Here is a 260786-nt window from a genome sequence, read left to right on the forward strand (position 1 = left end):
CGCTGCCCTCCCGGATCCGCCCGCTCCATCGGATCTGGTCCTCGCTCCTGCAGCGAAAACAAGACCTCGTCGGTGGCTGCAGCCGGCAAAGCGGCTCTCGGCACGAACACCCGGGCGACGCTCTGGGGTCCCTGCATTTATCTGCTCTCCCTGCAAGGGAGCAGGATTGGACCCGGCCCCGATCCCGCTTGGCTTTGCCCAAGCAGAACGGAGCACGCCGGAGCACGCCGGGCTCCGCGGACGGAGCAGGATCAGGCCCTGAGCCAATTTAACCCTCCTTCTTATCAGTCTAGACATCCTCATTATCCAGATAAATGTCTGATCCCTCGCTGAATCCCGCTAAGCTGCTGCCTTTGCGGTGCGGAGCGCAGAGGGCACTCGCCCTGCCCGGGACCCCCCTCGGGTGGCAGATCCTGCCCCCGGCTCCCGCGCCCGGAGCAGAGCGCGCAGCGAGCACGCGTGTTATTAGCGGTGCTTTACCAATTACAAGTCATTACTCATGCCTTTATTACTATTATTTAATATATCGTGTTAATTATTATTATTCATTTGCTTTAAAAGAAGCGTTTCCGTAGCAACGGGGAGATGCGCGCTGCTTTTCGGCAGCCCGCGCGGCGAGGGGGCCGGAGAGTGCCGGGAGGGTGGCAGCACCCTCGCCGTCCCCGCAGGGTCCCTCGCGCCAGCGGGACGCTCCCGTCGGATGCGGGATTTGCTGCTGAACGCTGAGGACCCTCTAAGGGAAGAGCCGCAGTGCAGCGACACTCGTGCACGTGTGTGCGACCCGGGAGGGAAAGCGCCCGCTGTTAATTATTGCACCGCCGAGCGCCCCGGACTCCGGGGCTTTCTGCAAAAGTGCCTTGTCTCCTTTTGTATTTTCCAGTCAGCTGCAACAGGACCTGGAAGCCACTCAGCAACCCGGAGGATCCGGCGTTCCCCTGACTCCGGGACGCCCAATGCCCCGGCGGCGAGGAGGTCGGCGGTGCGGCAGGCTGCTCCCGCGCGCGGAGCGGGCGCCGAGGATCCCGCGACGGCTCCCAGAGGCGGAGGGGCCGCCGGCCGCGGGAAGGGGCCGGGCGACAGCTGCTCGGATGCCCGCTGCCCGTGCCTGGACGGCGGTGTGAGCTTCGCTGCAGGTAAGCGTGCGGCGCGGGCAGAGCGCGGGGACGGCGGCGGCTCCTGGCAGCGGCATCGGGAAGGCCGCGTTGTGCATCACCCGCTTGCTGAGGCCGGGAGAGCCCCGGCGTCCTGCTCCCTGCGGACAGTGCAGATGGGATGCAAACACCGAATCCGGTTATAGTCCCTGCCTCTTGCAGCCCTGCTCGTGCCAAGCTCCACTGGCTTGTGCCGGGAACGGCGTGCCGAGGCCGTGAGCACCCTGCTCTGCTAAGCAGAGAGGAGCTGGCGGTACACGAGATGCAGGCGGCAAAAGCATCGCTGAGAGAGAGCCGCTGCCCAGCGATAACGCCGAAAATCGGCGCCTTTGCCGGCAGCCCATGCATGGGGCCCGGTGCTGGGGACGCCGGGGGGACCCGCAGCTCCCGTCTGCCCCCCTCGAGGGTCCCCGTGGGGCCGGGCTGAGCTGTCGCCCGTCGCTGCCGGCTGAGCCGTCGCGCCGTGGCCGGGCGTCTGCCTGGCGCCGCGGTGGCCCCGGGGAGCCCGCGCCTGCCCGGTGCCCGGTGCCCGGCGTCGAGCCGGCGCCGCAGCAGCAATTACATCTCCCCGCTGCTTTTCGCGTCGTCGGAGCGGCGGAAATCCGTCGCCTTCGCGGAGCTCGAGGCCGGGGGCGGCCTCAGCCCGGGGAAAGCTGCTCCCTGCGGTGCTCCGGCTCCGGGGCTCGGAGATGGGAAGGGCGGGTTTGGGGGGGCCGGCAGCCGGCACGGCAGCCCCCCCAGGGCCGCGGCGGGGGCCCGGGCTGCCTCGTGCCGGGAGAAGTCAGGTGCAGGCAATTAGGTCTAGACGGGCCCCGCCGGGAGCACGGTGGCACCATGGTCCCACGGGGACGCCCGCGCGGCAGGAAAGCGGCCTCGGAGCCCCCGCCCCCCCCTGCTCCTCCAGGAGCGGAGAACACAAAGGAGAGAGGCAGGAGGGGCCGGGGGGGGGGGGTAGAATCCCCCCCCTCGTGCCCAGCAGCTAATCCCAGCTCTGCTCCGAGAGGGATCTCGAATAACAAGCGCCGTGGCCGAGGCCAGATGGATTTGATTTAATAGCGAAGCAGGGGGGCTCGGGATCGCAGCCGAGCCTGCCAAGGGCCGGATCCTGCGCAAGCAGCCGGGCTCCTGGGGCCACGGCGCTGCTTCGGGGGCCGCGAGAGGCTCCCATGCACGATTCCCGGGGACGCCGGGAATAACGCCGGCGCTTTGCAGCATCCCGACGCGCGCGGTCCAGGCCGGGCCGGGCAGCCGGGCGCCGGCGGGGAGGCTGCTGGGGGGCTGGCTGCGGCGCGGGGCCGGGCACCGGCGGGCTCGGGGAGCAGGGCACGGGGGCTGCTCCGCGGCGCGCGCCGCGTCTGCCAGTTGGTGCCGGGGCCGGCCGGCCTCCCCCGAGGCCTCGTTCCTGGAAACCGGAGAAGCCTTGGCTCTGCCCCCGCCGCCTCCCCGCGCGGCGGCCGCCCCACACCTGCAGCTCAGCCCGGCTGTCGGCCCGCTCGCCGTTCCCGTCCGGATCTCTTGGCTCCCTGCCTCGGGAGCAACGAGATCCCGGCGCCGGGGATGTGCCGGCAGGAGCAGAGGAGCGTTTTGTGCGCGGGGGAAGATGCCGGGGCTGCGCAGCTGGGCCGGGAGGGAGGAAGGACTGAGGATCAGGCTGCGACGGGGGGGAAATGCAGAAGCGGTTATTGCATCCATGCATTTTCCCGATCCAACATTACCAGGTCCTGAGTCTTTTACCTGCACAGGGCGCTGCGTTCATCTCCCTCCCTGTTTTGGCGGCACGGAGCTGGTGGAAACCCACCACTCCGCTCGCTCCGCGGGTTTCTGATCCCCGCTTTCACCCCGCAGCTCTGCTGGCAGCTCCGGGACTATCCACTGTCCGGGAGCCTTCTCCCCCCCTCTCCTCCCCAGACGGCCTGGAGGGAGAAATGATGGGAGCACACGGCTGCCCGGGAGAGGGGACCGGGGGCACGTCGCCTCCCCGCTCCCCGTCCCCGTCGCACCCCCCGTCCCGCCGCCAGCCCGCGGCCCGTTCGGGGAGCGCGGCACCGTTCATTACGAGGCTCCGCCGTGCTAACGAGAAGCAGTTTCCAGCGCTGGCTCTGTGCCCGTAAAAACGCAGCCGTGCCCGTGCTCGGGGGGCACGTGCGTTGCAGCCGCGCGGGGCTGCGGGGCCGGGCGGCGTGGGGCTTCCCACGGCCGCGGGGCTCCCTTTGGCCTGGGGATTTCTCAGGGAGGATTTTCGGCTCCGTCGGGATTCGCCGTGGCTGGGTGAGGGTTTTGTCCCAGGACTGGACTCGCCTGGTCTGTACTGCGCGCGGCGGACACGAGATGGTGCTGCCGTTCGCGCTTGTGCGGGCGACCGGAGGCGCGGGGCTGGCGGAGCGGTGCCTCCGGCCGGCCGGGAAGCTCCCGCCGCCGCCGATGGCTCTTCCCAGGCTCTGCCGGCTCCGCCGTGGCCGCAGCATCCCCCGGACTTCAGAAAGCGGATGGAGAGAGCAGGTTTTGCTGGGCTCGGCTCCAGCAGGTCTTGGCCCCCACGGCATCGCCCTACAGCCCCCGGGGCAGCATCCCGGGCTGCCTCCCGCCGCGACTCGGCGAGGGAAGCGCGACGGGCCCGGCCACGCGCCTGGAAAATCACGGGACCGGCCGTATCCCGTGCGTCGGCGCTCGCTTGACGGAGCTGGGGACCGTGCAGAGCATGTGGTGCGGATTATGCTGTGTAATCGTTAATAATACATGGCTTTCTTTGTATTACGGCGGTTTCCGGCGTCTGCGGGCGTGAGCAAGGCCCGGCCTTGCGGGGGCCGGGCTGCGCTTAACAGGACCGTCTCCACCCGGAGAAACTCCCTGGCTAACAGCTAGGGTGGGAAAAAGCTGGGAGAAGGTGCGTGCCCCAGTTTGGCCAGTGGAGAAACTGAGGCACGGACCGGTCGCGGACTGGTTCGAAAGCAAGCGGAGGCTGTGCGCTGCGGGCGCTGGGCTCCCCGGCACCGGGGCTCGGCGAAGGGCGGTTTCACGGGGTGCCCGGGTGGCGCGGACCCGCCGTGGGGCGTCTCGGAGGCCGGCGTGGAGGACGAGGCTTGGGAGCCCCGTGGCGTCCGGGCTCGGGGCGTTGTGCAGCGCCCGGCGGAGCAGGGCGACGAGGAAGTGGTGAATGTGGAAGCGACCGAAAGGGCAAACTCGCCTCCCGCCCGGGGACGGGAGGACGATCCGGTGCGGACGGACGGCTGAGAGCCACCCTGGAGCCCCGCAGCAGCTCGCCCTGTCCTGGCCAGGAGATCCCCCTTTCGCGGTGCGGGTGGCTCGGGGACAGCACCGGCACGGGGTCCGGCTGGGCGCTTCCAGCCTGCTTCCCGCAGCACGGGGCTTGGCTGGTTCTTGCACGCTGCTGGTGAGGGCAGACGTTGGAGCAGCTGCCCGGGACGGGGCTGCAGAGGCCGCTGGGCTGGAGGAACCGGGCTTCGCCCTCCCTCGTGTTTGCAGGGCTTGTGCCAAGGGTGATTTCGCCGGGGCCCGCTCCTGCTCTCCTGGCTTCGCTCTCCGAGGGGAGGGTGTTTCCTGGCAGGGTCCGTGGGTCAGCCCCATCCCAGTCTGTCCTCCGGCCGCTCCGGGGCTTCACGTGCGCATCCACGCTCCTCTGGGACAAGCCGGGGGGGGGAGACGCTCTGCAGCCACAGCCGGTGTCGGTCCCTTCCGCCTCCATCCTCGCGGCTCTGTGCAGCAACGCGGGGCTCTGCCGGCGCCGGCCAGGCTGTTACGAACCTCTGCCCTGGTGCCAGCCTGGAGAAAAGGAAAATCCCAAATCTCCCACCAGCACCTCTTTGGTTGCGCTCCCAGCAGGCCCCGTCCCGCCCGTGCGGCTCAGCCCTGCGGTTTCAGCCCTGCAATTAGCCGGCATCAAAGGCAGGGATTTCCCTGGCACCCGCCGCCCCAAACCGCCTCGGCGAGTTCGAAACGGCGACCCAGCCGCGGGGCTGCGAACGGCGACCGCGGCCGCGGGGACTTAGCAACGGGCAAACAAACAGCCCGGCGCCGAGCTCAGCGTCCGCGGCATGGGGACGGCCCCGGCGGCGGCTCGGGACAAAACTGGGACGCGGCACTTTTGCATCACAGTTTTGCTTTGATGCTGATCCGCTCGGTTCCAGCTCCCGGTGCTCTTCCGCCCACGTCGCTGGAGATGCTGTGGGATCAGCTCGGAGTGGCAGCAAGCCGAGGGCTCCGGCTGCACCCGGAGAGAGGCTTTTCCATGGCTGGAGCAGCCTTGGGGCTGCTCTGCCTCTGCCAGGGCTGGGCGAGCGGGTTTTTTGGAGCAACCCAGGTGATAACAGGGTGCCCTCCCCGCGGCTCTGCAGCGCTTCGTGCGGGCGTTCCTGCAAGGAGCCCTCTCCTTTCCCTCCCTCGGTCCGCGGGACTATCCCGGCACTTCCCTTCGGCGCTATTTTTAGTCCCTTTTTGCAGCGCGCTGAGTGTAAAAGGCAGCCAGCCCGCAGCCCGGTCGGTCTCCAGGAAACGCAGAGGGGTGCGGAGCAGCGAGGGCGGGGGGCAGCCGCGCAGGGATGCCCTGCGCCCGGCCCCCCCGCGCCGCCTCCCCGCCGAGCGCCCGGCAGCGTGAGTCAGGCCCCGGGGCCGGGAGACACGTCACGACACGTTTTTCCCTTTCTGCTTTCCGAGCGTTTAAGGTTTGCTCCGCCGCACTCGGGGTTCGCCTCCACCGCGGCGAGGATCGCCCACGTGCGCGAGAGGAGGGAAGGGCCGAGGTTGCCGTATCCCGGTGATTCCCAGAGCTGGGAATGGCCTTTCCGTGCAGCGTGCAATCAAACCGGGCAGCTCGCCGCTGCACGGTCCCAAGGACAGACAGGCTCCAAAAAGGGATGCGGGGCGTTTTTAGGAGCGGTGGCCTCCGCCCCGAGGCCGCATCCGCCCCGGGCAGCTCCGAACCGGTGGGGCCGAGCGTGCCGGCATCCGGAGACGCGTCCCCTTGCCCGGCTGCTCCGGGGAGCCGCCAAGAAGCGACGGCGGGAGCCGTTCCCGGCTGCGAGATGGTGGCACCTGGCCAAGGCAGCGGAGCCGCGCGGCCCGGCCCTGCCCAGCCCCGGATAAAAGCCGAGCGGGAGCAAAGGTGCCAAGGTGCAGGCTGTGTGCATGGGCGAAATACAAACCTAGGAGAGAAAACGGGCTGGAAAAAACCCTGGCGAGGTCTCTTTAGCGACCGGATTAGTTCGTCCTGAAACTATCCCCAGGGATACTCGTCTCGCGGGATCCTAAAGCCCTGAGTGACGGAGACGTTGCTGGTGCCCGGCAGAAACGGCCCCGTCGCCTGTTGCATTTCCACCCGCAGCCGTCCGCCCCGCGCTTCCCCGGCACGAAGGGAGAGGCTCCGGGAGCGCCGTCGACCCGGCGCGTCGGCCGCGCTCGAGGCCGAGCGGGAGCCGGGGAGGATCCCCCGGGAGGTTCCCAGTGCAGCAGGGATGCCGGGGAGCCCGGGAGCCGGGACGGCTTCGACCCGTGTTTCCTGCAGGCCTTCACGCATCCTGGCACGGTGCTGGGGGGGGCCGAGCCCCGCCGAGGGCCTGGACCTCCTCCAGCTCCATCCTGCGCAAACATCCCCTTCGGCACCTCCGTTGCCCTGCGAGGAAGCCGATAAGCTGCCGCCCTGGTGACTCAGCCGGGGATTTCTCCGGCCCGGGACGAGGGCTGGCAGCTCCCATCCTGACCGCGGCGCTCGCCGGAGGCCGGCCGCGGCCCCGAGGCGCCGGCATTTTGCGCGCACGGGAGGGAAACCGGGCTGCATCCCTGCAGCATCCTTCCATCCATCGCCGCGGGCTGCCTGGGTGCGCGTAGCGTGAGAAACATGGGGGTTTTAGACCTTTTTACACCATCGGAGCAGCAAAATGGAGACTAGCAGCTCTTCTTTTCCTGCAAAGCCTCTGCTCCCGCCAGCTCTGCCTTGCCGCCGGAGCTGCGTGCCGCGTGGGAAGAAACCTTTAATTCGGAGCAGCCCCAAGCTTCCCCTAATTTGCCCCAGGTGTCCGGGCGAGGGAGCGCCAAGGGATTTTAACTCCTTGCAGCCCCGGAGCCGGGGCACCAGCGGCTCCGGCAAGGGGGCCGGGGGGACGGTGGCGGTCCAAGCCGGCACTCGGCAGGGCACGTCGCGGGCTGGCACACGTGCGGCACCTCCGTCCTGTGCCCTGCATCGGCCTGGGCTGCCGCCAGCTCATTGTGTTCCCTTCCCCTGCGCACGCTGAGCTCCCGGCTCGGGGCGGCCGGAGAGGAAAACACGGCCATTAAAATGCAAGCGTGACCCCAACCCGCTGCGGGGAGGGGAAAACGGGGTTGCTCGGGGTTTTGCGCTTGGAAACTTTTCCGCCCCGGGCGGCTCCGCATCTCCCGTCGCTGCTCCCGTCCCCGCCGGCTTCGGCGCATCCTCGGCGCTGCCCCGGCCGCTGCCTGCTGCAAGTTTCAGCTCTCTCCATAAATACAACTGGTAAATCTATTAATTTTACAGCTCTAATTGATGTATGGCTGTAATTACCTTTTATAACGAGGCAATTAAACCCTATTAAAGATTATTAGCTAATTAAAACTCCTCCGTGCACACACACAAACCCCCTTACGTGTGTGGATAGTTGGTGGGAAGAAGCGGGAGCCGCCGACCCCGCGGACCAGCTCGGAGCTGGGGTGATGGGGCAGGTCGGGATGCGGCACCGGGAGAGCCAGGGATGGCACTGCCACTGTGTCACCGGTGTCTGTGCGGGGGATGACGCTGTTTCAGGCCCTGTCGCCTTTGCCTGACCCACCGGCTCTCCGGGATCAGATGGGAACAGCCGCGGGGGCCGGGATGTCCCCCGGCAGCAGCAGGGCACTGGGGGAGGCAGGGTTAACGGTGCGGCTTCGGTCCTGCTGGCTGGCAGGGAGGGCCGGGAAGGGAAAATCCCCCTCTGGAGACAGGGTGTGTCGGCTTGGGGAAGGGAATAGCGGGAGAACCGCCCCCGCGCTGGGGCCGGCAGCGAGGGGAGCCGGGAGAGCCGGGAGGCATCTCCGCGGCATCGCGGTGGCTCCGTCCCGCCTTGCTCCGGGCCTGCGAAAGCGGGCGACGATCCCCGGCCGCGCAAAGCCTGGGACGTGAAGCCCTGGATTCCTGGAAAAAAGCACAACTAGAGGAAGACGGAGAAAGTTGGGGCTGAAAAGGGGGCTGCCGCGGGGCTCATCCCCGGCAGCGCCTGTCCCGGCCGCGCTCCCCCGCCACGGCCCCCGGCCGGAGCAGCTGCACCGCGTCGCCGGCCACGTGGGCACATGCGCGTTTGCACCGCGGCGCTCGCAGGCGCCCGGCGTTTCCGGGCTCTTTGCAGGCCAAGGAGCTCGGGAGGCTGGAAGGGGGTTGCGATTCCAGCGATGCGGCTGCTTTCTGCCTCCAGTCACGCCGGAGCCCGGCCCGGCGGGTGGAAACCGCGGGAACCCGCGGGGCTGGCGGCGGAGGGCGGCGCGGAGCAGAGCCCGGCCTCCCGCTCGCCCGCGACGCGCCGGGCTCATCTGGTTCCCATTAAACCCTTCCTGCCTTGCCCAAACGGCAAACGCTGTCTGCGGACCGCCCGGGCCCGGCGGCCGTTCGGGGCCTCCCGGGGCCCCTCCGTGTCCCCCCCGCGTGTGCCGGGGCTGCGTCCTCCTGCCCGGGGCCAGGGCATCGCCGTGGGCATCACCGCCGGCATCGCCACGGGCACCGCGGGGAGCATCGCCCCGGAGCGGCTCTTCTGCACGGGGTGCAAAGGACTTTTTTCCCACCGCCCGACTCCCCTCGGATGCCGGATTTCGGTCCGGCTGCCCCCAGTCCGGGGGAGATCCCCCCGCGGCGGTGCACGGGATGGCGGGGAGCTCCGGGGGTGCAGGGAGGAGCGGGCTGTGCCCTGACCCTCGGCTGCGATTTGCAGCTCTCGCTCAAGCCAGTCCCTCCCTGCCTCAGTTTCCCCACCGAGGCGAGGCTGTTCCACCCGCCGTCCTCGTCCCGGGGTGCTCCGGGCCCCGACAGGCACCGCCCGGGAGCGGGGGGTGCCGAGCGCTTTTCTCCCGCCCCGGGGTGGCTTTGGGGCTTTTTTTTTTTTAAAACAAAACAAAGCGGCGGCGCGGCGGAGGCCGTTTGCGTCCCACAGTGCCCCGCGGCTTGGCAGCGCGCGCGGTGCCGGCGGCCAGCCCCCGCCTCCGGGCCGCGCGCCGGGAAGCGGGAGCAGCCGGAGCAGCCGGAGCAGCGGGAGGCGGGAGGAGGCAGAGCGCGAGTCCGGGCGGCTCCTTTGCACCGGGGCCGTTGGGTTTTGAAAGTTGGACCCTGGCCTCTCGCTGGGGGCCCGCGCTCCCCCCGCCGCCCCGGCCGGCGCCGTGACTCATCCCTGCCGTGGAAGGAGCGGGGATTAATCATTTGCGGGGAGCGCGGCAGCCGGGTGCGCGCGGGTGCACGCGCGGCTGTTTGTGTGTGTTGCTCCCGTTGCTGCGTGAGTCATTCCCGGCCTGCCGGGGCTTTGCTTCCCTGCAATTAGTCGGAGAGGAATTTAGCTTGATTGCAACGCAAGCAGCACGGGCTGAGCCCAGGCTGAGCCTGGGATGGAAGCAACCTCTGGACCGTGCCGCCGATCCCGTGCCGTGCCATGCCGGACGGGTCTCGTGCCGGAGGAGCGTTGCACCGGCCGGCCCGCGGCTTTGCAGGGAGCCGGGCAGCCGCCTTGGCCCCGCTCGCAGCCCCTCGTTCCTGGGGCGAGATTCGTCCCCTTGGCTGCAGGGCCCGGCCGGGAACGGCGGGGCTGGGAATAACCAGCACCAGGAACGGGGGAATGGGGGGAACGGCTGGAACTGGGGGAGCTGGGAGTGGTGGGCACCGGGAATCGGGGAATTGGGGAACAGCTGGTACTGGGAACTGGGAGAACTGGGGAAACTGGGAATCGAGGGAATGGGGAATGGCTGGGATTGGGAACTGGGAGGACAGGGGGAACTGGGAATAGCTGGCACTGGGAGTTGAGGGAGTGGGGAATGGCTGGGATTAGGAACTGGGAGACCTGGGGGAACTGGGAATAGCTGGCACTGGGAATCAAGGGAGTGGGGAATGGCTGGGATTGGGAACTGGGAGGACAGGGGGAACTGGGAATAGCTGGCACTGGTAATCAAGGGAATGGCTGGGATTGGGAACTGGGAGGACAGAGGGAACTGGGAATAGCTGGCACTGGTAATCAAGGGAATGGCTGGGATTGGGAACTGGGAGGACAGGGGGAACTGGGCACAGCTGATGCTGGAAATTGGGGGAACTGGGCACAGCTGGCTCAGGGGGCAAAGGGAACTGGGAAACTTGGCACAGCTGGTGCTGGGGCAACTGGGTGCAGCTAGTGCTGAGGATTGCAGGAACTGGGAGGACTGGGCAAAGCTCTGCTGGGACTGGAGGTGCTGGGGAAACTGGCGGAGCACCGAGCCCCGTCTTCGGAGGTCTTGGGGTGCCCCGGTGGTGTGGGGTGCCCCGGACCCGCATTTGGGGTGACCTGCGGGCGGGGGGGGGGCTGATACCCATCATTTGGGGTGCCGCCGCCCCGAGGGGGAGCAGCATCCCGGTGGGGGGGGGGGCCGCTCTCCAGGCCGCGTCGCCCGGGGATGCTTTCCCGAGGAAGGGCCTCGCTTGACGCAAGCGGGCTGCCTCCTCCCCGCCGCCGCACAACTCCACCCTCCTCCTCCTCCTCCCCGGCTCCGCCTCGCAGCGCGCAGCCCAGCTGGCATATAAGCAAGCCGCGCAGGCAGCCGGGAGCTGCCGAGACGGCTGGGCGGGTGGCGCGGGACATCGCCGTGCCGTGAGCGCGAGCCGCCAGCCCTCGACGCCGGGCCCCATGGCGACGCCGTCGCAGAAGAGGAGCACCCGCAGCGGGGCGGCGGGCACCCCGCTGTCGCCCACCCGCATCACCCGGCTGCAGGAGAAGGAGGACCTGCAGGAGCTCAACGACCGCCTGGCCGTCTACATCGACAAGGTGCGCTCGCTGGAGCTGGAGAACGCCGGGCTGCGGCTCCGCATCACCGAGTCCGAGGAGGTGGTGAGCCGCGAGGTCTCGGGCATCAAGGCCGCCTACGAGTCGGAGCTGGCGGACGCCCGCAAGACCCTGGACTCGGTGGCCAAGGAGAGAGCGCGGCTGCAGCTGGAGCTGAGCAAGGTGCGGGAGGAGCACAAGGAGCTCAAAGCGCGGTGAGTGCCGGGAAGGGCCGCGGGCCCGGGCGGGCGCCGTCGTCGCGCTCCGGAGCCGGGCGGGAGGAAGGAGCGACCGGGAGGAGGCAGGGAGAGGGGAAACCCGTGACGCGACCAGGGCCGGACCGCCGGTGACGGTGACGGGGGGCTTCTCCCGGCGCTCGCCGCCCCGGCGCCATGTTCGCGCCCGGGCGCCCTTGGACGCCGCGGCCGAGCCCTGGGCCCCTCCGGATTCGTCATCCCGGAGCTATTCCTAACCGCGCTCCGGCGCAGGCCGGGAAGCGGTGCCAGCCAGCTGCCTCCGTCCTGCCCACGGATCTCTCCCACGCCTCCTATTTTCCTCCGCTGCCTTTGGCAGTGGTTAAAGAACCTGCTCCGGTTTATTTTCCTTTTTTTTTTTTTGCCTTAACCCTGCCTGTGCCGGGGCCCCCCCCGCGCCGCGATGTCCCCCGGCCGGCGATGCTCCGGCGACGCCGGGTCCCCCGCGGATGCCGTCTGTGGCGGCAGGGCCACCCCGTCTTCCTCCGTCCGCTCCCTCTTCTTCTGGATCCCTCGCTCCGCTGCCGGGAGCCCTAACGAGGCTAAAATTAACTTGCTGGGAACACGCCGTAAATAATCCGCCTCCCGGGAAGCGGGCGGCTGCGCAGCCGTTCGCAGCTGCCTCCCAAACCCGCGCGGAGGTTTTATATTTAGCTCCCGGTCCGGGCTCAGGGGTCGGCGGGACGAGGGGCAGCGCCCGCCGCCGCCGCTATCTCGGCCGCGATCTCTCCAGAGCCGCGCTGCAAAACCCGCCCGGCTCGGCCGGGCTCTGGCTTTTCCCGCGGTGCTGCTGGGTTGCGCCACGGGGGGGAAAAAAACCAAAAAAACCCCAAACCACCTTGATTTGGGGGCTTCCCGGCTCGTGCCGGGAGGTTGCTCTGGGTGGCTTCTCGGGCTGCGGTTTTCGGAGGCCGGGGCTGCACCGCGGTTTTTCGGAGCAGCGAGGTGTTTCCGCGTGTCGGGTCACCCCTGAGTCACGGCAGGACGGTTCCCGCGCGGCTCCCGGGGCTCCGGGACGCGGAGGCGTCGCTGCCGCCTCTCCCAGCTGAGCCGGTCCTGCCGCCTCGCCCAGGCGATGGGCGATGGGCGACGCCGGCCCCGACCGCGGCGGAAGGGCTCCGGGTATCTCCCGGGCGGCAGCGGCCCCGGCGCGGCGTTATCAGTGGGCGGCAGAGCTGCGCCCGCCGCGGGGCCGCCCAGGGCGGGGGGGTCGCCTGCAGACGCCGGCGCGCGGCGAGGGCCCGGCTCGGCCCCCTCCGAAACCAGGCCCTCGTTAGCACGATGAGCGATGGCTTCCTGCATCGCGGCCCCTAACCCGATTAAGCCGGCGGCTTGGCATCGCCTCTTCCTCCCGGGCCCGGATCTCATTCCCGGCCTTAATGAGGAAAAATCGCCCGTGGGCTCGTTGGGGGGAGCGTCGTTAGGGGACCCGACCGAGCCTGGCAGCGGTGCCGGGGCGGGCTGGCGTTAACCTGCCGCAAATCCCGGCTCGCCGGAGCCGGCCGTGGTTCTCCCAGGTGGGTTTTGCCCCCGCAGGGTTTCGTGGTGACCTCGGGGAGAGGCAGCGGGTTGCAGGGACCTCGCTGGACGCTCGCGGGAGCATCCCGGCCGCGGGGCCCCCCCGGGCTGGCGGCACCGGGATGTTCTGCGTGGGGAGAAACCCCGAACCACGCGGACGGTTCCCCCCCCCGCCTCTGGTCTCATGGAAAGCTTTCCCGGGGAGAAAACGCTTGGCTCGGAGGAGGATCTGCCCTTTGAGAGCAAACAAAGAGCAGATTGTGCAACGCGGCGGGCGACGCCGCGCTGGGCTGGGCCAGGACCCCGCGGTGCCCACGCCTGCCGCCCCGGGGACCCGCCGAAACCCCGCGAAGCAGCCGGGGCGGGTTCATCTCCCCCCTATCCAGCTCCCCGGGGCGGTGGGCCGGGATGGCCGGGGTTCGCCCTTCCCGCGTGCCGCCGGCTTGAGAAGCCCATGGGAAAAGCCCCCTTGCTCGGAGGCCGACGCTTTCTGCAGCCCGCGGCCGCTCCTGCATGGCTGTGGCGTTGCTTTCGGTCCTTCCCGGCTTTCCCCGCCGGCCCTGCGTCCTTCCCATGGCGGAGCCGGGGGGAACAAGAGCAATCCCGCTGCTGCAAACTCTCCCTCGCGCCCGGATCCGCCCCGGCAAACCGAGGGCCGCCGGCGCGGGAGCCGAGGGGTGGAACGGGAGCGACGGCAGGGCCAGCATCGGCACGGGGAGCGCGCCCGTCCTCGGCAGGGCTCCCGGCGCGGCGGGTCCCGGCCTGCCCCGCGGCACTCGCCGCCACAAGTGTTTTGCAGCCTCTCGCGCATGTCGCTGCGGCTGCCAGGATCCCGTTAACGCTTGGACGCCGGGGCCCGGCGGAGCCGTTCGGGGCTGCGCTGGGACGAAGCCACGTGGACGCTGCAAAACCGAGCCGGGCTCGGGCCAGCTCTGCCGCCGGGGTCCCAATTGGCGTCACCTGCAGCAAACCAGTCTTTCCGTGCTGAAAAGGAAAGCGATGGCGAATGCAAGGACAACGCGAGGACTAAGTCCCCCAACGGCGCGGCCCGACCGCTGCCCTTCGCCCTGCTCGATTCCCCGGGTCGCAGCGCTGCGGGTGCCGCGTCCGTGCAACGAGACGGTGCAACCGGGAGCGGTCGCTTGATGCGACGGCTCCCCGAAAGCGTTTGCGTTTTTGCACCGGCCGCGCTTGCCCGGGAAGGGCCACGGATGCGGCGCGGCGGAGAGCGTGCGAGGCGCCGCGATGACTCACGCTCAGCTGCGTGTCCTCGGCCGGCGCAGGGTGCGGCTGCCGCGGGGCTTCGCCGCGGGGGCCGGTGCCGCCAGTCGCCCTCGCCTGCCCCTTCCTTCCTCCCGGCAGGGCCCCCGCCGTCCCTGGGGGCACCGGGCGAAATTAGGGGCCCTGCATGGGTCCTTGCAAGCTTGAGCCTCCGTGCCTCAGTTTCCCCGTCCGGGGGAAGGAGGCGATGCCAGGGAGGGGGATACAGCCGCCCGCGTGCGCGTGGCCCCATCGGGGAGCAGAGGGCTGGGCAGACCGCGTTCGCTCCCTGCTTTTGCTGCTTTTTCGGCTGCTTTTGCAGGCTGGGGCGCAGCCAGAGCCCCGGCTCTCGGGGTGGAGAAGCAAACCCGCGGCACGTGTGTCCCGGCTGGCACGCGGTGCTGCTTCCGCAACCCACTGCTGCTCCGGTGCAACCGGCTCCGGGGCCGTGGCATCCCTGCATCCTCGTGCCGTGCAGGCGCGAGGGAGGCCGAAGCTTCGCCGCGGCACGTTTGCAGCGAGGCGCTGTGCCAGGGGCTGCTCCAGGCTGCAGCCGAAGCGAGAGGAGAAACCCCCGGTGCTCGCAGGTGTCCGGCCCCGGGCGACGATCTGGGATGGCTCGAGGGACGCGCTCGGTCCTGGCGGGGCCGTCCCTGTCCGGGCGACCGCGGCCGCCTGCGCGGGCGGTGCTGCCTCCCCTCCGCCGCGCGCAAACAAGGCGCCGGCCTTGCGGCACTGTAAATACCTCGCCTGCCCTTATCGGCCCCGCCGGCCGGGAAGGCAGAGCCTTTTGTTCCCCGCGAGATCCGTGGCAGCTGGATCCCACAATTCCCCTTTTGTTTCCCAGGGAAATTTGGCGGCCGGCAGCTTTGCATACCCAGATATATGGAAAATGGGGCGAGCTGCGTCTCCGCTGCTGCCCTGGGCAGGACAGGGGAGACCCTGAGCTTGCTGTCCCCTCTCTGGGGTTGTCCCCACCTTCTCCCTCCAGCCAGGAGCCCCTTCCCTGGCTGCACCGGCCCCGTCGCTGCAGCCTCTGCTTCCCGGCAGAGCCTGGCTTTGCACTCGGAGACGGCCGCCGGCCCCGGGCCACGCGCGTGCACGGGGTAGAAAGCAGCGCAGCGCCGGCATTTGCATGGGGGCAGCGCGTTCCCAGCTGCCGGGCCGCAGCTGCAGGCCGGGATTTGCATGCTGGGTTTCTCCCGTCGCTCCCTGCCAGGGCGGCTGCGGCAGCAGCTGCCCCCGAGCCCCGGCACACCGCGGGCCTCCGGCCGCCTCCCCCGCCGCGCCGGCTCCCAAGGACGCGGTGAGCGCCGGTGACTCAGCTCGCGGCTTGCGAGCTGCGTTTGTAGCCCCGTCCGGCCCGTGGCACCCCAAAACCGGGGTCCGTGGCGAAAACGCGGCTGCTTGGACTTTGCATCCGAGCTGGGATGAGTCACCGGCGCTGGCACGGCCGGCGGGGCCGGGAGCGACCCGGGGGCTCCCCAGGCAGCGCTGGGTGTGGGAGGCTTTTTAGTATATTTATTCACCAAAATCCTGATTCTGGCTTTTAAGCAGCCGGGGCGGGGGGGGAAGGAAGGGCCTCGGCCTCGGGCCCCCCCGGCTGCCGCCCGGCGCGGGTTCGGTGCCGCAGCAGGGCGCTGGCTCCGTGCAGATGTTCCCGGCACTGCACATCGCGCCGGCTATTTACGGCTCCTCTGCTAGGAGACCGGCTGCTGTTTATCCTGGTGATCTGGCAAAGGCCCCGCGGCGGCACGGATGAGTCAGGAGCTGGGAGAAGCTGCTTTGCCACATTCCCATTGCCCTGCTGCCGAGGTTTCCCCACCCGCCTTTCCTCCGCAGCCGCTTGTCCCGGGGGGGCCCGGGGCCACGGGAAAGCCCAGCCGGCAGAGCCAGCGATGCCCAGCAATGCCCAGAGCCAGCCCCCCAGCAAACGTATCCGTGCCAAACCTCGGCACCGTGCCTCCCTCCGCCTCAGTTTCCCACCCCGCACGTTTCCGAAGGCTTTCCCGGCACAGCCGTTCCCCCGGCACAGCCGTTCCCCCGGCACGCGACCAGGTTGCATCGGAGCGGCCGCTGCGGCGTGCGGCTCGCTGGCAGCCGGGTGAGATACCGCAGCCGCCGGGGATTTGCGAGCGAAGCAGCAGGGTGATAAAAGGGGCCGTGGGAGCCTGCGCGCTCCCGGTTAGCTCGGCGCTGGGGCGGAGCGGCTGCGGTTCGGAGGCCGCGGAGGAGGGAGACGCCCCGCTGGTCCCCTTCCAGCTTGCAAAGCTCAGCGCGGCCGAGCTCCGGCACGCCGGGCGGGAGCCGCCGCCGGGGCAGCCGGTGACGTGTTTGCAGTAGGTGAGGCCGAAAGCGTTTGATCCTCAAAGGCGTCTCGCGGGCTTTGGCTCCGCGGAGAGTGTCGGCGCGTGCCCGGAGCCGCTCGCCTCCCGCCGCTTTGGCACATCGTCGCTCCAGCTGTGGTGCCCAGATGTGCGGACAGGACCTGGCACAGCTGGGCCGGGCTTGGGGACCAGAGTGGGTCCCTCCCAGCGGTCTCGTATCGTCCCGCTCTCGTATCATCCCAGTCTCATATCATCCCGGTCTCGTATCATCCTCCGAAGCCGCCGTGTCGGCTTTGCAGGCTCCGTTCTGTGTCTGTGTCAGAGCAGGTCCAACTTTCCATCGACGCTGGGATTTTCTGGCAGCTCCGTCGCAATTTTCTTCCTTTCTTTTTTTTTTTTCTCCCCCTTCCTGCTTTGAAAAGCTAAAAATAAAACGTCTGGAGGCCCCGTTTTCCCTCCGCGTTTTCGCTCGAGGCGTCGGCTCCTGGCGGATTTTGCGCCGCGGCGGCCGCTCAGTGCCCCGGGGCCGGATCCTGCGCCTCGCCTTCCCCCAAAACTGCTCCCGGACTCGCGGCCGCTGCGGTCCGGGCGGCGGGATCCAACCCCGGCACCGCGCCGGGGGCAGCTGGCATTTTTGTGCCGTGAGTCACCGGCACGAGAGGCAGAGCAGGCTGTGCCGGAGCGCCAGGCTCCAGCTCGGCACGGAGTTATCACCCGGAAGGAAACACAGGAATATCTGTCTTTGGCCAAAAGGAGCAGAAAAAGGATCCATGTGGGATGGGCACGAGCCCGGGGCTGGCTCATCCCGGGGTCCCCGCTTCCCACGGTGGCTTCGTGGCCTCGGCCGCCCCGCGGTCGGAGCGTGTCCTTGGCCCGTCCCGCTGCCGGGATTCCCTGGCCGGGCACAGATCCCGCCCCGTGGCCTGATCCCGCCGCTCTCCTGCCGCCGGTATTTTTACCCATGATCTCACGGGTAAAATCTCACACACGCGCCGGCGGCCGGGTTGCCGAAAGCGGGGCCGGCTCCCAGCTCTGGCAGAGCCTCTTCTTTTTATAGGGCCCGTCAAAACAGTGTCGGGTTGCGTTTTGGTGGGGTTGAGCCGGACAAAATTCCCGGGGGCCGGCCGGGAGCGGCCTTGCCCTGCTGCAGGAGGGTTTAGCAAAGCTGCGCAAACCCCCCGGCCGGGGGAAACTGAGGCAGGAGGCGGCGCGGTGGCACCGCGGCGGCGGAGCGGGGAGGCCGGGAGACCCGAAGCGGCGCCGGAGGCCGCGTCCGGAGGGGCAGCCGAGCAGCCCCCGCAGCCCCGCTGCCCCAGCGCCGGCCGCATCCTGCCCGCGGGGCCCCGGCATCCGCGGCGGCGCCGGACGGACGCGCGTCTGGTGCGCACTGACCTCTAGCGGGTGCAGCCGGGCCCGGGTGGGAGGCGGATGGCGCCCGGCGTCGCAGCCTCTGCCGCCGCTTCCACCCCGCGCTCGGGTCCGGTTTGCAGCGGGGACGCGGCGAGGCTGGGCCGGGTCCAGCTGCCGGGATGCGCCGGGATGCGCCGGGATGCGCCGGGTGGGTCTGAACCGTCTTGCATCTCTTTTGCCCGTGATGGGGGGGGTCGCGGCGGGGGGGTCCTGGGGTTAAATGCATCGCCGGTGCTGCACCCCTGTTTGGCCCGGGGCGCCGCGCGCCGTCCCCGCCGCTCACGGTTGCCGTCCCCGCCGCGTTGCAGGAACGCCAAGAAGGAAGGGGACCTGCTGTCGGCCCAGGCGCGCCTCAAGGACGTGGAGGCCCTGCTCAACTCCAAGGAGGCGGCGCTTTCCACGGCCCTGGGCGAGAAGAGGAACCTGGAGAGCGAAGTGCGGGACCTGCGGGCGCAGGTGGCCAAGGTGAGCCGCGGCGGCCCTCTCCCCCGCCGTTTTGGGGGGCCCCGGCCTCTGCGGCAGCCCCTCGGTGGGACGGAGGGAGGGAGGGATCCTGGTTTCCCCAAGCCGGACAGCCCCGTCCTGGGGACCGTCCTCGGAGCCAGCAGCGACGGTTCCTCTCGCCTCCCCGCAGCTGGAAAGCGCCCTGAGCGAGGCCAAGAAGCAGCTGCAGGACGAGATGCTGCGCCGCGTGGACGCCGAGAACCGGCTGCAGACGCTCAAGGAGGAGCTCGAGTTCCAGAAGAACATCTACAGCGAGGTGAGCGGGCTCGGGCGGCCGGCTGCGGGGTGCCGCGGGGTGCTTGCTCCGCGCCGGGCGCTCTCCGGCCCGCGGGAAGCGTGCACGGAGCAGTGCAGCAGCTCAGGCTAACGCCCTGGTGCATCGAGGCCCCCCGGCCCCATCCCACGTCCCTGCTGACGCCGTGTCCCCTGTCCCACCCCCAGGAGCTGCGGGAGACCAAGCGCCGCCACGAGACCCGGCTGGTGGAGATCGACAACGGGCGGCAGCGGGAGTTCGAGAGCAAGCTGTCCGAGGCGCTGCAGGAGCTGCGCAGCCAGCACGAGGCCCAGATTAAGCTCTACAAGGACGAACTGGAGAAGACCTACGGTGCTAAGGTGAGGGGCAGCCGCGCGCCGCGCTCCTCCTCCCGCGCGGCCCCTCGCTGGGGCTCTGCTCTGCGTCTTCCCCCTCTGCACCGTGGGCACGGGGACGGGGGACGCGCAGGAGCGGGACGCTGACGGCCCCGTCTCTGCCCCGCAGCTGGAGAACGCCAAGCAGTCGGCCGAGAGGAACAGCAACATGGTGGGCGCCGCTCACGAGGAGCTGCAGCAGACCCGCATCCGCATCGACAGCCTCTCCAGCGAGCTCAGCCAGCTGCAGAAGCAGGTGAGCCGGGGCCGGGGGCTTCCCGGCGGGCCGGTCCCTTCCCGGGACGGCCCCGGCCGGAGCAGCCTCCCTCACCTCCCTCCTCGCCCAGCTGGCCGCCAAGGAGGCGAAGCTGCACGACTTGGAGGATGCTCTGGCCAGGGAGCGGGAGACCAGCCGGCGCCTGCTCTCCGACAAGGAGCGGGAGATGGCCGAGATGCGGGCGCGCATGCAGCAGCAGCTGGACGAGTACCAGGAGCTGCTGGACATCAAGCTGGCCCTCGACATGGAGATCAACGCCTACCGCAAGCTGCTGGAGGGCGAGGAGGAGAGGTGAGTGGGGGGCACCGCCCGGGTCCCCCCACGGGCTCCGCGGGTCCCAGCCCTCGCGTCCTCACCCGCTCCATCTCTGCTTCTCCCCCTGCCCAGGCTGAGGCTGTCTCCCAGCCCCTCTTCCCAAAAGGGAGGATCCCGTGGCCATGGGATCCACTTCTCCACCCCGGGCTCCTCCAAGAAGAGGAAGCTGGAGGACAGCGAGAGCCGGACCAGCTTCTCCCACCACGCTCGGACGAGCGGGCGCGTCGGCGTGGAGGAGGTGGACTTGGAGGGCAGATTCGTCCGTCTCAGGAACAAGTCCAACGAGGTGCCTTTACCTCCGGGGGGGATCCCCAGGGCCTGCGCGATCCCCGGAGGTGTAATTCAGCCCCCCTCACCTCGCGGGCGGGAGGCAAACTGGGACGAGCTGGGGAGGAGCAGGGGGGTCTCACGCTTGCTGCTTTCCCTCCCGCAGGACCAGGCAATGGGGAACTGGCAGATCAAGCGGCAGAATGGAGACGACCCCCCCCTCACCTACCGCTTCCCCCCCAAGTTCACCCTGAAGGCTGGCCAGATGGTCACGGTGAGTCACCGCCGGGCGAGGGTCCTGCTGGGCTCCTGGGGCGGCTCAGCCGAGACCCCGACCCCAGCCCGGCCGCTGCTCCTGGGAGCGCTCGGAGGTGACGCGGAGCGCGGGATACGGCGGCTCGGGTTGGAGCCGGGCAGCAGGGCCCTTGGCACGTGGCTCTGCCGGGGGCCTGACCCGCGTCCCTGGGGTCTGTCCTGCACCATCACCGTTCTCCGTGCCTCTCTCCGTAGATCTGGGCCTCGGGGGCTGGGGCGACCCACAGCCCCCCCAGCGACCTGGTGTGGAAGTCCCAGAGCAGCTGGGGCTCTGGGGAGAGCCTGCGCACCGCCCTGATCAACTCCAACGGCGAGGTGAGGCCCCGCCGCGGCGCGGCACGGGAGGGGGGTCCGGGCGGCACGGCCCGGCGCGGTCCCCTGACCCCTGCCCCGTCCCCTCCAGGAGGTGGCCATGCGGAAGCTGGTCCGCACCGTGATCATCAACGACGAAGACGAGGATGATGAGGACGACGAAGTCGGCATCCACCACCGCCATCACCACGTGAGTGCCGCGCTTGGGAAGGCCCCCCCGGGCCCGGGGGTCGGTCACAGGGGTGCGAGGTCCAGGCTCCAGCTGGGCGCTTCTGGCCCATTCCACTGCCTGGGTGAGGGTGGGAGGCAGCTCAGCACCGCGCAGAATCAAACCCGATGGAGAAGGCACCTGGGAGGGTGCTCTGGAAAGAGCCACGTGGAAGAAGCCAGCAGACCTCCGGCACCCGGAGAAGATCCCTGCTCGTCGAGAGGGCTCTGCAGACCTTGCTGGTGATGGGGGCAGGCTGAAAGCATCTCCAGCCCAGAAGGACCTTGACCTGCTGCATGAAGAGACGGAGGAGCTGCGAGGGAGGCCGAGCTGGTACCCGGAGTAGCCCACCCAGAGCTGGAGGACAGGATGGTGGGAAGCTGATGGAAGATGCTTCCCAACGGCAGCCGCTCCAACCTCTCCGCTTCACCGGGTCTCTGGAACAGATCCAGAGGTGACTTTGTCCTTCCACTCAACCCATCGCTCCCCTCGCTGAGCTGAAATATGCCCAGGAACGGCAGCGTGCGGAGAGCAGGCGGTGTGCCAGAAACGGAGCTGTGGCCGCTTCTCCCTGCACGAAGCAAACCTCCCTGGCCGCAGCGACGGGAGCCCCCGCCAGCCCGTCCCGGGGCCGGAGATCTGTGTCCCGCACGGGAGATGCCTGCAGGAATCGCGCACGGAGAGGTGCCGTCTCCAGGACCGTGCGCCTCGATGCTGCTGAAAAATCTGCCAGATGCAGCTCCCGGGGGCTTTGCGTAGCGGCAGCTGGACGCGAGGTTCACGATCAGCTTTCCGTCTAATTGCTCTGGATCCGAAGAGCCGTGCCAAGACGGATATTGATTATCCCTGGATGAAGGAGCCAGGCTCCTGCAGGCCAGCGCTGCCCATTTGTCAGGGGGCTGAATCCTTTCCAAGAGCGAGTTTCCCATCGGGAAGCAGTCAGCCGATGCGGGCTGGGCCCTTCAGAGGGAATAAGGAAGAGGATGCTCTTAGCTGAAGATGAGCACGGATAAAAGCTCTGAAGAGCAGCGGGAAGAGCCGCTTGGGTCGCGCCTGGTGCTGCCGTGGTCCTCGGGGCAGGACGCTCAGGCCAGAAGATGCTCGGGCAGGTACTCAAGGCCCTTTTTGTCTGTGTTTCCCCTGTTTAGGCCAGCTGCAGCGGCTCTGGCGACCCCGGGGAATACAACCTGCGCTCGCGCACGGTCGTCTGCGGCACGTGCGGCCAGCCGGCCGAGAAGTCGGGAGGCCAGAACCCCGGCATCGGCACCATGTCCTCGGGATCGTCCACCTCCAGCGTGACCGTCACCCGCAGCTACCGCAGCGTCGGCGGCTCCGGCGGCGGCAGCAGCAGCCTGGGGGACAACCTGGTCACCAGGTCCTACATCCTGGGGAGCTCCAGCCCCCGCAGGCAGGTTAGTGCCGTTTCCAGACCCTGGTACAGGCTCTTCTTGCTCTTTTATTCCTGGTTTTGTGTCATCCTTGCTCGACAAGCCAGCGCTGCAGGTGTCTCTTCTTCTTTTCCTCTTCTTGTCTTCTTGCCCTGGGCATCTGCTGGCACGCGCAAGGTCTATAAGGTCTATAAGCTCCCGTCCCTCGCTGCAAGGAGATGAGCCGGGGCACTGGAGCAAGCGGAGACGATCGGCTCAGCCGGGCGGAGAAGCGGCTCCCGCAAGCCCCCGTCTCCCAGCAGCAGGGCGGGGAGGGATGGAGCCACACGGGCACTTCGAGTCCTGCCTTTGGCCTTTCCCCCCCTCCCGGCCGAGCCCACGGCTCCGGCTCGGACCCCCCATCCCCGCGGGCTCGTCCCACTCGAGCGCGGCTCGTGGCACCGGACGGGGATGGTTTCCCCTTGCCGCCTTGGCAGCGCTGACAGCCCCGTGCCGGGGTATCCATCATCCTGCACCGTTATCGTGCCGGTGCGGCAAATGCACTACGTCCAAGCGATATTAATGGCGGTAACATGAATATTTCAGCACTTGGCATTCGCTATCACATTAGCACTATTCTCGTCCGTATTATTACCCTCATATATTACCGCTAATTCTCCTATTTCTGACTTCAGCGCTATAAATACCCAGCCCGACCCGGAGCACGACGTGCCGCCGGGCCAGGCGGGACGGGAGCCAGGGCTGCACGCGGTCCCGGTGCTCGGTGGCGGAGCACGAGGCTGCCGGGAGCGCGGCGGGTGCCCCGGGGTCCCCGCTCGGACGTCGCTGCCCGCCGCCGCCGCGGGAGCAAGCGGATAGTAACACTGCATTTTTCTTCTTTTTTTCTTCTCTTCCCTTCCAGGCTCAGGCTCCGCAAAACTGCAGCATCATGTAACTCCGTGGCGCCATTCCCATGTTTCCTGGCCGTCTCGAGCTAGTTTTTTCCCAAAGCAAAAGAATTTTTTTTTTTCCTTAAAAAAAGAAATCAAAAACCAAGGTTGGGTTTTTTTGTTTTCTATAGCAGGAATTTTATATATATATATATATTAAAAATGCTAAAAGATGCTTTGATTTTTTTTTTTGTAAAGAAAAAATCTATTTCTATAAAAAAACAAAAAAAGCTTTTCAGCTTCAAACTTTTTTTAAAACTTCAGCCAAAGACACCGAGGAATTGTTTACCGAGCAGCAGTGCAGAAGCAGATTGTAGTTTAATAGCTCTGTAGCCGATATCTTTTTTGCCAAAGCTTTTTATATAGGACTAGGAGAAGCAAAGCCATCGTCAGCGGTGCCGGGGCAGCGGCTGAGCCCCCGCCGACACAACCCAGGGAGCCGCCCCGGCCGCGCTCGCGGCACCGGAGGGTCGTTGTCTCAAGGAGAGCAAAGCACCTTTGCAACCTTATTTTTTTTTTTGGATTTGGACCCAAATTCCTTCTTTTTTTGTGTTGTTCTCTGTTGGTTTTTTCCCTTCCCCTGCAGGGCCGGCGCAGGGGCTCGTGGCCGCGTGGGCATCGCCGCGCTGCCGTCCGCCTGCGCTTGCTCCGCTCCGCGCTGCCGCCGGCGGGGAGGCCGCTAGTTCGCTCCGGGTATTGCCGGGCAGAGACACGTCTTTCCCCCCCCTTTTTTGTGTTTTAAGCAGCCAAGTTGTGCCTTAAGGAAGGTCGGAGAGGCTGAGGGTGCCGCCGAGCCCCGCCGGCAGCATCGCGCCCGCGAGGGATGGAGCGAGATGCAGGGCAGCTCCGGCGGCCGGGGACCAGCCGGGAGCCCGCGGCGTCTCCGGCCCCCGCTGCCCCCGCCACCACCGCGGTTTTGCTTCTCCTTTCCGCGGCTGCGTTGGCTCTGGCTCCCCTCCGGCAACGGGAGCCCGGGAGCTCGGATCGGGGCAGGACGCTTAGTCCAGGACAGGGCTGGTTTGCTAGGAAGGAGCGTTTTGGGGTCGAGGGAAGGGGTTTTGGGGGCCCAGCACAGGCAGCCCCCCCCGGCGAGGGCCCATCCAGCCGCCGGCAGAGATTCCTGCTTCGTTTTTCCCCGCTGTTCGGGGGAAGCTTGCACCAGCCCCCCCGGCGTCGACGTCCCCCCGCCGCCTCCCGCTCCGCCGCGTCGCCTCCGCCGGCGGGGACCACCGCGATGCCGGCGGGGACCCGGCGAGCCCGCGCGCCGCTCCGCGCTGACGCTTCTGTATTACCGCCTGTATCCCCCCCCCCGAATCAATACAGCGAGACCCCCCCCACCCCGTGTGCTGTCGTGCTTGGCGTCCCCCGCGTCGCCCCTGCGCCCGGGACCGGGGCGGGGGGGGATGCTGCGAGCCGGGGCGGCCGGTGTCCTTGCAAGGCCGGTAGCCACCCGGCTCCGGCAGCGATGCTGGGCTGGGAGGGGGCGATTCGGGGGGGGTTTCCCATGGCTTTGCCCCCCGGGAAGGATCCCGGGAGCAGGCGGGAGGGCCGGGGGCCCCGTGCCAGGCGGCACCGCGGGCGCCTGCCGGAGCGGCACTAATGCCAGGCGGGAGGAGACGCCGGGAGAAGGAGCCCCTTAAAGCCGGCGCGTAATCGGCTTTGCCGGGCAGCGCGCTGGGGCACCGCGATGTGAGGCAGCGGCGCGCGGGCGGCCGGGGCGCAGGCACAGCCAGGTGGGTGCCCGGCGCGGGCAGGGGGAGGCCGGGGGCTCCGGGGTCCCTCCCGCGGATTCGGGCGGCTCGCGGGGACCAGGCGGCCCCTGGGTGTTTGCTCTGCACCCGGAGCCGGGAATGCGGGCGTCCAGGTCCCGCTGCTGGCCCGGCATCGCCAGCCCCCAAAAGTCGCGGTTTTGCACCCAAAATAGCGGGTTAACGGGGGGAAAAGCCAGCGGTGCTGCTGGCACCTCGTGCTGCTGCCCGGCCGCGTTTGGGAGGCGGAATCATGTCAGGAGACGACCCGAAACGTCCCTTCGGGCCCCCGGGCCCGGCCCGTCCCGCGGCCGCCCGCCCTTTGCCCCGCTGCCCGGTGCCGCGCACGCCGGGGCCTTGCACAAGAGCGCATGTGATGCGGCTCCGGCCCGGAGCACCGATCCAGGGCCGGGTTTTTCCGCTGCCCCTGCAGCCCCCGCGGGCCCGAGCCATGCCAGCTCCCTCCGGGCAGCTGGAGAGGGTGAAAACCAGGCCTGGAGCGCAGCGTGGTGACCCGGCCTCACTCATGCACCGAGCGCCAAGGCCTCTGCAGAGACGGGCTGGAGCAGGTAGCCAGCTTTGGTGTGCCGGGGTGCAAACAAACACGTCTGCTGGTGAAAATCTGGCCTGTTGGGGGGAAGAACCAGCCTGTGGGGGCCCGGAGCAAATGCCACAACGGGGACAGAGCCGGGGCTGCAGCTGCCTCTGGGCCAGGCACTGCAGAGTGGTCGCCGGGGGCCCTGGCAGCCCCCCGCGTGCCCCGGGGGATTAAGGTCAGGCCGCCCGCTAATCCCGCGGGTGGTTAAGCTTGTGCCCGCTGCAGCCCCGCTCGCACCCCGCAGCTCCCCGTCCAGCCGGCCGCAGGGTGCTGCCGTGCCGGGGCGGCTGCCGGGGCGGGAGGAGGCGGGAGCGCAGGACGCCGGGGTCCCGCGCCCCGGGGCAGGATGAGGCCGGGGTCTGGCTCTGCCTTCTTGCACCAGGCTTTGGCTAAGTCCCCGGCTGCGCGGCGGCCCCGGAGCGGGCAGGCACGAGGCACAAGCTCCTTACGGCGCCCGGGCGAAGGCTGGCGGCCTCCCGAGCCCCGTGGGAACGGCGGGGGCACCCGGACGCCTGGGTCCGCTCCGCGCCGTTTCCCAGGTGCCCGGGCTCGGTTGTGCAAGTTCCCCCTGCTCCGCGGCCTCACGACGCCCTTCCCTTTCTGCCGGATCCGGCCGTGCCCAGCGCTGCCCTGCTCCCCCCGCCCCCAGCTGCATTTCTCCCCCTCCACCGCTGCCGCTGGCGGGGCTCGGCTGGAAGTCCGACCGCCGGCAAAGGGACAGGGCAGAGGCCGCGCGGGAGGGCGGTTGCGGAGGGCAGAGGCAGGTGGGCGACGCGGCGGCGGGGGAGACCCCGCGTCGGGGCGCGGGGCAGCGGGGACGTCGCCTTTCGTTCTGCGCCGCCCCGGGTGCTCGGCGGAAGCATCTCGTGGGTGCCCCACACCGGGCACCCCACGGCAGGCACCCCACGGCGGGGCTGGGGGCCGGGAGGGGGAAGGAGGGCACATGGCAAAGCAGAAGTGGCACCCGCCAGTGCCAGCAGGGCCGGGGATTCCTCCGCGAGGGAGTTTTGAGGGGGGAAGTGATTTGGTGAACCGAAATCGGGGCAGCCTGGAGCCGGGGCGCTGCCTGGCAGCACCAGGGCCTCGAGCGGCAGTGACGCCCCGCGGAGCCCGGCCCCAGCCCGGCAGAGGCAGCACGGACACGGAGACGTGGGGGCACGTGAAGAGGCGTTGCAGGGGACACGCGTGTGCCTGCAGCCCCGGGGGCTGCTCTGTGCACGTGTGCGTGCGTGTGCACATCTGCGCCTGCGTGCATGTCCATACATGCACGCGTGTGTGCGTGCCCGAGCCCAGCCGCCGTCGTGCATGCCTGTGCACGCCTGTGCACGCGTGTGTGCATGCCGGAGCCTGCCCGCAGGCATGCACACGTGTGCACATCTGTGCCCGCCCGTACACGCGCGCGTGCCCACGTGTGCCCGTGCCCACCCGCAGGCCGGCGCGTGGCTGCGGGCGCCGGTGCATGTGCCGACGTGCCGGTACGGCTCCGGTGCCGGTGTCCGCGCGTGCCGGTGTCCGTGCGTGCGTGCGCGGTGCGGGTGAGGCCGGAGCCGGCGCGGGGGGAGCAGCCGTAGCCATGGTGATGTGAGCAGCAGCCGGCGGCCCCGCCAGGGATGCTGGCCCCGGCAGGCCTCCCCTGCGGCCGCCGCGCCGCTGCTCGCCCAGGTCGGTACCGCCGCCGCCCGCGCGGGCACGGGGACCGGGACGGCTCCTGGGGGGGCTGGCGTTGGGGGACCCCCTGCCGCCTGGGGGGCTTCGGGCTGGGGCTGGGGGCCGCGGCCGGGGGGGCCCCTCGGATGGCTCTGACGGTCCAGGGCAGCGACGAAGGGGCTGGGCTCCAGGCCAGGGAGAGCAGCCCCGCTACCCCCCCTTGCATCCCCCTGCCTTGCATCCCTGCCTCTTTTGCATCCCCCCTTTGCTTCCCCCCCGCATTGCAACCTCCCCCTTTGCTTTCCCCCTCATTGCATCCCCCTGTTGCATCCCCCCCGTTGCATCCCCCCCGTTGCATCCCCTTGCATTTCTCCCCTAACAGCCCCCTTTGCGTCCCCTGCGACGTCCCCGCGGGCCCCCTGAATCCCTCCCCTGCAAAACAGTGCAAAAATGCCCCCCCATATCCTCCCTGCACCCCCTGCTTTGCATCTCCCCCCTTTGCATCCCCCCCCTTACATCTCCCCCCCTTTGCATCCCCCCTTTTCTTTGAGTTAACAGCATCCCTGTCCCCCCCCAGCCAGGCGCCGGGAGCTCCCCCCACGGCCGCAGCCCCTGGGGAAACTGAGGCACGCGGAGAGCCCTGCCGCCCGCCGCGCTCGCGTGGCCGAGAAACCCTCCTGCCGCGGCCGCCGTCCGGCACCTGCCCGCCCAGAGCGGCATCCCCAGGGCCAGGCTCGGGCCCAGCTCCGCGGGGGGAGCGGGGCCGGCGGGAAGGGTTAATCCGCTCTTTGCAAAGCAGCTGCATTTTTTTACCAGCTCGGATAATATCCCCAGCTGGGGGAAAAGGGTGATGGATGCGGCCGGGGCGGCAGGGCAGGGTGCCGGCAGCTTGGGGGCCGCTGGAGCAGCCTCGGGGCTGCTCTCGGTTCACCCCGGCTCCCACGCCGGGGCCAGTGGCCGAGCCAGCGCGGGCGAACGGGCTCCGGGGGCTTTTCCCGTCCTTCGCCGGGTGCCAGCGCCGGGGGGGCCGTGCCCTCCTTTCCCACCCCGCCGGCGGCCCCGGTGGCTCCGGCCCAGGGCGCAACAATGCGGCCGGCGCGCGGCTCCGGGCGGCCCCGTTTCGCCGGCGAGCGGCTGCCAGCGGCAGATCCGCGGCCTCGGCACCGGCTCCCGAGCGGCTTTCCGCGGCGGCGGGGCGAGCGCGCTGGGGCAGGCAGGTAGGGAGGCGGGATGGGGGGGCAGGATGCTGGGATGGGGGGCAGGATGCTGGGATGGGGGGCAGGACGCCTGGGCTCTTTGCTCCAACCCCAGCGCCAGGGAGGGGGCCCAGGCGTCCGGGCACCCCCCTGCCAAGCTTCGGCGGGCGAGGCGGGCGCCGGGCCCGCGACCTGCCGGGGCTCGTCCTCCCCCAGCAGGACTTTCTGGTTCGCGGAGGCCCCGGCGGCACCGTGGGCTCCTCCCCAGCCGGGGCGGCCGCGGCGAGCCGGGAGGCAGCCGGGTGCTGGGCATGGGCCCGCCGAGCCCCGCCGCCCGCAGCCCCCCCGGGCCGGGCGCCCTCCGGGTGCTCGACGCCCGCAGCTGACCTGGCTCCGTCCTCCGGAGAGGTAACGCCGGGGAGGCCGCTCGGGGCACCGCTCTGCCCATCACCACGGCGTCAGGTCTGCTCCTCGGGCGAGGCGGCGGCAGCAGCGCGTCGTACGGGGAAGGGGGGCAACGGGGTAGAAAGGGGGCCCGGCAGCGGATGCGGGAGCCCCCCCAGCCCCGCGTTGCGGCCCCCGCTGTCAGCACCCCACGTGCCGGGGCGGCCCCCGCGCAGGCTTCCCGCTCTCGTTTCCGCTTGCCGCTTCCTCGCCGCTCACACCGTGCCTCCGCGCAGGGACGGCGCCGGGGCCCCCCAGGACGGCGGCTCCCCCCGGCCCCCCAGCGGCCCCCGCCATGCCCGGCGCGGCCCTCCGCCTGCTCTGCGGCGTGCTGCTGCCCGCCGCCGTCCTCCGCGCCGAGCCGCTGCCCCGCGTCGCCTTCGCCGCCGGTGAGTACCACGGAGGAGGGAAACGGGGGAAAAAAGGGGGAAAAAAGCCAACGGCACGAAAAGGGGGGGCACGGGGACAAGCTGCGTTGGGGGTGGGAATGCAGCTTTGGGGTGCATCATCCCCCCCCCCCCCCCCCCGCGGGCACCGAGCATCCGGCTTCGGGTACCACGGGCCGGGGCGGGAGCGGAGCATCCCCGGGGCCGGGTCCCGCGGGGCAGGCGGTGATTAAGGGCGGTAATTAGCGGGGTGCGGAGGGGCTGCAGGACGCCGAGCTCGGGGCGCTCACCGGCGCGACGGGGGCCCCGGCCGCCACTTCCCCTTCGCCCCAGCGCCATTCGGAGAATTGCAAAAGCCGCTTTTCCCTTCGCTCGCTCCGCGGCCGGTTTGGGTGGGGGGGGAGGATGCAGGCGGGGGCCGCGGCCGCATCCTGCCCGCGGCACCGTGCCCCGGCCCCGTGCACCGGCCCCGCTCGGCTGCTGCCAGGAGACCCGCGGCGGCCGCTCGCCCGCTTCAGCCTGCCCAACGTCTCCGACTACGACGCGCTGCTGCTGCGCGGGGACGAGGACGAGCTCTACGTGGGCGCCCGCGACCGGCTGCTGGCCCTGGCCGTCGGCGGCCCCGGCCCCCCGCTCGCCACCGCCTCGCTGCCCTGGGCCCCCACGGCGGAGAAGGCCTCCGAGTGCGCCTTCAAGAAGAAGAGCCAGGAGGTGAGACGGCGGCGGCGGGGGGGTCCGGGGGGGGGGCCGCTCACCCGCTTTTGTCCCCCCCCCTCTAAAATGCTTCTGCAGACCGAGTGCTTCAACTTCATCCGGGTGCTGGTGGCCCTCAACCGGACCCACCTCTACGTCTGCGGCACCTACGCCTTCAGCCCGGCTTGCGCCTACGTCGTGAGTGCCCCCCCCGGCCCCCCCGCGGGCGCCGTGCCTCGGTTTCCCCCCGGTGCAGAGCAGCCGCCTCTCCATCAGCTTGGAGGGGGGGGTATTTTAATGCCACCGGTGTGGGGTTTTTTGGCTTGGTAGGATCTGGAGAACTTCACGCTGGTGGCCAGCGGCAGAGGACAACCCTTCCTGGACGGGAAGGGCCAGTGCCCCTTCGACCCCCAGCACACCCACACGGCCCTGCTGGTCGGTGAGTGCGGGGCCGGGGGGGGACGAGCACCGGGGTCACCCCCCTGCCATGACCACCGCTCCTCCTCCTCCTCCTCTTCCTCCTCCTCCTCCTGCTCCTGCTGCTGCAGACGGCGAGCTCTACGCGGGCACCATGAACAACTTCCAAGGCAACGAGCCCATCATCTCCCGCTCGCTGGGCGGCCGCCCCGCGCTCAAGACGGACGCCTTCCTGCGCTGGCTCGCAGGTGGGACGCGGGGACGGGGTGGGGGGGTCCCGTGGGGCCCCCGCTCCGCCGGCGCCTCACCGCAGCCGCCGTCCCGTCCCGCAGCCGACGCCGCCTTCGTGGCCTCCTTCTCCGCGCCGGGCGACGACAAGGTCTACTTCTTCTTCGAGGAGACGGCCGACGAGTTTGACTTCTTCGAGCGGCTGCTGGTGCCGCGGGTGGCCCGCGTCTGCAAGGTGGGGACGGCGAGGGGGGGACGTCGCCGGTGCCACCGCGTCGCCGGGCGCTGAGCGGCCGTCCTGCCGCCGCAGGGGGACGTCGGCGGCGAGAAGGTGCTGCAGAAGAAGTGGACGACGTTCCTCAAGGCGCAGCTGGTGTGCGCGCAGCCCGGCCGCTTCCCCTTCAACGTCATCCAGCACGCCTTCGCCCTGCCCCGCCGCGCCGGCCGCGCCGACTTCTACGCCGTCTTCACTGCGCAGTGGTAGGGCCGGGCGCCCCGGGGGGCTCTGGGGCGTGCACGAGGGTTTGGGATGTTCCTGGGCTTTGGGAGTGCACAGGGATTTGGGATGTTCCCAGGGTTCGGGGGTGCGCAGGGATTTGGGAGGTGCACAGAGATTTGAGATGTGCACGGGGGTTTGAGATGTGCGCGAGGGTTTGGGATGTGCACAGGGATTTGGGCGTGCACAGGGATTTGGGATGCTCCCGAGGTTTGGGCGTGCACAGGGATATGGGATGTGCATGGGGATTTGGGATGTGCAGGAGGGTTTGGGATGCTCCCGGGGTTTGGGGGGTGCACAGGGATTTGCGATGTGCACAGGGGTTTGGGGATCCATGGGGGTTTGGGGCATGCACAGGGATTTGGGATGTTCCCAGGGTCTGGGGGTGCACAGGGATTTGGGATGTGCACGGGGTTTTGGGGCATGCAGAGGGATTTGGGCGTGTGGGGAGATTTTGGGGACATGCACGGGGATTTTGGTGGCGTGCACAGGGATTTTGGGGACATGCACAGGGATTTTGGGGACATGCACGGGGATTTTGGGGACATGCACGGGGATTTTGGTGGCGTGCACAGGGATTTTGGGGGCACGCACGGGATTTGGGGTCATGCACAAGGGTTTGGGATGTGCACGGGGGTTTGGGGCATGCACAGGGGCTCGGGGGGGTGCAGGGGGGCTGGGGGGGTGCAGGGGGCTTGGGGGGGCTTGGGGGGCGCCCCGTGCCCCGGCCCACGGCACCGCTGCCGCAGGCAGGCGGGCGGCTCGGCCGTGTGCGCCTACAGCCAGGAGTCGGTGGAGCAGGTCTTCGAGGGCAAGTACAAGGAGCTGAACAAGGAGAGCTCCCGCTGGACCGTCTACGGGGGGCCCGACATGAGCCCCCGGCCCGGCAGCGTGAGTCGGGGCCCGGCGCCGTGCCGGGAGGTGGCCGCTGGCGGCGGGGATGGGGACGGGGACGGGGAGGGGGACGGGGCGGCGGCATGCCTCAGTTTCCCCGCGCCGCCCCGCAGTGCTCCGTGGGCCCCTCCTCGGACAAGGCGCTGACCTTCCTGAAGGACCATTTCCTCATGGACGGGAAGGTGCTGCCCGGCCGGGGGGAGCCGCTGCTGGTGCGCGCCGGCGTCAAGTACACGCGCATCGCCGTCGACGAGCCCCGCGGCCTCGCGGGGACCGCCTACCGCGTCCTCTTCCTGGGCACCGGTGGGTTTATGGGGGGGGGGACGACGGGGACCCCCGCGGCAGCATGTTGCCGTCCCCGCCGGCGGTGACGTCCCGCCGTCCCCGCAGCCGACGGCTTCCTGGACAAGGCGGTGGAGCTGCCCGGGGCGCCGCACGTCGTGGAGCGCATCCAGCTCTTCCCCGCGCCCGAGCCCGTGAAGAACCTGCTGCTGGCGCCCGGCAAGGTGGGTGCCGCGCCGCGCCGCGCCCTATCGAGGCATATCGAGCCATATCGAGGCGTATCGAGCCATATCGAGGTGTATCAAGCCATATCAAGCCATATCGAGGCATATCAAGCCGTATCGAGCCGTTATCAAGCCATTTCAAGCCATATTGAGCCCTATCAAGCCCTATCAAGCCCTATCAAGCCATATCGAGGCATATCGAGGCGTATCGAGGCGTATCGAGGCATATCAAGCCCTACCGAGCCCTATCGAGGCGTATTGAGCCATTTCAAGCCATATTGAGCTGTATTGAGCCGTATCAAGCCATATCGAGCCGTATCAAGCCATATCAAGCCCTATCGAGGCATATTGAGGCGCATCAAGCCATACTGATCCCTATCAAGGTGTATTGAGCCCTATCGAGCTATATCAAGCCCTATCGAGGCGTATTGAGCCCTATTGAGGCATATCGAGGCGTATCGAGCCATTTCAAGCCATATCGAGCCGTATCGAGCCATTTCAAGCCAAATCGAGCCATGCAGAGCCGTATCAAGCCGTATCGAGCCATATCGAGGCATATTGAGCCATTTCAAGCCGTATCGAGCCGTATCAAGCCATATCAAGCCACATGGAGCCACATCGAGCCGTATCAAGCCATATCGAGCCGTATCGAGCTGTGTCGAGCCATGTCGAGCCGTATCGAGCCATACTGAGCCGTATCGAGGCGTATTGAGGCGTATCGAGGCGCCGGGGCTCAGCGCGGCGCCTCTGCCCCCAGGGCCTGCTCTACGTGGGCTACTCCGGCGGGGTGCTGCAGATCCCCCTGGCCAACTGCAGCGGGTACCGGAGCTGCGCCGAGTGCCTGCTGGCCCGGGACCCCTACTGTGCCTGGGACGGCCACAACCGCTCCTGCCGGCCCGCCCGCCTCGCCGGCGCCCACGCGTGAGCCGGGGACCCCGGGGACGCCCATGGGACACTGGGGATGGGGACTGGGACAGCCCGGGGTGGGGACACCAGGCCGGGGATGCCAGGGATGGGAATGGGGACACCGGGGGTGATGGTGGTGGGGACCCCAGGGATGGGGACACCGGGCAGGGGACCCCGGGGTGGTGACGGGGGCACTGGGGGGAGAAATCGTGGATGGGGACACCAGGGATGGGGATGGGGACACCGGGGGTGATGGTGGTGGGGACCCCAGGGATGGGAACACCGGGCAGGGGACATGGGGGACAGGGATGGGGACACCGGGGGGGACACCAGGGATAGGGATGGAGACACCAGGGATGCCAGGGATGGGGACACGAGGGAGGGGGACCACGGCAGGGGGACACCAGGGACGCTGAGGATGGGGATGGGGATGCTGGGTAGGGGACACCATGGATGCCAGGGATGGGGACACTGGGGATGCTGGAGATGGGGTCACCTGGGATGGGGATGGGGACACTGGGGATGGGGATGGGGTGACCAGGGATGGGGACACTGGGGATGCTGGTGAAGGGGATGGGGACACCAGGGATGGGGATGGGGATACTGGGGATGGGGATGGGGTGACCAGGGATGGGGACACTGGGGATGGTGGGGATGGGGATGGGGACACCAGGGATGGGAATGGGGACACTGGAGATGCCGGGGCCGGGGATGGGGTCACCGGGGGGGGGCAGGGGTGACCCCAGGGCGGCCGGGCGCTGAGCCGGGGCCCCGCCGGCCGCAGCAGCGGCTGGCTGCAGGACGTCGAGACGGGCCAGCCGGCAGCCGCCTGCCACCGCGGGAGGAGCGGGGCGGCCCCCCGCGCCCGGGGGGGGCCCGACGGCGCCGCCGTAGAGAGTTGAGTACCGGGGCGGGGAGGGGGACGGGACGGGACGGGGGGGGCTCGGCGGGGGCGGCGGCGCCCGCTGAGCCCCGCGGCGTGCTCCCGCAGCCCTGAGCCCGCCGCTGCACGCCGTGGTGCGGCTGCCGTGCCCGCGGCGCTCGGCGCTGGCCGCCTACGCCTGGCAGCAGCCCGGCGAGCCCCCCGGCGCCGCCGCCGCCCTCCTGCCCGACCACACGCTGCTGGTGCTCATGCGGCGCGGGGCCGCCGGCGCCTACCGCTGCCAGGCCACCGAGAACGGCTACACCTGGACCGTGGCCCACTACCTGCTGCGGGAGCCGGCGGGCGCCGAGGAGGCGCCGGGGCGGCCGGCGGCCGGCCACCACCGCTCGTACTGGCCCCAGTTCGTCACGGTGACGGTGCTGCTGGCGGTGACGCTGGCGGCGGCGGCGTGCGTGGCCTTCGGCGCCTACCACGAGCAGCTCAAGGCCCGCAGGAAGGTGCGGGGCTGCGGCGCGGCCCCCCCGCCGGGGCGGCCCGAGAAGGAGCCCCTGCGCGCGGAGGCCCCCCCGCCGCCCGCCGCCGCCCCCCCGGCACGCTGCCTCCAGCTCCGCGACGCCGACGCCGACGACGGTGCCGAGCGGCTCCCGGCGTAGGGCCGCCCGGCTCCATCTCCATCTCCGTCCCCGTGCCCGTCCCCGTCCCCGGCAGCGGGATGCAGCCGGCGGCTTTCTCCCGGGGATGGGGACCGGCGGCTGCGAATGTGAAGCTTTTCTTTCCCCCTTTCTTTTGTTTTTTTTTTTAATTTAATACAAATGGTTTAACGTAAAGTAGCTTCTCGCGGTAGCGGGGGCTCCCCCCCGCCGGGGGCCGTGGGGAGGGGCGGCGAGGACGCGGGGACGGAGCGAGGACGGGGCCGTGGGGCAGGGTGGGGGGACGCGGGGATGGGGGAAGGACGTGGGGACAAGGGAAGGACATGGGGACAAGGAAAGGACACAGCCATGGAGCAAGGTTGTATGGATGGGGCGAGGAGATGGGGATGGGGAAGGACTTTGGGACAGGGGAAGGACATGGGGACAAGGGAAGGATGTAGCCACGGCGCAAGGACATGGGGACAAGGGAAGGACATGGGGATGGGGCAAGGACACAGCCATGGGGCAAGGGAAGGACGTGGCCGTGGGATGGGGACGTGGCAATGGGGCAGGGACATGGGGACAAGGGCAGGACATGGGGAGGGGGCAGGATACGGCTGGCAGTGAGGAGGGCACCATGGTGGAGCCGCTTTTGCTGCCGGCGCTCACCCCGGTGCCGAGCCCGGGTGAAAAGCCTCGGTGCCTGCCAGCGCTCGCCGTGCCGCAGCGCCCAAGCCGGCACCTCGCTGCCAGCCCTTTGCCTTACTTTTTAAGAAGGAAAGCTGTAAATCTTCCTGGGCTTTGTACGTTTTGTTTTTTATTAAAATGGAAAAGGGACCGTGTTGTGCCGGGTTTAAAGAGCTCGTCAGGCCCAGGAGAGCGGCCCGAGGCCCCGCCAGGCTCGCTCTTTGGTGGGGTGGGGTGTAGGTGTGAATGCGTGCAATGTGTGTGCAAGCATTGTGCATGTGCAATGTGGGTGTGCGTTGTGCACGGGTGTGCAATGTGGGTGTGCGCATTGTTCACAGGTGTGCATTGTTCACGGGTGTGCATTGTGCACAGGTGTGCATTGTGCAAGGGTGTGCATTGTGCACAGGTGTGCGGTGTGCGTGCATTGTGCACGGGTGTGCGATGTGTGTGTGCATTGTGCTGTGCATGCGATGCTTCGGGGAGGGGAAGTGTGCGCGGAAGTGTGCCCCTAGCCGTGCCCTCTGCCCTTTGCAGGAGCTGTTATTTGGCCTCCTCCAGGAAGACTCGCTTATTGCATCAACTCAGTAATTGGCTCTGGCCCTTTAAGAGTCGTTAGTTGCCTCTGGCCCTTTAAGGCGGGCGCGCAGCAGCGGGCCCGCCGGTCGTGCGCATGCGCGCTCGCATCCCACAGCTCGTCTTCCCCAGGGCGTAGCGGCTGGCCGCCATCTTTACTGCGGCCCGGAAGCACGCGCGGGTTCCTTCCGGAGTGGCGTCAGCCCTTCTCCGAGATGGCGCCGGCGCCCGGACGCTGAGTGGTCGAGCGGGCGCGTGAGGCCCTCACGCGTTCCTCCTTCGCGCCGCTCACTTCCGGCCGGCGCTGCGGGCCGGGGCGCTGAGGGGACCCGGGCCATGGGGCGGCGGGACCGGGCGGCGGCGGGGCGCGGCGGGGCGGGGGCCTCCCGCCCGCCCGCCTGAGGTGAGGGGGACGGCGGCGGGGCGGCATGGGGGGCCGGGCCGGGGGAACGGCGGCGGGGCGGGAGGGGGATGGCCGGGAGGAGGGGGCAGCTGTGGGGCAGGAGGTTTGGGGGCGGGATTGGGGTGGCCTAGCTGTGGGGCAGGAGGCTGTGGGGCAGGATTGGGGTGTGTAGTTGTGGGGCAGGAGGTTATGGGGCGGGATTGGGCTGGCCTAGTTGTGGGGCAGGATCAGGGAGGTTCAGCTGTGGGGTGGGATTAAAGGAGCTAGCTGTGGGATAGAACTGGGGTCTCCCAGCTGTGGAGCAGTAGGTTGTGGGGTGGGATAGGAGGATCTCGTTATGGGGCAGGATTGGGGGGTGCCTAGCTGTAGGATGAGTTTGGGGAGTGGGACTGGGGAGGCCCAGCTGTGGGGCTGCAGGCCTAAGGGCAGGTTTGGGGGGGACCTGGTTGTGGGTCAGGATTGGTGGGGCCAAGCTGTGGAGCTGGAGGCTGTGGTGCGGGACTGGGGGGCAGTTGCGGGGCTGCGGTCCGTGGGGCAGGATTGGGGAGGAGGTTGTGGGGCAGGGTTGTTGCAGGCTGAGCTGTGGGGCTGAAGACGATGGGGTGGGGGAGCAGGGTCTGCCGGAATGGCAGTGCAGCTGGGCCTCCCTCTGGGGCGGTGTGGGGCAGGGGGTAGCTTGGGGGGCAGGGGAGGGCTGTGGGGGCCGGACAGCAGTTTAGTGCAAGGGCTGTGGGGGGAGTCGCGCTTGGGGCAGTGCCCGCACGGGGGATGTGCAGCGGGCAGCGGGTACAGCCCTGGTTCGGGGAGACTGGGGGCGGCGGAGTGGGCAGGGCCCTGGCCCCAGAGAGGCTTCGGGGATGGAGGCAGCCAGGGTCAGCGTGGGGCTGCCACAGGTAAGTGGGGGGAGTTCCTGGGTGCATTTTGGGTGCATTTTTGGTGGGGAAACTGGAGCGAGGGCGATCGTAGACCCGAGCAGAAGGGGCAGGTTTTGCCGCTTGGAGAAGCGGGAGAGGATTTGAGGTTGGGAGGCAGGGGAAGGGGGCTGCTTGCTCCCAGACCAGGCGCTGGAAACGGCGGGACGGGAGGGTTCTTTTTCGCTCGGCTGCTAACGGCTCAGTGACCTTGAGCGGGTCCTGTGCCAACATTTGCACGTGTTCGCTGGCTCCCGGGTGCATCGGGTTTTTGGCTGGCCCAACTTGTGTACCGATGGCTTTTGTGAGATGTGTACCGATGGCTGCGTACGTGCCTCCTTTGCAAAGGAGGTGGGGGGAATTTGGCAGAGGGCTGCGGATGCATTTGGAAGCGCTGGTCTTCAAGTGTCTGTCGCATCATTTACAGAGGTGCTTCATCAGGGAGCTGAAAATCTTTAGCGCTTGTGCAGCCTTTCTTAAATCTACCATGGGATAGAAACGGATACGAGGAGTGCAACAGTGAAGACTGAAAACTGAGATACCTAGTTAGACCAGGTTCTGCATAGACAAAGAAGTAAATTTTAAGAGACTTGTAGTGGATTTGTTTGATCTCATGCTTTCCCACTTGAGAGAATCTCCACAGGCAACAGCGTATAGCCCTCGGAGCTGGAAAGGCGCTTTCACAGCCCGTTTCTGGATGGTTCCCAGGCCTTCGTGCTGAGGCATTAGTATGCTGAGCGGGAGGCATCCTTGGCCGGGGGTACACAAAGGCCCTGTCTTTATTTGCCAAGGAATCATATTTAGATACAGATGTAGCGAAAAGAGTTCAGAGGCTGGATTGATGGGGCTGCATTAAAAGGGGGTTAAATCGTGGGGGTGAGGGTTTCGGGCTAAGCCGCAGTCCAGGTTCAGAAGACGTTTGCAGTGTGACCCAGAGGCTGCCGCTTCATAGCGGTGACAGAGCAGCAGCAGGTACAGTCTGCTTGCTAATCCTCTGCTTTAAATTCTAGGCAGAAACTCAAAAAATGCTTTTCTATTCCTGGTGAAAAGTCACCATTCATACAGATTTATTTAAATTTACTGTTTAAGGCTGAAGCAGTTGAAGCGTTGGAGTACAGAATAACGCCGTGGCCTGGGAAGGAAGCTGGTGTACTTGTATTATGTTTCAGAGGGCAGGTCTGTTCTTTTGTGACTTAGCAATTACTTTTCTATCAACCTCCCCAAAGTTACTGGAAAGACCAGCACAGACCTGCTGAAACTGGTTGCCACAGGATCACTGGTCGGAGCAAGGCCCTAGATTTAATTTCTGCAGGAATAAATGCTTTGAGCATAACTCTTGTCTTCAGCAGAGCAAGGATTTTTGCCTGTGGTGATCAAATTAAAGCATCCCTAGTGAGGCGAGGTACTCCTTCCCTCTTCTCCTCCCTTCAGGATGAATTTACTGCTTCAATTGCTTGCGAGCCCTGGGATTAAAGTGACATCATCTGTCTAATTTAGCTCCTGAATTAAGGTAGTTATTAATAAAAGTCCAAGGAATACACTTATTCCCCCAAGGAGGTTATGGCTTAAATTTTTGAAAACAAAGCACTATAGTACCTAAAATTACTAATAAAGAAGTATCCTTGACATATATGTTCTTTTTTTCCTACTTTAAAGCCACGAGGATTTTTCTTAGCAGGGACACCTTACCTTCTAGGTGCAGAGCTCTGGATGTTTACGGTTCAGTTTTTGGGTGGCAGAGGAATTTGGAATATAGAGTAAACCCTCAGGTTTCATGAGGAAATTGCCCTGGCCTGGCTTACATTTATGTTCTATAAAATATTAAGCTAGTGGGACTCGTAGCATGAATGGAATAATGTTTTTATAGGTGCTGTGGGCAGATAATTCCTGTATAGGAAGCTTTATACTGTCTAATTATGCCTGCATTCGTGAAGCGGTAATGCTTTAATTATAATTAAAGCAATACAACTTTTGTTTAGACAAGCCATTAGCTTTGTTATGCATTATCTGTCAAGTCAATTGACTCTAACAATGAATTGCAGTTTTCTTTGTACTAGGTAAAATAGGGTGTCCCCCTGCCCCTGCTCCAGTGGACCCAGGTGCCCTTTGAGTATTTTTAACTTCACTGTCCATCAACAGGAGCTGTGGCAACCTGTAACGCTGTTTGCTGAGGTTAAGTAAATATTTTGTTGGCAGATGGGCATGGAAATGCTTTGTTAATACCCCCCCACACACACACACACACCATAATTTCATAATCTTAAAATCATCTCTGTGCCAGAGGTAAATAATTGCCAGTGGTTTTCTTAGTGCATCTCTAACCAATTGAGTCTTCACTGTTTAAACTCTCTCGTGGAGCCTGCAGGTTGGAGGCATATTTACGATAAGGCCTTTCCACGTTACTCTGACAGTGCAAAATGGCACCAAAGTTGGTGTAGGGTGTTGACTGCATCTCATGTTGAATAATCCAGGCTGAGCGAAAATACAGATTTAAAGAGCCGCATCCATTTCTGGATCTCTGTCACACTTGTCCTAATTTCTGCATTTACAAGTGGAGTTACTTAGTATTACTCTGTCCTCAATAACTTTATGCATTTTCAGCCTGTGCCTGTACATAAGACTTCAAAGAACCCTTTACCAGAGCCTGCTACAGAAGCCTCGATGCGACTGCATTCAGGCCTGCTGTAATAATTTAGCAGTCTGTTATTCCAGACCTGTAAGCTTTTTTTGACACAGAAAGAGAGTCTTAGTGGTCAGTGAAATACTCACTTTTTATGCAGGGTTGATCTTTGGAGACACTCTTCTCCTTTTGTTTATATATCCTGGCCCTGCAAGGAGCTAGGCTTGTTCCAAGCCTGGTTAGACACACAGCAATTTAGAGCGGACAATACCCAAAGGGAGATGGATGGAGTCCCCGAGCCCTGTTCTGGGGAAGCAGTTGGCAGCGACTGCTGGGACTCGGGTGCCGTGGGGTGGAGACGCAGCGGTGACGTGTCAGGTGAGGAGGCTGCACCAGGAGCACCTCCTGGCTTGACCTGTGGCAAGAATTCCCTTTGGCTCCTCACCTCGCCCTCGTCCCTCAGCTCCTGATCCTCTGAACGCTGCCAAAACTGGAAGGATGGCAGGTTTGCAAGTGTTATCATACCAGAGGGGATTATCCAGTAATGGAAGTGAGGATGAACTTTGTTTGCCTTAGCTGAAAAGTGCAGTTAGACTCTGCTCAACCGAGTTGCGATTTTTTAACCCTTTCTTTTCAGGATCTCAGCCATCAGCATGGAGACTCTGCATAACTCTTTGCTCTTGCTTCTTGCCCCTGCTTTCACTACCCCTCTTCCCCCCTCCTCAAGGCTTGCATTGCCCTTCAGCTTCAGGAAGGGAGAAAGTGCAATGCCCTGAAAAGCGCATCTGATTTGTGTGGGGAACCTGAGAACATGTATGGCGACTTCACAGCGTGTCTCTGCTTTCTTTGTACAGAACCTGGACCTGAAAGGTGGCATTCTGACACCTAGGAGCACCACGACCCCGGGATGACTGGAGAGAAGCTGCTTTGGTTCACAGTCCGTATTCCCACGTGTTCGTTGAAAGGTAGTACTCGCTGCTGGAGCAGTGCTCTTCCTCCGCAGATCTGAAAGTGCTTTACGAAGTCTGGCAAGCTTTGCTTTGCAGCAGAGTAGTCTGAAGCATGGTGAGAACTGTTGTGTGTACGGACTGCTGTCAGGGTTTAAAAAATAGCCGTGGTGACTTCAGAAACTGCTGCCATCAGCTGTGTGTTATGGCCCTTCTGCTGGACGTGACAGTCCCATCGCTCTGCCAGCAGAATGTTTTATGCAGGTGCTCCCTATCCACTTCAGGCAAGCTAAGTGGAGTTAGATGATGTAGGCTGTTTCAGCTAACTTAGGTGCTTAATCATCTTCTGAAAGTGTCTCTCTCTCTCTCTTTCCAGGTGACAACACTTCCAATCTGGGCACTTGAGATCCGTGGGCTGGGCCTGGGTCCACTCTGCACTGTTGAGGTAGATCTGGGGCGTACCACCTCTCCTTCCCAACTCCAGGGAGTCATGGAGGACAAACGCAACATCCCCATCATCGAGTGGGAGCACCTGGACAAGAGGAAGTTCTACGTGTTTGGGATTTGCATGACTATGATGATCCGGGTGAGCGTTTACCCTTTCACGCTCATCCGGACGCGGTTGCAGGTTCAGAAGGGCAAGAGCCTCTACAACGGGACCTTTGATGCCTTTGTGAAAATCCTGCGGACAGAAGGGACAGCTGGGCTATACCGTGGCTTTTTGGTCAACACTTTCACCCTGATCTCTGGCCAGTGCTACGTGACGACATACGAGCTCACCCGAAAGTACGTGTCACGCTACAACAACAACAACGCTGTGAAGTCCCTGGTGGCGGGCGGCTCAGCCTCCCTGGTGGCCCAGAGCATCACGGTGCCCATCGACGTGGTCTCCCAGCACCTCATGATGCAGAGGAAGGGGGAAAGCATGGGCAGGTTCAAGGTGCGGAACCAAGATGGCAAGCGGATGCTGGTCTTTGGCCAAACCAAGGACATCATTGTACAGATCTTCAAGGCCGATGGCTTTAGAGGCTTCTACAGGGGCTACGTGGCCTCGCTGCTCACCTATATTCCCAACAGCGCGGTTTGGTGGCCCTTCTACCACTTCTATGCCGGTAGGTGAAAGGAGGCTCTGGGTGGATCTTGTCTCAGGAGACCTAGAAGCCCCAGAGATCAACTCTGAAACTGGACCCAGCGTGATTTGCTTTCCTGCTTTGATTTGGGGTTGGAGCAGAACCTGTCTTGAACAAACAGAAGTATCTAGTTTAAACAAATTCTGCAGAGGTTGGGTGGAAGTCTAATAGAGCAGCGTAGTTCTGAATACAGTGTTAAAGAACCGGAGTCTGAGCACTAGGGGGTTTGAAACTAGGTGGCTTTGGGCAAAAGGGACCTGATGCATCTGCTTTCGCTTTCCCTTCCGCTAATCCTGAATAACGCTCACTTTCCGCACGGAAGTGAGCAAGGCTGTTGTCTGGTACTGGGCAGAGTTTTGAATCCACTGAATAAGTCTAATTTGTATTTCTGTTCACGTGGACTCGGGGTTCTTGTACGTAGCAAAAAGACTTCTAGAGCCTGAAATCCCATAACAGAACAAAGCAATAGGCAGAGACGAGCGCCAAGTCATCTGTGGCTGTGTCTAAGTAAGCTCACACTCCAGTTTCCTTAGCTTTAAAACTGGCACCAAGCCTTGTGATACGAAACTGTACTTTACAGTATGTTCCCTCTCCCTGGCTTAGCTCTGGTAACGCTCGGGCTGTTCCCAAACACTAACGACACTGGCCAGCTAACGCTCCCCCCTGCTGATAATCCATTTGATTTGTCATGCAGCTGTGTGTGTGGTTTTTAGACCAATATTTGCTTAATAACCATGTAGCTAAAACTGGAGATAATCACAGGCTTAGATTTCACTGTACTAAGCTCAAGGTAAATCCGGGAAGTCACTTGTTTTTAAGAATACAGGTGTCTTGGGTGCCCAGCTTGCTTTTCAGTGTGGGCATGCTCTGGTAGCAACAGGAAAAACTGGTGACAGTCAGCACTGCATTTAAATGGCAACAATAGCTTGGGATGTTCACCTGGTTTAGCTTTGCTGGAGCTGCTCCCTTCACTGACCATCTGAGCTCCATTCATATTTTCAATCCTCTTCCTCATATGGAGGTGGGTTTTTTGTTTTTGTTTTTTTTTAAATACCAAAAGCACAATATTAGACTAACTTTCACTGCAAGAAGACTCAATAGCAAGCATGTAAGAACAAGTAGTTGATTGTTGTTATGGAGAGAATACAGCTTGCTTTTGCTAGATGTTTGCTCCCTTTCTTATGCTTCCACAATGGAAATCAAGATGATGCTAAGTGTAGGCCTGAGTGGTCAACGCATCCCTTCTCCAGCCACTCGTAGACTGGCTCTTCCTTTTGCTGTGCCTTGACAGCGTGCTGGTCTTGGCTGCCAACGCAGGGGTCATCAAACGTGCCTTGAGGCTCAGAGTACGCTGCTGGCAGTGATTCAGGTTAAAATCCTGTTTGCCAGAGAACAAAAGCAGAATGAAGAAATCCCTGACAGGAGCAATACGAAGCGCTGTCCTCCATCGGAGTCCCACAGCAGGATATCACGTGCATGTCACCTGGACAGCCTGCTAGGGAGTGGTGATGGCTTTCTGGATCTGTGCAAGCAACCTGAGAAAGTCTTGTCTAAAAGCTTCCCCCTGCCCTTCAAAGGAGGAGTGGATGTTTCCATGGTCTGTTTTGGGGAGATACAAGCTCTTGCAGCTCTGTTCGCCCAGCAGGTCTGAGAGCTCTTGCATTTGAGCTGATCGAAGGCTCCGAGAATGGAGCACTGTGCTGGTGGGGGCATTTGGGGACTTGCTCCCGATATTTTGCTAACTTTCAGAGAACACCGCGCAGATGTGCTGTGGGAGGATGCAACAGGCCAGAACTCAGGGATTCTGCCCTTTGCAGATCAGGCTGAATTAGCAGGTGGAGTTAGGGACCTGGTAAGCAGCCGCCTGTCTATAACTTTACTCTCCCTCCCATTCCCAGAACAGCTCTCTAGCCTGACTCCTAAAGACTGTCCCCACCTCCTCCTGCAAGCTATATCCGGGCCGCTTGCGGCTGCCACAGCTTCCACGCTCACCAACCCCATGGACGTCATCAGGGCTCGGGTGCAGGTAAGAGCTCGGCCTGCCGCCTCCGGTCTCAGCCCCTGGATCTGTGGCTGCAGGTAAACTGCTCCCCTTCTCTCTGTTCCGAGGTCGTTTTGTCCTAGGTATCGCGCGGCTTAATTTGCACTGGACGTTAATAGGAGGCAGCTCAGGTAGCAAGGCCAGCTTCACCTACGTGGCGGCTCAAATGAGGTTTCCCATCAGATGTGCCATCCTTCAGAAAAGGAGAGGTGCTCCCAACAATATCAGTTTTACTGATACTCGAGCTGTTGTGTTGGCCCACCAGCTTCTAGGTGGGGACAGTGGAAGGGAAGGAGGAGACAGGTCTAGTAGTAGACCCCACTTACGGCTGCCTCTTTAGGACTTTTTTTAAATTTTCTCTCCACAGGCACTGGGTTAAGGCTATTGGACTGACTGACCTGTAGTCTCCGTAGCAGCTTGTGCCAGAGCAGCACCCCAGAGCAGCTCTGTGTGAAGTCTAGCAGTTCTCTGAATGTCTCTGTTCTGGCTTTGCAGGTGGAAGGCAAGAGCTCCATCATCCTCACCTTCAAACAGCTCATAGCAGAGGAAGGTCCCTGGGGCCTGACGAAAGGCCTCTCTGCCCGCATCATCTCAGCCACTCCCTCCACCATCGTCATCGTGGTGGGATACGAAACGCTGAAGAAGCTGAGCCTCCGTCCAGAGCTGGTGGATTCGAGACACTGGTAGAGACAGCTGGTGGGAGAGAAACCTTCTTTTGAACCTTCTGGATTTGGACCGTCACGGTTGAAAGCTCAGGAGGAGAGGCGGCTGGAGGCTCCTCTGTCTCCAGCTAACAGGGAGCAGGTTTCACAGTACAAGGCAGAAGCAAGAGCAACAGCAATTCACCTCTTAGATCTGATTGCAATACAATGCTCTGCTGCTGTTTCTGGTTAAAATCATCAAAAATGTGACCTTTGGCAATGCTCTTTGCCTGTGACAGTTCCTTCCAGGGCAGCCAGGTGTGTGAATGAATCCTGGCAAGTTCTTAATTCTCTTTTTTTTTAAATTAAAGACTTAGCAGTTGGAGCAAAAAGCCAGTTTATTCTTTAAATTATTTTAATGTTTGCCAAACTTCTAAGAAGGGCCATGTAACAGACTGCAGCAGAGCCCTCTGGTGGGTTGCGTGCTGATTGCAATTGTACTGTGCGAAGGCGGAAAAATAGTATAGACAAGTAAATTTTCCCAATCATCCACTTTTATTTCTAGAAGATGTGAGAAGACAGTAACCTGGAACCACTTAAGACCTTATTTACTGCCTTTGGAATAGCTCTGTACATACCTTTTTTTGTATATTCTTGGAAAATGTTTCCTAGCTCTCATCCTTCAAACAGCAAACCAGCTGTTAGGCAAGTTAAGAATCGTGTTGGCTGTCTGTAATTAGTTGATGGCAATTTTGACACCTAACCTATGTTTTTAATCTGTTGTTATTTAATTTTTTATTTCAGGGAAGCTTATTCTGATTTCTGGGGGACTGAATGGTTCTGTGGCCTTGTTCAATGTGAGTGTCAATACTGCATGTTCAGGGGAGACAGAGGCTGCTGCTGCTTCCCCCCTTCAGTCGGTTTAAGCACAAACAAGTCCAGAGCGTGGGGGAAGCGTCAGATTGCTGTGCTGCTGGGAACTGAACATGATTTGAGCCACAACTGGACGTGAGGTGGGGAAGAAAAAAAGCTTCTACTGGCTTTTGATCCAGTTCAAACCTGATTGGCATGTTCATATTGAATAAGAAGTAATGGTTCGCTAATACAGTGCAAGTTTAAATCCTGCTTATCCTGTTTGGGAAGGGCAAGGACAACTCTTTGCACGCTCTCGCTGGATCAAAATCTTAAGCGATGTTGTGTTTCTTACCAAATGAAAACTCGCAGTCAAGTTATGAAGCAAGAGACTGCTCTCTGGGGAGGAGGAGCAAAGGGATTGCTTGACTCGCTCTGCTCGTCTCAATATTTGAGACTAGCGTCTCGCGCTGCCAGCCCGCACGCGGTGCTCACCCCGGTTAGTTGTGTGTCTGACGGGTGAGAGAGACGCTTCCAAATAAGCGGCCTGCGTAGCTGAGACAGATAAGTTACCGCCTCTGTTCATCTCGCTGCCAACACGAGGGATTTGTGGTTGTAGGGTTGATCCTGCTAAACTGTGGCTGCTGCCAGTCTCTCAGCTGCCTTTTCACCTTGGACTCGGTACGGCTCTTGCCTTTGAGCCCCGGTGCAGAGACTGGACGTGCCGCAGTGTCTGTCGCGGGTGGAGTAAGTATAGACAGTTGCTGCTGAAGTCAGAGAGCGACGTTAATGTTCAAGGGCGGAACTTGCTCTTAAAGCACAGCACCACCTCTTAAATAGGGTTGCGGAGGAGTCTTCAAAGGCTTCTTTTAATCCCGCTTTTGTTTTCTGCAGCATTAAGTAAGGTGATGTATGCCAGAGCCACTGACAGAGCTGTTGAGCAGCCTGCAGAACACTGCTTTTGTTGTTGGATTTTTGTTGTCGTTTAAAAGGCTCTTCTGTTAAAATCGGCCCATTCTATAATAGCTGATTCTGCTGTAAAGATTATGAAGTGGAATAGCAGCATCACAGAATGGCTAGGAAGCATCCCGAGTGTGTAGTAGCCCTGGTCTTGTGCAGAGGCAGTAGCAATACTGCTATTAAAAAAAATAAGAATAATAATCAGCATTTGATGGTTACCAACAGGATGGTTCTCAGTGTGTCAGGGGAAGCGGCAGACACCACAACTTCAGGGAGACAGTCTCAAGCTTAATGTTCTTCTCTTAATCAGAGAAGTTCTGGTAACTACTAAAACTTTACAGACCTTGCACTCAACACCTGAATTTAAAAGTTTCAGCGCACTTGCCAGGCGAGTCTGCCAGTTTGTGTGATTTCGCAACCATGCTTTCTTATTTTAAAGCTTTACCTTTCAAGCAGCACTAGGAGAGACCTACCCAGCAGAGGCTGACTGGAAAAACAGTGCAAGCGATTACGCACAGAGCTGGACAAGCCAGAAAAAACAGCTAAAGCACGCACAGCACCTGAAACCGTAGGTTAGGCAGTCTGGAAAAGCGCGAGTCCTCCCTTATAGCGCTGTTAGTTCTGGTTAACTCGTACGAGCAGTGGAGTAGCTTTGCAAGGCAAAACTGTGAGTGATCCGTCTCTTTTCCTTCTTTCTGTGCTGTACTTGGATTACGCGTCTGCCCCGTTGTCTTCGCCTCGATCGATGCTTTTTGAGGCGATCAAGGTGAGGAACAGGAGTTGGTTGTTAAGCTCGGACAGGGCGGAGGTTTGCACTGAGGCTCCCAAGAGGAGCATGTTGTGTTTGATCGGTCTCCATTAGCGGTTAGAGCGCCGTTTCCTGCTGTACCGGGGCAGGCGAAGCCGCCCCCCCCCCCCCCGGTGGTTTTACTGATCCCTGCTGTGCTGCTCCAGCCCCGGGGGGCTGCTGTTGGGGGGACGCCCCCCTGCCCCCGGGGCACACTGTGTTCTGCACGGCGGCATGCAGCATCCCACCGGTGCCGTGCCCCCCCTGCTCGCGCCCTGCATGCCCCCGGCCCCCCCGCGCCGCTCCGGGCTTTGTGCCGCGGCAGAGGGGCTGGAGCCCCCCGGGGCCTGGCCCGTGGGGGGGGGGGGGGGGGGACCGGGGGGGTCCTGCTGCCGAGCTTGCGCTGGTGTAACGAGTCCCCGAGCGGCGTCATTAAAGGTTTTTTTTGTTATTTATCTGCACCGCCTCGTCGCGCCTCTCATTGCGGGTCCCGGGGCGCCGGGGGCGAGCACGTGGGGGGGGGGGGGCGCGGGGGCGCGCGCAGGGTGGAGCCCGGGGCGGGGGCGCGCGCGCGCGCGGAGCCGCATGCGCACTGCGCCGCCGCCACCGACGTGGGTGTGGCCCGAGCGGCAGCCAATGGGAGCGGCGCCTCGCGGCGGCTCCGGCCAATAGGCGGCGGCCGGGCCGTTTGGCGGTTGAAGATGGCGGCGGCAAACGGCGGCGCTAAGGAGAAGGAGGCGGTGGCGAATGAGGAGGATGGCGGCGGGGCCCCCGCTCCGGCGGCGCCGGGCCGCGGCCAGCTCTTCGCCGCCGTGGTGGACACCTTCCTGGAGAAGCTGGTGGCGGCGGGGAGGTGAGGCGGGGGCGAAGTCTCGCGAGAGGGTGGATGGGGGGGAAACGGCTGGGCGTCTCGCGAGAAGTGCGGAGCTCTCGCGAGACTTGGGGCTTGGCCGCAGTCCTGCCCTGCTTGGCGCCCCCCCACACCCCCAAAAACGACCAATTTGGGGGTTTTGCAGCTACCAGAGGTTTGCGAACTGCTACCGCGACTTCTACCGGCTGCAGCCCGAGCTGACCAGGAGCATTTACGACCAGTTCGTGTCCCAGCTGCAGGCCTCCATCAAGGTGAGCGGGGCTGCGCAGCCTGGGAGGGGGCCGCGGCCTGCGCGAAGGGGCGCCATGGGGCAGAGCGGCCGCCTGAGCTAATACCGACGGCAGGAAACGGTTATGGAGAAATGTACTGAGAAAGAGAGGCAAAATGCTCTTTCTCAACTGGAAAAAATAAACAAAAGCGCGAAGGCCGTGCCCCTGTGGTGCTCCCGGACCGCCACGTCTCCCCAGGAGGAGCCGCGGCCTTCGTCGGGGCAGGGGGAGGGCTGGTGCAGCGGTGCCCGCGTCGGTGCCGCTCGGCTGCGTCCGAACCCCCGCGTTGCCCTTTGCTTGCAGGAGGAGATTCAGGAGGTGAAGGAGGAAGGGAACCTGGAGGCGCTCTTTAACTCGCTGGATAAGATCGTGGAGGAGGCAAAGGAGCAGGAAGAGCCCGCGTGGTGAGGGGCGTCCTGGGTGTCCTGTGGGAAGCAGGCTGGGGGGGTTGTGCGTGGAGACCGGTTCCTTCAAGGGCCCGAGGGAATTCCCATGTGGTGTTTGGGCCCTGTGCTGCAAGCTTCGCCCAGCAGGAACATCTAAAACCTCTTATATCTTAACGTCACAGTTTCCAAAACATCTGAAAATGAGACTTATCTGTGCTGCTTTAAGTCACGTAGTTACACGTCCTTTTTGTGAAGGGCCACTGGGACCAGAGGGGAGGGAAACTCAAAGTGGTTCTGAATTAATTCAAATGCCAGAGTGTGCCTTTTGGCCACCGCTCTAATAGGAGAGCGCTCAGCAGCGCTTTCTGGTGCAACGTGTCGCTCAGGGACCTGGTGGCTGCCAGAAGTCGTGTGAGCTGCCTTCCCTCCGTCCTGAAGGCAGCCTGGGCCTGGAGTCAGCGAGCTGATGCATTGTGGCAACAGCTCCGGTCCCAATTAGAGCGTGCAAGCGTAATTGCTGCGCGAGATTGTTGCTCCCCGGTCACTACTTTCCCCGGTCGTTCCCAGGCGTCCCAGCGGGATCCCCGAGGAGGACGTTCGCAGCGCCATGGTGCCGTACCTGCTGAAGCACCGGGCTTACCTCCGCAAGGTCCTGAAGGAGAAGGAGGAGGAGAACAGGAAGCTGGCGGAGGCCGTGCTCGCTGGGAGGGACAGAATCGCAGAGCTGCAGCGGCTCATACAAGACCGCAAACAAGCCTGGCAGGTAAAACCGTCTCATCTTTGCGCTGAAGCAGCATCCGTCTGAAGGAAAAAGTCCTGTGTGGTTTGTCTAGCGAAGGCCTGTGCCATCTTTAAGGTGATTGGGAAATTCGTGCTGTTTATTCACTGCAGCAGTGGAAAGATTAATGAGTTGTGTTCTGTGCGCACTGGGGACAGCGGTATACACGAGGCTGTTTTATGTCAGTGCTGCTTTGTGTCCTAAGCGCTGGCCTCTGCAGAGAAGAGCACTTTGCTGAGTTTGGTATTTGTTTTCCTTCCAGGCGATTAGTAAAGAGCAGCGAGAGCTCGTCCTGACGTTCAAGGAGCCCCAGTGAGGAAGCAAAGACTCTGTAAATGTTTCACACATGGATTCTGTCTTCATCTCCGGAGCCCCAGAAATGCTTTGGGAAGTGGGTTCCGCTCCTGGCCTGTATAAACTGTGCAAACAGCCCTGCGCACTCGTGTTCCTCTGGCAGGCTGAAAGGAGCTCTTGCAGGAGGACCGAGCCACTACTGAACTTGCATGATTTGATCAAAGATTGTGAAGAAATGAGAAAATGCATCAGGATCTTTAGAAACAGACGACGATTTCCTATTCCCCGCTCAGCTCAACAGTGAGGAGAATCCTACAGCTGCGGTGGCTGAAGCACGTCTGTACGCTAACATGCCGCTTTAGCACTGTGACGAGCGTGATTCTGGCTTCCTAAAGCTGAATCTGAGACCCTCGAGGCATTTCAGTGCACTCTGCAGAAACCTTGGTGCCTTATGCAACAAGCAGAGCGCAGATGCTGCCTGTGCTCTGTGCGGGGCGGAGGAGCCGGGGGGCTGTCAGCAGAGCTCTGCGGCACGCAAAGCGCGCTGTCGGTTAAATGTTACCGTGGCATTTCATACAGCCGAACTGTAAATAGCCACTTTGGACTCTCTTGCCCTATTTTCGCAGTGTTCACTTTCAGTATCTGTTTCTTTAAACAATTGTCCACCCGTTGCCCTTTGGAAAAGACACGTTAGCAGCCGCCCTGTCACACCAAGTGCCTCCTGTGTTCTTTTTTCCCAGCTATTCCTTTACAACAGCTCTCTGCACACGCACAGAAGACGCGCCGAGGCTGCCTCTCCAGGGACCGCAGCGTGTCGTTTGTGTGTGCGCGTAGCTGAGCAGGGGTTAAATGGCCGGGCTTGGTGCAGGGGGTCAGTGAGCCCCTTCCCTTCGTGGGATCTCGCTGTGTCTGGCAAGGATTAACCGGGAGCCTCTTTCCAACGGCTGCCGGCTCTGCCAAGGGCAGCGGTTCCCTACCTGTCCCGGCAGCCGTCTCCCTCCTGGCCCGCTCAGCGCTTTGGCTGTGGGCGAAAGCCGTCCGGAGGAGAGGCTGCCCGGCCCCGTGGGGAAATACGGATTCTGAGAACAAAGATGGCAATTTCCCCTGAGCACAAGCCTCTGTTTCCAATTAGAGGCAGCCAAAGCATGTGATTGACTGACTTAGGCATATTTTCCTTTTGTCGTAAACAAGCCTTCCCTTGCTGCATTATAATCTAAATAAATTGGAGCTGTTGTTCCCCTGCTCTTGGCTTCGGCTGTGTGTGCTTGGCCCGCACACTCTGTAGTTTATGGGTTTGTTTGACAGAGACTCTGGTCTCAGCAGTTCTCTCCTCCTCCGCCCCAAACCTTCCCGTTCCGCTTTTCAGGACAGGCCTGGATTTGTGGGCTTGGGAAGTCTGGGAAGTGGTCAGGAACGTTGCTCCCGGGAGCTCCCGGCGCCCCGTTTTACCTTTGAACCTGGCCCTGAGCTTGGAGCCCGCCTGGACCTGAATGTGAGCTAAGCGCGGCTGCCCTGTGCCGGGGGGTCCGGTCTCGCTCCCGGCCTGCGGCACCCCCGGCCCTGCCGTGCCCCCGCTCCCCTCGGACGTGGCACGGGGCGGCTGCGAGGGGTCGCTCCCCTGGCCTGGGGTGAGCGAGGGTGATGGGACCCGAGTGGGTCACAGCCCCCCCAGGGCCTGTGGACACCGTGGGCCAGGGGTGACCTGAGCTCTTAACCTGGGGTGTCCCCCTGCTCCTGCCCCAGTCCCACCAGTAGGGCCCGGCTGGAGCCCCATCGCTCGTCCCAGGACGTCCCTGCTGGCGCGGGGCCCCCTCTCCCTCCCCGCGGGCTCCGGCCGTCGGCGGGGGGGGAACCGAGTTCGCCCCAAACCACAATTGCCGCCTGGGCTGGCGGCTCCCGGCCCCGAACGGATGAACCAGAAATAGCCGTGGCGGGGCCCCTCCTCGCCTGCGGCCGCCCGCCACGGGGTATAAAGCGGCGCAGGCCGCGGCGCCGGGCACCGGCGGCACCATGAGGACCCTCGGGCTGCTGACCCTGCTGGCCCTCGTCGCCCTCGGCCTCGGCCGCAGAGGTAAGGGGCGAGCGGGGCCGGGGCTCCTGCCCCAAAACCGGCCGTGCCCCCCGTGGCGGCAGCGCCGGGGGGGATCTTGCTGGTTTGGGGGACGGGAATCGGGCCGCCTGGGTCCCCTGGCCCATGTGGGGAGGGGGGTCCGGGGGCGTGTAGGACTGCAAGGGGACCCGGCGAGGAGGATGAGGAGCGGGGAGGAAGGCGCAGCGGCACGGCCGGCTTTCCCGCACCCTGACCGCGCTCCACTCGCAGACTCGGACCGCTCCGCCAGCGCCGCCGACTCGCCCAGCTCCGAAGGTGGGTCCCGGTGTCCGGCTCCATGTCCCCCCCCGCCGGCTGGACCCGGATCCGGCTGCCCTCACGCCTCTGCTCTTCCTCCCGCAGCCTTCATCTCCCGCCGCGCCAGCGTCGAGCTCGTGCGCCGGCACAAGCGGAGCTTCGCCGTGGGCAGGTAAGGGCCGGCAGGGCCGGGGGGCTGCAGCAGTGGTGCTGCCCCCCCCCCCCCAACATCGCCCACCGCCCGCTCCCTCCCGCAGCTCCTACGGTGCCGCGCCGGACCCGCTGGAGGCCCAGCGCGAGGTTTGCGAGCTCAACCCCGACTGCGACGAGCTGGCCGACCACATCGGCTTCCAGGAGGCGTACCGGCGCTTCTACGGCCCCGTGGTCTAGCCCTGCGCCGGCCCCCCGCGCCGGCCCCCCGCGGCCCCCTGAGATGCCCCCGGCCGCCGTGGTCCTGAGCGCGCAATGAAATAAAGGTGCGAACGGTGCAGCCGGCTCCTTCCTGGCCAGCGGGGCCTCGGTCCCCCCTCCCCGCGGCTCCCGGTACCCGATTGCCCCCCCCCCTTTCCCTGGAGGCAGGATGCCTGGGCCCCATCTGCCACCCCCATCCGGGCACCCACTCTCTCCCTGTGAGGCCGAAGGCTCCCAGGCTCTTCCTCCCCTTCCCAAAGCCGAGCAGTGCCCAGCTCCCCCCCGTCCCCGGTAATGAGCAGCCCAGCACCAGCGTTAGTCCAGTTTAATTTAAAGCTGTTTGTCCCAAGCGGGGGGTTATCGGGGACGGCGGCTCCTCTCCCCCTGCCCCACAGTCCCGCTCCCGTCCGGGCCGGCAGCGGCGCCTTAATAAACCACATCGTTAAGGCCGGGGTTGGCTGGAGCTCGGGGCCCCAGGATGGCGCACGGTGCTCGGCAAGGCCACGGGGTGCACGTGCACGTGCAAACACACACACGCACACGCGCACACACACACACACACACACACACACACACACACACACACGCACACGTGCGCACACACGTATCTCACTAGCTCTCTGCTTCGCCTCCCCCCTCCAACCCACCTGCAACGTCGCCACTGGGAGCAAGGTCCCCACATGGGGTCACCAGCCCCTGGCACAGGGGCCGGTGCCACCTCGAGACCCAGCTTCCCTTCCCCAAATTCCCCTTGCAGCTGCGCTAATGCCCTGCGCACCGATCCCGGGGGCCCAGACATGGGACCCCCCCCCCCCCCCCCCCGGCCCCGTGCTGCCCCCTTGGCGGCCTGGCTCAGCTGAGGACACTGGGGCCACCTCTGTGCCGGGCGCAGGCACCCCTGTCCCCCCAGCCCAGCCATCGCCTCTGTCCCCTGGCACCCAGCTTGTCCCCCTCGGTCCTGCTGCCAGCCCTCGGCTGCCCTGGGCACTCGGTGGTGGCCACGCTGCAATTGGGGCCGTGCTCGCTGCATCGGGGCTGTGCGCGCTGTACTGGGGCTGTGCACACCATATCAGGGCTGTGCATGCTGTACTGGGGCTGTGCATGCTGTACTGGGGCTGTTCACGCTGTATCAGGACTGTGCATGTTGTATCGGGGCTGTTCACGCTGTATCAGGGCTGTTCACACCGCATCGGGGCTGTGCACGCTCTATTGGGCCATGAACGCTGTAATGGGCCCATGCAAGCACGGGGGGGGGGGGGGGGGGAATGGAGCTGTGAGTGCTGCAGCTGCACACACGCGTGTACGCACGCATGCGCGCACACACACACGCATGCACACACATGCACAGGCATGCACACGCGTGCCCGGCGGGGCTGCTACACGGGTTAGGCGCAGCGCGGGCACCGCGAGGCCCTCCGGGAGCGGTGAGCACCGTCAGCCGTAGCACCAGGGCGGGGGAAACTGAGGCACAGCTCGGCTTGCGGCGGAGGGGCCGCCACGCCGGGGGGGGGCAGGGGAGGCGGACGGGAGCGGGGCTGGGGGGCCCCGGCCCCACACGTCCCCGCGGCGCCTGGAGGACCCCGAGGAGCCACGGCAGCTGGATGCTCGGCACGGCAGGGCCGGGCGCAGCGCGTGTCCTGTGGAAATGGGGCCGCGGTGGAGCCCGTCACGCCACCGTGACCCACGATGGGGGGGATGCCAGGAAAAAGCCCCCCCCCGGGGATGCACGGTCGGGATGTGGCTGGCGAGGTGTGTGTGGGGGGGGTGAAGCCATGAGGACGCCTGGGGTGGACGCTTTCAAGCCGCTCCCCCCCCTCCAGACGCCAAACGTGGGGATGGGGAGCGTCTCCCGGCTGGGGAAACTGAGGCACGGGATGGGGCCGGCGGCGGGGGGCACCAGGAGTGCTGATTCCCCCCCCGGCCCCATCCACAAACTCACCTAGCAGAAGGAAAAAGGGAAAATATTGAATTAAAAACAAAAAAAAACACACCCCAAATCAGCCCCCGGGATCAGGAGGGAGAAGGAGGAGGATGAGGAAGGAGTTGGGGGCTCAGTGGGTCCCACAGGGGAGGCGCGGGAAAGTGGCCGCCTGCGAGAGCCACTCGGGGCAGGGACCCGCCCGGCCGGAGGCGGCAGCTCGCTTTGGCAGCGCCCGGCGTTGGGAAGCAGGGCACGTCCCGGCCCAGGGCACGTCCCAGCCCATGGGAAGCAGAAGCCTTGTTATTCCCACCGGGAATCCAATCCAGAGTTGCCACCTTCTCGCTCCTGGCAGCCTCCAAAGGGCCGGGCAGGGGGAGGGAATCATTCCCAGCTCGACGCTTCCCGCTACCCGCGCACATAAAGGAGCTTTGGGGCAAATGAATGCAGCGAGTGGAAGATTTTTTCCTTTTTTTTGGTTTCTGAACCCGCTTCCCGAGCCACCGGCATCCGGCGCAGGCCCTCGCCGAGCCTGACGTCGAGCCCAGCCCTGGCCCCAAAACCAAACCCCTTTAAGGTGGCTAAAGTGATGCTTTTTGAGAATATCTACTTCCCAGGCACTTAAAAGCAGAGATTCTCCCCATCCCCTTTTAAAACCAAGCCCAAAACACCTCTCGTCCCCCCAGACCCGAAGTGCCCCCGCAGCGCTGCAGTCCTGCCGCGCAGGAGCAGGAGCAACGCGGGCCGGGAGCCACCACCAAACGAGGGGTACAAACATCTCAGATTTTATTAAGCCAGTCAACGTGTCGGGGTCACAGTCAGACGCGTGCCGCGAGAGCCGCCGGCTCCTCCGGGGCCGGGCCGGACGGCCGGGGCGCTTCCCCACGCCGGAGCCGGCCGAGCGCCGACCCACCGGCCGGATTTGGGATTTGTGCTACCAAAGGGGTGTCGCGTCCCGCGCCGAGCTGCGGCCTTTCCCCATCCCCGCGGCTGCCCCCGGCTCGCCCTCCCCGGCATTCCCGTGCGGAGCAGCTAGTCCACCTGGACGTTGCAAAGGGGAAGTCTGGGATGTGCATGGAAAGCCGAGGCGGCAGCGAGGAAGGCAGCGGGAGGACGAGGTGCAGCCCAGGGAAACGCCGTGCAGGAACCCAGCGGGCGCCAGCACCGCTGCTGCCACCAGCGTCCCCGCAAGAAACCCAAGCCGTGGCCACCGGCACCCCGCGCACTCACCCAACCCACCACGAGCTCACCTGCGGGGGTAACGAAAAGGAAAGAAAACCGAAGCCCAGAAACACACAGAAACGCATTAAAAACAATGTTTTTCAGCCCAAGGGGCGAGCCGGGAGCTGGTCCTAGCAAGCTTGGAGCGGGCACGGGAGTAGCACCATGTGGAGCAGCAGCGGAGCAGAGCTGGCGGTCCCGGGGCTCGGCCGGCGCGCGATGCCGGCTTGGCACGTCAGGCTGTGGCTGCACCTCCGGCTGGCACCGCGGGGGAAACCCCAACCGCGGCGGCCAGGGCCCAGGCAGCGTGGCAAGCCGGGATTCACACCGACACTCAAGTTGTCCCTGTCCCTGGAGAAGTGTTTAGCATCAGCCACCACCGTGACAGGCCAGGGAGACCGGCCTCCTGTTTCTGGCTTCGCGGTTGGGATTGGGAAGCGATGCACCAAATCCCGCACGGGGGCAAACGGGCCCAGGCCCTTGGGCATAGCAGAGCTGGGTCACTTTATACCCAGGGAGGGGGCTGAACGATGCCACGGGACAGTTATTAGGATTTCCCTTTGACAGGCAGCCCGGGGTCCTTTCCTCCTCTCTCAGTCTGCAAAACTTTGGGTAACATCGAAACAAGCCCTTAGGAGACCAAGCAGCCAGCAGGGATGATGTGCTGATGCAGAAGATGCAGCAACAGCCTCGCTGCTTTTTAAAAAGCAGCTCTGGGTTTGCTGCCTGGCCCCCAAGCAGGGCTGTCAGAGCTCAGCAACAACTGCTTGCTCCAGAAAGCTCTGCTCATTTTTGTTTTCCAACTGCCTTCTCTATCCAGCCCTAACAGCCCCCGAGGCGATTCGGGAGACACGTGGGCTGTGCGAGCCCACCTTCTCCACGGGGACACGGCCCGGGCTCCCACCTCCACGTGCCCTCTGCAGCCCTGCCAGCATCCCGACCCCGCCGAGCTCGGCTCCCAGCACAGATCCTGCACCATGGACAGCCCGGGGACTCGCAGGGACTGAGACACGCGCTAGCTGCAGGGAAAGCATTCCCTTTTGGTTGCTGCTTCCTTTGCATCGCTCTTTTCCCCCCCTCAAGCTCTAGCTGCGGCCAAGGAAATAGCTGGCCCAGGGCAAAGCCAAGGAACGTCTCCAGCTCCTTGATTTTCCGATTTCAGATTAACATCCTTCTCCCCATCAAACCCGAGTGCACACCTTGCACTACGCAACCAAAAGAGAGTGACACCAGACAGAGCTGGGCTTCACTCGAGCAGCCCTCGGAGCGGGGAGCTTCCGCCTCTGCAGCCCCCTCTGATGTGCTGTGCAGCGAGGGGGTGGACGGGTTTCTTGAGCAACAGGACACAGCACAGTTCCCCAGGCAGGCGCCCGTGGAGCCAGGCTCCGGGAGGACAAGGAGCGTATTTCAGCCCAGCCGAGCAGCACTCTCCACGTCAGAGGGGCGGAAGGGGAGGCGAATCTTTTCTCCACCGCACCGTAGTGCTCTGGCTCGTGCACCGAAGGACGAGTCTCAGAGTGAGTCTTTTTTCTTTCCCCATCCCCATCAAATAAAAATAATGAGCTAGACAAACAAATGGCTTTAAATAAAATCACTGATAGCACTGGAGGAGAGAACGACTGCCAAGCTTCACAGTCCATCTTGGACCTCTAAGAACGCCCGAGTCGAGCCAGTCCTTCACCTGCCCTTCTGCTGATGTTGTTTCCTTGGCTTAGCCTAGAAAAGCACCGCAAGTTTCAGGAGAAGCTGCAAAGGGAAAAGTCAGCGGGAAGCCCTGCCAGTCTACCCCCTCCATCTGCCTTTCAGGTCACCTCTCAAGCATGAGGACCTTGTAGGGCCAGCTCCAGCCGTAACGTAATGCTCTGCATTTCTCTCTGCCCATGCTACAGGGCTGCATGCCGCAAAGGAACTGAAATTGCAATACATGCAAATTATCTGGGACTTGTGCTGGCTTTTTTTTTTTTTAACCTGAAAACAAGGAACATCCTGCCACTCCAGTACAATGCATCGCGCTAGGAAGTCTGCACAGATTGGAGTATGTTACTTGTCTTTCCATATTACGCCCCGTTTATAGCAGCTTCTGGCTGGCCCATGTGAAAAAACAATCAAACGTAGAAGACTAGTGGTTTTTACTTGCATAGCTGCTGTTAGTTCACGTGGATGGAAACATCTGTTTCTTGAGCACACCGACACAGATGAACTACGAAGAGGCCATTCAGCCTATCTCCCGCTGCTCAGCTGTCTTGGGAGCAACCTGTTTCTTCATTTCCAAGCATCAGCGTCACAGAAGTCAGACACAGGTTGCCTTGAGATGCCGTCAGGATGGAGGTCTGCACGGTCCCTTGCAGGTCACAAGGGGAAATCAGCTCTTCCAGCATCCGCCCAGGTAGCGTCTTCCCTTCTTTCTGGGATGCTAAAAGCACAGACTGGTTTGTGGGCTCAGTCCTGGACCGTGGCAGTCCCTGCATTGCCTTTGCCTGCCCCGGAGCAGGGTGTCGGGGGGATACGACCACACGAGTTCTGCCACCCTCTCTAGCATGACGTAGCAGCAGCGGTGTCAGAACAGCCAGCAGAAGAGATAATGGCTTCGAGATCCTCCTTCCTCCTCCACACCCCATTGCAAGATTAAAAAAGGGAAAAAAAAAAAAAAGGAAAAAAAGAGGCTTGGGTCCTTGGGAGATGCCTGCTGGTTCCATCCATCCCATGGTCACAGCACTCCAACCAAGCGGTTGAGCCTTATCGGTGTTTAAATCCCGCATGGCTCTTCTCCCTCTCCCAGCGATTCTGCTGGATTCAGCTCCTTTTCTCCAAGGCCTAATGCTGGAAGCAAAGTGGGAGGGACTGGGGAAGGGGGAAGAGGAGGAAAAGACAGGGGGAAGAGAGTCCTTTTCACCTCTCTCCAGCAGCCCGGCCAAACTCTCGTTGAAGCACGCAGCTTGTACAGAAAGCAAGGATGTGCGCGAAGCCCACGGGGGCACTTCGGACCGCTCTCTCCTTGCAGGCCAACATCCCTTTGCACTGAGCCCGCTCCATGGGGACAGGGAAGGGAAATAAATATGTTTTCCAAAAAAGAAAAAAGAAAAGAAAAAGAAAAAAATTATATTAAGAGCTTTTTTTCATTTTCCCCCTCTTTTTAAATAGTATCATTGTTTCCTTTTCTAACATTGGAAGAGTATCCAGAACCCCAAAGGAACTCCACTTTTTCTTTCTTTTTTTTAATATTATTTATATATATAAAACTAAGAATTAAAAGGAAAAAAAAACCTTGAAAAATAATTAACTCAAAAGAAAAAAAAAAAGATCATCTGCTTTCCTGTCACCAGATTGCCAAGCAAGAGCTAAACACTCTTCGGATCTCGTTTCCCAAGCTAGGAGGGCTCCATTTCTGCTGCGCCGGTTTGGTTTCATTTAAGTGAAGTCCACGCTTTCGAAGCCGCCTGTCCGTTTCAGATGACCAAGCAAGCTTTGGGGAGGAAGGAGGGGGGAATGAACGACTGCCCGTGTCTCGCCCATCCCTGCCGACTGGGAGAAGGGCAGAGCTCTGCCTCAGCCGTGCCGAGGTGCCTCTCTCTTCTCAGAGCAGTTAGCGCCGTTGGAGATGTACAGCCGTCTGGTCGGGGTGTGGGTGGCGGGTGTCCGTGTGCGTGCCTGGATTGTTTTTTTAATTTTTTTTTGTAGGTATTTTTCTTATTGTTGCTGCTGCTGCTTCTTCGTGTCTAAGTGTCACCTGGATTTTTGTTTCCTTCGTTCAGACGCTGCACGTTCCGAGAGGGGGAGAGAAAGGTACACCAACCCGATGCCCTTCTGAACATCAGCCCATCTCTTTCCACTGCTTGTAGAACTCCAGGACGTTTTTTATTTCTACGCTGGCATTGGCGGCTGCCTGGATGGCAGACTGCAAGCAAACACATACACAGGGGGTTATCTTCTCCCCGCCCTGTCAAGAGGGCTGCCCTTCACAACTCTAGATTGTCAGGCACAGCTTTTCATGGCTAAAAGGCCTAATTCTCCATCGTGCTAACGTTGCTTTACACAACTCTGGCATTAGAAGCCTGTAGTCATGCAAATTACTGTTCTCCCTCCTCCCCCAGGATACTTTGCACCACAAAAGCATGAACAGATCAAGGGGCCTTCAAGAAAATAAAGAATAGGGACCATGACTTACAAACTAGATTTGGGAAGTCCAGGACAGTTACTACCCGAGGCAGAAAACACCAGAACAATCTGTCACCAAACAACCAGATTTTAACTTTGCTGGGAAGCAGGAAGGTGCAGTTCAGCCAGAACAGAGAGCTACTGACCTGCATGGGCACCGAGAACGCGCTTGGGTCCTCCAGCTGAAAGCCCGTGATGATGGTGACCATTCCTGTGGTGTCATCCTCCCCGCTTGCCTGGGACACCGTCAGCTGTTTGCAGCTGTCCAGTATTTTATAGAGGTTCCTGCCACACGGATGCAAGAAAAGACAAGAAAGTCTGAGGGGAGAGCACCTGTTTGTGCAAACGGGCACCAGTTTCATGTATGCTCAGGAGGACGCGCTGAAAGCAAGGCTGCTTCTCTCTTGCCCACTGAGGGCTTCTCTGAGACCACTCTAAGGACCAGAAGTGTTTGGTGTTATGGGACACACAGACGCATGCCTTGCCACTCTCTTTGGGGAATTTTATAGTCACCCCCACAAAGCACCAAATCATGCAAGCTGTGCGAACGGTCCCAGAGCTAACACTTTTCCCCAGATCCATCTGCCTGCTGGGAATCAGGCTCAGACATCTCCAGATGCTGTAATCTTACCAGGCGTCTAAATCTTGTCTCTTCAATTTATGCCTCTCAAAGCTCTTCCCAACATCTTTCTGGCAACGAATGTACCTAAGGAAAGATCGGAGTCACTGAGCCCACATGGCGACTGTCACACAGGCAGAAGTCAACACTCTACACAGTTCTATCACGCCTGCAGGCACCTTTGGCAATGCTGGCGCGTATCTGCCAAAAAGACACATAAGGGCCTGCCAAAGGATTCCCTCAGTTCACCTCCCCTATCTCATCACCATCGCTGTCTGCACGTCACGGTACCACAAGTATTTTAAAGGCTTTCAGCCCCGACACAGGCTTTGAAGGTGCCGTTTGTCTTTGTAAAAGCAGTCCTGTTTGCCCTGCTGCAGCTAACCTGGGCGCTAACGCAGTACAGCTCTCCTAGCACTGCGGAGCAAGAGGTACAGCTCAGTTTCACACACGAGTAAAGAGCTGCAACTCCTGCCACCCCTCAGGAACAGCTATATTTCACAGCTGAGCAGCAACTACGAGAGTGTCTGGGGAACCAGCTGCCAAATCTGTTACTTCACTACCACCCCTCCTGCCAAGTGCATTCCTGAGGCCTGGCTTTCTCCAGGTCCACTTCCCACTCTGCTCTAAGGGATGCAAAGCATGTTCCCAACAACACTTTCTTCCATCCCAAAATATACCCACTCTAAAACCAAGGGCAATGTGCATCATTCTCCCACTCTCACCTGTTTCCCTTTTTAAATTCTGCCTCCAGATATCGGATGCTGTCCCGAGCACCTGCGTTCTCCTTTTTCAGGAAGTCTAAGCCATCAATCACTAACAGAAAGAAAGAAGCAAGAACATCTGGCTTACAGCTCTACTTTGGCAAGCTGACCCAGATGTGACAAGGATTCCACATCCTGCTGAACTGTCCCGATGCACAGCAGCAACTGCTGCCGGAGGAGGTGGACGAAGCCGGGGGTGGACAGGGCCTCCCTCTTTCCAGCTGTTCTTCAATAAACCACACTGGATTCCAAGCATGCACCACAAAGGAAACAGGCCCCCAAAAGACATGTGTGAAGCATGTTTCAGCTGCTCCTGCGGTGGGAAGGGACCACGGCAGCCACCTTGGCCCAGAGGCCTTTCTTCCTAGCAAAGAGGGAATGAGGGGAGGCAGACGCAGCTATTTGACATGAAGAGGAGTCCCCATACCTGTTCGAGGAATGATGATTATGAACCTCCCGCTAGTGGCCAGCTGCTTGACAACAGCCAGGTGCTGGCAGAGGGCCTGGGTGTCCGGGACGAGATAAGGAGACATGGCCGACTGGGCTTTGGGCTGCTGGAGACTTCCCTCCAGCTGAGAAACCTCCAGCTGAAAAACACAGGCAGCGAGAGAGACTTGCTTGGCATTTAGGCTGAAATTAAGGATCAAAGGGGACAAGAAGCCCCTGCAATGCTCCACCAGGCCCTTCCAACCTCCCAGCACACAGAGGTTCAACCGAGCAGCAGAGGACTGGACACAGACAGCGGGGCAGTTCCAGCCTACCCATCACTTCTGTCCTGACAGAACAGAGGAACCACCTCCACATGAGATGGGAGCAGGGAGCTCTCTCTTTCCTTCTTAATTTCACATACATTTCAGCCAGCACCACTCCCAGTTTTCAGCTTGCAACTAGCATCTCCTACCTGCAGTCGAAGCTGAGCCATGTCTCTCATTAGCCTGTTCCGACGAGCTTCCTCTGCAGCCTAGTTATAAAAGCAAACTTCCAAATCAATTAGCAGGAAACACATAAGCTGGCAGTAGCACACAATTTCAGAAACAGGGTGAAAAGAAAAGGGAACATCTGAGTCGCTTTAAGGATGGTAGCAGGAGTGAGACTTTCATCTCCAAATTCTGTAGTTACCATCTAATAGTACAGAGAATTAGCCTACCTCTGCCAACTCACCATGTGAAATTGGGCTTGGGCCTGGTGCAGCAGGTTGTCTTGCTCTGACTGAGCTATGCTGATGAAGATCCCAAGCTCCGAGTTGAACTGCAGGATGCTGCCTTGCAAGTGGGTGATGAAGTGGCCAAAGCTCCGAATGCAGCAAATCCGAACAACAGACTGCAAAGAAGCAGACAGTCATCAGCCATGTTTCCCCATGAGGGCTGTAGCCTGAGCCAGCTCCGACCCTGGAGCTTACACTTTCGGAAAAGACAGAAACTGTTATTAAAAAAGTCCAAAGGAAACATTTCTGATGGAAACATGCTTCTGAAGGCAATGCCACGTGGAGAGAGCTGCAGAAAAGTCTACGGTTGGCCAGAAAGCTGAGAAGTGTTTGCAAACAGGGTTTCCCCAACTTGAGAAAACCACAGAGAAAACAACAGCTGTTTTTCTCCCCACAAATCTCCGCTCAGCCCTCAGCGCTGGGAAAAGGAACCAAATGAAGAGACAGTTTAGTGCCTGCTCTAAAAGCAGTGTATGTTCCTTGGTTGGACTGCTGAGCAAGGTTGGCAAAAGGCAACTCATGCTGGACATGAGATTGCTGAACTTCACTCCAGTTGCCTCAGCAGCTTAAGACGACATTCAAGAACTCACCCCGCTGGACTCTGATTTAATAAACATGGCTCCCACAGCACAGGTCAGAGCAGTGTCCTCAAAGCTAGACAGATGTTAATGTGCTCTCTCACCCCAGAAGGGAGCGGACTGGTCTAGCAAGACCAGACGAGAGAAGAACGGTCACCTTTCTCTGCAGACACATCCGCTACCCAGAAACGACCACCTTGGCCCTTTGCACTTGGGACAGAATATAAACGTGCTCTGTGAGGGCAGACGGTGCCACATGGAGAGAGATTTCACTGACTTTTGCATTTACTAAATCAGGATCACAGGAAGCATCCTGCAGCCCTGACCACATCCCCTTTCATCCCAGGAAGGGCAGAGATAACAACGCCTTTGTCCAGACAGGGAGGTCAGGAGACCTCATGCAGCAAAGCTGCCAACATGTGACTGTGCTTCATTTCTTCAACAGTGACTTTTGGATAGATAGATAACTGCAGCAACCACCAACAGTGTGAACTAGCCTCAGATTCAAAAGTTTGAATCAGTTTGGGGTCTTTTTGACAAGAACCAACCTAGATCTTCACCGGCATAACCAAGACTAGCTGCACTTCCAAAGAGGGAAATGCAGCTGGCGCCAAGGTTGAGTTTACCCTGACTCACCTCCTCCACTGCGGAGAAAATGGGTCGGTCCTGCTCAAAGTTAAACCTCTTGTGTGCGTTTTTCAGAGGGGGCAGATTGCGCAGGGCCACATCTTCGGGGAGCAGCAAGTTGGCGCTCAGGTCTGGGAGTTCAGAGCTGCTCAGCATGTCCTTGACTTCATTACATAGGGCCAGCCCTGGAGCAGAGAGCGGGGAAGACAGCAATAAATGGTGACTGAAACAACTGATGTAGGGACAAAGAGGGAAAATGCTTGAAGGCACATGATGTGTAAAGAACAAAGGCAGAAGATTTTAAGTAAATTATACATGTACTATGAGAGCACACATTGGGGCAGGGACATTAGCAATAAAAAGGCCACCCAAAGTACAAAGAGTAACTGTCTCAAGTGACCTGCTGAGGTGTAATGCCTCCGAGAAACTAGTTTGGAGGATTAGAGCTCCTATTCTTTCCAACAGACAAGCATCCCTGTCTGTGCTACGCTTTTCACATCCCAGGGGGATGTTCAGGCTGAGGTGCAGGGCACATCATGAGCATTTGGGGCATCAAAACTAGTTTCCATGACTGCCATGACAAAAATCATGCTCCTATCTATAATCTTGACAGTCCGTTTCAATCGTGCTGACTACGCAGGGACTTCACGAACACAAGTGCAAGCGTTTCAGTATACTGTCAGCCATGTAGAATGGATTAATAAGCTTTGTAGGGCAGTATTTAACCAGAGTGGTTTTTAAACACAAAAACGGCACATGGATGAAGTTGCTTCCCATTGTGCTTATAAGATAAGTGCTACTGGCAAAGCCCTCACTCTAGGATCTGTCCCACACCACGGAAACGACTGATAACTAGACTTGCTAAAACGCCACATTTCCATTATTTTCTCCAGTACCTGATTCCTGCAGATCTGCAGCAGAAGGCAGAAGGTTCAGGAGCACAGACAGCCTGTTCCACAGGCTCTGAGAGCTCTGCAAGAACGAAACACAACAGGCCACGGAAAACATCAGGATGGATGCAGACAATAACCAGCCGCTCGGGCTTTCCATCATCTTCCACAACAGTTTGTAAAAATGCTTTACAAACAGTGAACTTCACTATACTTCCTGAGGTCAAAATTAGGTTAATTCAAATGGCTGGGGTATGGAAACGTTGGGGGAAGTGGGACCGGGCCAGTGGTTTCAGCAGGCCCTTACCACCCCAGCCCAGGAGAACTGAACAGACGCAGGCACGGATTGCACACGCCGAGCCCAGCTCCTACCTGCGCACACATGATGATGAGGTCTGTGTTTGTCCTCAGCCAGTCCAGAAACACCTTGACAGTGGGAAGCAACCCCTCGTTGGTCACGATCTCTAGCTTCTCCTGAAGGGATCGCTCGTTCCTGCAGGATTTGTTGCTTGAAATGCTTTCTTCAGAGTCCGATACATCATCTGGAAAAGAAAGGGAAAAGCAGGATGGCAAGCATTAAACCCCAAAGCCCTACTGGTATGAGAACAGCACTGGGTTGGGAAGAGCTGGGTTGAACTCCTCTGTTCCTCCACGCATCCTCACAAAAGCAGTTCCTTGTCCTCTGTGCTGTCGATAAGAGGGTCTTCACTGTTGAATGTTACTTTTCCCTGGGAGAAGACTACTAAAATCTCCCTGTGAAAACTTGACAAATGCCCAGGCCCTGCAGCAGCCTCAGAGGCACCCACTAACAGAGCAGGGGGAGGCAGCACATCCCAGAGCAAGGACCACACCATTTGCTTTAGAGACCACAGCCAGCAACCACTGTTTGCGACGCTGTGTGCCAACCTTCAGGCAACACAAGAGAAGCAAACAGCCAGGCTATTTTACTAGCTGGGGGCAGGTGGTGAATCTAAATAGCCAATATGCCTTGCAATTTTTAGTTCCACAGGCCTGAGGATCTCAAAACCAGCTGCCAGGACACAGTAACTTCTCTGGATGAAGCTCCAGGCTGCCTAAACGAGTGACCTGCAGTCAAGGTAGCAGCAAACCGAGGATCTACTACGCACTTTGCTACAGTGCCTTATTTTAACTGCAGTCATTCCTGCCTATTAGCACAGCAATTACTCCTCAATAAACCCTCATTATCAAAAGGGAGGAAGCAATTTATTCAGAAACCATCCCGGGCAGAGGGTTAAAACCATTAAATGTCCTTCAGCTTTAGAGACAGAGACAGCACAAAGGTGCCTGAGTTTTGAAACAGCCCAGCCGAAGCAAGGAGAGCTTAAAGAAAAAAGCACACAGGTTAATTCAACCTTTCAGTTCCTACATCTATAAAGACATCACGGCCACGCTATTCAAATATATTCCTGGAGCAGCAACATCTGTGTAACCCAGCAAATATATAAAGGAAAATGTTAAACAGACCAAAAATCCTTTGTTTCTTCCTTTACCCTCGTCTCTTTCAAGTGGTTACGAAGCAATGCTGGGAGCCACTCAACGCTAACATGATCTAATGCTCCCCCTTCAAATCTTAGCCCAAGCAATGCCTGAATCTTGCCAGAGCTGCAGGCCCATGAGTTTGGCAGCAGGACACAAAATGTTTCCTTGCTCCAGGGAAGCTGGGAGGAATGACAAACAAGACCAAACGGGCCCATGTGGTTTTATCTGAAACATAAACAACGCCCTGGAGTGCATCTGATTTCCTTTTCGAGCCGTTTTTCCCCCGGAACGTTGCTCCGTTTTGTAGGGCGCGTGGGAAGAGCGCTGCAGCGTGCAGCTCCACCTGCTGCGCGTCCGCAGTTGGGTTCGGCCCCAAACACTCAGCGACGCAGCAGGCAGAAGCTCACGGAAACCGGCTCTCAACTCCCCTCGCACGCGGCTGGGTCACATCTGCCGACTCGCAGACAAGCACCTAGGAGAGCTTTGCAGTTTGTAATCCCACAGCTGGACTGCGTCTGCTCTGCCCATCACCAGAAGTGCGAATAAGTGTTTGATTACAGGGGGGGAAAAAAGGAAGATAAGCCAAACTTTTAATTCCTGCTGGAATTATCCTCTGCATTATTAGAGCTGCTCAGCATCTAGCTGGAAATCTTACTCTGCCTGTTGAGCAGAACAGCAGATAACACAGACTAGCTGCAGGTGCCCTTTTGTTCAGCGCATGTGGTCCTGGACATCCGGCATTAACAGTAAAACTCCTTCAGGAAACAGCCAACACACGTCTGGCCCAGCTCTTAGGTGACCTACCGGTCCAAACCTGACTGAAGGAGAACTTGCGCAACGGAAAGGGGCGAATTTTAGAAAACAGACTGCTACAGCTTGCAGTTTTCTATGCAGGACTGCAACAACAAATACCACACTGAACCAGACCTCTGATCCTTACCTTGCTCCGCCAAGCCGGGCTTCTCCAGATCTCCATTGACACATGGCTTGCTGTCTACTCCATCCTTCAAGACAGGCGGCTCGCTGTTTGGTTTCAGGAGGATGTTGCTGAAAGTGGGAGCCAAGCGAAAGCAGCGTTTGGTCTGAAACAGCTGGGTAGACATGGCCTGGAGATTACTGGCTATGCTTGCATCATTAGTGCTCAGGGACCCTGGCCCGTTGGTTGCCGGATCTGGAGTCTCGATTTTAGAGATGCTTGGGCTCTTAGAGTCCCCCAGCCCGCTGCCATCCACACAGTTTTTTAAGGCCTCTTTGGGCCCGCTTTTGCCTCGGCCACTTCCCTCCTCACCCGGCTCGTCCTCCATGTCCTCCAAGTCAGAACGAGATTCTTGGCTGTTCATGTCAGAGTCCGTCTCCACATCAAAAGCAGCTTCTGCCTCCTCATCACTCTTCTCTGAGCCACTTTCTGAGCCATCGCTGCCCTTTGTGGAGCCCTGGCTAGAGTCAGAGTCAAAGCCCTCGCTCAGGTCACTCTCGTCCACCTTCTGGGGGTGGCGGCGGCGGCGCAGACAAGAGAGGCGGGAGTATTTCTTGCTTTTCTTGCAGTCATTCTTCTGTTGTTCCTCGCTGGGCTGGTGATTGGCCAAGTCAGCTTCGGCTTCCTTCTCGATGGAGTTCAAGGGCTCCCGTGGCTCCTGGTCATCTGCGGGCATTTAAAATGAGAGCACAAGTTAGAAGAGCACCGATGTGTGACACAAGCTGGTTGCCAGCCCTGAGCCCAGGGAACCACCCGTACAAGTTTCAGCCATCCCTTCTATTAGCGTCCTCCACCAGAGAAAAAGTAACAGCAGCCCTGGGAGGGTGACTCGCTTTCTAAAAGGCAGCCAGAAAGACTTGGGAAGCCTGGATTCCTACTGCTCAAGTCGTATTGCTCCGTTATCAGACAGCTCAGTGCTGAATGCTGCCAGACCAGCACAAACTCCACATGTGAATCTCGAACCCTCTCCCCAGCCTTCTGTGGTCAGAGAGCCCAGCGAGCCACCAGGCAGGGCAACCGCATGCGCCAGTCAGCTCGATTAAACCAGCCACCCTGCCCTGTAACCAGACTGAGCTGACCCAACCCCTTCCTCGACCACCACGCTCAGAGCCTTTGCAAGTCTACGTCACCTTGCCAGCTTCAAAACCCAGGCAGGGGAGGAGTCATTCATTGTCACTTTTGGCCAAGAAAACTCTACTCTCACACTCTGCTAAATGTTATGAATCAACTGATCTGAAGGGAAAGATTCAGGGGTTTTATTCTCTTTCAGCTGAACTCCGCTCAACAGGTTGTGTTGGAAACAGAAGACCTGTTTTCCTCTGAACAGATACTAGGTGGGCAGAGCAGGGCCTGCCTCCCCGAGACACTGCTCTGCCCAGGTGTCTCACCCGAGATCACCTCCTCAACAGGAGAGAAAAGAATCCAGTAAACAACAGCAAACGGAGAGACAGAAAATACAGAGCACAGACAGCAGCAGACAGATGATGAATGAGATGCCAAGAGATACAGAAAGATAATTCCTTACAACAAGGAAAGCAACTCTTTCAGCCTGTGATGATCCCGAAACTCTTGGAGAACTTCTGAGTGGAGACTGTCTCAATAAATCACCTGTCATTGGGGATTTCAGCCCAACAGTGAAACATCAAGACACCTCTAACACCACTCCATTCCCTCAGACACTATGCTACAAAGCCCACGCCCAGGGGGTTTAGGAAAGGGAAGTAACAGCCACCCATACAGGTAGGCAACTGGGCAGATGCAGCTTGCATCGTCTCTGTCCTCTTACCTGTGCCGTCACTCTGAAAGGCTGGGACTGGATTTTCCCCTTCTTCTAGCTCTGCCTGCAGGCGAATATTGACGTGGTTTATCAGATGAGAGAAGAGGGCCAGCGTGAAAGCGATGGCTGCACTGTACTGCTTGGAACCTGCAACGAGACGGAATAATGAGGTGGAGGAGACTGACCTTCCCACTATCCCACAAAACGGACGCCAATTAAGATCAGATCTTCTGCCTAAGTGGAATCCCAAGGGTTACCCATATCACTTGGTTTCTATTCATGAAAGAGCTGAATGGCTGCATAATGCACTGGTTACCTGCCCTCTTGAGGCTGTGAACGCTCATAAGGCAGATGATCACCATGCGGAAGATCAGGAGGTCGGGAAGGAAGGAGTAGCCACTCTCGTACTCTTCCTCATCTTCACTAGTTGAGTTCAGATTAGGAGGAGAAGGCAGGTAGAACAAGCACAGGTTGAAATCCTCCAGCACGGACTGGCAGAGAGATGTCAGCTCAGAATCCAGAGAGCTTAGCAAGAGGGAAAAATAAACAAGAATTATTATTCAAGACTCAAGTTCCTGGCAATGTCTGCATGGAAACTGAACCAAAACTGGCAGAGGCTTCACTTAGGTCATTTAGCACTAGACATGATAAAGCAGCAGGGAAAATACTGCAGGCAGCAACAGCTATGGGAAGCAAGTGAGATGAATCAGATTGTGTTTCTCTCTCCAAAGCAGCTAATCTAAAGACAAATGGTAACTAGATCCCCTCCCTGCAAAGAGATGGGTCACCAGCAAATATATGGGGGGGGACTCAAACACTCCCAGGCCTAGAACGACACTTTTGCAGAGCAGGAACAAACACAGCCCTCATTTACACATCTCAGGGCACTAAGCAGGACAGCCAGCTAATTCAGCACTGTTTAGTGTAATGGACTCATGTCACCAAACATGAATTATTAGTTTAAAATCAGACAAAAATCTGGAGATTAAACTCATTCTTCGCATTGCTCTAGCTCATATCTCAGAAATACTTTATATTTAACCTAAATAACTACTGGATGACTTTCTCCCTGTGAGCTCAGACAGTACCCATTAAGATACACAGTGCACTTTAATGTTAAAAATAGCAAAAGTTTCAGATCCACTGCTCACTTAAAACACTACACTGCAACACACAAACCAGGGACTCAACTTTTCTTCCTCCCATGGCTCTGCCTAACTTGCAGTCCCACAAGAACATTTCAAAATCCTCTGCAGCCATGAGCTACTTCAAAGGAAGCCCTCACTGTATTCAGTATAACGGACTACAGGAGTTTCCTAGTTAACAAAAAAAAAAAAAAAACCCGTCTGCAAAACATCTAGTAAATCCTTTTCAGAAGGCAACATACTTGGGATATTGAAGTAATTTCCTATTTTCTTATGCACTAAACATGTGTTAAGCGGATATTAAATGAGCCTTGAAGTTCAGCTCTAGTATAAGTCAATATTTGAAAGCTAACCACATACAGGGCTGCACTAGCAAAAGCATAGCCAGCAGCTTGAGGAAAGTGATTATTCCTCTCTATTTGGCACTTGTGGGATGGCACCTGGAGAACCACAGCCAGTTCTGGGGGCCCAGTGACAAACTGGACTTAGGCCAGCAGCAGGCTATCAAGGGGACTACAGCGCATGGTGATAAGATGAGGCAAAGAGAACTGGGTTCACTCAGCTTGAAAGAGAGAAGGTTTGAGGGGATATAATCTGTCCTCAGCTAGCACACAGGTGGTTACAGGGGAGTAAGCCTGTTCCCAGAGGCGCACAGCAAAAGGAAGAGAAGCTATGGGCACAAGTCACAGAAAGAACAGATGAGATGCAAGGAAAAAAGATTCCACAGTGAGGGTGGTCAAACACTGCAAGAGAAACCAGAGAGGTGGGGAATCTCTGTCCTCGCGCATATTCAAAACTCAACTGGGTGAGGCTCTGAGCAACCTGATCCAACTTCGAATTTGAATCCAGCTTCAAAACAGGCCCTGCTTTGGGGGAGGACTGGACCAGGTGACCTCCAGAAGTTCCTTTCAAGCTAAATTATTCTATGATGGATTTAATTTCAGCCTCTAAAATACCTACTCTATCTCAAGCAGTAAGAGGTTAATTTAGAACCACCTGAAAACCTCCCAGCAGAGACAGAGAAAATCCAGGAAAAGCCACACAGCTGTACAAAGCTTTCCATTTATTCCAACACAAACAGGTTATGTTATTCGTTCCTCTGAACAAGGTATTTGGTTACAGGTTTCTGAGTGCAATGAACTGCTCTGCACACGTGCAGATGGTGACTCTTTGTAGTCGAATCAGCCTAAATCTGGCGCTTGCCAGGAGAAAGCATTTGATGACTGAAAAAGGCATTAGAACACACCAAAGGCATGGTACAGAGCACAGACGAGCTCGGCGGCTCAGGACTCAACTACTGGCTCAATTTACCTAGAGTCACAAAGTATTTAACCCTTTGGTATTTCAACTTCCCTTGAAAGATGATCATCTTCGCTCTCACTGCAAGGTTAGAAGGCTTTACGAGGCTTGGATTTTTTGGCAGAAAGCCTCAGCACAGACACTGTTATCCTGCAGGGAACAATCTCTTCCACTTCTAAATACTTGCTACTGTGAGTTATCAATAGAAGATATAATCTGTCGTAACCTTACCTGCTCTTCGGCTGTAAAAGGCTCTGCAGGTACATAAAGCTCACCAGCAACCTCTTAATGTCTTTGCACCTAAAAAAATTAAGGAGAAAACACTGTAAAGCAGGTATCCCATCACAGAAATGGGAGAGGCTAACACAGCTCTATTAACAGGTGAATCAGGTCTCAATTGATATCTACATTTTGAGGAAATAGGAGAAGTCAGTTTATATGCTTCTACTTTCCACCAATATATCTCAGCCCTCATCTACAGGCACCAGCTCAAGTGGAGGGTGAGAAACTCCTCGCCTCAACCTCTACACCTATCCAGCCTTTAGCTTCTCTCCTGAGACCATGACCTAAGAGACCAAGAATGGGATCTACACTGGGGCAGTTTAAAAGAAAGAGGGGGGAAAAAATAAAAGAAGAAAAAAAAAAAGAAAAAGCTCTCAAATTCTGGGAACCCTCACTGCCTTGAAAGGGCCAGGTGCCTGCTGCCCGGAATGACACCGCCCTCTCCCAGAGGAGGACACCGATAGCATTGCAAACTCTCAGCCTGTATCGCTTCCCTTTTCTTTGGGCTCTTACCGTTTCTTGCTTGGAGACAACTTCCTGGTTTCACATTTCTTCAACTGGTGATACATTTTGGCTGCTTTGTCATACAGCCGCTTCAGGTTCCCATAGGCACCTTCAAAGGACACTTCAGACTGGATGCTGAGATACCAAAACAGAACACATCAAAAGTTACTTTGCCACAAGGCTGCTCACGTGTTATGGCTTTACTTCACTAGAAAGATATTCAGGCATATAAATACAAAGACAGGTACCTAGCGCTTTTGTTTGAACATGCTGGGGTACTTAACTCCCCTTGATGTCTGCAAACCCCCTCCAAGCTGCACTGCAGCTCCATCTGCAATGTTTACACACCTTTAGAAATCTGTGCCTTAAGGCCACGTTCAGATAACTGAATTCCACCCACCTCACCGTGCTGAGTGCCTCACACAGCACCACCACTCCCCTTCAGACCTGGCTCTCTCTACCCCGGGCACAGGGTCGCAGGTGGAAGCCTGCCCTCCGGCTGCAGTCCTGCATGTTTGTTTAGCGACCAGCACGAGGATCTGGTTTGACCAGGGCTCACTCTTACTATCGGTCCTGCTCAAGGGTGAAATACCCCCCTCCTTCCCCGTCCCCCTGAAACTCATCCACTGAAAAAGTCACAAGCCCGAAGTAATGCAGAAAATCTGGCAACAGCAACCACAGCGCACTGATTCCTTGCCCAGAAAAAAGAAGATCCTCACAGGCACTCACCAGCGTAAGTAGCAATAGGTAGCTTCCACGTTGTAATATTTGCTCCCCGCCAACGTCCCCAGCTGGTTAAAGGGCATGCCTGCGAGGAAAGAGAGGGGCAAGGGAATCAATTTGCAATTCCCCAGTTCTCCCCGCTAGAAAGCGAATCCCTTCCTTCTCACTACATTTCCATATGGGAGGGAAGCCGAGTGGCACAAACAATAGTATAACTGCAGACCAAAAGTCTGGACTACCTGATCCTTTAGCCACTTAGCTTTTTCTCCCTGTTTTACAGTGTTTTTAGATCTTCCCCAGCTTCCTGCTGGTTGTCTGCAGAAGAAAGCAGAGCAAACAGTTCTGTCTCGTCCTCTCCATTAATAAGCACATGGCCTTGACCCCAATATGTTGCATTTCTCTTGACATGGACAACATCTTATCAGCATTCAAGTGCTCTGTCCCAGCCAACCATGCTACGTAAACGTTGGTCAGTTACTGGTATTTGGGATCAGCCACAGCAAACAAGTCGGAAGAGCCTCGCAAAGACAGGGCAAAGAAAACATCCTTCTGGAACTGCTTCCTTTTTAAGATAAGATAGGCACTCAACTCTTGCCACAGCGTGCTTCCATAAAGTAATCACTTGAAGCAGAAAGAAGCACGTGAGCAATTTGTTGTTGTTGCTCTTGTCAGAGCAAGGGGATGAGCAGTAATGTTCTGCTTCCAGCAAGGGACAGCTGGATCTTCCCTGAGCCAGACAAACATGATTTTACCCCATTCATGGAAGTTTAAGCCTCTCCGAATTAATCAGATGAGTAAGTTGACGTCATTTGAGAAGACCACCTTCACTTTAACTCCCCTCTTTGGCTTGCCTGCCAAAGAGAGATTCTACTAGAAGAAACTAGTTTTAACCGGGGAATAAAACCACTCTCCTCTCAGCAACCAGATGTAAACCTAAATAGAGCAGTGTCACAGAGCATTGCTTTTAGGTTATGGCAGCATGACTTGAACGATGAAAATTCACGGCAACTCACTCACCAATTTGTGGTGCAACAGAAAGGGCTTGATAGTAAAATCGCTCAGCCAGCAACTCTGTGTCCACACCTGCCAGTTCATTCTGATAGCGAGCTGAAAGAAAAACCACACACTGCACATCAGAAATCAAAAGCCACTGCCTTTTCTTCCCTTCTGCAGAGAAGCATGGTTTCCTTACAGATTAAAAATACCACAAACCTAGAAATACTGGCCAAGTCAACAAATCCATCAAATAAGAACTGCTCTTGGCAAAACACAGCAATGTACAGGGCTTGCCAGGACAGTCTGCAACACTTCTATTTTAACTGCACTGTCCTGCACATCACAATCCCTGCCATTCCAGGCAAAGGGGACATCTCTCAACACTTGTGGCAGCACGTAAGCAAAAGGAATAAGAGCTACTGCTCCACGTGTTAAGTGCTGATTCATTCATCCTTGGAATAACTCAGTGTTGTGCTCCATTTTCCAGCACCCCAAACAGACCATATTCTACTACAGCAGAGTGTGAAATCTAAAGTCGGCTGACTTAATAAAATGCCTGGTGTCTAGACTGGACCGTATCAGTCATTATCCTTTTGGATAACAGTAGGCATCTTGAAAACCTTAGGTGAAAGGACTGCAAAGAGGGGAGCACATTTTTCTCCCACCAGTCAGATAAGTCGTTCTTACTGCCCCCATATGACACTCTTTGCAATGCATTCTTAGGCTGATTCGTGCACAACGACAATGCCAAAATAGCTTTCAAGAATTTGAAGGCTGCTGCGTGTCAAGCACATTTACCCATGCCACACTTCAAATAGCTGTTTTTCACACAGTTACATGTTTTCTCACTGCCTTCACACCCACATGTTCACAATCAAGCAAGGAGCTGACACACTTAGGAGGTCGTGACTGTGGGGTAGACACATCTGCTATATAAAGGATGACACACAGAGCCAGACACTCACAAAGAACCTGGGGCTTTGCAGTGGCCTATCATTCCGGATCAGTTAACAATATTGCTTAACAAATCCGATTTTCATTCATGCTCACGCTGGTGACAGCGGCTCTGTAAGGCAACCTTAAAGCAAATCTGAGCTGAGAAGTCACCCCGCTTCGAGCTTCCTTTGCACTGTCCAAGCAACATAAATAAAGTCGAGGCTTCCATTCTTACACAGCCACAGATTCAGTTGTTTGCCAATAGCAAACTCATCTACTGGCACTAAAACACAGCTTCTGCAATCTGCAGCAGCTCACTTATCCGTGAGGCTTTCACCTTAAACCAGTCATTGACAAATGGGTCCAAGAGAAAACAGCATCTGCAAGCAACTATGGCAGCTGACTAACAATCACAGAATCAGCACACTGTACAGGCACCATCTTTTCTGCATTAAAGGTTGCCCTGAAAGATGACGCTGTTCTTACCTAGATCTCCCAGATAAACCAGACATCTGTGACATGCCATCTGTGCCCACTCCATCTCCTTCTCCGATGCAGACACAGGTTTCTTGCAGCCTACATGAGAAATGCAAAAATCACATACACCATTGGATAAAGGCAGCTGGAAAGACACACGAGCAGCCTACGCCTCTGCCCGAGACACCCAACATTTCAGCGGGTGAAAACAAAGATCACATGTTCAGACCACAGCGTTGGCTGCTGTCTGTGACATCTTATAGACCCTTGCTGTCAAAACGTGGAAAACGCACGTTGACACAGACTCCTCCTCCAGCTCCCTGCTGATGAGGGGCAGCGCATGTCACCGCATCACTGACAGTCACCGAAATGACTGTCACTCAGTTTGACTGCGAGGTATGCCACAGAGAGCTGCCTCCATGTGCACTCAGACGAGAGGACAGAGGCCAATTCCTGTCTACAAGCCACGTGATCGTGTTAACACAGCATCGAGCACAAGCTAACAAGGCCTGTTGAGAGGCTGATGTTGTTAGCATGGCTAACGAGGCCTTTGGATAGGGGCTGGCGCAAATCCCCGGGAGCCGGAACAAAGGCTGGGCACGCTGCACCTGGCAGCGACGTTCAGCGTGGACGGACCCTCCCCGACACCGAGGATGGAATCGGCCCGTTTGCATCAAGACTGAGGTTTGGATTCGGTGCTGAATGACCTCCAGGCTGGCCAGCCAGAAAGGGAGGAGGGGAAGTAAAGCAAGGAAAAAGCAGGAAGGGAAATCTGGGCTGGAGATAGGGCATCTGCAGTCAGGCAGGGACAATCACCGCCAGAAAAAAAGCAGCTCAGTGGAAAGCAGCAAAAGCTACAGGAGAAGGCTCCAGCCAGCTGTTCTGACTAACTTGAGCCATCAAACATGACTCAATTCCTGGGAGGGGCTGCCCCTGGCAAGACACCGTCCCACTCCCCAGCCCACCTGCTCCTCAGCCAGAGGGGCAGCGGTTCAGCTGGAGCTGGGGAGGAAGTCTACCGCGCCCGCCGTCTCCCTCCGGAGAGCACTGACTGCCACGGGGCAGACCAGTGTCACGGCTTAGAGCGCCCAGCCTAGGTTCGGCCTTCCTGTTCCCAAGGCCTCCCACCTTCTGCAGGAGAAAAATCCCTCAAGCAGAAATCCCAGAGGAAGATATTTTTGAGAAGACCGGTCCAGCCTGCAGTCTGACTTGCTTCCCTCTTGGCTTAGTTTAAAAGGGTGGAAATGAAATCTGAAGGATTAAGCGACCAGTGAGGAATGGTTCCCAGTTACTAAGAGGCATCGCATGAGTCACACTATACTGACACACCGCCTCCGAGCTGTGCCCGCAGACACGGCGGGATCTACCCTCCCTCCCTATTTTGCTTTGAAGCCTCCTGTGCCCATTTACATAACCATAAAGTTATGTCCACCCTAATTTGTATTTCATATGCGATTCTTCCACATACATCATTTCCGGATATGCAAGGTTTCATCTTTAATGTCCAGTTACAAATTCCTCTGCTGCATCATTTTAATTACAAGAGCCCCAACAAATTAAGAAATCTGAGGAAGGGGAATCTTTTAAATGCAATCACATAGCACAGAGTACAAACCCAGCTGGAATGTGCGTTTTGAGCATTTACTAATTCTGCAGTACCAAGCTACATTTCTCAAAGCAACAGTTGCCAGGGACATCTGCCTTTTAAAATGACATTTCAAAGCTGATCATGACACAATCATCTCCCAGAAGCTAAGAATAGGATACCAGCAACTAAAATGTTCTATTACTAAAGACATACTAACTTCTTTTATTCCAATTTCTGTGTCATCTTCCCCCTGCCAGCTTTAAAAATGTCAATTAAACCCTCGCTAATACAGTTCACAAAAAATACTGAGGCTCCATTTCTCAGCTGGATCCACCTGACGGAAATACGTGCCTTGAAGATACGGAGCACAACACAGGAGCAAAGACGAGCGCCTTATTACAAGATAATCTAGGATGCGAATGCATACCCAGCCTAGAGCTGCTTCACGACTGCTGCCTGTAAACACTCTTCCTCCTCTTCCCCAAGAGGTAAGATACCTCACATTACCCGGCATCTAAGGGCACGCACAGAGGCAGTTACCTGAGACAGCCAACATATAGCAGCTTACTGTGTTACAGTAGCTTCTTTAGGTTCTCAGTCCAAGAGTCAATGGCAGTTTCAAAGCTTTATGTAGCATGTGCACAAGTGGGAAGTACGTAAAAGAAGTACAGACAGAGAGGGGACCAGGAGCAGGAACAATATCTTACATCTAAGTGAATAAGGTGTTCTGACAAAGTCTGCTGATTTCTAGAACCTCTTCCCACCAACACCGTGTTGTCTTCTTCTATCTATTAAAACAATCTGTACAGCTGGAGGAACTCTTCCAAAATTGCATAAGAGTCTGCCATCACCAAACATTTAGTAAAAGATTTTCTACAAGCGCTTTCTGACACATGTTCCAACCCTTCCTGCTTCCCTAGTTCAGTACAGATATTGGGGGGAGGAAAGCCATGGAAAAGAGAACAGGGCAGACAGGTTGTTCTAAACAGATAATGGGCTAATCAGAAAAAAAGTTAATCCCTCGAATGCTAAACCGAAGAGGGGCTGGCAGAAGGGGAAGCCACCTGTCTGGGATTCAGGAGCCCGACAGGCCGGACACTAACCTATGAGGGGGTCCGTCACGTGAGTCCAGTCAATGCAGCACTGCAGCTCCAGCTGATAGTGAGACTGAATGTAGAGGAGAAGGTGCTGGTAAAATCCTATGCCAGCGATTAAGTGAGTCCGGTACGCGCACTCCAGAGTACTACGGCTGTGAATGTGCTGGAGGGAGAAGCGAGAACGTGTTAATGCAATCCACGTAACTTTTTAGGTTGGCAACCCGAGTTATACCCAGGCATGCAGCAAGACAGCAGGCATCTCAGCTGTAATTGTTTTTCTGCAGTTCTGTACCTCCTCTTGCTCAAAGATGTTGTATCTAGTGGTATTTACTAAGGGTCAATATCAAGGAGAAGCACTTGCGGCAATGAAGAATAAAAGATTAACACATCTGGTTAGAGCACACCTTAATTACATTCAGACAACCAGATCACCAGGACAGAGTTCAGAGCATTAGAAAATACAACTAAATGTGAGTGTCTTGAGTATTTTCCAGTGATCGACTCTAGAAAAACTAATCAGCACTGACAAAGCCCCTTAAGACTATCACTGGCACTCACTTTACATTGAGATATGCCTATTTTGAAGGCGGGAAGACAAAAACTAAGTAAACAAAGCTGAAATATCCTCTGCACTTGCAACTCTCTGGGGAGATCATTAGAAGTTACCTGCCCACAGCTAGACAGAAAGCGTATGTCAGCTCCATGATTAAAATTCAGGAGTGCCTGGCTTCCTGCCCTGCGTTCAAACCACAACTTCTCCAGGCAAACAAAGCATTTAATTTGGTCTGACCCATTGCATGGCCGGAGACCTCCTCATGCAGCAGCCACAGATACCTGCCTTTTTATTTGTTTTAATGAGCTGGATAACTTCATAGTAAACTTTTCTCCAGAGCAGTTCTTCTGCTTTTCGCCCATAATCCACTGGATGCAAGAACATCAGCTTCACACACAGCTCCCGCAGCCTGGGACAGAGCGGAGAATGCACATTTAGCTACAGCAGCTTCAAATACAGCTGCCGCTACATGAGCGGGGAAGAGGAAAATCTGAATCGATTCCTATGGATGAGCTAGGCCATCTGGGGATGGTGCAGCTTGTGTCACTCCCACACAGCAGCAGCTGGGAAAGCCACACACTCGATCGGTTATCTTGCCTCAGTTGGCCATCGGTAGCTTTCGAAATCGCAGTAATGTCATAAATTGTCTATGACCACAGATAAAAGAAACCCACCACCCTTTCTAGGCACCCCCAAAACCTGATAAAAGATTTCATGCACATATAGGAAGTTTCTTCACCATATAGGTATTTTAAGATAATTAGAAGGAAGTCATTAGCCAACACGAAGATGACTTATTGGTACTACGACGGCACTAAGGAAAGCCTCCAGCCATGCACCCGGCCTCTACAACTAGGTGCATTCAATTACAGACCCAAAGTATGGCCTCTGCTCTAAAAACCTGGAGGAATCCCTGGTCAACGGGTATGACTACTGATGTGTGAATTCACACACATTTTTTTCCTGGTCAAATATAAAAAATAAATCCTCTGCCCAAACTTACTTGTTCCTCAAGCTGATGTTCTCTGGCTTGAACACTTCTTGATACGCCGCCTTATTGCCAAGGATGAGATCCAGCCGATGAACAGCCTCTACCACTGCCCTGCAAGGTAACACAGAAAGAAGAGTTTCAGAACGGCCGGTTATCTGGGAGTATTTTAGGAGATCTAGATCTCTGTGCAGAACCATACCAGCCTAGTTAACTCTGTTATTAATGAGCTGCACTATACCACAAACACAATATTCATCGATTTCCTTTCTGCACACTATTTTGAAAAGCTTAGGGAAAGAAGAAAAAAAACCAGAGTTATATATACTAATATTTCTGCTTCAAATCAGCCATTATCACTATCTGTGTGGTTAAAAATGCCAATTATTTCTACAGTTAAAAAAAAAAGTCAGAAGTGTCTTTGGACATAATAGTAACCTTTAACCTCTGCAATTAAAACATATTATACATACACAAATACAGGTTATTTAGATATAGTAAACTGTATGATTAAAGAATGGATTTGTTTCTAATGATTACTGTGTTGGTAGGACAAGGGTCAAAAGTCCACCATTTCCTGCTCCCTCACCAACTCGCCTACGAAAGAAGGCAACTCGCTTCATTTCCATCTGTCACAGCTTCCTGATCTTTGTTAGAGCGATTCATTGATTAAAGCTCTTAGAGATCTCTGGATGAGGATGACACGGACACACAAAAACACTCTAAAATACCAAATTTATTAAGAGTTCCCCCACACACTCCCCAAGCCGGCTAAAAGACAGACCAAGCAACTTCCGAGTGTCTGAGCAAAAACCACGTTTGTGAGTCACTGCCCGAGACTCTCCAGTCTCCCGGAGGAGGAATGCCACCGTGTGTAAAACCTCAAGTACGCAACAGTTGGAAGCTATGAACAAAGCAGGCTACGATTCCAGGACACCGCCGTGAAATAAAATCAGGGACTTGCAGAAGCATTAGCACTGACAGAGAGTGCACCCATCAATAGCTCAAGGACAGTTCAATAAAGCAAAAAATCGAAAAGCCACGTTATACCCTCTCTACCAAGGGAGATCATCTCCAAACCTCTGCCTTTGTTGAGCCTTATTTGATGTCACTGCACCGACTCTTGAAATTAGCTTTCCCCAGCTCTTGGCTCTACACGCTCCTCTTTAAGGAACGTGTCCTCCAAGCCATCCCCAGCCATTAGCTGCTCTTGTTTTCCCCATCAACTTTGCATCCCTCATTTGCTCTTATACCTTTACCGTTCCTCCTGCTGAGTGCCACACACTGAACGAGATGAAGACAAGCAAGAAGCCTCGTAAATACCGAATGAGACGGACCTGATCAGAGCAAACCTCTGCAAAGCAGAGCCGTTAGATGCTCCCAGCAGCCTCCCCCACAGAAACCTCCACCGCTTGCAGAAAGCAAACTTCCTCGTCACGCTCGGAGCACTGTGCAACGCCTGAAACTTCCCAGACCGTCTCGGCATGCACAAGTGGTCACCAGATTGCGTACAGGACACTCGCACGGGCACTTGCAAGCACGAGCATGCAAAACCAGATGCTGCCGCCTTGAAAATGACAGATCTCACTGTGAAGTAACCGACGGTTTCAGACGCCAGCCCCTCACTCGCGAGGCAGGTCTCCTTCCCCAAGCCACCACGCCAAAAGGAGTCTCACCCAGAGAAGAAAAGCAGAACATTCAGGAGCTCAAGGGGACAAAATGAGCCATCTCATGACAAGTCTCAGGAAACCCTTCATCCAAGACTAACTGAAAACCTCTCACTGGTTTTCAGTAAACCACAGAACCTGACAGAGGAAGAGGAGCGTGAGGAAGAGGATAACCTTACACAATGGTTTGGGAGATCGAAACACCACAGAGTTGAACCAACTTCTTCCTAAATAATCGTGAAAACCAAGTATAGAGTGAGAATCACACACAGGAGTCTGCTACAAACCTTGATATCCACAGCAACACCTGCTCCCTAGCATCCTTCTCAGGGGGCCTGAAGGTCCTTTGCAAACTCTATCCAACAACCTCGTACCCTCCAAAAGCAAGTAAAATGCTTTCTTGCATGTAAAAGGAACTAACTGTAAAGTGTCAGTGCACACTCACAGCATACTGGTGGAGAAAAAAAAGAAAAGATCACACATACATCTCACTTCCCCAAAACAGATCTCACTAAAGCAGCAGGCAACGGACGTTTCTTCGCTGCAACCTGTGATTACCGTCCTGTCGCTGCAGCTCCCAAAGACCCTCTGCAGCAAGCGCTGCAGCAGGAAGCAGCGTGGCTTGCAGCGAGCTGCCGCTTCCTAGGCAGAAGGGTGACCAGAAGAAAAAGGAACTGCTGATTCATTTGACTCCCAAAGAGAAGTGCAGGAAATCTGTGAGCTTCAATTCCCCAAACAGGTAGTCCCTGCATCTCCAAAGTAGTTTTAAAAATGTTCTCTCTGTGCTCCAAATCAGCAGCTGCAGTGCGGCTGGTGCAAGCTCTGACATCTCAAGTGGGAAATGATTTCACGGTGACTACAAGCACTAGACACCTGCATCCAAGGACACGGCCAGCCCTTAGGATGGGCACCAGCACACGCAGGCATGAACCTGGGTACACATCCTCGAGCACAAGCTGACTGTAGCCGAAGGCCCCACACCGGCCCCTTCTCCTGACATTTATTACATTCAGTTCCCTTTATGGGCACAAGGTCCAAGTTCCCTCACTGCTCGGTAGTATCAAACAAGACTCTATTTTTTAATATCTAGAAGAGTGTCAAAAAGTCTCACCTAAGGATCTGGTTGAGTTCAGCAGCAACAGAAACGCGTCTCGATACTGCCCAATGTGACACCATGAAATGACATGAATTACTCAAAAGGCGGTTGCCAGAGCCCCTCTCTGGGAGTCAAGCAAACAGACAGCTACTCGGCTGCCAGCGCTGTCAGCGGGCAAGAAACGCGATGGAGCAGTTGAGGACCACGTCTTGTCACACGCGCCAGGGCTCAGACGCCTGCCAAACGTGGAGTACGGGAAAGTTTCCTTCCAGGGACGATCTCAGCGGGACCTTGGAGGGTATTTCACCTTCCCCTCCAGCACAGGGCGGGAGGCATCCCAAAGGGCACCTCCCACACAACACCGCTTCCTACAACAGCCAGGGACGGTGCTTGGAGACACTGGTCCTTTCTGTTACTTTTTATGGGTTCATAAAGAAACAGAGGGTTGGTGACCTGAAAGCCACAGGGCGGCAAGATTTATCTTTGAGGACGCGGGCTGCTGAGCCGCAAGGCACAAGGCAGACCCCACGCTCGAAGGTCTCAACAGCGCGAGCTCCAGGCTGCTGCTGGGGGAAGCGGGGGCCGCTGCGAAGACGACGCTGTGACAACCAGCAAAGAGCTGCAGGGATCCCTCGCTGGGGGCAGTGAGGAAAGGGGCCGCGACGAGGATACAACAGGACAGGAGACGGGCTCACTTCGAAAAGTTCGGGAATACCGATGCAGGAGAGGCAGACCGCGCGCTGCTTAAAATGCAGCTTAGCAGTTTGGGCCCTGGGTGGCCTGAGACCATGGGCTGAATTAACCGAGGGGTTAAGTCGTCAAATTTTGTCTCAGCACCCATTTCTGTACCTGCTGCGTTTAAACCTTGCTTTCGGACAGCACCTCAGAACCACGGAGGGAACAAATCAGACACCAGGCTATTAAAAGAACCGAGTGCAGCACATCATGCCAAGCAGGGTGGAAAGAGTCCAGCGCCAAGTCCTCTTCGGCCACGCAGGAACAGATCCAACGCTTTCCTCCTGTGCCATTAACATTCTGGGACGGGGGCAAGATGGCAGGGAGAATTATTCATGCTCTCTATTTCTTTATCTAACACATCAGTAAGAGCCTCCGAGGAGTACAACATGTCTCAAGGAGAGGAGCTGCAGCCATTCACTTGTATTCTGGCATGTCAGTACACAAATAATATCGCCCAGAATAAAAAGAAGAGTAATGCAAAGTCAATAAGCAACAGTTACCCAGAATCAGGTAAAAGAAATATGGTCACCCTAAATTAAAAAGTACATTGCAAAACAGCACCCAGTACAACCCAGTGAAACTCAGGGATTATCACCCCAGGAAGAGTCAAATGGAAAAGATCAAAGGCCATCCTACAAACGGAGGTGGGAAACCTCACTTCCAAAAGGACACTGTCATAGCTAAGGCACCGGCCAAGGACTGCAGAGACCTGAGCTCAACTCCCGCTGCTCTCACAAACCAGCTGGCACCAAGCTGATCCTGTGCGAGCACGGTTTATAGCCAGGACTGTGACATTCAAACATCTGCGATTCAAAGGCACAGTCTAACCTGGCGGCCAAAGTTTCCAGGGACAGTAGTCAGCCATCACACAAAGTGCAACGAATACAGTACTTCTCACAGGAGGGTAACTTACCCCCCGCCTAACCAAACGCCAGGCTGAAACAGAAAATCTCACAAGAGGCTGTTAAGGTAGAAAGCTTCCTACGAGACCTATCAGCTACACAGCAAGAAAATTTGTGACCACTGCAGATATTGTAAACGCTGCAGTAAAATCACAGTACTTACTTCAAGCTAAAAGAAAAGAGATGACTAGATGAATGGGGTTTTCTGCTGTGAAAATGCTGTAAGCGAGCACGCACCTAATTCTGCCATAAAAATGTAAACAGAAAACCACCTCTTCCTTGCCTTGATGACCAAACACATGAGAAGGGACTTTCACTTGCGAGCTTCAGCAGCAGTGAGTTACCGCGTGTCAGGTGAGCTGAGAAGCGATCACTGCCCACACACGTTCCTCGCCCATTGTAACCGCAGCGTAAAACATGTCTTAAACCAACGAGAAGGTGCTTGAAACAAGATGTGTTTTATTTTGCAAGCAGGATGCCCTGGGAGCGCACACATCCTCTCCAATCCCTGCCACCGCACCTCGGGTGACAGGAGGCGCATTGCTACGCTGCGCTAGCGCAGTTACGAGCGGGTGTGGGAAGACACCCCTAAGATCAAATGGGGTGTTTCGATCTGGCAGCCGATACAGCGCTCCACGGCCCTGGAGGCGCTTCCAGCGCGATAGCACAGCCCGCACCTTGAATAACCCAAGCCATCGCATTTTACCACAAGCTTTGCAATTAAAAAAAGGGAAAAAAAAGTAATATAACTTCAAAGCACAGGAGACAAGCTTGCATGAAGCACACTAGGGACACAGAAACGAATTCGAACAGCTAGCACTCAAACCTGCTATTACTGCTTTGGACTTTCAGGCAAGGATCTCACCACGTTTCTCAGAGGGAGGCGAAGCGAGGTGGGCAGTGAGGTTCCAAGGGAGGAAAGGACATGCCCAATGTCATCGAGCAAGTCAGCGAGACAACTGGAAACGGACCCTAGCATGAACTCTGCTTCCTGCCTTCACCCCCTTGCTCATCTTAGAAACCACACCGTCACTCCTGAAACTCCAGTATGAATCTGCTCCGCAGATGGAGAAACTGAGACAGAAGGGGGCAATGACTGGGCCGCGGTCGCAAAACAAGTCACCAGCAGAGCGGAGGCTGGCCTGGCCCCCGCTCCCACTCCCCGGAGGTGCCTCCTGCAGCGCCCAGGGCAGCTGGGTGCGGGGCACTGCCACGCGGTGCTGCCGCAACGGCACCTTGTCCCTGCCGGGGCAAGCGACCGAGGCCACCGGGATTTCCTGAATTTTCTCTTCCGACAACATTTCGAACACGCAGTGCAGAGACGCAGGGGAGAGCGGAGCCCCAGCAAGTGTTTTACTGGAAGGATCTACAACCAGAGCTGTCCTGCCCTCCACGCAGGTGGAACGTGCCCTGGCCCACGCGCCTGCTCACCGGACCCTCTCCTCCTCCCCTTCCCGGGCATTCCCTGTGTGCTGCCACTGCCACGATTTCCCTCTCCAGCTCCCTCTTTCTCTGGATCCCCCCACATCTTGCCCTATCCCCCTGCACCCCCCACACTTCCTTCCCTCAGTGCACCCCACCATGTCCTGCTCCATCCCTCTGCACCCCACACACATCCCTCCTCCATCCCCCTTGTCCTGATTCACCTCGGATCCCCCACACCCCCTTTCCTTTCCTCATACTCCCCCAGGATCCTCTCCATCTCCCTCCTCCTGCTCTCCCCCTTACCCCGTGGATCTCCCCCATCCTGCCCTAGCTCCCTGGATCCCCCAAGGCCTCTTTCCTCCAGTGCCCGCCCGTGTCCTGCCCAATCACCTCTGGATCCCGCACAACCCCTCACCCCTGCTCCCCCCCCATCTCCTTCCCCCAACGACTTCATCTTCCCTGAATTCTCCCCTCATCTTCCTCACCCCCAATCCTCCCCGACTCCCTGTCTCCTTCCCCCGGGCCCTCCCGGTCTCCCCCAGACCCATCCCCCTCCATCTTCCCCGAGCTGCCCCCGTCGCCCCGATCCCCACCACCTCCTTCCCCCTGCTTCCCACCAATGTTCCCCGAATCCCCCCATCTCCTTCCCGCTGCCTTCTCCATCCTCCCTGACCCTCCCCATCTCCTCCCCCGCGGCCCCCATCTCCCCTGGGGCCCCCGCCCCTCTCCCCCCGGCCCCGCTCCTCACCGGTACAGCCGCTTGGTGTGCAGCACCTTGGCCTCGGGCTCGCCGCTCTCGCCGGGGGCCCCGCCGCCCTGGCTCATGGCGCCCGGCGGGGGCAAAGCCCGGCGCGGCCCGCGGCCCCCTCAGCACCGGCCGCGCCGCGCAGCCGCCCGCCGCCGCCGCCGCCACCGGCCCCGCTCGGCCGCCATGGCTGCGCCGCTGCCCCCTGCCCCGCGCCGCGCGAGACTTGGCGCCGCGCTATCGCGAGACTTGCCACGAGACGGGGGGGGAAGCGGTGTCACCTCGCGAGAGTTCCCTCCATTTGAGGGCCAGCACTTAGTGCTGGCAAACATGGCGGCTGCGCGGCTTCACCTCGCGAGACTTCCCCCATATCACTGCCAGCACTGAGTGCTGGCAAACATGGCGGCCTCTCCGGCTTCATTCAACGAGCTTTATTGCTACCCCTGCGCGGCGGGCACGCACAGCAGGGCTGGAAGGAGGGAGGGGGCCAGGCCAGGCCTGGGGTCGCAGGGAGAAGCATTCCCCCCGTCCCCCGTCGCCATTACCGTTCCCGTCCAGGCAGCCCCAGCCCCTCGGGGACTCCCCCATGCCAGCTCCCTCCATGAGCGCCAAGGGACCCCCTGGGAGTCCCCCCCGCTCCCCGTGACCGTGCTGGGGTGTCCCTCGGGCCTGCCCGGCCTGGGGGCTGCCCTCCATTTTATCCCCTCCCCGCCAGCGCCGAAGCCTTTCGGGGTGACTTGCAGGCCTGGGGCAGGGAGGGGTGCAGAGGGGACAAGGCGCAGGCCCCCGCTCCGAAACCTGCAACAGGGGAAGCGGGTGGTCCGGGACGCGCCGCGGCCTCCCGGGGAGGCTCGGCCAAGGGGCTGGGATGGGATGGGGGTGGGCGGCCCATCGCCATGCCACCTCCCCTGTGCCCACACCAACATGTGTCCCCTCGCACAGACATGTCTCCTCACACACGCGTGTCCCCTTGCACACGCGTGTTGGGCCCCTTGCACCCGCGTGGCCCCAGGCCCCAGAGCCGCGGGGCCGGGCGCTGCGTGGGGCCAGGTGCCTGTGCCGGCCCCTCGCGCCCGGCCCCACCTTCGCCGGTTAAACAGGTTTGAAGTCCGGGGCAGAGAGGCCGCGGCGGCGGCGCCAGGGCTCCCACCGCCCCCCGGCCCTCTCCGCACGTAAGTCCCCAGGGCGAGGGGAGCCCGGCTCCGCTCCGGTCCCCGCTGCCCCGCGGGGGGGTTGGAGACGGGGGGGGGGGGGCCAAACGCGGATGGGGAGCTGCTTCCGCCATCCCGCCCGGTGGGAGTGCGGCGCCGTGCCTCAGTTTCCCCAGCGCCGGGGCTCCTCCGGGGCGCGTGGAGGAAGGCAGGCGCCCGGGGCGGGATTTTCCCCGCGGGAGGCCCCCACGGCTGGTGAGGGCTGGGACGAGCGGAGAGAGCTGGAGCCTCCCGCCAGGACACGCTCAGAGGGGAAAATCTGGGATTTCCACCCGGATCGCCCGCTCCCCCCCACCGGAGCAGGTGGCTCCTGGTTCCCCCGAGCTGGAAACGAAACCAGCCCGTCCTCATGTCGGGACGTGATTGGTGCCGGATGGAGCCAGGCTCGGATCGGCCCGGCGGGATCCAGCTTTCCCGAGCCGCGTGGCTCAGCTCCCGGCCCGAAACCCTGGGGCGCTTGCTGGGGCGGGCGGTGGGGGGGGAATTCCTAGGCCAAAACCTCTCATTCTTGTCTTTTTGTCCGTCTGCTTCCTCCTAGGGCAGGGCGAGGCCCGCAGGGATGGGCTCCCCCTCCTAGTCCCCACCCGCCGCCCCGAAACGCGGGAGAAACCCCCGAAACGCCATGGCCGCGGCCGTCCCCGCGCTGCCCGCCGAGGAGGTGGCCTTGCTGGAGCTGGGGCCGGCGGCCGCCCCCCCGGACAAGGCGCCCGCCGGCCGCGACGAGCCGCCCGGGGAGCCCGATGCCACCCTGCCGTGGGACCAGCGAGGCGCCCGGGGCCAGCCGGAGCCCGCCGAGGCCAAGAGGCGCTCGAGCCCCGAGGGGGGCCGCGAAGACCCCGAGGAGGCCGCCCCGGCCGGCCCCCCCGGCGAGGCCGAAGATGAGGAGCCCCGCGGGCCGCCCGTGGTGGCCGCCCACGTCTTCGTGCCCGTCGACCCGCAGTGCATCGAGCGGAAGCGGCAGCCGGCCCCGCGGCCCCGGGAGCAGGGCGAGGGGGGCTACGCGGCCCCCCGAGCCGACGGCCTCCGCCCCAAGCAGGTCTTCGTCCCCCTCGGCTACCGGGACGCCCGGGGCTACGAGGGGCCGGCGGCCGAGGCGTCCCGGTGCCCCTGCGCCGTGAATTGCAGCTCCGACGGCCTCAGGTCCGTGGCGTCCGTGGTGGGGGCCCTGCTGCTGTGCCCCTGCCTCGTCTACGGCGCCTACGTCTTCCTGCCCTTCGACGCCCCGCTCCTGCCCACCCTCGGCGCCCGCCTGGTCTACACGCTCCGCTGCGCCGCCTTCGCCACCTTCCCCGTCGTCCTCGGTGAGCAGCTCCGAGGTTTCCCACCCTCTTCCCACCCCTCTCCGCTCCTGTCTCCCCGACGCGGCTTCCTTGGCCCCCGCGCGCCTGCTCAGCCCCTCTCTCTGCCCCGCCAGGGATCATCGTCCACGGCATCTCCTGCCTCTGCTCCTCCTCGCTGGAGCCCTTTGGCGAGCCGCAGCCGGAGGTGGAGATCCACCGCGCCTACGTCTCCCAGTCCGTCCACCTCTTCATCCTCTACTTCTTCAACATGGCCGTGCTGGCCACCTACCTCCCGCAGGAGGCCCTGAAACTCGTCCCCCTGCTCACGGGGCTCTTCGCCATCTCCCGGTAAGCGGCTCCTCGCCCCCCACCCCGGCGTCGCCTTCCCCCTCCCTGGGCAGCGGGAGGTTTCCGGAGGGACCAAGCTGGATCCGTCAGTCCTGGAAAACTCCCTGCCCCGGGTTTTGTCCCCCTTCCCGCAGCAGGGTCTGGCAAACCCTCGCTGTCGCCGGCGCTGCTGAGCCCCCGGCACGGCCGCGTCACCTCCCGCGTGCCCTCGCTCAGCCCCGACCCGTCTCCCGTCCCCAGGCTGATCTACTGGCTCTTGTACGCCGTCGGGCACTCCTTCCGCGCCTTCGGCTTCAGCATGACCTTCCTGCCCCTCCTGGCCATGCTGCTCTACAACCTGTACGGCATGTTCGTCCTGGAGCCCGAAAACCTCCTCGCCGTGGCGGGCGCCAAGGCCGAGGGTGCCTCCAAGGAGAGCGGGAGCAAGCTCCGATTCTGGGGGTGAGAGGGGCCGCGGGGTGCTCAGCTGCAGCCCCCGGGGCGCAGAGGGGCCGAGTCCTCCTCGCGCCGGGCAGACGCCCCGGGATGAGCCCCGGCGGTGGACGGGGACAGGCGGATCCGGCCGTGTCCCTGCTCGGAGCCGGCGCCATCCCGCGGGATGCCGAGGGCTGGGCTGGGACTTTCCCGCAGGAGTGCGAACAGGGGACCCACAGCAAGTCCCAGCAAGCAGCGGGACCCGTTTCACGGGGACGGGGCGGTGGAAGGGACCCAAAGCCCTTGCTGGAGCCGGCTTTGCCTAATAAAACCCTTCACCCGATGGCTCCGTGATTGAATTTCCCCGGGACTTGCAGCTTCACCCTTGGCCCCAGGGATCCAGCCCCAAAATGATGCTTCCAAGAGGGGGAAAAACAGCTCTTCCCCCATCCTGCCCCAGCCCCATCCCTGCCTCCGGCTCCCGGATCCCGCGCGGCAGCTCAGCCGGCCGGCGCGTCCCTCCTCCTCCTCCTCCTGGCAGAGGTTCAGCGTCTGGCTCACAAACCGGTCGGCCGGGTTGAGGGAGCCCTGCCCCAGGGAGGGACGCGGCGAGACGAGGTGGCCCCAGGCTGGGTTAATTGGCCTCCGCCTTGCTGACGCCTGGTCAAGGGGGGCAGCCGATCCTGCCCCCCAGGCCGGGCACCCAGCCTGCACCCCCCAGCACCCCGGGAGCGAGGGTGGGAGAGGGACGGCCCAGCTCTCTCCCTGGGAGAGCAGGAGCCTTCCTGCTCCTAGCCGCACGGTTTCACGCCCAGAAAAAGAGAAGCGGCTCCTTCCCCGCTCCAGCATCCTTTAACCCCCGCGAGGCCCCAGCGCTGCCCTCCCCAGCACGACGCTCCCATGGGAAACCACTCTTAGAAATCCCTTTTATTTGGTCCAAGACAATCAGTGGTTGAGAACACGAAGACGCAGAGCACCCCGCGGTGCCCCGGGAGCACCGAGCGGCGCAGCCCCCCCAGGGCCACGGTAACCGAGCGCGAGGCCACATCAGCCCTCCCCGGTCCCGGTGGCACCTTGTGCCAGGGGCAGCGGTGCCAGCGCCAGCCCCGCTCCCGGCTCAGAGCCCTCCAAGCGGAGCCGGCCGCTTGGCCGAGGACAGGCCAGCAGTGGTTTTATCCCTTTAGGGCAGGGAAAGCCTTTCCCCCCGGCTCAGAGCAGCCACCGCCTCCTCCAGTTGCTTCCCAGGGAGGCGGATGAGGGAAGCGGAGGGAGAGGCGCGATCGGGTCCAGGCCACGGGCAGCGGGAGGAAGGGATGCACCGCAGGCGGCTGCAGCGAGCGTTGCTCCGGTCCCGGGGGGCAGAGCTGAGTTCGCAGGCGTCGCAGGCAGCCGCGGCCCCCCGCGCGGGGCCAAGGAGGGTCCCGGGGGTCCCTCGGGGCAGCTCAGTTGATGGGCTCGTACTCGGAGTAGCGTTTCCGCCGGGCGAAGAGGACCACGACGCTGCCCACCAGCAGCAGCACCACGGGGGCACCCAGCGCCACAGCCACGATGGAGATGACGAGGGGCGAGAAGGCGTCCTGGGGGGGCTGCCCGAAGCCCAGCAGCGCCGACCTGCCGGAGGGGACGACACGCGTGGGGATGGGGCCAGAGCCGATGGTCCCTCCCCAGGGAGGAGGATTTCCCAGCCCCAGGATTTCCCGGCAGGATCCCACGCGGAGCAGGGAGAGGAGGGATTGGGACAAACTGCCAAACGCCTTCCTACGGGTCAGGGGGGAACCGCAAGCTCCCGACGGAGGCACAAACCAAGGGCTACCAGCCGCGGCGGCTCCCTGGCCCGGGGTTTCCGGGCCCCGCTCACCAGCTCAGGTAGCGCTTCTCCTGGTAAACCTCCCCGTCCTCGCCGCCGAAGGAGATGTTGATGGCGCTGACGGTGTAGGCGCTGCCCAGGCCCTCGCCGAAGTAGGCGCGGACGAGGGCGGATGCCGGCAGAGTCCAGTTGGCCGCGTGCAGGCCGCGGGGGCGGCAGCGGATGCCGTCCTCGCGCCTGGGGCTCCGGGAGCCGTAGGCGGTCGCTTTCCACTGGAGGAAGCTCAGCGTGGCGCTGCCGTTTCGGGCCTCGGCCGCCAGCGAGAGCGTCTGAGCCGCGGGAGAGCGAGAGGGGCTGAAGGGAGAGCGGCTTCCCGGAGCCTCGGCGGGGAGCCAGGGCTTGGGACCACCCGCCCCGGGGGACGCCCCCGGGCCCGCGCTCACCTCGAAGACGGCCGGCGTGTACTCGTCGTCGATGGAGCGGGCCGAGCGCAGCCGCCGCGCCGCCCCCGGCTCCTCCACCGTCGCCACCTCCAGCGCGAAGCGGGAGCCGTTGCCCCGCGGCCTCACCCCGGCCAGGACGAACTCCACCTTGGAGCTGTTGGCCGTGTGCAGGAGGCTGGGCAGGGGCCCGTCGCGCCCGTCGGCCTCGTAGGCCGTCACCTGCCGGGGACGGGGGCGAGAGGAAGAGTGTGACCCGGGGCCGGGGCGCCGGCGGCCGCGCTCCCCCCGGAGCGGCGGATCCCCCTCTCCGCCCCCGGACGCACCCGGAAAGCCAGGCTGCCGTTGGAGAAGCTGCCGCCGGGGTCGGAGGCCGGGACGCCCAGGAACTCGGCCGTCAGCGCCGTGTGGTTCAGGGTCCCGTTGACGCTGCCCCAGGAGAAGCCGGAGAGGTCGTAGGGCGGGTAGAAGTGCTCCCCGGACTTGCCGGCCTCGCGGTACTCGAACACCTGGGGCCACAGCAGAGCAGCGGGGCTGGGAGATGCCGGCGGGGAGAGGACGGAGCCCGGGACGGAGCCGCCTCGGCTGGAGGCGCCGGCTCAGGGCAGGGCACGGGGACAAGGTGGCCGCACCCGGGGACGCTGCCGGCCGCTACCTTGGTGAAGACGACGGCGGTGGAGTAGAGGACGCTGCCGGGGGGCTCGATCCGGACGGCGCCGGCGGGCGCGGGCGAGAGCAGCCGGGCCCAGTCGATGCGCAGGGCGCTGCCGGGGCTGCCCGTGGCCACCAGCAGCGCGGTGGGTGCCCCGATGCTGCTCCACACGTAGTGCAGGGTGTCGCGCGGCCCCGCCGCCCGCACGTGCAGCAGGTTGACCGAGGAGTTGCTCCAGCCGGGGTTGTACTGCATGGAGACCTGCGGCGGGGGGGGGGGGGGGGGGGACGGGGGGGACCCTCAGGGCGGCCCCGGGGCTCCCCAACCCGCGGCCCCCGCCCGGTTAGACGGGGACGAGCCGCTCGCCTCCCCCAGCCCCCCCCGCTGTGCTGTAAGGGGCCTCGGAGGCCGATAGTCCCCCCCCAGCCCCCGGCGGGGCCCCGCTGCCCGGGCGCAGCTCCCCCGCTGTGCCGGGGCCGGCAGCTTGGCTCTAGGGGGGTCGCCCCGCCCGGTTGCACAGCTGCGCCCGGGTCCCGGTTCGGGTCTCACGGCTCCACCCCCGGTTCTGATCCTGGTCGCGGTCTCACGGCTCCCCTCCCGGTTCCGGTCCCGGTCCCACAGCTCCCCCCCCACCCCCGTCCCGGTTCTGGTCCCACGGCTCCTCCCCCCAGTCCCAGTCCCGGTCCCGGTCTCATGGCTACCCCCCCGGTCCCGGTCCTACGGTACCCCCAGGTCCCGGCCCACGGCTCCCCCGTCCTGGTCCTAGACCCAGAGCTCACCCCCCGCCCCGGCCCCGGCCCCTGCCCCACGGCTCCCCCCCCGGTCCCACGGCTCGGCCCCGGTCCCGGTCCCGGTCGCACCTCCCGGCGGCCGCCGCCCGCCGCCGCCAGCAGCGCCGCCAGCAGCAACATGCTCGCTACAGTGTTGCGGTTCCCCCGCTCACGTGACCGCTCAGCTGCTTCCTTTCCTTCCCCCCCCCCCCCCCTTAAAGGCGCAGCGCCGCGAAGGCGCGGGAGCCTCTTAAAGGAGCCGCCGCCTTTAAAAGAATCGCCGCGGGGGCCTCCCCGGCGGCTGGGGTGACGCCGGCCGGGTTCGGTGGAAGCCGGGGTTCGGGGTGGCCCTGCCGAGGGTGAGTCCCCCCAGCGCGGGTGGCACCCGGCTGCAGCCTGAGCTGCATCTCAGCACCCACCGACCCCCCTGGACAGGGGGGTCGCGCTGCATTGGGGGCAGCTGGACACCCACGGCCGGCCCCACTGCCACGGGATTTCACGGGGAGCGACAGCGGCGAAGGGCAGCTGCCTCGCTGGCAGCAAGCGGCCAACGTGCCCCACTGCCACCGCCCGGCGACCGATTTCCCAGGCGGCTGCGCGAGGCGCGAGCTGGAGCCGGACAGATGCTGCCAGCTGCCTGCTGGCGCCGGGAGCTCATTCCGCTCCCTCTCCAGGGACGTCTCAGTTCAAGAACCTGTTCCTTTCCCAGCAGTTTTGTATCCACGCTGGGAAGTTGTAGCCTGGTTACAAACCGCAGCAATTTGGCCACTTGTCCCAACTCCCCCAACTCCTTCCAGCGAAAGGGGAAGGGCAGGGGCAGCAGAAACAGCAGGCTGGACACGCCGGGGCCAGGTTTTGCACCCACAGCATCAAGTCCAGGCACCTAATGTTTTCCTAACTCATGTAATTACCTTCCAACCTCATGCTCCGCATCTCAGGAGGAGGAAAGGGCTCAGGCTTGGTCCGTCCCCACCCTGAAACCCTGCTGAGGCTGCCACCGATCACCGCGGCGAGCTGCCCCGGCAGCAGGGTGGGGGAGGACTTCCCGACCTCGAACCGAGCCGGCAGGGCGACGACCGAGCAGTTCCCCATTTCCTCCCCCGCAAACTTGCAATAAACGTGCAGAAAAACAGACTGAAGTGACGTGTTTTATTACCGAGGCAAACAGCAATGAGAAGTTACAGCATAGACTTAAATTAAGCATCAGTGTCTCCAAACAGAACAGGGGCACGTACGTGACACCGGCTCTTTTGCCACATTCACGTTCTTTTTTCCTCACCCACAGACTTTAGACAAACTAATTCTCGGACTTTGCCCCGGCTCAGCCTCAGGACAGGGAGAAGCTGCGCCGCTCCGCTGAGCTCTTCCCGCGGTCGAGTCCGAGGCGCCTGGCTCCTCCCGTGGGTGACTTGACCCCTCTACTCCTGGGCTGCCTCCGGAGCTGCGGGCTGCTTGCTTTGATCGTCGCCTTTCTTTTTGTGCCCCGAAACAATGTCATCGATACGGAGGAGGAGAACAGCAGTCTAGGGAGAAACCCCACAGCCAGGTGAGAGGAGCTTGCTGCAGGGCTTCTGGCAGTACAGAGCTAACCGGCTTCCTCTGCAGAGCTGCATGTGCACAAGCTTCCCACCCGGTCTCTATTTCATAGGAATCACGCTGACTTCGTGTCTAGACTAAGCTGCGGCCCGGGACAAGGGCCCTACTTAACGCTATTTTAAAGTCTAGTCCGGGGCCCATCCTGAATAAGAGTAAAATCCAACCTAGCTGGCTTTCACAGCAAGGAACCAGCTGCCTCTAATTAAATGATCTCTCACCACAGGGCTGTTGAACAGCAGGTGGCAACATGTCACAGCGGAAAGGACACCGGACCCATGAAAGCTGGGGGGAGCAGCGAGCGGCTCTGCATCCCGTGAAAGGGGAGACACCAGTGTTTCTCACTGACTGACAGGAAAGGGAAGCGCATCCCTTTGAGCAACTGCCTTTGATCTAACACCAGCGACCAGGCGTTCAAAATGTGATCTTTAAGAGGGGGAGCACCGCCTGCACAAGGCCAGTCGGATGATCAAAGCGCAGAACCTCCCAGTGTCACCAACTGGATTCTGGCATACTGCTGACACCGAATTTCTCAGCCACGGCCAAGTCTGGCCCCTGCACAGAACGGCCCGTCCTTGCGAGACTAACAAGCTCAGCTGGCAGTAACAGTGGAGAACGACACATTTCAGCTCAGGCTAGGGATCAAAACAACTCCGCTGAACGCCAGAGTCCAGGCTCTGGCCACTCACACCTGCTGCATCCCTTATCACGTTGCTTCCTGTACTGGCTAGATGTGAGCTGACACATTAGCACGTGCCACAGTTGTGGGGCTTATCCCAACATCTGGGCACGCGGGCAGTAACACGCCCCTCTCCAAAAGATACGCTACGGAGATTCACTTGGTTTCTTCCTTACCTCTACTGCCGTTTTGTAGGTCTGCAATTTGACGGCTAAAGGCTCCCAGATCCCCAGGTCCTTCATGTCGACTAAGGCTCCGGTCTCACCGTTCACGCCCCACGTCTGGCTGCCTTCTTGAGTGTGTTTTGCCTGTAAACAAAGCGAAAGCTTACTCCGGAGTCACCTCTGGCAGAGTAAGACAGCAAATTCAGCTTTAGGAACTTGAACTGATCACATGCTTACCAGAATGGTAAGAAATCATTAGAATTTTCTCAGCTGCGGAGTTCATACAAAAGTATTTGTTACAGAGCACGATGTAAACCCCTTCCCTCTCATGCTACCCGACCTAATCTCAAAGTTTAAGACCTCGATTTTTTTCACCCTCAAACTTCAACTCTGGGACAAACAAGCTATATAATTCCCCTTTCCTGTTTTCATATTTTGGCACAAAATTTTGGTAAAAATGTTTGCAGACCAGCTAATGCAAAAGAACCCCCCAAACCCCAATCTTTCAATCACCCTCAACAGATAGGTTATTTCAAAAATGGTTCCTTTAGTGTAAAAAAGCCTATTGTAACTACAAAAAAGCTGCACCCTGGATAGTATGGCAAGCTGCTATCAGAATACACGGAAGTATGATCGATCTGAGAGGTAGGACGGGGCACAAAGAGGCCCAATCTCTCAGGAAGATCCCATGACACGTGCCTTACCCTGAGCGAGGTCAGCACACGGATGGTACTAGCACCACAGTTCTGGATCAGCGTTCTGGGAATGACTTCCAGAGCTTGGGCTACCGCCCGGTAGGGCCACTGCTCCACGCCCGTCATGCCTTTGGACTTCTCTGTCAGCGCGTGAGAAACGGCCATTTCGGTAGCTCCCCCTCCTGGCACCAGCTGCGGGTCGAGGAGGACGTTGCGACACACCTGCATGGCGTCCTGGAGGTTGCGCTCCACCTCCTGCAACGGACAAAGGCAAAAGCACAGATTTATTGGCTGCAAAATAAACTGTAGCTCACCGCCAGCAGTGAGTGCATAGCCCAAGGTCTGCCGGGCTCATCACACACTGCACTACAAAGTTTTGCCTTGACTACACAGCACGAGACAGGGATTCTTTGTCGCTCCAAATCCTCACTCCAGAACCCAGAGGAAACTGGCACTTGCTCCACTCACACACAATAGCTCCTCGCAAGGAAGCAAGGCCTTACTGACACAAAGAAGGTGGCCAGGACAGGAGGGAAAGCAGAAACACCTAATAACTTACTGCTAGGATTTCCTTGCTGGCTCCACGCAGAACGATAGTGCAAGCCTTGGGGTCTTTGCAGTCAGTGATGAAGGCAAAATACTCGTCTCCTATTTTTTTCACTTCAAAGAGCCTGGCTCCGGTTCCCACGTCCTCCTCCCGCAGCTCGTCTGTGCGGCTCACAATGCGAGCTCCGCAAGCCCTAGCACACAAACGGCAGTCAAGGTCTCTTCCTGAAACTGAGCTGCAGCAAAGTCACACACGCTCGAGCGTCCATCTACCCCTGAGGTCACACAACAGTTTGGGCCACAAGCCAAAGGACAGACAAGTTAGATGCTCACAAATAACCGGGGAGAAAGGCTGAGATTGAATGAAACAACTCAGTGCAATGGACCGCAAGACTCTACTCCGAGGAGGGAGCATTCACCTGGCAATCCTGTTGTTGTCCGTCTTCCTCACTCTGCGGATGGCTGTGACGTTGGCTCTCATCAGGTAGTGCTGGGCCAAGTCTGAAATCAGGTTTGTATAATTTTATTGATGAATCAGCAGCACCATCATAAACTTGTTGCTATTTTAGAGACCCATAAAGGGTCATGGAAAGGAAACACCTAAACATTGCTTCTTAAACCAAGCTGCAAGGCAAAATTCCAGTGCAGTTTCCTATGGTCTGCTAGACTCAACCTCCCTTATATTTTGATACTGTTTCCAAAGGCTGGAATAGTAAAATACTATTAGAAGTGTCCATGTTCATAAGGCAACCTCAAGAACCAACTGTAACACCTGCACTGCACAACTGTTTTCTAGAAAGCTAAGAAATGGGGTCATATTCCAAATCATCTTTTTTTTTTTTCAATCATTGGATACTGCACGTAACACAGCATCAACCTTATTAGCTATGAAGTCAAAGCAAGCAAGGATCACAAATGTCATTACCAGAGATTCCTTTTTCTGTGATGACCAGGTCTGGCTTGACTCTGATCAGATCCTCACAAATCTGCTGGATGTATTCTTCCTCCATCTGCAGGATGCGGGCAAAGTCTTCCTCCCGAGTAATTTCAATATCAGTCTGCACAGAAAGAGGTGCCAAAATCTTAATGTATTCCTCCCAACCCTGTACCGAGTTAAACACAGATTCCCCCAGCTTGAGTGATCTTAACTGATCCCAACACAGTCTTTTAGGAACCTGCTGCATCTACAGGCCAGTTCTGCTGCAGGCTCGGTACCGTGGAGAAAAAGGGGGAAAAAGTAAACTGAGATCATCTTCCACTCATGCTGGTCACGTGAATTTGTTCACCTTACTAGTTTTAAAAGAGTCACAGATATCTCTAATAGGACTTGCTTTACCTGACTCTCTCCTTTCTTGTACTCTAGCGAGCAATCCAGAAGGACGATGCGTGGATTCTTAATAAGGCGACGCATCCTGGGATGAGTTACATCTTTATTCACCATGATTCCACGCAAAACACAAGAGTCTTCACTAAAACCACCTGGAATCTGACAGACACAAGAAAGGGGGAAATGGGAGGGAAATAAGGTGAGTTAGTCTACTCCATGAAAACACGTATGTCTGTGCTCTTAAAACTATCCAGCCCACATACTGAAGAAAAAGGAAGGGTCTCTTGAATAACTATGGCACCTGTATCACAATCTGAGTTAACGTTAAGAGCCCTGACAAATTACTACACAAAAAGCCATGAAAGAACTCGAGAAACTGCTCACATCCTACCGCCTAGCAACATGTTTTTGGAAAATGCAAATCAAAATAACTGAAATGATCTTTCTGACAGAGATTCTAAAACCTTGAAATAAGCACCCCATTCTTTCCACTCTACACCAGCATTACTGATAGCACTCAGTAAAGTATCTTCAAGGGTTATGTTTGCAGGCTGCAGATCAGCAGCACGTAAAATTCTACCCACTGGACATATTCACCTTTTCTACTTTAGCATATTTCTTGATGTCGATTTCCCTTCTGCCATTTTCCTCAAACTCCACTGTCTTGACGGCATCCAGGGCAATGCTGCAGGCCAAGTCACACCAGCGGTTTATTGCCTTGGTGTTTATAGCACTCTTTATTATTTTAAGCATCATCTCTCTGTTGTTCACATCCACTGGAGTGCTGAGACAAGGAAAAAAACAGTAAATTGAATATTACTCCAAGCTACAACCTATTCACAATTCCATTTTGTCCTTCCCTAATTATATTTAATTATATTTTACTAGTGTGATTCCCTGAAGAATCATCTTTAAGCAGTAATGAAACGCTGTACTCCTTTTCTCCAGCTCCCACAGCCCGTACTTACCCAATTTTCTTTAGAATACTGATCATGTCATCCAGGGCCTTACGATAAGCCCCAATGATCACAGTCGGGTGCATCTGCTGTTCAAGGAAGTGTTCAGCAACGGACAGCATCTCTCCAGCTAAACAAACATCAAAACCCCCCAGGTGAGTTAGCAGAACAATCATCAGCCAAGACACGAGACCACCACAGACAAAAAGTATCTGCTGTCCCCGCAGAGAGCTTTATCACCATCTGTACCTTCCCTTGTACTTAATTGCTCTTATTTTGGGGAAAGAATACAACCCTCTGAAGCACAGAGCTGGTCACATAACAAGCATATAATGAACCTAACGCTCTTAATGGTTAAAAAAAAAATCAAGGTAGGGAAATCATAACTATGTGGCTCATCAAGACATACTCACTGGGTTCTGATGAGCAAACACAGGTGTGGGAAACAAGGGGAAAAAAAAGCAGTAGATGCACCAAAGGTTATGGAGTAGAGTCCTCTGACATAACTCCTCTGCATCTAATCAGAGAACTGAGAGCAAAAGCAAAATGTTTTGCTGCTAACTGTTCTGATGACAAAGTATGTAACATTGCCAGGCCAAGAAGTAGCACAATATTAATCAGAAGTATCTGATCGCATGAACGTTGTCACATACAAGAATTAAATTAGCCTGAAACAGGACGAACTTCAGCTTTACCCTTTTATAAAGAGCACACGTCTTAGTCACTCTTCTTACCAAGGATAATTACAGATGTGGTCCCATCTCCAACTTCTTCATCCTGAGTACGGCTGATCTCAATCATTGACTTTGCAGCTGGGTGCTGGACTTGAATCTGTAGGGAGGCAAACGGCATGCTTTTGGTCCAAAGTATTAAAGCTGAAATTTCTGTATTACTCAACGGAACAAACACCACACCTTTTAAGCGACCAAAGGCATTCTACCCAACTCTGGCAACAAATTTTCTTCTTTTCAAAGATGGAATACTGTGAAACACAAGGGCTTATTTTCTATCTCCCACAGTTTTTTAGGCACTAAAAATTCTGTGATGTTATTTAGACAATAATTTCTTGGTCTAATTATTTGCATGGCAAAAGCAATCATCTACTCACTAGATTTTGATGCATACGAGTGATTATAACTATAATTAACATCAAATTTATACCAATCTTGGAAAATTACCACAACTTACTCCTCTGGGGCCAACCTCTACTTTCCTGAGGAGGAAGAATTAGCTAGAAATATTTCATTCCTCCCCAATAAGCACCCTTCTTGGTACTGCTGTTTAGTTACTTGTTGGCTTTCAGGACCAAAGGCAAAATAATGCAGTTCCATTGGCAGCTACTTCACTGTATTCTAGAACATTTTGACTCGTGTGTTAAACAAAATAATCCTTTAGGAGAAACTCACCTCTCTAAGAATAGTGTTGCCATCGTTGGTCATCACGATCCCACCCATAGGGTCCAAAAGCATCTGCGACAGAAAGGGAGAAACAATATTTGCCCTGACCTGTAATACGTGCAGTGTTTCTAGCCAGCACACAGCACAGGGATTTCGGCAGGTCTTACCTTCATCATAGCTCTTGGTCCCAAACATGTTCGGATGATGTCAGCAATAGTCTAAGAGGGAAAAAGGAATTAGGCAACATAAGAAGGCATCAAAGTCTAAAAGAGCTTCTAGTAAACCATAATCTACATGAAACAGGCAGTCACTGCATTAAATCTAAGTGACCCAATGATTCTATGGTTACTTAGATGCAGAAGTTGTGGGAATGAAAACACAGAGATTATAATAGTGTTGGCATCCCCCCAAGTTATTGTCTAAATCAGATGCCACTATTTGTACATTTTCAGATTTTGCAGAGAAAGAGGTTTTGGTGGGGTGCTGCTGGTTGCTGCAGTAAACCCCTCAGTGTCTGGTTACGCTGTTAACACCTGTTGTTTTAACACTGAGAATTCATTTTCTATGCTCCTTCTACTCTAGACTCACGCAGGCTAAAGAAAAACTCTCCAAATCCAGTTTTCCCTCTTAATTAAAATAAAACTGGCATAATAGTATGGTACCTTAGCAGCAGTGATGTTCCCAGTCTGGACTTTTCTTCCAGACTCGCGTTTCATATTCTGACCTAGAGCACATAGGGAAAAAAAATAGTAACAGCCCGAATATAACTGAAATGTGATCATACTAGAAATCCAAGATTGAAGCACTAATACTGACAATGCACCAAAGATACCATCCCAGTCACGCACAGAGGATCTGTGACTAGTGTTAAATTAACGGTTTGCAAGATAAATATGACTGCCAGGATAAGAAGGCATACTCAAAGAATATTAATGAGAAACAGCATTAAAGAATTCCTGGTTATCAGCATAATTCAACTAAGACAAATCTTGGCACACCCAAAATATGACCTATGCCCCCCCCCCCAAAATCAAAAAGCAGTGATTCACTAGAGTCTGTAAGATCCCATAGAGCATACAAATTGTTGCACAGTAGTTTTCAGCAGTCTGAAAAGCTATTGGCACTCATGTACAATAAGTAAAACAGCATTATAGAATTAAGTTTTATACATCAGTGATGGGCAGCCTTCAGCACCACAGTGTGAGCAGTCATCACCATACCAGAGCCTCACGACCACAGTAGGGACCAGCTGTCAAAGGGGTCTTCCCTAAAGCACCTCCACCCCGACCAGGTCTGTGTCGCTTTTCCTTAACTACAAGCCCAGACGGGACGAGCACAGCTTTACTTTAGTGGCGGATGCTTGCGTGTTTTGATGAGATTTGTAAGACAGAACAAAAGAGCGCAATGCCAGGAGCAGCACTGGGAAGAGGCGGGGGGCGGCAGCGAAGGCTATGGCAGCCTGCTACCCGGGTTAACAGCGAAGGGAGCAGGGGGAGAGGGAAGGAGGAGAAACCCCAGCAGAAAGAGGTGCCCACAGGATTCGCATCAGGGGAAGGCAAGAGCACCACAACAGTGTAGGGGGCTCAAACGGGGCAGCAAAGTGCTGAGACACACGGGAGGGAGGGGGGGAAGGAGTTGGGAGGGGGGCAGCCACGGGGGGGGGGGGGGGGGGCAAGGCCCCAGCCAGGGCTGGGCACTGGGCAGCGGCTGTGAAGGGCCGGGGAGTGAGACATTTAGGGGGGGCAAAGCTCAGGGCGTGTCAGGGGCGGGGACCGCGGGTCCAGGGAAACCCCCCCGGAGGAGAGGGAGGCCCCCGCCCCCAGAGGGGAACCGGGGGGCGGCGGCCGTGAGGGAGGGCCCGGCTCTGAGGGGACCCAACATGGCGGCGGCGGAGAGGAAAGGGGGACCCCCAAGCCCCCTCCCCCACCCTCGGGGGCTCCCCGGGGTGGGGCCCGGCCCGCGGCGCCGGTGGGACTCACTGAGGACGAGCACGGGGCGCGGGCCCATCATCGTGGCGGCGGCTGGAGCGCGGCGCCCGGCGCGGAACCTTCTGGAGACAGCGAGCGCGAGGCGGCCGCGCCGAGAAGTGCCGCTTCACCGTGCCGCGACACCCTACCCCGCCTCCCGCCCGCAGTGGCCAATCACCACCCGCGACGCGACCGCGACGCCCAATAAGAAGGCAGCACCCCCCCACCCCCCCCCGGCGCCCTGAAGCAAGTTCGGTTGAGAAGCGACGTCCCAGCGCGTGTGGCCGCGGGGCGGGACTAGGCGGCACTGCGCATGCGTATGCCGCACGCGCCGACTGTGCGGGGAGGGGAGCGGCCCCGCGACCGCTGCGCTTGCGCATAAGGGCTCGGCGCCTCCATTAAAAGGGCCCATGGGCGAGGCTCTCATCCTGCGCTCCTCGTCGCGCCTAGAAGGCACCGGAACGGGACGAAACGGATTCACAGACGATATAGAAAGGAGACAGGGGGTCTCCGAGAACCTTGTGTGGGAGTGAAGACCTCAGCGCTAACCTGCGCCCCCCCCCCCGTAGACGCTGTGGTCTCGCCCAGCGCGCCCCGCGGGGCATCTTGGGAGCGGCGGGCTTCCGCGCGGCATGCTGGGAGCGGTAGTTCGCGCCGCCTGAGGGCCGGGGCGAGGGGCCGGGCCGCCGCGCTGAGGGCGGAGTTCCCCCGCGGGCCTGGGCCCCGGCTCTGGTCTGCCTCAGAGCGGAGACCCTCGGGTTGCGGCTGCGGGACCTCCCCAGGGCCTTGGTCCACCTCGGAGCAGAGACCCTTGGGCTACGGGACCTCCCCAGGGCCCTGCTTTATCGTGGTCCCTCCTGGTTTAGCAGTCCCTGAGCCCAAAGCAGCCAGCTATGTCCCACTGCTTGTAATCCAGGCCGTCAAATCGTAATTATAGAGAAAAACACACAGAAAACTCTGTTTGCCTTTTCACAAAGGTATCCGCAGCCTGTGTGCGCAGAGAAGTTTTCAGCTTTTCCAATTTGTTTTCCTTGAACTGTTTCACTGAGTAACGTGGCTCTTTTTTCCCTCTCTTGTAGTTATCAGCTCTCTTTCTGCTCTCATGGAGCCACCAACAGTTAGCCAGGAGGAAAAACAAGCAGTAAAAGTAGGTTGGATGCATTATCCTTTAATATCCAGCTACTGTTTGAATATGGTGCTTTGCAGAGAAATTCAAGTCTCCTCCCTTCAAAAGCCCTAAGCATTTTAGACCAAGAACAGGTGTTTGCACTGTTTGTGTGACAGCTGCCCCTGTGGGGCCCTGGTCTGTGACTGGGCTTCCTGGCACTAGAGCAAATCCTACTGATAAATATCTTACCTATACTGAAGTTTCACTGCAGCTCCTCACAATGCTAATCCTTCAAGGAGAGGGAAATACATGTGTGAGCCAAAGCTTGGTATGTGTGGTGGCTGGGAGTCTATTTCCAGTTGCAGGCTGGGAGTGTAGCCTAAAGGGTGCAGCAGTGGGCTCTTACTCTGTGGGTTTCTGCAGCTGTAGTTAGTCTTGAGTGAGTCATTTTTCCATTTTATACTTCCTGTTCCTCAGTGGAGGAAGGGGCAAAAGCCTGATGCTCCTGTCCTTTCTTCCCCAGCCCCTGACCAGCAACCCTAGGGGCGCTTTGCTCTGCGGGAGCACAAGCACAACCTCCAGATCCAGACTAAGATGGCTCAGGCCTCTCTGAGCATCCTGGCCGCAGTAGATGGTGCGGTGGCTGCTGCGTAGCCAGCAGCGCGAGAGGGAGAAGCAGGAAGCAGGTCTGCAGGGCACAGCCTCTTCCCCCAGTGACCCAGCCCAGTCTCTGCCCTCCAGGCACCTCTCCTGTGTACATCCTGCGGGGAGGTGTGAGCATGACGGTCCCTGTTACTGTGACTATAGCAGGGCTACCCTTGGAACGGGAAGTAAAATTATTATCAGTTATTTTCTGTGCGAGTTTTTCTTCAAATGGTTCATAGCCTTCCCCAGGGCTCTTCAAAAGGGCCTGCACTGAGGTGCTGCAGAGGGGAACCCAGCCTGTGGTTATGCTGTGTCTGTGGCCGATGGCTAACGTTGATTTGAGCTCTGTGACGCTTCCTGTAGTCTGTGGCTCGGCTAAGCTCTGCCCAGTTTCAGGACCGCTAATTCCCAGTCTCCTGCTCCGTTGCTGCCCTGGTTCATGGGGGAAAGAAGAAAGCGGGTACATGGAGGGATGTTGCCAAAAGTTGGGAGTGGGGGACCTTGATAAAAGGAGTACGAGGAGGTCCGTGGAGCCTGTGGCTGGGACGTCTCTGGAGAGGTGGATTCATGGGTTATTTGTGTGTGTGTGAACATTGTACACAGAGGTTGGGATTTGGGGAGGTTCTCATGCCTTCATGGCCCTCCTCCCACCAGAGGTCTGCAGGTAACTGCCTGAGCAACACGGGACCTCTCAAGGCTTCCTCCTGGAAACTGAGCCAGCAGCTTTTGCTTTGCTTGCCGGTTTTGCAGTGGGGAAGTCAGTACATTTCCTAATCTGTCGGAAACAGAAGGGTGGAGCCTCTCTGGTGTGAGGCTAGTTAGCGGAGTGGCCCGAGTATACGAAGGTGCGCTGGGAGACCAGCGGTGTCCCACATTGCCAAGCTCATGTTTAAGGAATTGAACCCTGATCCCACTCCCTGCTCTGGTCCTCTTCTCCCTCGTCATTTTGCAGAGTCTCTATGCAGTCGTCATTACTGGTGAGCTGGGCAGAGCTGCTGGCCAGCCTCGTCTTCGGCACGCTGCTGCTCCTCCTCGAAGCGCTCTTCCGAGCCGTGGTGGTCATCGGGTTCCTGCTCTACCTGCTCGTCACTAACTGAAGGCAGGAAAGTGGGGAAGGCACCTCCTCTCCCCCTTGTGCCCAGAGCTCTTCAGCGAGAAGAGAGGAGGAATACACAAACCAGAAGAACAGATGGAGAGAAACGGGAGCAGTAGCCAAAGGAAGAGGGGAGGTATGGACTTTTTCTGGCTTCCTATGCTCCATCCTTGGTTGGCAGCTTTTTCTCCGCACCCAAAGCACTAACTTCAGCAACGGGCTTCCAGCAAACCTGAACTCCAGGTTCAGGTCATTGCCCCCCGCTACATGAAGGGCAGCCAGGTCCCGGAGAGGTGGCAGTGCCTCGCCTCGGGCAGCAGCTCTCCCTCCCAGGCACCAGCCTGTCCTACCAGCGCCAAATCCCCGTGCACCTCCAGGCGCCGGCCTCCAGTCGCCTCCCCGGGGCAGCGGGGCCTGGCGCAGGCAGCAGCTCTCCGTTTCTCCCCGGGGAGGGGTGGTTATTGCTATTTTTGGGGCTAAAAGCTGGTGTTTCGCAGACGCTTCTGCCAGGTTTCCTTGGGCAAAGCCTCTGCTCCGAAAGCGGACGCAGGGCGGGGCAGGCAGAGCACGGCGGCGCGCTGTGCGCACGCGCGGAGTCCCGGGGCGGGGGGAAGGACTACATTTCCCAGAGGGCCGCGCGGCGCCTTCCGCTCTGCGGGGACTTCCGGTCGCTCTGTGCTGACTCGGCCTTCCGCTGGGTGCCGCGGGGCAGCGGGGCGGACACGGTGAGGGGCGTCCGGGGGTCGTGGGGGCAGCGGGGGGTCCATGGCGGGGGATTGAGGGGGGCCGTGGGGCAGGGAGGATTCATGAGGGGAGGTCCTGGGGAGTCTGTGGGGCAGAGGAGGGCCACGGGGGGAGGTCCTGGGGGGGTCTGTGGGGCAGGAGATGCCACGGAGGGAGTCCTAGGGGTGGTCTGTGGGGCAGGGGAGGGCCATGGTGGGGGGCTGTGGGGCAGGCGAGGGCCATGGGGGCAGTCCTGGGGGGGACCTATGGGGCAGGGGAGGGCTATGGGGAGGTCTGTGGGGCAGGAGGGGGCCATGAGGGGAGTCCTAGGGGGGGTCTGTGGGGCAGGGGAGGGCCATGGGGGGAGTCCTGGGGGGTCTGTGGGGCAGGGGAGGGCTATGGGGGGTCTCTAGGGATAGAGAAGAGCCATGGGGGGGAGTCCTGGGGGAAGGGGGTCTTTAGGGATAGGAGAGGTTCATGGGGAGAGCTCTGGGGGTGGGAGTGTGTGTCTCCGCGAGGGAAGGGAGGCCGGGGGGGGGGCTTCTCTGGGGGGCAAGATAGCCCTGGGGGGGGGGGGTGAAGGCATTCTGGAGGGGGACCTTGGGGGAAGAGGGGGTCTGCTTTTTGGGACAAGGGAGATCTGCTTAGGGGTGAGGGAGTCCTGGGGCGTCAATGGGGCCGGGGAGCTGCATGAGGAAGACGTGGGAGGCAGGAGGGTGGCTACGGAGGGGGGAGGAGTTGGGCAGGGGGGTTTCTGGAAGCAGGGAGCTGTATGGGAGAGTGTGGGGGGCAAGAGGAGCCCTCAAGGGGTGAGGGAGTCCTTGTCGGGAGGCGGCAGGCTGTTAGGAGCAGCTTGCAGGGGGGAGGGGTGTCCCTGGGCTGGGGGCAGCACCAGTGTCTGGGCTGCGGGTCTCCCGTCTGCACCACTCAGTGGAACTGGGTGGTTCTTTGCCCCGGGTTTGCAGGGAGCAATAGCTCGAGCTGGCGCTGGGTCTCTGGGCTGGGTGGGGTATGGGAGCAGCTGGGGGGGGGTGGGAATGTAGGGAGGGAAGCCAGGGGGTGTTGAAGGAAAAGAAGGGTCTCCTGGCACCGAGAGCAGACGCTCTGACGTGTCAGCAGCTCTTCATTGAAAAGAGCTGACAAGGCCCCTTCTGGGTAACGTGTGTAATCACTGCGTGGTCTCCTCATGCTGTCTGTGGGGCAGCTCTGGAGATGCTGGACTCAGGGAAACGGGGACACGTGGCCTGAAGCAGGGAGTTGTAGGGAGCGAAAGGCCGCTGGAGGGAGTTGGTAGTAGCTGCTGGCAGGGAATAAGAGAGTAATTTACGTCGGAAATGAGCTCGTGCTCTCTGAGAGGAACGGGGAAGCTGGTGGGGAAAAGAACCAGCTCTGTTTGTAAGAGCTGGCACAGACAGTGATGGAAAGCTGCTACACTTTGCTGTGCCTTTTTAATTTTTTTTATCAGCCATGATAGAAGGTTTCTTGGACACAGTTAACTCTTAATTCAAAATGTTGCTCCCAAAGTTATTGGAAGAGGCTTTGTGGTCTGAGACCTTTGCAAATTACTGCCATGCGATAAAGGGGAAGAGATACGTGTTGGGGCTTTGAAAAGGGAGAAAGCCATCTTTCCTCCCGTGCCTGCGGATCTGGGCCCTTGCTATGCCGTTACTTGGGTTCTTGAGGAAGGGGTACAGGAATTTCAGGGGCGGTTGCAGGCCTGTGTGGAGCCAGGGTCCTTTTCTCCCTGCTCTGTGAGATGATCCCTTATCAGTGTTGCTGTGAAGCATGCAGCTGTTCATGTTTCTCTGCACATTAACATCTGTATTGTTGTCTTTAGCTGTACCATTTATGTTCTCTTTGCAATGAAATCATCGAAGACATTTCATTTTCTTTTCCTTCTAGATGAAGCTCCTGGTTCTTGCTTTGTTTGCCCTGCTTTACGTGGCCCGCTGTGAGGAAGGGGCCAGGCTGCTGGCCTCCAAGTCCCTATTGAACAGATACGCCGTGGAGGGCAAGGACTTAACCCTGCAGTACAACATCTACAATGTCGGCTCCAGGTAAGCCTCGCCTGTGCTGCTGGTGGCGGCGGGGGCAAATGTTGTGTGCGTTTGTGTGCGTTTCTCTGCAGTGTGTGTGGGCAGGTTGGGATGAGGGGAGAGGCCCAGGGTAAAAGCCCTTGGCGTGTTCCTGCGGTAGTGCTGAGGGTGTGAGATGTGCGCTGAAGACGTTGCCCTGGTGAGAGAGTGGCTCACGTTCCTGTTCCAGAAGTGTGTCTGCTTTCTCCCCTTTCTGAGCTCATTGGAGTCTGCTATGAAACTCCTCTGAGCCTCTTCCTTTGTGCCTCCTCCTTGGGAGCGTGGTGCTGGCCGTGAGAGGCTTTCCTAGTAATGAAGATGAGATTTACAGGTGACCTTTTGGAAGGGCATATGATTTTGGGGGGGGTTGAAGGGGGTTCAGTGTATCCCTACAGGTGTGAGGAGCAAATCGGTGTTCAGTGAACTGCCTGAGGCTGTTCCTAGGCTCGTTCCTGATGTGCTGTTGCCTTTGCTCCCCTCACTCTGAGCTCACACCACGAGCATTTGAAGGTCTGACCCTGCGATTTGCCTTTTCCTTCCTGTCCCATTGTCCCGCTTTCGCTGTTTCCGCTTTCACCTCTTGGCTGTTCTAGCTCTGTCCAGCACGGTGCAGTTACGCTCCTGAGTATGCACGCTCCCTTTCTTGGCTTCGTGAGCTTTTTTTCCACAATTCCTTGCCTTTTTTGCAGCTTCTCTGAGCTTTGCCTTCCTCCTTTATGTCAGAACCTGCGTGCTCTGCAGCCTCCTTCTAATAACACTTTGTCTCTCTTCCCCATCTTGTCTTGGTGTCGTCTTATGTTCCAAAAGTCAGTTTTAGCCACTGAATTGCCAATATGGGAGTGCCATCCCTCTGTGGTGCAGTCCCCAGTGAGCAGAACATTGGGTCTAGGACTCTCCTGACCCTATTTTTTGTTGCATTTAGTGCTGCTTTAGATGTGGAGCTGTCGGATGATTCTTTTCCCCCGGAGGATTTTGGCATCGTCTCTGGGATGCTCAACGTCAAGTGGGACAGGATTGCTCCGTATCTTTTTACGTTTTGAAATTATCTCTCCTCCCAACGCTTGTTTTTATCCCTAAGCAACCCAGAGCTCACCTATCTTCATTCCTTGTCACTGGAATTCCAGCTCGCTGTACCCTGGCCAAGGCGTTGGATGCAAACCTCGCTTCTCCTCGAAGGTGCTGTGTGAAAAGTTCCTTGCAAATGGTGTCAGATCACTGTGCGGTCCATAGGACTGGGAAAGAGGAGTGGGTGGATCAGCGTTGGATGGGTCTGGATATCTGTAACTGCAGGGGACTCGGATCTGTCAGCCGGGCTGAATTTACCACCTGCTTTGAGTCTTGTGTTTTACCTATCTTCTTACTTTCCACGCTTTGATGAAATGCAGCCGTTTGCCTTAACTTTGGGATCTCAGAGCTAGTAACGTGTCCCACACCGTGGTTCTGCGGCCTCTCAAAGCCGGCTACTTCAACTTCACTTCTGCTACCATCACGTACCTGGCACAGGAGGGCGGACAGGTTGTGGTGAGTGCCTTTACTTGACTGTCCGTGGGATCCTAGCCCAAACTGAACAGCAGATAGGCCTGACTGTGATCTGAGCTGCTCGTTTGGGGCTGATGCATGTCCCTGCATCCTCAGACAACCTGTCCTGTGCTGCAACAAGGAAAGGTGGCAAATACTAACTTTCCCCCTGCCTTTTTCAGGTTGGTTTCACTAGTGCGCCTGGGCAAGGAGGAATCCTGGCTCAGCGTGAGTTTGACAGGAGGTTCTCTCCTCACTTTGTAAGTATTTTCCAATTGGTAGTTCATTTGTCTGCGTGCTGCACTGCCGTGACTGTAACCCAGCACGGGGGGATGTCGTGCCAGTCTGTGGTACGTCTGCTCGGTGCTACAGTCACCTGGAAAATGCTCAGTGGGGATTGTGGTTAATTGGCATCAGTTCTGCAGAAGAGAATATCACAGAAAGGGCAAACAGTTTTCGTCATAGCCAGCTCTGAGAAAGAGCTGGCGCTGTGGGATTTGGGACAGAAGCTTTGAGGGTGGAAGATCTGGTGGTTATAATGCTCGGCTCTGTACAATTTGTCTTGACTCCTTTCTAACGATTTCTCCTAGCTGGACTGGGCAGCTTTTGGCGTGATGACCCTGCCCTCCATCGGGATCCCGCTGCTGCTGTGGTACTCGAGCAAGAGGAAGTACGACACCCCCAAGACCAAAAAGAACTGAGCAGAGCCGAATGCCACCAGCACCCCAGAGCTCTGGAGAGAACAAACATTCACGCACTGAGAACAGCAGGTGTGTTTGGATCAGCAACAACCAACCCCTTCAAGCAGCAGCTGGCCTAAGCTCTGCCCCGTCAGCGATGGGGGAGCCGCCAGCCATTTCACTGGCAGCGACATGTTGCCTCCTCCCTTAAACAAACAAAAAACCCCACAACCAAATCCTCTTGTCTGCGTATCTGGAGCAGAGTCGCCTTGTTCCGTTGCAGATAAGCACCGATGCAGCTGTGATAAGAATGTGTTAATGCGCAGAGGAGCTTGTTTGTGGGGGTGCAGCTCTGCAGCATTTCTGGCATCTCTGCTGCCTTCCAGACTCCTTTCAGCCCAGTGGATCTCAGCCTGCCGCAGTCTCCTTGGACCCCTAAATTTTGCACCAGCATTGGATCCCTGCTCTTCCAAGCGCTGCACGCTGCCCACCTCGCAGAAACGCGCGTAGGAAGAAGCTCTGTCTAGTGACAGTAACAGGCCTCCTTTCTACAGAGGCTCGTTAGAGCTGCTGCTGTGCTAGATGGGGCATGGGAGGCCCGCGGTGATGCTTGTTCTCTAGGAAGCCCCGTTGTATTTCAATGAGCAGTTAACTGCCGTGTTTCTGTTTTTCTGGTCGCTCTGTTGAGGGTTGAGGTACTGAGGGTTTTGTAATAAAACGAACACCACAAAACAAGGCCGCCTTTCTTTTACCGGGAGGTCCTGGAGGCAGGCGGCTGCCTCCAGAAGCAGCCCATGGGCATACTGTGTGCTTGCAGCACCTCTGGTCTAGCTTAAAAACATCCCAAGACTTTTCTGTGGCGCTCTCCTCGCCCCTCCCCTGCTCTTGCAGATGTGGCTATGAAACCTCCGTCGGTAAAATAGCCGGAAGGGTGAGGGCAGGCTGAGCAGGTGGACGGCAGAAGTCACTCTCAGATTCATTTCCCTGTTCCCTGAAGGACCGGTGACTCACGCCGGCTTTCCTGCTGGCCTCGAGCACGGCAGCGCTGCGCCTGGCCCACGCCGAGGCTCGCTGAGCCCCTTAGCAGCCCTGCTGAGCGGAGATGCGTGAGTGGAGGCGCAGGAAGGTGTTTGTGGTGCCAGTGACCGGCAGGGTGAAGTTTGGGGAGAGGCCAGGCCTCAAGTGTGTCCGCATTGGGGGAGAGGTGGCTGATTTCTGCCCTGAGCTCTGGGCAGCAGCTTGGCAGCGGTGCGCAGGGCTCCCGTGGTGCTGCCTGGTCCCCTCCGGCCGGGCGTCGGAGCCCGCGCGGTGGTGGCAGCCGAGAAATCTGTGTTGGTGGATCAAAATCCCAGGCCATGCTGGAGCAAACACAGTGCCTTTGTTCCCGGAACAATGTTTCCAAGCCGGGATTCCTCACCCCCTCGTCCCAACCTTCGCTGCCACCGGTTGCACCCTTTGTTTTGCCTGCTGGGTGTCGCAGCTGGTGGGATCGGGGAGACGGTCGCTGTTTGATGCCGAACGGCGCGAATGAGGAGGGCTGGGGGGTCGCCAGCGGGTCTGACCGGCACAGCCCGCTTCCCCGCGCGGGGCTGCCTCGCCTCGGATGCGCCCGGCGGCGGAGCTTTCCTCGCACGCCAAGGTAAGGCCGCTCTCCCTGGAAAACACTGCCGTTGTCCCTGCTGCGCCTGGGGATCCGCAGCGGGACAGAGTGGAGGCCAGGAAGGGCGAAGGTAACTAACGCCTCTTACCGAAGCCGCCCTCTGGGCTGTGGTTTTTGATGGGAGCCTGATTCAAACATAGTTGTCTAGTATCCCTAAAATATCAGTGTTTTTCGGTCTTTGTGTCGTGCTGGCGCTAGAAACCCTGGTCGCGGAGCCGTCCGTGCGAACCGAGGCTCTGGGCCCTCCGCCGCCGCGACAAAACTCCCAGGGCTTCTGCAAAACCTTGGAGTTTGTTCCCAGCCCGGCCGCCGCGGTTTATCTCGCCACGGGGCAGGGCGCAGCATGCCGTGCCGTGCCAGCTCGGGGCTCCGGGCACGCCTCATCTCCTGGCACCGCGCTCCTGCTGCGCAAAGGTCCCGGTGCCACCTGTTTGCTCGCAGCCACCGCACTCGTTGCCTTCTCCCCGGGGACGCGGGCAGAGCGACGGCGCCTGAGCCGCGCGCGGGGACATGGCGCTTTTTTTTTCTGCTGACCTGGTGCTTCATGTGACAGCCGAGCCGGGACGCCCCGAACAAAAGCTCTATGAAAACCTCTAGGCCACTTCTGGCAGATGAGGATTAAGTGCGCCGGGGTGCTGATCGCAGGTGCCTTGCGCGGGGGAGAGGTTCGGCCTCTCCGCAGCCGACCCGGCTCTTTCCTCCGGCTGTCAAATCCCTTCTGGATCCGGAGGCGCTCGGCGCCCGGCAAGGTGCGTGCTCTGTCCCGGCCCCGAGCAGGTTAAGGCAGGGCCTGAGTCACCTCCACGGTGGCCGGCTCTTATCACCCTCCGCCTGCCTCGCCGCCCAGGGCCGGGCTGCAGCCGGTCCCCCCGTAGCCGCCATCTCCCAGACTCGGCCCTGAGCCGGCGCCCGGGGTCGGAGAAGCGAAATCCCGCGGTGCCGGTGCCGGAGCCGGGCCTCGCTCCCCGGCGGGGCGATCTGCCCTCCCGCGGATGGGGAAACTGAGGCACGGGGCCGCGCGCTGCCTGCTCTGACCGTTTAATACCCCTCGGTCCTGGGCGTTTCGGGTCCTGGGCATTTCGGGTGGCCGGTAGCTGGAAAGGGGCCACGGCGGGGCCGTAGGGCCGGTCCGGGACGCGGGAACCTGATGGAGCAGGCGGAGATGAGGGCTGCTCCGTGCCCTGCGCAGAGCCGCGGCCGAGGGGTGAGGAAGGAGCAAAACAGGGGGGAAAAGAGCCGGATCCGCGCGGCTGCAGGAGCATCGCTGCTCCCTCCGCGTGCCGCGGACCCGGCGGTGCAGGGCAAAGGGTTAACAGGCCACAGGATCTGATTTGCCAAGTGGTTCCTGGTTGATTTGGTGCGTGAAAGCGGCCGGGGCGGAGAGGGAGGAGAGCGCCGGAGCGGGAGCGGGGCCGGTACCCGGGGGCATCGCGCTGCCGCACCGGGGTCCCACGGGGCCGGGCCGCTCCGGCCGCAGCAGGTAGGAATCGCGGGGCGAGCGGCTCGGCGGGTGCCCCGAGGGGGGAGAGCCTGCTTTGCCCCCGCAACCCGCCCCCGGTCCCATCCTGTGCGTGCGCTAGGTGGGGGCAGCCGGTGTGATGAGCGTGGCAGTGCTCAGCACTGAGCCAAAGAGCTGGGGGGGGAAGGAGGAGGAGGAGGATGTCTGCCCCAAAACCCTCCTCCCCATCACCTTCACCTCCCCTCGCGGGAGCCCTGCGCCCTCCCCTGCCCCGTCATGTCGGAGCGGGCGCGAACAAAGCTGCTGACGGCGTGCGGCCGCCCGGCCGTGCCGGTAACGCGATCCCCAGCCCTTTTGCCGCTCTCCAGCTGCCGCCCGCCGACATGTTTTCGGGGGCTGGAAATGCAAGCGAGGACTTGGCGGGGCGCTCGGCGCCGGCTTTGCGCGAGGTCGGCGGCTCCCCTCCGCGCCTGGAGGAGCCCCGCGTGGGGTCTGAGAGGATGAGGAGGCGGAGGAAGGTGCAAGGGGGGGAGACGCCAGCGCCGGGCTGTGCCCCGAGCTGCCCTCGACGCCCTGAGCTCCCCGGCCCCTTTTCTCGCCACGGAGCGGGAAGTTCCTGGCCGCGCGGGTGGCTGCGCCAGTGGTGAGCTGGCCCTGTGTGCCTTTGGGGAGAGCCGGGCTTTATCGCTGGCGGAAGCGGGAGTGGGAGGCGGACGCACCTGGCTGCATCCGGTGCCCTCCGAGGACGCGCGGGAGCCTGGGGGGCTCTGTGCCCCCTTGGGTAGACCTGCCCTCCCCAGCTGCATCTCCCTCCCCATTCCCAAAATATCAAGGGTAGGAGCTGCTCTGGTGCTCCCCAGCCCTTCCTCACTCATCCTCCTCCTCCTCATCCCCTTTCTCCATCTTTCCCTGCATTTTGCCCCATGCACTTGTTGCTGCCTTGTTACTGCCTCCGGATTCATGGAAAAAGCGGTGGCTCGTCCCGCTCCGGCCCGGGGCGGCTCTGGGGGCAGCGCGGGCCGGCGGGGAGGAAAGTTTCTCATCAGCTGACTGTGCCAGGAGCACAAAAACAGGAAAGCGGCTGAGCTCATCCCATTTCCCTGCCTGTCCGGGCCGGGGCCGCGGGAGCGGGCGCCCGCCGAGCGCAGCGGTGAGTCGGGGCGGCAGCCGCTCGGGCACCGGCCGGCTGCTCGGCACCGAAATGGGGCCGTGGGGGCCGTGCCGGCTGCGGAGCGCCCGCCCGCCGGATTCCTGGGGGTTTAATGAGTAACCGGCGGGGCCCAGGCTCGGACACGGCGTGGCTGCGCTGTCCCGCGAGCCGCCGGCGGCACCGGGGCGAACGTGGCCGGGGGCGGCCGCTCGGCCCCACGCGGCTTTCGGCACCGGCAGCTCGTTTTTACGGCCCTCGTGAGCTTCACAGTTTGTTTAAAGCCGGGAGGAGCTGCCGAAAAGGCGCCCCGGGGCGACGCGCTGGGCTGAGACCGCCCCAACTCGTTCCATGCGTGGTGGCGGCGGGCTGAGCCGGGGGGCGGCGGGACCCCCCGTCCCTGCTGCCCAGGCAGGTCCCGCGGCCGCCCCGACGCCTCCGCCCTTCGCTCCCGCAGCGGCCGGCCCCGAGCGCGGCATGAACGGCACCGGCCTCGTCCCGGCCCCCCGCGACGGCACCGTCGTCCCGAAACGCCGCTGCATGTCGGCCGCCGAGCCCGACGTCCAGGCCGCCTGGGAGGAGGAGGAGGAGGAGGATGAGGACGAAGATCGCTTCCGAGGGGTGCCGCTCCGGCGGGCCTGCGCGCTCCGGACCTCCGTGCGCTCCCGGGACGCTTTCCGCCGGCACAGCTGGGAGCCGGGCAAGGAGCTGCGCGGGGACCCCGGCTACGAGCAGCTCAGGTAGCCCCCGGCCCCGGGACGAGCGTCGCCCGCACCGGGATGCGCCGGGATGCGCCGGGATGCTCCGGCGGCCGGCGCCGAGGGAGCGGGTGCCGCAGTGCCGGGTGCCCCTGTCCCCGCTGCAGCGCCTGCCTGGAGCGGCTGAGCCCCGACGCCTTCGACGGCAGCGCCGAGGGGCTGGCGCGGCCCCGGCGGGACCCCCGGCGGGCCCCCCTGCTCCACAGCAGCGACGACCTGGAGTCCCTGCTCTCGCAGGACGAGGAGGACGAGGCCGACGCGAAGCTGGCGCGGGTAGGAGCAGGGCTGCAGCCGGGGCGAGGGACCCCGGGGCGCGCGGCGGGAACCCTGCGCCCAGCTGCGGGCAGGGCGCTCCCGTCCGGAGTGCGATCCTCCGCGAGCGGCTTCATTTTGGGGAAGGGGAACCGAGGGCAGGAGGGGGAAGCTCTTGGCGCAAGCGTGCACGATGAATCGCTGGTGCAAGTGCCCGACGAATGTCCGATGCACGCGTGCAGGGACCGTGCGGTGCACACGCACGATGCATCGATGGTGCACGCGCACGGTGACTGCCCTGTGCGCGATGAACCCTCGGTGCACGTGCACGATGAGCATCTCATGCACGTGCACGTGGTGCATCGCCGGTGCACGTGGGCTCCGACGAGGGACAGGGCATTGCCCGGGCAGGGGCGGCGGTGGCAGGCGGTGACCCCCTCGGCCACCGCTGACTGCCCGGCTCCGCTCGCAGGAGGACGAGAAGCGGCTGCAGGCGTTCCGGGCCGGGCAGGGCTCCGGCGGCTGCACCCTCTCCAAGTCCGTGTCCCTGAGCGGCATCGACAGCTTCCCGGACGCCGACGGTGAGTGGAGGCACCTCTGCCGCTCGTCCCCGCGTGCCCGGGGCGGGCCGCCTCGGCGGTGCCTGTCCCCTTGCGAAGCCTCCCTGTAGCGAGCTCGAAACGAGGGAGCTGCCAAAAAAGTTAATTATTTCTCATTCCTCCCCTCGCTGCTGGCCCCCCCACTCCAGGCGCCCGCGGCTCCCGCTTCACCCGCTCTGTGTTTCCCTTGCAGAAATCTCCCTCTTCGCCTCCCAGCTGAGCCTGGCCAACGGGTGAGTTGCCCCGTGCCTCGGTTTCCCCAGGAGCCGACCTGCTCCGGGCGCAGCGAGGGGGCCCAGGCGTCCGGGGGGGGGGGGGAGCTGCTGCCATCCACCTCCTTGCGAGGGGGCTGAGACCTGACGCACTTCACTCGCTGCCGGCCCGGCGTTGTGCCCGCGGCGCCGGCCCCCGGCACCTGTCACAGCCCATTCCCGTCTTCATTAGGGCAACGAGCCCGGCTCGTTAGCGCAGGCGGCGGGGGGGCCGCGGGGGCTCCCCGCTTCCCGGCCCGCGGCCGCCTCTGAGCCGCCGTCTCCGCAGCTTCGGCGCCGGGAGCTGCGGGCAGCTGGCGACCGAGCCGGGGAGCCCGCGCCGGGACGAGACCCCCCTGGGCCGGACCCTCAGCTTCATCAGGAGGATGGCGGCGAAGTCCAAGGTAGGAGGAAGGGCGAATTCGGGGCCGGGCTCCGCCGGGGGGGTGTCGGGGGCCCCTCGGCTCCCCAAAACGCGGCGTCGTGGTTGAGCCTTCGCCCCCCGCCAGCCCGCTGCCGTGCCTCAGTTTCCCTCACCCGGCCGGCACCGGCGCCGGCTGTTTTCCGTCCTTTGCAATCCGGAGAGGAAAAACTCGGATGCGCCGGGTGCAGGATCCTGGGGGAAGGCGCTGTGGGCAGGTGCCGGCTCTGTCCCCCCTCCGCTCGCGGGGCCTTTCTGGGATTTCTCGGCTCCCCCTTTTCCAAAGCAAATCCGCTCGGAGTGAAGTCATTCCCGGGATGCAGGCGGCGAGCGCCCCGGCATCACCACTCCGGCCATGGAGGAGCCGGCGCAGCCCGGGGAAGGGGGATCCCTCCTCGCGCGGCTTCGGGGCCGTCCCGGTGCTTCCCAGGGCTCCCGGGGCGGCAGCGATGCTCGGAGCCATCCCGGCCCGGCAGCCGTCCGCTTTGGGGCTGCGGGGTGGAGACGGCCGGGCGCCCGGCCCACGCAGCCGCCGCGGAAGTGAGGCTTTTCCTGCCGCCCGCTCGCCGCCCGCACGCCCTCCTCCGGGCTCCGGGGCTCGGCCGAGCGCTTTCCCGGAGCGATCCCGCTGCTCCAGGCCCTTTTCCTGCCACCGCTTTGCAGCGACGCGGGCTGCCATCGCCGTTGCCCCCAACCCGCGCTCGCCGACCCACCGCGTGCCTCAGTTTTCCCCACCTCTAGTGTGGGCGCAGCCGGGCCCAAACGGCAGCAAATCCCGCTTCCGCGGGGGTCCCGGCTTGGATGGGGGGCGCTGGGGGGGTTGCTTTTCCCCGGAGAGCACCGAGGAGCCTGCTCGTCCCGCTCCCAATGAGCCTGGCTTAGGCTGCTGGGTTAAACCCCTCTTAGGCTGCGCCCAGCGCGGGGTCCTGCCGCCCCCGGCTCTGCCTCCGCAGCAGCTGCGCGCGGGGGAAACTGAGGCACGGGGGGGGTGGGGGGTGCAGCCGCCGTCCCGCGAACAGGCGCTGGGCTCCCGCGCTCGGGGGGGTGAACGCAGCCCCCAAACCTCGCCCGAGGGCCGCGGAGCCGCTAATCCCCGCCGGCCGCCCCGGCGTAATCCGGCCAGGCAGGGCCGCGCGGATTAGCAGCCAGCTGCACCAGGAAGAGGGAGGCCAAGGCCGAGCGCGGGGACTCGCAGTGCCGGAGCATCCCGCCGGAGCGGGCACGGATTTGGCTCCAGCCTCCCTGGCGGCGCTGGCCGGGTCCGCGGGAGCCTCGCCGGCGCTCGGCCGGGTTTTGTTCTGCTTTGCTGGCAAGGCGGCTTCATTAAAGCCCTGCCTTGGCAGCGGGACAAGGCCCGGCCCGGGCCCGTGCCGGGGGGCTGCCGAGCTCTGCTTCGCCGCCGGGCGGGAGCGGAGACGCCGCGAGCTCTCGCTCGGGGCAACCGTTTGCCTTTGGACCGCGCGGGTCGCGTCCATCGATCTGCCCTGGCCCAGGGTTTTTTTTCAGGCTGGAAATAGCTGTTCGGAGCGGTTGCAGCTCCTGCTCGTGCCAGGGTTTCTCTCCAGCACCAGTGGTATTTGCGAGTTAACGTTTAACGGGGCCGGCGGCACCGTGCCGGGGTGGGTGCGGTGCCGGGGCGGGTATCGCCGCGCTGCTGCTCCCGGAGGAGGAGGTTTCCCGGGATGCGGGGGCCGCGCTGCCCCGGAGGGGAGCGTCGCGTGACGGCGGCTCCATCCTCACGCGGTGCCGTTTCAGAAGTTTGCCTTGAAGGAAAGAAAAAACAAACAAAATCCCTTTGAAATAGACCCTGAAATGCCACTTTTTACTCCTTACACCAGTGGGGATGATCTCTGCCTCCGGAAGGAAGCGGAGCCTCCCGCGCCGGCCGCGATCCCGGGGTGTTTGCAGGGAAAGCGGCTCCATTTCCCCCCCGGAAAGCTGCCGGGGCTGCGATGCCTCGGAGGGGACGCGTTTCGGGTCTGAACGGTGACTTTGAGACGCTGCCGAGCGCTTGGGGCTGAGCCCGCCGCCGTGACCCGCCGGCCCGGTCCCGTTCGGAGGGGAGGCGGGAGGCCCCGGCTCGCCGCGGCCGCAGGGAGCTCGGCCCCGCGCGGGAGGGCCGCTTCCGAGGGCGGCGTGTTTGTGCGCCTGGATAAACATGCCAAAGAAAAACCCACGCCGAGGCTCGCTCGCCCTTTGCCACCGCCGCCCGCGCGGCGGCTCTTGCGACGTCCCGGGGAGGCGGCTTTCCGCGAAGGGCCCCCGGCGCCGCGCGGTGCCGAGAGCGGGGTGCGATGCCCGTTCGCTTGGTTTGGAAACAAAAGCTTCGAGGATGCGGGGGGGGGGATCCAGGTCCCCCTGCCGCCATCCCCGCTTCGGCGCGGGAGGGGAAACCGAGGCACGAGGGCGGCCGGGACGGAAGGGCCCCGGGGGGGATCGGGGTGGCTCCGGGGCAGCCGTTCCCCCGCTGCTGGCTGCATCCGCGCCGACGCCGGGTGTTTTTCACCCCGGGGCATCAGGCCCGACCCGGAGCGGCTCTGGGCAGCGGTGCCCGTGTGGCCGGGCCGGATCGCGACCGTCCCCGGGGTGACTCGGGGCCAGGGGTGGCCACAGCCAGAGCGGCTCCGGGCGGCTGCTGCCGAGCAGCCAGGGCCCGACCCGGAGCCACCGGGGCAGCCGCTCCCGGGGCAGCGGTGCCGGGTCGGGAGCGGCTCCGGGGCGGCCGTTCCCGGGGCGCCGCGGCGGCTCCCGCGCTAACAAAGGGCCCCGGGGCCGCACGAGGCCGGGGCCAGCGGCGCGACCCGCCCCGCTGCGGGGCCGCCCCGGGGGAGGAGCCGGCGGCGGCGGCCGGAGCCCGGCGGCGGCGGCGGCGGCGGCGGGACGGGGCGGGAGCGCGGCGGCTCCGCGGATTATGTCCCGCATCGAGTCGCTGGCGCGGGCGCGGAGCGAGCGGGCCAAGGAGAGCGCCGCCAAGGTGGGTGCCCTGCCCGTGCCCCCCCCGGGGCCGCGTCCCCCCCCCCCGGGCTTCCTGCCCCCCCCTTCCCCCGGTCCCGCTCCCCCCGCCGGGGCTGGGGTCGCACCGCCCTCCCGTGCCCCGTGGGTTGCATCCCCCCCCCCGGCTGCCTGCGCGGGGGTTGCACCCCCCCCCCCCAAATCCCAGCCTTGGCTATGCGGGGGGGTTGCACACCCCCCCCCCCGGGGCCGGGGGCTGCCGGGGTCCCGGCCGGGGCTCTGCTGCCCCCCCCGCTTTGTTCCCCCCCCCCACCGCTTTGTCGCCGGGCTCCTCGCGGGGGCCGGATCTGCCCCCCCCGCCCAGGCGCGGCGGGGGGAAAAGTTTCGGGGTCCCGGAGCGGGGGCGGCCGGGGAGGGGGCGCCGCGGTGAGGCCGGGGGCTGCGGGGGGGGGACACGGGGCGATACCCAGCGCGGGCCGGCGGCTTTTTGAGAAGGGGGAGATTTTTTACCGGGGCTGCGGGGGGGGCAGCGGGTGTCCCTAGGAAAAAAAAAAAAAAAAAAAAAAAAGAAACCCGAAACCCTCCCAAACGCCGTTTTTCGCTCACAAAAGCCGCTTCGCGGAGCGGCGGCTCGGCCCAATCCCCATTGTGCCGCCGGCCCGACAAAGCGCCGCCGCCGCGGCCCCCCCGGGCCCCCCCGGCCCTGCCGCCAGCGCGGGGGGGGCCGCAGCGCCTTCGCGGCGGAGTCGCAACTTCCTCAATTGTTCCCGCGCCTGCCGCTTGTTTACGCCGAAGTTGGGGCCGTTTGGGCGGAATCGAGGGGAAAAGCAGAAAAAAAAGGAAAATTAGATAACCCCCCCCCCCCGCCCTTTGCGCGGGGGGGGGGGTCATTTGCCGCCCCCCGGGCCGGCGAGACCGGAGCCCCCGGTTATTGTTGGCGCAGCCGGCGGAGACAAAGCCCGGGGGGGGCGAGGGGGGGCGGCGGCCGGGGGGAAACTGAGGCACGGGGGGGGCGTGGGGGGGCCCAGGCGAGCGGGCCCCGAGCATCCCGGGCGTCGGGGTGGGCGTCGGGGCGGCTCGGCCCCGCCGGGCGTGTGGCAATCGCTGGCGTGGCGAAACGCCGGGGCGCTTTTCGGGGCCGGGGAGGGGGGAGAGGGAAGGGGGGGGGGTCCGGGGGGAGGCAGCTGGTGCCGCGTGTTGCCGGCGCTTGGCAGGGCTTTGTGCTCCGGCTGGCAGCGCGCGAGGGCGGCTCGGCGCCAGGCCGCGGCCCCCCCGGGGACGCCCGTCGCCCCTCCGTGCCTCAGTTTCCCCCCGCGGTACCGGGGCCGCGGCCGGGCTCACGTGGCGGCACGTCGGCCTTGCGTGCACCGAGGTTCCCCGGTCTCAGCAGGCCGCGGGGGCGGCGGGCCGCTGGCCGGGGGGGGGCAAAGGGCCGCCCGGCATCCTGGGCCTTCCCGGGGGGGGGGGGGGGGGGGCACACAGCGGCGAGCTCCCGCGCTTTGGGGGGGGAAATGGCGGTTTCTGTTAAAAAGCGAGTTTCGGCGCAGGCCGTTTTCGCCCCACCCCGGGTGCCGGCATCGGCCGCCGTTGCGTCCCCCCCCCACCCACCAAGGCCTCCGGCGGGGCGGGAGCAGTTTGGGAGGGGGCCGACGGATCGCAGGCGCTTGGAGAGCAGCCACCGTCCCCGGCAGCTCCGGGGGCACCGCCGCCGGCTGTCGCCACCTTGGGAAATTCGCCCCCCCCCCCGGCGAAGGCACCAGCGGGGGGGGCCAGGCCACGCAGCGCGGGGGGCTCGCGTTTTCCGCGCATCATTTCCAGCCGGGAAAAACCCTCCCGGCGCCTCCGGCCGGTCCCCACGTGCCGGCGGCGGGCGATGGGGAGCGGGGGCCGGCGAAGCCTCTCCCACCCCCCCGGGCTGCTCGGGGTTCCCGGCTGCGGCCGCGTTCGCGTGGGAGAGGAGCCGTCTGGGGCGACGTCGGGTTGTGCCAGCGCAAACGCGTCCGCGATGGGCGTCGTGCCGCGCGCTACGTCGGTGCCAAAAAAAGCCCCGAATCTCTATTTAGAGCCGAGCGACTTTCCGCTGCCCTCCCGCATCCGTGGCCCGGCGGAGCCGTGGGCGCAACGCGGGTTTTTGGTCAAACAGCCGTTTTTGCAGGCTTTGCGGCTTGCAATCCGGGCGGCGCGGCCGGAAAACCCTCCGGTTTTCCCCGCTTTGGGGTGTTCATCGCTGGGGGGGGGCCGAGACCCCCGTGGCCCCGCGGGCTGCTCCTGGCGCGGCCGGCGGCACCAGGCCCCCTCCGCGCTCCGCCGCCGGCACAAAGGGAGCTTTCAGGCCGCGCCGGGGCTGCCGCTCGGATGCGCCGGCCCGCGACGCTGCTCCCTCGGCCCCGCGCGCAGACGGGAATATTCACCCGGGTGAAAAGCACCTCTGAGCCCGGACCAGCCGGGGGGGTGGGGGGGAAGGTGGGATTTTGCCCCCGGGCTCGGCCGCGCGATGCGCCCGTCGCCCGTCTCGGGCCGCGCGGTTTTCGGGGCCGCGGCGGCCGCTTCCCGCTGGGATACCGGCGGGGGGATCGCGGCGGCAGGAAGGGAAATCGCCTCCCTCCTTTGTCTTGCCGGCTGTTTTGTTTCCTGCGGTCGGGGCCGGGATGCAGGAACTCCGGGCCCTTTCCTCCCTCCCTGCCCGCGCGGCGCCGGCTTCCCTTTAAACCGAGGCGGGGGGAAAAGCAGGGAAAAAAAAAAAAAAAGGGAAAAACAACAAAACACAAGGAACAATCGCGGCGCAGCCGACGGGGCAGATGTTGCGGGCGCCGCTCCCAGCCCGCTCCGGCAGCCCGGCCGCTCCGACGGGGCCGGCGGTGCCGGGGGGCCGAGCCGGGATGTGCTGCTGCTCCTGCGCCCGGCTGCCGGAGGAGTGGGAGGCCGAGAGCCTCGTCTGCGGGGAGCGGGTGAGCGCCGGGCGCTGCCGGGCTAATCCCGCTGGCCGCGTCCGCGTCCTTTCCCTGGGCCGGCGGGATGCGAGCGGGTCCGGCGGGATGCCAGTGGGTCTGGTGTCCCGGGATGGGTCCGGGTATCCCGGGATGGGTCCACCGTGCGTTTTCCCGCGCTGGGGAGCGAGGGGCACCCCGGGCACTGCCGGGACGGGCGCTGCTGGGCCCTTGCAGCGCTTTCGCCCCTTTTCCCATCCCATTTTGCCTCTAATCCGCTTTACACAGGGAAACCTGGAAAGCTCGAAGCCGCACCGCCCGGGCACCCCGAAAAGCCCCAGCGCCGAGGGGCTCCGGGCGCTGTTTTGCGGTGCCAGGCGGCGGCGGCGGCGGTGCCGGAGGACAAAGCCGGCTCTGTGCCGGGCCGCGGTGCCGGGCGCCGCTTCCCGCGGGGGTCCCGGGCGCCGGCGAGGCCGGTTGTTCCCGCGGCCTTCGGCGGGGCGCGTGCCGCGAGCTCGGCCCCGGCAGGAACAGCCGCCCGCGGGTGACTCAGAAACCTGCCGCAGGAAGTCGCTGGCTCGCTTCCCCTTTTTTTTTTTTAGCGGAGAAAAAACCATGGCAACCCGGGGCGAGCGGGGCGCCCGGCTATCCCGGCCCCCGGAGCCGCCGCGGCCCCCGGCCGGGCCGAAACGCCCCGAATCGGCCCCCGGGAGTTCGGGCGTTTCAAAAAAGAGGGATGCGCCGCCGCCGCGGGCTCCGGGCAGCGCCTGGCTCCGCTTTCCGCGGGGGGGTCGGACCCCCCCGGCATCGCGCCAGAGCAGCGCGAGGGGGTTTCCCGCGGTCCCGCACGCGGCCCAGGGCCTTCCCGAGGCCTCGGCGGCGGCTCCGGCACCGCGGCCACCGCTTGCGTCCCCAAGCCCTGCGGGGGGGGGACATGCTGGGGCGGGGGGGATCTCTCCGGCAGCCGCGCGGTTGTCATGGTTATGGGATGCAGGGAAGTACGGGAGAGTTGAGATATCCGGGCGTTTTTTTTCCCCCCCCCCCGCAACGCGCTTTCCCGCACTGCTGCTCGCAGCTCCGCTCGCGGGGACCCCCCCTTCCCGGAAAAAAAACCCCCAAACCGCCGCGTTTCGGGCATGAGCGCGGAGCGGGGGGCCGTGGGGGGCCCGCCGCGCCGCCCCCCGCTCAGCCGCCCCGCCGCCCCCCCGGCGCAGGGCAAGGAGAAGGAGAAGATGAAGGAGGGCAAGGAGAAGGACGCGCGCTACACCAACGGCCACCTCTTCACCACCATCAGCGTCTCGGGCATGACCATGTGCTTCGCCTGCAACAAGAGCATCACGGCCAAGGAGGCACTCGTCTGCCCCAGTGAGTAGCCGAAACGCCCCGGGGGGGGGACGCGGGCGCTGGACCCTGCCGGCGCGGGATGCCCCGGGGCTCGCCTGCCCCCGCCGCAGCATCCCCGGCGTTCCCGGGCCGCGGAAAGGCGGAAAAGCCGGCGCCGAGCCGGCAGCCTCCTCCCTGCCTGGCGGTGCCGCGTGCTGTAATTAGCGGTCGGGCTGATTGCCGGTGGCGGCGGGGCCCGAGCCCCCCCCCCGGGAGCGGCAAACGCCGGCCCAGGAGGGGAACCGCTGCTCCGGCCCCGTTTGAAGCTGTTTCGCTCCGAGCGAGACCGGCCGGGGGGAAGATGCTCCCGCTGCCGCCGTGTATCCGCCCGGCAGCTGGCGAGCGGCGGCTTTCGGCAGCCCCCGGGGGGGGGGATCTCGCCGCCCCTTTGCATCTGCTGCCGTCGGTCCCGGCGCCGCCGGCTCGGCCGGCTGCTGGCGTCACTGCTGGGATCCGTGTGCATCCGCCCCGGCTCCCTCTTTCGCAGCCGGGATGGCGGAGCCGCGGCTCCGGCGGCCTCTCCAAGGGCCCGGCTCCGAAGCGGGGGCCAAAAACGAGTATTTAAAACGCGACGGTTTAAAGCAGTTTTCCCAGGCGGCCCCCGAACGGCCCCGGGGCCGCCCTCACGCCTGCCTCTCCCACAGCCTGCAACGTCACCATCCACAACCGCTGCAAGGACACGCTGCCCAACTGCACCAAGGTCAAGCAGAAGGTGAGCGCCGCGGCCCGGCGCCCTCTCGGGCCGGGCACCCGTGACACGAGCTGCGCCCCGGGCTCAGCCCGGCGCGGCCGTGACGCCTCCGCCTCCCTCCCGCAGCAGCAGAAAGCCGCGCTGCTCAAGAACAACTCGGCGCTGCAGTCGGTGTCGCTGCGCAACAAGAGTGAGCGGGGGCCGGCGGCGCGGGGAGGGCGGTTGTCCCCCGGCCGCGCTGGGGGGGGGGGGGACGCGTCCCCGCCTGGGGACGCCGCGGTGGGTCTGGCGCGGGGACGTGCCGCCAGCCTGCGGGTCCCTGGGCTGGGGTCACCTGGGTGCGACGTCTCCCCGGCGTCGGAGCATCCCGGAGCATCCCGAAACGGCCGGGGCGGGGGGATGGCGAGGGGTGACGGTGCTGAGCCGCCCCCCCGGTGTCCCCAGCCACCATCCGGGAGCGCCCCAACTCGGCCATCTACCCCTCGGAGAGCTTCCGCCAGACGCTGCTGGGCTCCCGCCGCGGCCGCCCGTCCCTCTCGCTCTCCAAGAGCGTCTCCACCACCAACATCGCCGGGTAAGCGCGGGGGCGAGGGGCCGGCGACGCCGCCCCTCCCGGGGGCCGCCCGGACGCCTGGGCCCGGCCGCCGGCGCTACCCCGCCTTGCTTCCCGCAGGACCTTCAACGACGAGTCGCCGCTGGGCATCCGGCGCATCCTCTCCCAGTCCACGGACTCGCTCAACATGCGCAACCGCACGCTCTCCGTGGAGTCGCTCATCGACGAGGGTAGGACGCGGCGGCAGCGGCACCGGGACACCGCGCCGGCCCCTCCGCTCACGCCGCCCTTCCTCCCAGGCCCCGACGTCATCCTCAACCAGCTGATGAGCGACTTCGAGACGGACGAGAAGGACTTCGAGGCCGACTCCTGGAGCCTGGCCGTGGACAACAACTACCTGCAGCAGCACAAGATGGACGTCATGAAGCGGCAGGACGTCATCTACGGTGGGGGACGCGAGGGGACGGGGGAAAGGGGCGCGGGACAAGGTGGGGATGCGGGGATGGGGATGCAGGGACAGGTTGGAGGTGCTGGGACAGGGATGCAGAGATGGGTACCCAAGGATGGGTGAGGGATGCAGGGATGAGGATGCAGAGATGGGTACCCAAGGGTGGGTGAGGGATGCAGGGATGAGGACGCAGAGATGGGGGATGCAGGGATGAGGACGCAGAGATGGGGGACCCAGGGACAGGGCAGGGGACACGGGGCCAGGGCAGGGCCAAGCACGGGGCCACCTCACGCCGCCCCGTCCCCCGGCAGAGCTCATCCAGACGGAGATCCACCACGTGCGCACGCTGAAGATCATGGCCAACATGTTCCGCAAGGGCATGCTGGAGGAGCTGCAGCTGGAGCCCGCCACCGTGCAGAGCATCTTCCCCTGCGTGGACGAGCTGGGCCAGATCCACGAGCGCTTCCTCGCCCAGCTCCTGGAGCGCCGCAGGGAGTCCCTGGCCCAGGACAGCAACAAGAACTTCGTCATCAACCGCCTTGGTGACATCCTCGTCAACCAGGTGGGGCCGGGGCCACGGGGCGGGTGCGCGGGGCCCCTGGCCGGGCTGGTCCTCGCTGACGTGCCGTCGCCCCGGCAGTTTTCGGGCGCCAGCGCGGAGCAGCTGAAGAAGGCGTACTCCGAGTTTTGCAGCCGGCACAACAAGGCCGTGAAGCTCTACAAGGAGCTGCTCACCCGGGACAAGCGCTTCCAGCAGTTCATCCGGGTGAGTTCAGCGGCGTGGCCCCCGGGGGCTCCGTGCCGTGCCGCGAACCCCTCCTCCGTGCCTCAGTTTCCCCAAGCACGAGCCTCCGGCCGGCGGTGCCCGGTCCCGGGGGCCACCCGGCGCCACTGATGCCGTTCCTCTCCCGCCGCCGCGCCAGAGGATGACGCGGTTGCCGCTGCTGCGGCGCCACGGCGTTCCCGAGTGCATCTTGCTGGTGACGCAGAGGATCACCAAGTACCCGGTGCTCATCGAGCGCGTCCTCAAAAACTCCAAAGGTAGCAGGACGGGGGGGCGCGGGGCCGGCCGCGGGGGGACTTCGCCTCCTGACCGCGTCCCGTCCCCCCGCCCAGACAACGAGGCCGACTACGCGGACCTGTCGCGAGCCCTGAAGCTGGTCAAGGAGCTCATCTCGTCCATCAACGAGGAGGTGCACACGTTCGAGATGAACGCGCGGCTGCAGGAGGTGTACGGGCGCGTGGACGGCCGCGCCAAGGTGCCGCTGCACTGGGAGAGCCGCACCGGCGTCTTCTGCAAGGACGAGCTGCTGCGGCGCAAGCTGGTGCACAGCGGCTGCATGCTCTGGAAGACGGCGGCCGGGCGCTTCAAAGGTGGGCGACCAGGGTGCCAAAAGATGGGGATCCTGGAGAACCAGGGTGCCGGGAGATTGGGTGCCAGGGGATGGAGATCCTGGAGAACCAGGGTGCCAAGAGATGGGGATCCTGGAGAACCAGGGTGCCGGGAGATTGGGTGCCAGGGGATGGAGACCCTGGAGAACCAGGGTGCCAAAAGATGGGGATCCTGGAGAACCAGGGTGCCGGGAGATTGGGTGCCAGGGGATGGAGACCCTGGAGAACCAGGGTGCCAGGAGATGGGGATCCTGGAGAACCAGGGTGCCGGGAGATTGGGTGCCAGGGGATGGAGACCCTGGAGAACCAGGGTGCCAGGAGATGGGGATCCTGGAGAACCAGGGTGCCGGGAGATTGGGTGCCAGGGGATGGAGATCCTGGAGAACCAGGGTGCCAAAAGATGGGGATCCTGGAGAACCAGGGTGCCGGGAGATTGGGTGCCGGGGGATGGAGATCCTGGAGAACCAGGGTGTCAGGAGATGGGGATCCTGGAGAACCAGGGTGCCGGGAGATTGGGTGCCGGGGGATGGAGATCCTGGAGAACCAGGGTGTCAGGAGATGGGGATCCTGGAGAACCAGGGTGCCGGGAGATTGGGTGCCAGGGGATGGAGATCCTGGAGAACCAGGGTGCCAAGAGATGGGGATCCTGGAGAACCAGGGTGCCGGGAGATTGGGTGCCAGGGGATGGAGATCCTGGAGAACCAGGGTGCCAAAAGATGGGGATCCTGGAGAACCAGGGTGCCGGGAGATTGGGTGCCAGGGGATGGAGACCCTGGAGAACCAGGGTGCCAAGAGATGGGGATCCTGGAGAACCAGGGTGCCAGGACATTGGGTGCCAGGACATTGGGGTCCTGGGGGACCAGGGTGCCAGGAGATGGTGTTGCCAGGAGATTGGGCACCAGGGGATGGAGGTCCTGGAGGACCAGGGGGCCAGGAGATGCCAGGGGATGGGGATGCCAGGACCTAGAGTGCCAGGGCACAGGGGTGCCAGGAGGCTCGCGCCCTCCACCACCAGCTCTGGAAGGAGCTGGGGAGCCCAGGAGCGGCCCCGCCATGGCCTTGCTCACACCCTGACATCTCGTCTCCTGCTCTTCCTCCCAGACGTCCTCGTGCTGCTGATGACCGACGTCCTCATCTTCCTGCAAGAGAAGGACCAGAAGTACACGTTCCCCATGCTGGTGAGCCGCGGCGGGGACGGGGCGCTCCCGCGGCGCTGGGACCCCGTCAGCACCTGCCGCCCCTCTCCCGCAGGACAAGCCGGCCGTGATCTCCCTGCAAAACCTCATCGTGCGGGACATCGCCAACCAGGAGAAGGGCATGTTCCTCATCAGCGCCGCGCCGCCGGAGATGTACGAGGTGCACGCCGCCTCCCGCGACGACCGCAACAACTGGATGAAGGTCATCCAGCAGACGGTCAGCCTGTGAGTGCCGGGCGCGGGGGGGCCGGGGGCTTTGCACGGCGAGTGCATGGTTTGCACGGCGACCGAGTGTGCAACGGGGCCGGTGCAAGGCAGATGGGGCAACTGGGCCGAGAAGCGGTGCGGGATGCACCACCCGGGCAGGGCGGACGCGGTGCCGTGGGTCCGGGGCGGCGGGGGCCGCGGTCCCCGCTCCGACCCCGTCCCCTCCAGCTGCCCCAGCCGCCAGGACTTCCCCCTCATCGAGACGGAGATCGAAGCCTCCCTGCGCAAGCTGAAAGGTGGGTGCTGCCGCGGTGGCGGCGCGTCCCCGTCCCCGGCGCGTCCCCGTCCCCCCTCCCCGGCCGGCGGCTCAGCCCTCCCGCCGCCGCAGACCGCATCCTGCAGCACGACCGGGAGATCGCGGAGCTGCTGGAGGAGAAGGTGGGGCTCTTCGCCGACATGCTGGCGCTGGCGAGCGGCTGCGAGGAGCCCTCGCCCACCCTGGCCCCCCGCACCCTCTTCCGCTCCGACTCGGCCGAGGGGCCCCGCGGCGAGAGGCTGCTGCATGACGCCATCCGGGAAGGTAGGGGCACCCGGGGGGGGGATGCACCGGGGGGGGGGACGGCCCCGGGGGGGCCGCCCCGCCGCTCAGGCCGCCTCTCCCCGCAGTGGAGAGCCTCAAGGAGATGTTCACGGGCGCCGGCCGGGACCAGAGCCCCAGCGCTGAGGCCGAGAGCTGCGGCAGCCCCGGCGCCAGCAGTAAGACGCGGGGTGGCATTGGGGGGGGGGCTCGCGTGGAGTGTCCCCCCCCCCCCCCGTGCTCACCCCCGGCTTTCCCCGCAGACGGCGACGCCTTCAACGGCTCCCTGGAGTTTTGCCGGGCCGACTCGGAGCGGGTGAGTGGGGCCGGGGCGGGGGGCACCGCGTCGCTGCCCCCCCCCCGCCGGCGGCACCGTCCCGGGGTGACCGCAGCGCTCTCTTGGCAGGACGGCAACGGCAACCAGCTGCTGCAGAAGGGGCCCCAGGAGGTGAGGTTGGGGGGGGGGGGGGCCGGGGCGCATTGGCGTGCCTTGGTGTCCCCCCCCCCCGGCTAACACCCCCCCCCCCAATTGCAGGAGGTGATGCAGCGGCTCATGAACCTCTACACGCTGCTGCACGGCTTGCAGGTGGGTGGGCGCCGCGCCGGGCGGGGGGGGGGGGACGCGGTGGGGTACGGAGGAGGGGGGGGGACGCGGGGCTGACGGCCCCCCCGCCGCGCCCCGCAGGCGGCGGTGAGCCAGCAGGACACGCTGCTGGAGCTGCAGCTGCAGGAGGGCCCCGAGCGGCGGGAGCGGCTGGCGCGCGGCGGAGGAGGCGGCGGGGCGGCGGCGCAGCCCGCGGAGAAGCCCAGCACGGAGCTGGCACTGCTGCAGCGGCAGCACGCGCTGCTGCAAGAGGAGCTCGCTCGCTGCCGGCAGCTGGGCCAGGAGCGGGCGCAGGAGGCGGCGGCGCTGGAGGGGCGCCTGCGCGACGGCGAGCAGCAGCGCGGGCGGCTGGAGCGCGAGCTCGACGAGGCCCGCCGGCAGCTGGCCGCCCTGCGGCAGGAGGCCGGCGCCCGGGGCCGCCGCGCCGCCGATCCGCGCCGGAGGAGCCTGCCCGCCGGCGACGCGCTCTATCTCAGCTTCACGCCCCCCCAGGTACCCGGCACCCCCCTCCCCGAGCCGCTCGGGGCGGGCGAGCGATGCCTCATGTGTGCCATGAGTGCATCGGGTCTCAGCCGCCCACCGCCTCCCTCCCCGAGCTGCCCGGTGCGGGCGAGCGATGCCTCATGCGTGCCGTGAGTGCGTCGGGTCTCAGCCACCCACCGCCTCCCTCCCCGAGCTGCCCAGTGCGGGCGAGTAATGCCTCATGCGTGCCATGAGTGCATCGGGTCTCAGCCGCCCACCGCCTCCTTCCCCAAGCTGCCCGGTGCAGGTGAGCGATGCCTCACACATGCCATGAGTGCATCAGGTCTCAGCCACCCACCGCCTCCCTCCCCAAGCTGCCCAGTGCGGGTGAGCGATGCCTCATGTGTGCCGTGAGTGCATCGGGTCTCAGCCACCTGCCACCCCCCTCCCCAAGCCGCCCGGCAGGGGTGAGCGATGCCTCATGTGTGCCGTGAGTGCATCGGGTCTCAGCCACCCACCGCCTCCCCAAGCTGCCCGGTGCAGGTGAGTGATGCCTCATGTGTGCCATGAGCGCGTCGGGTCTCAGCCGCCCGCCGCCTCCTTCCCCAAGCTGCCCGGCGCAGGTGAGCGATGCCTCACACGTGCCATGAGCGCATCGGGTCTCAGCCGCCCGCCGCCTCCCTCCCCGCAGATGAGCCACGGCGGCAACCACGGGGGCCTCTCCTACCACCACGCGTTCGGCACGTGCCCCCGCGCCGAGCTGGACTACCGGGGCGACGGCGAGCGGCTGCGGGAGGGTGAGGCCGCCCTGGAGGCGCTGCTGGAGGACGAGGGCCTGCCCGGCCGGCACTCCCCTCCCGCCAGCCCCCGAGGTGGGTCCCCGCCGCCAGGCCCCCTTTTACCCCCCCCCCCCGGCTTGGAGGGGGGTGTCCCGGACGCCTGGGCCCCCCGGGCAGCGCTGGGGGCGGGCGGCTGACGGCGCTGCCGCTTCCCTGCAGATTTCCTGCGGATGCAAGACATTCCCGAGGAGGTGGAGAGCAGCCAGGAGCTGAAGGAGGGCGACGGCGGCTCCGCGGACACTTAGGGACCGGCTCACCCCGTCCCCAGGGGCCGGCTGCGGGGGGGGGGGGCGTGGGGGGGGGGCAGCGAGCCGGGAGCCGCTATTCCCATGGGAGCTGCTCTTCCCGCAGGAGCCGCGTGGGCACGTCGGGGCTGGGGGTCCCGTCCCCCCCCCCGTCCTCCTCTGGGGGGGGGGCACGGTGTTTCGGGGCCGATGCCCCCCTCCGCTCGGGTTAATTTATTTATTTAGTCTCGGTGGGGCGGGAGGAGGCACCGGGGGGTCCCGGGCGCCGCTGGGGGGGCACAAACCACCCCCCACCCGCGTCCCCGGGGGGGCAGCAATGTCCCCGCATGACCCCGCGTCGGGGAGGGGGGGCTGCCCGGGACCCCCCACCCGGCCCGGGGGGGCTGCGGCCCTACCGAAGCTCCTCCGCCCCAGCGGTTTTGGGGGCCGGGGGGGCCCTGGCGCAGGGCAAGGCGCCCCGACCCAACGCCCCGAAGCGGCGCTTTTAATCGGTTTGTTGTTTCCCCTTGGTTTAACTGTACAAAAAAGCAAAAAAACCCCAAAAAACAGAGGCGATTAATTAAATGGACACATTTGGACCCAAGCTGTGCGCGTGGCTGGCTGGGGGGGGGCCGGGTCTCACTGCGCCGGTGCCAGCACCCGCCCGGGGGCCGGGAGGGGTGGCAGGGTCGGTCCTGGCGTGCACCGAGCAGGTCGGGCCTCAGCCGTGCACCGAGTGCATCGGGTCTCAGCAGCGCTCCGGGGAAGCAGCCCCTGCGTCCGGCTAATCCAGCCGGGAGCACCTGCTCCGGGGCCAGGCGGGAGCCCCAGCACGGAGATGGCAGTGGGAGAGCTCTGCCAGGGGCCTGACGCCAGGGTGATGGGCCCCTCTGCCAGGCAGCACTTGCTCCCCTCGCTCTGGGGTGGCCGAGGTGGCTCCGGGGGGCAAATTTCGCCGCTCGACCCGCGCCAAGGGGCTTTTCCCGGCGGTCCCACGCCCGGCACGGCCCCCACGGGCGCGGGATGCTGGGACCGGCTCTCCCGCCCCGGCACGCGGGACAAGCCCGGGCCGGGAGCGCGCCGGAGGCAAGCGCGTGGGGCGGTGCCGAGCACCCCGGGCGCCCGCACCCAGCACCGCCGCCGTGCCCGGCGCTGCCGCGATGCCGCCGCGGCCCCCCGCCGCCCGCCCGCGTAGGATTTTCGGGCCGCGGGAAGCGCCCGGAGCAGCCGCCGGCATGAAGAAGATGTTCTCGTGCTCCAGCTCGCGCGTGGCGGTGAGTCCCCGGCCGGGCTGCTCTCCCGGGGTCCCCGGCCTGGAAAACACCCCCGGCGGGGGGGTCCGCGGCCGGGGGGGGGTCGGATCCCGGCGCCTCCGTCCGCAGGCGGAGCAGAGCTGGACCAAGCGGGACCAGAAGCTGCTGGAGGCCGTGGAGAGGGGCGACGTGGCCCGGGTGGCCGCGCTGGCCGCCCGCAGAGCGGCCCGGCCCGCCAAGCTCGACGCCGCGGGCCGCTCGGCGTACGTGAGCCCCCATGGCGGGGGGGGGACGGGACGGGGCCCCCCCGGCGCCGGTCCCAGCCGCTGTCCCCTGCCAGGCTGCACCTGGCCGCCTCCAAGGGTCTCACCGCCTGCCTGACGCTGCTGCTGGCCCACGGGGCCCCCGTCGACGAGGGGGACGAGGACGGTATGGCCCGGGGGGGGGGGGGCCCGGGGGGGTCCGGGGGCGGCGGGGGCCGACGCTGCTGTCCCACAGGCAGCACCGCGCTGCACCTGGCCGCCATCGCCTGCCAGCCCCAGTGCGTCAAGGTGCTGCTGCAGGTGGGAGCCGCGCGGGGACGGGGACGGGGATGGGGACGGGGAGGGGGACTGGGATGGGGACAGGGAAAGGGGGAGGGAAGGGGATGGGGACAGGGAAAGGGGGAGGGAAGTGGATGGGGACAGAGGTGGGGACAGGGATGGGGATAGGAATGGGGATGGGATGGTGGTGCAGGCAGGAAAGGGGATCGGGATGGGACAGGGATGGGGATGGGGCAGGGATAGGGACAAGGATGGGGACAGGATGGGGTTGGGGACAGGGAAAGGTGGAGGGAAGTGGATGGGGACAACGATGGGGACAGGGATGGGGATAGGAATGGGAATGGGATGGTGATGGAGAAAGGGAAGGGGATAGGGATGAGGACAGGGGCAGGGATGGGGACAGGGAAAGGGGGAGGGAAGAGGATGGGGACAGAGATGGGGACAAGGATGGGGACGGGGACAGGGATGGGATGGAGATGGGGAAGGGGATGGGGACAGGGTGGAGGTGGGGACAGGGATGGGGTTGGGGACAGGGAAGGGGATGGGATGGTGATGTGGATAGGCACGGGGACAAGGATGGGGATGGCGACGAGGAGAGGGATGGGGACAGCCATGGGGCAGCTGCAGGAGCAGGGGCTCGGCGTGGGGGGGGCCAGGACGCCTGGGTCCTTCTCCCAGCTGGGGGAGGGGGGGCCCGCGCCCCCCCACCCCGCTCCCCCCCGCAGTACGGCGCCAACGGGGACTGCGTGGACGGGCAGAGCCGGACCCCGCTGCACTGGGCCGGTGAGCGGGGGGGGCCGGGGGGACACGGGGAGTGGGACGGCCCCCCCGGAGCCGCACCAACGCTCCCCCCCCCACCCCGCAGCCGCCTCGGGCTGCGCCTCCAGCGTGCTGCTGCTCTGCGACCACGAGGCCCTGCTGGACGCGGCCGACAGCGTGAGTGGGGGCCGGGGGGGGGGACAGCTCGGGGCGCCGGGGGGCTCACGGCGTCCCCCCCCCCCAGCACGGGCAGACGCCGCTGATGATGGCCGCGCGGGGCAACCACGCTGCCGTCTGCGCCCAGCTGCTGCGGCGGGGGGCCGACCCCCACCTCGCCGACAAGGACATGAAGTGAGCGCCCCCCCCCCCTTGGGGACAATTTGGGGACAATTGGGGGGGGGCTATTGGGTGGCAAGGGGGCTCCACGTGCTCCTTGCAAAGAGCAGCTCCAGGGCGTCCCCGAAGCCCCGGTGATGCCACCACCGCCTCTGCTCGGTCCCTGCGGAGAGGCGCCGGGTGGGAAAAGCACCGGGAGAGGGCTGACGTGGGACGTCACGCCGTGGGGACCTGCGTCACCGTGTCACCGTGTCACCGCTCCCGCAGGACGGCGCTGACCCTGGCCCGCGAGAGCTGCAGCGCGGAGGCGGCCGAGCTGCTGCTGAGCCACGGGGCGACCGCGGCCCCGGCCGGCGGCTGCGAGGAGGAGGAGGAGGAGGAGGAGGAGGAGGAGGAGGAGGAAGGGGAGGAAGAGCGGCGGCGGGCCAGGCGCGCCGGGGTGGAGCAGGCGGTGCTGGCGCTCAGGGAGAGCAACGGGCAGCTGCTGGGCGAGCTGGCGCGGCTGGGCCGGCAGCGCGAGCGGCTGCGGGAGGAGCTGCGGGGGCTGCGGGAGGGCCGGGGGGGCGGCGGGGGCCGCGTGCTGCGGGAGCTGCACCGGGGCCTGGACCGGCTGGCGCGGGCGCAGCGCGAGGCCCTGCAGCTCGTGGCGCAGATGGAGGGCGAGGACGGGGCGGCGGCGGGCGAGCGGCGGGCGCGGGCGGAGGCGGAGGCGCGGGCGGCCGCGCGGGAGCGGGAGGCGCGGGAGCTGCGGGCCGCGGCGCGGGGGCTGGAGAGCAGCGTGCAGCAGCTCAGCGCCAGGGCGGGCGAGCTGGCCAGGACCTGCCGGGACAAGGAGGACAAGGTGAGCGCCGGGGGACGGCCGGGGGCTCATGGGGAGAGGCCGCCTCTTGCCATCTCCATCCCCTTCCCATCACCAGCCCCTTCCCATCGCCAGTCCCTTCGTATGGTCATCACCTTCCCATCTCCATCCCCTTCCCATCTCCATCCCCTTCCCATCTCCATCCCCTTCCCATCGCCATCCCCTTCCCATCGCCATCCCCTTCCCATCGCCATCCCCTTCCCATCGCCATTCCCTTCCCACCGCCATCCCCTTTCCATCGCCATCCCCTTCCCATCTCCATCCCTTCCCACCACCATCCCCTTCCCATCTCCATCCCCTTCCCATCTCCATCCCCTTCCCATCTCCATCCCCTTCCCATCGCCATCCCCTTCCCATCGCCATCCCCTTCCCATCTCCATCCCCTTCCCATCGCCATCCCCTTCCCACCACCATCCCCTTCCCATCTCCATCCCCTTCCCATCGCCATCCCCTTCCCACCACCATCCCCTTCCCATCGCCATCCCCTTCCCATCGCCATCCCCTTCCCATCGCCATTCCCTTCCCATCGCCATTCCCTTCCCATCGCCATCCCCTTCCCATCGCCATCCCCTTCCCATCGCCAGTCCCTTCGTATGGTCATCACCTTCCCGTTCCATCACCCTTCCATCACCATCACCTTCCCATCGCCATCATCTTCCCATCGCCATCATCTTCCCATCCGCAGCCCCTTCCCATCATTGTCCCCTTCGCTTCACTGATCCCTTCCCATCACTGATCCCTTCCCACCACCATCCCCTTCTCCTTCCCATCACTGTCCCCTTCCTATCATGGTCCCCTTCCCATCGCCATCACCTGCTTATCAGCATCCCCTTCCCATCGTTGTCCTCTTCCGATCACCGTTCCCTTCCCATTCCCATTCTTGTCCCCTCCCCAACACCGTCGCCTCCCGGCTCCGCTCCCGCTGCCCGCCGACAGATCAAGGAGCTGCTGGCGGAGACGGAGAAGCTCTCGGCGGAGGTGCTGGCGGTCCGCAGCGAGAGCGCCCGGCTGCAGCTCCGGCTGGAGGTGGGGCCCCGGCATCGCCCGGCATCGCCCGGCATCGCCCCGGCTCCGCTTCCCACCTCCTCTTCTCCCGCCAGGTCCAGCAGAAAAACCACCGGGACGTCGTCGCCGTCTACCGGACCCACTTGCTCCAGGCCGCCCAGGTGGGGCGGATCCGCCCGAAACGCCCCGAAACGCCCCGAAACGCCCCGAAACGCGGCTTTTGGGGGCGGCGGGCTGAGCTCTCCTCCCGCAGGGCTTCATGGACGAGGCCGTGCACGCCACGCTGCTGCGGATCCTGCGCGCGGGGCCCGAGGCCTGAGGCCGCCCCGATGGGCCCCGAGGCCTGACGCCGCCCCGATGGGCCCCCATGCCATTAAACGGGACGAGCGGCCCCGCGTGTGCTGCCTTCCTCGGGCGGGGAGCGGGGCCGGGGGGCCGGGGGGGCGCGGGGCGGTGCTGGGCCCCCGACAGGGCTGGTTAGTGGGGCTGGTTAGTCCCCGGCCCCAAGACAGGACTAGTTAGCGGTGCCGGTCACCCGCAGCCCCAGGACAGGGCTAGTTAGTGATGCCCATCAGGCCCTGTGCAGGACTAGTTAGCGGTACCAGTGACTCCCCAGCCAGGACTAGTTAGTGGTACCCATCACCCCCTGTACAGGACTAGTTAGTGGAACCAGTGACTCCCCAGCCAGAACTAGTTAGTGGTACCCATCAGCCCCTGCACAGGACTAGTTAGAGGTACCAGTGACTTCCCCACCAGGACTAGTTAGTGGTACCCATCAGCCCCTGCACAGGACTAGTTAGCAGTACCAGTGACTCCCCAACCAGGACTAGTTAGTGGAACCAGTGACTCCCTGCACAGAACTAGTTAGTGGTGCTGGTCACTCCCCAGCCAGGACTAGTCAGTGGGGCCGGTCAGTTCCCGGCCTCAGGACAGGACTAGTCAGTGGTGCTGGTTAGTCTCCAGCCCCAGGACAGGACTAGTTAGTGGTACTAGTGACTCCCCAACCAGGACTAGTTAGTGGTACTAGTGACTCCCCAGCCAGGACTAGTTAGTGGTAACCATCACCCCCTGTACAGGACTAGTTAGTGGAACCAGTGACTCCCCACCAGGACCAGTTAGTGGTACCCGTCACCCTCTGCACAGGACTAGTTAGTGGTACTAGTGACTCCCCACCAGGACTAGTTAGTGGTACCCATCAGCCCCTGCACAGGACTAGTTAGTGGAACCAGTGACTCCCCACCAGGACCAGTTAGTGGTACCCGTCACCCTCTGCACAGGACTAGTTAGTGGTACTAGTGACTCCCCACCAGGACTAGTTAGTGGCACCCATCAGCCCCTGCACAGGACTAGTTAGCGGGGCCGGTCCGTCCCCAGCCCCAGCACAGCCCCAGGACAGCCGCGGGCGGGGCGGGGCAGAGCGCGGTGCGGCTGCGCGGCGGAGCGGAGTTGCGCGACGCTCCCTGCCGCCCCCCCCCCCCCGCCCCCCCCCGGCCGTGCGGCCGCCGCCGCGCGCGGAGTTCGCCTCGGCCCCTGGCGCGCGGCTGCCATGTCCCAAGATGGCGGAGGCGGCGGAGCTGAAGGTGGCGCGGGGGGGGCGCGGGGCCGGGCGCTGCGCGGTGTGGGGCCGCCGGGGCCGGGCGAGGGGCTCCGGGCAGCGGGGGCCGGGGGGGGCCCGGGGCTGCGGGGCAGGAACCGGGGCTGTGGGGCAGGGCTGAGCGGCAGGAGCAGGGGCGCTGTGGGGCAGGAACCGGCGGGGCAGGAACCGGCGGCTGTGGGGCAGGGCTGTGGGGCAGGAGCGGAGGAGCTGTGGGGCAGGGCTGAGCGGCAGGAGCAGGGGCGCTGTGGGGCAGGAGCAGAGGGGCTGTGGGGCAGGTCTGTGGGGCAGGAGTGGGGAGCCTGTGAGGCAGGTGTGTGGGGCAGGAACCGGAGCTGTGGGGCAGGAGCCGGGGAGCTGTGGGGCAGGACTGAGTGGCAGGAGCAGGGGAGCTGTGGAGCAGAAGCAGAGGGGCTGTAGGGCAGAGCTGTGGGGCAGGAGCAGGGGGGCTGTAGGGCAAGTCTGTGGGGCAGGAACCAGGTGCTGTGGGGCAGGGCTGAGTGGCAGGAGCAGGGGCGCTGTGGGGCAGGATCCAGGGGGCTTGTGCAGCAGGTGTGTGGGGCAGGAGCTGGGGCGCTGTGGGGTAGAAACAAGGGCAGGAACCGGGGGGCTGTGGGGCAGGACCAGGGGATGATGGGGCAGGACCAGGAGGCAGGACCAGGACCCATGGGGCAGGGCGATGGGGGGCCGTGGGGCAGGACCAGGGCCGTGGGGCAGGGCTGGAGGCTGTGGGCCAGGACCAGGGGGCAGCGGGGCAGGGCTGAGGGAGCTGTGGGGCAGGACCAGGGCCCGTGGGGCAGGGCTGGAGGCTGTGGGGCAGGACCAGGACCCGTGGGGCAGGGCCGGGGGAGCTGTGGGGCAGGACCAGGGGATGATGGGGCAGAGCGAGGGTTGGCTGCTGGGTTCGCCCCAGCCCCGGGGCTCAGGCAGGGCGTGGGGCTCGGGTGGGACTTTGGGGGGTGGAGGGGGGTGATGTGAGGGGCTGTGGGGCAGTGGGGTCCAGGCCTGGGGCGGAGGTGAGGGGCTGGGGGGGCAGAGGGAGAGCAGGCAGCGCCGGGGGAAGAGGCGCCCGGGCTGGCCGGCCGGACAGACAGACAGACGGACGAGGAAGCTGTGGGGCCGAGCGGTCTGGGGCAGCCCCACGCGGGCTGGGGGGCTGCGGGGGGAGGCGCAGAGACCGCCGGGGCGAGGGGCACGTAGGAAGGGGGTCGGGTTTTGGCTGTCGGCGCGTGGAGCGGCGGTGGAGGCTGCTGGATCAGGCAGCGACCTCCCGTGCTGTTTGCAGAGGGGGGCTGGAAGACTCGGGGGGGGCTCGGGCGTGCGACGGAGGCTCAGAGAAAAGAAGTAGAAACCTGAAAGGAAGGGAGAGCCGCGAAACGGAGCCGTTCAGAGCCTCAAATGAGGTAGGGGAGTGCGGAAAGCGCAGGAAAAAAACGGCAGCAGGAGAGGGGACGAAGCCCGAGGCAGGGTTTGGGGCGAGGAGACGGTGTAGCGGGCCGGGGAGCCGCGAGACCCCCCCGGGGTTTCGCAGGGGAGGAGGGACGGAGAGCGTGTAACATGGTAGTGCTGCACCAGTGCTCACAGCTGGATGGGGTTTCATCTCCCTCCACTCTCTTTTTCTCGTTTTTAGGAGTCAGAGTGTGTAACCACCTTTGCCCACCAGACTGTGGAATATGAAATTGCCCCTGGTAACTAATTGCAAAGCTGATTTGTGTCCTTGTTGGCGTTTAATATTTTTTCCCACAGGCTGGAGTATAGATCTTAGCAGGCTGAAGGGGGCTGAGAGTCCTGCCCCCTTCCCTCTGCTGGAAATAGTAAGACATTTGGGAACTGGCACCTTTTTGGCAGCCAGCCGCAGCAAGAACGTAATTCTCTGAAGCTAGTATTGGTCTGTAACCTTTCCAGCAGCGGCCTCTCCAAATTTCGATATTGCTTTATGGTGTGATCTTTCTCCCTCCCCTAAAACTCTGCGTGACTTAAGCTCGACTACAATGGGAGCCCTATCAAGTGTCAAAATGTTAACAGTATTTGTGGAGAAACTGGATCCGATAATTGCAGTTGGGTGGACTGGAGCGGTGCAGAACCGGAGCTCCAGAAATGCCGTTGATTTGTGCCGTTTCCCAGCGTTCCAGACGAGGTGTTAATGGCAAAAAGACGCGTGTCCCCAGGCTCAGGTGAATGAGCGCGGTGACACAGGCCCCGGTCCCGCTTTGACCCACCGCTGTGTTCGGCAGGATGCGTTAAATGGTGCCGCTGCCCTCCGTGAGGCCGCTTATACGGACCGTAAAACATCGCACGCGTAATCCTCCGGTTTGGGGGCACAGCTAGCAAACGGCAAAGCGGAGCGCAACACGCAGAGGGCAAAGTGGGTGTAACATCCTTGGCGTTTTCCAGTCTGTTCCCTCCGCAGATAAATCACTGCAGAGGAATTGTGCTTTAAGGAGAGACGTAGCTTAGCGCATAGGTTTACATTCTCTGAGGTTCGGCCCACCTCTGAGATCCTCCAGTGGTTTCCAGACCTCAGCCTTTTCTCTGGAGCCTACCATTATTCAGGGCTCTCTGCAGTTTATTTTTAAATCTGTGCTCCCTTCCGGCAACTGAATTCCCCTGTCCATCTCCCCTAACCCCCTTTCTCGTTTACTAGCCAGGAGTTTGTTTAAGATTTTTACCATCTGTGTCTCATTGTAAAAGCAAGACGAGCCAGTTGAAAATGAAATGATTTCTCCTTATAAAGTCTGCAGTTGGCTTAGACACCTTCCTTTATTTAAAGGACCAAATGCTGACTGCCCTGGAAAGAGGAGCGCTGCTTTTGGTTCACAGACTTTTGTTGTTCAACAACGATACAGTCAGGCTCTTCGGCCTGGATTCCCGTCTTCTGTGGATCCAGTCGCTCAGCAGGCCTCGGATGCCCTCCGGGCGCTCTCGAATGTGATCTCTTACGGCAATAAGAGAGTTTTTCCACTGCTCCGCGACTTTGAGCAGTAATCGGAGAGGCTTCAGGTGTAGATAAGAGTCCACAGTTGCTGCAGCGGTGGTGACACAGCCATCCTATGTCATGGATACAAGTGTTTTTTAATGATAAACGTGAATCTTGTGCTGGTGAGCCATGCTACACTAATCTCCTGCGAGGTGAAGGATTCGGTCTGGAGGATTTGTAGGAGCGCCTGCTGGGGTAAAGGGTGTGGGAAGAGGTCACTTTCTATAAAATGATTATTCAAAGTGTTTGATACTGTTATCAAAACGGGAGGGAGTTTGTAAGATGAGTATTTGGTAAATGTGCACCCTTAATGTATTTTTTCAGAGGTATTTAAAACAGTCACTGTCAAACTTGAGAGTCCCCAAGTTGAGCTTTTCCTTTTAAATGATGGAGGTTTCCTGCTTCTGACAAGTTCTCTTGGCTCTGTAAAGGGGAAAAAAGGAAATTACGATATCGTTTAAATTCTCCTTCTCTTGAACGTGTCACCCCACAGAGGTAACAGGCAAATCCCCTGCGAGCTCCGGTGTCTGACGTATGTTTTTCTACATGAGACCTTCATCCGATGCTGCGTCTGCTTTGCATCGGAGACCACATGGCGCTTTTGGTAACGGCAGCGTTTGCTTTGATAGCCTTACCAAACACTTCCCTTTTTTTCCCCGCTGGGAAGCGGAGCATCTGTCACATTGCCCTCCCGAGACGCTGCATTTTTGGTGGTGGGTTAAGTGATGCTGATAAGACTTGTTAAACTGCCTTGGACTCTCTTGGCACGTAAAGCAGAATCAACTAGCTATATAATAAACTTGACCTGTAGGTTACCGAGCTGGGCTGTGTGCTCTCTCCGTTCCTTAATTATAAGTTACTCTAGAAAATTTGGCCTGTAAGATGTAGACTCAAGATGCTACCGTCGCCTATTCTCAAATGAATGCGCTCTGCTCTGTTTGGGTTGTAAATCAACCCAAATACAAAATATTCCTCCTTTTAAAACGAAGACGTTTCGGCTTTGTTTTTACGCTTCTTTTATTGAGACGAATGCAGGCTTTTTGCGTTTCTGCAATAACAAAATCCAGCCTCCCCCTCTGCCCCCAGTGCTCCATCCCAGTGTGATGATGAAGCGCGGAGGAGAAGGCCTCCCTGGGAAGCTGAACCAATCCGTGCGGATTTAAACCCTGCAAAATTGTTGCTAATTTAAGAACAATTCTGCTATTGTTGAATCGGTTTCGTTTTGGGTGCCTAAAGGGAAACATCCTTCTAGATGCGGAGCGGTGCTGAAGCTACGCGCCCGTTCGTATTGAAAAGGGAGTGTTGGAAGTTACTAGGTTTCCGGTTTAACCCTTTAGCTATCAGAAATTTATTCAAAATTGTGTGGAATAGATGCATAAGTGTATATATACGTGCTTTCATAGCATCGTCAGTCATCCCGTGGGAGTATCTGTGTAAATAAGTAATTTTGAAGCCGTATTAAGGACCCAGGGGAAGGATGGTTTTGTGACAGTTACTGGAGCGTGGCTGTGAGATCTGAGCTGAGTTTCTGGTCTGCTGCTAACTTCCCTCGTGTGGCCGTGGAGAGGCCTCTGTGACCCTTTTTATTTTTCCTCCTGTGAAATGGGAATAATCCTTTATCTCCTGCTCCTTGTGCATCCTCGCACAGTGACCCAGTCGGACCTGTTGGACCTGTCGTGAGAATTAGCAAGTCGCTGTTGGAGAGACTCTAATTAAAGAGGCAGGTTGATAAATAACGCCAGCCTCGGTGTAGAGGTGACACTTAATGTACATTTTTGCTTAATTGCAGCCCGTCTGACTAACGCTGAAGTCTGGTTTCAGATTTGGTGTTGGATGTGTTTCCTTAAAGAATCCGTGGGCCAAAAATGGACATTCCCAAGTAATCCTTTCGAATTAAAGAATAAAAGCAACAAATGAAAACATAGGCAGTCGTGCTGTGGGCTTGGCCTCCCTAAGCCGGTCTGAAGAGGCCATAAAATGAGAGTGTTAGACCCTTTCAAATTTCCGGAGAGATACAAAGGCTTTAGTTTAAATGAGAAATTGACCCTAGATGAAATTGTCAGCATTTGCTTGAAGGGAGGGTGATTTAACCGTCCGCCGAATATTAGGAACTGCAAAGCAGTAAGTGCTGCTGCAGACATCGGTTTGAAACGGGAAGTAAATGCAGCCTTCGCATTTCGAGATCTGAGCAAAGCGTCTAAAAGTAAAAACAAAACTAAATATTTGTGATTCTGCTGCTGACAAGTTATTAAGTGACACGGGTGGGGGAACTTCAGATTTGACAGTGCCTCTTTTAACGCCTCTGCCTAGCATCCTCTTTAGTGAACCCGTAGCTTGTTTTTGGGTTCTGTCTGCTCAAGTAGCAATTGTAATGGGCTGTGTTTTGTTTTCTTGCAGCACATGGTTATGAGCTTTAGGGTATCAGAATTACAAGTTCTCTTGGGCTTTGCTGGAAGGAACAAAAGTGGAAGGAAGCACGAACTGCTCACAAAGGCATTACAGCTGCTTAAGTCTGGCTGCAGCCCGGCCGTTCAGATGAAAATTAAAGAACTGTACCGGCGGAGGTTCCCGAGGAAGATCTTAACCCCTTCAGACTTGTCCATGCTCCACATCCAGGCCGGGCAGCTGCCCTCGGCCACCGCACTGACTCAGGGCACCGTGTGTCATCTGCCCTACGAGCACAGCTCGGCGGCGACCGCGGTGCCGGCGGCTATGCTGCCTCCGGTGCCCATGCTGGGACCCAAACACGAGGCAGACGTTCAGCACTTGTCGCCGCCCATCCACCCGGTCCACCCGGATGTCAAGATGAAGAGGCTGCCCTTCTACGACGTTTACGATGAGCTGATAAAACCTACCACGTTAGGTACGTTCGAAACTGTTGGTCCTCTTGGTTTTTGGAGGCCCCCTTTGTTTCCTCGGACGCGTTGATTTGAGCATTCCCAAAACAATTTCAGCAGAGTAGGGATGACACGAGCAACAGTAAGACGAGCTTGCCAGGTTGCCGTTCATCAGCGTGGGTCCAAAAGACCGATACCCAGATGGAAGTGGGGTTTCAGTCAAAGACTTCCAGCTTACGGGTGTACGAATTGCAAAGCTCGACGCAAAGCTCGACGCGTGCAAGCCTTGTCAGAGAGGGCGAGGAGAGCAGGGCCTGGTGTAAAGCTAGCGGCAGGGGGGCCCGGGTCGCTCATTGTGTTGGCTTGTAACAATACAGTTGGAATAACAGTTGGACTGATGACTTCAACTGATTTTGAATAGGCTGCCAGAAATGGAAGCTTTTAGTTGCTTTTCAGTCTCGTTCCAAATGTATTTGCATGAAAAAGGGTATTTCTCTTGGCTGACACGTTTCCTCTTTCTGTTAAGTGTATATTGAGCGTAAAGTTTTGGGTTATTTACTGTTTTCACCTGGTAAGAGCCATTTTGGGAACCTGAGGCTTTCTTTTCAGAGTCTGAATTGCGAAGCTTTCCCTTTTCTGTGATATGTCAGCATATGGGTGCTAATCTTGAGAGAGTAAAAACCTGGTTAAATTGGCACGGATTCCCTTTTGGAACAAATTAGTGAATGCCAGCAGTGTTAATTGTGAAAAGTGGTTTGTTATTTTTGCAAACAGTTGATGTCACCAGCTCTCAGCGAAACAGCCTCTTAAAAATTCTGTGGCACCTTTAAGTCTAATTCTGCCTTAATTATTAACAAAAATAGAGTCATAAAATCCTCCAATATATAGAACTAATGAACTGTTTTATGTATTACAGTCCTGCTTGGAAGTTGCAAATCTGAGAAATTCTCGTTTGCATTGACGAGACAGCGAAAAAATGGGCAGGAAGCAGGCAGGTCTTGAACGAGAGCGGAAAAGGGGAATGGAGAAAGGGAAAACCCTTAAGGCCACGGGGAATTTAGCGCCCTACTGCGTGTTTGCTGTTCTTTCCGTTTGTCGCTTGCAGGTTAGTCGAGCCCTACATGCGTCGAGGCACTACCTGATTTAGTCAAGGGACTTGGCAAGACTTTGCAGCCAGATGGAATTGGTGGGAGAACTAAGAGTTCAAGCTTAAGAAAACAGCTAGAATAGCCTCGTCTTGTACAAGCCTAGAATAGTCTTGTACTGACTGTATTTTTATTTTAGGTTGAGCCTTTCTGGCCTCTTCAAACGAGATCCACCCATCTTATGCCTTTTAGATGGTTTTAGCTTGGATTCAGGGTTGTTTTTCTTTCACGTAAACATAGTAATGTTTGCTAAAGTGGAGATAAGTATGTCAACCAAAACCCATTGACTTTTTTTCCTGGTTGTTTTTGTTACTATTTTGTTAAAGATTGCATATTCTTAGGTTTGGCTTTGTTAAATCTCTCGGACAACCTGTGGTTAAGCCTCTTCCCTGAAATGGGATACTCATGTTGCAAAAGAAATCATTTCTTTCTGTGCCAAAAACCTCTCTCCCCTGATAAAACTCCCTTCCTTATATGTTGGTGCTTGAACTGGAAACATTTTTTATGTAACGTACTCGGGGATCACAGATTTTTTTCTTTTATTTTTGGCTTCTGTGGGTTGCATCTCTCCCTCTTCTCCCTTAAGCTTCGCGAGCATCACCTCCTGTTTTTTCTTATTTTAATTATTTGTGGCAATTTGTTTACAGCTGTCAGGTGTCCAGATGACACCTGAACATAATACATATGTGGGACAGAAAAATGAAAGCAGAGGTGCAGTTAGGTTGACGGTATGATAAAGACAGTGGCGCAGGGATTAATGATAACGTCTCTCGGTCCATTCACTCTTTCTGTTTGCTCTAACTACCGAATATTTGAGCTATGACTCTTTTCCACTCCCCGTATTACATCAACCCTCTAGCTGAGTTATGATGAATCTTGGAGAAGTTTCTGTTTCTCTCTGAGTTGGAAGGTGGCTGCTAACCTAGCAATAGCACTGGTTATAAATTGGTTATAAAATGGAGGAAATTGTCCTCTACCTCCTCCACTTATAACCAATAACAAAAGACAAGTGCAGACATTGCTTATTACCGTTTGGGTATTTAGTGGCTTTACACTGGCGCTGTTTGGGACAGAATGAGGATCTCGTTTTGCAGTCGAGCTGTGAAAGGCTCAGGCAGCAAGTCCTAAGATGGTCAAAGTCCCTCCACGTTTCTCCACTCCTTCTGCGAGTGCTGCGAGCCTGTTGCTGCAGGAGCTCGCAGAGGATCTGGCAGGTCATCCGCGAGGAAGCTTCCTCTCTTGCAGGCCTCACATTCCTCTCATTCCTGAACCGCGGGAGGCCGGGGAAGCAAACCCCTCGCCCCACTGAGGAATCCGCTCTTGCAGGAGATTGAATGTGCTTTTGGGGGAGGCCAGCAGAAGGGTTTTCCTCCCCGAAGGCGGGTGGCAAAGTGCACAAAGCTGACGTCCTCTGCAGGTCTGTCATAGCCCCGATAATCTCGCTGTGAGCGATTCATCGCGAGTATTTCCGAACGGGGTGCTGGAGCGCTCTGCCTTGTAGCGTGGCCCAGGCCCTAAGCGGGAGTCAGTAAAGCAGCAAAACGCGAGATTTGCGTCAGCCGTTCACCTGCCGGCCGCGGCCTGTGCGCGTGCCGCTGCGATAAGTGCGCTCTGCTTTGCCTTGTCTTGTCCCAGAGATGCTCTGCGTCCTCGATAGCACCTGGGGGAGTTGCCGTTGCTCGGGATAGGAGGAGAAACGAGCGCAGAAATGCCCGCAAGATCGGCTCTTTGCAAACTGAATTAGCTTACAGCATTGGCGTCCTTCATCCTAGGATACCGATACTTTGCAAAAGTTAATTAGTTCATAGATCTTGTGAGGGAGGCAGACGTCTCCCAGTTTTACAGAGGGAGAAACTGAGGCGCAAAAGTAGTAACATGTTTAAGGTCAGGGTAAGAGAGAGGGAAACCCTGGTAATACTGCTGTATTTTTATGTGCGCGCTGTACTAGACATTTTTATTGTGTTCATCGTTAACTCTTGCTAAAAATCCTTGCTTCTCTCGTAATGTGGGTTTCTGCTTGGGTGTTTATTTTTAATGACGTGCATAGCCGTTTTTTTTTTCTAAATTAGCTCTGACTCCATCCATGTGCCTGAGGAGGGAATGCCACCACCCGATTATTGTTCAGCGGGTGTACTTATTCTCCAGCCACAATAATTACTATGAATTTCTAGGGCAGCTCCTGACCTCTGGCATTCCCTTAGCTCCGTATGTGATCACAGGCTCTTCTCAACCTGTTTGCTGATCCCTGGGAAGCGCGGTCCACCTTGTTGCTCTCCGTGTGCTCGGAGGCTGGTTCAGTCACAGGAGAGCGAGAGGACAAGTTTCCCGAATTCCTTGCTGTTATCGTTCTGCGCAGCTCTGAACAAGCTACTTAATGCTTTCCTGCCTCCGTTTTCCTTGCGTGTAAAATGGAGACAGTAAATGTCCACCTCGAAAGAGTGACACAAGGCTTGAGACATGGTAAAGGTGATAGAGGTCCCTGCCTGGAAGTGGACTATGGACTGCAAATCTTGCTCATCTAAACCCCGTGGGAATTTTGACCATGGATTGCCTTCTGCTTTTGGTGGATACTGCCCTTCACTTAAAATAAGACGTGTGTCTAGGTGCAAGAATAACTTAATGATAACTAATTTACTTTGTCTTAAATTCTCTTCTTCAGCATCGACGAACAGTCAGCGGTTTGAAGAAGCTCACTTCACCTTTGCTCTAACCCCTCAGCAAGTTCAGCAGATCCTCACCTCCCGGTAAGTGGAGCAGCGCGCGTGGCGTCTCTCTGGAGGACGTGTGTTGCATGTGGCTTCCCTGCTGGCTTCGTGTTCTTCCCCTGCAGTACTGGCAGAACGGAGAGTGGAGGCAGGAGGAAAAATTGGCAGAGTTTGGGTGAGCGAGCCTGGCAGATGAGGAGGTCAGGTACAGTTGGAACAGGAGGAGGAACTGAATCTTACACGCTTTGCTTTTCTCTGCTCCAATGCAGCGTGGGAATAAAATGCCAAGTCAGTTGTTTGGCCATTGTAACAAGCAGAGTTTCTTGGTGTCAGTGATGCTGTTCTGCTTACAGCTGTTAAGGACCTGGCTGAAGCCTGCAGAGAGCAATTATTGTGCTTAAGAGACAAAGTATGGTAACTGGGATAAAAACATGCTGGTTCATACCAAAATTTAGAGCTACCCTCCACCCGTGCCTACAAACACAATAGTTTGTTTGCATTGGCAAGACTATAGCTGGCATTATGTTCTTAAAACTCAACAGTAGCGAGAAACTCTGAAATTTATTTTCTCTTTTTTCCACTGTGCTCTCTCTTCTGTTTCATAGGCTTTTGCTTTATGTCCTTGTCTGGGAATTTTGTGTGCTGGTTAGAACAGGTGGTACCACAACCAGATGGTAGCTTTTGCAGCTCAGCTGCATTAGTTTTATTCATAATATATCCAGCATATATGAGTGTAACTTAATGGAATTTTATGCTGTTGTAGCTGTAACTTTCCTGTTAAGCCCTGCCAGCAGTCTTAAGACCTTCTTTTCTGTTGCAGAGATATCTTACCAGGTGCCAAATGCGATTACACTATACAGGTACAATTAAGGTAAGACCCATGTCTATATGTCTTTTTGATGACTGCATTAAGTTCTTTTCTCTGAGCTAGTGCATTGATGGTCCTTTTTGATGAATCATATATTTAGCATTTGATCTGGTTTGAAATCGCGTGTTAAAGAGCTCGGAAGAATCTACAACGTTCGCTGCTGCGTTAGAAACATTGGCGTCTCTATGAGAGTGATCCTCTGTGGTTTCATCCTCTGATAAGCCTTGTCGTGAAACACGAAGCCAGCAGGGTCTCTCTGAGCTCCAGCGAGGCCGGGTGCTTCCGTTGTCTTCCCTCTCGCTGCTGTGTGCGGCTCTTTGCTGGCACAAGTTGTCGTGGACTTGCGTGGGAGTTTTGTCAAATTTAAATGCAGTAGAATTGGACCTTTCTCAGAGCTCTGCATGTTTATGTAGAGCTCACTTCTTTCTGTTTTCCATTTCAAGTATTTACCTTTTTGCAGGATCATTGCAAAAGGCAGAGTAAGGTGAAAACTACCTTGACTTAAAGCCCGAACACTTTTTAATGTGCACCTAGTAACTTCTTACAAAAAAGCAAGATATGTTGGAGAATGTGTGCTTGAGTAGAAAAACGCTTGAAAGTGCTTCACAGCTTATCCACTGATTCTTGCAGTCAGTGCTGGGGTGGCTATTTAAGTGCTTAGCAGCACTGTCCTACACTACTGAACAGGAACTGAGGGGACTCTTGCCCAACGTTCAACTCTTGGCAGAGTTTAAATATGTTAAATTTTATTATCATGGGTTTGAACTTGGCAAAGAGACAGAGAATCATTGCCCTACTCTTAGAAGAAAGTGCTTTGACCATAATGAGTAGTTTAGGGCTTTAGTTACGCTATCTGGAAGCCTGAAGAAAAGTGGTAATTTGAAACCAAAGGCTTTTGATTTAATTCAAAGGAGAGCATGTTGGTTTTCGAGAAGGCGTTCCATATTAATTTCTATTCTGTGACAATGTCTCTCTGATTTGAGACTTTACAGTCTCAGTTTTCCTGCTGTGTCCATCTGTTCCACTCTTGCGCGCAGAGCTGGTAGAGTGAAGCACGGGGCATCCTGTTTCCTGCAATGAATCAGGAGATGGATTCTTGGAAGTGTCTCTTCTGTAATGCAGCAAAACACCATGTGTGTTTTGGAAGGACCAGTTTCAGTGTGTACATCCTGTACTGTGTTTTGGACATTGAGGAAGAAGCAGAGTTTACAAAATAGTCCACCAGTGTTATACTGGAAGCTTACATGCATCTCCTGGGATGTCCAGAATGCATCCGTTCACCTGAAGAAGTAACCCGTATTCAGCAAAATTTAGTGCAGGAGTTAAAAATGATGGTGCAATCATTTCTTCTCGCTCAGCCCAGCTGCTGATGTGCTTGTGCAGTGTTCTCGTATCCCCGTGCAAGAAAGAAAAGAGAAGATTAATCTCCAATTTTATTCTTTGTTTGATTTGGCAAGCAGAGAGAGGTTAGAAAACAATAAGATCGGATTTATTTGTCTAGAACATTGGTGGTGTGGCTCTGCAGTGGTGTGACATGCCAGGGCTTGATCTTGCAACGAAGAGAAAGCCGGCCAAGGTCACAGTCTGACTCATGACTACATGGCAGGACTGTGGTTTCAGCGTGGGGAGTCGTCTCTCTGGCACAGCACCCTCCTTTGAAACAAAATAGAGCACACGATCATCTGATTAAATGGGATCAGGGTTTGAACCAGAGCCCATCGTGGGTTGCTGGTGCTGACATCTTTATGCCTGAGGAAGGCAACTGTAAGATATTAAGTGATGGCAGATGAGTTCTGAAAGTGTCGCTGAGCAGTAACTAGTCTGTCCTATTGCAAGATTTACTTCTGGGCAAACAACATTTTCAGTTCCTCGGGTGCTTGTAAATTGTGGAAGGTGAGTTAAATGTTTGTAGTTCCTTTCATCGTGAAGTGCTGCAGAATTTGTAGGTGAAGTAGCACCTGAATGTGCCTGTCTCTGCGTTAAAGGGCGGAAGCCATTCAGTGACTTTGAAACTGTGATTCTGGAGAGCGCAGATTGTCATCTGGGCTGAATAAAATCAGCCCTTCCTGTGGCACGCTTCCCCACGTGCACGCTAGCAATTGTTTTAAGTTGCTGGCATTTTTGTGACTTGTTCCTCATATCAGCGTTGCTGTGCGTAGGATTCGAAGCCCGTTTGTAGATGTGTGTGAGGGTGTTCATCTGCTTATGTGCTTTCCAGCCACTGATCTGTTCTGCTTGGAAAATGTTTTTCTCTTTTTAAAGAGAAGTTTGGCTGCCATTTTTGCGAGCGTCATCACTCACTTGCCAGTTTCTCCCTCCTGCTTTGTAGGTTCTGCTTGTGCGAAACCAGCTGTCCCCAAGAAGATTACTTCCCTCCTAATTTATTTGTCAAGGTCAATGGAAAGCTCTGTCCCCTGCCTGTGAGTCAATCTAATTTCTTGTTAATATGTTGTAATCTAAAATCTGCCCTTGGACCCAGCAACGGCTCCCAATAAGTTTCATAGAGATGTATTTTCCAGAGATTAAGAACCGACTTGAAGAAAGGGCATGGTGAGCGTGTAAAACTGATTTCACGTTACAGGCTTGTGGATTGGGGATGAAAGCTGCTCTTTGACTTGGGCACAGTGGTGCTTAAGTAGAGGAACATGCAAACTTTTGACCTGACTTTTAAGCGGCAGAATCCCTCTAGGTTTTTGTCATGCCCCTGTTTACAAGAAGCTTGATAATAAAAATACAGAGCAAAATCTAAGATTAGTGGAATAACGGCACTACCTTTAGTTTATTGTATTACAGGAGGACCTAGATGCTCCAGTCGAGGTTGGGATCCTTTGTGCTGGGTAATGCATAAAAATATAATAAGAAATAGTCCTTTCCCCAGAGAGTTTACAGTCTAGAAGACGATGCAGCTTGCCTGGTGTCAGCCAGTGTCACGCCTAGGAAGAATAGTAGGAAGAATAGTAGTTGCTTGACAGTTGTAGTTCAGTTCCCTGTCGGTTGGCCCACGCTGGCTTCGCTCCACCGCAGCTGGCACCCTCTGCAATCAAACCTGCAGAGCGGCTCTATTGCTCTGCCTGGGCCACTCCCTTAATATTTTTAGAGATTTGCATTTTTGCCTCAAACGTTCTGTCGCTTTTTTGGCAGAGGCAATTAGGGGCCTGCTAAACAAGTGAGTTCATTTCTGGCCTTGTGGGGTGGAAAGGGGGAAGTCTGTGATAGTGCGGGATGCTCAGTGGCGAAAGGGTTTCCCCCCCAGCTTTTGCTCCGAGATACGGGGTTTTTGCATTCAGTTGGGTGAGTCATTTGTGGCTGAGAAGCTGTTCGTATGGGCTGTGTGCACTAAACCAACTCAGGGGGAACCCTTTTTTGTTTGACTTCTCTTTAAAAGTAATAGTTGGTCCGTGGAGGCAGAGTCCCAGGTCAAGCTGCCCGGTCTATCTGAGGGTGGTGACCAAACCAGCACTAAAAGGGAGGTGCTTTAAATCTCTCCGAATTACAGAAAAAGCTCTCTTGGGCTGAATAATGGGATAGGTTTCTAATCAAGTTGGAATGTGGTTGCAAAGAAGTAAGATCAGATCAATGTGAGATTTGTCTTGGAATGTAATTTTTTAGCCCTGGCTAGGATTTGGATTTGAAGGCGATGCCATTTGTGCACAACGTATCCCGTACTGACAGTTCTGTGTTTGCAGAGAGGTTAAGCTTGTGATGGGATTCCAGTGTGCTCGTCAGCGCAAGGATTTTAGAGGGAACCTTTACTCTTCGTTTCTTGAGGAATTATCATGTCCTTCTCTCAGGCTGAGGTCTTAAAGAAACTCTGCCATTTCCCTTAAAGGCTCTGGGGTATGACATGAAATGCCTTGAGATACAACGTGCCTTGAAGAGACTGGCTTTACGGATTATCGTTTAGGGCCTTACCCCTCAGAGGGAACTTATTTCACATCAGGTAATCTTTCTCTCTTTGCAGGGTTATCTCCCGCCCACAAAAAATGGTGCAGAGCCGAAACGACCGAGCCGTCCTGTCAATATCACTCCGTTGGCGCGGCTTTCGGCGACTGTCCCGAACACAATTGTAGTGAACTGGTCCTCAGAGTTCGGCAGGGTGAGTGAGGTGCAATTTGTGCGCGTGGCGAAAGCCGCTTCCCCGTAAAAATTGAAGTGGTAATGCCATCTCCGTTCTGTGTTCAGTGGTGACAGCAGGGAGAATATCAGGTTGTCTTCTCCAAGTATATGGCTCCTGTGCCTGCTGTTCCTTAATGATTAGTTGTTTGCAGCCTGAAGTCTGCAAGACGGGGTTGAGGTTATTTTTACAGCAGCATCAAGCTGTGCAAATCCAGGAGACTCCTGTCCCTTCTAGTACCTCTTCCAAGACTGAACAGTGTCAACTTCTTTTCAACAGAACTACTCTCTGTCAGTTTACCTGGTGAAGCAGCTCACTTCGGTAACGCTGCTGCAGAAGCTAAGAGCCAAGGGCATCCGAAATCCAGACCATTCACGAGCCCTGAGTAAGTACCTGTCGCGAATGCGTCACTGCTCATGACCTGGTCCTGTGCTGAGTATGTGAATGCAGCGCAGGTCTGAATTTGCAGGTGAAGGCAGTGCGGGTCCCTCTGTGTATCCCACATTGCAAGCCCGTACACACCAGCTGAGTCCCATATATGGGAATGTGATTGGAGGGAAAGGACTGAAAAGGTTATGGATTTTTACAGAGGTGTAATTGAACAAAGCTGTAAACAGATATATGTATGTATAATGTCTACTGTCATAAACATTACCTGTCTATAATTTGGATAACGAGTGTCATGATGCAAACTGTGAATTATATCTGTACATATTTATGCCTGTAAGAGAAGGAAGATGTTAACAGGAGACCTTTTTTCCCCTCTTCTTCTTTCAGTCAAAGAAAAACTGACAGCTGATCCTGACAGTGAAATAGCTACAACAAGCTTACGAGTTTCCCTCATGTGTCCGGTAGGTTTCTGCATTTTTGTTTGTTCTTCTTGGACGGGCCTATGTGAACACATTCCTGCTTACCTTATCTTTGCCTAGGAGCACTTTGGAGCAGCGCTAATGCTGCTGCTGCTGCTCTGCTTCTGTTGAAAAAGTCAGCTTCGATTCCTAAATAAAAGCAGAACTGCTTTCTGTCATGCTCAAAAAATAACTGAGATTGTTGGCCTAAACTGCCTTGCTGAAATGCCTTCTGTTGACCTAATCAGTGTCTTACACCTTCACCATTAACATACACTTGAGTTGGAAGCGAGTTATAAAAACAAACAAATAAAAAACCTCAGGAAAGCTTCATTTTCTCTTGCATGTGAATTCTCCACTGACATTTAGGTTAATGTCTTGCTAAACATACCAGAGGGATGGATGGCGGAGAAAAGGGAATAAACATGACCGTTGGCTGTACTTTGTGCCACGAGAAGCGGTTTGTACAGAATCGAGTTCATTTCTTCTTTCTTGTCTCTCAGCTGGGTAAGATGAGGCTGATTGTGCCCTGCCGAGCTATTACATGCACCCACCTCCAGTGCTTCGATGCAGCCCTCTATCTTCAAATGAATGAGAAGAAACCCACGTGGACTTGTCCTGTGTGTGATAAGAAAGCCCCCTATGACAACCTGATAATTGATGGGTGAGCTGAGCAGGCTCTGTATACATTCTTTAACCTGGTTAATGTTTTTCTTTTAAGGCTAATCCTCTCATGCTAGCATATATAGATGAGTTACAGCCTTGAATAACTTAAAATCTGATTTTTCATTCCCTAAACTGCTTTGATGCCAACTTGGAGAGATTTCCCTAAAGAACAAGAAGCCTTTGTCAAAATCTTGGCTTCCTTGCTGGCAGCCTCTGTAGAGGCTGTAATGAGGGAACCTGCTTACTGAGGTTTGAACAGAGCCCTGCTACATACATCGAATAGACCACCATAAAGCTGGGCTTTCAGGTGGTACTGGCATGGACCGGATTTTAGAACTGTGATTCTCTGTACCCCTTTAACCCATCCCCGTCAGTCCTGCGTCATTTCTGCTGTCTGTGCGCATGTATATGTGCATGTGTCCTTGTAGTGTTTGCTCTCCCCAGCTTGTTCTCTCACCTGGCAGCTTGTTCATGGAAATCCTGAACTCCTGCACGGACTGCGATGAGATACAGTTTATGGAGGATGGCTCCTGGTGCCCCATGAAGCCGAAGAAGGAGAACCAGGAGGTGTGCCAGACATCTGCGTTCAGTGGGATCGAGGGTATGGGAGTTATAGTCACCAAGTCTCTTTTGGATGTCTTGTTTTGCCAAAGCAACTTTTACAGAGGGGTTTTGAAGCGTTTCAGGTCGCACCTGGGAGCCAATATTTAGGATCACACTAAAATGCCAAGGAGCATGACAGGCACTTGGCAGATTGCTGTGCAGTGCATGCTAGAAAAAAAGAAAAATCCAGGTTCTCCTGGAACTGCAGCATTAATTCTAGGTGGGCCACTGAAATGGAGGCCTGTTAGTGGGAGCATGATGCTTCTGTTCTGGATGATGCTTCTGTTCTGGGACTGGGTTTGGTGCAAGCTGTCTGTAAGTCCTTGCACAGAGAGTATCCCCGGTTGTAGTGCTTGTATGGGTCGTGGTGTTTTGCCTGTTTCCATCTTGGCCAACTGCAGCTTGTTGCTCGCTTTCCTCTGCAGCCAGCTCCCTTTACACTGTGAGCTCTGAGGGCAAGAGCTCCTCTGAGGGCAAAAAGAAAGTGGAGGTTATTGATCTCACTCTGGACAGCTCGTCGGACGAGGAGGAGCCGCCTGCCAAGAAGCAGTGCCCCATCTCCAGCATGGCCCTTCCGGCAGCGGCTGGGCCCAAGGGGTAAGGCGACGCGGGAACTCGGCCCACCCCCTTGCTGGGCTCTGTGTTGTTTCCTGCTCTCTGCTTCCTTCCTTCCTCGTATGCTGCTGCCATCGTAGCGAGCAGCCGGGAGTCCGCTTGGTCCTCGGATCTGTCCCTGGAAAGCACTGCTTCTGCTTTCCCCCACCTGCCCCCATGAACCTGGCCAGGGCGAGGTGACACATCTCTGATTGTGTGGCGAGGGAAGTGGGAGCAGTTGTTTCTGCTGTGGGCATGGTAGTATCAGAGTTTCTGTTGCTTGTTTCTTAAAGTATAGTAACAACTGAGGAATTTTGGCTTCGGCATGCCGTTTTGCTTTTTGAAGTTCCTCAGATCTTTATTCTGTTTCAGGGTGTTAAGTATTGATCATCAGCCGTCTTCTGTGCTTCGAAGTCCTCCCATGGCAGCTCTTGGCAGCGACTATCTCTCCAGCCTCCCCATTCCTGACTACCATCCTTCATACCAGGTGCCATCAGAGCTTCAAGGTAACAAGGACCTCTGGCAGCAGCTTTCAAATGTGCACAATTGTACCAGTTTACCAGACTAAGAAGTTGGCTGTGACAGCCAGTGCCCTGGCTTCCTCTTCTGCTGTGTGTGAACTGAGCTACAGAGCTCGGTTCGCTCATGCCCGTAGCCTCTCTTGGCCCGGTAGCCGTTGCAGATCAGAGCAAGTGTTTTTGAATGGCAGAGTTCACTGGCCCAACACAGAAGTAGGAAGAAGGAGACTAGAGTACCTCATTCCTGGGGCATGACTCCCGAGAGATTTCTCTGGGGACCTGCAGGTGAGATCTTGACTGACAGAATAACTTGAAATCTGGTTATTAGCTGCAGATCAGGTAAGAACAATCGAGGTTTTGGCTGGTAGTGGTTCGTGTGTTCCAGAGCCGCCAAGGAACTAAGGCTGTGACTTCCTTTTGTGGCCTCTTGTGGTCCTGGCAGGCAAGGTGTGACATAGGCTGTACGTCCTAACCCTGGAGAAGAGAGCAGCTCTTGTCCATGACTGTATGAGTAGCACACCCTCCATTCCCAGTTGGAGGGAAATAGAAAACCATTTAGAAAAATGCACTGGTCTGGGGATCTTCATGTGTTTTACAAGAGTTGTTTACTCATCGCTGTACCCAGGAATGAATAAAAGCCTGGTGTTGCAGATAGGCAACTGCTATGCAGAGCGAGTCTACCTGTCAGGTCAGCAGTAGAGACTTGGAAATACGAGTTCCCAGTCCTGTGTACAGTCCGCCCATCCCTCTTGCTGGTTTGATGTTTGCACAGTTACTGTCTGATGGAGTTAATTTGGCCAGGACCCTTATGCAGCTTTAGGGAGGCGTTTGAAAGGTTGTGGTATCACCAGCCCGGTCAGGACTGTGCTGACGCAGCCCCTTGTGGTTTGCTGAGCTTTGCTGGAACTTGCTCTTGGTGCCGGGCTCCACTGCATCTCCAGAGCTGGAGAAGCAAAGTTGAGCCCGTCCTGTGCTGTTTCATTTCTGAGGCCATGTGATGAGTTACAGAGGGACTGTAGAAATAGAGCTGGAGTTTCTGTTTGAGCTGGAGTTGACGATATCGTGGTATCTAGTACTTGGAAGCAGCCTGAATCCATCTGTTTGACTCTGTGTTAGCACAGTTTGGCTCCCCTTCCTGCCAGAAGTTTATTTACCATCAAGAGATTTATTTTTCCCCTTTTTATTTTTCTAGGTCTGGATTTGTTTTCCTTCCTTCAAAGTGAAAACCAGGTAAGCTTTTTGTTTTTGTTTTTGTTTTTTGTTTCTCCCTGCCAAACCTGCAGTCTGGCAAACACATCCTTCTTCCCTCAGCCAACCTTTCTCTTCTCCCATCCTCTTCCTCTACCAGCACTATTCTAGGATGATGGTGGGGTGCCAGCTTTGCGGTTCCAAGGGCATCGCCTGGCACCCCAGGGAGATACGTAGCAAGATTCTGCAAGAATCCTGGACTCTCGCCCCTCTTCCCAGCACCTCTCTTCCTTCACAGTATCTGCTTTCTTAAGTCTGCCTTTACTGTTGCAAACTCGGGATTACCTAGGGCTCAGAGGTGGAAATACTTTGCTTCTCTGAGGCTGAATCCACACAGACTGGCTTAGGAGAGCGATGGTAGAAAGCGGAGGTATGCGGTGGTGGTCGCCGACAGTTGATGTGTCCTGTCCGGCGTCTGGTCGCGCGTAGGTGTGAGGCTCGCTAGCTTTTTTGAGGCCGTATCCATGCACGTCGCGTGGCTTTCAGGGTGGTTGCTGTAGGCTCCTTCTTCTTTCTCTGTGCTGGGCTGTGTTTCTTGCTGCTGCTGCATGTCTCTCCTGTGCCATTCTCGCCTCCGAAGCCCAAGCTCGTCCTGGGTTGAGCTGACAGGGAGCAGCGGGTGTTGATGGTTCGAGGTCAGTCTTGGTAAACTGGTACATTTATCCGGGGCTTGGGGAGCGCTGAGCTCTGTGAACGATCCCTGCTGAACCTCTCCTCCTCCTCGTTGTTGTTCCCGGGAGACCTGCCGTCCCGTGTGGGCTTGTGCCCCCTTCCGCAGGGCACCGCTGAAGGGGCCGCGTGGGACGGGGCGCCAGGGTCGTTGGATACCTGCTCTGACAAGGCCTTTCCTTTGCTTGGCAGCATTACAGCCCTTCCGTGATCACCTCCCTGGATGAGCAGGATACGCTCAGCCATTTCTTGCAGTACAGAGGCGCGTCCAGCCACTTCATGAGCATGAACCCCCTGGCCCCCGTGATGGCCGGATCTCACAGCGCCGTCAGCCCGGCCGGCAGCCGCATCAGCAGCATCGTCTCCACCGGCGTGCTGCGCGAGAGCCACGGCCACAACGGGACGATAAGCGGCAACGCGGCGCTCCCGGGCTGCAGGCCAGACATCATTTCGCTGGACTGAGCCCCTACCCAGCCCACGCTGGCGGCTGTTAGTCCCTCTGCCGGGGAGGGGAGACGAGGGCAGGTTTCCAGTAGCTGCTTTAGGACTGGTTTCCCTGTCTGGGACTGGAAGGACTGGTAACCGTTCGGTTGTGTCTCTCCTCTCCCGATTGAGGCGGTTTCCCCCAGGCAGCCGGTGCCCCCAGGCCTTGTGCTGGTGGTTCCCAGTCTGCCTGTGTTAGGAAGGCTGTGTCCTGCGGCTGTACCTGTGCACGCACACCCGCCTCGGCACGCGGGGATGGGGGCTGTGAGTGCCTCTTTCCGAGGGTTATCCAACCCCCCTGACTTTTAAGAAGTATTTTAAAACCATTTATACAATGTAGGATTCTGCTACAGGTATCACAGTGCTGCTGGTGACTCAGCTGCCCGCTCTTCCGCCGGAGCCGTGCCCGCTGGCCAGGAGCGGGGCAGTGTGTCCTGCCCTTTCCCTCCCCAAACTGCCCCAAATCCCACGTGGCCCCTCACCTGCCGGCGAGGCTGGACCTGGGCTCTCGTGGCTCTTTCTGCCTTGGTTGTCTTCGCTCCCCGGCCTTCCTGGGAGGAGAGGGAGCTGGTGCCAGGGCAGCGAAGGGCTGGGACGGGGCCGGGCAGACCGCGGCGATGCTCTCGGCGCGCTGCCAACCCGCCCAGGGCTGAGTGAAGTGACGGCTGCGAGAGGGACGCCGCCACCGAGCCCTGCTCCGAGGAGCCTCCATCCCCGGGGCGCGGGCGGACGGTTGCCGGCCGAAGCCCCGACGGCGGTGGCACTCCGGAGATGCCACGACGGTATTCCCAGCGGATGCCCAGGCTGCGCCTCGGCTCAAAATCCAGCTCTAATCCTGGAGCCAGAGGCCTGAGAGGGACTGTGGAGCTCATCCACGCGTTGCCCCGCGGCAGGATCGTCTCTGCCGGTGTCACTCCTGATGGACACGTGTCTCGTCCCCCCTTAGAGGGGGAGGCACGACCTCCCCGCAGCGCTGCTTCCCCAGCCCCGACTGCAAAGTACTCGTGATTTTAACGGAACAAGGTGCGTGGGGGGAGCAGACCCGAGCGGGGCCGCGTGCCAGCAGAGGTGTCGGACGCTCGTCGGGCGGGCGACCCGCGGAGGAGACTGCCCCGGCTGCGGCTTGGCCTTTGGGGTCCCGCTTCGCGGATTTGGGGAGCGTTGGTAACCGAGGCAGAGCCGCGAGGGGCTGCAGGAGGAGGAGCTGGGACAGGCGCCCCGGCCTCCTTCCATCCACCCCTCTCTAGCGACGCTCGGTGCTGTCTCAATTGTAATTATGATGTATTTAAAAAACAAATGTAGATTTGTTTTCCTCCTTTTAAATATTTCCACTACCGACCTGTACAGAGAACAAATAGATTATCTATATTTTCAGTTGCAGCTTTTTGTACATATAAAACTCCAAAGACTTCCCCCTTGCTCTCTCTGCGTGAGGACTAAATGAAGGTTGCGCCGTCTCCACTGGGGACGACGCTTCGCCCATTGCACAGATTATTTATGTATTTAAACGTACACTTTAGTTTGTAACCTTTACAGCGTCGTACCTGCCGCTTTGCGAGCGTCCTGCCGACACGGGCTGGCTGGGCTCTGCCGCGGCCCCGCTGCCATGCAGCACGGGGACGTCGCGGCTCCGCGGCAGGGCCGGCCCGGAGCACGGACAGGTCTCATATGTAGCAATTCTTAGCACCTTTTTTTTCCTTTTAAACTGCTCTGTTATTGAGCGTTAAAGCAAAGCGCCTTTCCGTGCTGGGGGGGGGAGGGATGGGGGGGGTGGCGCGCGGTATCCTGCTTGGACGGTTCCCTATTTCTTGTAACCGCAGTCAATATTTCGATGCAATAAAGTTGTAAACGCTGAGAAGCTGCTGATCTGTGCTTTGACCTCGCTTTCATCGCGTGAGCGCGGCCGTGCTCGTCCCCCTCGGGTTTGCAGGGGCGCGAGCCCAGCTTTTGCTTCTGCTCTTGTGCCCCGCGATCCCGGGGGACCAGGGAGGATTTGGCATTTGGGGGCTCCCTGCACCTCTCCGGCCTCCCCAGGCAGCAGAGGGGACGGCGCGAGGCGACGCAGGGGTCTGCGGGGCCGGTTTTGCCGTCCCAGCCCCGCTGCCGGGGTGGTGGGGAGGGAAGAGCCCGGGCCGCGTCACCTAACCTCTCCGCTCCGCTTTTCCCGCAGCCGAGGAGCAGGGAAACGAGCTGGGACCCAGCGAGAAGCAGCTTTATTCCTCCGCCCGCAGTGAGCGGCTCCGGGAGCGGCCCGATGCCGCCCTAGGGCCCGACCGGCTCCCCGGCCGCCTCCAGCCAGCGCCGGAGGGCGAACTTGGTGCCGCCGCTGACCCGCTCGACGTCGTCCCCTTCGGCGGCCAGGAAGGCGGCGGGAGGGACCTCGGTGGCGCGGGCCGAGCCGCCGCGCAGCTCCGTGATGCTGCGGGGGGGAAGGCGGATGGGGAGCCGCGGGAGCGGGGCTCAGCACCTCCCGGCTCAGCACCTCCCGGCACGGCGGTCCGGCCCCGCGGGCATCCTCACCTGACGGCAGCGGGCAGGGTGCCCTCGGCCCCGTCCGGGACGGCGATGCGCCGCAGCACCGGCGGCTCCAGCCACGCGTAAGCGCTCACCTCCCTCTCGTCCGGCCGCATCCTGGCCTGCGAGGCCGGGGCGGTGCTCAGCCGGGGCAGGGCGTCCCAGCGTGGACCCCCCCGCCCCCCGGCCCCCTCCCCAGCGCTCACCTGCAGCCGCTCGTGGCTCTCGGCGGAGAGCAGCAGCAGGTAGGCGACGACGTGGTGGCGCCGCGGTGGCCCCCGGCTCAGCGCGGGGGGGTAGACGGACTGCGGGGGGACCCGTGCATGGGTGCAAATCCCCGGGGGGGGCCACTCGGCTCCGGCCGGGCGGGCTGGGGGCACTGAGCCCCCCCGCGGCGAGCGGGCCGTTACCTCCCAGAGGCCGAGCATCCTCCAGGAGAAGGTGCCGGCTGCCAGGCGCAGGCCCGTCTCCTCCTCCAGCTCCCGCAGCCCCGTGTCCAGCAGCTGCGGGCACGCCGGGGGGGGGGGGGGTTCAGGGCAGGGCCCAGCACCCCAGGGCGCCCCAAAACCTCTCCCGGCTGGGGGCAGAGCTGTCCCGGCCTCAGCCCCCCGGGGCCTCACCTCCTCGCCCGGCTCCGCGTGCCCACCTGCGGGGAGGCAGAGCGGGTCAGGATCAGGCATCCTGCCCCCCCCGTGTCTCCCCCCAGACCCTCCCCACTCACCCGGCGGCACCCAGGTGTCGGGGAAGCCGGCGAGGGCGGCGGCGCGGCGGGTGAGCAGGACGCGGCGGGTGCTGGCCTGCAGCAGCACGGCCACCGCGGCGGCCACCCCGCGGGGCCCCGGTGTCCCGGGGGCCGCCGGCTGCTGCCCCAGCAGCTTGGCAGGGCACCCGGGGGGTCTCTGCGGGGACAGGGGGACGCTGGGATGGGGCAGCACAGGGCAATGCCGCCCCCCCCCCCCCCCAGCTAGTGCCCCCGACCCACCTCGAGGAGGGTTTCGGTGGAGCCGGGGAAGGCGGCGTCGGCGAGGATGAGGCGGCCGCGCTCCAGGCGGCAGCTCACGGTGGCCGCGTCCTCGTTCGCCGCGCAGAAGGCGCCGGTGACGCTCTGTGGGGGCCCCCCCCCCCACCCAGGTGTGCACTAGCCCCCCCCGAAATAACCCCGGCCGTGCACACCTAGCACACGTGCAATGCACGTGCACGCCCCCCCCCCCCCCGGCACACCCACTGCCAGCCCCCTTGCATGCCCACGTATGGCCCCCCCCCGCGTGCCCCTCCCTTGCACTTTCCCCTCCACCCCTTGCACACTTCCCCACTCCCTTGCATGCCCCTCCCTTGCACCCCCCCACCCCTTGCACACTTCCTCGTCCCCTTCCCCTGCATTTTCCTCTTCCCTTGCACGCCCCGCCCCCGCACATTGCCCTCCCTCCCTTGCACGCCCCCCCGCACGCTCCCGCCGCTTTGCACGCCCCTCCCTTGCACACGCGCCCCTCCGCTCCCTCCCCCACCCATATGCATGCTCCCACCCCCTTGCACGCCCCTCCCTCGCTTCCTCCCCCCCGTTGCACGCCCCCTCATCGTTGCACACACCCCCTTGCACGCCCCCCCCCCCCCCCGGTACCTGGCCGAACCGCGCGGGCCCCTCCACCCCCCCGCGCCGCACGTGCACGAGGACGTGCGCGAGCCCCGCCATGGGCGCTGCGAGGGGCGGGGCCTCGGCGGAGGAGGCGGGGCCTGGCCCCGGCGCGGCCACAGCGGCCCCTGCCGGCCGCCGCCCGCGCTGCGCCCCGGGGTGGCACAAGGGACAGTGCCACCCCCCTCCGGGGCAGGGGACAGGGCCACCCCTGGGGCAGGGGGCAGGGGACAGCACCGCCCCGGAGCACTCAGGGCAGGTGGGTTTAGTTTATTTTCCTCTGCGGAGAATTTTTTTTTTTAGTTTATTTTTCTCTGCAGAAATTTCTTTGCTCTGCGAGCGCCGCGGCCGCCGCCGTTGCCGCTGCCGGACTGAGCCGGGACCCCCAGACGGGGGCTGGGACACGGCGGCCCCGGGCCCGGGCACCCTCAGGGCTTCTTCAGGGTGCTCTCGATGAACGACTCCAGCACAAAGATGGTCTCGTCCACCTGGTTCTCGCTGGCGTCGATCCTGGAGGAGACGGAGAGGCCGGGAGCGTGCAGGAAGGCAGATGCCGTGCGAGGGGACCCTGGCGTCCCCACCCCGCTCTGCTCCACCTGTCCCCTCCCACCCGCACTCACTTGTTGACGTTGCGTTTGAGGTTCTCCAGCTGCTGGCGCTCGGGGGCCGTAATCATCTCCTCGATCTCCTGGAGCTGCACGTCCTCGGCGCCCGTGGCCTGCATGGACGCCAGGATCGCCTCCACCCGCTGCGACTTCTCCAGCAGCCGCCTGCAGGGGACACGGAAAGGTGCCTCGGGGCCCCCCAGCTCCCGTGGATCTCCCCATCCACCTCTGGTGGCTCCAACCAGGCCCACGCCCTGCTGCCGAGCCCACGGCGGAGCGGAGCCAGCGCGAGGACGTCGGCCCCAGCTGCGGTGAGCGTCACTCACTTGTTCTCCTTGGTCTCGTACTGCCGCCTTTCTATGAGGTTGGCCACGCTCTGGGGGGAGGAAGGAGAACGGAGAGCAGGGTTAGGGCAGGGCGGAGGGCAGCAAGCGGCGCTTGGGATGCTGGGAGGCAAGGCCTTTGCATCAAGCTGCAGAGCGCGCCGGGGGGAAACGCCCACGCTGCGATAAGGCCTCTCTTGGCAGCAGAACCCAAAAGGGTGATGGGAAAGGGGCACTGCGGGAGCGCGCAGGACCGGGGCTGTTCCCGGACACCCCGAGGAGGTACCTTGTAGCATCTGTGCAGCAGCATCCGCGCAGAGGACAGGATGTTCACGGTGTAGAGGTAGAAGGTCCGTGAGGGCGCGTGGTCCGGAGTCTTGGGAATCTCCTAACGGTGGGCAAGAGAAGGGGGAGGCCTCCAACACGCAGCACGTCACCACGTGCGCTACAAGATCTCAGAGGCGCCTCTACGGACAGGCGTGAGTCCATCACGCTCTGCTCCTCAGCCACCAGGCCTCGTTCCTCGTCCACACGTCGCTTCACTTCCCATGACGGCGGAGTGGGAACGCTCACCTGCAGGGACACGAAGTTCTCGGACAGCATTTTGTACAGCATGTCCTTGGCTTCCTTGGCCGGGATCATGGCAAAGTCCTCCACTTGCTTCTGCTCCAAATGCTTCTTCCGCAGAAGTAAGCGAAATATCCTGGCACAGCGGGAACCAAATCTAAGTGGGAGAGAAAAATAATTAAACCAGTGGATGGGGATTGGAAGAGAGAAATGAGAAAGGGCCAAGAAGCCCATAAAGTCTTCGAACTGCCGCTTTACCTCTCCTCTACAATGGATTCCAGGGTTGCTGTTGCCAGAGACGCAAGAGCCTTGTGAAGATCTGTACAAACTACGTCAAGGAATAGCAGGAGCACTTGGGAATCATTTTAGGCACTGGGAAAGACTGGGTCTGGTAGCTGCCCCTGGCAGTTTACCCAGAAAGGATACTGACAGTGTACATGCCCCCGCCGCTGTCCCCAGATTTACCCACGAACTCAAGCTACGAGATAGAAAAATTGAGTTCAGTATGTGCCAAAATTATGAAAATCCTGATCTTCACATAACCTTGATTGTAAAAAGTCATTTGATGCAGAACAGAGTTCTTACTGAAGAAAAAAATCCCCGATCTTAACAGACTGACACTATTGCCCACATTTTTAACATGATGAGATTCACTTTCAATACATTTTAAATATACTGAATACATATATCAGTAGAAAACTCCTTTTCCCCTCAGTCTGAGATCTCCCCATCGTGTGGCTAATCCCGGACGCAGCAGCTTTGTGATAAACCAGGACAAGGGAAGGGGGCAGGAAGCGGAACAGACTCTTCCCCCCTCGGCAGCGGGGCGCAGGGAGCTCAGCGAGGAGCCGCTCGGCTGGGGAGTCACACTGACTTCCTCACGGCCCTCCCACGGGACGGGAGGTCACGACTGAGCTCTCACATTGGAGAAGTAAAGATAATCACGTGCTGCTTACCGGGTCATCTGCTAACAGAGTGAGATACTGATCCAAAACTTGCTTCACAATGTTGTATCCGGCTGGAAGAGATCTGAATATCTAGGGGAAGAGAAACAGCCAGAACATAAGCGGCGCTAAAATGATCAAACCCAGAACAACCAGGCTGCCTGAACCTGCAAGTGCTTCACAGAAATTTGCTGCACCACCGCACTGAGCTACGATGAGCGTTCAGCAGGGCTGATGCGCCGCTGCGGCCTGTTCTGTGTTCGTGCAGCACCGTGCCCCAGGCAGCCCTGGGGCCACGCGGGCGCCAGGGCCGTGCGCAGGCACGGGCCCCCTCGGCTGCCCGCCGGTTCCAGCGGGCAGGAGCTCACCTCGTTGGAAGAGAGCGGCTGCGTGTAGGGCGCGCTGGACGACGTGGTGACCTCGCTCATGCGGAGCATCGTCCGCACTATCTCACTGCTGGTCTGTTTTCGGGGGAGGAAACGGCCCTTAGCGTGGCAAAACCTCCATCCCCGGAAAGGCGCCGAACAGCCCCCACCCCGCAGTTTAGCTCTTCCTGCAGCAACAGCCGAACATGCGCCACTCCTGCCTGCCCCTCGCTCTGACCCTGTCCACGCCCCAGAGCGGGATTTAAAACCTGCCCACCGCGACTGTGACCCGCCAGAAACCCGCCCCGATGCAGAGAGTGTTTCTACGGACCTGATCCATGCGGTTGGCCACGGCACTGACTATTCCCTGGTCTCGGAAATGCTGGTGGAAGCGGTCAATGTTGACTTGCCAGTAAATGCCATCGTCAGGCGGGGGCTGCGGGGAGAGAGCCGAGAGAGGAGATCCACCCCGCTGCCGGGCCGGCTTCTGCCCCCGAGAAGGACGTGTTTGGGAGGTGCCGGACACCTCGAGCCCTTAAGCTCAAGCAGAGGAGCGAGCGTTCAGCACGTAGGAGGACAGGGACGGAGCTAACGGAGGTCACATGCCGGGGACAGCCAGCGTCCTGCCCTCAGCAGGAGGCAGCCCTCGCCCTCTCCCCTGCTGCAGACTCAGCTCTGCCTCGTGGCCCTACCAAGCCAAGGACGATGCTGCTTCAGGAATGAGAAACATCCCCAGTACCTCAGCATCTTCTCCGTCTTTCTTGTGTTTTTTAGCCTTGTGCTCATGGTTCTCGTCCTCATCACACGATCGTCTCCGCTTTCCTTTCCCTGTTACCCAAAGACAGCATTTGCTTTTAAGGCTTTCCTCATGGTTTCATGGGAAAAGTCAGACCAGCGTTTGGCCGAGTGCTCCCGAGCGCCCTGCTAACGACCTGGCCGCCCCGAGCGCCCGGCAGGACCGGCCAGGGTCACCCCGAGGACCGACGGGGCCGGGGTGCTTCTCACCTACAAGATTCAGCTTGGGCACAGCGTACATGTCCTTCTCGTTGATCACCAGCGTGGGCGCGGGGGGAGGTGGCACCTCCGGGGTTTCAGCGGCTTCGGGGACCAGCGGGCACCTCTGCACAAAGTGCGTGTCCGCCAGGCGTACAAACGTGCTCGAGACATCAGCGTAGTCCATGGTCTTCCCATCTAGGACGGAGGCAGCGGGTGAGCTTTGGCAGCCTCGAGATGTTGGGCTGGGGGTGGGCAGCATTTATAACCCTCCAGCGACTTCTGGCAGCAGGTCAGACCTTCGCAGGCCGCTTTGGACGCCTCCTTCTTTAAGCACCCAATGAACTTCTATGATACAACACATTTGACATCCCATCTCCTGAAAAAATGCCAGCCTCCCTCTCCAGCTCCACACAACTTACTGCCAAGCAGCAGTTTTCTCCCTGTCCCTTCTCCCCGCTCTCCTGTACGGGACCTCCACAGGTGAAACGACCTCCTCTGCACCCTCCTGCTTCTCTGGGCCCGTTTTGCAGGTCAGTCAAACTCCAGCCGCCTCCAGTCACACATTCACTGAACAAAACCGGCCACGTCACCTCATCCCGCTCCCAGATCCTTTCCCTAAAGAAAGGAGCAGCTCCCTGGAGATTCCCACCTTCCATCGTTTCGGTCAGCCTGTCCGCGACCTTCCTCACCACCGCGCTCATCGTCATTTTGCCGTTGAGGAGGAGCTCCTCCACGATGAGCTCGCCCGTGTCGTTGTAGAGGGTCTTGGCAGTGTAGATGTAGCGCGGGTAGCGGAGGATCCTCAGCACCCGCTTGCACTGGGCCTCGTACTCCACAAAGCCTCGCTTCTGCAGCTGGTACGTCACCAGGTTGTGTTGAATGAGGACGCAAAGCGCCTTCTTAACCTGCCCGAGGCACAGAGGGGCTCAGCGAGTGAGGAAATACAGGGAATCGCCCTCCATGCCGGTCTCCAGCGGGCAGGGCCGGGAGCGCCTCACGGCCTGCTCAGGGCGTGTGGCGCGTTTCCTCCCCACGCAGCCTAAGGAACTACCAACGTTCAGCCCTGGCTGTGGCCCTCCCGGGTGCTGAGCGCTCACTGCGGGTGGTTGTGCGGTGGGGAGGGCTCTGGCAGTCCACAGGAGCCCTGGGCTTCCCCAGCGCCAGCTGCTGGGGGCCCTGCGGGGGCCTCTCCCAGTCCCCGCACAAGTGGAGGAGCTGGGGTCCCGCAGAGTCCCAGAGGAATGCTGGGCGGCGAACGTGAACTCCCAGCTCCTCCTGCCAACACCAGAGGCCTCCTGTGCCCTGCTAATCGTTCACTGTCAGTCTGGACTGTGTTCCCTGCCTTAGCACCCTACGGAGTGGTCAGAGTCACGCTCTGCTCCTTCCACATGAGACCATAAACCATCTCTGCTGCTTAAGAAAACTCATTTCTTCTTAAGCAGCAAAGTTTTCATGTGTCCTTTTCACTTTTTTAATCTTAAGAGCATCTCCTCCAGGAGCAGCAGCAGCGATGACTGACAGCTCATGCTGATATCGGAGCAGTCCAGCCTGCTCGGCTCGGCAGCGCTATCTAACTCGGCGAGCAGACCCAGGCCAAACCCGAAGCGGGTAGATTTGAGGCGTTACCTGATCTAGCGACAGCCCCGTGTCATTGACGATCATTCGCAGCGGCTGGGTGCCCGTCCTGATGAGATAAGTCCCTATCTTCTCCACGATCTCCCCAAAATGTTCTTGCAGCAGCAGGGAGCACAGCTTTATTTCTGCCTGAGTCATCGCAGCGGTGGATTAAAACAGGCGGCAGAGCTGGGGAAGAGCGCTGGTGTTATTAGGGCTGCTACGAGGGGCCGGGGTGGCTGGGTCTGTGCCACTCTGACGTGCGTGCTCCCAGGGCTGGATTCTGCCCAGCAAAACCAGTCCAGGCCCAACCCAAAATGGATGTGACTGGTGTGAGGCCAAGTCTTCGCTGGATGCGTCCCCCGGGGGGGCGGCTGGGGGGAGAGGAAGGCCCGGACGCCTGTGTCCCCCTGGCAAGGGCTGGGAGAGCGGCCCCGTCAGAGGGGCCCGGGCCGCTGGATCCCCTCCGGCCGCCCCCGCCGCCTCCGGGAGGGCGCAGGCTGGGCCTACACTCACCTAGGCCCGGCCTAGGACCATGCCGCAACCATGGCATCCTCCACTTCCGGTCCTCCGAAGGCTACTTCCGTCCCGCCGGCGGCTACTTCCGGTCCGCCTGGCGCCGCCTCGCCTGGCTTGCCGCTGTGGAGGACTTGCGGAGGCGATGCTCTACCCGCGCTGTCTCGTCGGGCCGAGGTGACTCTCTACCCGCGCGCGCGCGCGGCCGCTTCTCTCTCCTCGGCGGAAGGAGCTGCTGTATCCTCCGGGGAGGCGGCGGAGCGGGCGAACCAGCGCAGAAGAGCGAGGCGGAAGCGAACGGCTAGCGGGGCGCTCCGCCGGCGCTCTACCCGCGCCGGCCGCGGCCTCGCTGCCCCCGCGGAGGACTGACGGCAGGCAGGGAGCCGGTGGAGGAGGGGGAGAGAGAAGATGGCGGAGGCCTCGGCGGCGGCGGCGGCCGCCGTGTCCCAGCACCGCTTCTTCTGCCACAGCTGCAAGGGCGAGGTCAGCCCCAAGCTGCCGGTAAGCGCCGGGGGAAGGCAGCCGGGGCCCCTCTCGGGCGGCCGGGCCGCGGCGGGGGAGGCCGCGGCCCCTCGGCGCCGCTGCCCTCGCCGGCGGGGGCGGCCCGGGGCTCGGCCCCTCCCGCGGCCAGGGGCTGCTCCCCCCCCAAATCCGGGCTGGGGGTGCGGGGGTTACGCCCGGCCTCCACACGCACACGCGCTGGGGGGGGGAGGCCATGGTACCCCCGCCCCGGGGCGAGCCTGGGAGGCTGCGGGGAAGGGGTGACCCCCCAATCCCCTCCCTGACCCCTGCGGAGGAGGGGTGCCCCCACCAGCCCTACAGACCGGGGTGACCCCCCCCACATTCCTTCGGACCCCTGTGGAGAATGGGTGACCTCCTCCAAAATCCTACAGGCAGGGGTGATACCCCCCCCCCTTCGAAACCCTGAAAATAGGGATGACCCCCATCATCACCCAGTTCCCTCCCCGGCTCCTGCAGGGAAGGGGTGACCCCCAAATCCTGCGGGTAGGGGTCACCCCCTGCAGATGCCCTGTGCCCCTGCAGATCCCTCGTGTCCTGCTGATAGCTGTAGGGAAGGAGTGAACCTCCTAAAACTCTGTGGAAAAGGGTGACCCCCCCTACCCTGCAGGGAGGTAGGAGAGTGATTCGTCCCTGCTCCAACCCCACCGACCCTTTCAGGAAGCGCAGATGGCTCCCCCAGGTCCCACAGACCCCATAGAGAGGACGGGGGGGGGGGGAATGTGTGACCCCAGCTCTTGCCCTCGAGGGGCAACAGTCAGCCTTGGCGCGAGGGGTTCTCCATCGCTGCCGTCCCTCCGGGTGAGGAGGAGGAGGGAGGTCGAGCCCTGACCTGCCTGTCCTGAGAGCAGGGCCCGAGTGCTCGGTGCCTGGGCACCGTGACCCCCAAGGGGTGAGCAGCGAGGGGAGAAACTCCCCGGCCCCTCGGCGGGGCTGCGCAAGGCAGCTCAGCATCCAGGCTGGCCTGACCTCAATATCCTCCCCCTCCTTCTTGCCTGGGCCCTCGGACTTTGGGGTGGAGGGCTCGCAGGGTTGGCCTGTGAGGCGAAGGTTGGTTCCCCATGGTGGTGGTCTGATCCTGCTGCCCAGCCTGGGGAGGGGCAGGACTCTGGTGGGATGCAGGCACTGGTGCTGGGGGGGCAGCAGAAGGAGAAGAGGCCCTGGGAGGGAATGGGGTGGCCACCTTCGTGCCGCTGCCCGCGTCCTTCCCCGGCGGAGCAGCGTGCCGTGAAGTGGGGGACAGAGGGAGATGTCTCAGCAGCCTTTATCCACGGACTGCGTCTGCATCAAAGTCAGATTCGCGAGCTGTCCTTGTTCTGCTGCTGGTGGCAGAGCCATGGAGACCATATCGCAGCACCTTCCTGTCACTCGCAGGCGTCCCAGGGAAGCAGAGCTCTGCAGACAGTGAGTCCTTAGCTGCGTTAGCCCAGAAACTTTATTTCTGGGCCATGAGTTAGGGGTGTTTTCTCCTCCCGGAAAAAGCACTTGAGCAGCGCTAGTGCAGTGCGGGCTGCTGCAGGGGGGTCTGGACCCCGGCGTGGGGTTACATGGAGCGGGCCGAGGCCGGGGCCCTTCCCTGGATTTCCGTCCAGGCTAACGGGGCGATGCGACCCCTCGGCAGCAAGGGACGCGCAAGCAGGCGCCTCGCAGGCCGCTTTGCTCGGAAATGAGCGGTGAGCCCCCAGACTGCCTCCAGCAGGTGCTTCTGCAGACGCCGACAGCCCTGCTGAGACTCATCGTAGCCTGACGGGATGGAAATTGCATGTCTGCATCCCAACCCATCCTGTCTCCTCTTCTGTGGAGCTGGTAGCTTCACCTTCTGGTGTTTTCTCTTCCTTCCTCTCTCCCAGATTTTGTTCAGCTCTCTCTACACCACTTTTATCTGTTGCTGACTTAGGCAGTTTTCTCTCCAATGTTTCAAACTGTTTTGTTAGGAAGAAACGCTGTCCAAAAGCTGCTCGAGCCCCCTCCGTCCCCAGGACTCCGGACTCCCTGGTGCTCTTAGGATATTAATAACAATTATTGTTTGTACTGGGAATAAAACTCCAGGCCTGCTCCATCCCTGCAGAAATTGGGATGCTGCTGTTAGACCATCGCGCTGCATGAGGCACCTTTATGTCGAACCTCCCTCCGCTGCTTTTTGTTTGCCTGGGTCTGGTCTGCCGCGAGCGTTTCCCTTTGCTGCTAAATCGGGAGCCCTCACGGACTGAAGTCCCTTCTGCTTTGCGTGGGCATTAAAGAGGTCGCTGAATCCTCCGCGCAGAGGATGGTTTGCCCAGCTCTCCTGGCGTGTGTTGTTCCAGTTTCTATTTCCAGAGCACCCAGAAACCCAGCTTCGGGTTGAGGCCTCGATGCGCTGGGAGCCTGTCGTTTTGCCTCTGCCGCTCCATTTCCCCTCTGGACAGCTGTGTTTCGGTCAGGCTCAGCATCTTAGAGCTTTCGGTGGGCGCCGTGGTCTCTAGAAATGCAGATTGTTACCGTCCAGGCTTTATAAGTAATCTGTTTAGAGCTCGTGCCTGCCAAGCTAATGAATCATTTCACTTTTTTCAGAGCTGTGTTTTTCTGTCCCGGCCACGGGGTGGGAGAGGGAGCTGCCGGCCTGCCCCCATCCCCTGCGACCTGCTGGGACGCTGCTCGCAGATGGGGCAGTTCCCCTCTCCCCTCCGTCAGCTGAGGGACTCGGCCCCAAACCTGTTCCTTCACGTCGTCCCTTTGAAGGAAAACGCAGCCCAGACTTCTTGATGCCCTTTCCAGGCAGGTCGCCTCGGGTCGGGGAGAGCTGTGCAACCTCTGCTCGATGCTGAGGCGTCATGGCACTAAGGCTGGTTTCCTCTGGGCAGGTAACTTTGTGCCTCAGTTTACCTCCAGCAGAGCAATTACTGGGTTTGTGCAGGGCAGAATCTGCAAAACTTGGTTGTAAATTGTCTGGCAGAAGCTGGCCCCATTTGCCTGAGACCAGCACCCGCCTGTGACCTCTGGTTCTGTCAACCCGGACAAGCAACGTCTCTCTCTGTCTCTGCAAAAATAACCAGGCTGAGCGCTCTCTGCCTTGCAGCTGCTCTCACCAGGATAATGGCAACCTAAACTTAAAACGCAGGTCTCCTAAGGGAGGCTGCAGGTTATCCGTCTAGTCGGGAGGTGATTCTTTGTACCGGCCCCTTCTGAGCGAGCGCATCTGCTGCTCACCAGGCCAGATTCAGATGCACGGGGCCGCTGTCCCCTTTCGCAGCGAGCGTACGGCTGCCGGGGTGTTTATTGCCGTAGACAGGACCCGGCGAAGGCTTCCAGAGCATCGGTTCTGGATGCAGCCGTCGTCTGCAGCGTAGCTGCTGTTTGTTCTCGCCTCGGCAATAACCTTGCACCTCCCGGAGAAGGCTGAGGTGTTTTAGGCTTCCCTGTGCACCCTGACACGGGGACGTTGCGTAGACGGGTAACGTCCGTGCTGCCTCGAGGCCCTTGCGGGTGGGCGAGGGCCGGCTCCGGGCCGGCTCCGGGCCGGCAGGAGCCCGGAGGGTTAACGGCGAGGTTGGGGCTTGACGATTTTGCCGGGTTTGGCTTGATGGCTGCCTGGGTAGCCGGATTGCAGCGCAGTCCTGCTTTGACGCCGAGGTTTAACGACGTCCCTTGCCTGCTCTCTTCGATTTGCTGTGTGCAGCCAGTGCGTGTCCTGACATGGCTGCAGCCTTGCGGATGTGTGGTGTTCTCAGGTGGGGGGGAGCAGCCCGGAGAGAGCGCGTGGCTCAATTAGAGGCAACGCAGGGAAAGTGCAGGCAGGGTTTTGGCTTTCCTGGTGAAGCAGCTCCCGCAGTGCAAACTGCTGCCATATGCCGGTTTCGAACCCGTGCCGCGCTCCCGCAGAGGTGGTGGCGGACGGGAGCTGGAACCGTCCCCTTTCTCGTGACTGCCGTTGCCATCCCGGCTGGGGCGCTGCGTCCGCAATCAGCTCCTGTCCCCGCTGAACCGGCCTGGCCCCTTTTCCCCCTGTGCTGACGTGAAGCTGCGAGGCTTCATCTGGGAGCAAGCCAGCAAAGGAGCTGTTCTCACTTAATATTTCCTTACCCTTGATGAGTGCAAAGGATTGCAGGCTTCCACCCCGAGCCCCTGTTGCCGTGCGCGGTTAAAAGCTACCGCCTGTGCTGCCGGCGAGCTGCCTGCGTTTCCGCGATGGGGTAAACGATGCCTGACTGTCGTTTCTCCTGCGCTGACAGCGTGATCAGCGCTGTGCAGCCCAAACAAATGCTTGAATCAGCTGATTAAAAACCCCAGGTTTGGGGATGCTACAGATGAACAGAGCGAAGGTTAGGAGACAGCAGTCCCTGTCTGTAACACCGGTGACAAAGCAATTAATATTGATAATGAAGGGTGTGTCTGCATCGGACGGAGGGCCCTTGCTCAGGGAGGAGAAGCAGCAGCAAGTTCTGAAGTCGGGTCCTAGGGCCGACGGGAGCACGCAGCCCTGTGCGTGCGCTAACAGGTGAGAGGGATGTTGTCCTGGAGCCTTTGGTGCAGCCTGCGGTGATGACAGCAGTCTGCTTTGTTTTCTCTTGGCAAAACGTTTAAAACTCCTCTCTTTTTCTTTTTGCATAAAATTAGCTGTCTGTGTCATTTGAGCCTCAGACCTGCTCTCTGCCCGGTGACTGGGGAAGATGCTTAGGTAAAAGGCAGTGGAAAATCAGGGAGTCCTGAGCAGCCTTTCCTCTGTTCTAGGCCTCCCAGAAATCAGTAGTCGAGGTGTTTCCTGAGCTGGAGATTTTACTTGGGCTGTTCAGTTTCGGTATTGCAATGCTCCAAGAATTTGTCTACTTGCTTTTGAGAGGCACCTGTACTCCTGGCTTCCCAGTGTCCTCCGGTAGCAGCTTTCGCGGCTGATGTGTAGCGTGAGGAAGCACCTTGATGGGTTTGTTTGAAACTTGCTGCCTGATCGTTTCGTCTAAACCATTGGCCTCCCCAAGACGTTAGGTGGGAGTTAGCTGGCTCCTGCTCCAAGGCCAAAACCTCCCTCGCGGTGACGTTTGCGGATCTCGAGTGTCCCCCGTCCCGACGCGGGAGACTCGGCGTGCGGGGCCGCGTGACGGGCAGGGCTGGTTACGCGGTGATGGCCGGATCCCTGCGTGCAGTGCGTGGACTTGGGGCTTTAGCACTGATCTTTCTGTCCTGAGCTGCGTACGCGCCTCTGGCGAGATCCAGTCCATTTATCCATGTTAAACTCAAGCCATGGAGTTTATTTAATGCTTTGCTCACAGCAGCTGCCCCTTGGGTGAAGCCAGGCAGCAGTTTGGACCAGGCAGGGCTTTTGCGCAGTAGTTTGAGACGAGTAAATAACGCTGTAGCTGTGGAAATTATGGGAGGGATATTTATTTAAGCAAATGGACTCGGCTGTCCTTGCTGAAGTTTGCCCAGGGTGGTGGAGCCGGGTTCACACGCCTGAGCTGCCGGCCCGCGGCTGCCCGGGGGAGAGGGGAGGCTGGTTAAACGCTCAGCCCAAGCGTGCGGTGTTGGCGGCAGCCGGGGAGGGGGGCGATGGGGAACGGGCGGGCAAAGGCGTTTGGGGGATGCGGTGACGGAGAAACGTGAGCTATAGCGGCAGCCACTGAACAGCGTGAGAGTCGGAGGAAACTTGTGCGTTCGCTTTATTCCCTCTCCTTCTTCCAAGTCTGGCTTTGGGGATCAGCTCCAAGGAGCGCTTCCTTCGGACGATGGGAGCAATGGAGATCCCATTCAGGGATCTCTTCTTCCTCCTGCCCTCTCCCCCAGGGTAAATTCATGGCTCTTTTAAAACGGTTAAGCGAGGCAGCTCTGGCTGCTGAGCGGTGAGTTGGTTTGATGTGTTGCCTCAAGGTTGCCCACTCCATCTCCAGCCCAGCACGAGCAAGAGAAGGGCCATAACTAAAAGCGGAGCAGCTGGCCCGTATCTCAGCTCCTGCGTTACCAGCTCCCTGAACTTGGGCAGCTCCAGGGTAGCAGTTTGGTATCGCAGCAATGGGTCAAGTGACGCATTAGCTCTGCCTATAAAAGCCAGGAAGACACGAACCCGAGGAGGTGGCCCTCGGTGACGGTCGAGCCCTGCCCCGCGGCGAGGGTGACGAGCTAACGCTGTTGCCCGCTGCGCCCTTCGTCGGCGGGCGCTTGGCTGTGGCGGCCCGGTAGCCCCCAGGCTGGCTTCGGCGGCGCGGTTTTGGTGCCTCAGCTGGAAAGATGCTGATGTTGTTGTTAAAAGAAGCGTGACTGAGGGCTGAGCTGGCAGGACGGGTGGGACGGCGGAAGCTGCTGTGCTGCGCGGAGATGGACTCGCTGGTGCCGCACACAAAACTTGGCGTTCGGGTACTCCGCGAGCGGGACGCGGTGCTGCCGGGTGGAGCCGGGCAGTGGCCCTGCCGGAGGGCGACGATCGCTTCTGCGGGGAGGAGGCATCTCTGGTGACGTGCCTCGATTTACCTGTCCAGCCGGAGGATCCCAATTGCGCTGTAGGGAGGCCAAAGCAAGCTGCACGCAGCTCCTGCTGGAGCTTTTCAGCCTTTAAATCCGCTCAGTTTGTGAGGGGACCTCAAAACATGAGCAATTTTGCTTGCTTTTCAATTAGAAATGCGTTTGTGTCTTTCCCTCTGCTTTGGATGCACGTGCACGGGGGAGAGGGGCTGCCTCGACGCACGGACCTGCCGGCCGGGGGCCGAAAACCCTCCTCATCTCTCCCTTCTGCCCTCCCGTAGGATCGAGTCTAGCAGCGTTGCTCCCGCCAGATGCGCTTAGGCTAGACGTACGTGTGCCACCCAGTTCTGGCTGCTCGGGAAATCATCCGGCTGCTTTCCGCCTGCTAATGACTGCGTCTCTCGCGGGCAAGGCGCAGCAGGCTCCCTTTGGGAGGGTGCCGCTTGCCGGAGGGCTCCTCGTGGCCCAGCCACTCGCGGGATTTTCGGTTATTTTCCTTGTGGGAAATGCGGACCGCCAGACCGAAGCAGAGCCGGAGGAATAGGATGCTGTCAGCCTCGCGGGAAATCGTTCCCTTTGCACCGCGGCTGGTTCCCGCTCGGGAAACGAGGCCCCTCTGCTCACCGAAACCATCGACGTGGTGTTTTTTGGGACGCCCAGCGCACTCCTCCTGTGCCAGCCGTGAGCTGCCCCTGCGGCAGACCGGGGCTGTCCGATGCCTCTCTCGACGGCTCCCGGCAAGCGGGGAGCGACGCGGAGGGCTCGTGCTGCGCCATGCACGCACCGGCGCGGCAGCATCCCGCCCACCTCCCGTCGTCTGCTGCTCTGCTGATTCCCCTTCTCCCTCCCCGCTGGAGCTATTTATCCCAAATGCCATTTTTATCTCTGTTCATGTTCGAGCTTTTGGGCAGGATGCTGGTAATTTCCATACAGATTATAACATAAAGCATTCGAAAGCTTCCAGAAATGGCCAAAGCTACAGGCGGCAAAACTGCTGTTCATCAGCCTGAACACAGCAGCTCTTACGAATGGTGCCCACCGCTCTCGTTTGCTAAAAGACGAGACCACTTAGGCTGATGTTTAACCACGGCAGTTCAGGCTCATCCCAGCACCTTCTCTGACGGAGGCTCCGTGATAATTCGCCGGCGTTCTCCTCTCCCTAGCCGTCCCCAGGGCTGTCCTCTGGAAAAGGGCTTCTCTGCGTGTGTCCTCGGCTCTGGCAGCAGCGATTGCACAACCGCTCCGCGACGCATCCGACCTGCAGGCCCTGGGAAACGCGGCAGTGTCCCCAGCGACACGGCACGCTGCTAAGTTTAGAAAGTCTTTCTTGCGTGGTGGTTTTGACAGAGAGAGTGCTGGAAACAAATTAAGTGAAGGATTTTCGGCAGCGCAGAACGCCCTCCTGAGTTGGTATTGCTCTGGAGCCCGGTTGGTGCAGTATGAAAGGTGCTTTCTGGCCCCAATATTTTGAGTGCCTAACTTTGGAGATGATGCATATCCATTATTTTTAAGAAATGCCAAGCATTCACTGTTCCTAGCTTCTAATTTGCAGTTCAGGCCCAGCATCTTTGAGGAGGGACACCTGAGAATACGCCACGTTTTGCAAAGCCTTTCCTGGCAGCTCCCCCCCAGTTTTTTTTTTTTAATTGTATTTTTTGTTCAGAAATGTGTCCGTGCTAATCTCCCCTGCCTTGCCGTTCTCACAGCTGGTTACGCAGCCTGACTCGCTGCCCGTGGTGGCATTTAGCCCCACAATTTGCTCCTACGCAGAACTGAGCAGCGCACATTCCTCTTTCAAATGCACGTGTCTGTTCTCGTTAGCCCTGCAGTTTGCAGACGCAAAGCCGAAAGCCCCAGACAGATTTTTTTCTGAGAGCTCATCACCCATCAGCTCCCATTATTCTCAAGGCTGGAGTTCTTTTGAAAATGTACCGCACGTTTGGCTGCCTGAATGGGCCTTTGTGAAAACCTGTCCTAGACCTCTGCTGTCGCAGGCGCTGGTTGCACGCACATCTTCTCTGGGAGTGAAGCTGGGGTAAGAAGCAAAATGAGATGAATTATGGGTGGGCAGAGGGCTTATGTGCCATTCCCAGTGGATTCAGGGGGCAAACTATGTCCGGCTGAGCAGGTCGTATGGGGAGTGGGGATGGGAAGCTGGAGCTTGCGTTTCATGCAAGCAAAAAGACCTGTGCAAATTTGGAGCTGCCTCCACCAAGGCATTGCGTTACAGGGCCGGAGCTGCATCACCTTCCCTCCAGCTCTGGTAATATTACTCCGGGAATTCGATCGGTCCTCGAGCTCTGCGGGGTGTTAGGAATTCAGCGGAGGAGCTGGGCGGCGGGCAGCGCTTATTCAACGGGCCGGATGGAGCAACCGGTGCGTCTCGGGCTTGGGTACCGCATCTTTGGTTTCCGCCTCCTCGTCGGCCCCGAGTAGCAGGATTTCACATTGAGACGACTCTCCGTTTGCGTTTGTAAATGCTCCCGTTGGGTCGTTGAAGGTCTGGGAGCTGGGCGTGAGCGCTCGGAAACGCGGAGGCTGTGCCCTAACCTTGCAGGAATTCCTTCCAGGCGCTGCTTCTGCCCAACGCCTGAATGTACAAAATTGCCTTAACCGCTTATTTTTTTGCCAGCGTGTGCTCTCCCGGTAACTAGTGTTCCACCTAAAACAGGGGGGAACTTGGTACTCCTTGAACTAGGCTTCAGCCGTTGCCATGGATAAGCCGGGCTCCGCAAAGCCTCTAGCGAGATGGAAAGTCACTTAACTGTTTCCCACTCTCGCCGTGGCTGGTTTCGTGTCTACCTGAACGCGCTCGGGGCTGTGCCCGGTGGGGAGCTGGCGAGACGGCTGCGGTTTCTCTTCATCTGTGGTCTGTGTTGTCCTGACTGAGGAAAGCGAGAGTGTTTTGGGAGGCATGGCCATGTACGTGTTTGATGGAGACCCTGCAAATTACAGGTTGAAAGTCCCTGCCTGGGAATGCGCCGTCTCCTTTTGCTGTGCAGCGGGACAGGGGAATGAGGATCTGGGGGGTTTCTTGGGTTTTGGCAACGTTTTGCCCTAAATTGAAGCAGATTCATGGATCTGGACCCAAATGAGGACTCCTATAATTAAGGAAGAGCAACTCTTCTCCCTCTAAAGAAATCCCTCCCCACCGCTTGCTGTGCCAGTTGTCTCTGCAGTCGCCCGCAAGCGGCCTTTGCCTGCGTCAGTGCCAGAGCCAGAGTCACCGCGTGTTTATGCAGCTGGGTTTGGGCGAAGCGTGGCAGGGGGGTGTGGATGTGCCGATGACATTGCTCTCTGTCCTGGGAGCAGATCCTGGGGTTTTTTTGCTTCTCCTGTAGGATAAATAGCTGACAAACCGGTCGTTGCCATGCTGACGCGGTCACGAGGACGGTTGCCGCCGATGGGACCGGGGTGACGGGTTCTCTGGAGCTCTTCCCTTTCGCTGCCAGCGCAGCCTGGCTGGTAATCCCTGCGGCTAGTTGCAGGGAAGACGGGAGGAAGCCTGCTTGTGCCCGTCACGACAGAGATGCTGAGCATATGCTGCTGCCTCAACAGCCTGCGATAGCGCGGGGCTGAAGGCCAGCGGAACGCGAGCGCGAATGCAGAGCTGTGCGGCAGGGCACCTCGTTCCCCGTCTCCGCGAGTCCTGGGGGAAAAGCGGACGCCCTTGGGGTAGGGATCTTTCAGCAGGGCTGGAGCTGGGGAGGTTGGAGAGTGACTTTTCCTGGCTGTGCACGTGCATCTCGCCTTTGTGCAGCTCTCCTCGTGCAAGCGGTGTGCCCTTTGCTCTGGCGCGGGTGCGGTTGGAAGCCAAATGCGCGGCTGCCCGGCTGCTCAGCCTGGCTCCTTGTTATCTTTCCTCTGCAGCAGATCTCGCTTTGACGGCCTTAACAGCGTGCTTGCCTGCATTCCTCGGAGCCAGGAAGCCTCTGGATTACCCAGCTCCCTCTCTACCATTTTTAACATTTTGTGGCTGCAGAGCAAGCTGCAAAAAGCCCTCCTGCTTTCCCAGTGCTGTCCCACTTGGTAAAGGGACAGCGTGGTCGGTGGAGGGACAGAACAGCAGGCAGAGCTGGTCTCGGGGATCGTAAGCCAGCGAGCCTGGCTCACTCATGGTATCCCCATGTATGAAAATGGCTTGGAGTGGGGGCAAAAAAAGCTGTGTCAAAGATATTTCTGCTCTCTAATAACTGCAGAGCTTCTCTCTGCAAATTCCCTGGGAGAGCCGTCTTCCCTGCCGCGCGAACGGCAGGAAACCCAGCTCTGCGTCGGAGCCGTGTTAGAAACAGCTCGTCGGCTTTCCGACACCTTTTTAATTGGAGTGACTTGCTCTCTGTCACCAGAACTGGAAACGAGCTTTGTCTAAGGCCTGTCACCGGAGCTTGCAGCGCTTTGCAGCGGGCCTGTAAATGGCTCTTTCCTCGAATGGAGTCGTCTGGGCAGGCTGGAGGCTGAGATAAAGCCTGTGCTCAGGCCGGCCGTGGCAGCGTATCCGGATGTACTGCCGGGTCTCGGTGCAGAACTGCGAAATTGCTCTGCAAGGAGCAGAAGGAAAAACCCACCCTCTGCGTTGGTGGATGCTCGTGGCACGTCTCGCGGCCGGGGCTGCCGCTTTGTCTGCGCTGCTGCTCCAGCACGTTGTGGACGTGAGCGCTACCGAGTGTTGTATAAACTACCGTGTTCCTCTTTACTGCTCTATAGGTTTCTTTCCTTCTGTAGGAGAATAAGATGAAATGCAGGTGGGTGGCATCGTGCAGGGTCCTAAACATGTAGCCCTGAGCAGGGGGGGCTCCCTCTGTGCAGCGAACGGTGGGGCTTTTGCCCTGACACCAGTTGCTGCTAGTCGATGATCTGTGAAGGACAGAAGTCCCCTAAATTATTGAGCCTATGTTGAAAGAAGAACCCTGGTTTACGAGTCCAGGTTAGCAGGCTTGGGAGTCAGGAAGGGATTATTTTCTTCCTTCAGTCCGCCACTAACCGCGCGTGACCTTGGTAAAGGTGTTTTTCCGTTCCACAATTGTCCATTGTGGTTCATAGCATCTACTGTAACCACAGGGCTTGGAGATGCCCTAGTAGAGCAGAAATCCAGGGTGCCTTTACAGGGTGGCAAAGACCAGGGATCCGTGTTAGACTCTCATGCCAGCTGTTTGTGTGTCCCCTTTTGAGCTCTGTCTTTTTCCTGAGATTGCAAGCGAAGTGCTTCATGGCTAAAACGAGCTTCCTCTTTCTTTACAGGAATACACTTGCCCAAGATGTGAATCTGGCTTTATCGAAGAAGTCACGGATGATTCCAGGTAACATACGTGGCAGTGCATCACTTGTTTTAGCGTGTGCTGAGATGCCTGGTGTAGTGCGTCTGAGAAATGCAGACAATGAGGATAAAACAAGGAGTAAAGATGTGAAAGAAAAGCTTATATGTTAGTTCATATCTTGTTCCAGATAAAACTGAAAATACAAGTGGCCATCAATTTCATGCCGGAGTCACCTGGAGGGTTTGGGGGAAGATTTTTAATAAGATGGGAGTTTTGAATTAAAGCTGCACAAGGTCCTGTGAACAAAACCTCTTACAGGTTTTTGTGGTTTGCTTGTTTGGTCCGTTGGAGTGAAAACCACTATTTTTTAGGAATCAAGCTTAAATTTCAGCGAATCAAAGTACCTTTGTTTTTTCCCCGCTGTGGGGCCCCAGGGCTGTCTCCTGACCACCTCTCAAATCTCACGGCTCAGGCCAAGGAGAGGAAATATCTCCTCTGAGGCTGCTGAGCTCAGTCTCGAGGAGCGCCGACTTGGGCGTCGTGGGAGGTGGCCCCGCAGAATGCGCCGCCTGCGAATCGGCCATCCAAAACGCTGCCTGTTCAATGCTTTCTATATTCAGCCTTGAGTAATTGCTGAGAAAACTGCTTTATTTGGGTTGGGGTAGGCAAGACGGAGGGGTGCCAGCAATTACACGAACCTTTGCTATCTAAGAATTGCCACAGCGTGAGTCTGGGGCCCGGTGTCACTGGAGAGGTGACTTCATGGCACACTATGTCCTTTTCTTAAATATAGGTATATACCTGTCACTTAGGACGGGAGGGGTCCTCTGTCGCACTTAGCACAGATTCCTGTTTACAGAAGACTTTTTCGTGCTTAGAGTCAGCATGGAAACGAGCCTTTTAGCTTTAATAGTCCTTTTTTGTCCCTAGGAATTATCTCCGTGTGTTTATACGGTGTGATTGTAGCCTCTCCGCTTTGATATTACCACGTCAAAAAGCGCTCTGCTCATTGCAGCCTCTTCTAGCACACCGCGCTCTCCTGTCCCTGCATCCCCCTGCCCGGCCCCCCGGGATCCTGTCCCGGGAGCGCCGAGCTTGGGTGCCGTTGGCAAACGAGCACGGCGAGCCGCTTGCCCGGGAGCAGTGGTTTGCACTCGTGTCTCCTTCTGCTTTTTGCTGGCTGCAGGGTGAGACGCGTTTGCCGGGGAAGAGCAGAGCCCTGAACCAGCCGGGGAAGTGCCGCCCTGCGCTGGGCGGTGGAGCTGAGGCCAGGCCGTTTTCGGTTTGGCTGTGGTGGAGGGTGGGGAGGCTCCGTGGCTCCGAGCAGAGGGCTGAGCCGGCAGGATCCTGTGCATCTGCTCTGCGTTTCGCAAAGGGAAAATGGATCTGCGCAAAGCAGCAGTAGTAACGGAGCAGTGGCAGCAAGAAGTAATCCCGTTGCTGCTCGGTGGCAGGGGCTGAATTGCCTCTTGCTGTGAACTGGAGCCTCTGTGCGACGCCTTGTTCTCTTTTTTTCTCTGCACGAGGAATCCGAAGTCCTGGCAAAGCTCCCTGGCGTGTCCTCGGCAGGCCTGTGGCCTTACCTGTGTCTTGCTCCGTGTGTTTATAGAGAGAGTAATTTCTTCCACTGAGTAACTGGCACGCTCTGTTTGCTCATCCCTTTCGCGCTCAGAGCGCGTGGGGGACTGTCTTGCCCACATAGCTCCCGTCTATATTTAACCCCCGGGGGGGGAGCTGGTTTCGGGAGGGTGACCTGCTCTGACTCGCCTGTTCCTCTCCAGTTTTCTAGATGGCAGCGGCATAGACGACAGCCCGTCCACACAGTTTGCAGAGGTGAGTTTTGCTGTTTTGCTTTGTTTTTTAAATTGTAGCTGAGAAGAGGTTTTCTGTTAGCTCTGAGCATGGTACAGCCCCTGTAAAGAGGACAGCTGATCTTCCTAAGAGATTTCAGGACCTGGTGGATTATTTTGAGGGGGCCATTGACATTCCCAGGAGATCTGAGACCTGGCAGAGATTTGCTCTCTGGAGAGGACAGGAGAAGGATTTTAGCAAGTATGCGAAAGACACTCCAGATTCCAGCGCTAGGAGCTGCTGGGACGTGTGTCAGCGATGCTTGTCCAGCCAGGGAGGCTGCTGCCTGACTGTCCTTTCTTCCTTGCTCGCTGTTGCTCTGAGCACAAGGTTTTACCAAAACTGGGACTATCTAAAAAGTCAAAGCTTGTAACAAATTGTTTTATAATTCAATTGCGTGGGCTCCTGAACGGGCTGACGGGCAGCAAGGGCTGGAAGCGCCCTTTCTTACACCATTACCTAAAGTCACAAGCAGCCGGGCGCGTGCCGAGGAGCCTGAGTCAAGCTCCACAAATACGTCCCTTAGCTCACGCTGCAACCTTGCCCGGTCTCCTGGGAGCGTGGCGGCGGTGGCAGCACCTCTTCCAGGCGCTGGGGAACGGCAGGCTACTTCAGCCTCTCATTGCAGACTCTGTTCTGAAGGGCTCTATTTTCCTTTCAATTCCTAAGCTAATAAGCTTGGTTGAGCTGCAAAAAAGATGGAAATAAAATCTCCATGCCTCTCCTCTGCTAACAGGCCTTGCTCAGAGATCAGGTTATTCGTTTGCTTGGTTATTCAGGAGTTTTAATTGTTTCTTGGTCCTGCCAAACACTTCAGATCTCCTGGTGTCTTGAGGCACGGTGCTTTGGCCGTGCTGAGGTTATTCCCAGGTAGGTTTGGGAGTCTGTGTTGTTGCTGAGCCCTCCTTCGCGTGCTGCACCAAGTCCACTCAGTTTAATGCCAGAAGTGGGGTCACCAAATAACTGAAATTCCTTTACAGCTTTGCGTTTCGGGTCTGGATCCCTCCCGTTTGCTTCCACTTTCTGTGTTTATGGCCAATTTGCCTCTCCTCCCCTCCGGTTCAATCGGATCCATTTGTCTTCTGAACAAAACTGTTGCTTTTATGTTGCTCCTCCCCAGCGCTGTATCCCAGAAATGCCCATGTTTCAGCAAGATGAAGTGATCTCTTCTTATAGCCCATGTGTCAGCTTACAAAGAGCTCTGGGATGCCTCTGAATGAAAGGCGCTATGTAAATGTAAATGGCTTTTAGGATTAATAATAAATGAAGCTCTTCTCTCAGTAGTGTGGCTGCAGGCAGGCAAAGCTGTATCTTCATCGTAACCAACAGGCGAACAAGCAAAATTCTTGTCTGTGGGGTATTAATTCAGAGAAGAGGTCATAAACGTGATTTCTCCCTCCCCTCTAGTACTCGGCTGAACTGGGCAGTGTAAGAGACTTGTAAAGTGAGCTAATTTGGTGTGAAATGGAAATTAAGCTGCTCTCATCCTGTCATAATGCATGATGAGGGTCTAGTGCAAATAAGAAAAGAACAGCCCTTGCGTTATGCTCCGTAGTGTTTAATTCCTGCAGTAAATCTGAGGGCACCGCTCCTAATATCACTTCTACAGTGCTGAGCCTAGCCCGAGCATATCAAGTGTGAACAGCAGCTTGCTCCCACATGGCACACAGAGGGTTTTTTGTCTGACGCTCCTCGTTTTGTTATGTCCTGTGAAATTTTTTCATAAACCCGAACCATAAATCTTCAGTGCCCTCCTCGTAGCAGAGCATCAGATGTTATTTTAATCCCTGGGTAATCTGAATTGCAGGAGAAATCCCTCCAGATGGGCTAAAACCAAACGGGTTTTGCACGTGAGGGTAGCCAGAGTGGGGGCTCGGCTCCGAGCTGTGGCTCGGGGACGGGGACGTGGCTGCGTGCCCTCGCGGTGGGAGATGTGCTGCGGGGCCGGGAGACCGGCTTGCGTGGACAGCCGGATCCCATCGGACAGCGTTATCTGAGTGAGACCTTTCGTTACCAGCTGTATCCTGCCGACTGTTTTGGGGCTGTCCCTTTGGCCCTGTCCGTTTGCCACCTGTGGCAGCGAGGACACCAAGCACTGTCCGTACTTTGTGGCCGTAGGTCTCCCTGTGCCGGAGAAGTGGAGATGCTGAGGGGTGACGAGACATGCCAGGAGCCCCGCAATGAGCCTGTGGCAGAGCAGAGACTTGGGGACGGGGTTTCCAGGCTGTAATCCAGCGTTATCTCCCCCAATAACCCAGCCCTTCGAGAGAGGGATGGACCTTGTAGTGCCTGGGATGGCTTAGCAAAACATATATTCTGTTGGGATCTGCACATAGCAGAAAAGAGTCAACATGTTGGTCTTCCTGGGGGCGGTACATCTGATTAATTTGGGCTATAATTAAGCATGTTTGCCAGACTTTCTGGGAGCCATGGCAACCCTCTGAATTTGCTAAATTGCTTTTGTCAAGATGGACTTTGTTTCCCTTGGCCAGCTTTGCAGGGCTGTTTCCAGAGTTATCACGGCGCTGAGGTCTCGCTTGCCAGCAGTCCTGACCCCAGAGGAGACATGTGGCTGTGTCCCCATAGCGGAGTCCCTTCCTCGGTCACAGTGGCGATTGCCAGGGTGCCCTTGCAGGAGAGGGGCAGCTCGTGGACCTCCGGTGGAGCAAATCCCTGGTTACCCCAGCATGGGCAGCACAGTGTTGCGGAGTCGCCGGGTTTAGTGACAGAGCTGTGTGTGGTTTTGTCTCTGCAGCTTTGGGACCATTTGGACCACACAATGTTCTTTCCCGACTTCAGACCCTTTCTGAGTAGCAGCTCACTGGATCAAGACAGCAGAGACAATGAGAGGGGCCACCAAGCCCACGCTGACCTCTGGGGACCAAGCCGACCCCCGCGATTGCCCATGACGCGGAGGTACAGATCTCGGGGCAGCTCGCGCCCCGACAGGTCTCCTGCTATCGAAGGGTGAGTGTCCGGATTGCCCTCTGGAAGTGCCTCTGTCCCTCTTCAGTGAAAAATGTGGGACCCAGGGAGAAACAGTGCAAAACTGCAACCCTTGCACTGGTGCTGGGAGACTCCTGGGACCCAGAAAACACAAGTTTTCACACCAAAATCTCTGCCCTTTGTCCCTCTCCGCACAAATCCGTGTGGTATAGTAGCTGCATGGTGGGAAAGGTGGGTTTTGCCTGTAGCAGTGCCAGCTCTCACCACAAGGAAACAAGTCGATGCTTGGGAAACTCAGTCATTTCCTTTCCCTCTCCCAGCCCTCCCACACTCTCCGATGAGTTAGCATCCCTCGTTCCTTCGTGCTGAGGCTCTGTCTCACGGTTCGCTCTTCCGAACAGGGATGTCACCGGGTGCGAGTTTTGCAACAATATGGCTGTGATCGATCAGAGTAGTATTTCGTGTTTTGCTGCTCCTTCTTGCTAAACTGTTGCTGCTGCCATGCGTTTGCTCAACTTGTTCCTTTTCTCTTTCAATTCCTCCCCTCTTTAGAATAATACAGCAGATCTTTGCAGGGTTTTTTGCAAACTCAGCGATTCCTGGCTCCCAGCACCCTTTTTCCTGGTGAGTAGCAAGCCTGGCTTTGCTCATGGCTTTGATCATGGCTGTCCACAAGCTGTGTGGGAACCCAGTAAACAGCAGCTGTCTGGCACCCAGGAGCTCTGTCTCCCCAGGTGACCAGTGCCACTGCTGGTATAAGGTTTCTCTGGGTGTATCGCGCAAACCTCGGGGCTGGTTTGGCGTGGGTAAAACGGCTTGACGCTCTGCTCCCGTCTGCAGGAGTGGGATGCTGCACTCGAATCCCGGGGACTACGCATGGGGACAGAGCGGCCTTGATGCTATTGTCACCCAGGTAAGACCTGCGTGTGTGCCCAGCTGGAGGAAAGCCCAAGCCTGTTGTCTCTGGTTTTGATCTGTGCCTCTAAGTTTTTGTCCGCTTCTTCTCTTGCGCTCCTCTCCAGTCAATCCCACTGCTGGGAAAGAGCCCTTGGTTTCGGATGAGCCTCTGGCTTGGCAGCTGCCTCCTCAGAGGGGGCTAAGAGCTGGGAATTGGACCTCACTTGTGGAAATACAATATCTTAGTTTGCCTCCTTGCCAACCTACACGTGGTACAGAGGTTGCAGGTGCCTTGTAACAGGCTCGCCAGAGGCTGAGGATGAAAATCCCTTGCGTCAGTCCCAGATCTCTTGCCAAATTCAGCAATCTGGAGTCATGAGCCATTTCCCCCTGTGGTTTGTGGAAGGAAGAGTTGATCCTCTCCCGTTCCCTTGAAGCATTGTCTCGCTCCTTTGAGGATCGGGGGTGTCCAGCCTCCATCCACAAACAGTCTCCTCCAGGGTGTTGGCGTCACTGGGATGGAAAGGAAGAGCAGACGGATGCTTTACTGGGAGCTAATTTCACTGCTGTTGTCGTGCTGACACCTCCTGAAAGCGCCTGGCAAAGCCATCTGCTGTCATTCATAACTAGCCCCCGGCTTCCCAGGCTACACCACACGCCCGTCTCGCCCGCCTTACTCACCGCTTCCCGAAATGACTCTGCAGCCCACATGGCTGCTTGGAGACAGCACCTTCCTCCTCCCACCCCGCACCCAGCAGAGCAGAGCAAGCCCCGGCAAGTGCTGCAGCGGAATTGGGATGATGTCGCAGTTCGGATTCGGGCTGCATATACGGCTCCTCTCGGCTCCCCGCTGCGTCGGAAGGAGCAGCCTTGCCCGTTTCCCAGGGCTTCATGTCAGACCAGGCATTTTAATGTGGCCTTCAAAGTAAATGAGACTCCTACAAATGCTTCTCTGTCCTCTCCCTGACCATGCTTGAACCCATTTGAGCCAGTTGCCAGGTGAATCTAGGTCTTAACTCATAGGCATTTTACGCTGTTGTATAAAACTGTGACACTAGGAAAGAGATGCTGTCAGCACCATCCCTGCAGCCCTGTGAAATGTTAGCGACTCCGTGCAGGAGATACAAACCCGTAGGAGAGCAGGTTCCTTCGGTACAGCTGCTCCGTGGTCTGGTGGTGGTACTGCACTAAACAGCTTCTCTTCATAGCTTCCCGTTGCCCCGTGGGGTTGCCTCTGCTCCCACAGTCTGGCTGAGTCCTGAGAGAGGCAGAAGGCTGCAGGCTTCCTCGTTTCTGCAGTATGAGGTTCTTCCTCTTCTCAGAACATGTCCACTGACTCCCTTTCAGTTCAAAATCCCTCGGGACTAAATGAACACCCTCCCCCTTGTCCGTGGCATCATTTCCCTTCCCTCCCAGGCCCTTCGGTTTCCCCACCATTGATGCAAGAGAAAATGTCTGAAAACATGAGCTGGGAGGAAATGATGAAAGAAGTGGGATTGCTGAGGTTGGAGGTGTGAAAGTAAGCACCAAAACTGCTGCTGCAGAGAGAACAGTCACCAGTGCAACGAATATCTAAGCTAGTGTGAAATGGCCTTAACTTGCTCGTAGCAGGTACAGGTTGGGCAACAAGAATGTTTCTAGTAAGGGAGCCTTGATGTGGCTTGTATGGAAAGCTGCCGAAATCTGTCACTTTGGGGATTTTAAGGAACTGGTCAGAGAGCCATTTCCCAGGGGCAGGCTGTGCTGAGCTGTTCCTGCCTTGCTCCTTGTTTTTGGACCGTAGTGCTCTCCATGCCCCGTGTTTGTACTGAGGATGCTCTGCAAGGCGAAGCCATGTTTGTGCTCCCAACTACAGTGTGCATTTCTTTCTGTTCTTTCCAGCTCTTGGGACAGTTGGAAAACACAGGACCACCTCCAGCCGACAAAGAGAAGATCTCATCTCTCCCAACAGTGACAGTAACTCAGGAACAAGTTGGTAGGTGAAATCCAGTGTCCTGTCTCTTCCTCTGTGTCCAGTGCTTGTCACTTGTCTCGAACGCTTTGATGTACAAAGGGTTGTTGCAGTGCCTGGAAGTTTGTCTCTAGATCCTGAGCTCCCCGCTCCCTCTGCCAAGGATCAGCCTCTTCGCTGTATCCTTGTGCATCCCTGCTGGCTGGCTGACACAGGAGGGTAGAGGGCAGCACTGCTCCATCCCCGTGAATCACTGGCTAGACTCACCGCTGGAAATATTCATGATTTTTAGCTCCAGAGATCCTGAGCTTTACTCCTGCTGTCATCTCTGGTGTTCAGTTCTTCTTGGACCCCTCATATCAGATCTGTGCCAATCTGGTCCATCAGGAATTGAAAGCAAAAACCTTCACTCTAGAGCATGTTTGCGCAGTCTCTAAGCACTGCCTCTTCAGCCTACCAAGCCTGTGACTGCTTGGCCTTTTCTAAAACCTTCTGTTTATTCTGCTGTTTATGGTCTCATTAAAGCTCAGCTCTGCATGTTGCTTTCCTCCCTTTCAGACTGACTTGCAGTAGGGCTGGTAGATCAGGCTCTGAACATATTCCTGCTGAATTACCCTTGAAATGTCATGTAAAGATTGCAGGTTCCTATAATGTAGCCAGCAGGAAAGACCTGTGGCTTTTTCGTAGCATTTATGGTTTTGCAATTAGCTCATCCAGGGGATTTTTCTCCCTGTGTTTGCAGAAGGCTGTCTCTGAAGGCTGCTCAAAGGGTCCCTTTCCCTCTGAGCTGCTCTATTCCTGGAAACTAATGCTCTGTTAAGATGCACGGTTTGATTAGAATGGCTGTTTCCATGACAGATATTTTTGTCTGGTTCTTTTTATACACCCATGTCTCTTATTCTTGTCTGGGAAGCCAAGAAGCATCTGAATTTCCATGTTGTAATGCTCGGTCCTGCCTGTTTGAATTGACAGAGCTCGGGCTGGGCAGCCTGGCAGTGGAGAGAGGATTAGCGTTGTGAGCTTGGTCTTCCTGCTGGTTGCGGCTAGGAGGTGTGTTAGCATTACAACGGCACCGTCAGGCTTGGTATTAAGGAAGAGAGACCAGGTTTTTGCCGTCTCTCCTGGTTGATGTTACATAGCAGTGTGCTGTGCTCTTGCAGAGGAGGTCATGCGTTGGAAACATCCCTAGCCAGCCTTGCAAAACTGTCCTTGTTCCAGGCAAGGAAGTTCTGGCAGGGCTCCGCTAAAATGCCCTTAGTTTGAATTGCCTTGTTAGTTAGTCTAATGCAGAAGGCATAAGAGATGCTACTTCCAGCTTCTACAATAGCAGGATTTGCACCAAATGCTACCTGGGGGTTGACCATTGGGAATCCAACAGTTGTTTCTCTCCTAAAAGGAACTTCAGAAAGTGATGGAGATCACAGAAGTGTCAGTAAAACCACCAAAGGATTTTGTGAAAGGGCAAGAGATGGTTCTGCTTCCTGGTTTTTACTGCCTAGGGCTTGAGCCTGCAAATGCAGCGCGCTGGGTAGGACGTTCCCGTGACGGAGCACCAGGTGTGGTTGGAGGGCTCATGCTGTTGTTGCCTAGGGATCCTCCAGAGTCAAGGCAGAGAGGGTTCTGCCGAGGGAGACTGTCTCCCAGCAGGGTCAGAGTCTTTGCTCTGATTCCTTTTCTCCTGGGTGTATCAGGATCAGTCAGTGACTGTCCTGTGCATTAGGGACTCTGAACATCTCCCTGTGGGGAATGAAAACTGCCTTTTCCTCCCCCTCTCTTGCAAGGGAGGGAAGGAAGAGTATAAATGCTGTCACTCCCTCCCTCTGCAAACTTTCCAAAGCAAACTCAGCTGTGTGCATCTCTGTCGCTGGCTGCTCCAACCATCTGTCCTGCTGCTTCCCTTCTCCAGGCAGCCTGTTGGAGAGAGGCGTGAATCTCCTCTGGGCTCGTAAAAGTTGGGCTTGTTATTACCAGAGAGCTAAAACTCCGTCTGCGGGTTGCTGTCGGTGCCCTGCCTGCTTCACCTCCCTTGGTCTGTGCGTCTCTTCCAGATACGGGTTTGGAGTGTCCTGTGTGTAAAGAGGACTACACAGTAGCGGAGCAGGTTCGGCAGTTACCGTGCAATCACTTCTTCCACAGCAACTGCATCGTGCCGTGGTTAGAGCTGGTAAGAGCCTCTGCCCGCGTGGGAGCCCCGCGGAGGAGCGTGGCTCTTGGCGAGCTCGGTCCTGGTGTGGGGGCTCCAGACCAGGCTTGGGAGGTGCTGCTGGCTGTCTCTGAGCCAAGCGTGTCTCCTGCAGTAGTGAGAAATGATTTGGAAAGCCGGGCCAGGTCTCAACACTCGTCTTTGTTAGGGCGAAAGGTGGGTAACGGGGCTGTAGCATCTCCCACCTCTCTAAGGCCCCGCTTCCAATCGCGCCTGTGTCGGCTGGAGCCGCGTGGCAACCGCGGTACGGGCGCAACAGCCGCGGGTCCCGGCGCGGGGACAGTGGGCGAGAGGATTCCTCCAAGCCGCAGAATGGGAAAGCAGCCATCTGCGTGGCGTTTTCCTGAGGCCCCCGCGTTTCCCTTGCAGCATGACACGTGTCCCGTGTGTCGGAAGAGCCTAAACGGCGAGGATTCGACTCGGCAAACACAGAACCCCGAGGCCTCAGCGAGCAACAGCTTTAGCAGTGAAAGCCAACTACACGATCGATGGACTTTCTGATGCTCGAGGGCTTCCTGTGGGCTCTGGCTGGAGTATTCTTACTACAGATGTACATTGTATTATAATTCAAACAAAAAGAGCAGCAGGAAATATAGAGCAGGGGAGGGAACCCACCCCATGATATTACTGCAATGAGTGCTGTCTTTTTCCTGAAACTTTAAACTAGCATCTCCGAGCGAATCGCGCCTCCATCGGAATCGCCTCTTTAGTCCTAAATTCAGAGTCTTTGAGTGATTTGACTTGATTTTATACTTGTGAAACCTTTACGTAGGCATGGCCCCTTGGACGGGGGCGAGGAGGGCAGGGAGCTTGGCAGCCGTTGTGCAGACCCTGCCCGGGTCCCGAGACCTCCCGCGCAGCCCTGGCCGCGTGGGGCCGGCTCCCCTGCCCTCGCTCCGCGTCCCCCCACGGAGAGGTGGCAAAGGTGGCGAAAACACCCCCGTTACGGGGCTCTTTTTGGCGAAGGAGGGCATGGAAACTAGGCGATTTTTGACTTCTCTCTGGCCCCTTTCTGTGCCCCTCGGGCCGTGTGGGTGGAACCGAATCCAGGAGTGTTTTTTTTTCCCCTCTTCTCTCGAGTTCAAGTAAAAATGTCTATGAAAGAGTGTTCTCGGTTTTCTCAGGGGAGAGGCAGAGGTGACGATGGAGGTACCGAAGGGTCTCTGGATCAGGTGTCTTACCGAGGGGCGCTGGCGGAGAGAAGTGCGCTCGCATGGTCGGGACGCACAGGAGCCCACGGTTCTGGGAACAGGAATGCACAAGAAGGTTTTTTGTCTTGTGAACTTCTCTTTTTTTTTTTTTTCTTTCCCCCCCGCTCTCTCTCTCTTTTATTTTTTATTTTTTTCTGGCCCTTCTCCATGTGCCTGTGTCCCCAGGTCTGTCCAAACCCGTCCCCCACCCACAGTGAGTTGTTTAGGATCCTTAGCTGGCTTGTATCATGTGGACCACATTAAAGGCATCCTTCAGGAAAACAGCCCTAACTGTGCATAACCATTTTAATGGCTGATTCCTCCGTGTTTAACACAAAAACCTTAATTCTCTCTTAGTCTGGTAACTTTAAGAGAATCTCTTTATTTTTTGCAGATTTTTTTGTTTTATTTTTTTTCCACTTCTGTAACATTTCATCCATGTTTGACTTCTCGTTTTTATTGTCCGAATCGTGTCTGTGCTTAAGGCACCCACTAAACCACCGTGCGGCAGTATTAAACCCCGGCTCGGCCCGGCAGCAGGCGGGAGGGAGAGGTAGGTCGCGTCTAAACATGTTGCCACTTCATTGCTGTAACGGTGTACTACGTACACTCGATTTAAACTAGTGTTTTGTTTGCTATTAAGTCAAATAAAGGCCTTTATAAAGAAGAGCAGATGTGGAGAAGGTTGTTGGGTGCTGGAAGAGGTGGCCGAGGAGCCTGGGAAGCCACTGCAGGACTAACTGGGATGCAGATAAGCCAGTGGGATTGCTGTAGAGGGGCTTTTTTGCAGGAAAAGGTCTCGCTCGGGTGGTGGTGGTGAGCACTTGAGTCCTAACGCGGCCTGGGGAGGGGTGGCCGCAGCAGGATGGCATTTGTGAGGTGGCGGCAGCGTTGTCCCTGCTCGCACGAGGTTGCCGAGGCGGCGGTGGCTGCAGGTAAGCCTGGATGCTGGGGAGGATGCAGGTCCCCGTCCCTGCCTCGCGCCGAGGATTTGGGGGAGGCCGGGGCCATGGGCCAGCAGGTTTCTGCACTGGGGACGTGGGTTTTGAACCTGCCGCTGGTCCCAGTGGCTGCAGCAGGGACGGGGGCTGCGCTGCCTAATGCTGCTTCTGCTTAACGCTGCCTGCGCCTTTCCCTTTCTCTAAGCAGCCTGAACGTCCGCAGCGGGAGGAGAAGCACGGGGAGCGACATGCTGAGTCCTCGTGCGGGTTCACTTAGGCCTCCAGCCACGAGCCGTCTACCCGCCTCCCCGCAGCCTGCCGCTTGGGTTTATTCCTGGCACAGCAGCTCGAAATCTGCTGCTGCAGCTTCAGGACCAGCTCTCCCGCTCGCACAGGAGACATTTAAAGCATAAAGCCCTGCTAATCATGTGCTTTTGAGGGCCAGATGCAACCGTGCTCTGGGGCAGGTTGCAAACTAAGAGCTGATCAAGGGCTGCCGGCTGCGCTGGTTGGTGACAGCAAGAGGGAAAAATGCTTTAACAGGAGCTAGATCCTTTTCAAAACACTCTTTGCTTTATCTCACTGCCTCTGCCCGCTCTTCTTGGGCATGTCATATTCCCCTGAAGAGCCCCATGGCCACGGTGAGTTTGGGGGGGGCCTGGGGGACCACACAACTCCTGTTATTTGGGGTTTTTCCAGCTTTCTGGTCCCGATTCCTCCCTCCTGCCTTGCCTGTTCCGCCCTGCACCAGCCCCTCCTGCTGCTATTTCCAAGTTAGGGAAAGTGCCTGAAATCAGGACTTTCCTCCCCATGGGGCCAGGGTTTAAGTCAGGCATTTGCAGGGAAGCGCAGGGGAGCAGGACTTGGTTGGGGGGTGGGGGGGGAAACTTTGCGCGTCCAGCAGACGCGCATCCCCCCATCACTCTGTGCTCCGTGGCCCTGGCTGCCGCCGCTCCGAACGAGACGTTCGAGATAGTCTCTGGCGCATTTTGGGGTTTTTTCCCCCTCCGGGAGGGGAAAGTGTTTCGATTCGGGGGTGCAAAACTCGACGATGCGGGGAGCGAGCGCCGCCGCGGTACCAGGCGCCGGAGCAGCTCCGGAGGGGGCTCAGCTTTATTGGCGGAGTTGCTTGTTCGGACCGGTCGCTCCACGTTTCTCCGGCTACATCACCACCGGGGCGGGGTCCTCGGTGCCCCCCAGGCCTTCGGGCTCCAACCGCGCGGATCCGACCTCACCTCGCTGCGTCCGAGCCGGGAGCCGGGGCCGGAGGCGCCCCGGGCGCAGGGAGGGTGCCGGTCCTTGCCGTCGGGACGCGCGGGACCAGCGCCTGCTCTCACTGCTCCTCCTTCTCCTCCTCCTCCTCGGGGAGCTTCTTGCGGGTGAAGAAGCCCAGCTGGGGCGAGAGGGAGAGGATGGAGGCGAGGAAGGGCTGCGGGCACCCACCGCCCAGCCTGGCCCAGCCCCGCTCTCACCTTCCACAGGCAGAAGATGATCAGCGCCAGCAGCAGCAGCCCCCCGACGATGCTGCCCACCAGGATCCAGAGCGAGACGGGGACCCGCTTGCGCTGCAGGATTTCCAGCACCATCTGCAGAAAGAAAAAAGAAAAGAAAAGAAAAAAAGAGAAAAAAAAGAGATTTGCAGAAAAAAAAAGTAGCGCCCGGTGCTGCTCCTACCTCGCGCCGCTGCGCCGTCCGCTCCAGCAGCAGCAAGCCGCCGGCGGGGGCCAGCAGGGAAACGGTGCTGATGATTTTCACACTCCTAAACCGAGCCTGGAGCGGAGAGGGGGGGTGAGCGGGGCCGTTCGGGCCCCCTGCCCGGCCCGGGGGCGCTGGGTTGCAGCGGGGGCTGCAGCGGGCGCCAGGGCCCCCCCGCTCACCGCGCGGAAGAAGGCGTCGTGCACGGCGCGGAGGACGTGGACGGAGAGCTCGCCGCCGCGCTCCAGCCGCCCCAGCTCGCAGCGCAGCACCTGGCACCCGGCGTTGCTGCAGTTCTGCCGGCGGAGAGATGCTGGGTGACACGGGGGGACGTGGGGACAGCCCTGTCCCTGTCCCCTGCACCCCCCCCCATGGCGCTCACCAGCCTGTCCACGTGCAGCAGGTCCTCGGGGTGCACTGGGACCACGGCGGCTGGCGGCGGCTCCTCGCCGGGGCTGCGCAGAACACAGGTCGCCTGGCCGGGGCGGGGGGAGAGGAGCCGGGCTCAGTGCCATGGGCAGTGGGGACCCCCCCCCCAGGTGCCCCGGCTCAAGGCCACGGTGAGGGACTCACGTTGTCGGCGATGACGCGGGTGACGGAGAGGAAGGCGGCGCCGCGGTAGCCGAGTGCCGGCAGGGCCATGCGGAGCGTGAGGTTTTGCACCGGGTAGCAGCCCAAATTCTGGACCTGGGTGAAAAGCAGGATAAGCCAGGACCGGATGGGCCCAGGCGTCCGGGACATCCCCCCCCCCCCCCCCAATCTTACCTTGACCGTGGTCTTGAATTCGGGCCCGGGGCCATGGGGGAAGGTGCCGGGCGGCTGCACCTCGTAGCGGTGCAGGTTGGCGTTGCTGCGGGGGTGAGAGCAGGGTGGGAACCGGCCCCGGAGCCGTAACGTGCCCCCCCCGGCCCCGGCCCCGGCCCCGGCCCCGCTCCCCCCGGCCCAGCCCTACCTGGAGAGGAAGAGGTCGGGCTCGTAGCGGACGGCGGCGGCGAGCTGCACCGCGTTGTCATGCAGCGTGGCCTCGGCCTCGGTGCTGTCGCTGCGGGACGGAGAGGACAGCGCCGGGGGCTCGGGGTACCCCCCCCCCCAGCACCCATGGGGGGCCCGGCCCAAGCCCCTTGCTCATGGGCCCCCTCGTGCCCCCCCATGCAGCTCCCGCCGTCTCTTACCTGCTGGCCACAAGCCCGACCTCGGCCCGCTCGAGCAGGACGGAGCAGCTGAACTCGAACTCCAGGGCGAAGGCGACCTGGGTGGGAGGAGATGGACCCGTGAGCGGGGCGAGAGGCCGTGCGAGGGGTCCAGCTCCGGCTCCGGCTCTGGCTCGCGGCTGCCTACCTTGGCCAGCGAGCGGAAGACGGGGTAGCCGACGCTGCAGAGGCGGCCGTGTCCCCCCAGCGCCGTGCACTCCAGCTTCGCCTGGCTCTTGTCCTGCAAGGGGGGGGGGGGGGGAAGAGGTGGCACCGTCCCCTGCAGCGGCCCCGTGATGGGGACGGTGGTGGGACCCTCGGGGCTGAGCACGTGGCAACCCATAGGGGCAGCTGGAGAGACCCCCTATCCACAGCCTGGGAGGGGCTGGGGGCACATACGGGGCCAGATGGACCCCAATCGCTGCCCAGGATGGGTTGGGGGGCCTGGGTGGGGCTGGACAAACCCCAGTGTCTGACCTGGGATGGGCTGGGGAGCCCCCCCATGAGGCTGGATGGACCCCCCCCATCTCCCATCCAGGACAAGCTGGGGGACGCAGGTGGGCGCCCATCTCCGACTCGGGGTGGATGCGGGTGCCCATATGGGGCTAGATGGACCGGGGACCCTGCTGGCGCCAGGTGGACCCCCGTCTCTGACCTGGGAGGGGCTGGGGGGTCTGTAGATGATCCCCTAGCTCCAAACCAGAATGAGCTGGGGGGGCCAGACTGACCCCAATATCTGACCTGGGACAGGCTGGGGGACGCGGATGGAGCTGGGTGAACCAGAGAGTCCCTGTAGGACTGGACAGAGCCTGGTCTTTGACTGGGGACAGACCAGAGCACCCACACAGGGCTGGAAGGAGGGGGATGAAGGGCCGTGGGGGGGCTAGGTGGACCCCCATGTCTGGGATGGGACAGGGGTGGCCCCGTACCTGGAGCACGAGGCTGGAGAAGTGCAGGTTCCTGGAGAAGCGGAGCCGCAGGCTGGCGTTGTAGGCGTTCTCCTTCTTGTTCTCCAGGCTCACGTCCACCATCACCTTCCTCCTGCCCTTGCGGAGGACGTGGGGGCTCTGCCTGCGGCGGGAGGCTCGTCACGGCCCCGGAGCAGGGCTCGGACCCCCGCCGCAGCGCCGGTCCCTACCTGGAGCCCGCGATGTCCATGCTCGCCCGGAGCACCAGGTCCGTGACGCACTCGTCATCGTCACCGCAGTCCTTGAAGAAGGGGATCTGGAAGGAGCCAGGGAAGGGTGACGGGGTGGCTGCTTGGGACACCGGCTCCGTGTGCCCCCCCCAGTCCCATCCTCCCCGTCACCATCCCAGCACCCACCAGTTTCTGGACGGTGGTGGGGGATTTCTCATCCAGCACCGGGCCCGGGGCGGGTTCGGCCAGGCCCAACGTCACGGTGAAGCTGAGGGGTCGCAGATAGTCCGTGGTGTCCTGGGGACCGCACAGGGCTCCCGGTTAGTCCCAGCGCCGCCGGATGGGTGGGAAAAGGGGAGGAAGGAGCCGGGCTGCGGGAGGGACCCCGCTCGGCCCCGGGGGAGGACGCGGGGCGGCCGGGTGGCCTGGGCTCACCAGGACGTGGAAGGGGAAGCGGACGCAGCTCTGCCGCCCCAGCGAGAGCTGGAGCCGCTTCTGCAAGAGGCGCCGGGCCGAGGAGTCGAAGGCGGCCCGGGCACCCGGCGTCCGCTCCTCCAGGGACACGTTGTACCGGAGCTCTGCGCAGGGACGAGGACGGGGGGGTCACCGCCAAGTCCCCCAGGCAGCTGGGGGATGCTCGGGGGAGACCCCAGGGATACTCGGGGGATGCTCAGGGAGATGCTCGAGGGATGCGCAAGGGATGCCCTGGGACATCCCGGGGGACACCCTGGGGATGCTCGGAGGACACCGCGGGGATGCTCAGGGCCCAGGACGCCCCCCCAGCCGCCGGCACTCACCGATCGCCCTGTGCCACCGGCCCCGGGCCCGCGTCCCAGCCCGGAAGCAGACCTTGGCGCGGAGGCAGACGGCGTCGGCACCGCCGCGCTGGCAGTTCCTCTGGATGACGCTGATGGCCGGCGGCTCCACCGTCAGCGACGCGTTGACCTGGACGATCTGGCGGGAGCTGGCGGCGGGAGCCGGGGGTCAGAGCCCCGTCCGAGGGCAGGGAAGCCTCGCGGCCGAGCCCGGTGGTGCCGCCACCCCCGCCGGGTGCCCGGACTCACCGCAGGACCACGGCCACACCCTGCGCCCCCACGGCCAGGTCCACCAGCCCGTCGCCGTCCAGGTCCATCTGCCCGTCCAGGCTGCGCCCGAAATAGCTGAGATCCTGGCTCAGCGCCGCTGCCTCGATGCGCTGGGGAGGCGAGAATGGGGGCCATTGTGGCTTCTCTGGTGTCTCATATAAGGTTGTGCTCACAGGGTGACCGGCCCCAGGGGTGGCACTAACAGACCCCGGGGGGGGGGCAGACACCACCAGCAAGACCCCCCCCAAGGCTGCCTCCAGCCCCGTCTCTCACCTGCTTGTAGTGGGGCAGGATGGCGCCCGGGGCGCCGTGGTAGATGTACACGGCACCGCGGTGGCCGTCCTCCAGCGGTGCCCCCACCACCACGTCGTTGAAGCCGTCGTGGTTGAGGTCCGGCACGGCGGCCAGGGCGTAGCCAAAGCGGGAGTCCTGCGGCTTCTTGTCGGCGTGCAGGGTCCCGGCGGGGGCTAGAAGCCGCTGGGGGCACGGAGGGGCCCTGGGTACCCCACTGTCCCCCAATGCCTCCCGCCGACCCTCCTGTGGCCCCACATCCCCACGCGTCCCCCCGAGCCGACGTATCCCCCCGATGCTGCCGTGCATCCCCTGACCCTGCAGTGTCCCCCTGATGTGGCCATGTCCCTCTGGTCCCCTCATACCCCCCCCAAATCCACCACAGCCCCCCGATCCCACCACGTACCCCGACTCACCGTGCTGCACCCCGACTCCACCGTATCTTCCCGATCCTGCCGCATACCCCCGACCCCCCCGGCCCCCTAACCTGCCCCACGCTGTAGACGTAAACCCGGCCGGTCTCCTTGCTCTGGGCGCCCAGGTACATGGGGGCGGCCACCAGCAGCACGTCGGTGGCCCCGTCGCCGTCCGCGTCCAGGACGCACACCTCGCTGCCGAAGTAGGAGCCGATCTGCGGGGCGGCAGGAGCATGAGGCTGGGGGGGGGGGGGGCACAATTCCCGCCAGGCCCCCTCCTCCCACGCCACCCCGCACGCCCGGCCCTACCTGCTCGCCCTGCAGCGCCTGGGCCACCGCCACGTCCCCCGCGGCACCCAGCTCGAAGAGGATCACCTTGCCCTTGTGCTGGAAGCGGGGGGCCCCAGCCACGTAGAGCCGCTTCCCGCCGGGCAGCCGGAGCGAGGAGACGGCGTAGCCTGGCATGTGGAGCAAAAAGGGGGTGGGTGGGGTTTTTTGGTAGTGAAAACCCCGGGGCGGATGGTCCCCCACCTTGGTCACCCCGTGTCCCCAGGGCATTGAGCATCCCAGCTTGCTCCGCATCCCCTGGGGTACCCAAGCATCCCGTCTTGTCCTGCATCCCTGAGCATCCCTGGTTTTCCCTGCATCCCTCAGGGCACTGAGCATCCCGGCTTGCTCCGCATCCCTCGGGGTGCCCAGCATCCCAGCTTGCCCTGCATCCTCAAGGCACTGAGCATCCTGGCTTTTCCCTGTATCCCTCAGGGCACCCAGCATCCCTGGTTTTCCCTGCATCCCTGAGGCATCGAGCATCCCAGCTTGCTCTGCATCCCTTGGGGTGCCCAGCATCCTGGCTTGCTCCGCATCCCTCAGAGCACCCTGCATCCCTGCTTTGCTCTGCATCCCTCGGGATGCTGAGCATCCCAGCTCGTCCCAGATCCCTCAGGCTGCTCCCCCCTACCCAGATAAGCAGCGTGATTCTTCAGCTCCAGCGGGAACTCCTCCTCGAAGGCTTTCCGGGGGGGGACGATGCGGCCGCCGCGGCCCTCCTTGAGCACGGCCCCGTCCCAGTCATAGGCTCCGACCATGCCGAAAAGGATCCCGTCCTGGCGGGGAAGGGGGGGGGGGCACGCGGCTGCAGGGCCAGCGAGGCACCGCGTGGACCGGGTGCTCGGCAGGCGTCACGCGTCACGTGCGTCCCCTGCGCGGTGGCTCCCCACGCCTCACCGTCCCCAGCGGCCACCCCAAAATAGCCGGCCACCTTCCCCTTCCCGGGACACTCAGCGTCTCGTGGCTCCGGCCGCCCGACGCCGATGCTGAGGCCGATTTTCCACTTCTGCAAAGCCCCGGGTGCTGCCTGCTCACCTCCAGGAGATGGATGGAGAAGCCGACCTGGGACATCTCCAGCTCGAAGGAGCTCGCGTTGTTGCCGTGGGTCCCTGCGGAGCGGAGAGCGGGGCGTTATCGCGGCGCCGGGCCGGGACAGGGCACCGCGTGCCGGGCCGTCACCTTCGAGGCTGAAGATGCGGTCGCCCAGCGCGTCCACGATGTCGTTGAGCGCGGCCTCGTCGGTGACGTTGAAGAAGAACTTCTCGTCGGGGTCGCTGGCGATGGACTTGATCTCGCGGATGAAGTCCTCGGGGTCCTGCTGCCGCCGCAGGTAGTGGCCCAGGACCTGGGCGAGGGGACGCGGGCGTCAGCCGCCGCGGGGACCCGGGGGGGACGATGGGGACCCGGGGGGGGGGGGCGACGGCTCACCGCGATGGCGTAGCGGGTGACGTTGCGCTTCTCGCACTCCTCCAAGGCGGCGGGCAGCTCGTCGCCGTCGTGCGACTCGCCGTCCGTCACCACGATCATCAGCCTGGTGGCATCGCGCCGGCCGCCCCGCTCGGGGCTGAAGGCCTCGGTGCTGCCGGGAGCGCGGGGCGGCGTGAGCGCGGCGCCGGCAGCCACCGCCGCGGCCCCGCTCCCGGCGCCGGCGGGCTCCTACCAGGCGCGGCGGAGGGCGAAGGCGGTGCGCGTCTCGCGGCCTTCCTGCCGGCTGATGTTCCTGGCCGCCTCGGCCACCTCCCGCGCCGTGCGGTACTGCCCCAGCGTCCACTCGTGCACCGCGCGCTCCCCGTACTGCAGCACCCCGACCTGCCGCCGCGACGGGGGAAACACCGCCGGCACCCAAAGTCTGGGCTCAGCACCCGAAAATGCATCCCCGACCCGGCAGCGCTGCCTCCGTGCAGCATCGCACCCGCGGGAGATTCCCGCCGGCTGCCTCGGTTTCCCCGCCGGGGCCAGGGGGACGTTGGGGACGCCGAGATGCCACCAGCTCACCTGGATCTGGCCGGGCCCGATGAAGAACTTGCTGAGGACGTTGCTGAGGAAGTTCTGCACCTCGTACCAGGGGTAGATGCTGTTGGAGCCGTCCAGCACGATGACGATGTCCATGTAGGTGGAGCAGCCTGCGGAGGCGGCGGGGTTGGGGACACCGCCGGGGGGGGGGGACACGCGTGGCCCGGTGCCCCCCGCCGCCGCCGTCCCCTGCTCACGCTGCGCCGTGGGCGCCAGGGTCTCCACGGGCCGCAGGTCGCCGTCCAGCCGGGTGCAGACGCCGGTGCTGAAGACGGAGGTGCCGCACTCCTGGGACCAGAGCGGGGCGCAGGCCTGCGCACGGAGCGGGGGAACATTTTTTGCGGGGGGGGATTTTTGCAAAGCCCCCGCCTCGGCTTCCCCTCGCCGCACCGCTCACCACGAAGCCGTCGCCGCGGCCGTGCAGCAGGGTCATGCCGAAGTGCATGTTCTTGGCGGGCAGCGGGACGCGCTGCAGGGCTGCGTCGCCTGCAGCCGGGCGCCGGAACGCGGGAAAAACAGGGAGAGAGACAGAGCCGGCGGGTGTCAGCGCCGGATGAGCCCCCGAAAGGCCCCGGCACGGCGACGCCGGGGTCCCCCCGCTTTTTCCCGCGGTGGCGTTACCGAGGTTGGCCTTGGCGCACGTGCTATTGGGGGGTCCCACGGGGCACTCGTAGACGTCGCCGCGGCGGTCGCCGGCCGGCCCGTCCCAGGGGGCCGCCACCAGCAGCCTGCGGGGACGCGGCGGCTCGTTAGCGCTAACGAGGGCTCCGAGCCCCGGAGCCCCGGCCGGGCATCGCCGCGGGAACCAGCCGGGGACTCGGGGCGGCCGCGGGGCCGGTGCTGCCTCGGTTTCCCCGGGCGCCGCTCACCGTTTGCGCCCGCCGGCCGCCCGCTGCAGCACCTTGTAGCCGAACTGAGCCTCGGGCGGCCCCCGGAAGAGCCGCGGGCTGCTCACGTCCACGTTGAAGGCAGCGCACAGCCCTGCGGGGACGGCGAGCCCTGAGCACCCGCCGGCCGGGGGGGCCCCGGCGTCCGGCCCCCTCTCCCCCCCGCCCCGGCTGCGGAAACGGGCCACTCTGCAGCTTTTTCCAGCAAAGCCCCAAACCACAAGCGATTCCCATCACCGTGGCTCATCCTGCCCAGCAAAACCCCTCAAATCCTGTTTTTTCGGAGCTGCCCACCTCCCTGCTGGAAAAAAGCGGCAAAAGCACCAAAAAAAGCACTCGGGGACCAGGATAAACCCCCAAATCACCCCCATGGAGCCCAAATCACTGCCCGGCACTCCAGCTACTCCAGCACCCACCACTCCCCAGGACACGTTGCTCCTGCCCCATCTCCAGGTGCTGCAGCTTTTCTCATTTAATTAATTGATTAATTAATGGGTGGCACCCGGGGGGGCCAGCTGGGGTCTTGGGGTCGCTGGTGGCGGTTGCGTCCCCGGCACAGCAGCTGCTCTGTCCCCGCCGGACCGCAGGGCAGCTGGCCCCGCAATTAGGCAGGGCGGCACTGGGCCCCCCCGGCAGCAGCCGGCCCCCGGCGTATTTTGGGAAGCGCCAATTAGATGGGAGGGGAAGGCCGGAACGGGAGGAAAACGGCTCCTTTTGGATTCGCGGCACGGCCCTGGCCGGCGGCCGAGACAGCGGCCCGAAACCTTCCTGTCTCGCGGCAGCGGGGAGGTTGTTTTCCCCTCCTGGGTGAAAAGCAGCAGGAAAAGGGAGCGAGCCGGTGCCGGGGGGCAGGACGGTGCCCTCGGGAGGGGGGCACCGGTCGCGGCGGTGCCCGGGCACCCCGAGCCGGGGAGATGCCGGATAAAACGAAAATCCCGGTGCTGATCCACGTGCGGCACCAGGAGGCTGCAGGGCGGACGGGGCCGCTTGGTGCTCCCCGTTTGGGGGAAAACGGGGGCTTTCTGCTTGCCGCCGAGCTTAAAAACCAAAATAAATGCAACGTGCTGCAGCCGCCACCTCCGATTTCCTCCACGCTGGGATGGGCAGAGCCACAGGGGCAGCTCCGAGGGGGGAAACTGAGGCACGGGGCGGCCAAGGGCCGGGAAGGAAACGCGGCGGAGGTTTTGCCAGGCTGTTTCCTCTTTCGAAAAGGAGGGGGAAAAAAATATATATATATATATATGCATGCAGCCGGCGGCGTCTCCGGAGAGCAGTGCCAATGCCCGGTGGGGCACGGCGGGGCGGCGAAAGCGCTTCCAGATGTGCCCCAGCTGGGCCGGAGAAGCCAGCGCACCCCTTCCGGGGCCAGAGGGGAGTGGGAACCTTTTAATCTCTTTCCTCCTTCAAATTGGGGGATTTTCCATTAAAAATTTTCCTCCTGAAGCTTAATTATTCTTATTTAATGCGGTTCGAGCTGATATGGCCCCCGGCACGGGGTCCCCGGCCGCCTCCGTCGCCCAGCCCAGGCTCTGCCTCCTCCGCGGGAACTAGCCGAAAATCGCCCAGGAGGGGATGAGGGCAAAAAAACAGGCGTTTTTCCCAAAAAATCTCCCCCTGGGGCCCCTCTGCGCGGGTTCACGCGCCGCCGAGCCGCTGGTTAATCGCCACCTGGGTCCCCGGGGCTCTGTTAATCCGGGATGGAGCGGGTGATCCGTCGGGTCGCCCTTCAGAGCCCGGCTCGGGCACCGTCCCCGTTCCCGTATCCCGCGGGGATATTTTCCCTGGGCCGAGCGCCGTCCCGGGATGGGTCACGGCCAGGCAAGCCGGCCTCGGGGGGTGCCCCAAAAGCCCCCAACCACCCCACGCTGCAGAAAACAGCCCCAAAAAGTAAAAATAAAGCAAGAACAACCCCCAAAATCACCCCCCAGCACCCGCGGCAGGAGGGACTACGCACCCGGGGGGCTTAATTCAGCCCCAATCCCGCCTTTTTCCCGCTTTTTGCCCTTTTTTTCATTTTCTCCCCCGTACCTGGGAGCAGGAGGAGCGCGGGGAGCAGGCGCGGGGGCCCACCACCCTCCATGGCCCCGTCGCGGTGCCGCCGGCGCCGGGCATCGGCCGGACGCGCGCCTCAAAGGTGACTCTGTCTGCGGCGCGGGACGCCCCGCTCGGGAGCGCTTTTTTAATTATTTTTTTAATTTTTTTTTTTCCTCCTCCTTCATCTCCCGGGCGTTGCAATTGGCTGCTAAAAATAACTGGCCGGGCTGGGCCGGGCTTTGATTTTTTCTTTTTTTTTGGGAAGGAGTTGGGGGAAAAGAAAGGCAAAGTGGTAAAAACGGTGCAGAAGGAGCGGGACGGAGGGGGCAGGCGGAGGTGCAGCCCCGAGACACCCTCCAGGGCCGCCAGCCCCCGGCGAGCACCTCCGAAACGGGCTTTTTCCCGTCTCCTGGCAAAAAAGCCTCCGCGCCGGCTCAGCGAGCGCCTGGCTGGGGACAGCGCCCGGACGCCTGGGCCCCTCGGTTAAAGCATCGCCCTGGGGACCCGCCGGCAGTTTGGGGTGACCCCGCGGCACTGGTTGGAGCTGGCGGCCTTTGCCGCTGCCCGGCTCCCGGCGCTGGCCAGGAGGCCACGTCCCTTGGCCCGGGGATGGGACACATCTGCTGGGTGACACTGCCACCTCCCGGACACCCGGAGATGCCGGGGGGACCTCGGAGAGGCCCCCCATCACCGAGCCTAAGGCGCAGAGGCGGGTTGGAAAAGTCGCTTTTATTATCCCCGTGCCCGAGGTCCTCTGGGGCTCGCGGGGGGCAAAACGGGCAAAAAGTGAGATAATTCCCCAATTTGGCGTGCTGGGAAGCTCAAGCAGCGGCGCAGCAGCCTCCTGCTCCTGGGGAAACCGAGGCAGCGGGCCGGGACCGAGCGTCCCACCCCATCCTGGCGAGGATGGAGGTGCCTCCGGATGGGGGGGAAATTCGGGGTGGGACTGTCCATGGTGGTGGCATCCACGGTGGTGGCATCCACGGTGGCAGTGTCCACAGCCATCTCTGCCTCGTCATTCCTGGGGCTCCCAGCAGGCTGGGGAGCTGCAGCTGGGCTTGGGCGGCCGCTCCAGGTACATCTTGGAGCCCTCGGAGCATCTTCCGGAGCCGGGAGAACTTCCTGGGCAAACCACGGGCATCGATGGGCTCCTTCGCCACCGGGACGCCATCCTCGGAGCCCGGCCCCACGGCCCGCTGGGGAGAAGCAGAGCTCGTAGCTGCACCACTCGCTCTCGACGAAGCTGCGGGAGACCAAGCCCGAGGGTCTCGGGAACCAGATCCGGGGAGTTTGGAGGACCTGATCCTGGGGGATTTGGGGGACCAGACCCCGGGGGCTCAGGGACCAGATCCTGCAGGATTTTGGGGACCGGACTTGGGACTTGGGGACCAGCAAGCAAAAATGCCTCCCGTGCCCGCTCGGTCCAGCCGGAGCCAGGCGTTCGGGGCGCCCTGGCACAGCGGATGCTCGTGAAACGTGAGATTTAGCTTCTTTCTGTTGCTTTTTTTGTTTTTCCCCCAAAGAACTCGAGCTTTCACACAGGCAGGAAGCACGAAAAGTTTCGTCCCTCAGCAGCTGGGACATTTTCGGCCAAAAAGTCTGGCGTTTTAGTAACGGAGGGCAAAGAAACAGGAAACTCGAGGAGAAAAACAGATCGGAAACGTCCTGTGCCAGCCCCAAGCGAAACAAGCCTAATGCAAACAGCAAACTGCCGAAGCAGTGCCAGGGATGGCTCCGCACCGGTCGCAGCCCCGCGGGGGACGTTTCCCGGCCACTCCTCCAGGATGGACCTCGAGGAACGTCAGGAGGGGCGCGGGCGAGCGGCTGGATACCGGGTGCATCCGAAATGCAGCCGGAGCAGGAAATCCCCCGGTTCCAGGATTGCGCCGAGCTTTGCTCGCGGTCAGATTTATCCTGAATTTTGGGACGGCCGGCGCTGGGGTCCGGCAAGAGCAGACGCGTCCCCCAGCCGCCGCGTGCCCCATGGCACGGCGTGCACCGACCCGAACCGGCCCAGGGGCACCCTCCTCGCCCCCAGCGAGACCCTGCTCGCCCCATGCAGCGCTCGGGCTGTGATGAGTTTGGCAGGTCTCAGCTCAGCCGCAACCCTGGGTGGGCGGAAACGGCTGCGCTCGCAACTGGAGCCACGAATTAGCGTGGCAGCACCCAGGATCGGCTCCGTCCGGGCGGAAAGCAGGGCTGGGGTGAGGGGTGAGGCTCCCCGCGAGGGCACCGAGGTCCCATGCGCTGTCCCGTGGGATGAGGAGGAGGGAGAGCGGCCAGCGTGCTGCTCCCAGCTTCCCCGCTTTCGCCCTCGGCGGGCCGGTCTCACCGCTGCCGGAGCGGCTCGCGCAGAGGCCGCCAGCCCCGGCCGGACACCAGCGTCCCGGTGCCGGGCGCCAGGAGAGGGGACAAGTCAGGGCAGGCGGCTACGGGTCCTACCTGGGCACCAGGGCCTGGGGGAGGCCGGAGCAGCCCACGCGGCGCCGGAGAGCTCCTGTCACCACTGCTCGGATGTCGGTTTGCCTCTGGGCACCGGTTGGGGCTGGATCCCTGGAGATTTCCCCGGCAGCTCCGTGCTCGTGCCCCGCTCGTGCCCGCTTCTCCCGGCACCTGCAACCCGTTCGCCTTCCCCGCGCTTGGCCCCGGTCACCGTTTAACCCAGCCAAGCCCAGCCCGCAGCGGTGGGAGGGTTGGGTGGTTTGGGATTGAAACCCGACCGCGCGAGCAGCGTTTGCAGATCCCCTGGGAGAGAAGCCACATTCCCGTGCCCTGGAGCGTGGCGCCCGCAGACACCCCTTCCCAGAGGCACCCAGGCGCTGCGAACTCGGCCCGAGGCGGCGCGGGGATGGAGAGCCTGGCGCAAAGCCCGGAGCACGCGGGGCACACACGCCACCGCGGCCCGTGCCAGCCCCTCGCCAAGGAGGAAGAGGAAGAGCGGCGGGAGGAGAGCGGCTGCCTGGCAAGGACACGCGTCCTCAGGCCACGCTGAGACACATCCACGAGATCATTAAGGCACAGGGAGACGGAGTCTCAGCAGTTTGGCTTTAATAATTAGCTCCGCAAACCGCCACACACTGTGATTAGTGCAGGTGCCTATTTACAGTATTTACACACGACCAACAAGGAGCAGGAGTGGCCTCACAGCTCTCCGCCGTACCTTTCGTCCCCCCTGCCAGGATTAAAATATTGCTCTAAAACATTAAAACCGCGGTGTTGACAGTGTGAAGAGGCTGCTAGCAGCCAAGCTGGGGACAGCAGGAGCGTGTCAGTCCTCCCCTGACGGACTCGCTGTGTGAGTACAAAGACAACCCGGTTCTGACCGGCAAGGAAAAGAAAACCAGGCGCAAACTCTGGCGCCAGGTCCGTCGCCGCAGCTTGGTTAAAAGCACCGGTACCTGCTCCCCTGCTTCTACGCTCCCTCCCGGGGCGAGACGGAGGAACACAGCGCCCCTGGACACAAACAACCGCGGACAAAGGGAGAAGGTCAGCGCTGATGATTAAGTGAAGTTCTCTGTAGAGCTGGGACAGGCCCAAGACCCACACGAGCAGTGTTATCCAGCGTCACAGAAACCTGGAAAAGCGATCAAACTGTGAGGCAGCGATGCCAGCTCAGAGCAGAGAGCGGCTAGGAAAAATCATCACAGAGAATCATAGCTCATCACTGAGCCGCTCCCTCCCTGAATTATCCCACTGTGGCAAAGAAGCTCCTAAAAGGGACATTTGCAGCAGTCTGGAAGAGACGCCCAGCGACCCAGGCGGCCTCCTCTAGCCCCAGAGCAGCAGGAAAAGCTCCCTGCTGGCTGGCTCCAGCCTTAAAGATCCTTTGGAGACAGACGGAAATTGTTTCACCCCTGCTGGGGCCAGACGGGCTCTACAGTCAAGGGGAAGAGCAGCCAAATTTAGGTCCGCCGAATAATGGCCTCTTCAGGGGCGCTGCAGAGAACTGAGACGAGGCGGCCAGAGTGGGTCCCCGCGGGCGCTGATGCCATGGACTCCCTCCGCCTTCCTCCCATCTCCAAAGCCTGGTCGACGCTCGGTGAAAGCAGCCAGGCGTGACGCGAACGCGCAGCCGTGCACAACGGGATCAAAACTGTCAGCTTCATCGTGGCGCAGCCCCAGGAACACCCCTGGGGTCTCCTAAAATCTCCTAAAATCCCCTGCTGCGACCCAGGGAGCCCGGAGGCAGGCTGCAGGGACGACTAGGGCTTCAGTTTGAGCCAGGGATGAAGGATGGTGAGGATGGAGAGGATGGAGGAGGTGAGGCCGCAGAGCCCCACAAAGCCCGGGCTGGTCTTGTAGAGCCCCAGCTTGTCCAGGGGGATGAAGAGGTCGCAAGCGTTCTTCACCACGTCCAGCAGCAGCGGCGGGTTGTTCCGAAGGACGTGCGCCAGGAGCCGGAGCTGCACCTGCAGCCTCAGCCCCAGCTGCTGCAGGCCGTTGTCAGCCTGGAGCAAGCGCCCGTTCTCGACGCCTTTCGCCCGCTTCCCGCCCACCTCGCGCTCCATCAGGATCCGGATCTCGTAGGCATCCCGGCTCAGGTTCACCACGAGGGCGAAGAGGTAATACCTGAAAGACAGGGAAGAGTGACAGGGGCAGGGTGGGGAGACGGGGCAAACGCGGGTGCCGGTGACCTCTGCAACACGCGCAGCCTCCAGCTGCTTCCCACGGGCCACACACAGAAATACGGCGCCTCAAAACACCCGCCCAGTCGAAAAGCAGGAGCGCACGTTCTGCCGCTGAGGGGCTGCGATCGGCTGGGCACCTGCCAGCTCCTGCTGCCCTGCACCCTGCCACCCTCGGGTGCAAAGCCACCTCCGTCTACCGCCGCTCTGTGGCACAGCAGGAGGAGGAAAAGGCTGCGCTGAGACGCTAGGTAAAAGCGGACAGAGCAGACGCGGGCCGAGTGCCGGCTCTCCCTTGCAGAGCGCGCCCAGCCCCATGCGACCTGGCTGAGCCCTGAGAGGCCGCCAGCTCCCCACGGGCACCTCCCGCCCTGGCACGGCCACCTCACCTGAAGGACCTGTGGCTCCACTTCTCCTGGTCCACGCTGGGGACGAGGCCGGCCTTGCCCGCCCACAGCACGTTGTCACAGGCAAAGTACATGGCCCTGTTCAGGTGGCCGAGGGTGATGCAGAAGCGCAGCACCATGTCCGAGAGGTGGATGGCTCGCTTGGCCGCCTCCAGCGCCTCGGCCGAGCTGCCCAGGCGCAGCACTGCGGGACAGAGGCAGGATCAGACCCGGGGGGGGTATCCCCGGGGGGAGACAGGGGAACCGGGCGCCCCCCGGGGCCGCCCCGCCACGGAAGCCCCCACTCACGCTTGCGGCCCAGGCTGAGATGAGCCTCCAGCTGCCGCAGCCTGTCCAGGACGCCGCTGCCGGCCCCGTTCCTCCGCAGCGCGTCGCCCGCCAGGGCACAGGCGTATTGGGCGGCCCTGCAAGACACGGCGCGGCCTCAGCGCGGGGCGCCCCCGGGCCGGGCCCGCACCGCCGCCCCCCTCCCGGTCCCCCCCCGGCTCCGCACCTGAAGACGCGCTCCTTGGCCTGGCTCTGGGCGCTGAAGCGCACCCAGGTCTCCATGGCGCAGCCGGGCCCCCGGCCTCGTCCCCCGTGCAGCGGCCGCGGCGCGGCGGAGCGAGAGCCGCAGCCACTTCCGGCGGCGCGACGGAAGCCGCCGCGGGTCACACGGAGCGCGCGCGGGGGGTGGGGGGGGGCGGGAGAGCTGGCGTCACCTTGCGGCCGGCGGGGGCACAGCGGGTCCCGGCGCCCCCAAACCCCGGGATCCCCCCGAACCCCAGGACCCCCCAACACCTGGGATCTCCCCAAACCCCGGGATCTCCCAAAACCCTGAGACCACCCCAAACCCTGGGAGCCACCAAGCCCTGGGACCCCCCCACGTCCCCGGATCCCCCCCAACTCCTGGGATCTCCCCAACCCCTGGGACCCACCCAGGCCTAGGGACCCTCAAGCCCTGGGATCCCTCCAAATCTTGGGATCCGCCAAGCTCTGCAGCCCCTCAGACCCTGTGACTCTCCCACTGCGTCCTGGGATCCCTCCCAAGTTCTGGGATCTCTCCCAGTCCTGGGATGCCCCGAATCCTGGGGATCCCAAGCCCAGGACCCTCTCAAACCCTGGGTCCTCCCCAAGCCCTGGGATCCACCAGCTCTTGGGACTCCCAGACCCTAGGGACCCCTCTGGCCCCCCAAGCCCTGGCGCCCTCCCAGACTCCAGGTCTCCCCAAGCCCTGGGGCCCCCGAATCTCTCCCCCTCCACATTCCTGCAGGAGAGGAGGAAGCCGAGCTGCCCCGGGAGCGCCGGGCCCACAGCACTCTCCCCTTCCCCACCGCCGCCTCCGGGCCAGGCTGCGCCCCCCGGGAGGCCCACGGCCCTTCCCTGCATGCCTTGCCCTTGGCCGCACTCCCAGCAGCCCCCGCGCGGCCCCCTCCCACAATCCTCTGCGAGAAAGTTTGCCCGAGCAGGGCCCTCGGCTGCCGGGTCCCTATTGGCTGGATGCGCCAGGCCACGCCCCTTTTTATCAAAACAGAGGCTATGAATGGGCGAGTACTGAAGTCCCCGCCTCTAACTCGGTGAAGAGCTCTTTTATTGGTCATCTTGGCATTCCCCGCCCCTCCTGCTGACCAATAAGATCGCCGCCGTTCTGCTGGGGATGAGTCTCCGCCCCGGCCCTGCTTTTTTACATGTGATTCGTTCTTTTCCCAGTCATTATCGCCAGTCCTGCTGTGTCATTGGACAGATCTCCTCCAAGCCCCGCCCCCTCGTCGTTCCTCTCACTTGTAAGTAGAGTCGCTCGAGACAGACTTTCCCCCCGCCCACTGAGTCCTCCAGAAGCCGCGTTCTGATTGGGCCGCTCCCCTCCGCGTCCCCGCCTTCCGCCCCTGTGCCCCGCTGTGGGATTGGCGGGCTGCCTCTCACCCCGCCCTCCTCCCCGCGCCTCCTCTCCGCCCCGCCCCGCCGGCGCCTCCGCGCTGCCATTGGCTCCCCCGCCGCGCGGTCCCGCCCGCTCCCTGAGGTGATCTCGGCGCCGATTGGCGGGCGCGGGCGGTGAGTGACGGCGGCGGCGCGGTGGGTCCGTGCCTCGGAGCGGGCTGGCGGCGGCGGCGATGATGGAGTCGGTGCGAGCGCAGCGGCTGCAGCCCGGCGTGGGGACGCTGCGCTCGCTGCGCCCGGGCGTCACGGGCGGCCCCGCCGCCGCCGCCGCGGCCTCGGCGCCGCCGCCGCCCGCCCCTCCCCCGCCGCTGCTGCTGCCGCCCGTCGCCGCGGCGGCGGCGGCGCCTCTGCCCGCCGCGCCGCCCCCCGCCGGGCTGGGCCTGGGGCTGCCGCCGCCGCCGCCGCCGCTGGGGCTGCAGGGCCCCGGCGCGCCGCCGCCGCCGGGCGCCGGGCCGCCCGCCGTGCTGCGGGAGGCTGTGGAGGCGGTGGTGAGGAGCTTCGCCAAGCACACGCAGGGCTACGGCCGCGGTGAGCGGGGGCCGCGGCCCGGGGGGGCGGGGGGCATCCGGGCAGCGACGCCGCAGGGGGGCCGGGAGACCCTTCCGTCGAGCCGGCTCCCCCTTTCCCCCGTGTCCTCCCCCCTCCCGCCTCCCCCGGCCCTGAGCTGTCCTCTCCCGTGACTTCGTGCCCTTGTCAGCCCAGGGAATGGGGTCCTGGGCGCTGGGGCCCCCTTTTCCCCTCCTTCTCCACCTGCTCTGGAGCCTGGACACCCCCTCTCCCGCTCCGGTGGGACCCGGGCTCTCCCGGTGATGTTCCCCTGTGGCTCCCCCTCTGACCCGCAGCCTCCTGTCTGGGATTCTCCTGCCCAAGCTCCTCTGCCTCCTTTTCTTCCCCCACCTCATCCCTCTCTGGGATTCCCCCGTCATAACCCCTTTTCCCTGGTCCATGCGAGTTTTTTCCCCTCTTATCTTCCCCACCGCAAAACAGCCTTAGGTGTGGACCTGTTCGAGCCCCTCTTCCCTCCCTGGTTAAGCACCCAGGGATTGCATTGCGTCGCACTGAATTCTTATTGCAGACCCACCGAGCGAGGGCCCTGCTTTCTCTTGCCTGCACCCGCCGAGCTCTGAGCACCCGTTTGCGTGCAGGGCTGTGAATTAGAGAAAAGCAGAGGGTCGGGAGTCTCTCCATAGCTGCGCGCTGACGTTCCCTGTCCCGGGGTGTTCAGTTTGTCCGTGGGCTGCGGGGGGGGGGAGTCTATGAGGGCAGCCAAGACATCTGGGGTTGTTGTCATGGGGTTGAACATGGGCACAGAGCGTCTTTGTGCCACTTGAGAGATCTTGCAGGTGTCTGCTGCTGTCTTGGTGCCTGCTGAGGCAGCGCAGTACCTGGGAGGCTTCTTCCCGCACCCCCAGAAAGGGTGTGGGCAGCTCTGGTGTCCCATCTCGGCCCTCACGCTTAGGACCTCCCAGCCCCGGAGATTGAGCTCGTCTGTTTTGGGCTGTGTTAAAGATGAGCATGGAGAGGCAAGGAGAAGCCCTGTCCCGGTCTGCTCTATCTGGGGCTGCTTGTGCCAGAAATGAAGACGTGAGTAAAGTGACCCTCAAAGTAAAACGCCTGAGGCTGTGGTTTCTCTGGATCTGCTTTTTCCCCAAGGAGTCTAGTGGTTTTAGGGGTCAAGCCTGAGAAACATTAATGGGTCAGCTTTTCTTCGAAAGCTGCGTGTCCTCTTAAATGCAAACGTCTGTTTTCAAAATATCAGTGGTTTCCAGATAACTATTTGGTCATGAATTTTTTTTTTTTGCTTTTGTAAACGTAGGCATTAAGGAGAGAAGAAAAGGTGGGGGTGTGCAAGTATACCTGGCCACAGACAGGCGCAGGAGTGGGCAGACAAATTCTTAACTCGTGGTTAAAGCTGAGTAGGTTTTGTGCTTATGCAGTATCTGTAGCAGGTAAACATATGATAATGGTTAACTAAGAAAAAGTGGAGGGTTTTTTATTGATGATTCTATCCGTGTGGTAGTGATTTAGTCCTCTGTATATAATTCCATTATGCGCTGTGTAATGCCAGGACAAAAAAGGGTCATTTTTCAGTGAAGACAGCGGCTAATAGGGCTCTGCTGGGCAATCATTGGCATTCCTAGCGGCAGTGATGTCCGTAAGAAACCCCTCCACTCCGTGATCTGCATGGCTGCATCTTGTCTCTTAAAACCACAGTGGCTGGGAAAAGTCATCGGCTTTGCAGACGGTGCGTGCTGGGAGATGCTCTCGTGGGGGTGTGAAGTAAAGCCCCACGCTCCGTCTCGGTGGGGCTCCAAGCGTCGCGTCGGGGCGCCCGTTCACGTGGGAGCCCCCCGGAGCAGTCTCAGATCTGGGTTTCTTGTAGGCTGCATCTGGTCCTCTTGGAAGAAAAAAAAAAGCACAGAAGCAAGAGAAAAGGTTAAAGCACATATTTTACTGGCACCGTGATGGAAAGAATCTTCCACCCCACCCGAAAGGAGACACTTTGCAACTATTTTGAGTTCCCGACTTCCGGTTATGGCAACAGGTCCAATAGACGCAGTTGTGCGCTTTCAAATGGTAAATGCTTGGCAGTCAGCGTGGCGCAAATGCAGCGGAGCCGCCGCTCCTCTGGCTCGGGAGTAACTCAACACCATGTGGAATCACTTACTCTTCCGTATTTAATATGCAAGTCAGATGTGCTATCGTATACACGACGCGGGATACGGGGTTACGCTCCAAAGCAATAAACAGATATGACTGATCGTCAAAGCAGGCTCTGCTTTGTGTCTCTGGCTCCAAACTGCTCTTCATCCCCGCTCTTTGAGTGGCAAAGTTGAGGAGGAGCTGGGTAAGCTCCTGGAAGGAGCAGCCCCGTGCGGATTGTGCCGTGCTTTGTAAATCGGGGGTCTCTCCCACACAGAGCGGCTGCAAACTTGCTTCCAGATCAGCGTTTCCAGTTGCTGCCACTGGTGGCCCTCATAAATGCAAACAAACAAAAAGGATATTGACTGATGCTGACAGTAAGAATTCCAGTGTTTTGAGCTGGTTCAAAGACTTGCTCTACTTACAGGCATTAAAATACCTTTCTTTAAATGCTGGATTTCCTGTTAAACAAGGCCTTGTGAAAGATGCAAAGATACACCACTTGTCCAGTGCCTCTTGCTGTCAAACCCTCTATCCATCCTTCTCTCGGCCCCCTGCCCAGCCCGAGCACAGCGTTGCATTTCATGTTCCTTATCAGATGAGAAGCTCTGCAGGGTGCAGAAGGTGTCCCTGCTCTCTAGAAACCCTTACACTCGCCAGCGTGAGATGTAACGGGATTTAGGATGCTTTCTGAAAAGGGAAAACAAACTTCACATCTGCCTCTTTCCTCAGTACTGCTATTTTGTGATGGTGATACAAAAGGCACTAAGGTAATGGGAAGATGGGGGGTGAATAAGCAGGGTTTTTAGCCAGACTCCCTAAAACTTGCAAATCACTGATCTAGAACAAATTAAAAGTAAGACTTTGCTTTTCACAAAGCTGCGGACAATGGTACCGTGTGATTTAGCACGCTGCAAGAATTGCTCGGCCAGCGTTTGCCTGCTCAATATGGATGTGACATGCGTAGCGTTGGAGATGGAGCTGCGCTGAGGAGGACGGGGCAGATGGGCAGGTCTCTATTCAGAGCACCGCGGTTTGCTCTTCAGCCCTATAAAAGCATATTGTTCTCAAGTGTTTTGTAGAGTTTCAATTAGGTATTTTACTCTCTTGTCTCCTTAAACTGTTTTTTCCTGTGGCAGCTGGCAGCAATGATTCCAGTCTGTGGAAAAAACCTCTTTTGGATACTTCTCAGCTGCCTGACCTATTGCACCAGTCGCTCACAAAGTACCCGTGTTACAAACAGCCAGTGTCTGACATAGAAGGACCCTTGTCTTGGACTGAAAACACAACTTCTGTGCGTGTGTGCTCCTTGCATAGCGTTTCCTTGTTAACCTCCTCTTAACACCGGCTTCTCAGACTTAACTAAATTAAGCTAAGCTATAACTTCTCTGAATTTTCAGAGTAATTGAGTTTGTCATGAGAATTTGCATTGCCTGACGTAGCTCAGCTTTCGCTGCAGTTACTGGTGTGTGGTCGTTGCTGCAGTCTCGGTTGCCCTGTGCCAAATGGTCTCTGAAGCCGTTATTGAATCAAGCATTGTCTCCAAATCCCCTGTTGGGGATTGTGTGCATGACTTATACTGTCAATAGAGAAATTTGCTGGCCTGTGTGTGAAGTCTCTGCGTGTACTGGTGCACTGTAGACCTGGCAAGGAACCGTGTATCGGTTGTATGGCTTTTTATCAGCTTTCGGTGGAAAACTGCCCCTGTGTTGCATGTTTAATAAAAGAAACTAGACTTGAAAATAATTCAAAGTGACTGCTTTATTAACAAATGCCTTGAAAAGACTGCATTTGAAACAGGAGTGAAAAGCTGAGTGAGGGACTACTGTGCTAGTGACTTGAAGCCTTGCTTCGTTTTACAGGGAGCAGTTGAAACAAATAACTAGCTTGAACTTACTGCCTCTTATCTCCCTGAAAACTGCCTGGCTGAAGACCTAAAGCATTACAGCACTGTGTGGGCAACCAAGAAGCTAAGCAGGGCGGCTTATGATGGATTTAGCATCTTATATTTGTGTGTGTCCTCAAAATGACCTCCCTGTTTATCTTATCCTGGGAGACTTGGAAAACAGGAGCCGCATCTTGTTACATGAATTCTCTTGCAGCTCCTTGCAGGAGAACTTGCATGGTGTTTTTTAGGCTCGCTTTTTGTTTTGTTGAAAATGAGCGAGTAAATGCTGGGGTGGAGGCATTTTAACAGATGTTCCTGCATTAGCAAGGAGTTGCCCTAATCTATTTTGCAGGCTGCCTTGCTTCAAACTGATTGCTGAGATGGGAAGGGGTTGGAGAAGGAGTGCTGAAGAAGAGTCAAGGGCAGGCTTTTCCTACAGCTACATGTCCAACTATTCAGCATAGAAAGCAGCTTAGGACAAATTTGACGGGACTCGGAGCACTAGAAGCTGTGAGGTTCATTGCTCTTGCCCAAACCTTGACAAAGTAAAGAGCAGGTAAACGTAGAACAACTCAAAGGGAATCCTTCTCAAAATATTTAGTGTTTAAAGCTGAGAGAATTACAGGACAGCTGGCTTAGTGTTACAACTAACGTTTCTAGTTCTTCCGTGCTTATTCGAATAAGAACAACGTAATCTCATGGATTTGGGCTGCAAACTGAGTGTCGTGAGGGCTGTCTGCATTGATTGCCTGCGTATGGTGTGGAATAGCTGTCCTCTCAGGGGTGCTGGGTTGTTAGAGCTGGATGTGTGCTTGCACTGAATACGGCAAGTTCAGTGCTCTGGAACAGCCAGATGCCTGCATAAAAATGACTCCTCTTGAAAGGACTGTAATTACCAGAGTCAAGGTTAATGTTTTAGGCTTTGGTTTCCTAATAGGGGTGAAAAAAACAGCCTAAAAATAATAATCTTGATTTTTAGCCTGTGATTCACCGTTTGGTTACACGTCTTCCCATTTTGAATGACACAGACATGATTCTCCAGTTATTTCCATTCTCCTCTGTGCTATTCTGCAGTCACTATGTGGCAGTTCAATACTCCCACCCAAATTACAGTGGAGTTGTGCCTAAAGGCCTCAGCTGGCCAGCCTTACCCCTTAGGTCACTCTTTTCATCTCCATCCTACTGTTTCCAGCTAGGTATTCGATGTTTGGTGTAAGGGCAGGTGGTTTCTGCAGGCATCACAGCACCCAGGCAGGTCAGCTGGTTTATTTTAGTCATTGGCCTTTATGCTTTTTCTTTACTTTTTCTTCACGGTATTTTTCTAATCTTGAATGTAAGAAGAATGTCAATATTGAGGATCGCATGAGACAGGTGAGCAAACCTGTTGAGCCTGTTGACAGCCCTCTTGGAAAAGAAAAATGCCTTGCTCCCCTGCTAACTTGCACCTTTTTTTTTTTTTTTTTTTTTTTTTCAAGCACTCATCTAAATGCTTTTCCCTGAGTTTGTTGGAATGAAAAGAGCTTTTGTGTGTGAAGCCATGCTGTATAACTCACTGGTTCTCTTTACATTCTTTTTGCTGCGAGAAATGTGTTTGGGTTGACACCGTGCACCTAGAGCTTCCCTTGAAGCTGACGGTTCCTAACACCGGACATAGCTGAGCTCCCTGGGCAGGGCCCTGCTTGTGTAGGCTGGAGTGCGCTAACACTCGTGCTGTTCTCTTTCTGGATGTGGCTGCTCCTTGTGGGTGATACGCAGGGAAACCAGCCTCCCAGGCGCTATTTTTTTTTCTTTTTTCACCTCTGAACTCTGTTCTATTTCTGTCTTCCCAGTGAACGTCGTGGAAGCCCTTCAGGAGTTCTGGCAGATGAAGCAGTCGCGTGGAGCTGATCTGAAGAATGGAGCCCTCGTGGTGTATGAGATGGTCCCATCCAACAGTCCCCCTTACGTCTGCTATGTCACCTTACCAGGAGGGAGCTGCTTTGGCAGTTTCCAGGTAGGATCGCTTGGTTAGAGGCTGTCCCCGCTATGTAACGTGCTCTCTGAAGCAGCCTAACCTGGGTGCCCTTACTGTTCCTTTTCCCATCAGAATGAGCGCTCAAATGTCTTCCTGTAGTGGGCAGAGTGTAAACATTTTCTGCTAAACTGAGGCATGAGAAGGACGTGGCTCTGACTGTAATTTCAAGCAGGCTAATAAATGTTCATAATTGCCCCTATAAAATTCCACCCTACTCCAATCCTGGAAAGTTTGGCTGTAAATGCTGCCTGGCTATATGTGCTGTGTTCCCTACAAGAGATTAATTTGGACCCTAGCAGTGCTGAGGTAAGATCCATGGTAGGAGGGAAGACTAAGTGTTAGACTGACTGTTTTTAATACTTAGCTGTCCTTCATGGGATTGAGCAGTGTGGTATATTTACAGGATGAAGCTTGGACAACTTGGTAGAATAACAGTTCCTTGCGAGGGCTCTGGATTTGACCCAGAACGTCTTCTCAAGCTGCCAAAAGAATCTAGAAATCAAATTGTAACATTTGATCAATAGTTTCTGCCCCTTTTCTGTTAAAAGGAAAATGTCCAACCCAAATACCTCACCCGAAAGATTAAGGTCCAAGAATCACAAAGGGTCCTGACTGCGTTTCGGATTCCTTTGCCGTAGTGGCTTTAGGCAGTTGCTCTCTAGTCTTGGTTTGAAGAATGTTTCCAAAAGAAACAGTTCCAGCAGCTAAATGGTCTACCCATCCTGAAGAGCAGTCCCTGTGTTTAGAGTAATTTGGTTACATTTTGGTTTTAAGCAAATTAGTTTTGTTGATGATCTGATTGGTGGCATTTCCCAATCCAGATACTATGTGCTGAGTTCAGCTGCTTGTTTCATTTTTGTGTTTAGCATGGTTGGGATAGCTGTGGTTTAAAACTAGCTCCTAATGATTTCAGGATGTCTGAGAGCACAGCTTTCCACCACTGCACAACACTGCCACCTAATAGCTATCTCGTGTGTCTGGGGGAAGTTTGGTGCGTCGGGCCTAGTTGATCTCCGTCCTCCTGCTGCCTTTCGGTCCTGACGGTGTGTTCTCACCTCCTCAGTTCTGTCCAACCAAAGCTGAAGCGCGAAGGAGTGCTGCGAAGATTGCGCTAATGAACTCTGTCTTTAACGAGCATCCCTCTCGGAGGATCACGGATGAGTTCATTGAGAAGAGTGTTTCAGAGGCCTTGGCATCTTTCAACGTAAGGCTTTTAAATGCCTATATGGCTGCGTTTGGTGGGGACAGATTGACTGAGGAGAAACTCAAAACATGGGAAGAGAAGCTTTCTCTTATATCTGGAAATCCTTATGACAGGTTTTTCAGTGACTTCTGAGTATTAAAACTTCCACTATTGCTCTAATTCTTGTTCTCCTGCCTCCCCTCCTACACAGTCCTAGACACTTCTTTTTTCGAGTGAGTGTGCTGTCTCTCAGCTCAGGCAGGACAGGATAATAAGACTGAGATGTTGAATCATTTGTCTCTTCTGCGACTGGATTGGTTACTTTGGTTAGCTTTGCTTAAATCACATGTTTTCCAGAAACTTTAGTTTCTAGTGAGGGGAGCATTGCATTCTTTTTTTTACTGCTCTAATTATACCATATCCTGGAGGGAGTTCTTGCTGTGCAATCCCATGGCATTTAATGGTACCCAAAGTACTACATGAACTTTGAAATTCCCTTAGTGGGCTGCAGAAGAAATCCAGTTTCAAATGGCGTTTTCAAAAGCAGAGTAGACCCTGTTACTCTGTGAAAGCTGGAGTGAATGGTGCAAGTATTCAAGGCTGAATTGTGTTGTGTTGGCAGACCAGTTTACCAGTCTAGTAGATGCACAAGGTATCCTTCTAAAAACCTGATCTTGAATTAGAGTGGGAAAAAATTCTTTTTTTTTTTTTTTTTGAAATGCTGGGATTCTTTGGAGGCAGAAAACTAAACAATGTAGTCAGAGGGGGAAAAACGTGGAAGCAGTCTGAGTGCGAGCGGCTCTGCCTGCAGCTACAGCAGAGATCTGTGGAGGTGACGCAGCAGAAGTGGCAGGTAACAGGCGGGCTGCGCTCGCTCAGGAATCGCAGCTCTTGTGTGAAATCTCTCGCAGGGTAATCGAGAGGAAGCTGATAATCCCAACACGGGAATTGGTGCATTCCGCTTCATGCTGGAATCCAACAAGGGAAAGTCAATGCTGGAGTTCCAGGTACTGTTTGTAACTTCATTAATTATATGGTTCAAAGGGGGTTTGGTTTGATCTTTCAGCTATATCTACAGTGCTTTATATTCCAAAAAATATACATATACACAGTATTGCCTTCATATTGCACGTGCCCAGTCTGAGATGGGGCTTTCTGCTTAGAATACAGCTGAGGATTTGTGACATTTTCAAGTGCTGGTATACGTGGCCCAATATTTCGCATTGGGCTTCTTGCTGTAAATGCTTTTTAATAACTGCATGGCTCAGTATTGTGAAAGAGTTGTGCTTTCTCATGATCCAGTATTTTCAGTGTCATACATTGCTCCAAATTATCTAAATAGTATTGGTGTTGGCAGCCCAGGACTTGGGACCTCAAGTGAGCCATTGCATTTGTGTTTTTTACCCTGACCTGATAGAATGGGGAAGATTTTGCTTTCCTTAGGGAAGCTGGTGAAGATCTTTCATCCAAAGACGTTTTGATTGCAGAATGAGGAGTCTTGATTACTGTCGTTACATGCCCTCAAACCACAGCAGTATCTGAGCAGTCTTCTATCTTATTGAAATATGCTCGGTCTGTCTCTCGTTATGACAAAACATCTGTGAGATGAAAAGTACAAACTGCTGAGGGAAACTGTTATAACACTTATCAGTTTTGGTTAATGGAGCAGAAGGAGTTAGTGCAGAACAGACGACTGAGAACAGAGATTTTTCTGGGCTTTATTCCAGCCCTTGTGAGGAAACCACTCCTATGGGTCACCTCATATTTACCTGGGACCGGGGCACCCAGGTAAATAAGGCTGCTCAGAGCACTCTGAAGTCTACATTTAACTTGATAACCTTTGAGCTCTCCCCTTGTTGTCAAGTGGGATGTCTGTCCCAGCACGTACAGACACGTTGTTATCAAAGTGTTTTGAGATTCATGGATCCTTTTAAATTAAACATAGGCTTCAAAAGCAACTTCAACTGAGTATTTTACAGACTAGTTGACTGTGATTGCACAAACTGATCTATTGAGGAACTGGATTTTTTAAAAGAGGAGGAATAGACCACAACGCTGTGTTCTGGATACTGAAGCAAAGCTTGGCTGCTTCTCAAAGTAGGCGTCTTAAGTCTGTCGCGTTGCTGTATTTGGGGTTCTTTGCTGTAGGCAAACTGTTCCTGAAGCTGACTTCTTGCCTGGCTTGTTTCCCTTGAATGGAAATACTTGGGAGGCGGAAGACAGAAGTGTTTATATTAATGGTCCTGTTTACACAGGGTGACTCTGTTATGTATATTCCTTAGGCGGTGTTTGTATTTGGGAAAGCCTAACTAGTTGCTGTGAGCTTATGAAGAAGAACTTGTGTGGCCTTGAGAGAGAAATGTTTACTTGCAAAACATTGGATTGTCACCCGTTCTGACTGCTGGTTTAGCTTTGAGGCTGCAAACGACAGAGGGAGTCTCGCATGCAGAATACTGAAGTCCTTGGGGCAAAATGAAGCATCAGCATCTTTGTCTCCTCTGTAATCCTTTCATGTGGTAGGAGGATTTTGTCCCGTGGTGTGAGCCAGGCTTTGCCCTTGCTTCCTGGCTCCCAGGATGCTGATGATGCCTTCAGTCTCCCTTCTGTGGCTTCTCCTCTTTTTAATGTAAATTTTGGCTGGCTAATGCTGGAAGTGTTTTGTTTATGGACTCCTGAAGTTATAAAAAATCAATACTATTTTGTGTTCCTTGGAATTGCCGAGGACTGGGTGTGGTGGTGCAAAGTCCTTCTCAGCCCTTGTTCCAGTAGCTAGAAACTAACTCGCCCTTTTGTTCCTCGTAATGCCGTAGCCTCTTGCGAAATGTCCTCTTGTGTGTGCTCGTGCATGTGCGCACCTCTGGCACTGTTTTCTGGATTCCTGAGAAGCTGTTATTGTTCAGAATCCGCGTCACCGCTGAGCCTGACCACCTCTTGCCCTTGCAGGAGCTGATGACAGTCTTCCAGCTGTTGCATTGGAACGGCAGCCTCAAAGCCATGCGCGAGAGGCAGTGCTCACGGCAGGTGAGTTTGGGCTGCGGGTGTCTCTCTCGAGCTGTGTTTTTGCGGTTGTACTAGGCGCGCCAGGATGCGCAGCCCCGTCCTTAAGCCCCCTTAGCTCCTTAGCTGGCAAGGCGGCCAGCTGCTACTAATGATGCGTGTCCCATTTAGCGACTTGTCTTTCCTAAGCTCCCCTGCATATGTCCATTACCACCAGGAAGTACTGGCTCACTACTCCCACCGCGCTCTGGACGATGACATAAGGAACCAGATGGCCATGGACTGGGTGAACAGGGAGCAGAATAGCCCAGGGGCCCTTTCCAGAGAGCTGGCTTCAACGGAGAGGGAGCTGGATGAAGCCCGCCTGGCTGGGAAGGAGCTGCGTTTCCATAAGGAGAAGAAAGACATCCTGATGCTGGCAGCTGGCCAGCTGGGGAGCATGCACTCCTCCAACTGCTAGACTTTGTATGCAAGTCGTTCTACTCCCCCAGGCCTACTAACACCTCCACACTGACGGGCTCCGTCCCATGTCACTTAACGCATGTAATGCCTCTTCCAGAATTGTGGCCCATTTGCACATTTTAAAGAAATTTTTTTTTAAAAAATGCCTGTACAGATTTTTATACCTTCTTTTTTTAAAATTTGCTTCTAAATCTACTCCTCTGCTTCCTATCTGCTAGAGAGTTCCTTCTGTCACTTTAAAGAATGCATTTAAAAAATGCAGCCTTTCAGTATTAACACTAAAGACCTCCCTGTACGTGGGTACTATGTAATTGGCAGTATTACGTGGAAATGTAGCACTTCTTCAAGAAGCTTCTGTTCTTCGGAGCTGATGCATGTTGTGCAGACCTGCTTTTTTTATTCTGCTTCTGTAGTAGAGGGAGTTCTGTCAAAACTCCTTCTTGATAAGCACAGTAGTTAAAAAAAAAAAAAAAAATGCATTCTTTTTAACTTTACAGTGAGAGCTGCATTGGGGAGTACTCCAAAGCACATAAGAGGTTTAAAACTGGGATTTTGGTTTGGTCAGGCTTAAGTCTGGGGATCGCTCTACAGAATTCCAGTTCCAAGCTGAGGCAGGATTCACAGTTAACCCTGCAACTGTCAGGTGTCTGGATCTGTTCCTGCTCTGGTCTTTCACTCGCAGGGTAGGACATAGTTCATTTCCAAAGTAAATAATGCACCTAATAGCAAACTATAAAACTCTGTGGTACTTAAGGGATTGGATTTAGCAGTTAATCAGTCTGCACCAGACAGAGCCTCCTGCCATGCTCTTTTTCGATCCTCTTTGGGTTCTTACGGTGTTTCGCCCAGTCTGGGAGGATGGAGATGCTAAAGGGCTGTCCCAAGCGCCAGCAGTTGGCGGTGGTATGAAGTGGCCAGTTTACTTGACTAGAAATCAAGCCTTGGAGTTGTTTGGCTTCCCCACTAACCTGGGGAGATGAGGATTTTTGAAAATCGTGCAGGAAATAAGAGATGGACACGCTGTTCTCTCCAGGGTAGCTTCCAAACTGAATGTCAGACTTGGCCTTTTGAAGGAAGATTTAAAAAGCCTTGCCAGAGATTCAGACTTAGCTAGCAATAATAGGGGGGAGCTGTGCAGCCTCTCTGCCTGAAGAGCCTTGTATATACAAGTCTTTGTTAACCAGAACTGTGTTTAATCCTCTGAACCAGAACACAGGATCTACCCAGCCTCAGCAGCAAAAGCTCAGATAGGGCTTGGCCTCAACTGTGCTTTGCTTCTACCAGCCAGAGTAACGGGGTCCAAGCCTTGTGCCAAGAGGGGCTGTGCCTCATTTACAGCACGCAGCGCTCTCCGCAGCCTAGCTCCCGAGAAATAGTTGGCAGGGACAATCTTTAGGATTACTGGTGGATCGGAGAGCTGCTGCTTAGCAGAGGGCTGAGTAGCTCTGTGGGTATCTTCAGCAGATCACACAGCACACCTTAATGTTACCTGGTGAGAACTTGGTGTGGGAGGGAGGGAAGCACTAGGCTGTACAAAATGAAGGTGTGGGCTATAGGTTTGGCGCCTCTGGCCGGCAGTGTTTATATAGTATAGCCTCAAACTGCAGAGTGGGAGAGAAAGTGCGTGCAAGAGCTGTGCTTCTCTTGGAGCCAGAGGCTCCCTGCTTTGGAGCTTGCTCCATTTTCAATAATGGTGTTGGAACAAAACACTGCTGAGTTGAGAATCTCTATATGCACTATTTTTTTTAAATGAATAGTTCCCTGCTCTTTGTATACGTATCAGTACTAAATCTGTATGATGTTTAGATTAAAAATACCCTTCCTGACACTTGTGTTCCTGTAGCTCAAATTCACAGTCCAAGAAAGTAGTGATTTGTTCAAGGTAATTCTTGTATCACTTCCTACTTTTCTAAAATATAGCCCAGAAGAGCCAGCGATGTCTCGGTGGGACTATAAATTAAAGACAGACTTCTTTCTTCAACACAGTATTCAGCTTTGAGTGTTCTCTGGTCTTTTTCTTTTCTTTTTTTTTTCTTTTTTCCTCCCATGACTATACTCTGGGTAGAGGTACAAAGCCCGTGGGAATCTGACGGGTAGCTTTTGCTATTTCCATAGATGACCACCCCTCAGCCCTCTCCTTTCTCTGAAGCAGCCTCTTACAGAGTATGTGTGAACTTAGAGGCCCGTGGATATTCAAGCAATAGTCTTGTTTTGAAATGAAGATCAAGAAAACCGCATTATCTGTAGGTATTCTAGTTTTGTATTCTTGTCCTAACAAGCCTATTTTGTTTTTATATATTTTTTTATATGCAGCCTTTTACACAACAGTATTAATGTTTAATGCGTTTATAAATGTGATTGTAAATGGTGTGGAGTTTTGTTTTTTTTTTTTTTACAGGTTGGTAATATCTAGACCTTGTATTTGGATTTAATCACCTGCTCTAGAAGTAGTGTGGAGTCTAACGTTTTTCTATTAGCACTTCCACACCTGCGTATAGTGTTACAGTACGTCATGTGAAGCGGTGATTTATCTGATGGCCTGATCTTGCAAATGTGGAAACTCTTGAGAAACTTCACTTTTGGGGCAGATGGTGTAAGCAGGATTGGCACCCAACCATGTATCTCCAGGTTTTCGAGTTGCTTTGACTTGCACCAGTATTTTCCCCTGCATTACAGACCAGGGTTTGTCATCTTATCCTAGCTACTTCTCGTCCCTCCAGCAACGTGAGATGGAAAACGTGACCCAACAAAGTTCTGAGACGTCCCGTTCTTGGCTCACGTGGAATTGTCAGGGTCCACTTGGACTTTGCAAGTTGAAAACGGTCATTTAGAGCTGTAGAGATCAATGGGCTGGAGCGGGTGAGGTCTTGCCTTAAGAATCCTGGTGCTCGTTCAGGAAACATCGTGCACCCCCTTCTGCCTGCCTGCAGCTGGGTGCAGCAGGGATTTGGATCTAGAATTGCTTTCAGACACCCTGTCTGAATTAATAGTGGCTTTTTGCTTGTGGTACAAGGCCCTGTCAGTTAGAAACTTCTTTACTTAAATGTCTGTAGCAGCACTTAACAAACAAACTCTCCCCCTGGAGACTTTCTTGGGGAGGAGGAATTCTTGCTGAGCAGAGTTTGTGCCCTACGTGTTGGGACTCTTAGCATAGCTGCGGTCGCGCATGCTGCTCTTTGCAGTGCTCGCTGGTGTTTTGCATGCAGGGATCTTAATGGTTTTAGCAAAGCCTGTCTCCGTAACGCTCCTCTGTCCTGCAGCGCTGAACCGTACGCAAGCTGTTTCAGATGCCTCGCTACTGCCAGCAGCCGCTCTGAAATGAATCTGGGAGGATTATGTTGTTTCCATTGTCAAAGCCCAAGTCTGTAAAATGGGATGTCCTGGCAGCAGGGAAGGTACAGTGAAAACCTGATACGCTGTTACTCGTGTTTTGGCAGCACTGACACTGTTTTTTTGTCTCCTGATCTACTTGGAAGGTGATAACACCCCTGCCCTAGGGACAAGGAAAGCTTTGTGGGCTTGCTTTCTTTGGGAAAGGTGGGACAAGTAGCTGCTGGAGCCGTCGAGCTTGTTTTAAGATGTGGCTGCAGAGTCTGCCTCATGATGAACGACCCCAGCTAAGCCTCTGTCACCTGAACGTACCCGTACACAAAGCGTGTGTAGTTGGGGGTGTCACCGCTTTCCCCTTCTCTGGGGGGTTAGAACAACACTAAGCCTAGGCAGGCCCTGGGCAGTTTTATATTAAATAGCAGCAAGTGTATAAAACTTTTCTTTATTCCAATTACTTTGTATTCTGGGAACGTTGTTTCCCCAAATCCCGAGGGAGCGGGCAGGGGGGACCGGCCTTCAGTCTGTCTCGTGGCAGCAGCGTCACTAATATCCTGCCTTTCTCAAGGTTCAAGCTCTTGTCATCCTTGTTCGTGCGTATAGTTAAATCCAAAGCTAAAATGATAAATCACCTTTCACGTGCCGTCCCTGCCTTTTTCCATGTATGTCATAACATTCAGTACGTCGTTGCATTTTGTATGTATAATTTTATACAATAAAGCAATAGATTTTGGGGTAGCTGTGGTGGCTTCTCTTTTATTTTCTTTGCAGAGATGGCAAATCCTGCCCTTGACCTGTCATTTGAGTCTTTCCTAGGCAGTAGTTTGGACACCGGGACAAACAAGCATTTGCAGTTTCCACCCCAGAAGTGTATGGGCAACGTGCTGTTTCTCGCTAAACCAGTGTTTGTCCTCCTTTAATTCCAGCTTTTCTTCTGCTTGTGAAAGTGCTTTATGGCCTGTTACTCTGGGGCTGGAGCCAGGCAGGCCTGGCCTTAGCAGCTGGCAGCAGCAGCAGCCTCCACGGCCGGGCTTTGCTGCGAGCTGATTTTCCTCTGCACAAGAGGTGCTTCCCCAGCCAAGGGGAGCGACGGGGCACGGCCGGCCTTGCCTGAGCTCTTCCCTTCACTTTCCCCGCTGGAGGGAGATGGCGGCTTGGGACAGCTTAAGGCCCTTAAGGCCTTTTTTTAACTGCATCCTTCCCACCCATCGGGTCCCCTTTGTGTCCCACTGGCTCTGCCCTTCTGCTGCCTTTTCAGGGTTGTGGGAGCACAGCAAACAGCGTCGGCATGTTCCCCCCCAGAACAGAAGCTCCTTTTTCTTTCTTTTTTTTCCTTTTTCCTGCAGTTTGTGCGTTGATCCCCTGAGGGCTGAGCTCGCACTGCAGTCCTTCCCTGCGGAAATAGCGTCTTGGCCCCGTGAAGCTTCTCCGAAGCCGTCCTGGGGTCTTGGAGGCGGCGGATGGGAAGAGGGCCAGAGGTGCAGAAGTGCGTGCAGATGTGTGTGCAGCGTGCTGGTGGAAGCCCCGTTTCCCTGGGAAACCAGGCTAAAAATAACTTTGCTTTACATTATGTTGAGCAGCGAGGCGGTTCCCCGGTCCCTGAAACTTTATCTGAACACGCCTCCTCCCTTCCCAACATGGCGTCCGGGGCCGGACGGGAAGTGCCGACCTCACCAGGATGGCGCCGCGGACGCTTCCGCCGCGCGCCCTCACCAAGATGGCGGCGCCCTGCAGGCCCCCGGCGCGGCATCAGGTAGTGCTTCCGGGCCGCTTCCCGGCGTGCAGCGCGGCGGCGGCGGCGGCAGGGAGGGCGGCAAGATGGCGGACGTGCTGGATCTGCATGAGGCGGGCGGCGAGGACTTCGCCATGGATGAGGATGGCGACGGTGAGGGCGGGGGGGTGGCAGGATCCTGCCCGCTCCCGCCGCCGGCCCGGTCCCGGGCTGCTGCTCCTCCCCTCGGGCCTGCTCCGGGGTCCCGGTTCGGGCCGCCCCCTCCCCGTGGGGCCCTGTCACAGCGGGGCTGGTGCCCAGCCCGGACGTGGGGACCAGCCTGGCCTCGGGCCCCGTTCGGGTCCTTTCCCCCCTCTCGGTGTCTAGCCGGGACCTGGGGACCGGCCTGGCCCCGAGTCCCCCCTCCCCGCCCCGATACCGGTCTGTTCGCGGGTGCCTTTCCTCACCGACGCCCCTCTCGCCCACAGAAAGCATCCACAAGCTGAAGGAGAAGGCCAAGAAGAGGAAGGGCCGAGGCTTTGGCTCAGGTGAGCGGGGCGGCACGGCTCTGCCCGCAGGACCCCGGCACTGGCCACTGCTTTGCCGCGTTCTCGGGCCCTTCCCCTCCCAGGCCTCGGGTTCCTGGTTTCAGCTAAACGCTCACCCTGCAACCGCTCAGTCGAGGTCCCGGAGGAGCTGGTCCCTTCTGCTGGGTGCGGTGGATCAGTCGTTTGCGTGCTGTGACGTCTCAGAGCCCCTTTAGGGCGGTTCGGAGAGTGGGATCAGGGCAGGAGCTCCACATGGGAACGTAGCGTCTCCTGGGAGCGGGATCACTTTGTCAAGCCACAACCCAAATCCTCCCGGCCTTGCTATTGCCTCCTGCAGAAGAGAGGGGACTTGTCAGGGCTGTGTGTGCAGGCTGGTGGCCTCGTCCTGCCCGTGCAGAGGACTCGGTGTTAAACCTGGCTGTTCCTGTGCTTTTGGGGAGTCCTGAAAGGTTGTCTGTGCCCTGCTGCGCTCCCGAGAGAGAGCAGCGGTCGCCCAGCTCTCTTTTTCCTCTTCTCCTGTTGCGTGTCCAGAGGAGGGCTCGAGGGCCAGGGTGCGCGAGGATTACGACAGCGTGGAACAGGACGGGGATGAGCCGGGCCCGCAGCGATGTGAGTACCCGCGGGAAGCACCCGATTCCGGGCGTGTTCAAGGGGGGAGGTGACACATTGGTTCGGGGAGACAGTGGGGAAACTTGGGGCCGTTATTTGGCTCCGTGTGAGGATTCGGACCTTGCTAGGGCCGAGCCTTTCCCTTCCCCTCCGGCCTCTGTCTCGGGCTAAGCCACGAAGTCGGTCTCTGGGCCTCCAGCTCCCTTTGCCACCCGCGTATGGCTCGTTCTGTGCGTAGCTGTGACTTGCCCAGGGATTTCCAGCTGCTCCAGCAGCTGCCTCTCGCGGGGGGAGGGCCCTTCTTGAGACGTCCCGCGTTGCCACCGCAGAGGTGGCAGCGCGTCCTGCCTTCGGTGTCACGACTGCCGCTTTTCCCGGTGCGCTGCAGCGGTCGAGGGCTGGATTCTCTTTGTCACGGGGGTTCACGAGGAGGCCACCGAGGAGGACATTCACGACAAGTTTGCGGAGTACGGCGAGATAAAGAACATCCACCTGAACCTCGACAGACGGACGGGCTACCTGAAGGTAGGAGGGGACGCGCAGGGTGGGCTGGCCTTGGGCCTTGAGCCGTCTCGGCTGCTTCGGTGGCTGCACATGGGGACACAAACACGCAATTTCCTTTTCCTCAGCACTACCACAACTGCCCGAACAGCGAGACGAGCTCGGGGAAGGGTTTCTCATGCGTCCAGCCTCTCGCTGGGCTCCCTGCTGCCCCTCTGCCCGTGCTCTGCCTTACGCTTGCTCCCTCTCGCCCGTAGGGATATACTCTGGTCGAGTACGAGACGTACAAAGAGGCTCAGGCAGCCATGGAGGGGCTCAACGGCCAGGAGCTGATGGGGCAGCCCATCAGCGTGGACTGGTGTTTCGTGAGAGGGCCCCCGAAAGGAAAGAGGAGGTAGGAGGATCTGGGCGTTTTGGCCGTGTTAAGCCAAAACGAGGGGTTTCTCCGGAGGGCCGCGTGGGAGGAGGGGTTCAGCCACAGCTCCTCTGTCCTGCTGAGGGAGGCGGGGATGAAGCTGAGCTGCTGCTGGAAATGTCGCAGCATTTGTGAGCCCCGGCCGGGGTTGGAGACCTGCGGATTGAGAGGAGGTGGGAGGCAAATGCCCCAGAGCATTTGGGAGCGCAAACCTTGGCCCTGGTGAAGCTGGCTGACTTTCCTATGGAAAACGCTGCAAGTTTGAGCTGAGCCACGGTTGCAGCGTGACCCTGGCGTGCTGGGGACCAGCTTGTCTGTGCAGTAGAGAGGAGCTGTGAAACGGGCACTGATCTTGGGCCGAAACCTTCGCGTGGTCTCTAAATATCTATAAACCGCCCCCCATCCACGCTCCGCTCTGCCTGTCTTGCAGGGGCGGGCGCCGACGGAGCAGAAGTCCGGACAGAAGGCGTCGATGATCGACCCTTACTTCCACCTGTGTGTTACGAGCCCAAACTTTGGGGGGGCCTGGGGAAAAAGGGGAGGGTTTGTATGTTGGGGACGGGGCACCTGAGGAACAGCTGTAGAGGTAAAACAGTTAATCAGTTCAGCAAATTTAACGCGTGCTTCTTGCAAGGTTTTTTGGTTTTCAAACGAGAAAACTCGAGTGAAGAAGCCGCGTGTGATGTTCCTGGGGCTTGATTTCACTTGTATCTGTGGTGAATGAAGCTCCTGAGCTCGGTTAGCTTATCAGACCGCAAAGTTTTTAAACATTTCTTAGTCTTTTCATTTTCTTAAGCCTGAAAGTGACCTAGCATTTTGACTGCTCTTCTTTTGGAGAGAAGTTATTTTATATACCACAGGCAAATGTTCCTTAAAGCTCCTGAGGGGTTTATTCTGTTAACTTTATGTTTGCAAATGAATTCTGTTCATTTACAGCCTTTTAAATAACTCTTATTTTGTGTAAAATTGTCCTCTCGTTATTTGTCCTTCATTAAACATTCTGAGAAATGGTAACTGATCATGCTGCCTTGCTAATTTTAGATTTTTCCTTAAATCAATTGATGTAACCGTCACTGCTTTTGAGCCGGGGGCTGGCAGTAGAACAACTGGTTAGTAGAAAGAGCCATTTTACCTTAAAACAGTCTTTGGAAAAAGATAGTTTTATTTAGCTGTGTGTTATTCTCTTTCAGATTAGCAGGCTTTCCAGCTCTGTTAGTGCTTAGTTCTACCTGTGCCTCTAGCACAGATGAAAGGCGTGTTTTGAAATCGATATGTTTTTCCTCAAGAAAGCCCAGCAGCATCTTTCGGAGGTATTTTTACCCCAACAGTTTTTACTCCGCCTGCTTTTGCCTACCGGAGGCTTCGCTTCTGGCTTATCGCTCCTCGCACACCTGGCCCGTAGGATAACGTGCTGCCAGCACCGTTGCCTTGGAGGCTGCTACAACTTAAATCGCCCTGCGCTGCCGTGAACGGCGTGTGATGGTGGGGCTGAGCACCGGGTGGGAAAATCACTTCTGCGGGGATCGAGTAGCGCGTGCTGGGAATGGCCGAGGTGGGGAGAGCGCCCGGCTCCGTCCGCGCGCGTTGAGGTGGAGCTGACGCCGTGACGCGGGGCTTTTCCAAGCGGCTCCGAGCACGCGTGCGCGAAGGCGTGATGTCTGCTTGCTGCCCTGCGCCGTCCCTCTGCCCAGCGGGGAAAGGCAGTGCCGAGAGGCTGCTCCGGCTCATCGCAAGCCTGCTGGTAGCCGCAGACAGGCTCCCACTGAGAAAATAATCTGAGTTTATTGGTGAGCGGCTGCGTGGAGGCGCGGAGGCCTTGCGTTGTCCCCTGCATTGCTTTTTTTGCGAGCGGGGTCCCCCGTCACATGAAGCTCTCCACCGTCCTGCCCCGGCACAGCTCGCACCTCCGGCCTGGCAGGGCCGCCCCCGCCATCACCTCCAGCTCGTACTTTCCGGATCTCCCCAGGCTGCTGCCGGCTCTCGGGGCCGGCACGGCCGCGGTGGAGACGCGGAAGGAGCCGGAGAGCGCGGACGCGGACGCCGCTTCCCGCTCGTGCCGGCGGCGGCTGCAGCGGCAGGCGCGCCACATCTCCCTGCGGAAGTGCACCGTGAAAAGCCCGTAGACGAGCGGGTCCAGGCACGTGTTGAAGAGGCCGAAGAGGAAGAGGATGTGGCTGAGCGCCGGCGGCACCTTCTCCCGGGTCAGCATCTCCGGCGAGAACCAGTACCAGAGGCCCAGCAGGTAGTAGGGCGTCCAGCACACGATGAAGGTCAGCACGATGACGATGGACATCTTGAGCGTGCGCATCCTGGCGCGGGGGATGTTGTTGTAGGAGCGGCGGAGCTGGACCTCCCGGGAGGAGGCTGCGGGGCAGAGAAGGGCGGGTGCGTTGCCCGGGGGTTAATTAGCAGCGCCGGGTTAACGAGCCGGGCAGAGGGGACCCGTGCGGGGCGCTGGGTCCCGGCCAGGGCGTCGGGGACCATTTGCTGTGCAGCAAGGTGCTGGGTGGGGATGGGGGTCCTGCGAGAGGGGATGGAGAGAAGGAGGGATGGGAGAAAGGATGAGTCTGCGGAAAGAGAGGAAGGCGGAAAGGGAGATGGGAAGATGGAGAAGGACAAAAGCGATGGAGAAAGGGAGGGAGGAGGCGCGCGGACCCCCCCGGCCGCTCACCGCCGGCGTCCTTCAAGCGGCCCGAGATGGCGGCGAGGATGCGGCCGTAGCAGAGCACCATGACGAGCAGGGGCAGCAGGAAGAGGCAGGCGAAGGTGAACATGTTGTAGAGCGTCTCCTGCCAGTGCGCCGCGAAGCTGCCCACCGTGGCACACTGCACGAAGCGGCGGGGCCGCGACCGGCTCACCGTGCGGAAGACGAACGCCTGCAAGGCGGGGGGGGGCCGTCAGCGCCCTTCCTCCCTCCATCCTCCTCCCCCCCGGCGCCCGCTCCCCACCTGTGGCAGCGCCAGCACGGCGCTGAGCGCCCACGCCGCGCACAGCATCGCCTTGCTCTTCCTCTCGGCCCGGCCTACGGCCAGCGGGGTGACGATGGCGGCGTGGCGGTCCAGGGCGATGACGACGGTGACGAAGGCCGAGGCGTACATGGCGGCCAGCTTGAGGAACATGAGGGCGCGGCAGGCGGCGTCGCCGCCGTACCACTGCACCGTGACGTTCCAGGCGGCGTCCAGCGGCATCACCACCACCGTCACCAGCAGGTCGGCCGCCGCCAGGTTGGCCATGAGCAGGCGCACGCGGGGCCGCCGGCCCGGCGCCCGGGCCGCCGTCCAGAGCACGGCACCGTTGCAGCAGGCCGAGGAGAGGAAGAGGAGGCAGGTCAGCGCCACCCGCACCTTGGCGGCGGTGGAGAAGGTGGGCAGCGGCGCGGCCTCCTCGCGGCTCCGGCTCGGCCAGGCGCCCCCGCTGCCGTTCATGCCGCCCGCCGGCCCCGGAGCCCGGCTGCGCTCGGACCCTGCCAGCGCCCGGCCCCCGCCCGCATGGCTGGCGCCTGCCCCGCTTCTCCTGGTGGTGCCGCTATGTCTCGAGTTGTGTCCGGTCTCAGCCCGGCGCCGGGGGGGACCCGGCGCCCATTGCGTGCGGCGGCTGGGGACGGGGACGGCTCAGGGTGCCATCAGCCACTCCGCTGTCCTTCCTCCTCCTCCTCCTCCTCGGCGAGAGCCCCGGCCCTGTGGGGGACACAAAACCGGCGTGGGCTCAGGAGCCCCCCCGTCACCGCGGCTCCGTACGGATGCGCCCCGGCGGGATATTTTTAGCTCGGCTGCCGGGAGGCTCCGGCGCTGCTCGGTGGAGGATGCGGGAGAGCCGGGGGGGGCGTGGGGAGGGACGGAGGTGACGCTGGGGGACACGGCTGTCCCCGCCCCCCCACCCTGCCGGGAGCCCCCCCCTTGGTGCCGGGGGGCTGTTTGCAAAGTCCCCACAGCCCCCCACCTCCAGGGATGGGGCAGGGGGATTTAGCCCCCCCCCCGGGGGGGGGGTTGCCCCTGTCCCAGCCGGCGCTGGTGGCCCTGCTTGTCCCTGGGGGGACATGATGCCCAGGAAGGGAGGTGTCCCCAGAGGTGCCCCCTCTCTGCACCCCCCCCAAAGTCCTGCGCAGGGTCCCCGGCAGCGCCCTCCATCCCGGTGCCCCATAGCCCCAGTGCTGCCCCACAGCAGTGTCCCCCCCCCCCGAAGCCCCCATCAGTGCCCCGTCCCCTGGCAGTGCCCCGTCCCTGGCCGCGTCCCCCATCCACAGCAGCGTCCCAGCCCCCCGGCAACGGCCCCCAGCCCCAGCAGTGCCCCATGGTGGTGCCCCCCCCAGCCCCGGCCGTGCCCCCCAGCCCCAGCGGTGCCCCCCGGCAGCATCCCGGCCCCCAGCCGCCCCTCCGGCGCGGTACCGCTCTGCAGTGCTGCCCGGCCGCGCATCTGCCGCAGCCGGTGCCGCCGGCCCAGCCCAGCCTCCCGCTGCGGCGCGGGGCCTCGCCGGGCGCTGCCCCCCCCCAGCGCCGCCCGGGCCCGGGCTTGGGCCTCGCCGCCCCCGCGGCCTCCCCGGAGCCCTCCCCAGCCCCGGGCCCTGCGCCGGGGGACGGACGTGTCCCCCCTCCCCGAGCCCCCACGCTGCCCCTCGCGCCGCGGCTCGGGGGGTCAGGATCCGCCCCCCTGCCCTTGCACCCGCCGCCGGCCTCCTCGCAGGGTCCCTGTCGCTGGGGGTGCTGGCACCTGGGGGTGCCCAGATGTGCCCGCGCCCAGATGTGCCCGTGCCCAGATGTGCCAGGCCTCGGGCATCCTAGCAGCCGGCTGTGCCAGCCCGCAAGCATCCGTGTGTGCAGATGTGCTGGCAACCAGCTGTGCTGGTCCGCACGCACCCTGGCGCCCAGATGTGCTGACCCCAGTCCCCAGATGTTTTGGCACCCAGATGTGCACCCTGCTCACCGGCCAGGACCTGGTGGCAAGCCAAGCCGGCCCCACGGCGCTGCCCGCTGCAGAGGGACCTCCCCACGGACACACGGACGCACGGACACACGGATACGGGGTGAGTTGTGCTGCACTTTTATTCACCGGACACCAATGGCACGAGCCCCCCCGGCCCCGCTCTACCCCCCGGTGACGCTGCTGCCCGCGCAGGAGCCCCGCGGGAGCCCCAGCATCCTGGTGTGCCAACGCCGGGGAGGGGCTGTCCCGGGACCCAGGCGTCCGGCGGCCGTTATTGCTCACAACACCCCCACCCCGAGCAGCACGTGGGACCGGTGGGGACGCGGGCGCCCCGAACACTGGCCCTGAAATGCGGGGCAGGTTCTCAGCCGACGTGGAGCAGGAGATGTGCTTGTCTGCAGCAGCCGGGAGCGCGGTCTGTTGGATGCGGCTGCTGCTGAGGTCCGCAGGGAAAAGCGCTGCCAGGAGGGCGAGGAGGGAGGGGAAAAAGGATGCAGGGGACCGAGGGGCTGCTGGTCCTTGAGCAATTTGGGATCGTGCAATGTTTCTGCTGATGACAGCAATGGAAGAATTTTGATATGCGCACAGTCATCAGTAGGGTTCAGAGTGAACGCTGCCACCACCTCCACTAGGAGACACTGTTCCAGCACGCAGCCCTGCCAGGCTGTCTGTAAAGTGAAGCTGTATCTGTCACCCACTGCCCCGGCAGATCGAGAGCCACCACAGCGGGAAGGAGCTTGTCCGTGAGAGCAGCCGCGGGACGGCGGTTCACGGCCGGGTGGGGGAACCGGCCGCCGTCGGTCCCAGCGGGGCCCCGTGAGGCACATCCTGCTGCCACGTCCCCCTCCCCGCCGGGCACGGGGGAACCGAGGCACGCGGGGCCCAGGCGTCCGGGCCAGGGAAGCACCCTAGCTGCCCGGCTCGCCCCGGGCGCTCTGGAAGGTGGCGAGCTGCCGCATCTGCTCGGTCTGCATGGAGTGGCGGCGCAGCAGCTTGCGGCGCCCCTTGGGCGAGCCGCGGCGGGCGGGCGAGGGCGCCCGGGGGCCGCCGGGCAGCGGCGGCAAGAAGCCGGCGCGGCCGAGGGCGGCCGGCTCGAGCGGCAGAGCGCCGGAGCCGCGACGCCACGGCGAGCCCGGCGCCGGCGGCCGCCGCTCCGCTTCGCCCCGCGGCCGGGCGCCGTCGGGCTCGGCGGCGCGGCGGCCCTCGAGGCTGTGCCGCCGGCGCGGCGGGCCCACGGCGAGCGCCTCGAGGCCGGCGGCCGGGCGCTCCGCCGGCACCGCCAGCCCCCAGGGCTCCGAGTTGAGCCGCTGGAGCGGCCGCCCGCGGGCCCGGGACGGCGGCGGCGGCGGCGGCGGCGGGGCGGCCGGCGGGAAGCGGAAGACGTGGGGCTCCTCCTCGCTGCCGGCCGGCGACGGGGCGGCGCGCACCTCCACGTCGGAGGGCGAGGCGCAGGGCGCCGGCGAGGGCGGCGCGTTCAGGTACTGCCGCGTGGTCTTGGTGCCGCGGGGCGACGTGGCCGTGGTGATGATGATCACCTCCTTGCCCCGCGCCTTGCAGGCGTCCAGCAGCGCCTGCAGCGTCTCCCGGTCGCCGCGGTGGAGGGCGTAGAGCAGGGCGGAGGCGCCGGCGTAGTCGCGGGCGCTGGGGTCGGCGCCGTGGGCCAGCAGCGCGGCGGCCACGGCGGGGCCGGCCCGCTCGGCGCAGGCGTGCATCAGCGCCGTCTTGCCCGTCTTGTCGGGGATGTCGGGGTCGGCGCCGCGCTCGAGCAGGTAGCGCACCATGCGGGGCTGCGCCAGCGGGTCGGCGTAGCGGGCCCGGCAAGCGGCCATCAGCGGCGTCTGCCCGGCCGCGTTGCCCTCGTTGATGTAGGCGCCTCCCTCCAGCAGCAGCCGGGTGAGGCGGAACTTGCCCTGGGCCACGGCGCGCAGCAGCGCCGAGCCGTCCGCCGGCAGCACGGTGGGGCCGCCCGGGCGCCGCGGGGGGCTCGGCATGGCCCGCTCACGGCGGCGGCACGCGGAGGGGGGACGTCACGCGGATGCGGCGATCCCGGAGCATCGCACGCTCACTGCAACGGGATGCGGAGAGGGGACGTTGCACGGATGCGGCGATCCCGGAGCATCGCACGCTCACTGCGAGGGGACGCGGAGAGGGGACGTCGCGCGGATGCGGCAATCCCGGTGCATCGCACGCTCACTGCAACGGGATGCGGAGAGGGGACGTTGCACGGATGTGGCGATCCCGGAGCATCGCACGCTCACTGCGAGGAGACGCGGAGGGGGCACGTCGCGCGGATGCGGCGATCCCGGAGCATCGCATGCTCACTGCAACGGGATGCAGAGAGGGGACGTTGCACGGATACAGCAATCCCGGAGCATCGCACGCTCACTGCGATGGAGTGCGGAGATGGGAGGTCGCGCGGATACGGTGATCCCGGAGCATCGCACGCTCACTGCAACGGGATGCGGAGAGGGGACGTTGCACAGATGTGCTGAGCCTGGAGCATCACACGCTCACTGCAACGGGACATGAAGAGGGGACGTGGCATGGGTATGGTGATCCCGGAGCATCGCACACTCACTGCAACGGGATGCGGAGAGGGGACTTTGAACGGATATGGCAGTCCCAGAGCTTTGCACATTCACTGCAATGGGACACGGAGAGGGGACATGGCATGGAGGTGCAATCCTGGAGCATCACTGCACTGGGACATGGAAAGGGGAGGTCGCATGGATATGGTGATCCCGCAGCACCGCGCGCTCACTGCAATGGGACATGGAGACGGAGCCCCACTGCGTGGGTGTGCTGATCCCAGAGCTCCCTCCTGGCAGGCAGCCCTGGCTCCCTGCCTCAGTTTCCCCAGCTGCAAGGCTTGCCTGCCCCCCCCAAAACTCGCTCCACAGCCGTGGGGCTGCCTGCGCTGCCACCCATGTGCACCCTGCCCCACGGGCCCTGCTGGCCCCCCCGGACACCCCCCTCCCACCCGCCAGCGGTCGCAGCCCAGCCTGTGGCACCTGCGTCCCCGGGGCCGCCCTGCCGCTGCCTGCAGACTGCATGTGGTGCCCCGTGTCCCCCCCCCGTGCCTCCGCATCCCCCGTCCCCTCCTCTACCTCCACCTGTATCCCGTCCTGCATCCCTGCGTACCCCTGTCCCTGGGAGCATCCCTGTGTACCCCCGTCCCCGTGTGCATCCCCACATCCCCGCGGTACCCTCATCCCTGTGTGCATCCCCACTTCCCCCCATCCCTACGTGCATCCCCACATCCCTGTGGTACCCCCATCCCCGTGGGCATCCCCGCATCCCTGCATATCCCCCGTCCTCGTGAGCACCCCCACATCCCCGCGTACCCCCATCCCTGCGAGCATCCCCACATCTCCGTGTACCCCCATCCCATGAGCATCCCCACATCCCCACGTACCCCCATCCCCATGAGCGTCCCCGTGTCCCTGTGAGCATCCCCACATCCCTGTGTACCCCCGTCCCCGTGAGCATCCCCACATCCCGGCGGTACCCTCATCCCTCTGTACATCCCCCCGCATCCCTGCCTGCCCGGTTCCCATGGTTACTGCAGCTCATCCCGCTCCTCCGGCTCCCCGGCCAGCCAGGAAAATGGGGGAAAAACAGCCCCCCCCCCTTTTCCACCCCGATTTGCAAAGCTGGGTCACAGCAGCCCCCGGCAAGGCCCTGCCTGCCGCCGGTCCCAGCGGGCCCCGGCGTCGGGTGAGCCTCCCTGGGGGCTGCCCCATAGGCCCCCCCCCGGCCTCCCCAGCTCTCCCTCCTGCCTCCCCCCTCGCCCCCCTTACCGGCGCGCGGTCTCCCCCAGCGCTGCTCCGGCGTCCCGGTGCCCTGGCCGTGGCGGTGCCGGGGACGCGGCGTGGCGGCCGCCATCCCGGCCCGCGGCGGGGGGTGGCGGGGGGGCGGTGTGGAGGGCTCCCCCCCCCCCCCCCGCATGGCTATTTTTGGCTCGTGCGAGGAGGGGGGACGGGGATGAATCACAGCGCGGAGGTGCCAGCGCGGAGCCCACTGCGCCCGGCAGCCGCGCGGGAGGCGCCGGGAAGAGCCGCGATGGGGATGGTGCCGGGGGGCTGGGGGGCACGGCGCCATGGGGCTGGGGTCACGGCGCCGTGGGGCTGGGGGACGTGACACCATAGGGCTGGGGGGCACAACTCTGTGGGGCTGGGGATCATGGGGCAGCAGGATGGGGGCCATGGGGCAGCGGGGCTGACACCAATGGGGCAATGGGGCTGGGTGCTATGGGGCAATGGGGCTGGAGGCTATGGGGCAATGGGGCTGGGGGCTATGGGGCAGTTGGGTTGGGGTCTATGAGGCAGTGGGGCTGGGGGCTATGGGGCTCGGGGGCAATGGGGCAGTAGGGCCAGGGAACATGGGGCAGCAGGGTGGGGGCTATGGGGCAGCGGGGCCGGCAGCCGTGGGGCAGCGGGCGGGGGCTATGGGGCAGGGGGTGGGGAGTTCACCCACGCCCATATCCCTCCATCCACATCCCTAATTCGTTCCTTGGCCCATCCAGGGGCCCCTCTCACCCCTGCCCTCCTCCTCCACTGCTTTCTCCCTCCCTCTTTTCCTCTTCCCATCCCTCCCTCCACCCCTCCATCCACCCCCGACCTCTCCCCACCCTCCCCCGCCCACCCCTCCACCCCTTCCTTCACCCACCCCTCCATCCCTTCCTTCACCCATCCCTCCATCCCTTCCTTCACCCATCCCTCCATCCCGCTCCCCGTTCAGCCTCCCTCCCTCCGCCCCGCCCCTCCGGTACGGCCACGCCCCCTCCTTCCCGCGCCACGCCCCCTTCCTCCACGCGCCACGCCCCTCCTTCCCCTCGTCCCGCCCCCTCCTTTCCCGCGCCACACCCCTCCTTTCCCGCGCCACGCCCCCTCCTTTCCCGCGCCACGCCCCCTCCTCTCCCCGCCCTCTGATTGGCTCCGCCGCGCCCGAATGCGGCGGCGCGCGCAGGCCCCGCCCCTTCCAAACGTTGTGTACCGAGCGCGGCGGCGGGGGCGCACGTGGCGGGGGGGCGCGCAGGCGCATGCGCGGCGCAGGTAGGGCCCGGCGGGGCGCCCGGGAGCGGTGGCGGGACGGGACCGGGGGGGCCGGGAGGGGGCAGCGCTGCGCGGGCCGGGCCCGGTCTCGGTCCGGGGGGGGGGGCACCGGGCGGGGGGCCGCGCCATGAGCAGCCCCGCGCGTCCCCCGCCCCGCTCAGGCCGCCGCCGTCGTCCCCGCGCAGCGCCGCCGGGCCCCGGCTCCGCGCCCCGGGCGGACCGGCCATGGCGGGCCGAGGCGGCCGGGGCCGGGGCCGCGGGCAGATGACCTTCAACGTGGAGGCCGTGGGCATCGCCAAGGGGGACGCGCTGCCGCCGCCCACCCTGCAGCCCTCGCCGCTCTTCCCGGTGAGTCGCGTGTCCCCCCCCCCCACCCCAACCGGGGAGCCCCCCCCGGCGGCGGGCGCGGCTGAGCCCCGGCGCGCTCATCGCACCGGTGGCGCTGAGAGCCGCCCGCGCCCGCAGCCGCTGGAGTCCCGGCCGGCGCCGCTGCCCGGCGGCGAGGAGCTCGAGTACATGCTGGCCCTCAAGCAGGAGCTGCGCGGCGCCATGAAGAACCTGCCCTACTTCGTCAAGCCGGGGGCGCCCCGGAGAGGTACCGGGGGCCGGGGGGGACCGGGGGGGGGGGCAGGACCGGGCTCCCGGTGACCCGTCCCGCTCCGCGTCCCCAGACATCGAGCGCTACTCGGACAAGTACCAGGTCTCCAGCCCCATCGACAGCGCCATCGACTGGAGCCCAGGTACGGGGGGGTCCCGGGGGGCGCGGGGGGGGGTCTCGGGGGGGGGTCCCGCACGGCGCGGTCCCCCCCACGGGACGCTCGGCTCTGCCGCGCAGACTGGAGGCGGCTGCCGCGGGAGCTGCGGATCCGGGTGCGGCGGCTGCGCCCGGGACCCCCCCACGCCCCCCCCGCCGCCGCGCTGCTCCCCAAGTGCAAGCAGCGCCTGGCGCTCGACAAGGAGGAGGCCATCAAGAAGCTGGAGGTAACGAGGCCGAAGGCTTGGCGGGGGGGGGGTCCCGCGCCGGGGGGGTCCTGAGCTTTTCCCGCCGCTCACCCGGCGTCTCCCTGCCCTCGACGCCCAGAGCCTGGAGAAGAAGGAGGAGGAAGTCACCTCGGAGGAGGAAGAGAAGGAAGAGGAGGAGGAAGGCAAAGAGGAGGAGGAGGAAGAGTACGATGAGGAAGAGCACGAGGAGGTGAGATCCCGGGGGGCTGGCGGGGGGGTCCGGGCGCCTTGGGGCCCCCGTCACCCACCTGGTCGCCGTCCCCAGGAGACCGACTACATCATGTCCTACTTCGACAACGGCGAGGACTTCGGCGCCGACAGCGACGACAACATGGACGAGGCAGTGTACTGACGGCCCGGACGCCTGGGCCCCCTCGGCCGGCACCAGCCCCCCCTTCCCCCCCCCAGCCCCGCGCACCAGCACCGAGGGCACCGGCTGGGCTCTGCCTCCAGGTGGCACTTGTGCTCCAGGGACGGACGGACGGACGGACGCGCCGGCGTGGGGGGGCCACCCGATCCCGGGTCCCCCCCAAACCGGCGCTGGGGACGAGGTCCCTGCACGGGACCGCGACCGGACTCCCGGGGTGGGGGCAGAGGTGGGCCTGACCCCCCCCCCCCCCCCCCCCGGCCGCTCGGACCAAATCCTGCCCCCCCGGACCAAATCCCGCCCCCCTTCGCCGTGTTTTTAGGTCACGTTTGACGTGTTTTTAGCTCGGTGGGGGGGCCATGGCTCGTCCTGGCCCCCTCCCGCGGCCCTGCGAGGGCGCTGCCCCCCCCCCCCCAAAGCCCCTCCCCCGAAAGCAGCGCCTTTCGCAGCTTTTTAATGTTTTGGGTCTTTTTTTTGTTGTTTTAATCGCTTTGGTTGATTAAAGCGATCTTTTTCTCTCTTTCGAGCTGGGTTGGTGCCGTGGCCTTGAACGCTCGCGGGGGGGGGACGACGGCGCGGCTGGACCCCGGGGGGGGGTCGGGGTGGAGGGGCCGGGAGCAGGACGCAGCTCCGGGGCGCAGGATGGGTGCACGGCGCTTACCCCTCCCTGCCGTGCTGAGACCGCCCAAATCGTCCTGCTTGTGGCCTGCCCCCCCCCCCCCCCCCCAGCACATCCTGCTCCCGCGTGTTTACACCCGCCGGCGGCTCCCGGAACAGGGCGCTGGCGCCCGGGGAGCTGTTCAGACCCATCCGGGCCCCGGGGACGTCCCCGGCACCCCGGGGCGGCTGCGTGCCTCCGCCGGGCTGGGTGCCCCGCGGCCGGCGGCTTTCACCCCGCTGCGGCACACTCGCTCGCGCACCGCTGCCACGTGCGGGCCCGGCACGGGGCTCCGGCGAGGACCCAGGCGTCCGGGCGGTGCTGGTTTGCGCCGCACTGGGGGGGCCCACAGTTTGGGGGGGCAAGTGAGGGGCTGCAGGTGGGGGCCCCCGGCCCCCCCGGGTTATCGAGGGAGCACCCCGTCTCCCCGGCGCGAAGCCCCTTGTGCCCCCTCTGCCCTGGGGGGGATTAACCCCCCCAGCGCTGGGCTCCTGCCTGCTTGGGGGAGCGAGGGGGGGGTGCACAGTGGGTGCAGGAGGGTGGTTGGGGGGTGCTCAGGGGGTGCGGGAGGGATGTGGGGTGGGTGCAGGGGTGGCACAGGGTGGGGGCACAGGGGATGCACGAAGGGTGCAGGAGGGGGTGCAGGGTGGGTGCAGGATGGGGGTACAGGAGGGGGGTGCAGGGGGCACAGGAGGGTGGTTGGGGGCTGCACAGTGGGTGCAGGGGGGTGGTTGGGGGTGCACGGTGGGTGCAGGGGGGAAGCAGGCTGGGCGCAGAAGGGGGGTACAAAAGGGGGTGCAGGAAGGGTGCAGGGGGGTGCACGGCGGGCACAGGAGGGTGGTTGGGGGGGTGCACGGTGGGTGCAGGAGGGTGGCTGGGGGGTGCACGGTGGGTGCAGGAGGCTGCTGCTTTTCCCGGGACGCCGGGTCCCACCCAGCCCGGGGCTCCCCATCTGCTGAGCCCTGCCGAACTCATCCCACGCGCCGGCGGGGAGGCAGCGGGTTTCTCTCCGGGCCGAGGCGGAGGCTGCGCAGGGGCTGCTCACGCGCAGGGCGCGTGATGGGGGTGGCGATGCCCCCCCCTCGCCCGCCGCGGTTCCTGTTTGCCGCCCGCTTGCCGGCAGCCCGGCGATAAAAAAAGCTGCGGCTCCGCGGAGCTGCGGCTGCCGGAGGCAGCGGAAAGGGGGAAATTGCAAAACTTCCCTCTTCCCCCCCCGCCCCGGTTTTTTGTCCCCTCCCCGGGGTGTCCGCGGGGGGAAAAGAGAGGGGCCCCAAAAACGCGGCCGGCAGCGGCGGCCTTGGGCCGGGGATGAGGGATGGGATGAGTCGGAGACGGGGGTTGGGGCTGGGAAGGAGCCCCCCGCCTCGGTTTCCCCCAGGCCCGGCGCTGGCTCAGGGATTCAGGATGTGCCGGCTTGGGGATTCAGGATGTGCCGGCTTGGGGATTTGGGATGCATTGTCTTGGGGATAGGAGTTGTGCTGGCTTGGGGATTCGGGATGTGCTGGCTTGGGGATAGGGAATATGGGGTGTGCTGGCTTGGGGATTTGGGATGTGTCGGTTTGGGGATTCGGGATGTGCTGCCTTGGGGATGTGCCAGCTTGGGGGTGTGGGATATGGGATGTTCTGGCTCAGGGATAAGGGATATGCTGGCTCAGGGATTTGGGATGCACTGCCTTGGGGATAGGGGATGTGCCAGCTTGGGGATTCGGGATGTGCCGGCTCAGGGATTTGGGATGCATTGCCTTGGGGATTTGGGATGTGCTGGCTTGGGGATTCAGGATGTGCTGGCTCAGGGATTTGGGATGCATTGCCTTGGGGATTTGGGATGTGCCGGCTTGGGGATAGGGAATATGGGATGTGCTGGCTTGGGGATTCGGGATGTGCTGGCTCAGGGATTTGGGATGTGCCGGCTTGGGGATTCGGGATGTGCTGCCTTGGCGATAAGGGATGTGCCAGCTTTGGCATATGGGATACAGGATGTTCTGGCTCAGGGATAAGGGTTTTGCCAGCTCAGGGATATGGGATACACTGCCCTGGGGATATGGGATGTGCTGGCTTGGGGATAGGGGATGTGCTGGCTTGGGGATAGGGAATAGGGGATGTGCCGGCTTGGGAATATGGGATGTGCCGGCTCGGAGATTTGGGATACACTGCTTTGGGGACAGGAGGTCTACCAGCTTGGGGGTATGGGATGTGCCCACTGGGGGATATGGAGTATGGAATATGGGATATGGGATGTGCCGGCTGCGGGATATGGGATGTGTCGGCTGGGGGATCTGGAGCAGCGTGACCTTGCCGAGCCGTTTCCGCTGCCCCGGGCGGCCGGTGCCCGGCACCGGGGGCCACCGATGCCTTTTTCCACCCCTTCTGCTCCGAACGGTGCTAAAACTAACCGAAACACCGAGGAATCCAGCGGGCTTCACCGCCGGCTCCTGCACGAGCCAAGGTCGGCTCCGAATTAAATCCCTGGAGCTGCTCCATGAGCATCTCTGGGGCTAAATCCGGGGGATTTGGGGCGGATGGGCCTTGCCGGTGAGGCCGCTTTTCCCGTGGAGGCGGTCGGCGGGGTCGAAGCCGCCTTTGGGAGCCCTCGGGCCGGCTGCGGCGGGAAAGAAAAACAACCGAGAAAAAACAAGCAGGGCGCTTTTCCCGGCGGCTCGCGCAGCCGCGCTGCAGCCCGGCCTTTGCCCCACTTGGCCGCCGCGGCAAAGCGAAGCGGGTGACGGCAGGGGACCGAAATAGCCCGTGGGACCGCGATGCCAGCGGGGGGGGGGGGGGCCGCGTGGCCCCCCCGGGGCGACAGGCTTCCCACGGCACATTGGGGCGAAAAAAGAGGAAAAAAATTAAAAAAAAGGAAAAAAAAAGCGGGGAGGGGGCAAGTCCCGCGGTGCAACGCGCCCCGGGCGCTTGCTCGAAGGAAAAACTCCCGATTTTGGCTGCCGGGAGCGAAGCGGCGCCCGGTCGAGCCGGCCAGGACCTTTCGCCGAGTTGGGCGCCGCGGGGAAGCGGGGTGGGAGCCAGCACGGGTGGGGGGGGGGGGAAAAAACCCCTCTCTATAAGGCTTGGTGCTGGCTGGGCCGGGACAGCTGGGCCGGAGGAACGAGTAAACAGGCTCCGGCAGATTCCCCCCCCCCGCGGCTGCTTTTTGTCCCCCCCCCCCTTTGCAGCCTTTTGCCCCAGGTGGAGCCGATGCTGGGGCAGAGCCTCCCGGGTGCTGGGGCGGCTGTGAAAGGTGGCTGCAAAATTGGGGGAAAAAAGGGTTATTTTTTTTTTTTGGGGGGGGGGGGCTTTGGGAGTGGCCCAGCAGCGTTTGGCTCGCTTGGCCCCCGCGGGCAGTGAGCGGCCCCCCCGCCCCCAGCGCCGCGGCCCTTTCTGCCCATACTTGGCCAGCAGCGGGGCTCACCCTCAGCCTGCTTGGCGGGGGGCCCGGGCGCTGCGCCGCAGCCCCCCCCCCGGGAAGGGAAACTGAGGCACGGGGGTGGAAAAACCCGTGGCCGCCGGAGGAGCCGGATCAGGGCAGGGGGGCTGCATCGCCCAGCGCCTCTTTTTGGAGGAAAATGCCGATGAACGGGGCGGTTCTGCCCTCGAAAGGGGAAATCTGAGTTCCCTTTTCCCTGGTTGGGGGTTGGGGGGGGGCGGGACAGTTCTTGTCTTATTCTTGCGGGGGGGAAAAAAAAAAAGCATTTCAAAGAAATGGAAAATGGCTTTTTACTGGGGAAAAAAAGTCCATTTCCATGGGATTTCCAAGCAGAGCAGGGCTGATAAACCGCTGCCGGAGATGATACCGCCCCGGGGTGCTGCCGGGGGGGGGGGGGGGGTCGGACCGGGCTCCGGAGCCCCCGTGGGGCAGGACAGCCGCGATAAGGCCGGGGCTCGTGCGGAGCGATAAGGGCGCAGGGAAACTGAGGCACGGCGGCGCGAGCGGAGCCCTCCACCAAGGTCGCTGCCGCGTTCCTCGATAAACGCGGTGGCAGCAGGTAGCGTCACCACGCCGGCGACTTTCCATTAACTTTCACCCACATCCCCAAAAAGGCCGGCGGAGCCGGACGGGGCCCCCGCGGCCGCGGTTGCTACAACAGCGAGGAAGCCGGCTTATTCCACGCGTGCGGCTTGGCTGCCGGCAGGAATTTCCCACCCTGGTGCCCATCGGCCGGCTCTTCCTGCCGGGAGCATCCCAGTCCCGGCGGGCTGGACTGCTGCTCGGGCCGCGGCGTGCCTCAGTTTCCCCATGCTGGCGGAGGCGTGTGATACATGCATCATCCTCATCATCCTCATCCTCATTAGCACGGTGAATATCCCCCCCCGGCGTGCTCCCAAGGGGTGTTTCCTTTTTTTCCCCTCTCCGAATTTCACGCTCCGGCTGCACCAGGGCGGTGGCCGCCCCGAGCGGTGCCCGGCTGAGCCGCACGTGTCTCTGCGGCAGCGGGAGCCGCGTGCCGCTGGCTTCTCCTTGCAGCCGAACCGAAATGGCCCCCTGCAGCCCCCGGCTCGGCGAGGACCCGTTCCCACCCCGGCGGGTCGGGGGGCTACGTGGTTGGCGGTCAGCAGGGAAATTCCTCCTGCAGCGGCCGTGGAAAAGCGCCGAAGCTGCGCTCCTGCTCGCTGTTGGCTGCCAAAAAAGGGTTTTTTTTTAAAAAAACCCTCTACGACTGGCGATGCCAAGTCCCAAAGCAAGATCCAGGTTTTATTTCCCCACCCGAAGGTGAGCTGACGGGCGGCTGCTGCCTGGCAGACCGAGGGCTGTTTCCAGTTTGCACAACACCTGGAAGCAGGGCTGCGCTGGCCCAGGCCCTGCTCTGCTCCGCGGCCCCGCGGGCAGGTAGCGGCCGCATTCCTCCGCTCGCATTCCTGGGTCACGGGAGCAGCGCGAGCCCCCGCGCGCCGCAGATGCAGCCGCAGCCGGGCAGCGGGACCGGCTTCGGCACCGTTTCATGGGCACTGTGCAGCACCGGGTGTGCAAACGTCACCTCCCTGCACACCCACCGCACACCCACCGCCCCAAGGACACCGCGAGGCTGGGCCACCCCCAAGGTGACCTTCTGGCAGCGCTTGCTGGGGACCCACCCAGGTCGCAGGCCACGGGCAGCTGCTCCCCGCGAGGGCAAAACCCTCCAACCTCCTCCCCGCCTCAGGATTTTGGGCTCCACACCTTCCCCCTCACCCCCATCATCCGCCCTTTCCCCCTGTCTCCCCTCCTGCTCTGGAATTAGCACTTCCCCGGTTCAGCAACCAGCTTCCTCCTTCTCACCACCCAAGGCAAAAAGGCAAACAATTCAATTTTAGAAACCTTTATTAAAAACGTTTATAGAATCTCAGCGGTACAAAATATAGATTTTTTCCCCCTCCCCCCCAAAAAACAAATACAAAATAACAGTAGAAAAAGAATTCATTAATATCAATTTGTGTCTTAACAGTCAGAGGCAGCTGTTGTGATTTGTAAGAGCTCGGCCCTGCCGGAGCCATCAGACATGGACGCGCAGCGCTGGGTTCCTCGTCACAGAAAGTGCTTTTCTCCCGCGGGGGGAGCAGGCAGCCGCGACGCGCCCGGGGCGGGGGGCGACGCTCTCGCCCCCCTCCAAGAGCCGCCCCCAGTCATGGATTTGGTTTCGGTGATTCTGCTCAGGGCAGGGGTGTGCGCACGAGCCCCGGTCCTGGCATCTAGACATCACATGAGACGGGACAATTTGGCACCGTGAGATGAAGCTTTGGTCAGTACTGGTGGGAGACTTCCCTTCCGAGAGCCAGGAAAGGGAATGCACAGGGAAGCGCAGTGCAGATACCACTGGCAAGGCCTCAGCAGTGCTGCAAAGGCCAGCGAAACCAAGAAGCCATGACTGGGGGGAGGCTGGTGCGTCAGTCACCTACACGAAGAAGTGAATCGAGTACAACGAACAGGACAGGAGAGTGATTTTCCCAGCGCCCTGGGAGCGTTAGCTTACACGGGTTAGGAGGTTCAGAAAGTTTAACTCGAGATAAATACTATGAGGAGAATCACATGACACAAACTGGCTCAGTTGCAGAGCTGAGCTTCCAAATTCAATTCTAAACAAGCAAATGGGACCAGATTAGCATGCAAAGTAGCACTCATTAGACTACAAGCTGCTTAACAGGGTTGTTGCTTTCGGAGGTTGTTGGATGTGCGTTGTTTTCTCAGTGTAGCCCCTTCTGTAGAGGGGAGAGAGCGAGTGCTTCAACCAGCAGTTTCACCATGGGACACGCTGCCCTGGGTGCTGGGGAGCTTTGAGATTAAAGGCATTAGCTTAAGCGAGAGCAACAACCCCCCCATCAGAGGAACAAGTTCAGTTACAATCTTTGCACACTCTGGTGCCTTTTCAGACATGAAACAAACATGTACAAACAGGTCACATTCATCTGGTTTTGAGGACAGTGTATCAGATTCAAGGCATCGTGATGGTAATTTCTGCCACATCGACATCTTTTGAGGTCTCTTTAGGCTGGAATCTGCCTCTAAGGATTCATAACTGAGGTGTTTGAGGCGTTTACACCTTCCCCACTCCACACAAGAATCTTCCGCCCGGTTCCACGTAAGCACCTTTGTGTTTTGTGGGGTTTTTTTTATTTTTTTGGAAGACTTTGGCTGTAAGCAAGGTCCTAAACAACCCCTGAGCCACATGAGAATTTCTCGGTACGAGTCAAGGCAGTCAGCACGTGAGGGAATACGGAGACTCACAGGCGTCACCTCGTCCACACGCGCCGAGCCGAGCCTCCCCGGGAGCTATAGTGATGTGTGCCCTTCGTGCGGCCCTCTCCTGCAGCAGGGCTCCTCGGAAGAGCCTGGTCTGTGCTGCTGCTGGATATAAATCATTGCAGATTTAGAGTCCAGAAAAAGTGGGAGAGCAACCTTGTGTCGCTCACTGCACGTTGTTGTTAGCAATGCAGGGATCCACCTGAGGAAGAAAGCAGAGAGGCCATTTAGACGCTTTGAGAATTACACCCACCAAACCAATTCTGCCAGAGCTCCCGTCATCTCCTGTGGCAGGGTGTCAGCGCGCTGACACTGCCGCTCACCTCCGTGTAGGTGGGCGGTGGCATGAACTTGAACTCCGGAGCGTACATGAAGATGGGGCTGTCGAAGCTGTCGGGGTCATCGAGCAGGGGAGTGGTGGGGCTCTCCAGGCGGTGGTCTTCGGGCACAATGTCCAGATAGCATGGGGGTGCTGCAAGGAAAGGAGCAACTTTTGAGTTCAAGATCAACGCAGATCCTTCTTGTATTCACCCACCACGATCTGCAGTGTCTACCAAGGACTGCTCGCAGCCACTGCACCCCACTCACCTTCCGGAGCATCAGGGAGGTTCAAGTCCACCCAGCTCATCTCGGAGCTGGTCTGACTGGCCATGCTGGAGCTGCGGCTACCAATGCCCGACCGGCTGCCAATGACGAGGGGCAGCTCAAGGATGATCTTTTTGGAGCCTGGGACGCTGACGTAGATCTGCAAGATACAAACCAGAGCGCTGTTAGCGATGACAAACCAACAGCAGACAAAGCTTACCCACTAACCGCAACAGGAACAAGAGCGGCAATCGGAGACGCTCACCTGCAGGAAATACTCCACGCGCAGGATGTTGCAGCCCAAGATAGACGGCTTGAGCTTCTTGACACGGATGGTTTTGCCCCGCCAGGACTCGGACATGCCCGAGATGATGTGGTTGCCTCGGACGCAGGAGAGCTTCTGGGTGAAGACCTTGGTCTGCCCGTTGGCCAGGTAGGTGTGCTTGGCAATGATGGCTGCTTTGGGCACCACGATCCGGGAGCAAGTGTTCTCGAAGTCTGCATTGATGCAGATCTCATCACCTGAGGAGGGAACGATGTTTTCCATTAGGAAGGTCAGAACTTTCTCCTTGCAGTATACTTGTCGGTTTAGCTCATCTTCTGATTGAACACCCCCTGACGCAGCCCCTTTGCTCAGCTACTGCTTGTCCCCGTCACCCCTTTCCCCCCCTCCTTCCCTTCTTTAAGAGAGGGGACAGGCTCTCACCTTCACAAAATCCCTTTCTGTCGATTTGAGCACTGACTGAGACATGGCCATCAGGAATGAACATACAGGACACCTTCTTCTCCTTCTTGGCAGCAACTGGAGACTGAAAAGAAATAAGATCGTTACTCAGATGAAACCTGCTCACTGTTCCCATCCCATTGCTCCTTTCCAGCTCTGAGCTTCGCCTTCTTCTGTTCTGTGACTCAAGCTTCCTCAAATTCACACTGCCGCTCCCCATGACAGCAAGTGTCTTTCAGTTAACTGAATGCAGACTCAGTGCCTCACTTCTACTTGTCTCCGTGTAGCCTTCTGGAGAGTTCTTAACTACTAAGTATTTAATCTGTGCTGAGTAGTAAAGCCTATTAGGGGGAGTCTTAGCCACAGAGGTCAGACTGACCCTACCTAAGGGTCCCTGTATCCCCCTTAATGCTGACACCCAAACCTCTCTGAGGTGGAAGATAAACTGGCGCTTACCAGTAACTCTGGAGTGTTCACATCAACAGGATCCATAACCTCGAAGCGCTTCTTTATCTCCTGAGTGGGAAGGGACGGGCGCTCCAAGAAAGCCTTCACCCAGTAGTCCACGCAGCCATACTTTCCCTTGAAGGTGGTACCCAGAGGCCTATGGAGAGAGACCCTTGTTAGACACATCTGAGGTAACAGGACAGTTTTCCATAGGAATGTAAGGATAGGCTTTTTTAATTTTTTTTTTGAAGACAATGTTTGTCTAATACCTACCCTTGGGGAAGCTCGAATCCAAATTTGTATTCGTATTTGTTTCCAGGTCTCAGGATTACAGAGCCATCCCCATCTGAGAAGAGAAAAGGGGAAGGCAGATATTAGATGAAGTCCAGTAGCGTTTCTCTAAGCATTATCCACTGTTCTGCTTACACAGGTTATGATGAAGTCTGCATCGCAGGCATTAAGAGCTCTAATAGGTGTTTGGTAAGAGCCACCCACGCCTGTCCCCTAAGAAGGCTGAGAACCTGGTGTCCTCTCAAGGCAGGGAAGGACTGCTAATCTACACTTTCACTTCTTCTTTCAACATCCTCATTTGAAACCAGGACAAGAAGTCCTAGTCGGCTTCTGTTCAGACTCTGCCACCTCTGCTTACCCCACTCTACTTCCACTTTCTGGGAATACGAAGTACTTGCTTCTTTCCCCAACTATCTATCTCGAGGATTTCACTTCATCCCCCTTATCTGCCAAGACACTCTGCCAACTGCCTATCTCTGCCTTCCCCAGAGCCAGCCAAACACGGAGGGTGATAAAGGCAGCAAAGGGACTGAGACTCTTTGGCTCGGGCAGGATCTGGACTCGCCACTCTCCCACCACCTGTCCCGTGCACTGTACCAGCCACTGTACTCAACTCGGAAGCACCTCCTGCCATGGTGACACCCAAAGCCAGCCCTGGTACTTGTTCCCTGCAGGCACACAGCATCACCGCCTGTTCGGCGAGTCGAGCCGGCCACATCGACGCCTAACGTCTTTTGTACGCTCCAGCAAGCGCCTCATCGCGCTTTTGTTTCGCGCTCCAGTTAGGGCACACCGGCCCTAAGTTTTCCAGCTCCGACACGCAGCCTAGGCGAGCCCTGCTCTGCCCTTCATTCGTTTCCAAGGGTTCAACCAGTTCACTTAGTTCAATCCCATTTTCCTCCCGCCAGCAAAACGCAACAGCTCTTCTGAGTGCCGCTTCTGCTTCACCCCGAGCGGATGCAACCAGGAGACTCAGCCCAGCCCCTTGCTGCAGTGGAACAACCAGCAGGAAAAGCCGCTCTTCAGCGGCCGCTTTCGAGCCCTCTCCTGCCTGCTCCCCACCACCATTTGCCCCACCGCCTCTCCCCCTTTCCCAGCCCCAGATCCTCACCGGTGGGCTGCTCCTCCAGGGTGAGGACGTCCTCGAAGCGCAGGTACTCCATCTCCTGCTTGCACTGCTGGGGGCCCTTGGCCCAGTTGACTTTGGCCACGCCGCAGGCCAGCACCTTGACGGCACTGACGCGGGTGACCTCGGCCACCTCCACCACCACGCAGCCTGCCACCTTCTCCCCGCTGCTGTAGACCTTCTCGGGCTCGCTGAAGGCCACGAGGAAGGTCTTCACTTTCTTGAACATCACCATGGCTGAGGCGAGGCTTGGGAGATGCTCTTGAGGAGGAGGCAAGGAGCTGCGCCGGGCAGGTTTTGTGCTTTTTTTCCCCCTCAACGGCAACAATTGAGGCGAAAAAACACCTCAGAAAGGTTGACTTTTAGTCAGAATTCAGCCCAAAAGCCAACCCTTCCCTTCCTAGCGGCTGCGGAGCAGAAGGGACGTGGAGCAGAAGAGACGCGGCGCCTCCCGCTGCTGCAGCCCGCCGCTCCGCTCGCTGCGCTCAACGGTTTGAGCCCGGCCCCCCGGCCCAGCGGCCTTTTATAGCCTCCGCCTCCCGCTCTGCCCCCTCCCGCACTTGTTGATGCCAAGCGCTCCACGCCGAGGGCGCGTGGCCAAGCGTGCTGCTCGCGTGATCAGCGCTCCCATTGGCCGCCGCCGACTTGTTTACACCCCCGCCGGCCAATCGGCGCGCCGCCTGCGGAGCGTGGACAGCTTGTGAAGGAGAGGCGAGCGTGTGCGCAGGAGAGGAGGGCGGGGGGCGGGGGAGGGGGACGGAGTGACGGCGCGGCTGGCCAATGGCGGGTGCGGACGGGGGGCGGCGGGAGCCAATGGGGAGCGGGGAACAGGATGTAATGTTCTCTGCGGGGCGGTGGGGGGGCTGAGCCCCCTCGGAGTGCGCGGGCCGGGGGCAGCGCCCAGTACAGGCTGTACTGGGGCGGGTCCTGCGGTACTGGTTGAACTAGGGCAGCCCCCACAGGGCTTCGGTGCTCCCCTCACCCCACTGAAGGCATCCACCCCCCAACCCCCTCTCAGCTCTGTTTGGGGGCATTTCCACAGCCGCCCCCCCCCCCATCAGGCAGCTGAGGCCTCTCCACAGCCCCCCTCTGCTCCCCCCCGATCATTTGGGGCGAATAAGGGTTGAATTGGGATAGGGAAGAGAAAACCTCACGCTGGGGGGGGCAGCTCAGCCCCTCTCGGTCCCTCCAGGGTGTCCCCCACTTCTGTCACTGCCTGTGACCCCCCCAAACCCCCATCTCCCCCCCCCAGGCCCCCGTGTCCCCCTCCCCGCCACACGTTTTCGCAGAATTACTCATCGGGCTGTCATCAGCCAAAAAGGGGACATCTTACACCCTTCCCCCCCCCCCGCCCCGCTCCGATTCAGGATGTTTCGAGCCCGGTCCCGAGCAGCCCCCGCACCCCCGGACGCCCACGGGCTCCCTTCGTGCGCTGAGCATGCCTTCCTCCCCAGCCGGCTGTTCTGTCACCCGTTTTAAGAGCAATTAATGCTTTCGCAGTTCAGGAAAACAGGCGTGGGGAGTGGAGGAAATGGCAGGGCGATGTTTGTGGAGCCACTGAAAGAGCAATAAAAAGGCGGAGATGGAAACAGCGCGGAGGGGGGGCTCCGAAGACCGACCTTGCCCCCTCGCCGAGGAGGAAAGGGATGTGTTTTTGTTAGGTGTTGTCTGGGTTGTCCTTTGCCCCGCGACACGGCACTTGTTTGTCCGCGCTGTTCTGGCGCGCGCCCTGCTTTTATTTCTTTGCCCTCCTCGCCGTCCCTCAAAGTTAATTCACACCTGTTGGCGTAAACTGATAAACTGCGCCGATAAACCGGCAGAAGCCGGTCGCCTGCCAAGCGGCGGGACGGATCTCCTCGCCGCGAGAGACTGGCTTTGCCGAGCGGTGCGTAATGGAGGAGCTGCGCCTCTTCCTGCCGCCCCGGCTCCTGGCAAGCTCTGCCCATTGTCCCTCTCTGGGAGAAAGGTCCCCGGGCCCATGGGAATTGCGGATTTGCTCTAATCTGGCGGAGCGAGCCGGGCTCTGCAGCCGTGCCAGCTGCGGATACGCGATCCCGAAGACCTCGGCTTGGTCCCGGGCCCGCTCGCGCCGTTGCGTTCCTTCGGGATCCATGTTTGCGCTCCCCGTCTCCGGTTTCCCTCGGTGCCGGTCTCCCGAAGGAGAGGTCTCCAGCCTGGCTCTTGCTGCCCACGGCGGCTTTCGCCCCGACTGTCAAACACATTCCAGCGATGTCAAAGGACGATAAAGTCCTCGGCTTGCCAGAGAGATGGTCCAAGGCACGTTTCAAAGCCTGGACCCCCTCCAGGTTTCTCTTCATCTGTGGATCAGCTTCTGCCCTTTGCTCCCCTGACCTCCATCCAGCTGGAAAGGCCTCGCCGGTCCCTCCGCTGGAGGAGGAACAGCTTCCCCAGGATGAGACCCGGTTCACGAGGTTTCCCACGCGAGCAGCGCCCTGGGTTAAGCAAGGGATTGGAAACACTGAGGAATTGTAGCTTGTAAAACAAAAGCTTTGAAATGTCACATCTCTGTAAAAAGAAGGATATCGAAGAGAAGCCAGTTATGTTTTTGGGCAGACACCAGCTCTCGGGCGCTTCCTCCCTTCCACTTAGTAATTTTTTTAAGGCCCCGGCCCCCCCTATCAGCTCAGCTTCCTCCGGCTTGGAGGATCCCTCCAGGCTTGGTGATGGACACAGGGAAGGAGAAGAGTCACTGCTGGGGCCACTGTGGTCCAGGCAGATGGGCAGAGCGGCCCAGCACCTTCTCCACACTGGCCATGGGCTGGTGACGGTGGGGAGAGCTGCATGACTAATGGGATGTGTCGGGGATAACCCAGCCCCGAAGAGCAGGGATGGGCTGACTTGGAAACTACGCGCCGAGGTGACTCACTGGCACCAGTGTTGAGTGGATCATGGGCAAACGATTAGGTGAGGCAGAAACCGGGCAGCACGAATCGGCGGCTCTCCCCGTTTCCCTTCTGGTGCCACGCTCCGTACCAGCAGCGTAGGGTTTTTCTGGATCCTGCCCTTATCCCGGCCGTAGCACAGCCTCGGTGCACAGGAGCACTCATGAAAGCCTTTATTTCCTGGCCGCGGTTGCAGGGAGTCACGGCCCGCCGTTGCCTGGAGAAATCACACTCCTCTCGTTGCCAGCCGTCCTTTGCCCCGTCTATCGGCCTCAGCCCAGATAACCAGCTCCCACCCCCGAGAAGAGAGAGCTTGCGGCCTGCCTGCTCGGAGGCTGCTGCCTTGTGCAGCGCTCCCGGGAGCTTCTTGGGGCCGTTTCCTCCGTTTTTCGCCATATATGGTTGCTTCCAGCAAATTCGAGGCGGAGAGGGGAAGAGAGGGACGTGGAGGGGTTCCCGATGGCCTGAGCAAAGGGACAGAGTGTGCCTGTCGTGCGGACGGCAGCGGGAGCCGGGGCGGAAAAGGCATTTCCTTTGGCAAGGGTGGGAAGGGATTAACCGGGGGTTGGGATGGAGACCGTGCTTGGCCTGTGTACATACAGCCAGCGGCGCTTGAAAATCCCACGCTGATTGCGCCGGGTGTGTGTCCCTGCAGCCGGAAAACAAGGGACCGAGGGACGCCCGTGGCTCCTGGAAAGCCACCGCCGTCCCACGCTTGTCTTCCCGCTGCGTGGGTTTGGCTGTGGCTGCCTTCAGCACGACTTGGGCAGCGTAAAGGGCCACCCGGGATGGTCTGGGTTGGGAATGTGGCAGAAGGGCTGACACGGGGAAGCGAGGGGAGCGATTCGCTTTGAGTTTCATCAAAATGGAAGTGCTGACGGAGGTGTTAAGGCTTGCGGGGCCGGGTTTTGAGGCACGGGGCACAGCCCGGCTGGGGTACTGCAGCCCCAGCTGGTAGGGGTGGACGTGGCTGCTCTTCAGGAGCTCTGCAGGGACCTACATGAAACGAGTTGGAAAGCTCTCGGCCACGCAGTGCAGATCCCCACTGCAGGTTTCCAAAGGCGGCTTTTTGCCGGGTTCATCCATGAGCAACAGCGACGGCTTGTGTCACCGCCGGCAGTGATTCTTGGTGCTGTGTAGGCTGCGTGCTGTGTTGAAATGCCCTATGGCATCTGTATCACAGTTTGAGATCCCCTTTTCTCCTTCCTCGTCCCAGCTGAGCGGGGAGAAGCCTCCTCGGGGGTCTGGCGTGAGGACTTTCCCCAGAGCCCTGCGTTTCCGGCTCCTGCCAGGAGTGCAATGTGAAAACAGCTCTTTCTGGTGGATGTGTTTTTTTTACTGCGATGTTATCTCTTCATCTCTAATCTTGCCAGACTGAGCTTTTGCAATGAAGAGGGGAAAGCCAGAGCCGAGCGTCAGCAGCCTGTGCCTGAGCCGTCCACAAACAAGGAGGAATCTGAGTGCGGAGTTCGGGAAGTCCCGTTCACCTGCTCTGGGCACACGACTCGGTTGCACCAGCTGCCTCCTTGCTCGGGCTGGGAGAGTGTGACCGCGCTTGGCTCCCTTGCCCTGCGCCGCCTTTTAGGAAAACGCCTGCAGCTCGTCGCTGTGCAAAACCGATCCGCCTGGTCCTCTTGGTCTTTTGGTGTTGCATTTTGCAGATGTTATTGTTTTCAACAGAGGAAAAAGTATTGTATAGCCAAAGATTTCCTGGCCTTCCATCCCCGCTCCATCTGTCCCTTGAAAGGCCCTGGCAGGGGCCCGTGGATGCTGGAAGGGGCAAAGGGAGGAGGAAAATTTCTTATTCTTCAGCAGCTGAGGCAAACCCACGCGCAGCTTTCCCTGGGCCGTGCGTGGTGGACGGCCTCGTCCTCGCCTCCGGCCAGTGCCGATGGGCTTGGAGCCCATCAGTGAGGGGGGTGAGAGGATCCCCCCCGGAGATGCTGACCCCAAACAAGGTCCCTAATTTAGATACCCAGGTGAGGTGGCTAAAACTGGGAGCTAGGAAGTCCCTTCCCATACCACCTTCGCCCTCACTGATCTCACGTGTTTGTTGTCTCTAGAAAACCAGGCCAAATTCTAGAACCTTTACGGGAGCGTTTCGTGGTATTTTGGGTGAGGACGGAAATCCCTTGGGCTGAGCAGGGCTGTGGATGTTGGTAGAGGCTCCTGATACCACCAGAGCGTTGCCTCCATGTCTTGGTGTGCATGGACATCTAGAGGCCTTTTCGGGAATGACGGGCGGCTGCTGAACCACAGGGACGATTTTCCTCCGTCCATCTTTACGGGCTGGCTGCTTGGGTTACAGGCGCGATAGACTAATAATATCGGTGCCTTGGGCTGCCCAGTCCTGGGTGCAAAGGGAGTTTAAGAGGAGGCGAGTGGAGCTGTGTGAAAATTTGGCTGATATGAGCAAATTTGGAGCGTGCTGGTTATAAATTTGTAGAGGTGAGGATGAGCCTTGATCTTCGCTTTGTGTATTACCTGGCTACAAGAAGAAGAAAAAGGCTGAAAGAAACTTGTGGAAATCAGGATCTGGATAAACAGGGATATGCCAGTTCCCGAGGAGAGCTGTAGGATGGACCTCAGGAGATCTGGGTCCTGTTCATCCGCTGTTAGCTTGCCAAACGTCGCTGACAGCTTATTTCTTTTTACAGTGGTCTTGCCAAATGCCTGGAGAGTGTCAGGCAGAAAGCCCTTCCGGGAGGTGCCGATCCGCCCCAAAACGTGCCCGTTTCAGCAGCAGCCGTCCTCATTCACATCTCCTGCGGGAGCCTGTGGCTGTCGCAAGCACGGGGAAGCTGCCTCCACCCCTGAGCTCTGAGGAGGAAGCTCGCGTCTTGGCCTTAACATCTCACTGACAAACATGTCACAATTTGGTGTGAAACACACCGGACAAACATGAATTTTTGGATGTCTTTTAAATCAGTGCTGCCATTTTGAAGACCTGCTTCCGATTTGGACAGCTCTGCTTTGGAGCGTCGGATTAGCGGTGTGGCAGCTCTGCTTTGCACAGCTTTGTATCCTCACTGCAACAGCGGGAGCTGGCAAACCTGGCTACCTCTGGTGATCAGGTTGTTTTATGGCATGTAGAAGCAGCTGCTAATGAAGATTCAGCTTTGGCTGCTAAACCTCCTGCCCCAGGGCCTTGGCATTTTGCTATCTACTAGAAATCAGGGTGAGACAGGATGTAAGGGGAGCAGGTTGTCCCATCCGTGCCCGTGCAGCATTCCCACAAGGCTGGGAACTCCCTTTCTCCAACCGCTCAGGTTGGGCATCCAGACCCAGAATGGCCAAAACTAGGCTTGCATTTGCAAACGCTGACCAGTGCTGCCAGTGTCTTTTTTAGCAGGTGACATATGCTAGGAAACTAAGGGCTCGATCCAAAGTCTACTGACGTCAATGGAAATGCTCTTGTTGACATCAATGGGGCTTGGATCCACGCCTACGTTCCACTTCTTTATTTCAGACTGCAATCTGTCAGAGGTAGAAAGGTCTCTCTTCTACTTAGAGACTTTAGCACGTCTTTGAAAGGTCTTGCTTCTTCCAAAATCATTAAATTTAGGATGCAGAGTACAGAACAATTCTGAGAGCAGGCTCAAACCCGTTAACACTGTACACGTTCCCTCCAAGTTGCTGGCTATTAGCCAGGCTGCGGCTCAGGTTTAAGTGCCCGCATTACCTGTAAGGAAGGTGGTGGCCGTGGCTGTGACATGCTTTGACTACCCAGTGCCTGCTCTAACCCGAATTGGAGCTTCAGACCTGCCCGAGCTGCTCATGGTGGTCTTACTGCTTCCAGGGAGCTCTGGAGCTTGGCCAAAGCCCTTCTTGTGGGCTTTGGAGTTTGTCAGGCGGGTGATGAGTGAGAGGCCTTGAATCTGCCTGTCACAGCAGACCCAGGAAGCTCCGGTTTTCTTTCCAATGGGAACAAAGTCTTCAGAGCCCGGTCCATTGCCCCCTTTCCGGATGGGGAGCTTCCCAAGCTGGGAAGAGCGTGTCTGAAGACCAGCCCCTCTGCAGAGTGCCGTGCTGGCGCTCACCGCGCTCCGCTTTCGGGCAGAGCCAATGCACCGGCACGGTGCTAAGAGACGTGAGCCGGGCCGCTCTGCCGCGCTGCTTCCCTGCCATGCCCAGGGCTCGCGCAGCATCGCCTCTGCTCCCGGGTCCCGGGGGCTCCTCCATCCCCCTTATACCACTGTGCAGCTGCAAAGAGCTGAGCCTGGGGGCGAGCCTGGCCCAGCACGCTGCCAAGAGTCATCGACCAGCGAGGTCCTGGTCGGGTAACCACCCTTTCCCCACACTGTGCTTGTTGACTAGATGTACCAGCCAAAATCTAATGGATAGTTATATTCTGCATCATAAAATCTGTCCCCGCTGCATTAGTTGCTAGCGCTTGCGTAGCATTGCTGTGTGCTGTTAAAGACCTGCCGTTCTGCACCTTGGAAGCAGATAATTTCATTACTGGATAAAGTCAATCCTGTTTCTCTAAGGATCTCCAAGAGCATTAACCCCGCAGCCTGCGCAGGGCTCCTGAGTAGGTGATCGTTGCTACCGCAGGGACCTGCAAACGGTGGCCTTTCCCGTCCTGCGAAGTGGTGGAGCGTAGCAGCGCGGCGGGCTGGCTTCCTCCCTGATTCAGAGCGAGTATATATAGACCACACAGTGCTCCAGAGTAAAAGGAGCAGTGGGTGGAAGGCGAGATATTATTATCTTCACCTGCTGCTGCCGACCAAAGAAATAAGAGACAGATGACAGGAAATGAGGACTTCAAAAATAGACACCTTTAATGTCAAAACGTTCAGGGATTAGTGAGATCACCATACAAGAAACAGAGAAACTCTCACGCTAGTTCCCGTGTGCTTTGAGTGTACGTTGGAGGAGGGAATATGCTGATAAAGCTGAGAAACTTCTCCCTATTCCCTCTTTGTCCAGGACTTGTCCAGATGAGCCAGAGAAAAAAAAGTGACCAAAGAAACTGCAGGGATACTGAGAAGCTGTAAAATCTTGCTTTACTATTTGACCGCTCCTCCCTACCTGGATGATTTGCAATACTCTTTCACAACGCAGCATGCCCAGATCCTTCAGCTTACTTCTCCCCTAGAGCACCCTCTGCAAGGCTGGAGCCTTGCAGGGCTCCTCTTAGGCTCCCCTGGGACAAGGATAGCAAAGGTTTTGATGTGAGCCCTCTTTATTAAAAAAAAAAAGTCTTTGCATATGAAAAATATTTGTTAACAAATAGAACTCTATCCACTTTTCTTAAAACCTCTTAAATATATTAAACATCTACTTTGGCCTCACCTCAATATTTATGTACATCCTCTAATAGTTCACCTCCCCATCGACACAGCCAAATCGCTTTTTGCCAGTTCAGCATCTTTGCTGTTAATTCGCTTTTTCAAGCCATACCAACAGTCTTGGTTGCATTGGACCTGGGTTGTGACAGCACCAGAGAAAGTTGGGCCCAAGGGAGAGGAATGCTGGGTCATTTTCTCTCTCCCACCTCCCTGAAACTCAACACTGGTCCAAAGTCCAGAACTTGCTATATTGAGTCCTAGACAGGTGCCAAGACAACAACAAAGAAAAATAGCAACAGTAGATGAAATTTCAGAGACCTGATGTTTTGCAGTACCAGAGGGCTAGAAATTAGCACTGATCCAGAGTTACTAACCATCAATTACTACTCCGGAGAAAGGAGAATATAGTATAAAATGTTTGATTTCTAGCTCTTGTGGTAAAGGAAATCTCAGACCTTGGTCATGTCACTCCAATGACCTGGCTTTGCTCTAACATGACTTCAGTAGCAGGTAGGTCAAGGAGCCCCAAATCCATAAAACAATGTTTTCTGACTGCTAAAAATTGGGATCTGGGCTCTGAGACCATTCTTTCTAAATCTGTAAGGTTCCTTAGCAAAAGTCCGCTGTAGTAACACTGGAATAAATGTGTAAAGCACGCGTACTGAAAGGACCAGTGTCTTGTAAGGTACCAATTTGTGCCTGTTAGGAGCACGCAAAGGCTTGGGGCAGGGAGGTTCTCCAAATACCTCTTCCAAGTGGTGGGATCAAAAGAATAATACCAAGGACAGCACAAGTGAGCAGGCGTTCAACCCCCGTGTGTTTCTTTTTCTTTGATACGGCTTGCAATGTCCCGATCTTTAGGGAAAAAAAACGCATCAGAATCCAAAATACAAAACTGAATGGCCTTGTGGGAGAGGAAGGAGCCTGGATCGATGCTGGCCTCCACACCGGTGAGAACAGTAGGTGCGAACAGGTATTTCACCGTCCTTCATCTCCTGTGCTCCCCCCTCCCAAGACCTGGCTCTCCAATTCCACGATGCTGCAGATACTCGATCCTAGCTAAGACGTCTTTCTTGATCTACAAGGTGCGATTCTTGAGTCAGCAGTTCTCGTGTTACCCCTTTGGACGGTCCCTTGGATGTGTCCCCTGCGCCATATGTCATGCCAGTGAGTGCCAGCCAGCAGGAGTTAAAAGTGCAACTGAGTAGCCCAAAGGCTAGAGGTGAGGAGGAGGAGTAAAGAGGAAGAGGTGTGCCAGCAGCCTGTCCCAGCCTGGAAAATGTGCAGTTTCTCAGCATTGGGAAGGAAGACACGGGCATCCTCCAGGGCCCCGTGAGCCGCCATGGTGAAGTTGGCGTCCCCTGAGGTTACCACATCGAAGACGCACGACTGGAAGTAGACGTCCTCCACGGGCAGCATCTCCTTGCAGAGCGCGCGGGCTGCCTCGGCTGCCATCCGGCCCTGGCAGCACTCGCGGCGGGAGATGCGCTGGCTGCGGGGGCAGCCGCCCACGCAGAGCTGCAGGTCTTGCTCCTCCGTGAAGGAGCGTGCCACCTCTTCGGCTGCCCGGATGGAGAAGGAGAGCTGCCGCCCAGCCTGGCGGATGGCAATGGTGGTGCCGATGTACTCGGCCCGGATCTCCACGTGCCGCCCGGGCGCGTGTTCCCGGATGGCCAAGCTGCTTCCCCCCGGCCTCTCGCCACCGTTCACCGAGCCGTCCTCGAAGGCAGCGGGAAGGTTGTCTATCTCGGCCTGGTAGACCTTCTGGTCGATGCATTCCTTCATGTTCTTGAATATGATGGTGAGCTGCACACAGAAAGCGGATCAGAGGCGGTTTGATCCGTCTCGTCAGGCTCCCCCATGGGAATCACGGCCGTGTCCCCACCCCAGGTACCGGCTCCCCTCGCTGGAGCATCCCCCTCCGCCCCGAACCATCTCGCCCACGTTGCTGCGGTCCTGCTAGGAAAGCAACGTGTGTCCTTCTCTCCTTGAAGCTATTTAAGCAGCCGTCCCCAGGCAGCAGTGTTGTCCTGCCAGGCAATGGGAGTGCTCGCAGGTCTCTCCGGTCCCCTCAAGGACCTCCATCCCACTTGTTGCTGGGAGCATTAATTCCTGATCCCATGGGAATTTAGCTGAAGCTGCTGCTACCCTCCCCAGCCCTTTTAGTGAGGCACATCCTCACTTTAAGCATTGAGATACCCTGCTTGAGCAGTGGGGTTGGACTAGGTGATCTCCAGAGGTCCCTTCCAACCTTAACTGTTCTGTGATTCTGTGAAATAGGTGGTGGTTTAAGGGAAAAGGTGATGCGGGGACATCTGCCATCTCTGTTACAGGGCGATCATCTCTGTTACAGGGCGATCATCCCTGCAGGGACTGCCTGAAGCCATTCCCGCATCCCGGAGG

General features: G+C 59.9%; 25 protein-coding genes and 1 long non-coding RNA gene across 45 annotated transcripts in view; 15 read left to right on the top strand and 11 right to left on the bottom strand.

Annotated features, from left to right (window-relative positions):
• The first annotated feature begins 974 nt into the window (after positions 1–974).
• Positions 975–23223, top strand: LMNA (lamin A/C). 2 transcript variants are annotated; one of them, XM_026112873.2, is made up of 12 exons: positions 975–1133; positions 18215–18371; positions 18541–18666; positions 18852–19022; positions 19168–19293; positions 19385–19605; positions 19702–19915; positions 20063–20170; positions 20407–20526; positions 20615–20713; positions 21880–22143; positions 23021–23223. In XM_026112873.2, the coding sequence occupies exons 3-12, from the start codon at positions 18586–18588 to the stop codon at positions 23051–23053; spliced, it is 1437 nt and encodes a 478-aa protein (XP_025968658.1). In that variant the 5' UTR covers positions 975–1133; positions 18215–18371; positions 18541–18585; the 3' UTR covers positions 23054–23223. The 2 variants fall into 2 exon arrangements, with proteins under 2 accessions (XP_025968658.1, XP_025968657.1); XM_026112872.2 differs by lacking the exon at positions 975–1133 and adding an exon at positions 10867–11352.
• Positions 23224–28524: 5301 nt separating this feature from the next.
• On the top strand, positions 28525–34917 carry SEMA4A (semaphorin 4A). Of its 3 annotated transcripts, none has more exons than XM_064498935.1 (14): positions 28525–28699; positions 28918–29070; positions 29555–29778; positions 29860–29958; positions 30091–30199; positions 30309–30425; positions 30510–30640; positions 30716–30885; positions 31651–31792; positions 31909–32098; positions 32186–32301; positions 33059–33222; positions 33992–34104; positions 34199–34917. In XM_064498935.1, exons 2-14 carry the CDS (start codon positions 28977–28979, stop codon positions 34741–34743), a joined length of 2214 nt encoding a protein of 737 aa, XP_064355005.1. In that variant the 5' UTR covers positions 28525–28699; positions 28918–28976; the 3' UTR covers positions 34744–34917. The 3 variants fall into 3 exon arrangements, with proteins under 3 accessions (XP_064355005.1, XP_064355004.1, XP_064355006.1); XM_064498934.1 differs by having other exon boundaries at positions 28525–28645; XM_064498936.1 differs by having other exon boundaries at positions 28525–28645; positions 33995–34104.
• A 1279-nt stretch (positions 34918–36196) lies between these two features.
• SLC25A44 (solute carrier family 25 member 44) lies at positions 36197–47732 on the top strand. 2 transcript variants are annotated; one of them, XM_064499094.1, is made up of 5 exons: positions 36197–36382; positions 40768–40878; positions 41237–41972; positions 43889–44016; positions 44527–47732. In XM_064499094.1, the coding sequence occupies exons 3-5, from the start codon at positions 41351–41353 to the stop codon at positions 44716–44718; spliced, it is 942 nt and encodes a 313-aa protein (XP_064355164.1). In that variant the 5' UTR covers positions 36197–36382; positions 40768–40878; positions 41237–41350; the 3' UTR covers positions 44719–47732. The 2 variants fall into 2 exon arrangements, with proteins under 2 accessions (XP_064355164.1, XP_025968661.1); XM_026112876.2 differs by lacking the exon at positions 36197–36382 and adding an exon at positions 38238–39465.
• A 168-nt stretch (positions 47733–47900) lies between these two features.
• PMF1 (polyamine modulated factor 1) lies at positions 47901–51111 on the top strand. The gene is made up of 5 exons (XM_026112841.2): positions 47901–48124; positions 48288–48393; positions 48715–48815; positions 49365–49560; positions 49838–51111. Exons 1-5 carry the CDS (start codon positions 47973–47975, stop codon positions 49889–49891), a joined length of 609 nt encoding a protein of 202 aa, XP_025968626.1. The 5' UTR covers positions 47901–47972; the 3' UTR covers positions 49892–51111.
• A 694-nt stretch (positions 51112–51805) lies between these two features.
• On the top strand, positions 51806–52659 carry BGLAP (bone gamma-carboxyglutamate protein). The gene is made up of 4 exons (XM_026112844.2): positions 51806–51940; positions 52190–52234; positions 52322–52388; positions 52474–52659. Exons 1-4 carry the CDS (start codon positions 51880–51882, stop codon positions 52604–52606), a joined length of 306 nt encoding a protein of 101 aa, XP_025968629.2. The 5' UTR covers positions 51806–51879; the 3' UTR covers positions 52607–52659.
• A 2655-nt stretch (positions 52660–55314) lies between these two features.
• Positions 55315–86267, bottom strand: SMG5 (SMG5 nonsense mediated mRNA decay factor). Its single transcript, XM_064499093.1, has 22 exons — positions 86021–86267; positions 79460–79558; positions 78742–78865; positions 77910–78066; positions 75228–75317; positions 73827–73916; positions 72816–72894; positions 72096–72221; positions 71532–71600; positions 69173–69381; positions 68866–69003; positions 67044–67745; positions 64976–65145; positions 64610–64685; positions 63723–63898; positions 62466–62624; positions 62206–62265; positions 61732–61891; positions 61266–61356; positions 60553–60627; positions 60068–60206; positions 55315–59661 (listed from the first exon to the last, which is right to left on the bottom strand). Exons 1-22 carry the CDS (start codon positions 86095–86097, stop codon positions 59578–59580), a joined length of 3150 nt encoding a protein of 1049 aa, XP_064355163.1. The 5' UTR covers positions 86098–86267; the 3' UTR covers positions 55315–59577.
• A 784-nt stretch (positions 86268–87051) lies between these two features.
• TMEM79 (transmembrane protein 79) lies at positions 87052–89613 on the top strand. The gene is made up of 4 exons (XM_026112818.2): positions 87052–87189; positions 87767–88529; positions 88643–88856; positions 89097–89613. Exons 2-4 carry the CDS (start codon positions 87851–87853, stop codon positions 89299–89301), a joined length of 1098 nt encoding a protein of 365 aa, XP_025968603.2. The 5' UTR covers positions 87052–87189; positions 87767–87850; the 3' UTR covers positions 89302–89613.
• A 569-nt stretch (positions 89614–90182) lies between these two features.
• GLMP (glycosylated lysosomal membrane protein) lies at positions 90183–93138 on the bottom strand. The gene is made up of 6 exons (XM_064498914.1): positions 93030–93138; positions 92173–92430; positions 91844–92026; positions 91521–91739; positions 91129–91406; positions 90183–90881 (listed from the first exon to the last, which is right to left on the bottom strand). Exons 1-6 carry the CDS (start codon positions 93078–93080, stop codon positions 90713–90715), a joined length of 1158 nt encoding a protein of 385 aa, XP_064354984.1. The 5' UTR covers positions 93081–93138; the 3' UTR covers positions 90183–90712.
• Positions 93139–94074: 936 nt separating this feature from the next.
• CCT3 (chaperonin containing TCP1 subunit 3) lies at positions 94075–102439 on the bottom strand. The gene is made up of 14 exons (XM_026112853.2): positions 102276–102439; positions 100959–101020; positions 100464–100514; positions 100306–100368; positions 99634–99730; positions 98912–99029; positions 98541–98727; positions 97953–98102; positions 97542–97674; positions 97036–97117; positions 96630–96810; positions 96080–96325; positions 95388–95519; positions 94075–94462 (listed from the first exon to the last, which is right to left on the bottom strand). The coding sequence occupies exons 1-14, from the start codon at positions 102304–102306 to the stop codon at positions 94358–94360; spliced, it is 1638 nt and encodes a 545-aa protein (XP_025968638.1). The 5' UTR covers positions 102307–102439; the 3' UTR covers positions 94075–94357.
• A 193-nt stretch (positions 102440–102632) lies between these two features.
• On the top strand, positions 102633–105252 carry LOC135323901 (uncharacterized). 2 transcript variants are annotated; one of them, XR_010385394.1, is made up of 3 exons: positions 102633–103240; positions 103343–103410; positions 104969–105252. It is a non-coding gene; the product is annotated as an uncharacterized LOC135323901 (long non-coding RNA). The 2 variants fall into 2 exon arrangements; XR_010385395.1 differs by lacking the exon at positions 104969–105252 and adding an exon at positions 103895–104282.
• Positions 105253–105695: 443 nt separating this feature from the next.
• Positions 105696–110840, top strand: SSR2 (signal sequence receptor subunit 2). 2 transcript variants are annotated; one of them, XR_003261174.2, is made up of 7 exons: positions 105696–105834; positions 107735–107889; positions 108830–108928; positions 109320–109428; positions 109608–109685; positions 110016–110195; positions 110389–110840. XR_003261174.2 is itself a non-coding variant. In XM_026112863.2 (6 exons), exons 2-6 carry the CDS (start codon positions 107735–107737, stop codon positions 110124–110126), a joined length of 552 nt encoding a protein of 183 aa, XP_025968648.2. In that variant the 5' UTR covers positions 105696–105834; the 3' UTR covers positions 110127–110840. The 2 variants fall into 2 exon arrangements, 1 of the variants encoding a protein (XP_025968648.2); XM_026112863.2 differs by having other exon boundaries at positions 110016–110840.
• A 1541-nt stretch (positions 110841–112381) lies between these two features.
• ARHGEF2 (Rho/Rac guanine nucleotide exchange factor 2) lies at positions 112382–131706 on the top strand. Of its 2 annotated transcripts, XM_064498773.1 has the most exons (27): positions 112382–112514; positions 114829–115111; positions 115237–115402; positions 115854–115962; positions 116174–116213; positions 116521–116635; positions 123746–123896; positions 124559–124626; positions 124732–124795; positions 125050–125179; positions 125279–125388; positions 125458–125604; positions 125918–126168; positions 126247–126372; positions 126530–126647; positions 126723–126980; positions 128100–128176; positions 128250–128419; positions 128630–128697; positions 128790–128981; positions 129068–129157; positions 129242–129294; positions 129385–129426; positions 129514–129564; positions 129664–130074; positions 130736–130916; positions 131043–131706. In XM_064498773.1, the coding sequence occupies exons 2-27, from the start codon at positions 114849–114851 to the stop codon at positions 131126–131128; spliced, it is 3537 nt and encodes a 1178-aa protein (XP_064354843.1). In that variant the 5' UTR covers positions 112382–112514; positions 114829–114848; the 3' UTR covers positions 131129–131706. The 2 variants fall into 2 exon arrangements, with proteins under 2 accessions (XP_064354843.1, XP_064354844.1); XM_064498774.1 differs by lacking the exons at positions 112382–112514; positions 114829–115111; positions 115237–115402; ... (1 more) ...; positions 116174–116213; positions 116521–116635 and adding an exon at positions 119456–119626.
• Positions 131707–132342: 636 nt separating this feature from the next.
• Positions 132343–136246, top strand: ANKRD35 (ankyrin repeat domain 35). Its single transcript, XM_064498810.1, has 11 exons — positions 132343–132378; positions 132490–132623; positions 132701–132789; positions 132859–132923; positions 133628–133685; positions 133768–133838; positions 133906–134012; positions 134265–134838; positions 135793–135882; positions 135957–136022; positions 136115–136246. Exons 1-11 carry the CDS (start codon positions 132343–132345, stop codon positions 136178–136180), a joined length of 1356 nt encoding a protein of 451 aa, XP_064354880.1. The 3' UTR covers positions 136181–136246.
• A 1070-nt stretch (positions 136247–137316) lies between these two features.
• Positions 137317–159588, top strand: PIAS3 (protein inhibitor of activated STAT 3). 6 transcript variants are annotated; one of them, XM_064498835.1, is made up of 16 exons: positions 137317–137441; positions 139086–139143; positions 142830–143295; positions 147074–147158; positions 147245–147319; positions 147940–147990; positions 150317–150407; positions 151949–152083; positions 152381–152486; positions 152879–152952; positions 153453–153613; positions 154080–154216; positions 154644–154815; positions 155185–155318; positions 156523–156560; positions 157440–159588. In XM_064498835.1, exons 2-16 carry the CDS (start codon positions 139129–139131, stop codon positions 157707–157709), a joined length of 2010 nt encoding a protein of 669 aa, XP_064354905.1. In that variant the 5' UTR covers positions 137317–137441; positions 139086–139128; the 3' UTR covers positions 157710–159588. The 6 variants fall into 6 exon arrangements, with proteins under 6 accessions (XP_064354905.1, XP_064354904.1, XP_064354909.1 ...); XM_064498836.1 differs by lacking the exon at positions 139086–139143 and adding an exon at positions 138741–138858 and having other exon boundaries at positions 137326–137441; XM_064498834.1 differs by lacking the exon at positions 139086–139143 and having other exon boundaries at positions 137325–137441.
• NUDT17 (nudix hydrolase 17) lies at positions 159073–161984 on the bottom strand. Of its 2 annotated transcripts, XM_064498842.1 has the most exons (8): positions 161863–161984; positions 161227–161349; positions 160966–161143; positions 160865–160890; positions 160655–160747; positions 160451–160549; positions 160251–160366; positions 159927–160149 (listed from the first exon to the last, which is right to left on the bottom strand). In XM_064498842.1, the coding sequence occupies exons 1-8, from the start codon at positions 161932–161934 to the stop codon at positions 159993–159995; spliced, it is 864 nt and encodes a 287-aa protein (XP_064354912.1). In that variant the 5' UTR covers positions 161935–161984; the 3' UTR covers positions 159927–159992. The 2 variants fall into 2 exon arrangements, with proteins under 2 accessions (XP_064354911.1, XP_064354912.1); XM_064498841.1 differs by lacking the exon at positions 160865–160890 and having other exon boundaries at positions 159073–160149.
• Positions 161985–162161: 177 nt separating this feature from the next.
• Positions 162162–167956, bottom strand: POLR3C (RNA polymerase III subunit C). 2 transcript variants are annotated; one of them, XM_026118733.2, is made up of 15 exons: positions 167805–167956; positions 167301–167477; positions 166324–166579; positions 165684–165869; positions 165418–165506; positions 165010–165114; positions 164682–164774; positions 164326–164406; positions 163796–163847; positions 163628–163697; positions 163376–163526; positions 163089–163190; positions 162806–162855; positions 162495–162644; positions 162162–162384 (listed from the first exon to the last, which is right to left on the bottom strand). In XM_026118733.2, exons 2-15 carry the CDS (start codon positions 167445–167447, stop codon positions 162303–162305), a joined length of 1614 nt encoding a protein of 537 aa, XP_025974518.1. In that variant the 5' UTR covers positions 167448–167477; positions 167805–167956; the 3' UTR covers positions 162162–162302. The 2 variants fall into 2 exon arrangements, with proteins under 2 accessions (XP_025974518.1, XP_025974519.1); XM_026118734.2 differs by having other exon boundaries at positions 163628–163688; positions 167805–167955.
• An 85-nt stretch (positions 167957–168041) lies between these two features.
• On the top strand, positions 168042–191709 carry RNF115 (ring finger protein 115). Its single transcript, XM_026118735.2, has 9 exons — positions 168042–168305; positions 179988–180046; positions 181786–181837; positions 184611–184822; positions 185354–185425; positions 185642–185714; positions 187580–187673; positions 189698–189813; positions 190222–191709. Exons 1-9 carry the CDS (start codon positions 168213–168215, stop codon positions 190351–190353), a joined length of 903 nt encoding a protein of 300 aa, XP_025974520.1. The 5' UTR covers positions 168042–168212; the 3' UTR covers positions 190354–191709.
• On the bottom strand, positions 191405–203207 carry ITGA10 (integrin subunit alpha 10). The gene is made up of 30 exons (XM_064498833.1): positions 203054–203207; positions 201008–201119; positions 200760–200866; positions 200536–200624; positions 200336–200450; positions 200121–200248; positions 199786–199934; positions 199554–199704; positions 199305–199470; positions 199161–199234; positions 198757–198901; positions 198108–198256; positions 197870–198013; positions 197365–197568; positions 197071–197201; positions 196804–196970; positions 196442–196584; positions 196193–196303; positions 196007–196092; positions 195798–195939; positions 195017–195109; positions 194851–194927; positions 194631–194720; positions 194444–194528; positions 194252–194365; positions 194061–194153; positions 193861–193974; positions 193658–193753; positions 193456–193569; positions 191405–193376 (listed from the first exon to the last, which is right to left on the bottom strand). The coding sequence occupies exons 1-30, from the start codon at positions 203103–203105 to the stop codon at positions 193317–193319; spliced, it is 3501 nt and encodes a 1166-aa protein (XP_064354903.1). The 5' UTR covers positions 203106–203207; the 3' UTR covers positions 191405–193316.
• A 2883-nt stretch (positions 203208–206090) lies between these two features.
• On the bottom strand, positions 206091–208813 carry PEX11B (peroxisomal biogenesis factor 11 beta). Its single transcript, XM_026118743.2, has 4 exons — positions 208585–208813; positions 208380–208495; positions 208074–208275; positions 206091–207628 (listed from the first exon to the last, which is right to left on the bottom strand). Exons 1-4 carry the CDS (start codon positions 208638–208640, stop codon positions 207262–207264), a joined length of 741 nt encoding a protein of 246 aa, XP_025974528.2. The 5' UTR covers positions 208641–208813; the 3' UTR covers positions 206091–207261.
• A 1260-nt stretch (positions 208814–210073) lies between these two features.
• Positions 210074–225260, top strand: LIX1L (limb and CNS expressed 1 like). 4 transcript variants are annotated; one of them, XM_064499031.1, is made up of 7 exons: positions 210074–210536; positions 216369–216532; positions 217617–217757; positions 218648–218743; positions 220680–220757; positions 223311–223438; positions 223594–225260. In XM_064499031.1, the coding sequence occupies exons 1-6, from the start codon at positions 210182–210184 to the stop codon at positions 223413–223415; spliced, it is 939 nt and encodes a 312-aa protein (XP_064355101.1). In that variant the 5' UTR covers positions 210074–210181; the 3' UTR covers positions 223416–223438; positions 223594–225260. The 4 variants fall into 4 exon arrangements, with proteins under 4 accessions (XP_064355101.1, XP_064355102.1, XP_064355100.1 ...); XM_064499030.1 differs by adding an exon at positions 220951–221198 and having other exon boundaries at positions 210076–210536; positions 223311–225260; XM_064499032.1 differs by lacking the exons at positions 223311–223438; positions 223594–225260 and adding an exon at positions 220923–221141.
• Positions 225261–225967: 707 nt separating this feature from the next.
• RBM8A (RNA binding motif protein 8A) lies at positions 225968–229324 on the top strand. Its single transcript, XM_026118737.2, has 7 exons — positions 225968–226008; positions 226103–226407; positions 226722–226781; positions 227313–227390; positions 227779–227915; positions 228149–228285; positions 228737–229324. Exons 1-7 carry the CDS (start codon positions 225983–225985, stop codon positions 228780–228782), a joined length of 789 nt encoding a protein of 262 aa, XP_025974522.2. The 5' UTR covers positions 225968–225982; the 3' UTR covers positions 228783–229324.
• An 843-nt stretch (positions 229325–230167) lies between these two features.
• LOC112994411 (gonadotropin-releasing hormone II receptor-like) lies at positions 230168–231731 on the bottom strand. Its single transcript, XM_026118742.2, has 3 exons — positions 231255–231731; positions 230978–231182; positions 230168–230670 (listed from the first exon to the last, which is right to left on the bottom strand). The coding sequence occupies exons 1-3, from the start codon at positions 231729–231731 to the stop codon at positions 230168–230170; spliced, it is 1185 nt and encodes a 394-aa protein (XP_025974527.2).
• Positions 231732–234134: 2403 nt separating this feature from the next.
• Positions 234135–237342, bottom strand: ANKRD34A (ankyrin repeat domain 34A). The gene is made up of 2 exons (XM_064498811.1): positions 237027–237342; positions 234135–235927 (listed from the first exon to the last, which is right to left on the bottom strand). The coding sequence occupies exon 2, from the start codon at positions 235215–235217 to the stop codon at positions 234135–234137; it is 1083 nt and encodes a 360-aa protein (XP_064354881.1). The 5' UTR covers positions 235218–235927; positions 237027–237342.
• An 834-nt stretch (positions 237343–238176) lies between these two features.
• On the top strand, positions 238177–240175 carry POLR3GL (RNA polymerase III subunit GL). 3 transcript variants are annotated; one of them, XM_064498920.1, is made up of 7 exons: positions 238181–238280; positions 238442–238628; positions 238746–238875; positions 238952–239020; positions 239116–239261; positions 239362–239472; positions 239548–240175. In XM_064498920.1, the coding sequence occupies exons 2-7, from the start codon at positions 238506–238508 to the stop codon at positions 239632–239634; spliced, it is 666 nt and encodes a 221-aa protein (XP_064354990.1). In that variant the 5' UTR covers positions 238181–238280; positions 238442–238505; the 3' UTR covers positions 239635–240175. The 3 variants fall into 3 exon arrangements, with proteins under 3 accessions (XP_064354992.1, XP_064354990.1, XP_064354991.1); XM_064498921.1 differs by having other exon boundaries at positions 238466–238628; XM_064498922.1 differs by lacking the exons at positions 239116–239261; positions 239548–240175 and having other exon boundaries at positions 238177–238280; positions 239362–239473.
• A 5404-nt stretch (positions 240176–245579) lies between these two features.
• On the bottom strand, positions 245580–250704 carry TXNIP (thioredoxin interacting protein). Its single transcript, XM_026120142.2, has 8 exons — positions 250172–250704; positions 249043–249115; positions 248779–248926; positions 248305–248407; positions 247864–248120; positions 247602–247758; positions 247337–247485; positions 245580–247215 (listed from the first exon to the last, which is right to left on the bottom strand). The coding sequence occupies exons 1-8, from the start codon at positions 250419–250421 to the stop codon at positions 247180–247182; spliced, it is 1173 nt and encodes a 390-aa protein (XP_025975927.1). The 5' UTR covers positions 250422–250704; the 3' UTR covers positions 245580–247179.
• Positions 250705–257848: 7144 nt separating this feature from the next.
• Positions 257849–260786, bottom strand: part of HJV (hemojuvelin BMP co-receptor) — a 6937-nt gene continuing 3999 nt past the window's right edge. The window contains exon 4 of the mRNA XM_026120140.2: positions 257849–260189. Coding sequence (XP_025975925.2) covers positions 259572–260189 — 618 coding nt within the window. The 3' untranslated portion in view covers positions 257849–259571. The remainder of the gene's footprint in view (positions 260190–260786) is intronic.

The sequence above is a fragment of the Dromaius novaehollandiae genome, chromosome 29 (genome assembly GCF_036370855.1).
Source record: "Dromaius novaehollandiae isolate bDroNov1 chromosome 29, bDroNov1.hap1, whole genome shotgun sequence".
In the NCBI taxonomy this organism is placed as follows: Eukaryota; Metazoa; Chordata; class Aves; order Casuariiformes; family Dromaiidae; genus Dromaius; species Dromaius novaehollandiae.

Excerpts from the sequence above, each read along its gene's own strand:
- LMNA (XM_026112872.2), top strand. The coding sequence starts at position 11,003 with ATGGCGACGCCGTCGCAGAAGAGGAGCACCCGCAGCGGGGCGGCGGGC. Across the intron at positions 19,023-19,167 it reads AGAAGACCTACGGTGCTAAG|CTGGAGAACGCCAAGCAGTC; the intron begins GTGAGGGGCAGC and ends TCTGCCCCGCAG. Across the intron at positions 19,606-19,701 it reads CTGGAGGGCGAGGAGGAGAG|GCTGAGGCTGTCTCCCAGCC; the intron begins GTGAGTGGGGGG and ends CCCCCTGCCCAG.
- SEMA4A (XM_064498935.1), top strand. The coding sequence starts at position 28,977 with ATGCCCGGCGCGGCCCTCCGCCTGCTCTGCGGCGTGCTGCTGCCCGCC. Across the intron at positions 30,641-30,715 it reads GGGTGGCCCGCGTCTGCAAG|GGGGACGTCGGCGGCGAGAA; the intron begins GTGGGGACGGCG and ends CTGCCGCCGCAG. Across the intron at positions 31,793-31,908 it reads TGAGCCCCCGGCCCGGCAGC|TGCTCCGTGGGCCCCTCCTC; the intron begins GTGAGTCGGGGC and ends GCCGCCCCGCAG.
- SLC25A44 (XM_064499094.1), top strand. The coding sequence starts at position 41,351 with ATGGAGGACAAACGCAACATCCCCATCATCGAGTGGGAGCACCTGGAC. Across the intron at positions 41,973-43,888 it reads CTTCTACCACTTCTATGCCG|AACAGCTCTCTAGCCTGACT; the intron begins GTAGGTGAAAGG and ends TCCCATTCCCAG. Across the intron at positions 44,017-44,526 it reads TCATCAGGGCTCGGGTGCAG|GTGGAAGGCAAGAGCTCCAT; the intron begins GTAAGAGCTCGG and ends CTGGCTTTGCAG.
- PMF1 (XM_026112841.2), top strand. The coding sequence starts at position 47,973 with ATGGCGGCGGCAAACGGCGGCGCTAAGGAGAAGGAGGCGGTGGCGAAT. Across the intron at positions 48,394-48,714 it reads AGCTGCAGGCCTCCATCAAG|GAGGAGATTCAGGAGGTGAA; the intron begins GTGAGCGGGGCT and ends CTTTGCTTGCAG. Across the intron at positions 49,561-49,837 it reads ACCGCAAACAAGCCTGGCAG|GCGATTAGTAAAGAGCAGCG; the intron begins GTAAAACCGTCT and ends TTTTCCTTCCAG.
- BGLAP (XM_026112844.2), top strand. The coding sequence starts at position 51,880 with ATGAGGACCCTCGGGCTGCTGACCCTGCTGGCCCTCGTCGCCCTCGGC. Across the intron at positions 52,235-52,321 it reads CGACTCGCCCAGCTCCGAAG|CCTTCATCTCCCGCCGCGCC; the intron begins GTGGGTCCCGGT and ends TTCCTCCCGCAG. Across the intron at positions 52,389-52,473 it reads CGGAGCTTCGCCGTGGGCAG|CTCCTACGGTGCCGCGCCGG; the intron begins GTAAGGGCCGGC and ends TCCCTCCCGCAG.
- SMG5 (XM_064499093.1), bottom strand. The coding sequence starts at position 86,097 with ATGAGCCAGGGCGGCGGGGCCCCCGGCGAGAGCGGCGAGCCCGAGGCC. Across the intron at positions 78,866-79,459 it reads AACATCAGCTTGAGGAACAA|GCTGCGGGAGCTGTGTGTGA; the intron begins GTAAGTTTGGGC and ends GCTCTGTCCCAG. Across the intron at positions 63,899-64,609 it reads TGCAGATCTGCAGGAATCAG|GGCTGGCCCTATGTAATGAA; the intron begins GTACTGGAGAAA and ends TCTCTGCTCCAG.
- TMEM79 (XM_026112818.2), top strand. The coding sequence starts at position 87,851 with ATGGCCGCGGCCGTCCCCGCGCTGCCCGCCGAGGAGGTGGCCTTGCTG. Across the intron at positions 88,530-88,642 it reads CACCTTCCCCGTCGTCCTCG|GGATCATCGTCCACGGCATC; the intron begins GTGAGCAGCTCC and ends CTGCCCCGCCAG. Across the intron at positions 88,857-89,096 it reads GGGCTCTTCGCCATCTCCCG|GCTGATCTACTGGCTCTTGT; the intron begins GTAAGCGGCTCC and ends TCCCGTCCCCAG.
- GLMP (XM_064498914.1), bottom strand. The coding sequence starts at position 93,080 with ATGTTGCTGCTGGCGGCGCTGCTGGCGGCGGCGGGCGGCGGCCGCCGG. Across the intron at positions 91,740-91,843 it reads ACGGCAGCCTGGCTTTCCGG|GTGACGGCCTACGAGGCCGA; the intron begins GTGCGTCCGGGG and ends CGTCCCCGGCAG. Across the intron at positions 90,882-91,128 it reads GAGAAGCGCTACCTGAGCTG|GTCGGCGCTGCTGGGCTTCG; the intron begins GTGAGCGGGGCC and ends CCCCTCCGGCAG.
- CCT3 (XM_026112853.2), bottom strand. The coding sequence starts at position 102,306 with ATGATGGGCCCGCGCCCCGTGCTCGTCCTCA. Across the intron at positions 98,103-98,540 it reads AATATGCTAAAGTAGAAAAG|ATTCCAGGTGGTTTTAGTGA; the intron begins GTGAATATGTCC and ends TGTGTCTGTCAG. Across the intron at positions 97,675-97,952 it reads ACAAGAAAGGAGAGAGTCAG|ACTGATATTGAAATTACTCG; the intron begins GTAAAGCAAGTC and ends CTTTCTGTGCAG.
- SSR2 (XM_026112863.2), top strand. The coding sequence starts at position 107,735 with ATGAAGCTCCTGGTTCTTGCTTTGTTTGCCCTGCTTTACGTGGCCCGC. Across the intron at positions 107,890-108,829 it reads ATCTACAATGTCGGCTCCAG|TGCTGCTTTAGATGTGGAGC; the intron begins GTAAGCCTCGCC and ends TGTTGCATTTAG. Across the intron at positions 108,929-109,319 it reads AAGTGGGACAGGATTGCTCC|AGCTAGTAACGTGTCCCACA; the intron begins GTATCTTTTTAC and ends TTGGGATCTCAG.
- ARHGEF2 (XM_064498773.1), top strand. The coding sequence starts at position 114,849 with ATGAACGGCACCGGCCTCGTCCCGGCCCCCCGCGACGGCACCGTCGTC. Across the intron at positions 128,982-129,067 it reads GCATGACGCCATCCGGGAAG|TGGAGAGCCTCAAGGAGATG; the intron begins GTAGGGGCACCC and ends CTCTCCCCGCAG. Across the intron at positions 129,158-129,241 it reads CGGCAGCCCCGGCGCCAGCA|ACGGCGACGCCTTCAACGGC; the intron begins GTAAGACGCGGG and ends CTTTCCCCGCAG.
- ANKRD35 (XM_064498810.1), top strand. The coding sequence starts at position 132,343 with ATGAAGAAGATGTTCTCGTGCTCCAGCTCGCGCGTG. Across the intron at positions 132,624-132,700 it reads GACGCCGCGGGCCGCTCGGC|GCTGCACCTGGCCGCCTCCA; the intron begins GTACGTGAGCCC and ends GTCCCCTGCCAG. Across the intron at positions 136,023-136,114 it reads ACTTGCTCCAGGCCGCCCAG|GGCTTCATGGACGAGGCCGT; the intron begins GTGGGGCGGATC and ends CTCCTCCCGCAG.
- PIAS3 (XM_064498834.1), top strand. The coding sequence starts at position 137,418 with ATGGCGGAGGCGGCGGAGCTGAAG. Across the intron at positions 154,217-154,643 it reads TGCGTTCAGTGGGATCGAGG|CCAGCTCCCTTTACACTGTG; the intron begins GTATGGGAGTTA and ends TTTCCTCTGCAG. Across the intron at positions 155,319-156,522 it reads GGTGCCATCAGAGCTTCAAG|GTCTGGATTTGTTTTCCTTC; the intron begins GTAACAAGGACC and ends TTATTTTTCTAG.
- NUDT17 (XM_064498841.1), bottom strand. The coding sequence starts at position 161,934 with ATGGCGGGGCTCGCGCACGTCCTCGTGCACGTGCGGCGCGGGGGGGTG. Across the intron at positions 161,144-161,226 it reads CCACCGAAACCCTCCTCGAG|AGACCCCCCGGGTGCCCTGC; the intron begins GTGGGTCGGGGG and ends CTGTCCCCGCAG. Across the intron at positions 160,748-160,965 it reads CGACACCTGGGTGCCGCCGG|CTGCTGGACACGGGGCTGCG; the intron begins GTGAGTGGGGAG and ends GCGTGCCCGCAG.
- POLR3C (XM_026118733.2), bottom strand. The coding sequence starts at position 167,447 with ATGACTCAGGCAGAAATAAAGCTGTGCTCCCTGCTGCTGCAAGAACAT. Across the intron at positions 165,115-165,417 it reads AAGACGGAGAAGATGCTGAG|CCCCCGCCTGACGATGGCAT; the intron begins GTACTGGGGATG and ends CTCTCCCCGCAG. Across the intron at positions 162,385-162,494 it reads CTCAAACGCAACGTCAACAA|GATCGACGCCAGCGAGAACC; the intron begins GTGAGTGCGGGT and ends CGTCTCCTCCAG.
- RNF115 (XM_026118735.2), top strand. The coding sequence starts at position 168,213 with ATGGCGGAGGCCTCGGCGGCGGCGGCGGCCGCCGTGTCCCAGCACCGC. Across the intron at positions 168,306-179,987 it reads AGGTCAGCCCCAAGCTGCCG|GAATACACTTGCCCAAGATG; the intron begins GTAAGCGCCGGG and ends CTTTCTTTACAG. Across the intron at positions 181,838-184,610 it reads CGTCCACACAGTTTGCAGAG|CTTTGGGACCATTTGGACCA; the intron begins GTGAGTTTTGCT and ends TTGTCTCTGCAG.
- ITGA10 (XM_064498833.1), bottom strand. The coding sequence starts at position 203,105 with ATGGAGGGTGGTGGGCCCCCGCGCCTGCTCCCCGCGCTCCTCCTGCTC. Across the intron at positions 196,585-196,803 it reads CCGGTGGCACAGGGCGATCG|AGCTCCGGTACAACGTGTCC; the intron begins GTGAGTGCCGGC and ends GTCCCTGCGCAG. Across the intron at positions 195,940-196,006 it reads ATGGACATCGCGGGCTCCAG|GCAGAGCCCCCACGTCCTCC; the intron begins GTAGGGACCGGC and ends CTCCCGCCGCAG.
- PEX11B (XM_026118743.2), bottom strand. The coding sequence starts at position 208,640 with ATGGAGACCTGGGTGCGCTTCAGCGCCCAGAGCCAGGCCAAGGAGCGC. Across the intron at positions 208,276-208,379 it reads TCTCAGCCTGGGCCGCAAGC|TGCTGCGCCTGGGCAGCTCG; the intron begins GTGAGTGGGGGC and ends TCTGTCCCGCAG. Across the intron at positions 207,629-208,073 it reads TGGAGCCACAGGTCCTTCAG|GTATTACCTCTTCGCCCTCG; the intron begins GTGAGGTGGCCG and ends CCTGTCTTTCAG.
- LIX1L (XM_064499029.1), top strand. The coding sequence starts at position 210,182 with ATGATGGAGTCGGTGCGAGCGCAGCGGCTGCAGCCCGGCGTGGGGACG. Across the intron at positions 218,744-220,679 it reads AGTCAATGCTGGAGTTCCAG|GAGCTGATGACAGTCTTCCA; the intron begins GTACTGTTTGTA and ends TTGCCCTTGCAG. Across the intron at positions 220,758-220,950 it reads AGAGGCAGTGCTCACGGCAG|GAAGTACTGGCTCACTACTC; the intron begins GTGAGTTTGGGC and ends CATTACCACCAG.
- RBM8A (XM_026118737.2), top strand. The coding sequence starts at position 225,983 with ATGGGAAGAGGGCCAGAGGTGCAGAA. Across the intron at positions 226,009-226,102 it reads AGAGGGCCAGAGGTGCAGAA|CGAGGCGGTTCCCCGGTCCC; the intron begins GTGCGTGCAGAT and ends TATGTTGAGCAG. Across the intron at positions 227,391-227,778 it reads TGAGCCGGGCCCGCAGCGAT|CGGTCGAGGGCTGGATTCTC; the intron begins GTGAGTACCCGC and ends GGTGCGCTGCAG.
- LOC112994411 (XM_026118742.2), bottom strand. The coding sequence starts at position 231,731 with ATGAACGGCAGCGGGGGCGCCTGGCCGAGCCGGAGCCGCGAGGAGGCC. Across the intron at positions 231,183-231,254 it reads CCGTGCTGGCGCTGCCACAG|GCGTTCGTCTTCCGCACGGT; the intron begins GTGGGGAGCGGG and ends CCCGCCTTGCAG. Across the intron at positions 230,671-230,977 it reads CCGCTTGAAGGACGCCGGCG|CCTCCTCCCGGGAGGTCCAG; the intron begins GTGAGCGGCCGG and ends TCTGCCCCGCAG.
- ANKRD34A (XM_064498811.1), bottom strand. The coding sequence starts at position 235,217 with ATGCCGAGCCCCCCGCGGCGCCCGGGCGGCCCCACCGTGCTGCCGGCG.
- POLR3GL (XM_064498920.1), top strand. The coding sequence starts at position 238,506 with ATGGCGGGCCGAGGCGGCCGGGGCCGGGGCCGCGGGCAGATGACCTTC. Across the intron at positions 239,021-239,115 it reads CGCCATCGACTGGAGCCCAG|ACTGGAGGCGGCTGCCGCGG; the intron begins GTACGGGGGGGT and ends TCTGCCGCGCAG. Across the intron at positions 239,262-239,361 it reads AGGCCATCAAGAAGCTGGAG|AGCCTGGAGAAGAAGGAGGA; the intron begins GTAACGAGGCCG and ends CTCGACGCCCAG.
- TXNIP (XM_026120142.2), bottom strand. The coding sequence starts at position 250,421 with ATGGTGATGTTCAAGAAAGTGAAGACCTTCCTCGTGGCCTTCAGCGAG. Across the intron at positions 248,408-248,778 it reads TGAACACTCCAGAGTTACTG|TCTCCAGTTGCTGCCAAGAA; the intron begins GTAAGCGCCAGT and ends ATTTCTTTTCAG. Across the intron at positions 247,216-247,336 it reads CACCGCCCACCTACACGGAG|GTGGATCCCTGCATTGCTAA; the intron begins GTGAGCGGCAGT and ends TTTCTTCCTCAG.